This window comes from Phyllostomus discolor, chromosome 1, assembly GCF_004126475.2.
Source record: "Phyllostomus discolor isolate MPI-MPIP mPhyDis1 chromosome 1, mPhyDis1.pri.v3, whole genome shotgun sequence".
NCBI lineage: Eukaryota > Metazoa > Chordata > Mammalia > Chiroptera > Phyllostomidae > Phyllostomus > Phyllostomus discolor.
The window spans coordinates 7,482,050-7,769,439 of NC_040903.2; the positions used below are offsets into that span (position 1 = coordinate 7,482,050).

The 287,390-nt window shown below is 46.6% G+C and overlaps 5 protein-coding genes and 3 long non-coding RNA genes across 14 annotated transcripts in view; 3 read left to right on the plus strand and 5 right to left on the minus strand.

Annotated features, from left to right (window-relative positions):
* Positions 1-13,716: 13,716 nt before the first annotated feature.
* Positions 13,717-106,271, plus strand: CC2D2A (coiled-coil and C2 domain containing 2A). 5 transcript variants are annotated; one of them, XM_036018850.1, is made up of 39 exons: positions 13,717-13,998; positions 18,910-18,969; positions 20,987-21,067; positions 22,931-23,060; positions 27,856-27,944; positions 28,286-28,387; positions 31,466-31,567; positions 32,318-32,491; positions 36,065-36,227; positions 40,362-40,498; positions 41,119-41,250; positions 47,855-48,064; positions 49,022-49,128; positions 50,910-51,050; positions 54,317-54,473; positions 55,281-55,519; positions 57,348-57,525; positions 63,608-63,764; positions 66,207-66,354; positions 68,990-69,128; positions 72,137-72,340; positions 74,076-74,168; positions 75,066-75,157; positions 76,157-76,171; positions 78,524-78,691; positions 81,515-81,623; positions 81,734-81,843; positions 84,164-84,260; positions 84,955-85,053; positions 86,967-87,143; positions 89,320-89,340; positions 91,902-92,105; positions 96,526-96,615; positions 98,274-98,387; positions 99,925-100,059; positions 100,566-100,688; positions 101,836-101,894; positions 103,885-104,062; positions 105,956-106,271. In XM_036018850.1, the coding sequence occupies exons 2-39, from the start codon at positions 18,931-18,933 to the stop codon at positions 106,142-106,144; spliced, it is 4,902 nt and encodes a 1,633-aa protein (XP_035874743.1). In that variant the 5' UTR covers positions 13,717-13,998; positions 18,910-18,930; the 3' UTR covers positions 106,145-106,271. The 5 variants fall into 5 exon arrangements, with proteins under 5 accessions (XP_035874743.1, XP_035874766.1, XP_035874755.1 ...); XM_036018862.1 differs by lacking the exon at positions 89,320-89,340 and having other exon boundaries at positions 13,718-13,998; XM_036018857.1 differs by lacking the exon at positions 76,157-76,171 and having other exon boundaries at positions 13,718-13,998.
* Positions 106,272-107,859: 1,588 nt separating this feature from the next.
* Positions 107,860-142,107, minus strand: FBXL5 (F-box and leucine rich repeat protein 5). 2 transcript variants are annotated; one of them, XM_028505951.2, is made up of 11 exons: positions 141,930-142,106; positions 132,982-133,197; positions 129,666-129,761; positions 127,756-127,942; positions 125,768-125,950; positions 123,907-124,032; positions 120,730-120,878; positions 120,082-120,164; positions 118,541-119,263; positions 114,636-114,784; positions 107,860-108,657 (listed from the first exon to the last, which is right to left on the minus strand). In XM_028505951.2, the coding sequence occupies exons 1-11, from the start codon at positions 142,011-142,013 to the stop codon at positions 108,581-108,583; spliced, it is 2,073 nt and encodes a 690-aa protein (XP_028361752.1). In that variant the 5' UTR covers positions 142,014-142,106; the 3' UTR covers positions 107,860-108,580. The 2 variants fall into 2 exon arrangements, with proteins under 2 accessions (XP_028361752.1, XP_035874768.1); XM_036018875.1 differs by lacking the exon at positions 114,636-114,784 and having other exon boundaries at positions 107,868-108,657; positions 141,930-142,107.
* An 11,778-nt stretch (positions 142,108-153,885) lies between these two features.
* Positions 153,886-158,910, minus strand: LOC118499068. 2 transcript variants are annotated; one of them, XR_004901572.1, is made up of 3 exons: positions 158,693-158,910; positions 154,938-155,051; positions 153,886-154,339 (listed from the first exon to the last, which is right to left on the minus strand). It is a non-coding gene; the product is annotated as an uncharacterized LOC118499068 (long non-coding RNA). The 2 variants fall into 2 exon arrangements; XR_004901571.1 differs by having other exon boundaries at positions 153,886-155,051.
* Positions 158,911-164,333: 5,423 nt separating this feature from the next.
* On the minus strand, positions 164,334-165,757 carry LOC118499145. Its single transcript, XR_004901669.1, has 3 exons — positions 165,499-165,757; positions 164,863-164,984; positions 164,334-164,396 (listed from the first exon to the last, which is right to left on the minus strand). It is a non-coding gene; the product is annotated as an uncharacterized LOC118499145 (long non-coding RNA).
* Positions 165,758-175,122: 9,365 nt separating this feature from the next.
* On the plus strand, positions 175,123-190,887 carry BST1 (bone marrow stromal cell antigen 1). The gene is made up of 9 exons (XM_028508193.2): positions 175,123-175,363; positions 176,574-176,700; positions 179,625-179,760; positions 180,816-180,898; positions 182,426-182,502; positions 182,829-182,921; positions 186,039-186,125; positions 189,052-189,110; positions 190,565-190,887. The coding sequence occupies exons 1-9, from the start codon at positions 175,212-175,214 to the stop codon at positions 190,594-190,596; spliced, it is 846 nt and encodes a 281-aa protein (XP_028363994.1). The 5' UTR covers positions 175,123-175,211; the 3' UTR covers positions 190,597-190,887.
* LOC118499071 lies at positions 180,863-205,796 on the minus strand. Its single transcript, XR_004901577.1, has 4 exons — positions 205,296-205,796; positions 204,309-204,453; positions 181,458-181,662; positions 180,863-180,942 (listed from the first exon to the last, which is right to left on the minus strand). It is a non-coding gene; the product is annotated as an uncharacterized LOC118499071 (long non-coding RNA).
* Positions 205,797-227,229: 21,433 nt separating this feature from the next.
* CD38 (CD38 molecule) lies at positions 227,230-265,107 on the plus strand. Its single transcript, XM_028505345.2, has 8 exons — positions 227,230-227,589; positions 252,109-252,238; positions 253,960-254,095; positions 255,892-255,977; positions 258,763-258,836; positions 260,264-260,356; positions 260,710-260,796; positions 261,333-265,107. Exons 1-8 carry the CDS (start codon positions 227,348-227,350, stop codon positions 261,394-261,396), a joined length of 912 nt encoding a protein of 303 aa, XP_028361146.1. The 5' UTR covers positions 227,230-227,347; the 3' UTR covers positions 261,397-265,107.
* A 21,066-nt stretch (positions 265,108-286,173) lies between these two features.
* FGFBP1 (fibroblast growth factor binding protein 1) overlaps positions 286,174-287,390 on the minus strand; it is a 2,936-nt gene continuing 1,719 nt past the window's right edge. The window contains 2 exon segments of the mRNA XM_028505461.2: positions 286,174-286,966; positions 286,969-287,241. Of these exon segments, the coding sequence (XP_028361262.1) occupies positions 286,500-286,966; positions 286,969-287,221 (720 nt within the window). The 5' untranslated portion in view covers positions 287,222-287,241 and the 3' untranslated portion in view covers positions 286,174-286,499.

Here is a 287,390-nt window from a genome sequence, read left to right on the forward strand (position 1 = left end):
TGGATGTCTATTCCAGGGATTCTTTAAGTGAGAAGAAAACCAAACAATCCATATATATACATGGATTTATATATGGATTTATATATAAATAAATCCATATATAAATAAATAGGATATAAATATCATATATATATATATATATATATATATATATATATATTTAGATTATCCCAACCCTCCCTGAAATAGGGAAGGAAATGTCTTGCTTGAATTGACATCATTTTACTGAATTTTTATTAGCGCAGAACTCTGACCCCAACGGGATAGCCACAGGATGAAGTCATTCGGAGCCAGCCGTCTGCGGGATGGCAAAGGCGTTTATGAGCAGCGTGATGCAGAGGACCGACCCCGAGCCTTCGCCCCAGGTTCCTCGCGGAGGTGGTATGATTTACTGAAGTAAAGGCTCGCCCAGCGCGGTCAGAATTCCAAAGAATGATCTGGAAGCACGGACAGGAGAAAAAATCATAAACGCTGGGGCTTTGCATAGGTGCTCTCACATCACAAAAGAGCCCTCTTTGACAAGACAACTCGTAAGATGCCGCCGGGACTGAAATAAACCACAGGGAAGAGGCAAGTCTCTGGGACCCATCCCTTCTCCAGCTTCAGGTAACATTCTGCACACTGCAGAGTGACCTCATTGTTGCTAAAACTGCTCTGCAAGGATGGTAGGCAGTCGCAAGCATTGTCTACAGAAAACATCCAGGCCTTAGTGCTACCGTCTGCCTTGAGCTCGATATTGAGGAGAACCAAAGGGAATTAGAGGCGGAGCTTGATGAATGAGGGGAGCAGGAGCCTGCTTGCCCAGCCAGGAAGCTGCAGCTTCACACTCCAGGGGACCACAGCATTGCTTCCCCAAGGGGATGGCATTCCTGCATTCCCCCTCCGCCCCCCCCCCCCCCCCGCTGGTACCAGATTGTTGGGGGGCTCAGGGGGAGGTGCTCCACCATAGAGGCCTGTCAGACTGACTAGGGGGTAGACCTATCAGAAGCCCCTGAAAGCTTGGGAGGCTATAACCCCAGGGAAGCAGAGAAGCTCAGTGACCCACGCTTGACTGTTTATTCATGCGCTCTCTCTCTCTCACCTGGGAGCACACACAGCCATGGGGGTCTAGCAGCTGTGTGGGCCCACAGCAGACCACGTGGGCTCCAGGGACTAAGCTCTAATATGAAATATGAAACAGGAACTCTGGACGCCGGCCCGTTGCCTTGGCCTTGCTGAGGACCCAGCTGGACTTTTTCCGTGGTGGAGCGGAGGGAGATGGGGAAACGGAAACCCAGGGGCAGCTGGCACCCGAATAAACCTTGCCACACCACGGTCTCCCGTGTGTGGGTTCATGAAATGTTTTTCTCACAATTCCGTAGAAGAGCCTGCCTTCCACCAGCACCATTCAGAACTCAAGTGAAAGCGCAGCCAGCAGAGAGGTGTTCCAGATGGTGGGACTATCAGCAAAGAATAATTCGGTGGTCCGTCGGTGGGTGAGCCGGCAGGACCCAGGATATATGCGCATTGGCCTGTCAAGATACGCGCGCACACAAGAAGTCCTTCCCACTCGGCTGCCCCTAGGCGTGAAATTCAGACTAAATCCAGGATATTCCATCAAATCTGAATTTCAGATAGCACGAGAAATCATTGTGTAGTATAAGGGTGTCCCAAATATTTAACGGGGTGCCTTGTGTTCTTACTTGCTAAACGTGGCAACTGCTCCCTTGGAATTCACCTGCAAAGTCATGATATGAATTCAAGCGACCTTTATCAAAGCCGTGCGTGTCATGCGTCCTGTGAAAAGAAGCAGCTTTCATGATGTGAACACATCTTTCGGCTCCCCAAACCAGCTGCAGAGAAGCGAACTTAATGGGATCGGAACGACATGAGAAATGCTGGGTGGAAAGCGGAAGACTTAAGACCTAATCCCAGCAATTCCAGTAACCAGCCTTGTGTGACTTCGGAACAAGACACCTAAACCCTGTAAGTCTTTCTGCACATTAGATTTGTGGTGGGAACTGCGTGGCTGTCTTTCTGCCTCAGGACTCAAAGCAGACACCGCTAACGGATCTGGCATTTCCTCCCCACGGTGCCCAGGGGCAGCCTGGGGATCCTGCTCCGCTCAGGCTGCAGGCCACGGACAACGCTCCACCCTTGCGATGAAACCTGCCTGTCTTCCCCGCACTAAATGAGCCCTAAGGTTCCCTTCCCACACTGAGGGAAGTTGGAAGCCCTTTGTATTCCGTTTCCACGCTCACAGGCAAGACCTCCTCGTTTCACACCCTCAGTGAAAGCAAAATGTGACATTTTTAAATGGATATGGCATGGTCCTATTTTGTAAAATAAATAAATGTTTGCCCTGGCTGGCATAGCTCAGTGGATTGAGCGCGGGCTGTGAACCAAAGTGTCGCAGGTTCGATTCCCAGTCAGGGTACATGCCTGGGTTGCAGGCCATGACCCCCAGCAACCGCACATTCATGTTTCTCTCTCTCTCGCTCTCTCTCTCTCCCCCCCTTCCCTCTCTAAAAATAAATAAGTAAATAAAAAAATAAAAATAAATGTTCACAAACCACCACCCCCCGACTGGCCGCACCTGCAAGTGGCCCCCTACACAGCACCCTCTCCCAAGAATGACGCCATAGCCCGGGTGGGGGCCCAAGACTTGTCAAATCACCGCTGAAAGAAATGAACCCCACCCCCCGCTCCCCTACTGAAAGCAGTCATAGGAAGGTAGCGATAAGTCATTGGCAGTTTAGAGCCAATAAGAGAGTAGTTCTTATTTTTCAGGGTGGCTGGAACTCAGGGAGACAAAAAAAAATGATGCCTTCCCATCTCACATCTATAAAAATGGTGCCTCCCCATCTCACATCTATAAGAGAACAGCTGACCCGAGACCCTATTTCCCCCTTAATGCTCGGTAACTGCATGGGCGCCAGCCCACCCCTGGGTCTGCTCCACCGAATCATTTTCAGTTTCTCCCCCATCTGGTGGCACAGACATCAATGCATTTAGGTCTGTTAAACGCAGCTGGGGCTGTATCAGCTGTTCACTCCCTCTCTCACATGAAGATTTCGGTAAACTCTGCAGTGAGTGGTTGCCAAAAACAGTTTGGGGATGTCCAGACTGAAGCTCTAATATGTCAAGAGGAAAACTGTTCCCCTGGAAGGTTTCTGCCTTCACAAAACAAGGTAAGAAAATGGTAATTGTGCTTTTGCTTCAAGACACACTTTGATGGAGGAATGGAAGGTGTCCAGCTTCCTTTTTAAGGTACTGACCTCTAGTGGCCAAAAGTGGTAACTACTCTACTAGAGAACAAATTTTCTAACAAAATTCTAGTGTGAGCTTAGAGAAGCTTGCTTTCTTTTTTTTAAATATATTTTATTGATTATGCTATTACAGTTGTCCCATTTCCCCCCTTTATTCCCCTCCACCATGCACACTCCCCCCCACCCACATTCCTCCCCCTTTAGTTCATGTCCATGGGTCATACATGTAAGTTCTTTGGTTTCCACATTTCCTATATTATTCTTAACCACCCCTCCCCGGTCCATTTTCTGCCTAGCAATTATGCTTCTTATTTCCTGTACCTTTTCCCCCTCTCTTCCCCTCCCACTCCCCACTGATAACCCTCCATGTGATCTCCATTTCTGTAATTGTGTTCCTGTTTTAGTTGTTTGCTTAGTTTGTTTTTGTTTTTGTTAGGTTCAGTTGTTAATAGCTGTGAATTTGTTGTCATTTTACTCTTCATATTTTTTATCTTCTTTTTCTTGGATAAGTCCCTTTAACATTTCTTATAATAAGGGCTGGGTGATGATGAACTCCTTTAACTTGATCTTATCTGAGAAGCACTTTATCTGCCCTTCCACTCTAAGTGATAGCTTTGCTGGATAGAGTAACCTTAGATGTAGGCCCTTGCCTTTCATGACTTCAAATACTTCTTCCCAGCTCCATCTGGCCTGCAAGGTTTCTTTTGAGAAATCCGCTGACAGTTTCATGGGAACTTCTTTGTAGGTAACTCTCTCCTTTTCCCTTGTGGCTTTTAAGAGTCTCTCCTTCTTTTTAATCTTGCATAATGTAAATATGATGTGCTTTGGTGTGTGCTTCCTTGGGTACAACTTCTTTGGGACTCTCAGAGCTTCTTGGACTTCCTGGAAGTCTATTTCCTTTGCCAGATTGGGGAAGTTCTCCTTTATTATTTGTTCAAATAAGTTTTCAATTTCTTGGCTCATCCTCTTCTCCTTCTGGTACCCCTATGATTCAGATGTTGGAATGTTTAAAGTTGTCCTGGAGGTTCCTAAGACTCTCCTCAATTTTTTTGAATTCTTGTTTCTTAATTCCATTCTTGTTGAATGTTTCTTTCTTCCTTCTGCTCCAAACCATTAATTTGAGTGCCGGTTTCCTTCCTGTCACTGTTGGTTCACTGTACATTTTCTTTTATTTCATTTTTCATAGCCTTCATTACTTCCTCTAATTTGCAACCATATTTAACCAATTCTGTGAGCATCCTGATTACCAGTGTTTTAAACTGTGCATATGATAGGTTGGCTACCTCTTCATCACTTAGTTGTATTTTTTTCTGGAGCTTTGACCTGTTCTTTCATTTGGGTCATTTTTTTTCTAAGCGCACCTGTTATATACTAAGGGGCAGAGCCTTAGGTGTTTACCAGTACCGGGCAACCATGTTGCTGCATTGTGACCCAGTAAGTGGGGGAGGGGTCCAAGAGGGAACAGTGCTGCTTGCTCCACTCTGTGGGGGGTTTCAGTCTCTTCCCTCACTTCCTACACTCAAATTGAGCCCTTCTGGTGCTGATTCCCTGGTGGGTGGGTTTCTGTACATTCTAGGACCCTGTGGGTCTCTCCAATGAACTCTTCTGTGAGGCTGGGAGTTTCTCCCAGTGCTGCAACCCCCACAGGTTTTTCCAGTCAGTGGCTTTGAGGTTTTATGTCCCCACACTTGAACTCTGGGTTGTGTGGTCTATCTCGCTCCCTAGTTGTTCCTCCCAGTTTATCTGCATGCAAATGTGGGACCTAGTCCTCCAGCCACCGCTGGCGGACACTGGTCTCTTTTCTACTGAATTTCAACAGCATTGAAACCTCTCTGATGAACTTGGATGGTCCTAATTGAGTTGATCAGCCAGGCGGGGTGCTGGACATTGTGGAGGGGAACACAAGGTGAGACAGGGGGCTGTGGACCAGTGACTATGGTTGAAATCAGAACTTAGATGGCCTGAGGAGGTGGGAAGAGGGAGTGTAATTACTGGATTAGGCACAACTTGTGATTGAAGTCTAAAACCTCTCCCAATGCCAGCGACAGTGGCAGGTCATCCTGGTGTAGACCACATTGGAGAAACCAGGGTTATCCAACCCCAGCACTATTGACATTTTGGGCCAGATAATTTTTTTATCTGGGAGTGAGGTGGGCGAGGCCCTGTCCTATGCATTATAGGAGGCTAAGCAGCCTCCCTGGTCTCTAACCACTAGATACCGGTAGCATGTCCTTCCAGGTTGTGACCACCAGTGATATTCCCAAACATTGCCAAACGCCCCCTGAAAGGACAGAGTGGACACTGGTAGAGAAGCACTGGAATAAGCTGAAGACTAGAACCCTAGAATCTCAAAGGCAAGGTGCCTGCTGTGAGTACTGGGACTCTTGGGCCCATCAAGGCACCCAAGGCAAAAACGCTCAGCTTCCTTGGGAGCTTTTCCTGCACTGACCAGCTGGATGTCTGTCTCTCTCCAGTGGCATTTGGATGCAGAAAGACCGTGGGAAAGTAGTAAACCTCTCAAGATCCATGAGCAACTCTACGTGAAAATGAGCCTTCAAGAACAAGGCACTAGATGGCCTGCCCATGAAAGCAGGCACATTTTCAACCAAGTAATAAGAACGTGAATGGACCGTGGTGCTATTTGCACCCTAAGCAGGTGAAGCAGGTCAACCAATGGGGCGCACTTCAGGGAAGTAGCTGGAGAGAAGAGAATGTCAAGCTTGTGTCAGTGAATAATCTTTTCAGCAAGAAAAATATGAGAATCCACCACTGATACTAGAGCTGCAGTTTTCTCTATGTAAGAGCATCTCCGGTAACTTCGAATTATGACCTGAGTCTCTAAATAAAACGAATCTTATGGCATTTTATTCTGAATAGCTCAAATAGCTCTCTTAGGAGGAGAAGGCGTTGTGAAATGAGGCAACTGCGAAGGCAGTCGTTGCAAATGAAAACAGGTTGAAAATCATAGCCCTGAGGGAAGAAAATTAAATGCCTTAATATCTGTAAAAATAGGCTACATGACCAATATATCTGAGTCCGTAAGTGTTGCTCTCCATTTGCTATAGAAACAAGAGGTGCACATTTTCCGGAGTTCGAGTTGCATTTCAGGGGAAGATGTATATAATTCAGTAAATTAGAAAATATAAATCAAATGTCGAAGAGCATGGTTTTATGAAATTTATAATTCAAAGGTGACTCTTTAGCTTCCAAGTAAAACCTTATTTTAATGACGTGTTTTTCCTTGTGAACTGGTTTTTCTTTCATGGAGAGTGAATTAGCTACAATAAAAAATATTATAAAATGCAAAGAACCAAATAAGAAGGACACATTCAGCTAAAGCTAAAATGGTGTCCCACATGGTCGGGTGTGAAAAGCATAATTTTGCCATTTATCGACCTAAATGATGTACCATTGCAACTTTCCTCTGGGGAAAATACAGCATTGTAGTCTCATTTCTGGTTGTATGCTTTTTCCATGTTTATTCCAGTGTCTTAATCTCCCAAAAAGGCTTAAAATGTGCCACCCTTTCGTGCCATTGCCTTTGAAGGCATCTCATGCGTTTGCCTGTTTTTTAAGTATACGTGTAAAAATGACATGTCTCAGAGTCCCATGTAAAACAATCACGACTATATTGCATTCATTCACTCATGTACGTATTAATTTATTTAAAATGTGACTCTTATAGTTATTATTGCTGCCTAACACAAATGTCCCCAAACTGCAGTGACTTAAAACCGTCACTCGTGTTAGGCACAAGGGTGATGTGAGTCAGGAGTCTGGACAGAGCACAGCTGGTTGGCTGATCTCTACACTCTCTGGGGCCTCGGCTGAGAAAACTTGACCCTGGGAGGGGCCTCAGTGTTCAGGGGCTGGAACCACCCAAAAGGTTGTCCCCACACATGCCTGGAGCCAGGGCTGGCACCGACTGGAAGACTGGGACCGCCGAACAGAGCGTGCGTGCACACAGCCTTTGTGTGCGGCCTGGCTCCTTGGCAGTATGGTGGACTCAGGGTACTGGAACCTCTCAAATGGCAACTTAAGACTCTAAGCACAAAAGTTCTACAAAACAACATGGAAACCGCATCATCTCTGGTGACTCAGCCTGAGAAATCAGCCAGCAGGTCAGCATCACTCTCACCAAACTCTGCTGGTGAATGTGGCTACAGGCCCACTCAGATGTAAGGAGACGACAAAGCTGGCCCCACGTGTTGAAAGGAGGTAGGTCAGAAAACGCGGAGGTTTTATTACAACCCCACAGCAGGTGGGGCGTACCGAGATGAAGCCTCACAGCGCGGGACTTTTATCATTAGGAACAATAAGAGGATATAACTACAGGTATTATCGGCATTTTAAAATAATAAGGAATATTTTGAAAAACCTGATACCAACCAATTCAAAAACAAAGAAAAAGGACAATTTTCTAAAAAGATATAATATGCTAAAACTGAAATAAGACATGTTGAACCTGAAGAGACTTAATATAAGCATTGAAGAAATCGAGGCACTGGTCAAAAAGTGAGGTACACACACGCACACACACTATTCCCCAAAGAAGATATACAACCGGCCACTAAACTCAGTGAATCACGGTGTGCACCACTCATAGGGAAATGCACATTAAAACCAAGCACTGTACCACCTGATACCTCCTAGGATGACTATCACCAAAAAAATGGAAATAAGTGTTGGTAAGAATGTGCAGAAATCAGAACACTTTTACAAGACTGTTGGGATGTAAAATTGTTCAGCCACTGTGGAAAATAGTTTCACAGTTTCTCACAAAGATAAAGAGAGAATTACCATGCAACACAGCAATTCCACTCCTAGGTATATACCTGAAAGAAACGAAAACAGGGACTTAAACCAGGGACTTGGATGTGACTGTCTACTAAAGCATCCGTCACAGGAGCCGAAAGGTGGAAACAGCCCAAGTGTCCTGGAGTAGGTAGGTGGATAAGCAGGTGTGGTCTACCCACACAGGGGGACATGATTCCCCTTTAAAAAGAATGGGCATCCTGGCACAGGCTACAGAACGGATAAGCAGGGAAAACTGTATGCTGAGTGGATTGAGCCAAACGCAGAAGGACCACCCTTGTATGATTCCACTCACAAGAAATAACTCGAATAAGCAAACCTGTGGAGGCAGAAAGTGGATTGGAGGTCACCGGGAGCTGGGCGGGGCTACCAGGGGGAGGAATGTGGAGCTCTTGTTTAACGGGCACCGAGTTTCTCTCGGGGTGGGGCAAACAGACGTTAGGGAAACAGGTGGTGGTGTTGGTTGTACAACGTTGTGAATGTAACTGATGCCACTGAATTGTACACTTGCAGTGGCTTTCCATTGGAAAGCTGCTGACCGAGTAAATCTGAAATGTTCTCAGCACAAAAAAAAATAATTTGTGACTATGTGAGGTGACAGATGTTGACATACTGTGGTCATCATTTTGCAGTATATACATATATTAAATCATTATACTGTACACCTCAAACTAAGACAAGGTTGTGTGTCAATTATATCTGAAAAACTGAGTAAAATGGCTAAAATAGCAAATTTTATGTTGTGTATATTTCACCACAAAGAAAAACATCTCACCAGATCCAAACAGTTTTACGTTTTTCCTTTCTATTAGATGTATTGGGTGACACTGGTGAACAAAATTATTCAGGTTTCAGGTTTACGATTCTCCCTCCCTTCATCCATTCACTGCACTGTGTGTTCACCTCCGCAAGTCGAAGCTCCTTCCATCACCGTTTCCCCCCAAACTCTCCTCCACCTCCCTCCCCGCAGCGATCACCACACTGTCGTCCATGTCCGTGAGTTTTTTCTTGTTTGTTTTGTTTTTCTCAATCCCTTCACCCCCCACAAAAATCCCAACACCTGTCAGTCTGCTCGCTACCTATGAGCCTGTCTCCGTTTTGCTTGTTAGTTCATTAGATCCACGTATGAGTGAGATCATATGGTATTTGCCTTTCCCAGGCTGGCTTATTTCACTGGGCATGATGTTCTCCAGGTCCATCCATGCTGTCACAAAGGTTAAGATGTTTTTTCTTTTTTACAGCCAGGTAGTATTCCACAAACAGTTGTATAGACAAGTTCACAGAACAGATAACGTGTGTATATGAGAGAGAGAGAGAGACAGATGGAGACAGGGGGACAGAAACAAAGAGAGGAAAAGAAAGAGATTACTCTGCTTTTTTGAGATTAGAAATATCCTTTATACTAAAATAAAACAAGAGCAATACAAGAAAGGGAAAAAAGTACAGTCTCTTTTATGAACATAAAAGCAAAAAATCTAGATATTAAAAACTAAATTTAACAATTATTTTTTATTTTTTAAATAGATTTTATTGATTATGCTATTAGTTGTCCCATTTTTATCCCCTATTTATTAAACATTTTGACCAAATTTAGTGTATCGCAGAAACACAAGAAAAGTTTGACATCAAAAAGCCTGTTAATGTAATTCACATTAAAATATTTTTAATCATATTTGATGATCTCAAAAGATGCAGGAAAAAAAGCTTCTGATATATAATTCAACACTTGTTCTAGATTAAAAACACTTTAACCAGCCAGGAACACTTAACTTATAAGAACAAGAATTTTTACACTTTGATTTAAAACAAATCGGCTAGATTCATTTATTGTTCTTGCATATGAATTTTTGCAAGAAATTGTGGTTTTGAATTTTGCTTTTTAACAATTTCAGGATATTACGAGGAGATGTAGAATTCTCAGGAACAGGTTTAGTTTGGTGAAATGTTAACAGATGAGGGAGGTTATAATCAGAAGGAGAACCAGCACAAGAGAGGTGAGCAAATTCTGCCTGTGTGACAGCTGTTTGCTTCAAGTGAATGATCTCGTACCATAAACATCTGCCATAGACTGAACGCGTCCCCGCAAATTCCCAGGTTGCTGCCCTGCCCCTCGATGTCACTGTATGTGAAGACAGGAATTTTAGGAGGTAATTTCTGTTAAATGAGGTTGTAAGAGTGGAGTGCTAATCCCAATCGGGGATGTCCGATAGGAGGGGAGAGTTATGTCTCTCTCCACCTGAGCGCATCCAGGAAAGGCCCCGTGAGGACAGAGCAAGACAGTGGCCAGGCACAAGCCCTCACCCAGCACCGCAGCAACTGGCAGCTTGGCCTCGGGCTTCCCGGCCTCCAGCCCTGTGAGAAAATCAGACTCTATTATTGTTTCAGCCACCCGGTCTGTGGTATTTTATTAAAATTATCTGAGACGACATTCGCCATCTTTGTTCCACTTAATACAGTGTACAGCATTTGCTGTCTGATCATCATTAACTTAATAAACCTCATAACAACCCTCTGCAGTAGTTACTGTCATTCATCTCATTGTACAGATGAGGACATTGAAATCTAGCGAAGTTAGGGCAGTTGACCAAGAACCCCCAACTGAGTACCCTGCATTCATCTTCTCCCTCTCTGCTCCCCTCCTGAAGCTCCATGGATCTCCCCGATTTCTCCCCCGTGACTCTCATCCATTCTTCCCCATTGTCCATCTCTCTCTGCCAGATTTTCCTTTTCTAAAATCTCTTCTTTATGCCGTGGCTGGTGTGGCTCAGTGGATTGAGTGGTGGCCTGTGAACCAAAAGGTCTCTGGTTCGATTCCTAGTCAGGGCACATGCCTGGGTTGCAGGTCAGGTATCCCGTTGTGGGCATGCCAGAGGCAACCACACACTGATGTTTCTCTCCCTCTCTTTCTCCCTCCCTTCTCCTCTCTCTAAAAATAAAAAAATAAACTCTTTAAGAAAAAAGAAAGCAAAACAAAAAATGAAATCTCTTCTTTACATCATTAATTCTCTTTCCAGCCCTCTCATCAGATATTTAACCCATGCTTTGCTTAAAAAAAAAAAAAAAGCATAACCATATTATTCATGTCTAAAAGTTCTAGCTGGTTCTTTTTCACATTTTCCTGACCTTTCTGATGGTATCTCACTCGTCTTTTATATTTTCAAAGTCTCCTTTTAAGCTCTATTACGCTCATTACTTTTTTTATATTCTTCCTCTGATCACTGTGCTATCAGAACTTATTGGGCATCTAACAGGGCCCTCAGGTTGCCTGCGCACTCCTGGATGGTTCCCCCCGGGCTGCCCGACTTTGGATGGTGAGCTCACCGTCTGCAGGTCTCTCTGCTGCTGTCCTGAACGGACGGCTCAAAGGTGTGTCCCTCCAGAACAGTCCCGTGACTGCCCTTGCCCAGCACCCACAGGGATACCGTGACCTGCGTCTGCTTTTAAAATGTGTCCCCTAGGGAGTTTCTACAAGGTATGAATAGCAGAAACAGTTAAACAGCAGAGCGCAAGCCATGCTGCTGTGAATCCCGGGGAGAATATTTTTCTCACCACACGCGGAGCACAGACTGAGACAGGCCAGTGCTCTGCTGTCTCCTTGTGCTTTCGGTCTGAAGACCTACTCTTTCTCTTCGGAGAGCTTTCCTTGTATTACCTCTTTGACAAGTTTTGCCTTTTCTTTTCTTTTCTTTCTTTTCTTTTCTTTTCTTTTCTTTTCTTTTCTTTTCTTTTCCTCCCTTCCCTTCCCTTCCCTTCCCTTCCCTTCCCTTCCCTTCCCTTCCTTCCTTCCTTCCTTCCTTCCTTCCTTCCTTCCTTCCTTCCTTCCTTCCTTCCTTCCTTCCTCCTTCCTCCCTTCCTCCCTTCCTCCCTTCCTCCCTTCCTCCCTTCCTTTCTTTCTTTCTTTCTTTCTTTCTTTCTTTCTTTCTTTCTTTCTTTCTTTCTTTCTTTCTTTCTTCCTCTTTCTCTCTTTCTTTGTTGGTTGTCTCTATGTCTACAAGTGTGAGATTTCTCAACCTGAGGTCCTCTCGTTTTCTCTGGAACACTTTATTGTAAGAGTGACAGGCTGGTTTCTTTCATCGGGGGATCCAGAAATGCCAGTGTCTGGGACCTGCTCTTTGTGGCGCTCCGTTTCTCCAGGTGTACTGTTGGCTGCCTCGGCTCTGCGAGAAGGAGAGCACCCTGCCCGCCTCCCGCTCAGTGTTCCGTGTCAGCCCTGAAACGCAAGCACCCTCTGCCCTGCCTGGGGGGCACTTGACCCCAGAGCGTCTATGACTCAACTTCCCTCGGAGCCCCCAGTCTCCTCCCAGTGGCAGAAGGAGAGGGGGTGAGGAGGACTGGCACTAAGCGGGCTGCCAGCAGCAAAGGAGGGTCCTAAAAAGCTAGCCCCTCTCTGTGTAGGCCTTCAAATCTTCTCGCATGTCAGCCCCATGGCTCTCCCCACTTTTCCTGGTACCTGACTGTATTAGCTTCCCAAGGCTGCTGCGACAAAGTACCACACACTCAGTGGCTTAGAACCACAGAAATGTATCGACTCACAGTCCTAGAGACGAGCAGTAAGAAATCAAGGCGTTGGCAGGTTGGCTGCCTCTGAGGGCTGTGAGGGAGAGTCAGTCCCGTGCCTGGCACCAGCTTCCCGTGAACGCAGGTGCTCCTGGGCCTGTGGCTGCCGTCCTTCCCGTGCGTATACAAGGTCTTCCCTCCGTGTGCGTCTCTGTGCGCAGATTCCCCTTTGGGTTATAAGGACACCGTCACACTGGATCGGGACCCGGTCCAATGGCCTCATCGCCAAGACCTCGTCTCCGAAGCAGGCCGCACTCGGAGGTGCCGAGGGTTAGGACGCCGGCATACCCGTGGCAGAAGGACACGTTCAGCCCAGCACCCTACTGAGGCAATTCGGGGGCCTCTCTGGGGTTCTGCAGAGTGAACAGCTCGTCTCCTCATTCTCGTGCTCTCCTGTCCCCCTCACACAGAGACACACGTGTGCACATGGACATACACAGAGATAAACACACGTGCAGAATCACACACAGATGCATGGAAATGGAGAGACATGTATAGACACAGACACACGGAGATCCACACAAAGACACACAGATACACAAACGTAGATACACTCACACACACACCCAAATACACAGAGGCACACAGAGACACACACATGCACATGGGCACACACACTGATAGATACAGATACACAGAAACATGGAGAGACACACAGACACGCAGACACACAGACCGGCATGCTGGGCGCGTGGCTCGCTTTGGTCTGTTCACCCCACACTCTTCCCTCAGCTCTGCCTCTGCCCTCATTCTCTCTGCTCTTCGGAGCCATAACATTTATATCTTCAGCAATTTTAGGGGATTCAGAGGATAAATGGAGATTAACTGGGCACATTCATTCTCCCACAGGCACATCCACCGGGGCCCGGAGCACAGCCAGGGCGCCTTTGCCACAGAGGAGACATGCCCCCTCCCCCCCAGAAATGATGTCCTTTATGGAGCTAAGCCGCCTGCTTCCGAGCACGAGCACGGCCTGTCTGTACCAGAAACGCCCAGTGACCCCCTGACCTGCAGCTCTCAAAGCTTGACCTACTTTCTGCCCAGCTCCTCCTCCCCAAGCTGATTTCTCTCTGTCCTCGTCCTGCAGGTGGCGCTCCTGGGCTCAGCACATTCATGTTCCCCGATGAGGAGTAACCTGTCACTTTAAAAGAAAAAAAAAAAGCCGCCAAGTGACCTTCCTTAGGAACGAGTTGCTAAGTGGGTGTTTTTGCGAAGACTTGGCTGCAGCTTCCCTGGAGCCGGAGCCCTGGGACGGCCCCCAGCGTTCGGCCTTTCCCTTTGACCTCAGAGAAGACGCCACAGTGAGACCTGTCTCTCTCCACCTCCCCTTCGCCCCAGAAAGCAGAATCTGCCACGTGCCCTTGTAAAGTTTCTTAAGGTAAATCCCTCCTCCTCCTCCTCCTCCTCCTCCTCCTCCTCCCTGAGCAGGGCCGCTGGGGGCTGGCTCTCAGTTCCCGCCTTGGGGCTCAGCCCCTCCCCTCGGGTGCTGAGCAGACTGAGGGACTGGTCACGTTAGGGGTTCTCATCCTTTTTATCCACGTTCCAGTTTCTGGAATTGAAACGCACAGCAGCATCCTTCAGGCGCTTTGATTAGAGCTGCCGCCTGGAGCCTGGTTTGCAGCAACATTAAGTCAGCCTGCGGCAGCCCCTGGGAGAATTCCTCCCAGACAGTCATTCCGCTTCCTGGGATGCCCAGGCCAGCCCACTAGGTTCCAGTCTCCCAGAAGGGTGGGCTGCGTGGTACCCTTCTGGGCCCCTTAGCCCACACCGGTTCAAAGGGCTCAGGAGTAGCTATTGCAAACCCCCCTTTCCTTGGCACTAGACAGCCAAGGGCCCACGACAAAGGGCTGAGGATCCCTGTGAGAAGCTCATAAAGTCTAACGGGAAATACATGTACAATACGTTATTAATTTTTCATGGAACTTCTGCAAATCAACTCAGCGCCAGCACACGGTGTCTCTGCCTCTCTCCCCGAGGGCTCATTTACAGAGCCATCCATTGAAACATGTATTGAATATTAACAATGCACCAGGCCACGTGCTGGCAATTCAGAGTGCACGAAATCGAGCCGGACCCGGACAGAAGCTCCGAGTTTCCCAGGAAGACGGACTGTAAACCAATAACAGAGCAATGGGAGATTTATAGAAGGGACTGCAGCGCTCAGAGACCAGCAGGACCCCTCGGGGAGGGCCTGGGGGCACTCGGTGCGTCCTGTCAGCACCCCAGGCACGTATCCCAGTGCAGCTCCAATATTTATATAAGCTCTTTGAAGCCAGTGCCTGGGATATGGAGCTGCTTAAACGATCCTCTAAAGCTCTTTGGCTGGAATTACTTGCAGAACTGGGGGATGAACTCAAAAGGATGCGAGTGGCACCCGCCAGGGCTCCAGGCTCCAGCTGGAACAGGAAGAAACAGAGAAGCTAAGCGCCGGGCTCAGGGGAAACCGCCCGTGTGGGGTAGGAGGGCGGGGGCGGCTTCGGAGGCCCCGTCAGTGGAAACAGAAGGGAGACTCCTAGGCGTTTGCTCAGCGTTTCACTGCCCACCTTCTACCAGTTAGTTACCCCTGGCGAGAGGACCCCCACCGAGGGAGGAGTCGCGACCACACGCTCACAGACGGAGGAGGGACATGCGTCTCCTCTGAGAGGTGTAGGCGTCGCTCCAAGAGCGCACAGCTGGTGCGTGCGGCTGGAATCGGAACCCAGGCCATGCCATCTTTTTGCAAAGCCCTCGCTCTCTCTGGGAACCCATGTGCTCACCGTCCCGGACAGGGGTGCCCATCTTGTGTTCAGTGTTCTGAGCAGCCGAGGCTGAGATGAAGACGGTTCTGCCCTTTTCGTACACCTTCATTCCTTCCTCCCTACAGCCTGTTGAATGTGTGACTTCGATCCTCTGAGGACAGTCCGTTCGTCCGGGTGAAGGTATCGGAACTTCCCTTCAAAAATGTGTTCGGTGTTCTGTACTGAGCTACAGAAATCATGGACCTAACGTCGCCAGCGCTCTTGCTCACTGGCGCGGCGCTCCGCAGTTTTCCGGTGTAAATATGTCCAGCATCACGGGCTCACGGAACAGCTTCTGATGCCACTGACAAAACAGGAGCACGTGGTGAGACAGACGGAGGCGCAGAGACGCCTGAGGGAGGACTCTGAAGTCGTGCGGGAGTCAGATTCTGAACGCCACATTTAACAGCGATACTCTTGGGCAAATCGCGCAGCCTGTCAGAGGCGACCTCAGGGGACACCTCCGGTTCCTTTCATGTAAACCGAGGCAGGCGCTGCTAAGCCGGCAGTGTTGTTGTGAGACCTAGTGATAACACATTATCTGGAGGGAGCTGGGAGTGAGCCTGCAGCGAATCACGGCTGTTATTTTGATATTGTCAATGGAAATGTACGAAGAAGCACTCCGTGCTCGGGCTGACAAGCTGCATATTAATGTTGGGCCATATTGATGTATCTTTTCTTAGCAAGAGTGTTCATAAAAAAAATAAATTTTGATGTCATCTGATTTCCTTAGAAACTCATTCAAAGGTAATGACCAGGAAAGAATGAGAAGAAAAAGGCAACCCTGTTACATTTTTCATTTTCTACTTCTTCCTTTCATACATAACATTTTTTAATTCACTGGAAAAAATCTCTTTTTAAGTCACGGGAACATTTCCCAGCTCCTTCGTTCTAGTTCGCAGGGCTCGGAGTTGTTGATCAGAGCGCCTGTGCGCCCGTGGGAATTTCACTGGTATTACCCGCCCCCTGGCGCTCTCTAGAGTACCTCCTCTCCCTCTCCTTTTCTCGGCTGCTTCTCTTGTTTCCCCGCCTCGATTGTCTGCAGCCTTTGAGGGGGTCTGGGTGGGAGACGCTAGAAATTCGGGTGCTCTACTTCCCTTTAACACGCTAATTCCCCCTGAGGGTCAGCAACACCTTGAACACCTTAGGTGGGCTGGATGAATCCAAGTTAAGACGGCCTCCAGGGATACCAGCGAGGGCTTATGATTTGCCAGCCCTCATACTCCACCCCCTCCCACGTGCTCACTCATTCTTCACGGCGGCCCCAAGGGGACAGTGAAGCTCTGACGGGCTCCAGGATGGGGCTGTGAGGACACAGCCAGTAGAGAGATGCAGGCATTCACTTGAAAAGTATGTATTGAGACTCTGCCGTGTGTCAGAGTCCTGGGCTCTGGGGGTGCTCCTGCTCTCTTGTAGCTCATATTCTAATGGGGAATGGGCAGGCGATCACAAATGAAGATGCATGTCGGCGGGTGATAAGTGCTGAGGGGAAATAGATCCTTGTAGGGTAGGTACTGAGCTCCAGGAGGGTGAAGGGGAAGGTCAGCACCGTGTTGGGAGTGTTCGTGGAGGACCGCTCCGACAGAATGAACTTGGAACAGAGTCCTGAGGCGCTGAACAAGAGAGAGAGCCCCGCAGACCTCTGGGGCAAGAGCGTGCCATGCAGAGAGAACAGCAAGTGCCCAGACTCCCCCCCACCCCCGAGGCCAGAGGACTCGAGCACAGAACCTGCAGCAATGAGCTGGCTATTGAAAAAAAATGGAATTTTATCATGTTGAGAAAGGGAAGTCTTTGGAGGATTTTGCATGGAGGAATGACTTGATCTCACTTAAATTTTAAACAATTTGCTCTGATTTCAACTGTAAATGCATAAGGTGGGAATCAGAGAAGTTAGGGGGTCTTTGGGTGAGGCCACGTGAGAGACAGGGGTGCCCCACCAAAGGGATAACAGTGGAGGTGGTAGCTGGAGGTGGTTGAATTCTCAATATGATCGGAAGGCAAAGCTGGATGGGTGTCTGATGGGTTGGATGCGGTGTGTCCTGTGAGAGTCAGATCAGAATCAAGAATGACTGGAAGGTTTCAATTCAGCCTGAGCAAAATGCAGTTCTGTTTATGGCCACAAGGGAGGCCGCAGGACCAGCCGGTTGGATGTCCGGACAGGGAGCTCCATCTGGAGCGCGTTAAACCCATATCCCTCTCGCACTTGGACACGTGAGTCTGGAGTTTTGGGGACACGTGTGGGCCCAGGAGGTAACTTGGAGAGAGAATATCAGCAGGTCGATGGTATTTAAAGCCAAACAGCAGCATGAGACCGCCCCAGGGAATGAGTAGAAGCAGGCTGAGCCCAGGGCACCCCCATGGGGTAGTCGGGAGACGAGGAGAAGCCGCCCAGGAGTCTGAGAAGCAGCAGCCTGCGGGCAGGAGGAAAACCAGGAGATGGTGTGTCCCAGGAGCCGAGTGAAGACAACATGTCAAGGAAAAGAAAGTGATGCACCCTGGCTGGCATAGCTCAGTGGATTGAGCTCGGGCTGCAAACCAAAGTGTCGCAGGTTCGATTCCCAGTCAGGGTGCATGCCTGGGTTGCAGGCCATGACCCCCAGCAACCGCACATTAATGTTTCTCTCTCTCTCTATCCCCCTCCCTTCCCTCTCTAAAAAAAATAAATAAAATATTTTTTAAAAAAAGAAAGTGACGGGTCACATGCCTTCCTACACATCTCTCCGTCGGGTGGAGGAAGATGAGGACTGAGGACCCATCCGTAGATGTGGTGGCACAGGGGTCGCTGGCAAGAGCAGTTTCAGGAAGTGCTGAGCTCAAAACGCCGACTGGGAAGAGAAGGTTCAAGGAGTTTTCCTGTAGAAGATTGAAAAGCTGAGCAACAACTAGAAGGAAACATGAAGTTGGGGAAGGTATTTTTAAAGGAAGGGCCAATTACAGCACTTTGTGCGCTGGGAGCAGTGAGCCGACAAGGCCAGAGGAAAGGACCCTCTGGGTGGAAGGGGGAAGCTGTCCTGGTCAGGCTCTGGAGGAAGGGAGGGCCGTGGATGTGAGCAGGGACAGCTCACAGTAGCAAGTGGGAGCAGAGGAGGGGACATGCTTCCGTGGGGAGGAAGAGGGAGATGTGGGAGCCCCCTCTGGTCTCATCTCTGGCTCAGTGAAATGAGAACCAAGGTCAAGGGTAGAAAGGAGGAGTGGGAAGGTGGAGGTCTGAGGCTGGGAAGTATCTTTCCGGAGCTGGGCCCTGCAAGGGCAGGGCCTCTTCCTGCCTCCCCCCACGCTGCCCAGGAAGGCTCCGTGGCAGGCGGATGGGAACAGAAGGCCTGGCAGCCCCCCTGCTCCCCAAGGGGTCATCCCCACCAGCCCTGGGTCTGTGAGGACGTGTTCCTGGTGAATGGGGCGTCTACTCAAGTCAAGCACTTCCCTGCCCAGGGAGGTCAGCTTCGCATCTATCAACAGTAAGAAAGACATTCCATGGACACAAAGGCGTGACTTCTTTGTTCTTTGTCTGTCAGGGAGGAGCCATCACAGCCAGAATGGATCCCAAGGAAGAAAAAATGAAAATAATCACAGAGGTACGTGGTTGATTAGATACCCTCTCGGGCTGTGTTTGTGTGGGCTGTGCACTCACATCACACGTGTTTGCGAGGGAGGAAGCTCGGCCAGCAACAAGCATGAAATGCCGGGCCACGGCACTGCACGCGGAGGGGGCTGTGTCGGGCACGTGGTGGGGAGGGGGGGGGGATAGTGCAGGAAAGGCAGCTGGCAGGGGTTTGCTTCTGCTTGTCCCCTGGTCATGGACTCTGACACACAGCAGTTTTGAGGCACCACCTGCTATAGGAGCGAGCTCTCCTGAAGCCCACAGATTTCCAAAGAAATTCAGGGTGAAGGTAGCAAGCATAGCTTAGACCCACCGATCAAATCCTCCGTCTTGTGGAGTCCAGCCATTTCTGACTCAATGTGCCCAAACATCATTAAACACTGTCTAGGACAGAGAAGGAGGGCTGTCTCCAGTTTGGAGACTGTAGACCCCCAAACAGGGGGACTTACTCCCCTCAATCCTTGCCTCTGCCTTGGCTCCAGGGCTCCCTGACTGGAGACCACGGAGACAGTCAGGGAGACACTACACTCTTTTCAACAGTGTTTCAAAAAGACTAAAGGAACACGTTTCCCAGATACAGCCTCGTCACTCTACGCCTGCTCATTCATTCACACAGCAGATGCCTGCTGTGCCTCCGGGCCCCGGGGGTACAGCGGGGTGCACACCCCTGGGCCCTCGTGGAGTTTCCTTCTATGTAATTTGAAGTCCCACCCCACGGCTTTCCATTGATGGAGGATCGAACCATGATTGGAAAGTGAAAAAAGAACCTGGATTTCTCATAAGGCCACTCTACGCCAGCAAGAACTTAGACTTGACTGAGGAACCACACTTGCGTACCGCAGTGCTATCAGCGTTGTGCGTGTAATCTCAGGTGGCGAGTTTCTGAGCTCAGAGCACTCCCTCCCGGGTGGGCACCCGAAGGGCAAGGTCCGAGTGAGCCCTGCCCCCAGAGGGTGAGTCAGAGACGGGGAAGCAGCCCACACCGCGCCCATGCCCCGGGTCACCTCCGCTGTCACTGAAGTTCACGTCTCCTCCGATCCCGACACCCAAGGGCGCGATGTGTGATTGGAGCCTCGGCCAATGACCTACGGTTACACGTCTTTGAACTCTGATATCATCAAAACCCACGCTTTGTGTTCCAAGTTTGTTTCTGTATGAAAATTTTAAAGTTCCCAGTTTTAGAGAAAAACTCTAATAAAGCTGGTGTACTAGGGAGAGGTTCCGGCTTTATCTTGCAATTACTCTTATGCCCAGCGGCGCTTGCTCCCCGGTCTGAAAACCTTCAGCGCTAGACAAGTTGAACGCCTGACAACCTGAGTGCACTCCGCTCTGACGTTTTATGACTAGAACTCGAGAAAATGCCGTATGGGAAAAGAAAACAAAGTTTGCGCTGTTGAAGGATGTCTCGCTGTTTTGAAAGATCTGCTACGTGTTTCTTTAAATCAAAACTTCCACCGTGATTCCACGTGTGTTATCATTATTCTCCCCCCGATAGTAAGACCCGGGGTGCAGGGAAGCCCAGCCCTGGAGTCCCTGCACAAGGTTCTGGGCCATCCTGTGTGAGGGTCCTTCGTCTGGGCCAGCCCGCCGGCCCCAGCAGGTTCCCTTGTTAGCTGCTCCTCAGGGTGTGACTTTGGAAGGTGGGGGTGTCTCTGTGCCCTCCAGTGCCAGGAACACAGTAAGCGCTCAATAAATGCCCTATGCCGAAGGAGCACCTGGGGCTAGGGAAGCCCCGTCATCTCATTCCCAGGGTTCCCATTTGGAAGTAACTTTTCAAGGGTGCACCTGTTCTGGGAAGAGCAGCTGGGGATGGCTGGTCCACCCACACTCAGCCTCAGTGCATGGAGGCCCCGGGGCAGGATGGTGATTTTAATTTCAGCACCTAGAAATCACCCCCCTTTCTCTCTTAACGGTTCTTTCTAAATGTACACACACACACACACATCAAGTGACACACCACTGACGACTCTGTCATTTGCATTTTGTCAAAGGAGGTCATGGAAAATGATGAGGATGCAGATGCAGGAAGAGAGAAGACTGCGAAGGCTCACAGACCAAGAAGAAAGAGACAGGTAGGGTCTTGAACTGTTGGTTCACAACCCACCTGCACCCACGGGGCAGGGGTGGGGGGAGCCACGCATCCTCCCCTGGGGGAGGTGGGGACCTGTGGGTGGCCCAGGGGAAGCCCTCATGTGGCATGCAAGACACTCGAGACAGGACCCCGGTCAGTACAGGGACATTTTTCCTCCAAGGTTACCCGCCCCTGGGAGAGAAGTCTAGAAATGATGGAAAGGGCCCCGGGCAGGGTTGTCATCACAGGCCATTATTAACTAAGACGATAGATGGCAGTGCAGGACTGCAAATCTTGAGGAACCCCCGTGCCCCCCCCCCCTCCCTTTCTCCAAGTCGGAATTCCGCTTCAGTCGGAGCGGGAGGCCCACTCCTGACTCCCAGCACTGCAGGCAGTCCCGCCCCCAGCTCTCCTCGCTGCAGCAGTCGCCCCCCCTTAACCGGGAGCACCCCCCAAGCGAGTGCAAGGTCTACTTCGCAAGGTAATAAAATCCCTTGGTACGAGTCCTTGCCTTCCCTGGATGGACGATTTGTTTGGAACACCCGGGATGCCAGCCAGGAAAGGAAGGGACGGAAGCGCCATTTTGAGCCAGCAGCCACGAGATGGGGCCCGTGGAAGGGTGGCGGGGAAAGTGGGGAGGTGGGCAGGGCACCCGAGAGCCCCCCCACAGGGAAGAAACCGTCCCCTCAGCTCCTCTTCCCCAGTGCACTGCCGTTGTAACCAGCCCGGCTTCAGGGCAGATTTCTGCTCCTGCAGCTGAGACAGAGCCACCCAGGGGAGGGCCCAGGGGATGGGAGGTGCTGCCCAGCCACGTGGCTGGTCCCTCTGGCCACTCAGAGAGCTTTAGCCTCTTGTTGCAGGATGAGCAGTGGCTCAGCAGCGAAGGGCCAGGGGACCCAAGGAGGCGGCCGTGGCCCAGAGCAGATAGGAAAAGGGCAAGTGCTTAGAGCAAGGGCCACAAGAAGGGTGAGCTGGGCGACCAGGATTAGGGGGCCTGGGGCAGAGAATGGAGCCCAGGGTCAGGCATCTCAGTCCCCAGGCATCAGCTCACTAACTGAACAGGCACGAGAGCCCCGTCACCAACCGCACAGCAGCCGCTGGGGCTTTGTGACAAACCTTCGGGAATGATTCTCAACCCCACTGCCACTTCACAGTCACTGGGGCACTTTTTCCTTTAAGCAGATGCCTCAGATTCCACCCCCCCGCCCCACCCCAGCTACCCAGGCCATTCATTGAAGCCAGAATCTCCGTGCTTTGTGCAATGCCCGATATGTAGCAGCATCTCAGTGGATGGGCTTTTTAATTCCCCTTCTTTCACTGAGAGGGAAGGAGGGAAGTTAGCAGTCCGACGGCCCTCCCAGAGTCCCACGGTACATCTGAGTTCAAGCCTTCAGCCCATTGAAAAGGCCGTCACTCAGCCTTGGCCTCCCTGGCCACCTCCACGTTCACCTGCCTGCCCCTCCTCTGAGAGTCGGGGGAGGACACCAGGGGCGACTCTTCGCCCTGGGTCACCCAGGGACACCGAACAGCTGTTCCCAAACGAGTTGGAGTTGGAATCAAATAGTCTGGTCGTGCCTTCCCTGCTTCCCCGTCTCTCCCAATGTCGCTCTGCAGCGCTCTGGACATCATACGTAGAAGATGTGGAAATGTTCACTTTATTTTGGGGATGCTCTTAGAGAAACGCAGGGTTGGCCCCGCCTCCCTGCGGAGTGGCTGCTGAGATGCAGGTAGCGGCGACCGCGGTTATCCAGGCCTGAACAGTGCGCGGGTCTGTTCCCTGTTCGAGGGCCCACCCCATCCCGAGACAGGCCCCGCGAGTCCACCGAAGCCCTGAGAGTCACAGCCTCCGCCCCTCTGCCCGCAGCTGCGCACCGCCGGCCCCGCGGAGATGGTGTCCGGCAGAGCCGACCTCGGAGGCCCGCAGGAGGCGGCACCGGAGGATCCCGACCCCAACACCCAGCTCCTGGGAGTGTCGGCCCGCCGAGGCCCGCGGAGTGAGTGTCTCTTGGTTCCATTCTTGCCGACAAACGATGCTGAGCGTCCTTCCCTGTGCCCATTGACCTTGTGTATGTGATGTTTGGGGAAAGGTGCATTCATTGTCCACTTTCTCATCAAGTTCTTTGCTTTGCTGTTAATGTCATTGGGTTGTAGGAGTTCTTTATACGATCTGGAGAATGACCCCTTGTCGGGCAGAGGGTTTGCATTGTTTTCTCCCATTTCATCATTGCCTTTTCGCTCTGTGGGCGTGTCCTCGGACGCACCAGACGTCGACGTTTGAGGTGGTCCCTTTGGTCCGTTTTCGCTTTCGTTGCCTGGGTTTTGTGTCGTGTTCGAGAAATCTTTGCCAGACTCGGTGTGGTGAAGGTCTCCTCTGTGCTTCTTCTAGGAGTGTTAGAATTTCAGGTCTTGCATTTAGGTCTGTAGTCCGTTTTGGGTTTATTTTCCTGTGTGGTGTCCAGTAAGGGACCGGCTTTATTCTTTCGAGGGTGGATAAGGAGCTTCCCAACACCATGTGTCGAAGAGGCCGTCCTTCTCCCACTGAGAGGTCTCGGGCTCTTTGTTGGAGGTCATTTAATACAAGGGTTTATTTCATGACCCTTGGTCATGGGGGCTGGAGCAATAACCAGAGCTACCTAAGCCACGGGAGCCTCAGTGATAAAATGGGGATAATGAAAGCCTGGCTTTGTGTAGCTGTTGGAGCAATGAAATCCGCTGATGTACCGAAAGCATCCCTCAGAGGGCCTGGTGCATACCCAGCGGTGGCCTCCTCCAGCTGGGAGAAAAGCTCTATGCTAAGTCACTAACAGAAATAATTACCTCTCTTGAGGCTAAGACGTGACAGGCACCATGCTAAGGGCTTTACATGCGTCACATTAGTCTAGTCCCAGAACAGCCCCACCACCAGGCATCGCTCTACAAACTAGGGAACCGTGTTCAGAGAGGACCAGCAGCTGGGACGGTGGAGCTGAACGCCAGCTCCAGTCAGTGGACCCCCGGAAGCCGCGCTACAGATAGCGTTGCTATGCACCCACAAATCTCCACCCTGGCTGGTCTTTGAAGGTGGTATGGTTCACGGCTGCCCCCGGAGGGAACAGGGGCAGTGCTACAACTGGCACTGTCTGCAGGGGTGTCAGGGCCCCCCGGGGACTCTGCATACGGGCAGGGGGCCAGCTCAGAGTCTTCGCAAGATTGTCGGCCTGGCTGTGCCGTATTTTTCCCCCAAAGTGTGCCACTCAGGTAAATCACACACCTGGTTCTCCCCACCTAGGCCAACCCCTTCTCTATTTGGGGTTTTGTTTGTTTGTCTTTTCCCAGCTCCTTACCTTTCAAAAACCAGTATATATGTCACCTCCTTTGGGAAGTTTCCCCATTGTCCACCCCCACCCCATGTGGCTGAACAGACATGCTCCATGTTTTGTGGGCCTTGGCCCGTGTGAGTGCCTGAAGTCTTTCTCGTTGGCACACGGCCTCCCCTCCCCGCTGGACTAGGACTCGTTGAGGACAGACACTGACTGTCCGCTCCGCTCAGCACGGCGCTGGTGCACACACACGGCACTCCTCAATGCCGGCTGGGTGGCCCGTTGTCTCCAGACGGCCTTCCTGGCCCTCACCATCCCCACCTCCATGCCCGCCATACTCTTGCAACTGTGTCTGTTCCCCTGAGGCCAGAACTTTGACTTCCCAGACCTCTCGTGGCTCTGGCATGCCCCTCAGAGCTACCACGCAGCTCCTCACCTTGAACCTGCAACCCTCTCCACGTTGCCGCATTCCTTCGGGGCTCCGAGCATTGTCAAGGTCAGACAGCATCCAGACACTCATACACCAGCACCCCTAGTTGTATGGCCTCCTCCACTGCACCGGCCTCACGCCCAGAGGTACCACGGCCCTGGTTAACGGCAGCACGGATCTACGCAGGGAACGCTTTGTCTTCTAATCTGCTGTTCAAACGCGTACACAGTCAGGACATTCCACACAAAGCAAGCGCTGCGCCGAGCAGGCCCTCGTTCCAAATCAAACACATATCTAGAACAAAAGTGCACACATTCCCCCGTGAGTCCGGCTCGCAGCCCCGCTTTAGGGAGTAACGATCAAATGTTAAGTGGTTTCTTATGAACAGAAATTTCTTCGTTACGGACATCTGTTTTCCGTTCACTCGTGCTGGCTTCTCTGATGAAAGCGCTTCAGAGCCAACGTCTCAGCATTGATTGAAAAGGGAATTCGCAACCTGGTGAAACTTGATGCCAAAGAAAGGAAATAATAGACCGTTTTGTTTGGGCATACTTTCTAAAACCCACAGGGAGGTGCAAAGACGGACCCAGGAAACACCTGTCCAAGGGGCAGGGTGAGCCAGGAGAGCCACCCAGGGGAGCAGGGTCTGGGTGTTCTCGGAGCCCCGCGGCTGCAGAAGGGAAAGAACATTCTAGTCAGAGGACGCGTCTTGGGGGAGGCAGGAATGCCGGAAAGTTCCCCTCCAGTGGAGACACTACTCGCTCACACAGTGCTGAGAGACAAGTATAAATAAACAGTACACTCTATTCCACAGAATTTTTTATTTTCTGAATATTATGGTGTCTGACATCTTAAGAAAAAATAAACCTTTCTAGCTGGGGAGAGGCTAGCTCATTCTCAGAGAGGACAAAGGGCCCCGGACCGGAGCTTGCCCGATGCACAGACCCACCAGTGCGGGGCCCAGCCCCTGCTGCCTGGCCCTCGCTCCCCAGCAGGCGATAGTCCTCCGTCTGAACCAGCCCAGGGCCCGGCACCAGGAGACAGGAGACCACCCCGTAGACCGGAGCCCACTCGGCTCCCCAAACTGGCCAGTGCTGGGCTGTTCTCCCTGCCCTGCCCTGTCTTTCCCTTGGCAACCCCAACAGAGGCCGGGGCCTGAGCTCTCCCTGCTCCTGCCTTCTGCTCCCTGGCCGCCTGGTGTCTTCCCGTGCAGCCCTGTGGGGTCCGCCCTGCAGGCGGCTCTAGGACCTGGGAGGATAGTGGACCTCGTGTCCCAGGCCTCTCTGCTGTCTCCTCCGTGGCTGCACCTGACCGACCATCTCATACAGGAGCACAAAGAATATAAAACATACATTGTTATGATTAGTTATAAGGGAAAGCTTTTTCCAAAAAAACTCCTTTACAGCAAACCCCCCCCAAAGTCATGTGGCCCCATTTTTGCATACAACCTGGAACCTACTGCACTCTAACTCACGCCCCCACTCCCCGTCAGAGCTGTTCCCGTTGCAGTCGCGCACGGAGGCACAGTCGGTCGCTCAGCACGGCAGCCAGCTCTCTGTCTCTCCCTGCCTCTCGGCAGCACTGCTGAGCTCTCCGCTCCCACCTTCCTCTGCTCCCACCTTCTTCCTTCCAGACTCCACTCTCCTGGCTGGGCGTCCCCCTCGCTGCTGCACCCCAAGTCCTTGCCGGCCTGTGATCAATTGTGAGACACAGCTTCCTCAACTGAAACTGGGCTTCCCGTCTCCTTCTCCCCACCGCAACCCGTTCCTCCTGCAGCTTCCCCATCTCACTCCACGGGCGTTTTAGCTCTGCCGCTGCTCCAAGGTCAAAACCTCGGAGTCCTTTGTCATTCCCATCTTTCTGTCCGCCTGCCCGCGTCTACTCTATCAGCAGGTGCTGTTTGCTCTGCCTTTAGGACAGATCTAAAGCAGGACCACTCTCACACCCCCCCCCCCCCCACCAGCCGGCCCCAAGCCACCCCGAACTCTCACCCAGAGTATCGCGGTTCTCCGGGTCCCCTCGCCCCTGTTCGCAGCCCAGCAGCCAGGGTGGACTGGTGGGAACCAAGTCACGTCACTCCGTTCAAATCCTCCGGTGGCTCTCCGTTGACTGGGAGGTAAAGCCACACCCTGTTGGGTGATCTGCACCCACACAGTTCGTCTCCGCCTTGTCTTTATGACCCAGAAACCTCGCACTCCCTCTCCCCTCCCCTGGGGTCCCCCGCTCTGCTCTGGCCCCACAGGTGGTGTGGCCCTGTCTCAGCCATGGCACCTGTAGCTAAAATGCTTGTCCCCTACTGTCCCCCTGCTTTGCCTGTTCCAACGTCACCCCGAAGCCCCTGCTTGGCCACTGGACTTAAAACTGCACCACGCCCCTCCTTCCTGGCCCTCCTCGTCCTCCATCCTGCTTTGTCGGCCTTCCTACGACCTCTGTGCCACCGTCATTCTAGATATCCTCCTTGTTAACGGTCCCCTCCGGCCCACCGGCAGATACCCTCCATGACGGTGGGACATTTGTTTGCTTGTTCACTGTTCCACCCCTCATGCCTTGCACACCTAACAGGTGCTTAATAACTATCGGTTGGTTGAATCCTTGAAAAGTGGCAAAGAGATTCTCTAGTCTAGCACTTCCAAAGCTGGGTTGTAGCGAATGCTGGTATTCTGTCAGAGACGAACTCTGGTACTAGCATATTCCAGCTTCAGAAGCTCTGCATAGCATTTTCCCTCTCGGAAATTCTCAGAGTTTGTTTGGAGATCACGGCCTCCTACCCGGCTGTCCCTCCCGCAGTTCCATGCCCTCCTCGTGTTTTTTCTGTTCTGCCCGAGGCCTCGCGCAAGGCCCAGCTCCAGCAGGACCGAGGCTGCCTGTCGCCGTGGATCTCAAAGAAGCTGAGGCCTGTGCTGATGGGGTCCGATGGGTCGCTGTCAGCATTATTTCTCGTTGGCGCATGCAGAGTCCTAAATTTGCAAAATAAATTTGCATTCTCTTGTCTCGTTTTTAATCTAATCTTCCCTTTGGGAAAAAAATGTTGGTTTACAGTCGTGTTTTTCTATGTTCTAGGCTTACCTCCGATCCCGTCGGCCTCCAGAACGGGCTTTGCGGAGTTCTCCATGAGGGAGCGCATGCGCGAGAAGCTGCAGGCCGCCAGGGTGAGCCGACCCCGCGGTGGCTCCGCTCCGGGCAGTGGGGAGGGCCGCCCTTCGGGGCGCGTCTTCAGCTGGCTTTGTGTGTTCCCGGCTGCGTGGGCTTGAGCACTGCGGAATGTTCCTTCTCATTTTTAAATGGGAATGTAGTCATTTCACATTGGTGTAGATAAAAGTTATGCAGGAGGGGACTCTGAGGTCATTTTTCTCAACCACCTCACTTGCTCTCCTGCCTTGAGGCAGCACAGCATGTGTCTTTTAGGGACAGCATTCCGCCGAGAGGGCGAGCGTGGTTTTCACTGCGTCGCCGACCTGACACAGCAGTAACGTTCTGCTTGGTTTTTCAGTCCAAAGCGGAGAGTGCGTTGCTCCAGGAAATGCCCACCCCTCGGCCCAGGCGCTTACGAGGCCCCGGTGAGAAGGACCTGGAGACTGAATTCGGCACGGAGGTGAGACGCGGCCACCGTCTCGGCTTTAGGACCAAAGACGGTGAGACGGAAGGTATCACTTCCAGCTGGAGCGCTAGAACAGGGCTGTGCCCAGCGGGGGAGTTGGACGCTTGTGGATCATTATAATAGCTACCGTGGATGGAGCACGGCCCGGTGCCAGACGCTCGGCCAGGTCTTGTTCCCGCGTAATCACGTGTCATCCCCCCAGCACCCCTGGGGGCAGGGGCTGCTTCTCTCATTTGCATTTGACAGATGGGCACACTGAGGTCCAGAGCAGCTGCAAAGCTGTCCCCGGGCCACATGCACGTGGGGGGAAGCACCAGGATTCGATCCCAGCTCTGTCTCATTCCCAGGCTGTTTCATGGGTCAAAGTTGCTGGGTACATGGATCTTGCTGGGAAACAGAGAGAGGGAGGAGAGCAGGGTCAGAGGGTGGAGGGGCCTGGACTGTCGCTCTAAGGAGCCTGGGTGCTTTTTTACACGCCATGGGAAGCTATTGGTGATGAGATAAGGACGTGGGGTGAACGCACTGGGATGACCGTTGTTCGAATCCGAGGTGCTGGTGGGGCATCTCAATGTGTGTTCTTCTAGAGAGGTCTGTAGAGGGAGGGGCCAGGCCTGGACACACGGGTTTCGGAAGAAGCATTTCCACTGCGGTGAGTGCCGCAGGTTCGAGAACGCCTTTGTTCCCTGGGGGAGAGAAGACTGCATGGGTGGGGGGGGGCAGGTCTTGACACTTGGAGGAAAACTCACAGTCGAGGCCTCCGAGGCAGAGAGGGGGGAGCCAGGCAAAGTGTCAGAGAGACGTGTCGGGAATATGGAGGGGGCAAGCGTGCGAGGGGGTGGAAGAAGGGACGGAAGGGACCACCCACCGCAAACGGCTCCGTGAAGTGTCTGCGAGTCTGTCCAGCTGTCCCTCGTTGGTGGTGACGGCGGCGTTGGTGGCTTTTCGCCCCCAAGACGAAGAAGCACAGGATTTGGGAGTATTTCTGTGGCTTCGCCGCTGGCCTCTTCGACGATGCTTTTTCTTTGTCTGTGATGAGATGCTGGAGAGATTTAATCTTTGCCCATCCCAAACAAGCCATGATTGTGTGATCATAGGGAGGTTGCGACCGTGCTTGTCTGCCGTGGTCCTTGAGTAGGACGCTCAGTGGGGCCAAGGCAACGGCTTGGTGACAGTTTGCTACTGCACTCTACCGAGCAGACTTTTCTTCCTCTCTGATTCCAATTTATTTTTCCTTGTAAGAGCCACAATGTTAAGCTATTAGAAAATTTAGAAAAAGTACCTACAATCCCATCAGCTCCGGACAAGATACTCCTTTTGGCAGGTGTGTGAGTTTCAGCGTCTGGTCAAGTAGGTTGAGTGATAGGAGGGTACGATCCCTCGTATCTGGTCTTGTCTATGCCTGTTGATTGGCAACCACCTCTCACTTGTCCACGGGCCATGAAAATGAACCCCCAAATAAAGCTGGAAGTGTTAGAAGTGAAAATCGACTCCCTTGGCTTATTACAAGGTCTTTATTTCTCCTTGTGAACAAGACCTTGACTTGAGTGGCCACTAAATTCTCTGTGCCCTCAGAGTCATTCCATGGATTTGAGGCAAACATCAGCCACCTCGTCTTTAGACCCGATCTCAGGTTCCTTATGGAACATCTCACTCACAAATGTATTTCTCAGTATATACACCTCAGCCAGAAGGAGTGTCTAAAAAGTGGCCCACGTCCATCCTGTTTTGCAAAGAGTATAGCACACAAAGAACCCAGATGCGGAACCTCAGCTGCCCAGCATTAAATGCTGCCAAGCTCACTCACTAGCAGTGTGACCTTGGACATGTAACCTGCCGGCTCTGTGGGCCCCACCTTCCACCTCCGTGAAATAGGGATACTACCAGAACCTAATTCTTGGTATTGTATCGGGGATTCAGTGAGTTCACACATAGTATAGTATTTCAGAGAGTGCCTGGCACACAGGAAGCCCTCTTGATTTGAGTATTAGCTAATGTTAGAGGCTGCAGAGTCAGAGAGAAACGCAGAGACTAGTTGGGAGTACTTTGGTCAGTAGTCCAAGTTCACCAACACAAACCTGTGCTTACTCTCTTTTGCGTTTCTTTTCACTTTGTTTTCAGCAACTTCTGATAAAAGAACAAAGCCAAACACAAACCCCCAAGAACACATAAACATCAAGGTGGAAATAACACGGAACGCTTGAACACTGGGCTCCACTAGACAGAGCCAGAATTTCTCTCTTTGTGGGCCTGGTTCCATGTCCCAGGCTCCCCAAGGTCCGATCCTCTGACACACTCTACCTGTTGTCCCGCCAGCATCTATGGAAGACCCCTTCCACCAGGTGTCTGACAGGCTCTGAACTCACAGTGGTGACAGCAATAGCCCACCCCGGAGGGGAGAAAGAACACCGTAATGATTATTAGCACAGCAAGCCAGTATAGACAGGAGGCTCCGCTTCCGGTGGGGACAACAGGTCCCAAGGCCCATGATAAGGACAGGCCATGTGCCTTGAAGGCTGCATGTTGGACCTATTTACAATCAGACATTACTGATACTTTTCTTCGTTGACTATTTGGAAAGAATTATGCTCTGTGAAGGATAATCTACTGATCTGTAGGAGAAATAATACTTGTCATGTTAGGATTCATTGAGTATAAAATTTTATATTCGAGCCCTGGCTGGCATAGCTCTGGATTGAGCACGGGCTGTGAACCAAAGTTTCGCAGGTTCAATTCCCAGCCAGGGTACATGCCTGGGTTGCAGGCCATGACCCCCAGCAACCGCACATTGATGTTTCTCTCTCTCTCTTTCTCCCTCCCTTCCCTCTCTAAAAATAAATAAATAAAATCTTTTTAAAAAAATTTATATTCATTTTGTCCTGAGAGAGACAGACCGGAGTAATATTCAACACTCTCAACCTTCAGATACATTCGACATTTGTCAGCGCTTCATTCCTCAGGAGCGGCGATCCACATTCATTCTCACAGAATCAGCCCTTTGAGGGTTAACGCGTGCTTCACAGCATCCTCAGCGTCGTGACTGAATGGCATATGTATCGCTTTCCACCCCTCTAGCCAGGCGGAGGGACACAGAGGACTCCGCGGGAAGACGACCCCCAAGCGCACGCAAGAGTCAAGTTCCGTGATTCTGCGCGAAAAATCAAGTCTAAACCCCCGGTGAGCGATCTTGTCTTTTCAGATCACACGTGTTTTAAATCATGCATGCTTGACATCATGCTTTTTGTGAGTTTGTGTTCTTCAAAAAAAATCCAATGAGAGATGATGATGATGTACGTGACCTAGCTGTTCTTGCCACGGAGTAGGCAGGTAAAACGTATGAGAAATGATTCCTACATTCAAAACCCTAGACTCATGCTCTGGAGAGATTAGAAGAATGCCCAGCTGGGGGCAGGGAAATGCAGGGAAGGGCAGGAAATGCTTAGTGGTAAGGCAATGTTCAGTTCTGAAGTCGCCTGCACCAGCTTTCATGTGGATAAAAGGTGGATACTAACTCAAGAAGAACAAAACCCCCCAAAAAGTCTTTAAAAAGAGGGCTACAAATCTTGTCTTGATCATAACTAAAACCATTTCCGTTTTAGCTGGCCTATAAAACAATGAATCCACTTTTTGGCATTTTAATCATCCTTTCTAAAGTGTTTACTGCTCAAGTGCTTGTGGGAGTGTAAATAATAGCTGGTTTATAAAAAGTAACTCACTGAAGGTAACTTATTAAATGAGACCACCGACTGCCTGTTGGATTGTCACAGCTCCCTGCCTGTAGTCTTGCAACTTCACCGAAGGTAATACACGCCCCGGGCCTGGGATGCGCCTGGTGCCGTCAGCACCGGCCCGCGGTCGGCGAACCGTGCAGCAGCGCCCACCTCAGCTCGTGAAATCTGAAATCCTATTGCTCTCCACTCTCCTTAGGTTCCGCCTGGCTTCCCTTCTGCCGAAGAAGCCTATAACTTCTTCACTTTCAGCTTTGACCCCGAACCAGAGGAATCAGAAGAAAAAACAAAAGTAAGAAGCAGAGATGGAGCTAACCAAGAGGAGGAGGAAGGAGAGGGAGAAGAGCCACCCGTGCGAGGAGCAAACGAAACGGTATTTAATATTGTGATGGTAACGCAGAGAAGGGTGCTGATGTTAATGATGGTGACGATGATGGTGATGATGATGGTGGTGATGGTGGTGGAGGAGGAGGAGGTGGTGGTGATGATGATGACATCCTAGCCAGGAAGAAAGTGGCTAAAGACCACTTTCCACACAGAACAGCTCATTCATGTCTTAATTGAAAGTAAAAGGGGTACTAGGTTCACATTATTTTCCGTGGCCTTGGATTTCACCCCACAATTTGAGTAGTGAGGGCCTTGAATTAAATCTTCCCTTCTTTCTTTGGTGGAGAAAAAAAATCAGAACAATGTGGTTTGCAGGTTTTTCTTGCGAGACTCCACACAATGATTAGTATTCGTTTCACATGCAAAACATTGACCTTCCCCCGGCCAATGCAAGCTCACTCTTTCCTCCCACGACCTCACAGGCAAGCAGCATTTTGTGGCCCATGCCACACCCGAGCTACAACTCAGGGCGCATAATCGTGAGTGGTATGTGTGAAAAAACAAGCCAGTAAAATGTTTCAAAGGACCTGAATAGGCATCTTTCCAAAGAAGATATACTAATGGCTAAAAAAAAGCCCAGAAAATAACAAGTGTTGACAAGAATGTAGAGAGGTTGGACCCTTGTTCATTGCTGATAGGGTTGTAAAGTGGTGTAACTGCAGTGAAAAACGGTCTGATAGTTCCTCAAAAATTTAAGCACGGAGCTACCATATGACCCAGCAATCCCACTTCTGGATATCTCCCCAAAAGTGTTGAAAGCAGGTACTTAGACAGAATGTGTACACCCGTGTTCATGAGAGCATGATGCACACTAGCCAAAAGGTAGAAACAACCCAAGTGTCCATCAATAGATGAATGGGTCAGCAAAATATGGTATAGACATACAATGGAATATTACATGTACCATGAATAAGGAAGGAAATCGTGACTCATGCTACAACACAGATGAATAAGTGGAATAAGCCAGTTATGAAAGAACAAATATTGTATGATTCAATCACATGCAGTCCCTACAGTTATCAAATTCATAGGCAGGAAGTAGAAGGGTGGGTGCCAGAGACCAGGAGTGGGTGGGGATAAGGCGGTATTATTTCATGGGACAGAGTTTCAGTTGGAGAAGATAAAAAGGTTCTGGAGATGGTGCTGACAATTGTACAACAATGTGAATGTACTTAATGCCACAGGCACTACGCTTAAAAATGATTAAAATAATAAATTTTGTTACTTATATTTTACTGCACTGAAAAGTAAAAATGGAAACATACCAGAACGCTTCAAAATGTGCACAGTCCCCCTATTTCTGTGCTTAACCTTTAATAACTTCCCTTGAAAAATGCCTCCCTGAAATGTCATGTCTTACCCAGGTCTACAAAAGCCTGGGGATACTTCACCTTGTGGTGTGGTCGTTGTTTTGCAAAGCAGCACTGAGGCTGTTCTGGCTCTGGATCTCGTGTGAGGTTTCCCACAAGGTGGCCCCAACGGCTGTCACCTATCTAACGGCTCGGCTGAGTCGGGGAGCCTGGCTCACAAGTGACCCCGTCACCTGCCCAGCAAGTGCTGGCTGCTGGTGGGGGGCTTCTGTCCAGACCTCCCGTAAAGGTGCTTGAGCGTCCCCATGACGGGACGGCTGGTTGCCCCCAAAGCAAGTGATCTGATGACAGGTAGCAAAGAGGAAGCCGCGGTGCCTTGTAACACGTGGCGTCAGAAGGTACATATTGTCACCTTTGGACAACGTAGTGACTCACTCGCAGCAGGTCACTAAGTACGGCCCCCACGGAAAAAGGAAGAGAATCCACGACTTCAGAAGGCAGGACTGTCAACAAATTCGTGGGCTTCTACGAAATCGTGGCATTTCTGTCCAGAAGCACTTCTCTCTCCTTTTCCATTTTCCCCCGTGAAATCTGTGTTTGGGGAACCGCCCTTGGAAATCACTGGTGCTTTGAAGCCCCTCCCCCATGGCCACCAGACCCTTCCTCAGTGTTTCCGTACTCAAAGAGGAGCTAGTCTTTCTGGGGGACGTTTCAGAGCGTGCACAGCCCCTGTCACCAGCTTCCTTTTCCTGTCTTCTCTGCAGATCCGCCTTGTGTCTTCCCTCATCCCAGAGCAAAGATGGGGCAGGGGAAGGAAAACCACAGGCTGATATTGGGGGGGTCCTCTTTTTCCCTTTTTGAGGTGTTTGGCTTTCTCGACCTTCAGATTACGCTGACAGCTTGGCTACCGTGTAGAAATTACTTTTCCGTTTTTATTGTTTTGTACGTTGGGGAGGAAAGGTGAGGAGGCAGGTAGCTAGGCCTCCACCAGTATCTCAGCCACCTGCCAGCCTCCACGGGATTTTAAAGGGTGTCGCTCACAAAGAACACCAGGCTTAAGTTTTAAAAAGAAGCAGAGGAAGTAAGAGGGTAAAGAAGAAGAGGGAGAAAGAGAAAGAGAAGAAACAAAAGGAGAAAACGCTCAGAAAAATCCTCAATGAAACAAAACTGACATGCTTCCGCTAATATTTACAGTCACGGGTCTGTGCTTACAATGTTTACACGTGTCATTTCATTCTATCTTCACAAAACCCTAAGCGGTCCTTTTTGTTGATGTCCCCATTGCACGACTGAGAAAGCTGAGGATCAGAAAAGCAGATGAGCTCCCTGCCATCACCAGGCCGCGTGGGTGGAGCTGGGGTCCCAGCCCAGGCAGTCCCAGGGGTGTGGGCCCTGCGCCTGGTGCATTTGCTGGGGGTGGGTGTCGTGTGGAGGGGTAAACTGCTGCCTAACTTATGAACCCACGACCTTTAAATAAATGTCAATAAGTAAGCACCCTCCAAGGAGGCCAGAGTTGTTGAGGTTTTAGTCGCTTAGCCCATCTCTTCCGATTTCAGCCCTTTCTGACTGTGACATTTTCCAAGTACGGGGAATCGTGAAAAGCAAAGAAAATCCCCTTGGCAAATATGAAAGGCCATGTGATCTTATGCTTTCATAGTTACAGAATAGCCATGGGCATGTAAAGTACAGTGTAGGAAATGGAGCAGCCAAAGAACTTATACACATGACTCATGGACATGAACAATGGTGGGGGATTGCCTGAGGGAGTGGGGGTGCTGGGTGGAGGGAGGCACAGGGGAGAAAATCAGGATGACCATAATAATTTAATCAAGCCCTGGCTGGTGTAGCTCGGTGGATTGAGCGCGGGCTGTGAACCAAAGCATCGCAGGTTTGATTCCCAGCCAGGGCACATGCCTGGGTTGCAGGCCACGGCCCCCAGCAACCACACATTGATGTTTCTCTCTCTCTCTCTCTCTCTCTCTCTCTCTCTCTCTCTCTCTTTCTTTCTCCTTCCCTTCCGTCTCTGAAAGTAAATAAATAAAATCTTTAAAAAAAAACTATAGAAACCATACACTATTAAAAAATAGTTTAATCAATAACATATAACTAAAAAAAGATCAGTGGAAAGAAAAGGTAATTTTATTGTAAGGTATGTTGTTTGATGAGTTTAATACTAATGGTTATTTTTTTCTGTGTAAGCTAGGCATCCAAGCCTGATTTTTTCATTGTTATTTCTTAACATAATGCAGGATGAGGAAGAGCTGCTTCGTGGCAAAGATGCTGAGGACTTCCTGTTGGGCTTGGACCCCGCGGCCGAAGACCTCGTGGCCGTCCGACCCGCCGACTATGACGGCGCCCGTGTTCGGCTGCAGAAGGAGAAAGAGCTCCTGTTCACACCCAGCAGGCTGACAGGTACCGGCCCCTGCCATCTTCCCGCTCACCTTCACGTGCCCCCCAGGGAAACAGGGCTGGCGTCTACAGACCCCCCAGTGTCCACCACGGATCCCGATTCCTCATCTGATTTCATAACCAAGAAATATCCTCAGCCCTGGCTGGTGTGGCTCAGTGGATTGAGCGCCAGCCTGCGAGCCATAGGGTTGCCGGTTCAATTCCCAGTCAGGGCACATGCCTGGGTTGCAGGCCAGGTCCTCATTAGGGGGTGCACAAGAAGCAACCACACATTGACTTTTCTCTCCCTCTCTTTCTCCTTCCCTTCCTCCTCTATCTAAAAATAAATAAATACAATCTTTTTTTAAAAAGGAAAGAAATATCTTCACACACACACAAACATGTAGAACATGGAAAAATATCCACTGAACGACCACTTACCAACAGAAGAGCACAGGGAATCGCAGGGTGCCGTGGGAGCCCCCCATCACATCACTGAGCACCCCTGGGTGCTCTGAGACGCAGGCTGTGAGAAGGAACAACTGTTCCATCCTCTGCTCACACTCCCTGCTTCTAGAACATGGCCCACACGGACCAGACGTGTGGGCTTTTACCTGCACCAGCCAACCCCCAGCACCAGCCAGGTGTGCTACGGTCAGATCCTGATCTACCCACCAGGAGTCAGCACAGCCCCCGAACGGCAGGGGCCCGGTCCCACAGGACTACCCGCTGCTTTCAGCCGTAGCTGCCAAGTAGCCCGCCCCCGAGTCAACACACTTATACTCAACTCTGCTACAAATCGGGTCCCCACGACTCCATCCTTCTTCAGGTTCCACAGTTTGATATAGCAGCACATAGAACTCAGAGAAACACTTATATTTCCTGGTTTATTATGTAGTGAAGGATGTGATAGAGCATACAGGTGAAGAGATACCTGGGGCAAGGTGCGTGAGAAGGCTCACGGAGCTCCCACGCCCTCTCCGGCACCCCACCCTCCCAGCAACCCTCACCCATTCACCAACCCGGAAGCTCTCCACACCCCTGCAGTTAGTTAGAATCTTTGTGAAGGTGTGCACACAGGACTGATTAAATCACTGCCATGGGACACTCATTCATTCACTCTCTAGTCCCTCTGTCCCTCTTGGTTCCCAGAGGTTGGGAGTGGAAGGGCAGGGTGGAACAAGTCCCAGTGGTCTCCTCACACGGCTGGTTCCCCTGCACCCATCCTGGGGCTACTACTGGGGAGCCATCTCATTAGCATATAGAAGGATGGACAGTTATCACTTTGGAGATTCCAAGGGTTTGAGCTGCTATGTGCTGGGAAGCGGGCTGCTAGGGGTTCCCGGAGGTGGGGGAACAGCCAGGGTACCTCAGCAGATGGTTTGATGAACTCCTGGTCACTGCTCCTTGCTTCCTTTCTGCCCCGGGTCTCCCCTTGCTCTCTTCTCCCCTGGAATTCCCTGTCCTGCTGACACACCTGGGGCGGGGGGGGGGGGGGGCGCCATTCTAGTAGCTCACACTCCGAATGGCAGGGCCTGAGTCCCACCGGAGAGTCCCTGTGGGGTGGGGAAGGGGTCTGCGCTTACCTGCGCTTGGAAGTCAGATTTCTCTCCATTTGTCACGTTCTCTCTGAGTCCCAGTTAAATGTTGAGCCAAGGACAAATTATGGTGGCGTTTCGATAGGTTGTTTTGGATCACCTATGTTCAAAGTGTTGGACTTTGTTGGACATCTCAAGTTTCCTTTTAAAGTAATAGTTGGCAAAAGTTTCCAAAGATTACAACTTTGTAATAATCATAATAGTGAATGCGTTCGGTGCACCTTCTCCACCAGGTACTTTTCTAGGCGTTTCATCTGTAGCAACTACCATGGGCCTGCCCCAGGGCTGGAGAGATGTTGCTTTTCACGCTCATTTACAGACGAGACAGCCCGTCTCTGAGGCCACACACCTAGCACCACACACCCTGCTGCTTCCCAGGGGGAGGGGGACGTGCATGTGCAGCAGCCTCGGCCAACCAGGAGCTTTGTCACCTGTGTGTTTGCTCAGAGGACTCGCTGTTCGGCCTCTCTCCCCAGGGACCCCAGCACCACTCGGGTTGGGATGGAGGCTAGCCCCCAGACTGGCTCACACACGGCCTGAAACTTGGAGGTGGTGGGGGCCCAGGAAGAGGCTCGGGGGGGCCTGGCTGCATGGCAGCTGCTCTGAGCAGGAGACGGAGCAGGGGTCCACCTTCTGCTTTGCTCTGGTCTCCAGGGAGTGCCCTGGGGCCTCACGGCCAAATGAGCAGGACTTGGGGGCACGCATAGACCCAGCTCCTCCTTCATGAGCTGTGCCCTTAAGCGAGTTCCTCTGTTTTCGGGTGCCTCCCTGAAGACGGGAGGAAACGCAGCTGTCCGATAGATGACCCTGGGGGTGCACCAAGGAGATCACACCAGGCCGGGGCCAGCGGTGCCACGAGCACACAGCAGGGCGTCCGAAGCAGCTACTTCTGTGACCGCGGCTGTTGCTCGCGTCACTGTTTGAAGAGCGGTTTCCAAAGCAGAGTGTGTGCACCCCAGCGAGCGAATGGAGGGGTGGGAAACAGAAGGAGGCTAAAACTGTGCTTGCCCCCACTTCCCACAGCGGGGAGATGGGTTTCCCCAGGAGTACTGGCGTGAGGGGTTTTGTGTGCGTGGGTTTGGGGTACACCGTGTCCAGCAGCCACACATGGGAAAATTTGCAGATTCAGGCATGTCACATGGCTAAGAGTGAAATCATTATGGGAGAAAAACAAGTCTCAGCTTGTAATAATTCATCCCCAAAGTACGCCCCGACCCTTTCCCACAGGCCAGTGTCTGCAGGCTCCTCCCCCCTCTTCTCCCCCGGCCCCAGCCCCCTCTGCCACAGCAGCAGGCCCGGTGGTCTTCCTATTTTATGTTTTCCGTGTCCTTGATTTCTTCCAATTGGAAAAGAGCTCCTTTTGTTGAACACACCCTTTGACCCTTTGGGGTCACTGCTGGCCCTTTGAGGTCACTGCCGGCCTGGAGATGTATTGTAATAAGATTTCATTGCCCTTTGTTTAGGCTAAAACCTTCCTTCTGTTCTTTTAACATCAGTCATGAAGCCCATTTGTTAAATTTGTTCATTTTTTTTTTACTTTTTAATTACAGTTGACATTCACTATTCTATTAGTTCCAGACGTCTTGTTAGAATGAAAAATCTGCTGGGGACACCGTCGGCCCCCGCGATGAGGCCTCGGTGACCCCTCTCCGTGATCATACCCAGGCCCCTCTGGGGCCTACAAGGCTCTGTGGCTCCCTCCCACCCACCTCGAACCGGCTCTCTGGCCCCCACCCCGCTCACCACACCCGGCGTGCTGGGCATTTCTCTGTTCCCAAAGGTGCCCTGACCTCAGGACACGCCATTCCCTGGTGCAGACACACTGACTTGTCCCAGTGCCGCCTCCTCCCTGCCCAGCCTTCAGGTGGCTTTCCTCACCGCTCTTTCTGGCTGTATCCCCTCCCAGGCGGAAGTTCCCCCCCCTCCCCTGCCCCACCAACATGTGCATTTTCTTCACGACACCTCCCGCTCTCCCAAACAATCTCCCTCTTGGTTTCCTGGTGCTGCCTGATGCTCCTGCCTGACCCTGAAATGCCCCCGAGCACGGGGCACAGGGAGGCTGTCAGCAAAGATCTGTTCTGGGTGAACGAACCAAGGACTGGGTCGGGGGATGAACGAGGCAATGGTCACTTGCTGGAACACCAAGCGTTTCGACGTACCAAGCATGTCCTCGTACTTTCCCTCACCGAATCCTCCCCAGCACCCGGTGAAATAGATACTATATCATCCCTTCGGTGAGGAGGAAGGAGCTCCCGGGGCACCTGCCCAGGTTCCCTCTGCCGACAGGCGGAGGAGCTGTGCTCTGGTTTGAATGCCAGGCTCCCCGGTCTGCCCGCTGGTGGTCACTTAGGCATCGAATTATTCCATCACTCGACAACATGATGCCGCAGGTAAACACACGCATGTCCTCCTTAGCTCTGCCTCTAGAAATTCATTTGGGAAAATGTGCATTTTCCAAGGACAGAAACGGAAACCCCAGGGGTTGCTTGAAGTCACCCAGGACAGTGTGACACGCCAGGCCGGCACTAACGAGGACTGTGTTTGTGTGTGAACCCCCTAGTGCCCACGTACAAAAAGCTCCCCGAGAACGTGCAGCCCCGGTTCCTGGAAGACGAAGGCCTGTACGTCGGCACCAGGCCGGCCGTGCCGCGCACCACGCAGAACATCGTGGAGAACAGACTGCTCATGCAGGACCCTGTAAGCACGCAGCCCTGCCCCCGATGTCAGCCGCCGCCCGAGTGACCCAGAGCTCCTGTCTCCCGATGGGCGGTCATTGCGCCATCGAACTCACTTCCCCTTGAGGGTGTCCACCCTGCAGCCCCACACTGTTTACATCTGTCTCCCATGCCGTTAATGACCCTGAAGCAGCAAAAGCTCTCACTGCCCAACCCCTGCCAGCGGATTTGAACTTCCATTAAATCAGATGCCGGCGACCTTTTCCCAATTCACAGAGATGTTTAATGGTCCCAAGATGGAACGTTCTCAATTGTTTTTCTCCCATGCTTTTTTCTCCTTCAATTTTTAATGAATAGAATAGGAAATTTTCCATAACAATCATTTAAGCTTTTTCTTAAGCTTTTTTTTTTCTGCCAGTGCCAGGGAGGGAGGTAAGGACTGTACCTTAAATTAATCACGGAGAGCGGGGGGCATTAGGGCTGATTTCCAGTGGAAGCAGAGACTGTAGAAAATCTTGTGGCGAAAGGGGGAGGTGCGTGAGATGCCTGTGCTGACGTAGCATTTCCCTGCAACAAGTCGTTTAGGTGGTAAACCATCTCTGTCCTTAGAAGACAATGCCCTTCCCTCTGCTCGGTCCCCAGGACAGAAAGTGGTTCGGAGACGACGGCAGAATCCTAGCCCTGCCAAACCCCATCAAGCCGTTCCCTGCAAGGCCGCCAGCGCTGACCCAGGGGCAAGGCGTGAACGCAGAGCTTGAAACGCTGTATAAGAAGGTAAGCCCCCCCACCCCTTTGTCATACTTTGCTGGAAAGTGTTCTGCTTCTTCAGTAGCTTGGAGGGCTGAATCTGTAACTTTCGACTTGGATTTACTTTTCAAATAATTCACTGTCTGGCACATAAAGAGCCAACAGCAGTGTGTTTACCAGTGAGTCCCATGTGCTCACCTAATCCCTTCTCAAACAAGGAGAGAGTTTACCCAGTAGGGAAGGCTGCATCCGTATCTCTATTTGCATATCCAGGTCAGCTGACCTTATTTTTCTTCTTTTCTTTCTGTCACCTTCTATACACTGCAGGATTCCTTCCCACGCATTGTCTCTTCGTTGTATAACTGGAGGCTTTCTGTCCTTGCAAATCTTTTTTATTATATTCCCCTAAGCTGTGGTACCTCGCCATCTGATCTGGGTGCTGGCACTAAACTCCTCTGGAGGGAAAACTTGGCCCTGCAACCCTCTGCCAGAATTTCGTCATCTGTAAAGCGAGCCCAGGAATAGCATCTCTCTCCTAGAATTGCTGTGCAGATTGGCTGAGATAACTGAGGGCTAAGAACAGAGCTCAGAAAGCACTGCCTAGTGTTATTTTGACCGAGTTACCTGTCTTGGTGTGCAGCGATATTGCTCTTGCGTTCCTGGAGTGCTGAGCCAGTATCACCTCCTTCGGAAACCCGTGTAGTTATAAATCCATAGCGTCTCAACACTGGTGAAGTAAAGCAGAAGGAGGGGCCATAATGATCGTTCTATAAAGCGGGTGATGAACAGAGAAGACACAGGCTCAAGTCAGAGAACCCGAGTGGGGTTGGCTGTTCTGTTACCGAGCTTGTGGCTTTGGGCGGGTCCCTGCACCTCCCTGGACCTGTTTCCCCCATTGAAAAACGATAATCTTGCCTCACTCATAGGATCACTGTGAGTATTGACATAATATATCTATACACCCAATTTTTATATTGTGAATTTTTATAAACTATTGTTATAGACAAGTGTTGACGAGTGGCTACTTTGTGCAGAAATGAGATCCTAGGAGTAGATTATAAAACAAGCATACACCTAAGTGCCAGTCCACGAGGGATTTATCCTTGATTAGCTCTCATGACAAAGACACAGGATATAATTAATGATCCAGACACTATCGACTTATACATCTGTCTAATAATCCACTGGGCGCTGCTTCATCTATCTGTCCATCAACATACAACACAGATTTAATGAAGCACTAGATTATGGGTTCCAATCGGAAAATAGAAGGCTAATTACTGTGGAGAATGGGGTATTGGAGCCAATTAATCTTCTGTGTCTCCTTGAGAGGTTCTGAACTAACTGGAAATGCACAGGATTCGGAGGGAGATGCAGATATCAGGTGCGCCAAGGGTGACGGATGATGGCAGACTGCCACCCGGAACCAAGACCAGATAGTCTTCCTGCTCCATCTGCCATGGGCTCTGTTCCCCATCTGACATGGCCTGAGCAGCTGGAGGGGTGTCCCGTGAGCTCAGACGTGGCGAACCGAGGAGAACTCAGGGCCAGAGAGCAGGCTCCCAGGGGAGAGCTGAGAGGGGCCAGCCAGAGGCCGCTGGCTACTTTGCCCAGCAGAGGACCTGGACCAATGGCTCTTGGGATCCCGTTGACTTGCCAATCAGACTCATTCTTCTCTCTCTGTGTCACAGGGATGGCAGAGGGGGAGAGAAGCACACAGGGGTCCCTCCCAGTGCTTTTGAGAGGGGAGATCTTCCTATTTTGTGGGCAGAAAGAAGAAAGTACAGAGAGAGAACAGTCCCACTCGGAGGGCTGGTTGCCCAGCATCACAGAGCAAAGGAAGTTAGGGAAATGAGAAATTCAAAGAGACTGATGTCCTCCAAGGCCATTCCTTGGAGGGTAGGCTTTGCACAGGGCAAAGAATGTGTTGGAGTGTGTAACAGAGAAGCAGAGGGGCTTAAATTCGAGGGAGGCGACATTACACCTATGTCTGTTTCTCCAATACAAGTCACCTATTAAGTTTACTCTTGACTTACATATCTCAGTTGTTTTTTGTAATGTGCTTATGGTGTATTCCAGTGATCCAAAATACAATTCATCTCTTCCAGAGTTAATATTTTTTACAATTTTATTTATTTACTCAATTTTACCTTTTGCTACATTTATTCAGAGCTGTCTGATGTCAAAATCCATGGGGTTTTTTTTTTTTGAGCTTTGATATGAAAACACAGAAGCAGAAATAGAATAAGCAGAGACTGTTCCATTCACAAGTGTCAATCCATCGTCTCCCTCCCTCCCTTAAACCCCTGAGAGTGACTCAAGGTCAAAGACTGGGTCTTACTGTTCTTCTAACCCTCACACTCAGCAGGAAGCCTGACATGGCAACCCAAGTGTGCATCGGATATCAGGACACAGACTTCACTGAGCTGCCCGTATCCAGAAGAAACTCCTTCTTTTCTGTTCCTCTTCTCAGCTATCTCTCCTGCAGAACAGAAGCTCCCTAGGGCCTGGCTGATCCTGGCGCCCAAGTGGTGGAAAACCATTGTGCTAAGTCAGGGGGTGGGCATTTGGGGCCTTTAGTGGAGCCTTGATGAATGTGTGCCTCAGAGTTTTCAGGTCTAATGCTAACCAAACCCAGCAGGATTGACAGAAGCCCAGCCCCCATGAGAGTCAAGCCTGGCCCTCCAATTAGGTTTTCCTTTGGGTAAAAATCCTCGACTGCCAATTCAAATGATCAACTGTGTGCCCTCCAATTAGATCACTTAAGAGTTTTATTTGGAAGGGAGTTGGTACTCAGCCCTACTTCTTTGAACATTTTTCTAAATTACAGAAGGGAAAAAAGTAGTTTTTAAGAGTGAAATATTCTGCTGCTCCTAAACTGAGACCCCTATTTAGAGACCATTAAAGATAAAGAAAAGCAAAAAGAGATTAGACATTATGCAAAAAAAAACACAAAATAAACCACGAATGAGAAAAAAATGCAATTCAATACCTCGTGGAAGGAACTAAGCTGAGAATGAAAGAACAAAAATGGGACAAGGTGGGTAAAAGGCACTGTAAAATTCAGCGTGTCTAATCAGGACAGTACGGCAGGGTCAGAGTCGTTGAAAGCAGTCCAAACAGCCCCTTCCTTCCTTCCTTCCTTTCCTCCCCCTTTCCCTCCTTCCCGTTGTGTTCTTTCCACCCTTACCTGAGGTCTACTCAGCACAACTATGCCCTTAGATGCACCAAACCCTGGAAATATAGGGGCAGGAACACAGACATGGCCACAGAGCGGCTTTGTCCGTGGTGTAGGAGATGGAAACATCAGGTGTTACAGGTGCTGCGGTTAGGGGTCAGCACGGCATTTCTGGGGGTGCATGTATAGGAGCCTCCTCTTTTCAAATCTGCTTACAAATGTAGGGGTCTGGGGGTGAATCACTGAATCCAAGGAGGGCCTTTAGGAGCCAGGGCCTCAGGTCCTGGGACCAGGGACTCAGTGCTAGCAGGTCTCCATCCATGTCTCTTTTCTCTGGGTCTTCTTGAGTGGACTGGCTTCGTTCTCTCCTACTGCAGGGAGGCCAGAATCCTCCGTGTGTTAGGAGGCATGACCTTTCATAACCTAGGCTTAGCAACCCCAGAGGAGAAGCATCCTATTTCCCTCCCGGGTTCACATCACTAACACCAAGGACAGACTGGCCAGCTGTAAGTTGGACATACGCCCACCTCCCCCTCATGCCCCGGAGACATGGCCAGGAGATGGAGAATGAGAAAGGTCCCCAGGAAAAACCCAAACAATGGCTGTGGAATCCACCGCAGGCTCTGGGCTGGATTCAGACCCTGTTGCTACTGTTTTCCCGGGAAAATATGAAAACTTGTAGTATTCGAATCCCACCAACGATTATTCTTTTTCCGCACACCTTTAACTGTTTTCCTCCATTGGCACGCATCTCCGCACATGCTGAGAATGTCAGTGGATGATTCATAGGCACCGTCTCTGACAGTTTTGGTTTCCCATTTCCACTGAAAGACTGAAGAATTAGATTGGTTTCAAAATTAAAATTATGTGCCCTATAAATGATATCTACTCTTGGGAGAAATTGCAGCTACTGTTTTCATGATACGTCTCAATCCACATGTATAAACAGATATAACAAGAACACCAGGGGGTCTCTCTCCCCAATGGGAAGAGTCAGGTCCTTTGAGCAGTCTTCCCCAATGACGGCCAAGAGTCCTGGAAGCTGTTTTTACTTGGTTGAGCCGAGTTTAAGGCAGAGGCCGCCAAGAGTTGTCTGAACATGGGCTAGTGCTAATTTAGGGAAGGAGACACAAAATAAAAGTGGCCAGGTAACATTTCAAGTAATTACCATGATGCTGCCAACGGTACTCACTCACCAGGAAGAGCACCAGATGGAACTGGGAGCCGCACCCGGAGTGACTGCGTTACCCCGGGGAGAAAGGAGAGTCAGGGCGAGACCCAGCAAGCGTGAAGCAATGCGGGAGGGTGCTGTTTGGTTTTGTCTCTGTGAGGTGGGAATGTTTTAAGCAATCCCAGTAGTCTGCGTGATCGTAAGATACATGGTGACCACAGGCAGATTAAAAACTTCTAACATGAATGCAGTTATAATTGAATACATTTACTGGAGTAAAAGAGAAAAAACGGGCCTTCCTGTTGCCATCTTAAGGGTAAGGACTTGAATGACCAGAACCATGGCTTTCGTAATGTACAAAATGAGGGGAGAATGTTACCCATGTCGGGTGGTCTTCCTGCCCCATAAATCCACATGGAGATTCAATCCGGCGTCTTTCAGAGGGGACCGAGACACGGTCGGCCCTTTCCTGTTCGAGCCTGCCGTGTTTGTGCACACACCCCAGTTCACAGGACTTTTTTTAAAACAAAAAATCGGCCAGTCTTCTCATGAAAGACAGACTCAGTGCTATTTTATAGGAGGAAATTTTCCATTTAGTTAATATTAATGCAAGATACACTCTGTTGAAGTCTTGGAGAAAATCATGAGTCCTAATTATACATTAATAGTCTACTAGTCTAGGGGGAAGACAAAGTATGAAATTAAAGAGCTAAAAAATAAATAAACTCGTATGTTCTTACCAGTACAAATCAGCCAACAACACAAGTCATGACACATTTACTGGTAAAGAAAGACCCACGTGTATATGCTTTGCTGTAAAGGCAAATACCAGTGCTATTTCGAAGACTACTAGTAACTGCAAAGCAGATCACACTGTATAACCAGTATGAGTACATTTCTGTACATACATACATGTATATACATACACACACACACACACACACACACAACCTGGACCTCTCTTTTCTGGTCTTAGTCTGATAGGGGACAACGTGAGAATCTTACGATCATAGGATTCTGGGGTCCCCTCTTCCGAGATCCCAGCCTCCCTCTGCAGACCCCAGGCCTCATCCTTCCCACCTCCTGTGACAAGGACCAGATCTCAGTCCTCTCTGACTCGATGGCTGCTTGAAGACAGGCCCGCTGCACTGCAGACAGCCATCTGGCCCTGTGGGACAAATGAGATGGTCCGTGTGAGTGAGGAGATGATGCCTCGTGGTCTGTGAAGTGCTAACAGGAAACTTGTCCTCAGCGGCCCATTTCTGCTGAGGAGGAAGCAGAGGCTCGGGCCGTGTGGAGGCCTGACAAGGCTCCAGAGCAAGTTCAAGTTGGAGCCAGAGCTGCAATCCAAGGCTTCTGGCCCCATTCAGCATCTTCCCAAGATGCCACGAAGAGGGATTAAACGAAGAGATTAGGTGAACATTACCCATAATTCCGAAGGCTAGATGCTTCAGTTCTCACTAGAGTTTGTACAACTTCCATTTACCCTCGTAACTTATAAATAATACATTTATGTCACGTAATCCTATAATATCATTTTCCGGATAACATAAGTAGCTTCCAAAAGCTCCATTCTGCTAAAAGGGAGGATTGCGTGATGTGCCTCAAAACCCACAGTCCCGATCACAGTCCATATACACCTACAAACAAAGGCACAAAATCAGAAAGGTCTCTCCACCTTGGACCTCGCAACTCAAAACCTAGATTCCCACAAAAGCCGAAGTGATCGATGTGGCATATCTCGAAGGGTTTATGCAATAACAACAGAGAGATTTGTCTGACATGCTCTACTCCAAGCCATCCAGGAGAGTCCCAGTGGAAACTTCCATTCCTGTTTTCTGCACACTCAGCTGCTCCATCTCCCTCTTCCGCTGTCACTTTGTACCTGAAGAGTATAACTATGACCCCAGTAATGAACAATTTGGGCCAGAACCAATGCTTCTCTTGTTAATTAAAAGAACGTCAAGCTCACCAGCCATAAAACCCAAGCAACAGTCTAGTCTGTAGGACAAAGATTAGGACTGAGCTGGGAGAGAAAAAAATCTGAAAGACTCTGGAAACAAGATGACAAGAGTTTTCTTTCTCATGTCTTTCATGTTACCTTTCAAGTAGTCAGAAAAGAGCAGGCCCCTAAAACCTCCAGGAAGGAGGGGACAGAGCATCATTCTCCTGGCTTGACCTTTAGGAGGTATTTTGCATCCTACCATCTTCCCATTGCTCGGTAGCGCATTACCTAGTAAGTGCTGTAACGGTGTTCCCATGTGCTCTGCTCTCTCTGCCAGGCGGTCCGATATGTGCACAGAAGTCAACATATGATTGGATCTGGAGACCCTCCTGGGAATTTCCAACTGGACATTGATATTTCAGGGTTAATCTTCACTCATCATCCCTGTTTTAGCCGAGAGCATGTTTTGGCAGCCAAGCTGGCCCAGTTATATGACCAGTACCTTGCAAGACGCCAGAGGAACAAGGCAAAATTTCTTTCTGATAAGGTACACTCTTCCGTGTTTCTTATTGGTGGGGCTGGTTGTTCTGATGAACCCAAACAATGGAAATACTTCCAGTGCCTCTTTCACATGGTCCCTCCTTCTAGGATGTGAGATGTGCTGTCATACCTAGAGGCAAAGGAAGGGTATGACGATGCACTTGAACATGTGCAAATTCAGCGGCACACACCGGGCTTAAAGAAAAAGATTTGTGCACACAGTGCAAGTAGTCCCACCTGTCAGAAGTGGGTATTAGATGGAGGATTCTTGGCTGTGTCTTGCTTGTGTGATCTCCCAGGCTGAGACTGTTCAAGGCTTAAGAATCTCTCTGTCCTTAGAGACATTCTCGTTTTTATATGTAATCTCCCATAAGGTGGTACCTCAACACAGGTCAGTTGTTTGAACTGATGCTCAAAGAAATTGCTGTCTGTTTTGGATTGGTTTCCAAAGTATACTATCCTGTGAAATTTTCATGGATAATTTTGATGATAGGCAATTTTAGTCTTATACCCTGACTTTCAACTTACTGCCCCCACAAGGAGATAACTCCATGATACCTCCTTTTATGAGTCTATTATTTCATGATCTCTTCACATCACAAGAATATCACTGTATGTCCAGCACCCGGAAAGATCCACTTTTAGCCTTGAAAGAAACCTTGTCCCTGAGATACACACATAAAAGTGACGTTTCTCATGACCAGCTTGATTACCTGAGCCACAGAACAAGGACAGATATGCAATGTTCTTTAGCATTCCTCTTTTTTTCTTTAAAAATAGAAGGAATAGCTCTTCGTCAAAGACCATTTTGGTGAAGGCCTGGGGATAGGTGGACGCTTGGACATCCACTCACAGGATGGGTCCTCTGGGTCATTCTGCGGGTGGGTCATTTTATTGGCGGGCACTTAACTTGCAGGAGGGAGGAGAGTGACTAACGGAAAACTTGTGTCCATGTCCTTTCAAGCTCCAAGCTCTGAGAAATGCTGTTCAGACAGGCCTTGATCCAGCAAAAACTCAAAAGTCTATTGATATAACCCAAAAAGCCATCAATGAGTATAAATCTGAAATTCGGTGAGTCAAGTCTGTAATCATAACTTCTGCTTTTTTTCTCCTGTTTGATGTGTACTTGTTGAGAGCTTTTTTTCTTCAGAGTTTTTCTGAATGCACTGAATACATGTGAAATTAAGCCAAAAGAAGCAATGAGCTATACCCATTACGTTAACACCAAATCTGAAAGCCAGCAAAAGAATGGGGGTGTAGGGTGTTGTAAGTCACACACTCTGCTGGTGTAAACAAATGTTGTTGAGGACACCACTGCAGGGAGTAGCCTGGCCATAGACAGGAAGAGTGTTGAAATGCCCTTCAGCTAGGGCCCTGAGCTTCCCCTTCAGACACATGCAACCCAAGGAGCCCTGTGCACCATTTACAAAATCAGAAAGTAGAAATAACCCCATAGCGATGAACACATTTGCCGGAGTCTCACACTGAACGTCTATACCACGGTTGAAATGACTGGATCAGATCTGCCTGGATCGATACGGATGAAACAAGGTTGGATTTAAAACTCCAGGTGCGGGAGGACGCTTGCTGTGTGGCACAGAAACCTCCAGTACACCTGAGACGGTGCTCAGCTGTCCTGGGTACACACGTGCAGCCCACGTGGACAGGAGAGGCACACCCCGGCTAGTGAGTGATGGAACCGGGATTTAAACCTGGGCAGTCTGGTTCCAACATCTGCCCCTAGCCACGTGCTTTACTGCTCATCAAGGGGAATGCTTCTTACTCTGGTTCACTGCTTTCCTGCTCTTCTAAGGTCTTCAGAGAGTCCCGAATCTTGGCCACATGCCCACTGATAGGCTGTCATCTTCTGTCCTCTTCCTTCTCCACAGCCACCAGTCGAATGATTAGACACCGAGCCCTCTGGCTTCTCTATGCCATCCCCAGACTCAGTCATCGCAAGCCCAACCCCCAGACTCAGGCCTTCCTCCTGGCGTTCAGGAAGGGCTCATTCATGAAACACTCGCTCCAGTTGCCCAAGACACTCTCTTAGGCCAGTCTCACATTGCATGTAGGAGTTGCTTGTCTGTCCCCTGAGCTAAGTCCCTGAGGACAGAGACACGTCCTGTCTCCTAGACGCTTTCAAATCCCCTGGCTTGACACCTGGTCCTTGCCCAAGAAAAAGTAAATTGTCGAATGAATGAATGAATGACATAACAGAGTACGTTTGGGTTCTGGATTGGGCCATCATTCATAGAGAGGACTTAAAGTAAGGCATTAGGTCATTGTCAAACACTTTAAATAATGGGAATGAAAATGGAAGCATTTTCCGACAATGCCTCTTCCAACAAGGCCAGAAATCCTGTTATTCCAGTTAGCTCTGAAAACTCGCCAAGGCATGCGGTTAGTAACGTGCTTCGTCTCCTGAGGGAGCGCCTGTGATGTGTGTTAACCCAGACTTGAGTGTACGTGTTGTTAACTGGGACAGCAACGTGTCCTGCCATGTTTACAATAACTGAGTCCATGAGAACTGCGTTTACTGGCCCTTTATTTTTATAGCGTCGATGGAGGCGATTTAAGGGTATTTCGTATTAACAATGATTCTTAAAGGTAATTTAGCTAAGTTGAAGTCAGATTCACCTAACGAAAACAAAGTCAAATAACCTCTCACAATAGATCAGCATCCTATTGTCTTCAAATTTGCGTTCATATTTCCGGTTTCCTGGTGCATAGGAAATATTGTAGTTTTTAAATTAAATATATAATCACTATAGCATTATTCATTTTTTCAAATTTGCAAACACACCTAAATGACTTTTTAACATTTATATATACCCACGTACTTTATCTTCTAGGCAAACAAGAAAACTCCGTGACGTGGAACAAGAAAAAGATCGGACATTGCTTAAGACCATCATCAAAGTTTGGAAGGAAATGAAGTCCCTTCGAGAGTTCCAGAGGTTTACAAATACACCCCTGAAACTCGTTTTGAGAAAGTAGGCTTTTTTCAAACATTGTTTTATTGGGTTATATCGTGCATAGAGAAAAATGCATAAAACATAGATATGGTTCAAAAAATAATTACAAAAAAAATACTTACTAATGAATGACCGTGAAACTCCTTCCCAGGTTGAAAAACAGAGCAGACCAGTACCCAGCAGCCCCCGCGTTCCAACCCCAACGATGTCCCCCTCACCATGGAAGTAGCCGTTCTCTGGACTTTTATGGCCAGCGTTTCCTGGCTTCTCTTTACAGATTTGTCATCTGTGTATAATCCCCAGCAACATGCATTGTTTGGCTTTCCCATAAACAAAAGTATGTTGTGTATTCTTCAGTGAATACACACTCCTGTTTTTTTCATTAACACTACATGAGATTCACCTACTTTACGATGCATAGCTGTAGTGTATTTGCTCTATAATCCTTCCTTCTATGAATATCACAAAATGCGTCCATTTTACTGTTGGCAAACATTTGAGTCGACTCCATTTTTCAACTGTTGCAAACAGCGCTTCTGCAGCCATGTTAGTATGCATGTCTTTTAGGGGACACGCACCTAAGTTTTCCAGAAGTATACCTGGAAGTGAAATGGTTGCACCCTAAGGGAGGCGCTTCGCCAGATATTTGCACGTGGCATCCTAAGGTCTTCCCAGGGTGGCCGGGCTGGTCTACACTCCGACCTGGGAGCCATGGGCCCATGTCACCTGCATCACCCACACCACCTGGTCTCGTCAGACATGAACCTGGTGCCAGGCTGCGGGTGGCATCTTCTAGTATTTATTTCCCATATGTGGACTGGCCATCTTCATTTCCTCTTTTATGAAGTGTCTGTTCAAGGCTCGTGTCGATTGTTGACCTGGATTGTTTGTCTTTGTATCTTTTCCGTAATTTGCTGGAGTTCGGCACATGCCCTGTTCACGAGACCCAGGCAGACGGTGTGGACTGCATGCAGGTAGCCGCTCCCGTCTGAACTTGTCTTTTTACTCTCGTTTTGCTGCTTTTTGATGAATAGAAGCTCTTCATTTTTTAAGATTTTTTAAAACTTTTTTTTAAAGATTTTATTTATTTTTAGAGAGGGAAGGGAAGGAGAAAGAGAGAGACAGAGAAACATCAATGTGCGGTTGCTGGGGGCCGTGGCCTGCAACCCAGGCATGTGCCCTGACTGGGAATCGAACCTGTGATGCTTTGGTTCGCAGCCCGTGCTCAGTCCACTGAGCTATGCCAGCCAGGGCTGAAACTCTTCATTTTAAAAAGAATATAGTACTCCTTTCTTTTATGATTGGTGATTTTGTACCGCTGTGGAAACTCCCCCCGAGTCATGTAGATAGTCTGTATGGGCTCTGTATTGTCTCCTACAGTCTTTACAGCTCTGCCTTTCACATCCGTCTCTGAGCCACTTGGAATAACCTGGGCACGGTGTGGAGGAAGGGTGCTTTCATAGCGCTTATGCTAATGATGCCTCAGTCACTGGGCACGGATACGTGATTAATAAGAGCATAGTGGTCACAGCAAAACCGTGTTCTGGCATCAACTCAAGTGTGTTTCTGTTGGTGTCAGTGCCTTCCTGGTTGCTTCTTCTGAATAAGTGTTGTGCTGTGCACCAACACAAAAAGCGAGAAGTGTGGATGGGCAATTGGCTGATGCTTTGCTTTGAAAGCGGCCGTGCTTTAGCCAAAGAGAGCAGCAGATTGTGATTTTGGGGGGTTGTAATCATCGTAAGGCTGAGAAAACATGCCACAGTGTCCAGGATAAATGTCATTCTGGGCTCTATGAGGTCAGGGCCTTGTCACCATTAGATATCTGGTCGCCAGCAGAGCACCTGCCACTTTCTGTCTGCTCATTTAATGTGAGTTGACGGAAAACAAATTCAGATACTTTCTGCCACAGAAACCGTGGATGTTGCCCAGAAATTCCAGTGTTTCTACTCGTAAATTCCATGTCCCAGGCTACCTCCAACTGTGAACCAAAATATAAATATTTACAAGATTGCTTTTCTTTCCTTCCTTCCTTCCAAGCTTAGGATAAACCAAACTGTATAGGAAATTTACTCTTAAGGTCACTTCCCGGTTGCAGACTTCCTTTCTGTCACACTTGAGACCCTTACCCCTAGTGAGTGCTGTCCCCCAAATCCGCCTGGAGGCCCCTTGGTTCATATTCTCGCTTCATCAGCCACCTCAAGATACAGTGTCATTTTTTTTCCTGGACAAGTATCCAAATTCCCGCCAGCTTATTCATGTTTCTGAATAACAAGGGGCAAAGCGAATGCTTTCTTGTGTATCGGAGATGGAACTAAACATTTGAGCCTGATTTCCCCAATGTTTATAAATGTCAGGCACCATGTGCTTCCAAAGTGATTTCCGAGAGAGACTCCTAGACAGTCTGTAAGCCTCTGTGCTTTGGGGGACTGCTCACTGTTCAACCACAGGCCACATGTGTACAGAGCAAACATTTGTCAGCTCTGGGCTCTTGACTAAGTTTGTCTAAAAGGCATGAGGGGCTGGCAGAGGCCAGACCACACCGACCTGGCCTGACCACATTAGGAGATAAGCACAGGCGATGAGTGAGTGGCCGCAGCTCCCAGTGCTGGGGGGATGCACCGGCTGTGCTGTGCTGGGAGGCATGCCGGCCCTCCCCCACCCAGAGAGCCACACAGCCGTGAACATATAAAGGGCTCTGCCAAGGTGAGCAAGGGACCTCTCACGCTTGTGTAACCTCAGGTTGATTTGGCCCCAGCGCCTTTATTGTAGGGCATCTTCCAGAACTATTACTGTTCTACAGAGCACATCTCGGCAAACGTGACTTTGAGTTGAGCCAAATTCCCCATGGAGTGTCAGCAGGTACATCAAAGAAAAACTCAAATGGTCAGTCCAAAGTCAAAAAGTGGGTTTAGGGACTCGGTGGCAACATGAAGGGAGTGAGTCTGCAGAGACCTGAAGAGTGAAACAACCGCAGTGAAATTCCTGGCGTTGTGGGTGGAGAATTTATGGGTACTGTGTCAGTACGCCACTTGGGCCGTTTAACCCAGAGTGGCATTGTCGCTTAGTGGTGGAGTTCTCGGGCAAGTTACTTGGCCTCTCTGGGCCTCGGTCTCCTCATGTATAAAATACAGGTAAGTCTCTGCATCGTGGGTTGTGAGCTAACCCGTACAGAGCTTTTAGGAGAGGACCTGCCACAAAGCAAGCCCAGGACAGGCGTTTGCTGTTGGTATTACTCTATCACTTAATTTCAAGAAGTAACCGAGGCACTGTACATTATTTTAAAGGGAAAAAGTGGACCAGAAAGCTGACGCAGAAGCATATGAAGCAGAAATTCAAGCTGAAGTAAGTGAATTGCTGGAAGAACTCTCGGAGGAGCACGAGCAGAGGATGGAGGAGTACAGGGCCGCCTACCAGCAGTGGAAAGCCTGGAAGAAAGCCCAGGTTTGCACACAGTGGTGTGGGCCCTGCACGGGGCTGACCTTGGGGAGGGGAGGGTCTGCAGGGCTCGCAGTGTGACAGAAGGAGGGAAACGGGGCAAGCAGATGGGGTCCCCTGCTGGCTCTGCTCTGTTTCCCTCCTTGCCCCCTTGCTAAGGGACACAAGAATGAGTGGGCAAACTGGCTAAGGAATGTGCTTCTGTAAAAAGCCACGGAGCTAGCTGAAACCAGAGCCCGTTTCCTTCCACAGATAGCTCTGTGGTATCACCTTGTGGCTATCCGAGTGAAGAAACAAGTAATTGCTCGAGCGTTTCCCATGCATTATCCCACTGAGCGTAGGGCGCTGGCGCTTCCTGGTCTCCCTGAGAAACCACGGCACTTTGAACACACGGCCTGCAAAACGGCATCCAGGGCCAATGAGGAACAGACAAGGGTGACCTGCAGTGCCGGTTGTGCTCACAGCCCGCCCTTGGTTTTAAGACGTGTCCTTGGCTCCAGAACCTACATTCACGATCAGATGAAGAGCTTGTGTTTTTAAGGGCCAGGCGCCGTGATGAGTGCGTTGCGGGCATTACCCCATTGCATCAGCCCTGGAAGGAGTTTCCCAGGAGTTACAGAAGGAGTTCCCTCATTTCGTAGCTGAGAAAACAAGAGGCACGGAGCGGTCAGGCGGCTCAGTAAGCTGTCTGAGTGCGCACAGCGGGCTGGGGTGGAGCTGCGTTTGCATCCAGGTCTGATTCTGAAGACTGTGCTCTTAAATAATGAGGTGACGACATTTCTGTTTGACACAAGGTTGCCTCTCACCCAACAGAGGGCCAAGAAAAAGAAAAAAAAACATGCAGCGGAAGAACATCCGGAGGAGGAGGGGGAGGAGCCACTTCCTGGCGAGGGTCCGGTGAAGCCCGTGCCTCCGGAGCCGCCCAGTGGGGCGGTGCTGGAGCAGCAGGTGCGGGAGAGGGCAGCCCGGAGCAGGAGGAGGCCCGGGGAGCCCACGCTGGTCCCAGAGCTGACCCTGGCGGGGAGCGTGACGCCCAACGACCAGTGTCCCAGGTGAGGTTGACAGGTGACACCCAGCCTTCCACGTGCACATGCGCACATGGCCCCACGCGCTGTGTGGAGTGCGTATCTCCTGCCCATCTCCTGCCCAACATCATACAATCAGGAGCTTCATTTACTCTCTGTAAATGTGTATTTGCTTGAACCACGTGAAATTGCTGGTATTTGTCCATATTTTGGTGATTCCATGTGGTTCACCTACCTAATTAATGAACGCATCCCTGCTGGCTTCCCAGGAGCCTGTTACGTGAAGCTGACTCTAGGGGGCGCACTTCACAGTTGCTGTGCACTTGGTTTTGACTTGGAGCCTTTATCTCGAACCTCAGTGCATGTTTTCTGTCTACTGTTAGTACCTCCCCAACCCCCCTGGCACAGACACCCAGGTCTCTCCTCAGCCCCTGATTTCAGCTTGTAGAGCTTCCAGAGGAACTGTGAATATTCAAGCCGAGCCATCTGGAGCCTGCCCTCCAGAGCTGATAGAAACACATTTCTAGTCGTTAGCATGTGGCTCCAGGCACAGAAACAATCAGAAGCTTCCCTTTATGTATATAAACCTACGCATGTAATAAACTCCTGGACACACAGGTCCTATATTCATCCTCTCTTCAAAGTTCCATTTAATTGAAACATTTTAAGTTTCCTATGTATTTCTTTGCTGCTTCATGGAGAGACGGTTCTCCGAGTGTCGCCCCGGAACCAGCAGCATCAACGTCACGGGAGAACTTGCTAGAAATGCAAATTTTGGGGTCCCACTGGGACCAGCTAAAGCAGAAATTGCAAGTCAGGGCCCAGAGAACTGTGTTTTCGCAGGGTTCCTGGTGACTCGGACGCATGTTAGAGCGTATCGTAATTTAAGAAAGGGGATCCACTAAAATCTTTGACACCCCCAGATCTGAGCTGAATTCTCCAGTCAGCAGAGGCCTATCGGGACCAGAAGGAACTGTCAATATTCCACCGTAGGAAGTGAGAATTCAGTCAAGTCAGCCATCTTCAGAGTAATTAAGAGACAGTGGTTAATTAGGATATCAATATCTGGTTTCCTACAACCTGCTTAGTTTCAAACTTCTGTTACTATAGTAATAGTTTATTTTTACACCGCAGCTTCTCATGCATTTTCGTGTACTGTCTCAACTCCATAGCATTCAAACATCCGTGAACTATTCCCCAACACTAAATTAGCCATTTTGAAGCCATAAATAGTAGGCCTCGTAATTTTGTCATGAATATTTAAACCGTGTGATGACACGGCATGTTTTTTTCCCAGTTTCATTGAGAAATAATTGGCGTGCGTCACTGTGTGAGTGTCAGGCTCGCAGTGCAATGGTTTCATTTACACATGTGGTGACATGATGACCACAAGTGGTGCAGCTAACACCCATCATCTCGCTAAGATACAGTAAAAAGGAAAGAAAGAAGAAAAAGGAAAATCATTCTCCTTGTGTTAAGACCTCTTAGAACTGAGTCTCTGACCAACACCCCTATATCTCAGACAGCCATACACCACACGTTTTATAAAAGGGAAATTTGGGGTTGATCTGACCATCTTTCATGCTGAGTCTCATTTTTTTTTAAACTTTGCATTTTTTAAAGATTTTATTTATTTATTTTTAGAGAAGGGAAGGGAGAGAGAAAGAGAGGGAGAGAATCAATGTGTGGTTGCCTCTCACATAGCCCCCTCTGAGGACCTGGCCTGCAACCCAGGCATGTGCCCTGACTGGGAATCGAACCTGCGATGCTTTGGTCGCAGCCCACGCTCAATCCACTGAGCTACACCAGCCAGGGCCCTGAGTCTCATTTTTAATGAGAACATCTCGCTCCGCAGGGTGGAGGTCTTACGAAGGGAAGACGTCAAGAGGCGCTCGGTGTACTTGAAGGTGATCTTCAACGGCAAGGAGGTGTCCAGGACCGAAGTTCGGCCACTCGGAGCAGACTTCCGAGTTCACTTTGGACAGATTTTCAATCTGCAGATAGTCAACTGGCCAGAGAGTTTAACACTGCAGGTACGCGGTTTAATCAGAGTCGCCGTCTCTAGAATATTTTGGCCATCGCCCATGTGAGACGGTTTGAAATCTTCCGTGGGCTCAGCCGGCATCCTGACAGATTCTCAAGGGCAACACAAGGTCAGCCTGCTCCCAGATGTGTCTGTTTGTAAGGTCTTGGCAGAAGGAGGTCCGCTTCCGAAGCCGCCTCCTCACCATGTTGACCAAGGGACCGCCGCCGTGCTGCAGGGTGTGTGCCTGGAGAAGAGTGGGGGCTGAGGGAGGTGGGGGTGGGGAGGATCTCAGCCCGTTCACCAGGGGAGGGGTCTCACCCTGGCACAGGGTGCCAGGACCCTGGCGTGATGTACCAGGGAAGTCCGTTATGCTATCACCACAGGTGCTTAAGAGGCGGGCAGGAGGGAGTTACAGGTGTTAGGATCCCCCCCCCCCCATCATAAATCTCCCTACTAGCTTGAATTGCACCCTTAGCAATATATTTCTGTTTTAGTTTCCCAGGGCTGCCATGCTAAGCCACACCAATTCAGTGGCTTAAAACAACCGATATTTACTGGTGCGGCCCTGCAGGCCCTGCGCTCTGAAACCCAGGTGCCGGCCAGGCCAGGCTTCCTCCGGAAGCTCTCGAGCAGAATCCTTCCCGCCTCCTCCAGCTTCCGGTGGCTCTTGGAGTTCCTTGGCTTATGATGACATAGCTCCAGTCTCTGTTTTCACTTGACCTTCTCTGTATCTCAGTGCATCCTCTCTGTGTCTTACGGAGATGCTTTTGTTGGACTTCAGGTGTGCCTTATTCTAATAGGAGTTCCTGCTGATCCTTAGCTAATCCCACCTGTAGTAACGCGATTGCCACATGAGGCCACAGTCTGGGGTTCCAGGTGGAGAGCCATTTCCAGAGGGCACTGCTCCACCCACAACGGTGTCTGGACTTTCCCGGTGGATCCTCTCTCACAGCACTATCGGAATGCTTTCTTACGATACTAACAGGGCTGTTGCTAGGGCCGCACATGGGCAGTGGGCATGCCTTTGCTTGCCATCCGCCACCCACGCAGACTCACTCGTCTTCAGCTGCCACTAACACAGAAACTTCTTGTTCCCACCCACCACCCTTGCCAGAAATGACTACTGAACAGTGTCCTGGGTATAACTTCAGAGTCCTTCTCAACACCATAGTCCTGGCAGATTGCAATGAGCCGTTGATTGCAATTAACATTAAGTCTGGAGGTACAATTGCAGCTGTATACTTATTAAAATATTTAAATACCTCTGTACGAAATGGTAGATAGCTCCTGACCTTATCCCCTCAAATGCCATCCTGGTCACATAGACCTTCCTCTCAAGACCCCCAGGTCTTCCCACGATGGACCAGTTCACGTCTTGTCTGAATAAGGCTAATGCCCCAGGATCCTGTTCCTATGTGCGGCTGAAATTTCTTCTGATTGGTTAGCTCCTGGCCGTGGGTGTTGTTCAGCATTTTGAATACCAACCCCTGCCTAGACCCCTTGGTAGTTAAAAACCTTCTAGAACCCATAAAAGTTTCAGACAACTAAGATAGGGAGTCTTGTCGACAGTGGGAAGGAAGCATCCTAGACATGCTCAGGATGCAGTAGGGTGCCGTTGGGTCAATGCTGGACACCCAATGTCCATCACCACGCATTGGGACTGTCCCAGAGACTGGGGAGATTTTGTCCCATGCTTGGCATTCGTGACCTGGGGCTGGCAAGGGGTAGGGCGGGACTCCTCACTCACAGAGCTCCAAGCATCAAAACTCAAACCAGATGCCTTGGTCGTATGGGTAACCGCATTGATATCTACACAACTGAAAACTCTTTTCTTTGAAATTTTAGAACGGGGCTCAGTCCAGTCACTCATATAATTCCTTAAAACCCCATCTGATTTTTAAGGAAATGTCTGTGTATTCTGGAACTTGAAATATAGAACTTCATTTGCTGCTAAACTGAAACTTAACGATATGCGTAAGAGGAGAAAGGAAGAACATTGTGTTACAGTAAAGGATGGTATTAGAGAGGGGATTGAATTTGGACGTTTGGTGAAACTGACTTCTCCTGAGGACTGAAAATTCCCTTTCCAGATACCATTTGTGAGAAAATCCTTACATATCTCCACCTGTTCCCCCCGGGTTTACCACTCTGCATGGAGGCAGAGAGTGAAATGGGGTGATTGCACCTGAAGGTGAGAGTGAGAAGCCACCTGACTCTGCACCGGGAAGGTGAGCTGGGCCGCCTCCGGCAGATGACGGTGGGCGTACACAATGCCAGCGCCCCCTGCCCTCAGCTCTCAGGTCCAGCGGGGCTCCTTCTCCTCCGTCCTCCTCGCAAAGCCGCGTCTGAGCGGCTCTGGGTCCTTCTGACTAGCTTTGACCTCCTCGCCACTCCCTGGGAGACGCACCATTATTTGAGCCACGTAAACTGTGACACACCGTGGGTCAAAAGTCACGACCCCATTTCAGATAGGTAGACATGAGAAAAATCTAGTATTCTCTGTACCATTAACCCCTGATGAAGAGTGCCCCTTCTTGGCCAGGGGTTCCCTGCAGCGAGGAGCTGGGGGCAGCGTCTGGATGGTGAGGGGCCCTGGAACCTCTCTGTTGTGAAAGCCCTGGGGGGACGGTTGTACCCTGCTGGCTCTGAAGCCCCTCACCTTCACGCTTCCACGTGGCCTCTCCTGCCCTGGGCCTGAATACGTGCGCTTAACCTTCAGTTCCAAGTGAGACGGGTACTGCGCATGGAAAATTGTCCAAGTGAGGAATAAAACTTGACAGAGAAAGCAACTAAACACCATCTCCAGGTGACACCTCGCTGTCACCTGCCTTTAATAAAGAGGGGTCTCTGGGGGCCCCTATATGAGTCTCTCCCATTCTTCATCCATGGCAGGGCAAAGATCTGTCATTCAGAGTTTGCCCCCTGATTGGAGATGCGTCCTTAACGCCTCCTCCCCGTTGCTCCCTGCAGAGGAGAAGCTGGTGTGAGAAGAGCAAGATTAACGTAAGAAGACCAGATAGACAGCTAGCGGGAGGTGACAGAGAGCTGCAGATAGGATAGCAAGAGAGAAGGCGGTATCCACTGAACAGAGGACAAGAGGCAGGAGAGAGGGCTGCCCCTGCTGGCAGGTACCCGCCCAGCCGTGCCCGTGTGGACCAGTCCACCTGGGCAGTCATCCTGGGCAGCTCTGAATTTTCTGGAAGGGGAGACCTCCTCCACCTTCCACTAGTTCACCAATATTTTATTCCAGGTGATATTTTAAAATATAAGAGAAGCCTCCTCGACTGTGTCCTGCATACTGTCTTGAATATTAATTTGTGGACATTACGATCAAAAGAATTTATTCAAGTGATGTGAAAGAGTAATTCACTAAAATATAATGAAGTGAATTTTTTAAATAAACAAGGAAAACTTTATTTTATAATACCAAGAATATATTTGGAGGCAATTAACTTAGCCCTACCCAAAGAGCTGAATTATGTAAACTTCTTTTAAAAATTACAATTGAAAGGAGTCTTGGTTAAGTTCTTAAGTTATCTATAGATATGTAGAAACTGATCAAATCCCATGGCGGAATAGTTCGTGGCAAAATTTCTCATGATTGCATCGCAGTTACAGGTGAAATTAATTTAGGGGATATTACATTTCAACTCTCTAGGAATAGTACTATGCCATTTGAAAAATTTACCTATAATTGCAAGTTTTTAATTAGGGAAGGTTCCAGAATTATCCACAATTTTAAGAGGGTAAGACAAGTCGCCTTAAATGCATCTGTTTATGCCAATATTATCAAATTCCTAACTTTAGAGCCTAATTATTTCAGAAAAAAAGGTCCAAGATTCCCCAAACCGTAACACATCAATTGGCAAGTCAACAGGCCTGAATGCTTGCTCTTGGCTTGCTAAGAGCCAACCGAGTGTCCCACGCTGCGCCAGGTGTATGGGGGAGAGCTGGAAGCCATCATGTGTAGAAAAGGCGGCCACAGAGCCCTCTGTCCAGTACCTTTAACCCCAGCGAGGGGTAAGAGAGGGAGAACTACAAAATCATAACGCTCGGCTGTGTGCGGGAGTCGAGGACCCTGGAAGGGACCATGGGGACCGTGATGTTTGGTTTCCTGTGTGTTCGGAACCTCGAGGCTCAGCGCGTCCTAGCCAGGCCGAAGACAATAGTGCCAAAGCGGTCCTTCAGTCCAAAGGCTAGTCCGGCACGAAAAGCCGGGAGGGAAGGGATGGACCGGGCCTGGCAGTGGAGACGGGAGGGAAGAATTGACTAGGGCAATAGTGTCGCCTGGAAAGGAGGACGTGATAGGACTCAACGACCATTTGACTTAAGAGGGTAACAAGCAGGAGAGTCCAAAGTTGGCCCCAAGGGGAAGGTGAGATTGGACTTTGGGGAGCAGGGGACTTGGACTGAGACCTTCCAGAGAGGCCGTGACAGCTCAGCTTTGAGGCCTTTCCCAAGTAAATGTGAGGCCTTTTACAAAAATGCAATTTGATTTAGAGATAAGAGCTCGTGATGATTACCTCCAAGTCTTCGTTTATCACCCACATCTGTAACACCGCCATCCCGTATCCATCTCCCTGCCTCCCAAACTGCATGATACGGCCGGGCGGTTCTCGCCGTTCTTCCCATTATTGTTCTTCCTGAGGAACCAGTCCTGTTGAACCTTTGTTTTCCTGGCATGTGGGCTCAGGCAGGGGAAGTTTCTTCCCTGGGATCTTCCTTGAGTTTCCCTCCCCAGGGCCTCCCCCGGTTTCTCGGGCTCGAGGGGGGAATTGCACTGTTGGAACCAGAAAGCCGATCCTGTCTGGAGCAGCGTCCTGGTTCCCTCAGGCCAGCTCCCTTTTGCGGTTGCCGTTGGTCCTTTGTGGAAATAAAGCCAGGATACATTTTTTTCCCACGTACACCTTATCTGTGCACTTAATTGGATGAGTCAGACTGTGGAGAGCTGTCCCTCAGAGCCAAGGGGATCAGGCGTCAGGAACCCCAGAGTGTGCAGAGCAGAGGACACAGGTGGCGGAGAGCAGGCATGGGGCTGTGGCTGCTGTCGGGGAATGGCTCATCCGGGGTGAGGTGGAGACAGGTGCGGTCGTCTAAATGAGAGAAGTGAGGGCCTGGCGTGGACAGGGACCTGTGACAACAGGGAAAATCTTCAGGAAATAACATTTCCCAAATGTCTGCTTCAGAACCACGTTCTTCACATGTGCTATCTCACGCTATCCTGCAGAAACCCACGGGTACTTTTATTCTCCCAATTATAAAGACAGGAAAATTGAGCTTCTGAGATACCGAGTAACTTACCATGAAGCAAGCCAATGGCAGAGGAGAATTCCAACCCTGTGCTGTTGGACTCTGAATTTCAGGCTTGTTTCTCCGCAGTGACTGGACATAATGGTAAAGAGGAGCAAAGTCCAAGCTTTGCCATAGCTCTGCCCTCGGAGAACTAATTAGTGAGGGGAAAGTCCTGGAAAAACAAGTGTGGGCATCACTATGCATTGAGCGGTGTTGGTATTTAGCAACGTTAGGTGTAAGATAATAGTTACTGGACGATTACTACATGCCATGCCCCATTTTTTGTATAGGAACTCACTGAATCTTCACAGAGTCCCTGTAGCTGTGTCATTGCCCCCGGTATACTGCAGGGTGGAGAAGTTAAGTGACTCGCTGAGGTCACACAGCCACAAAGCAGCAGAGCCAGCACCCAGACCCCAGAACCTGTTCTCTCATCCACCTCGCCAGGCCGCAACCACCCGCACTTTGTACATCCAGCCCAAAACGTGTTTCCTGTTGAGCAAATGCACCGTGCAAAGCACCGTGGGAAACAGGGAGACGAACTGGATGCTCGATGTGGTCCCTGACATGGCCAGTAGACTACAGTGGGGAGCTGACCGAGGGACCTGGGAATGTCTGTCCAGGTCCTCTGCCCATTTTTTAATTGGGTTGTTTGTTTCTATGGTGTTCAGTTGCATGAGTTTCTTATGCGTTTTGGATTTCAACCCCTTATAGGGTATAATGTTGGCGAATGTCTTCCCATTCATGAAGCATTCTATTGCTGTTTTTATGTGACTGCTACTCTTCCTCAACTTCAGGTCTATGAGACAGTTGGACACAGCGGGACCACCTTGCTCGCAGAAGTGTTTCTGCCCATTCCTGAAAGCACCGTGGTCAGTGGGAGGGCTCCCACTGAAGAAGTGGAGTTTAGCAGTACCCAGCACGTGACCCTGGACCACGAGGGGGTCGGAAGTGGTATGTACGGGCACCCAATTATCCTCAATGGCTCACAGTTTCACTGTCAGGTTGGAATGTATCTGTTTTTTCACTTCTTAATCAATCAGATCATTCTAAAATCGCTGTCAGAAATCCAAATAGAAACCATAATTTTGCAAAGTTAAGTTTTATACACTACTGATGGCCAGTAAAGTCATATAATTTTGCAAGTATAAAGTCATTTGGCAGCGTGAATTAAGGATAGCTGGAATGCCTTTGATGCCTTAATTCTACTTCCAAGAATCTTTCCTCAGAAAACAATCTGAAATGGGGACAAAGTTTTGTGCATAAAAAGTATATATCGTGGTATTATTTTAAAGCTGAAAAGTTTGAAATAACTTGAATAATTGTGATAGAGAGATCATTAATTAATATTCTCTCTTATCTTTCTCTGCAATTCTGGTTAGATAAGTGATGGATCATCTCATTCTTCCCACTACGTTTCTTGTACTTGATGTCTTTTTATTTCGCTGCTACATTCTGTGATTTCTTTGCCTCTCTCTCCCAGGTCATGAATTCGCTCTTTGAATGGACCTGAGCAATGCAAATTCATCATTGTGTTTCTTGTTTCAAATATTGTATATTTTCACCTCTAGATACTCTGTTTAGTTCTTTTCCAATCAGCCTGGTCAGCTGTGATGATTTTTTGTCTTTTGCTCAGACTCAGTCATTTTTTATTCATTCACTACCCTATTTTTAAAACACAGTAAAGATTTTTTGAAATATTCTGTATGTGATCATTCCAATACCTACCTGCTCACTGGTCTGGTCTGTCGCCTTTTGTTCATGGCGGCCTGTCTCCTTGTGGGTCTGGTGATTTTTTACAGTGAGGTCACACCGGGAGATCTGCAAGGATCCTCTGAGACCCCAATTCAATCACTGGTCTCAAAGTCTGCAGACCGAGGCTTTCGTCCCAGCTCTGACGCTGACAAGCTGTGTGCCCCGAGTACTCGTGTGACCTGTTTGACTGCCGTCTTCCTCATTCATAAAATAGATCTAATACTACCCCCTTTACAGCCCTGTCGGGTTGTTCTGAAGATCAAGGTGGGATGTTTAATCAGTAGGAAAAATCTTTGAAAAACACAAAGATGCCATAACAGTGTACTAGTGGTATGGTTTTGTGTGAATAGTATCAACTGGAAATGCAGAGTGTGACGTCGCTATATGTAATGCTTAAAAACCTTTTCTTCCTTTAGTTAATCAAACATACTGCCGAAAGGGTTTTTATCATCCATTTTCATTCCGTGGGGGCCAGATCAGTGAGGCTTTGCTGCTGCCCCATAGCCCAGCCGTAGCGAACATTTCCTGAGTGGCCCCTGTTTGCCGGCCGCTAAGTGCTGGGCCAGCAGGACCTCACTTAACCCGCCGTCCTTCCCTCCAGGGGCACATCCACCTCGGGGCCCTTCCCCCGTTCCTTCCACCGAGCGATGCTCTTTCCCAAGATTTCACCGTCTCACGTGCTCCCTGCCTTCAGGCCTCTATTTAAAAGTCCTGCCCTGACTGGTATGGCTCGGTGGGCTGGGCATTGTCCCACGAAGCGAAGGGTCCCAGTTCAATATCCAGTCCGGGCACACGGCTGGGTTGCAGGTTCAGTCCCAGTAGGGATGCAATAGGGATGCATACGGGAGGGAACCTATCAATGTTTCTCTCTCACATCGATGTTTCCCTCCCTCTCTTTGTCCCTCCATTCCCCTCTCTCTAAAAAATAAAGAAAATCTTTTAAAAAAGAATAAAGTCCCATCTCTGAAGTCTCCCCTGGCTACTCCCTCTGAAAGTTCAACCCCTTCCCACACCCCAAAACACATATTTTTTGTATACTTTCCCTCATTTATGTTTCTCTTTTATACCTATCATTCTGTAACATGCTACACCTTGCATTTCACTTACTAATCTTATATATTGCCCGTCTCTCCTACTGACATATAAATCCAAAATCTCAGGGGTTCTCACCAGTTGGGCTTCTTTCCGGGTCCTCAGTGCCTGGAGCGGCGCCCGGCACGGCGCAGGAGCAGACAAGTGTCTACCGAGTGAATGAGTAAGGGAAGGTCTCCACAACAGTCTCCTCCTTTGCAGGCGATGCCGTTATTATCCTGATTTTATACATTAAGGAACTAGGTCTCAGAGAGGCTGAGGGCTGTGTCTGTGGTCACAGAGCTGCAGAGTGTCAAAGCCACCATATGCACACAGATGGTCCCACTCCAGGCGCATCATCCATCCTAATGGCCACAGTGTTGTTGGAGACAGAGCCAACCAGCGATGCTGAGTGTCCTCACCCCCAGAGCTCAGTGATGCTGAATTCTGTGTTCCCAGCCCTGCCCCACCCCATCCACGTGTCCCATTGTCTACCGTCTGCTCTCTTACCAGGACTGGGCTCACTCCCTTTTTCCAAGCAACACCCTGTTTGACATGCTGTTTCCCTAGGTGTGCCCTTCTCATTTGAAGCCGACGGTAGTAACCAGCTGATTCTGATGACCTCAGGGAAAGTGTCCAACAGCGTGGCATGGGCCATTGGAGAAAATGGGATACCTTTAATTCCTCCACTGTCACAGCAGAGCATTGGATTTAGGAGGTAATGCGTGGCTGGAAGAAACTGATGAGCAGCGTCGACCTTAGCGTTAATAATATCCACTGGGTTGCAAATCACATGCATCCCTCTGATTGTCCTGTGCCAGCACTTTCAGGGAGTTGTATTGTTCTTAAGGTAAAAATTAAGATATTAATGGCCTATCAAATATTTGCTGTTTACCAGGGTCAGAAACAGCAAAAATCGCTTTCTTTTATTTAATCTTGACAAAAATTCTGAGAAGTACTCTCCCTGTTTTACAGATGGGGGAGTAAGCAGCACATAATTGTAAAGGTTCATTGCTGCTGATGATGAGTGTTGAACCCTCTGGTTCTGTGAAGGCCCCTAGTCTCAGTCCCCTTCTATGGCGGCTAGAGTCTTAGCTTTCTACTCATAACAGAAGATAGAGACCCCTAGGCCGGTCCCCTCTCCTTGTGGGCGATGCCTGTCCAAGCAGCCTGGACGGTGGGAGCCACGTGTCCTGGGTTCGAGTCTTGTCTCTGTCATCCTTCAATAGATTTGTCTCAAATGCATCATTTTACCATCCTAGGCCTCAGCTGCCTCATCTACAAAATAAAAGGGCGTGTTCTGATCATCGAGAACACACTTTCCCAGTTACAGACTGTCATTGGCAACATGCAGAAAAGTAAAACAGGCTTGTTTTTTTGTTCCCTTGTAAGCCCCCTGCATCCCCATACCAACCTGTATTCACGTGATAAAAAACAAGGACATTCTCCACTGGCCACCACGTGCGGTGGAGGCTTGCTCCTGCCTCCAGGATGAGCACTTAGCACACATTTCACTGCGTCTCACCCCAGGGAGACTCTTGGGGTGTAAAGCTCCCATTCAGAGGAGTCAATGGGAACTGCAGCGCTGCTGATAATGCTGCTGCTCCACGGTGCTGACAGCCCCGGCCTCCCCGGGACTCAGCGCGCCCAAAGTCGGTGCTTACGCTGGTTTTGTGTTCATTTTTCTCTCTCTCACTTTTTTTTTTTTGCCTCAGTTACCAGTGGTTCCTCGGTTGCCTGAACGTGAGCCTTCGGGGCACCCTGCACCAAGTTCAGAGGCCCCTTTTCAACCGGCCCGGGGCCTGGGACTCGGGGTCGCTTGCATGCCCTGGACAGGTGTAGGAGCAGTCCCTCCCCTTCTTTTATTCTCTTTATTTTATTGAGATGTAATTGACACATGACATTGTGTGACCTTAAGCTGTATCCTTGTTGGTTATCATCGTGATCTGACCTACGTAAATACTGTCAGATGATCACCACGTGAACTCTAGTTAACAGTCACCACCACCCACAGTTACACATATTTTTCCTTGTGATGAGAACTTGTAAGATTTACTCTCCAAGCAGCTTGCAAATATTCAATAGAGCATTGTTAACTGTAGTCACTGTTGTTGTTGATCACAGCCCCAGGACTTACCTATAACTGGAAGTTTGTCGTTTTTGACCACCTTCACCCCACCCGCTGCGTCTGGCAACCACCACTTTGGTCTCAGTTTCTATACATTTGTGGGTTTTGGGGTTTTTTTAAGATTTATTTATTTATTTTCAGAGAGGGAAGGGAGGGGGCGAGAGAGAGAGAGAAACATCAATGTGCAGTTGGTGGGGGCTGTGGCCTGCAACCCAGGCATATACCCTGGCTGGGAATCGAACCTGCGATGCTTTGGTTTGCAGCCCGAGCTCAATCCACTGAGCTACACCAGCCAGGGCCCATTTGTAGGTTTTTTAAATATTCCACAGTATTTATCTTTCTCTGTCTGCCTGACTTATTTCACTTAGCATAATGCCCTCCAGTTTCATCCATGCTGTCACAAATGGCAGGATTTCATTTCTGTGGCTGAATAGTGTTCCTTTGTATGTATTCACCACATTTTCTTTATCCATTCATCTGCCAATGGGCACTTAGATTGTTTCCAAACTTTGGCCATTGTAAATAACACTGCAATGGCAACAGGGGTGCAGACACCTCTTTGGGACAGTAATCTCGTTTCCTGCGTGTATATACCCGGAAGTGGGATTGCTGGATCACATGGAAATTCCACTTGTCATTCCTTCAAGAACCTCCACCCTGTTCTCTGCAGTGGTACACCAGTGTCCGCTCCCACCGAGAGAGCAGGAGGAGCCTTCTTTCTCTGCATTCTTGCCAACACTCGTTCTCCGTTCTGTTATCAATAATAAGCATCCTAACAGCTGTGAGGTGGTATCTCTTTGTGGCTTTGATTTGCATTTCCCTGATAATGAGTTCTGTTGTGCATTTTTTCATGTAGCTGTCAGCTGTTTGAATACCTTCTTTGGAAAAAATATCTACTAAGTTCCTTTGTCCATTTTTTAGTTTTTCAGATTTTTCTTTTTTCCTTTTTCCTTTTTTTTTTTTGCTATTGAGTTATATAAGTTGCTTATATATTTTGGACGTTAGCCCCTTATCAGATGTGTGGCTTGCAAATATTTTCTGCCACCATTCTTACTTGTTTACTGTCCCTATAACATACAAAATAGTGATCTTCAAATAAAGAAAAATGGCAGAAGTCCATTCTTATCATCAGATGTTCTGTTGTGGAGATTAACAGCTTCACTGAACAAGTTGCCCTGGGAATTCAGTGGTCGCGTCCATCTCCCGGAATGAATTTTTTTTCCAGTGCTTTGAAAAGAGCAGATGCCATCTCATCCATTGGTGCCTCGGGACTGACGGACATGAAAAAGTTGGCCAAGTGGGCGGCAGAATCCAAGCTCGATCCCAACGACCCCAGCAACGGCCCTCTGATGCAGCTGATCTCGGTAAGGTGGCAGGGGACCTGCGCACGCACGCTCTTTCTCGACGTGGCGTGATGACAATGATAAAAATGGCTCCACCCTTTGCACACATTGTCTTTCCTCCTGTGCTCTGTGCACGGTGCTGAATAGCATGAGTGCTGAGTGAATGGCCGGTTTAAGTGCCAGCTCAGCACCTACCTGGCTGTGTGAGCAAGGCAGGCCCTCGTGTGTCTAAGCCCCGAGACGCCCACACCGTGCTGCTGCTGCCAGTGAAAATGGGCTCTTGAGGTGTTGTAAGAAAGGAATTTCAAAAGGCACATGTGTGGGAGAAGTTTTAGCAGAGTGGAAAGATCTACTGGGATGAAAGGCAATAATACACCCCGGGGATGTAGAGGGTGGGCAGGTCTAGCAGCCACAGTTGCGAGATCCTTGAAAACCCTCCATGTGTTTTCTTGGCTTTCAGGAAGGAGCAGGCTTTCTTTCAAACTACCTAACCTACTTCCTGGGTTTTCCCGGACCTTCCACATTTCCAAGCCCTTATCCAATCTGATTCCTTTCCCAGACTAGCCTCCGCCCTTTCTGTCACTGTTTTGCACAGGTGCTTAGGTCCCCCTGGTGCCGTCTGGCCTTCTACTGCGCATGTCTCAGTAGAGGAAATTTCCTCCCTCAGGAATCTCGGCTAATAACGGGTAACCGATTTTTTCTGCCCACTTTGAGGACTAGGTCTCTTCAGCAGAGAATGCAGCTCCCCCCCCGGGAAACCTGTGAATGCTGTGGCTTCCCAGCAAATCAAGCTTCATGTCTGATTCAGCTCCCTAGTTTGTTAGGCTTAATGTCTGATTCCCGTTGCTCCCTTCCTTAACCAACTAGCTTCCTGTGCTAATGACGTCACAATAAATAAGCTGCTGCATATCCAGACTTTGCGGGCACATAACTGGTGTGCAATAAATACTAGCTGTTGTCATTGTAACTGTCACCTCAAACTCCTGTAAAACCCTAAAGAAAGGTTTAATTTTCCCCTTTAATAGGGAGAAATTCCTCAAGTTTTCTTCTACAGAGAGTTACCTCCTCAAGGTCACGTAGCTAGTAAAGGACTCAGATCCGAATTCATCTGACTTCAGAGTCTGTGCCCTTTCCATCACACCCTGGAGGACTGGCTGATGGGGCGTTTTAAGAAGTGGTGGTTTTGTTTGTATTCTTGTTTAACGATTAAGTTGATTATTATTTAGGTTTCATTTAAGTATTTATGAGATAAGTTGCTTGTATCTATCATAACATTTTAAATTTTTCGGTGAATTTATAAATAAGATAGATCATTAGTAAATTATCTTTTGGCATCAAATACACCTGTTTTTACTCCCGAGATCATAATTCCCACAAGAACATCATAAACAAGTGTATGATACAGAAAGTGGCCATAGCAACACATCCTGTGACCATGTTTATTAGTGTAAGTTCATCAGCAGGATAATTGTAACCGGGATGAAAACTCTCCCAGTATTTCTAAGATAAGTCCCCAGATGAGCCTCTGACCTTTGCCTCTATACACCCTCCTTGCAACATGGTGCTTTTAGTGTGGGTAAGAAGAATGCCAGAAGGAACAGATCATACCACCTCAAGGGAGTCTCTTCCATGTAAAGTTTTCTAATCATGATTTCATTACTGTCTTTGCATCAGAAGTAATCAGTGCGCGTGTCACCTTTGTAACCGTGTGCCTTCCCACAGAAGGATAAAGCACAGGGATGCCTTCCTGACTGGGCTCCTTTTGTGAACCAGGGTTTGCACCGCAGGACCACCTCTCCCATCACAAAGCCCAGCAAACCTCTGCTCCCTGGCTTTCCTTCCGCCCTGAAGGAGGTTGGAGGAGGTCGTGGCTGGCAGAGCACCCAGCAGAGGGGCTGGCAGGCTCCTGGGCACAGTGACCCCCGCACCTGCTCAGCCTCCAGTAGGACTGAAGCTGTCCCTCCCATGCAACTGCGCAGACGCACTGGCCCTCGGCACCCAGACCCATCTCTGGCTCACTGTTCTCAGGGACCGAGGCCGGGAGGGGCCGTTCAGAGACGGGAGGGCATGGCCGTGGAGCTAGTGAAGGTGATCGGCTGACTCTGGTGCTTTCATCCACACATGTGCCCAAGAATAGTAAAAAATTATATTGTAAAATAAACTTAAAACATGAAGAGGGTAAAGGGGGTCAAATATATGGTGATGGAGGAAGACTAGACTGTGGGTAGTGAGCACACAATGCCACATACGGGTGACGTGTTATGGAATTGTACACTTGAAACGTGTATGTTATTAACCAGTGTCACCCCAGTAAATTTAATTTAAAAATATAAATTTAAAACATACATATTAGATTTTATATACACCTTGCATGTGCATAATCTTATTTGCAGTAGGCATCTAGTAATACACTAATATATAAATCTCTCATTTTTTCATTTTATTTTCATCATACCTAGTAAGGGAACATACCAAAGATGAACCTTATAATTTTTATTGTTTTGAAAAAACAATTTATGGTACTTTTTAAAATCATTTTGTTATTGTTGTTCCAACACAGTTATCTCCATTTTCCTACCACCACTTTCCCCTGCCCCACCCACCCCAGCTCCCACCCTCCCTCCCATCCCAAAGCCATTGGCTTTGTCCATGGGTTCTTTATACAAGTTCCTTGATGACTTTTCCCTTCTTTCCCCCATTATCCCCTCCCACCTCCCCTCTGGTCACTGTCAGATTGTTCTTCATTTCCATGTCTCTGGTTCTATTTTGCTTGCTTGTCTGTTTTGTTGATTAGGTTCCACTTACAGGTGAGATCAGATGTGGTACTGTTTATAGCTACCGAATCGAAATATTAGCATCGTCCTTGTTACTCTTACACTTTAATGTACTTTGTCTTTAAATGAAATGCAGGACATTTCAAGTCTCTCAGTCTAAAACAGTTAAGCTTCCATTCCCAAAAGCTCAGTGCTGGCTTCCTTTGGATGGAATCTGCCCACTGTCTAGAGTTTCGTATTCTCTGGTTTTTATAGGTCGCCACCAGCGGTGAGTCCTATGTCCCTGGCTTCTTTCGATTGGAACAGCTGCAGCAGGAATTTAACTTCGTGTCAGATGAGGAACTAAACAGATCCAAACGATTCAGGCTGCTGCATCTTAGAAGCCAAGAGGTGCCAGAATTCCGAAATTATAAGCAAATTCCAGCATATGACCGAGAAATCATGGAAAAGGTATTCCAGGTGAGAAACAGCTGTGGTAAAACATCGCTGTGTCACTTGGTCAACTTCTTTATGTGAATTTTGTTGTTGTTGATAATAGTCTCAGTAGCAATACTAGTTTCTCTTTTGCAGCACTTCACGTAACCTTTTCATTACTTTTCTTACATTCAATGTTTAAATAACCTTTTATCTCAATATAGTGAAAGACATAAACTAAGTTAGAATTCTAGGGTTGAGAAATATCTTAGGAGTTAATATGGCAAATTAGCCTGCCTCAGTCAAGAGTTCAGTGCCGTTTTAATCCAATAAGAGAAGCTCAGGGTCAGTAGTGAGCACCGTGGGAAACCAAGGGGCAGGATTTGAGTGCCTCGGGGTGGGAGCGGGAGAGAGGAAGTGGGGGACAGGCTGGCGTCCGAGCAAGGGCAGCGGGGTGCAGAGTCTGGTAGGCCAGGAGGCATCTGAGGGTCGTGGGGGCGGGACCTCTGAGGGCTTTCAGGTCATGGGCCCAGGAAGGTGGGGCAGGCCAGCGAATCCAGACAGGTGAGCCTGTGTCTGATGAGGTCAGTGAGGAGCCATTAGACACTGGCACCAGGATGACTTCTCCTGCGGAAGCCGTTCTTGGAGAATGCTTTCGGTTGTTTGGTTCTCGTTTGCGTGGTTTGGGCCTGTGATGATGAAGAAATCCCAGTTTGAACTAGCGCAGGCGCCAAGGGGGGTTTACTGAGTGATGGAACCCCAAAATGGGGTTAAGTAGCTAAAGGCGTGTGAGTGTCAGGAGTTCATCTGTGCCTCGGTGACACCTGGCGGCAGGGCCCGAATGTCCCCAGGCCCTGTCCGGCTCTGTCCGGGCTCCCCTTGCCTGCCATGGTGGCTTCACTTCCCCCACTATCAACAGGTTTCTCTACTTGGCCACATGGTCCTCACCACTATCCAAGTTCACATCCAGTAGTTTCAGCCAGAAGGGAGAGCTGTGTCCTCTTTTTAAAAAAAATTACCTTACAGAGACGGAGGAGAGGGACATCAGGGTGTTGTCCCACGTAGTCATCCGTTCATTGGCTGCTTCCTGGGCGGTCTCTGACTGGGGATCAACCAATCAGACCTGGCGTGTCAGAGCGACCCTCAACCAACTGAGCTACCCGGCCAGGGCACAGAGGTGTGCCCTTCTGTCCCAAGTTTAAAAATCTCGGGTCACCCCAAGCATCCAGTGTGACCAGGACAGCACTGGAGGAGAAGAGGGTAGCTCCCTGGGGCCCACAGGGAACTTTAGCGATGGAAAAGGAGAGGAGAATGCAGCGGCCTGCGCAGACTAATCCAAAGCGCCCACGACCTCCCTCCAAGTTGGTGACCGAGTCCGCTGCACCCAGATGCCATTTTCTTTTTTGTAATTGCTTTATTCTATTTTGTAATTGCTTTGCTTAAGATAGGAAAAGGCAAGAGTTAAGCAGAGGCTTTGGCTAAGTTGCCGGGTGACCTTGGCATCTTGAACCACAGTGACTGTTATCGGTGTGGCCTCTATTTCTTTCCTCGTTGCAGAGTATAATCACAGGTTTCTCTTCGACGTATAAGGCACCTGCCTACTGACTCCGAGTCCTGGATACCGCATCAAAGGCCAACTCTGAACCAGAAGTTCACAGGAAGGGGGAAGAACCATAATTTGTGAAAGTAAACCACAAGTGATAAATTCCCTAATCTCAAGAAGGGCATGAGAGAGCACTAATACTTTAAAATCATAAATGTATTCCGTTTTAATTTTTAGGACTATGAGAAGCGGCTACGAGACAGAAATGTGATTGAGACGAAGGACCACGTCGACGGCCACAGGGCCGTAGTAGCCAAGTACCTCCAGCAGGTAAGGGAAACCATGGTCAACAGCCCCGATGGGGGGAAATGGCCCACCTCCTGAGGTGGGAGGTGGGAGGTGGGAGGTGTCTCTTCTTTTAAGTAGCTGTGTGATACTCAGCCCCGGAAGGCTTCTTTTCTCAAAATTGCAGATATGAAATTGATTAACAGTTCTCTTTGTCTCTTGAACACACGACAACATTAGGACGTATCTCAGCTTACTGTCAGGGGTTCTCTTAAGTGGAGAGTGATGACAAGGGACTCAACTATTGAATGTCTGCATCGTCCTTCGTAATGAAACAGAAGTTTTATAAGTGACACACTAGCTGCCCTATTCACTAGAAGGTTGAAATGCCTTTTGGTCCCCTCTCTCTCCCTCCCTTCCTCCCTCCCTTTCTTTAATAAATTTAACGTATAAGAAATGCCACAGTGACTATGGTACAGTTTCCCCGTCCAGTGGATTTGCCCTCTGGCGCACATATAAAAAAAAAACAATTTATGACGTTGAAGAGGTTGTCTGTTTAAAGGAGAATTAGGAGATAAACCGATCTGAGTAGAGGAAGAACTTAAGAAGCACTTCTGCAACCTGTGTGCATCGAGGCTGGTCCTATTTTCTGTTCGTTCATTCGTTCCGCAAGCGTTCACTGTCTGTGGGTCGGGAGCTTTCCCGGGTCCTGAGAACGGAGCAGTGAACGGAACAGAAACCCCTCCCCCTTAGGAGCTTCCACTAGGGAGCAAAGCTGGCGGTGGGCAGTGGGACAGGGTCAGTGCTGCGGAGAGAAGGGGAGGTGGCTGGCGGGGGCTGGGCGGATGTGGCGCTGGGGTGAGGATGTGGGGAAGTTCAGGGAATGAACGGTGAAGGCCACGAAACAGGAACGTTTGCCCTAGCCTTTCTTTCTTTCCCCAGGTTAGAGAATCGGTGTTAAATCGTTTCCTAATCGCAAAACGCCATTTTCTTCTTACGGATTTGATCGTCGAAGAAGAAGTTCCCAATATCAGGTAAACACAAACCTTTTGTTTCATCTAAAAATGACCGTCATTGCATTATAGTAAAACCTGCGTGTAACTGCGAGATGTCTGTCCCTGTACGCGGTGCACCTGGTCCACGAGCACTGCTGGGAACTGGTGAAACTCGGTGCGTGCCTGATGGTTGCATTAGGAGAGGGGTCTCTGTCAGAACAAGTTACCCGGGGTCCTCTCCGTCTCCCGCCAGCCACCCGCCTCACCCCCACCTACCGCCGCGCCAGCTTCGCCAGCCTTTGCCCTTTCTCGTTGCCATCGGAGTCCCACAGCCTTCCCCTCCTGCACCTGCTCCTCCTGCTTCCGTCATCTCCCAGTGCCGGCCCTTCCCCTCCTCCCCCATCGCGGGGCAGTGCGGGTGGCTGGGAACCACGGGCCCCCAGGTGTGGGTGGCGGGGGAGGCCTGGTCCCAGACCACAGCTGGGAGGGAGGGCAGAGCTGCTGTGTTTGGTTTAGCTCGAGGGCAGCTGGGGAGAAACGGGTATTTACCTAGAAGTTGGGAATTGACCCTATCTGCTTGATTATTTTCCTATCACTTAGAAAAATCTTCAGATTGTTTTAACTCGGGGCGGGGGGCGGGATTCAGGAAAGATGGAGGATAACTTTCCTCCTTGGTGGTCTTGTGCAGTCCATCATTAATCTCGGGACCCTTTCTGTGACTGGACCTCATGGCCTCCCCTAAAAAGGTCATTTCTTAGGCATGTATTTCCTCCCCACCGTCAAGCCGGGAAGGAGACAAAGCATTGCGCTGTCCTCAGCAGCCCCTGACCTTGGCTTTGTCTCCACCCACGTGCAGGAGAGAGGCCGTGCCCGTAAATTCACACGACCCCCTCCTCTCTAGTCCAGGCCCCGAGTCTGGTCAGTGAACGCTGGATTCCGTCATGGAAATTACATGTAGACTCGATGGTGATTTTTCATGCTGTTTTCCCATTTCTTTTCTTTCTTTTTCTTTTTCTCTGCTTTACTTTCTGCATTAAGTTCTGAAGGCTCGGGGTATGTTCTTTCTTCTTTTCATTTCCATTTGTTCTTGGTTTTAAACTAATATGTTTCTGTGTTTAATGGTCCCAGCCACCAAGATGTTCCCACGTGAAGTCTTTGGGAAGAGCCCCACCCATGGGCGGGGGAGGCAGTATTTTCAGGGGGGTGTATCCCATAAGGACCCCCTGGCAAAGGTACCTCTCTACCTCTCCCAGGTCCCAAGCTTGGGCAGGCAGGTGTGCCGGCCGGGTGCTAAAGAAGGGGGGCTGTAATTTGGGACAACATGGTTGGCGCTAGCGGCCATCACGCTAAGGGAAATAAGACAGAGAAAGACAAACGCCACAGGATGTCACTTCCATGTGGAATCTAAAGCACCAGACTCATCATGAGAGCAGAGAGTAGAATGGTAGCTATGAGAGGCCAGAGGGCAGGGGAGCGGGGAGGTGTGCTTTAACGGTACAGAGTTGTGACCAGTAGGTAGAGAAGTCCCAGAGATCCAGTGAGAGCATAGTGACTGCACTGAAAGCCCAGACCTTAGATACTGTGACCACATGAAAGAAATGATAATCATTTGACATGATAGAAGCGTCAGCTAATGTCATGGCGAGAATCATAATCTATGAAGACCTCAGAGCAGCATGCTGTGCACCTTAAACTGAATGTTACGTTGAATGTTACATTCAATTATATCTCCATGAAAATTAAAGTAATAAAATAATAAAACTGTAGATAATGTAGATAATTGCACACACAAATGGAGATTTGCAAAAACGTACCATAATGTCACTCTTCTCACATTTTGTGTGCGAGAGGAGAATTAGCCTTCATAGCTTTACATCATGTTAACGTGCAGTGGACTTACTCCTGTTCTGAGTGAGTTGAGAAGTGAGCATGTGTCAACACCGGAAAAGGAGCAGACGGGCTGTGAAGTCAGAGTGACCTGAGACTGGACCCCAGTTCCCCCTCCCCTATTTAGGAACCTTCAGCAAATCGTATCACCGCTCACAGCCTGCAGTTTCTTCATCTGGAAAAATGGGGGTAAACCTTACACCTGTGAGGATTAGAAATTGTTACGTGTGAGGCACCTTCGTGCACTCTGCTTGAGGCACGAAGGTGCTGATGGAGGCTCACTATTCCGTGCCCTGTGGGACCGAAGTCCCTGGGAAGGAAAGGGAACAGCAGCTCCTGGGAGCCCCTAGGGAGCCACGCCTCCCTGCTGGCAGGCGCCTCTTGGACACAGAGGGCTCCAGCTGAGCTCACCGGGGAGCGGGGCAGCAGAGAAGGCTGCACTGCAGCCTGCGGCCAGCTCGACACAGCTGGCTTGGTTCTGTGCTGTTTGGCATAGTCGGTCATGTCGGCCTCCAGGTGCAAAGTCACATCTGTGTTCCTGCTTAGTCTCTGGGCCAGAATTTAATTATTTACTGCAAGGTCCGTTCTCCCATGAGCCACTGACTGTGTTGCTTTCGTCTTCCGAGAAGTGTGTATCTGACACGACCGGGGTGAGAGGTAGGAAGACGGGAGATCCTCCTGCTCCTCCTCCCCCGCCCTTCCTCCTGATCCCACCTCTTCCTCTTCCTCCAGCACACTCACTAACATCGTCATCATTGCCATCGTCCTGACACTCACCATGCCACACCTACTAAGCGCTAGACCAGTGCCAGGTGCTCGGATGCGCCTCCTCACTTAGTCCTCTCAACAGCCCAAGAGGGAGCTACGGGCCCCATTTTACAGATGACAAAACAGAGGCTTAAAAAGGTGATATCATTTGCTCAAGGTCAGAGAGCAGAGCCAGGATGCACACCCAGTGTTGTCTCACACCAGAGAACGAGGTATCCCGGGAAACGTCTGGAAAGGCAGTAAATCAATTGCAGGAGGACGAAGAAAGGGAGAGAGTGCTCCAGGGGCTCAAGACAGGGAGTCCGTTCTAGCTGACATGCCTGGGCCTCGGGAAGGGGAGACCCTGCCCTGAAGGCAGGAAAAACTGCAACCGAATGGGCAGATGAGGAGGAAGGTGGGGAGGGAGGCACTCCACGTGCAGGGACGGACCAAGGCGGAGAGGAAGAGAGACGGGGCCCGTCGGAGGGGCTGCGAGGCAGGCGTGGCAGAAAGCACGGCAGGAAATGCTGGGAGGGGCGAGAGCACCCTTTTCTTTCTCTGATCAGTAGCAGCTAAAATAAATTGTAATAATCCATGCAGTAGGATGGCTCCCATCCTATGAAAATTTCTTGATGATTTCTACCCTCTTTAAAATAAAGAGAGTTTTTCAGGGGCCTGTGAGGCACCTTGGGGCAGAGCTTGGGAAGTTGTCTCGTGACTTTCCAGATCTTTCTTTCCTTCCGAGTCCTAATCTTGTTCTGTAATCATTAGCATTCTGGGCCTAAGCCTTTTCAAGCTGGCGGAACAGAAGCGACCCCTGAGGCCCAGGAGGAAAGGCCGGAAGAAGGTGACAGCCCAAAACCTGTCCGACGGAGACATCAAGCTGCTGGTGAACATCATCCGGGCTTACGACATTCCGGTGCGGAAGCCGGCGGCAGGGTGAGAGCCCTCCTGACACCCCGGGAGGGGCTGTGCGGGATCCCAGCCCAGTCAGTCTATAGCAGTGCACTCGGGTTTCAGCAGTGTTGTTCTGGGGGGCCGGGCGTCCTTGCCCAAGTCAAAATCCCATTGGTTGTCAGTACTAGAACCAACTCAGTCAACTTAGGCTACAGAAGGGGTCACAGGGACTGTCTCGTGGAACTCAGGCCAAGGGGCACAGTTGAGCTACATGGCAGACTGTAAAGATTAAGGTGGTTCTTCTGAGGCCGCATCCACTCTCTCGAGTGCTTCTCTCTGTGGATTTGCTTCCTTCCTGCATGTGATGGAAGCGATTCATCCAGCCAGGGTACCACCCACCAAGCTTCGGCTTCTCGAGGGAGGACCTGAGGGTCCTAACAGGGGTCAGGTGTTGATCCACGTCCTGACCACCCACGGCCAGAGCAACAGGGTCACTAGCCCGGACAGGTGGGAAACAGTTCTCAGAGACGCAGGTGTGAGCTGAGAAGGTGCCTGCCCCGGGGTTTTAGACACACACGCTACAGACGTAAAGCCACGATTTCTCTCTTACGTGCTCAGGGCAGTGTTATGCTTACGACATTTCTCTACCCGGGGGGCACTGGGGACCCTCAGCCACAGATGAGGGAGCTGAGTTACTTATCCCCTTGGAGGATAAGAAGAACCCAGAAGAAAAACAACTTTTGGCTGGCGTCCTTGCTGGTATAATGAGGAAAGCTGTCACTCATTGTACGCTCACCATATTCTAGGCACTACGCTGGGCACTTCCATATATATTATTTCATCAGCTTCTCACTGCTGCCACCAACTCCATGTCACAAAAGGGAAGACAGAAGTAAAGGGACGATAAGTGGCTTTTCCAAGGTCACCAGCCCTGGATGAGTGCCATTCTAGCCTCGGCATCTTCTCTCCTCCCCAAGTCGTTTTCATACATTTTCTTTCCCTTCCTCCCACCCCATTATTTTTCCTTTTTTTTTTACTAACTCACCCAGTACAGAGCACCTGATCAACACCAGCTGTTCCCCGTTTTATCGCTTGTACATGTCGGTTTAAGCTCTGGGGTCTGTGCCATAGCGTTGCTACCTGGGGCGGTAGCCCAGGCCTCTCACCTTGATGGATAGTGGAGGGAAAGGCTGTTTGTTTGTTTGCTTGCTTGTTTGTTTGTTTTAATATATAGGTGTTTGTCTTATTTTTGGTCTCTCTTGATTTTTTTAAGTGTTAAACACTTTAATTGAACTAACCACCAGGAAGCATAGCGGGTCGCATGGCACACACATTAGTGTAGACTCACAGAGGCGGCCCATCTGCCAGCCCCTGAACTGCGCCGCCCGAGTCTCAGCCCTCTGCCCTTGCGTGCAACCAAACGGAACTTTCCCACCCCCTCTCCGCACTCCTGTGGCCCTTGCGCATCCCTCCAGTCCAGCAAGCATCCCACTACGTTGTGCCGGCTGTTTACGTGTCTGCCACCTGCTCCAGTCTGGGCTGAAGCACGTCCTGCTTGTCTCTGCCGCCCCAGTGTTCGGCGCGGGGCCCGAAGTGCAGAGGGCACCTACCAAATATTTGTGTGACCGTGTAACTGGTGCTGCTCCGGAGGGAAAGGGGTCTTCTCTGGTAGCTGTTACATTAAAATACTCCACTGTGGTTGTCTCATCACTTATCTGAAATGCTTACCTGTGAAAAGGTGAGACAGTCTATAGAAATAGACAACTCACAGCTTGGTAATGAGTGCAGCATATTTGGTGAACATAAAGTTCAGACAAAATACCCAGGGGAGTTGTTCAGAGGAGGGGAAGGTGCCTGGGAGAGGCTCTCTGGACATGACCTTCATTCCTCCCTCCAAGAAGCACAGCTCTTTAAAAGGGAAAGAGGATCATATGGTATCTGTCTTTCACCATCTGGCTTATTTCACTTAGCATAATGCTCTCCAGTTCCATCCATGCTGTTGCAAAGGGTAGGAGCTCCTTCTTTCTTTCTGCTGCATAGAATCCCATTGTGTAAATGTACCCTAGTTTTTTGATCCACTCATTTACTGATGGGCACCTAGGTTGCTTCCAGCACCTTTAACAGGAACCTAAACAACAAAACAAGGAAACAAGCAAAATATAGTCAAAGACACTGAAATAGAGAACAGGCTGACAGTGACCAGAGAGGAGAGGGGAGGGAATTTCAGGGGAAAAGGGGAAGGGTTTGCAGGAACAAGTATAAAGGACACATGGACAAAAACTAGGGGGGGATGGAAATGGGAGGGAGGTGGGGAGGGATGGGTGGGTGGGCTGAATGGGAGTAAAGGACAGAAAACTGTACTTGAACAAAATGATTAAAATAGAATTTAAAAGAGAGAGAGAGAGAGAGAGAGAGGACAAGACACCTGGATCCTGGCTCAAGCGCGGAATCTCTGACCCCACCCCCCAGCCCTTTCCCAGCGAGCCTGGGAGGCCCGAGAGAGATGTTTAGCTGGGATTTGCAGCTTAAGGTTCCTGGAGAATGCAGGTGCAGAGAAAATACAGTAGGACAGGAATTAAACAGAGACAAAGAAGGTTGGCCAGGAAGTTCAGGAATCTGCTACCTGAGAGGGCTTGCGGCTCATTTATAGCCCCCCCGCCCAGAGGAGAGAGAGAAGGGCTCTTTCCTCTGTCGCTAGCCACCTGGAGGTGACCAGAGCAACTGAAGCCTTCTGAAGTGTCAACAAGCTTCGACAGAATGGCTGTCACCTTAGCCACCAGAGCCATACACCCTTGAAAAAACCCTCTTCTCCGTATATAATTAGACTTCCCTGTCATTTATGTTTTCAAACATTTTCCCTCCCAGCAAATTCCAGCAGCCGGCAAGGTCTTCCAGGACATTCGGCGAGAAGCGCGCTGCTTCCCCACCCGCGCACAGCAGCCCGGCCCCCAGTGCTGACTACCCGCTGGGCCAGGTGAGGCGCCCACCCGGGGTGGGTGTGGGTCTCCGCGCAGTCTCGTCCCCCTCGGGCTTTCAAGAATTGCCTAGAAACTTCCTGGTCTGTTTTCTGCTTCATATTTTAAGGTGTTAGTACGGCCTTTTGTAGAAGTTTCTTTTCAGCGAACAATCTGCCACACCACGACAGCTGAAGGGCCAAACCCCAGCTGGAATGAAGAACTTGAACTTCCGTTTCGGTGAGCATATATGTTCCTGGTTAATGCACTGCAGGGTGTGTTGTAGCAGTGGGGAGGCAACAGAGGCTCCCGGGGGACCGGCTAAGGTGAGGGTTCCTGCAGCTAGTGAGCTCAGACCGGGACCAGGAGCCCCGACGCCAGGTCCCACGTTCTGCCTCGTGTACCGCACTGAGTCCGATCGAGAACACGGTGGGGAGATGTCCACGGTTCGAAACTCGGGGGCACTGTTGGGACTCTGGGCTCCTCTGCAGGCTCTGGCTGCCTACAGCCCAAGCTCCCCAGCCCCTTCAGCCACGGCCCCTACACTGCTGTCCCTTTCTTTCTTCCTGGTCTTCCCCAGCTCTGGAAGCGTTAAGTAAATTTGAAACTCCCTTGTTCTCGTAAAGGATGCCGAAGATACAGAAGCGTTTCAAAAAGAAGGAAATCTTACTCTCTGTGACAGCATGGCTAGACCTGGGGAGTATTATGCTAAGGGAAACCAGCCAGTCATTTGTGATTTCGCTTATATGTGGGAGCTTATGGACAAAATAAACGAACAAACAAAGCAGAAACAGACTCACGGACACAGGGAACAGACTGACAGCTGGCAGAGGGGAGAGGGGTTGGGGGGCTGGGTGTAAAGGATGAAGGGAATAAGTAAAGGAAAAAGCATACAGATAACAGTACAAGAGAGAAAGGGGGTGGGGTGGGGGGAGGAGGAAGTGGGCAACAGGGGCAATAAATGGGGCGGAAAGAGACTTGACTTTGAGTGGGGAGTGCGCAATGCAGCCTCAGATGATGTGTTACGGAGCCATACACTTGAAACCTGTATGTTTTTATTAACCAATGTCACCTCAGCAAATGCAATAAAATAGAAATAAATAAAACACACATAGATATTTAAAACATTTTGATAGGACGTTAGATATTTAAGACTCATTTTCTCAGACCTTGAAGCAACCTTAGAAATGATCTAGTCCAATGCTCTACTTTTGTAAACATGCAAAAACAAAACCACACTAAAACCCAAATACAGAAGGCGACTTTTTAAGCGTTAATAGTAAATTCGAGACGGTGACCATCAGAACTAGCTGAGTCGGAAGAAAGGGGCAGATGCCACTATTACACATGGTACAGGCCAGGAGAATGAGAAAACGTAAAGGCAGGAGCTCGACGGATGCCTGCAGCAGCCCCGTATCTCGCTCTCCCATGGAGCAGCCTGCTTCACCGGGCCTTGCTGGACTGTGAGCAGCTCCTGTTCCAGGGGACGAACCTCTTCCCTGCGGGAAACCACTTATCTGTGGGAAAAGTGGGTGGGACCAGGGGCATTCCACCAGCTGCGAAGCAATGGGTTTATGGCCAGAGAAGGGCCTGCCGGAGAGGCACGTGCTGGAGCCCAGCTGCTTGCAGGATCCGCACACCAACACCAGGGGCCGCTGGAGAGCCTGTGTGCAGCCCGTCGGCCCGGCCAGCTCAGCCCTGGCCGGCTGGCTCCTTGCAAAGCTCCCCATGGAATTGATGGTGGGAAGTGGACGTGAGACTCACCAGGACAAGCCAGTGGACAGAGGTTTAGTGCCCTTTCCACTTGGGTGTAGACACTGTTGTGAGGGGGACCCCCAAAACTGGAATTTATTTGTAAAAAATTAAGTATTCTCACATGTTTAAACTTGAGCCACCTTCAAAATTCTGTCCACCTGATACAATACACCTGTCGAGACTTTTTTCCCACTGCTCAAAACAGTGTTTGAACTTGTCGATTTTGATGTCTTTTAGTGCTTCTGCCATTTTTTGTTTCACCTCTTCCTCATAGGCAGAACGTTTCCCTTTGTGGACTTTTCTCATCCAGGGAAATAAAAGAGTCACTAGGGCAGGATCGGATGAATAGGAAGGTTGGAGCACAGGGGTCATGGCGTTTTCGGTCAAAAACCGCTGAACACTCAGCACCGTAGCACAGTGGGGGCAAGTATACTTGTAACTCACCCATCGTGAAATGGGCAAGCGTGTTGCAAGAGTTTCAAAAAAAATTCACTGAAGCCGACTGCAGCCTCTCACAACAACGCCAGCTGGTGCACTGATACAGAGGGGTTCCTAGAACACTCACCTAGGGGGCAGCCTGTCTGACAAGGGGCCCGCCCTCCAGAAGGTAACTCTGGTTTTTTGGGGTCCCCCCTCAAAAAAAAAACGCCCATCCCTGTGTAAGATAAATCCCTGAGCGGAAGCACTGCTTTAACCTGCGTCTGTGTTCCCGATGGAGTGTTTTTTTCACACTTGGACGTTTGAATGCTCATTATGTCTCGTTTCCCACCCTCGCGGCCCCTGGGTCACACGTGCCCACTCGCAGGGCCCCGAACGGGGACTACAGCATGACGAGTTTGCAGTCGGTCAAAGACGACGTGTTCATTAACATTTTCGACGAAGTCCTGTATGACATCTCGGAGGTGAGTTCATGGCCTGAGGAGGGAGCCCGCCCTCATTTTCGCAGCCTCTCTCTGCGCTAGAAGACCTGAACCCACTCCCCACCCCCTCTTGTGTTTTAGATGTCTGAGACCCGACGTGTATCAGTGGGGAAGGGGAGGAGGGAGAGTAGAAAAATCGAAGTAGTGTTTTTATTTTCAGCTGAGTGTCGCTGTGTTCCAGGAATTGCACCTGGTGTTTCCTTTTTTTTTTTTTTTAAGATTTTATTTATTTATTTTAGAGAGATGGGGAAGGAAGGGAGAAAGAGCGGGAGTGAAACATCAGTGTGTGGTTGCCTCTAGCACACCCCATACTGGGAATATGGCCTGCAACCCAGGCATGTGCCCTGACTGGGAATCGAACCAGTGATGCTTTGGTTCACAGGCCTGCGCTCAATCCACTGAGCTACACCAGCCAGGGCCGTACCTGGTGTTTTCATACACCTTTTCTTATTTAATTCTAAAATAACGCTATGAGGCAGATTGTTAAATATCCAATGTATTGATGAGGAAACTGAGGTTCAGGCTTTCCCGGGGCCCCAAAATCATGAAGCATCTGAGCCAGAAAGTGACTTCGGTCGTCTGACCTAAGCCCCCATCCTGCCCCTCTCTGCTGCAAAATCCGTTCAGTGAGTGCCTGGAGCGCTTTAACAGCCATCGCTACCCCCCTCTCCTCTAGGATGACCGGGAAAGAGGAAGCGGAACCCACACTCGAATCGAGAGACACTGGTTGGGGTGTGTGAAGATTCCATTCAGCACGATCTATTTCCAGGCAAGGGTAAGCATGGGAGCTCCGTGGGAACAGGGCACGGCTCCATCCGTCTGCCCGGCAAAGCTCTCCGTGCGGGCATGTGCCGCCGGCGCTGAGCCGCCGGTTTTCTGTCGTATTCGCACCACCTATTAAACATCCATCTTCCTTAGAGTTAGTTGTTAATGTGTGACTGGTCCAATCTGAGGATTTCTTAAACATTTAAGTAGAAGTGAAGGAGAAGGTGGGATGAAGTGAAAACGTGTCAAAGTGACAAAGTAGAATGGACAGGTGCCCCAAAGTGACTTGAGCAAAATGGGACAGTGGACGGCCCATTTAGTCCAGTGCATTTCGTGAATGTTTCTGCAGTCCTTGCTATTTCAAAGGTGGCCAGTGGTCAGTAGAGACCCGCTCACCTAAGACAACCTTCTTCAGAATTGAGCAATTTTTCTAAAGGGGTCCATTAGCCTGACAGCTCCTGAATGACGTGTTGCCTCCAAGCCGGGACAGTTGAAGATTCGGACATGGCTCCCACACCCCAGGATTCAGTCCCTGGCCACAGGGGGCTCCGAGCCACAGGAGCGGGGCTCCCCTCACACAGCCGAGGAGGATCGGTGTAATTGCACAAGCGGCACACACCTGAGCGCACAGAGCAGCGCTGCCTGGGCCACAGCGTCTCCAGCAAGGCCAAGGCCAAAGGCAACTCTGAGAGGATGGACTGGTTGGAATCTCAAAGCCCATTGGGTACCGCCATCCTCCCTAGACAAAAGGGACAGTCTGCAGGTGTTGCTACGGGCGCCCCTCTTTGAATACATTTTAAATAAAAATTTTAAGCCCATCATTTTGCAACTGCAATGGCCCATGTTGTTGGCCACTGCCGAATCTCACCTGTGGAAGAGCACTCAGGAGAAATGACTCCTGATGCCTTCGTGATAAACGAATCTCCTTGACTCTACCCAGGAAATGTCCCCTCCTCCCTAGAAGGCATATTCACTCACAATTCGAGCTCTTTCCCTATTTCTCCCGATACACAAATGCCACTAAAAAGTGAAACAATAATTTGAGTTCTATAGCTTCCAATTCCAGGTTGCAGCCCTGAGTAGTTGTGCAGCACCGGACAGTCTTTGATACACACAGCGTTGCGTGGATCATGCAAGGGTTAAGGGCGCTGCCTTTCGGAGCCTCTGCATACATTAGGTCACTTGTAACCCATCCAGCCCACATTCACTGAGTCCCCGCTGGGTCCACGAAGCCCGGCTGTGCACTAGAGGAGGGCGCTACCAAAGGCAGTGAGATACGGGCTCTGTTCTCTGAGAGCGACCCTCTGGGGGCAAATGGGGAAGATGCACACAGCCGCAATGTCCGACAGACCGGGTCGGGGCGACAGATGAAAGAAACGGACTGCATGGGAGGCTGGTGCCGACGACAGAATAATTCACGAAGGCGGTAACCACTGACCGGAGCCCCGAGAAATCATTAAAATTCTGAAAGGTGGGGATGGGAGGCCGTGGGACATTCTAGAAAAGGGGGGTGGCTGCTAGCCCACACCTAATGAGCAGTTAACCACACTCCAGGCATTGCTCTTCGTGTTTTTACATCTATTAATGCACTCAGCACACACGACTGCCCTGCAGAGTAGGCACTATTACTGTCTCCTTTTACAAATGTGTACACTGAGACACTTTCGGAGTTTCCTTCGGGAAGTGAACCCAGGCTGTCTAGTGTTGGCATAACTAGCCCACACTCCGCTGGCCCAAGGAAAGAGGGCGGCAGAAAAGACAGCCCTTTCTGTGGGTGCTTCGGGAGGCCGGGCTAGGAAGAGGGGGCAGGCCTCCAATGCCAGGCTGGGCAGTCTACTGAATTCATTTCAGCAACGAGGAGCTGCCTTCAAACTTCTGTTGGAAAATGACCGGGATGTTGACCACGTCGTCTTTCCTCCACAGATTGATGGCACATTTAAAATAGACATCCCCCCGGTTCTCCTGGGCTACAGTAAGGAGCGAAGCGTGATTCTTGAGCGGGGCTTTGACCCCGTCCGCAGCCTCAGCGAGGGCTCCTACATCACCCTGTTCATCACCATCGAGCCTCAGCTGGTTCCTGGGGAGCCGGTTCGAGAAAAGGTAGGTCTGTCTGCACTCTGCAGTCCTGTCTGGCGCTGGCAAAGCATGACAAATGCTGCCAGGCCACGCCGTTGTGACCCGGAGCTCACGGCAGGAGCAGAGGTCTCCTTGCTCCGAGGGCCACTCGGCACTCACTCGGTCCGGACGGACTGCAGGGAGAGAGCAACGGAGTGCATTTGTCCACGGTGCCGGTGACTACGTCAATCAGCAAGGCCAACTTTTAGGCAAAGCAAGACAAATGTAAATATGCTCCCCTTTCAGGAGAATTTTCTCTGGGGGGAGATGACGAAATATGACCGACTAGAGAAGCAGGTCACTCTTACTCTGGAGGTTCGTTGGCCAGCACGCCGACATACATTTGCAGGGCGGACCGCACATCCCTGGCGGTGCGGTGCACTGAATCAATGCAAGAGGATTCTAAGGCCAGGTGACCTTCAGGGGTCACCTCAGTTCGTCTCGGTGCCTTCGGGCAGAAACAAGTATGTGCACAAGTATTCTACTTTTGAACGGCTCTAGAAAAAAGAGTTTCCAGAACTCGTGTGTGCTAACAACTGTGTCCCCCCTTCGTAGGCAGGGGGCGCTCGGTTAACCTAACACGCTGGTGCGGCACTGAGGCCGCCACCCTCATTGGGTGGGGGAGAGGATGCTGGCCCTGACCTCTTACTGTGACGAACTAAGGCAGTGATCAACCTATACTGAGGTCGTACTCTGCCCTGAGCACTCTCTTTGGCATGGGACACACGTTCTCTCCTTCGGCACTCCCGGCTGTCTTGTAAGATGAGTCCCCAACCCGGAGATGAGGACGCGAAGCCCCACCTATGCTGGCTCGCCCAGGCAGGGCACGGCACGGCTAACAGATATCTGTCTCGCCCTACATCTTACATACTCGACAGACACTCACTGGGCCTCTTCTGTGGCCCGGGTGCTTCTCCGGCCCTGGGCGTGCAAGAGCCTAGAAAAGCAAGTAAAACTGCCTTGGCGTTTCCAGTCTCCTGTGAGCCCAAGTTGTTGACCACTCACTGAGCTGCACTGCGTAGATCACGTGCCGACTCTTCACCCACTGTAACTAGACTCGGATGGAGATACATTTTTAATGGGCACGTTCCTCTCTTTTTGTATCGCAGTTTGGTTCAGTGTTACAACTTGGGTCCAGAGGACATAAAGCGTTATTGGAAAAACAAAGCTACTGAAATGCAAGTTAATCTTATATGCTGGTTTTTGGCCACTAACGTTATGACGAATATGGTCTCTAGAAAGCATGCTAGAATACATGCATTCTGAAATAGTTCAGAAAAGGAAACATATTCAGAATGTTTTTCTTCCTGTGTAAACTTGGGAGAAAGCCAACAGGCATGTTTACGCGGAAGAATGCTCCCCGACAAAAGAGGATTTCACAACTTCTGTGTATTCTTAGCAGGAGAAAGTCGTCAGCTAGTGCGCCACCTGCAGGTGAGCCTCCAGGCGCCGGGAAAGCTGTTTGGCTGCGGCTGCGGCTGCGGCTGCGGCTGCCCGGAGGAAACCAGACTCCCTGTGCCTTGCCCCGTTCAGGGGCACTGACCTCCTATCACAGAAAGTTCCGGAGGCCTCCAAGGCTCCGAAACATAGTTCCCAGGCCTTGCAGCCTCCCATCCTTGAAGCCGGTAGCCAGGCTCTCCGCTGCGGCCCCTGGCGGCATTGCACCGCCCGATTGCGGCTGCGGGAAGCATTTCTCTCAGATCTCTTACAAACCAGGCCTCAGACGCCCCGCGGAGCCCGGAGCGGGATGCGTTTTGGTGAGGAAGGCACTTTGACTACCAGCACCCTGCCGGCCTAGCACGCAGAGGCGGAAACGTTTCTCGGGGCTCCCCTGCAGATTGCTCAGGGAAGCGCAGCTCCCCTTCAGAGAATAGGGACCCACACCACACGTGGAGTTGTTCTGCCATTTACAGCAACCCCCAGGATTAGCAAATGAGTCTCCCTCCCGCCCCCATCCTCCCCTACGGCACCATTCCACCTGATTTTTTTTAAAGGTGTTTGCTTACTCAAAGAATTGTCTAAAAAAATCAGTAGCAGAGCCTGAACTCATTCTTATATCCCTACTTTACACCGTCTTGGTTTAAAACAAAAGTTTTTGAAAATGGATTATTTCTGTTGAAGTTTTTCCTCGTTTCTCTTTTTTCTTTCTTGCCTCTGAGAGGTGAGTGAGATGCTTAAAAAGGTACACGTGCCCGCACCCTTCACATGTTGACCATTTGTCCATCAGCAGTTACTAGGGCTTAAGTAGCTGCGTTTGTCCTCTGCCTCCTTTTGGAACGTGCTGGGTCCGGATGCGTGTGCACGCATCCCCTTGGCAGTGAACTACAGACGTCTGTGGTTCCACGAGGCACGTGCCGCGTTGTCTTTAGGCCCACTTCATTATGTCAGAAGGATTCTCACGTAGCTAGGGCTCTGGGAAGCCGTAGGCCTGAATGTCACCCGCGTGCTGGGAGCTACCTCCTGTGTTCTCAAGTCCATAACGCTCATGGGCAGCTTCTTACAGAGACAGCGTGTCTGTGACAATTATTCCTGATCAGCTGAGCTGTCGCAATGTAAGTATTCAAAGGGAGGATAAACCCCTCCAGCTTCCTGTAAGTATTTACATTAACCTGGAGGTTAAAGAGTCAAGCCAGTTAAGAATCCTCCAACCTTCACATTAAATCGAATGGTGAACTTGGCCCGAATTTATTTAGCATGGAGCTTTTGCCTGGCACTACTTAGGCTACCCGCATAGCGCGCTAGTCTTCACATGACTGTTTCACGCCATGAAACGGCACCCCGTGGCCTAAAGGAGGTACTAATGACCACTGGTGCTCACTGCACGCCCGGTGCAGGGAAGAGCAAAGAGTGGGTCCAGCATGGGCCCTGCTCTCAAGAAGCAGTAATTACAGAGTCAAAATACAGTACAGAGAACATCCAGGTCCAAGCAGCAGGAAAAGGCTGACACACTTTTTTCGAGATTTTCATTGTGCTTCCTGGAGGCGGCCTGGAGCTGCCCGTCTTCACCGCACAGGGCGCTGACCCCCATAGACGTCCCGGTCAAGCACTGGAAGCACCCAGCCGCTTGCTAATGTTCTCCTCCGGACTAGAAGTTCCTCGAGCGGACTGTGTCATACTCCTTCATCCAGGGTACCTGGAACCTTGTAGACTCTCAGAGACATTTTTCAAATTGGAGGAATGAATGAGTTTAAAGGAAACAGGGATGAAGTTCCACTGGGTGCTTCACACCACCCTTGTTTCATAATTCCCCCTCTTTTTAAAATTACAATTACTTCTGGTTTGACAGTTCTACTGTAGGAGCCTGTGACACACCCACACCAAACCTGAGAAGCTCACCTTTTTCATTTATTTATTCCTTACTACACCCAGTGGGTGGCTACCATGTCTTGGCACTACACTGAGTTGTAGGTGGTTGTGAGGATGATGATGTTGATTCCGATGTCAGGGTGACACCCCAAGAGAACAATATATTGGCTTTTGGAGATGCCTTTTTCCCTGCCTCACCCCCTCATCTGCTGCCCCAATTTCTCAGGTACAGAAATCGAATTAGAAACAGAAGCCATGGTCCAGCTCCAATATAAGAGAAGTCAAGAACAATTAGAATATTTTCAATTCTAGTTGAAGTCATAAAAAGTAATGTGATATTTTTTTCATTCACTCAACAATAGTTGTTAAACGCTTACTATGTGCTAGGTAGTAGTATTCTTGGTACTAGAGATAAAACCAAGATCAAAACAAAATCCCTGACTTCAGAAAACTTCCTCAATGGAGAAGAGAGAGTAAATAAACGTTATCATATGTCAGTAGTTTTAAATGCTGAAAAGTAGAGATGGGGGGACAGCAGAGAATGAGTGAGGGAAGCTGGGTGCATTTTCCCTCTCAAAGAAGAAAACCATAAAAACGAAACAATAATCTTTCAAACACTGCCTAGAATCTAAATTCTACTTAAAATTTAATTTTCCTAATAAAATTTTATTTGTGTTTGTCCTGAAATCTCTTGAAGTGTAAGTGACAGTGCATGTATTTTTATACTAAGCAACAAAAGTCTTGTGAAAACATTTTAAAGAGCTGCTTCTTTTCGTGCAATTTTTAGCAGTGGCTGGAGGGGAAACGGCAATTGAAATGTGGTCTGTCTCATCTGCTTTGAGTTATGTTTAAAAGTCTAGGAATTCATAGCTCATCTTGGATCAGAGACCCTCTTAAAATAACTATTACACATTTGATGTTTCCAGCTCCGCTTCTTTTCCGTGCGAGGCATTACTATTATTTATTGCGTTGATTACGGATTTGAAACGTTTTCATACATCCATGTACCTCTGTAAACTTGCTGTCCATTTAAGTTGCTTAAGCTTTACGTATGAGATTTTAGACTCCTGAGTTCTTCTTCCCTCTAAAACCAACATCAAAATACCATGGAACTATTGCTTGGTTCTCATCAATCAACATTAGTACATCAGTTTAAGTTTTATATGTTATTTTATTAATCCTATATGGCTGCTTGTCTGTTGACTATTCTCTTTTAATCCTGCTTCAATGTATTTTAAGTATTTAATGAATCTAATTTTAAGATTGTAAATATAATTAAAGCTTCAGGGACTCCAGAGCATGCCAGTGTCGGAAGGGGTCATTCATCCTACTTCCTGGGGCACGTACTTATCAACAGTCCACGTGGACTAGATCTGAACAGGGTTATCGTGTCTCCTATAATCATACATAAGCTCCATGCAGTCTTTCTTTTTGAAGTTTGATTCTCAGGAAGATGAGAAGTTACTTCAAGCCACAGAGAAGTTTCAAGCTGAATGCGCCTTAAAATTCCCAAATCGCCAGTGCCCGGCCACGGTGCTCGACCTCAGCGGGAAGACCGTTTTCGTCACCCGTTATCTCAAGCCTTTAAACCCTCCCCCGGAGCTTCTCGAGGCTCATCCCAACAACCCGCAGGCCACGGCAGTAAGTATGTCCCAGCCAGCCAGCGCTGGTGCGGAACGTGGGTCAATTGCAATGTCTTGCCATCTGAATTACCACAGTTCATAGTATAGCCTTAAAAAAGTAACTACACTGAAGTCCTTGGTTCATTCTCTCCACCATTATTGAGTGCTTACTGTATCCCTGACACTATGTTGGGTGCCAGAAAATTAATGTGTGGAAGATGCTCTACACTGCACAGTGCCTTACGTAAACATGTCTTCGTTATGCATTCTCCATAACTTCACTAGGACTCGAACCTAGGCCTCTGACTTGGGAGCTCACGCACTTCCTACTAGTCCAAGGTAACTATTCAGTGTTATCCTTAAAGCTGTGAGCATCAATGAATCCAAATTAAGCGACAGTGATTTCCAGTACTGGAGCACTGCGGAGGCAAGCCGTCACCGCAAAGCACGCCCACGGTGAGCGGGCCGTGGCGCACACGGGCGCACCTTCCGGTGCACGCAGAGGGCCGCTCTCACGCTCATCACGACCTGGTGTGAACGGAAGCCCCACGAGAAGCAGGCTGCTCTTCAGTGGATACTGCAACCCCTCACTGCCTTTGCAGAGGAGAGATGAGGGAGTGGCTGCTAATACGTTAGTAACACAGTGATTTAGGAACAGGGAAAGTGATGTATCTATTTGCAGATACAAGTATGTTAAAAAACCCTTGTGTTCCACATTTCATTTGCATTTTTTATTAATCAGCTTTTATTGAAAACCATAAAGGGACTTCTGTTGTCTCTAACATAGTAGAAAGACGTGCAGAAAACTTCTCCCAGCACAGAGCCTTTAAGAGTGATGAATAAAATATTTAAAACGTTTTAAAAATCATGGCTGAAATAGGAAGAGACAGTGAACAGCAAGAGAGCAAGATTCCAGGCAGGTGAGGGCTTGAAACAGTGTTTGCCCTGAGGCTCCGAATCCCGGAACTCCTGGCGCTGGGATTCCCCGGGCTGCCGCTGGGCTGTGGAGGCAGGAGAGAACACCCGGGGCTGGAGCAGGGGAAAGGCCGGACTGGAGGCTCCCCTGCCGTTAGGACCCTTGCAGGGTGGTACCCGAGGGTGAGCCAGGAGATACCCGGCCCTGCGGGAGGTCCTGCCGGCCTCTCCCGTGACTCTGGAAGGAGGCAGAGGCTCTCCCGGGGATTCCTCTCACAGAGCTGTATTTATTCACACTTAGTGCTGGAATGCATGCAACCACATGACCCCCCAAAATTTAATTGAAAGTATTCCCTGTTGGTAATGCCCCTAGATCCCTGTCAGAAGCAAACAAATCCTTCTAGAAGAATAGGCTTTAAGCTCAGCTTTTTCTGTGGAACTCAAAAGATTCCGCAGAAAGAGTTCCAAGCAACGTGAACACGCACGAGCATCAGTGAAGAAGTCAGTCACCGGGAGGAAGGTGCGAGCTGGCAGGAACAGCGGCTGCAGAGGGGCTGGCCACCGAGACTGCAGATGTCAGGAGGATCAGGTCGAGCGTGGAAAGCACAGATGTGTAATACGTTTCAGAAATCCAGGGAACTGAATGGGTAACAAAAGAACAGCAGACTACCAGAACCGGCAGGAACATGTTAAAAGCACATGTAGAAATAAAGGATAATATATTTAATATTAAAAATTAAACAGGTTAAGCACAACATTAAATACGGTTAGATACAGAGTTAAGGTTCATACAGTGAAATGCAGAATTACTGAACCGGAGTACACATACAAAGAAGTCACTTGGTATGGAGCACAGAGACAGAAAAAACACAAAGGAATGGTTAGGAGACACAGTGGAGGATGGGGGACCAAACTGTGTGTAAAAGGAGAGGAGTGATATTAAAAGAGAAAGCTGAGGATTTTCGGGATTTGATTAAAGACAAGAACCCTCCAATTCAGGAAGCCCAGCGAATCCTGAGCGAGACGAGTACAAAGAAATGAAAATCCAGGAATACCAGAGGGAACCACGAAGACAAGGCTGACCTGAAAAGCAGCTCAAGAGGAAACAGATCATCTACAAAAGAAAGTGGTTAGGCCAATAGACTTTTCAGCTGCAAAAATGAAAGTCAGAAAAGGAATACTTCAAAAGACTGAAAGAAAATAGCCATCACACTAATCATTTATTGCCACTGAAACTACCTTTCAGACAAACATTGGGAGAATTTACAAGCAAACAATCCTCACTTGCAGAATTCCTTAAAAATATGCTTCAAAGAGAAGGAAGACTCTTAGAAAAATTCTAGATGCAACATATACTGCTAGGTTTAAAAAAAAGGAAATGTATGAGGGAATCTGAAACCGCATTGTTTTCATAGCAATGAAGACAATAATGTGGGTGAAAAATCAGGATGGAGTCAAAAATCCTGAAAAAAAAGTGGGTGTGTCAGGACAGGATTGGTAAAATTTTTTTCAACTTACCGCCTTTGTCCTCTCCCACCTCCCCCGCCCCTTTCCCTCCAGCAGTCACCACACCGTAGTCTGTGTCCGTTTGGGGATTTTTTTGCTTCGTCCCTTTACCTTTTCCACTGGGCTTCTCGAAGCCCCTCCCCTGACAGCTGCCAGTCTGTTCTCTATGAGTTTGTTTCTATTTTGTTTGTTAGTTTATTTTGTTCATTAGATTCCACATGTAAGTGAAATCTGGCTGGTTTATTTCACTTAGCATAATACTCTCCAGGTCCATCCAAGCCGTCATGAAATGGAACACCCTCATGTGAGTATCTTCCAAGATGAGGAGAGAGACATTTATTAACTTCTGAATTTGAATGAAATTTTCACATTGAAATTTGAGATTAGAAAAGTGAATACTATGATTTCCAAACTAGCAGCAAAAGAAAAAAAAAAAGAAATGAAATGGGTTGAAAGGAAATGGGGAGGGGAAAATATATAGAAAAACTGCAAGAAATAAAAAAGCACACACAAAAATCACAGAACAAGGTACTGAGAATAGTCTAAATATTTACCAATAGTCACAATCAAACCTAAGGGATTAACTTTCCAGTTAAAAGACGAAGACTGTTAAAAAGAGATGTCCAGTTTTTAGTGGAACTTGACGAGCTCATTCTAATATTTATGTGGCAGTGCAAAGTGTCAGAAACAGCTTAGACAATCCTGAAAAGTAAGAACTCGGTGGGAAGATTTGCCATGCCGTACATCCAGACTGCTGATGCGGCCACGGTAATTAAGGTAAAATGGTATGGGTAATACTAAGAAAAAAATAAAAGAGAATAAAAACTCCAGAACAGACCCACTCAAATATGACCTATTCAAACATGATATATGACAAAGCAGGCAACAAAAATTAGTAACAAAAAGATGGAGTATTACATAAATTGTACCAGGATCAATGCTTTTTCATATAAAAGAATAAAAACAGATTTCTACTTCATGTCATTCAGTTACAAATAGATGGAGGATTTATATATGAAAAGTATTTCTCTCTACAAGTATATGACCTGAGATAGCAAGTGTTTCTTAAACCAGACAAAGCAGCACAAACTATAAAAAGAATGACAAATTTGACCACATTAAAACTGAGAACTTGCCCTGGCTGGTGTGGCTCAGTGGGTTGGGCATGATCCTGCAAACCGAAAGGTCTCTGGTTTCGGTTGCCCGTCAGGGCACATGCCTGGGTTGCGGGCCGAGTCTCCCTGTCCCCTCCCCACCCCCAACCCCAACCCCTCAGTTGGGGGTATGCGAGAGGCGGCTAATCGATGTTTCTCTTGCACGTCAATATAAAAAATAACTTAAAAATATGCACAATAACCAGAAACTCACAGAAGTGGAAACACAAGAGGCCATATGAAAAGATGTTCAACCTCCTTATAAATTACACGAATCTGGGTTATACCCGCAAAGGTGTCCTCATCATGGTTTCTAAGGACAACTGTCCTCTCAGAGGGAGTGGGGCTCCTTGGAGAAATGGCTGTCTTCAGGGCTGAGCTAGTGAAAACACGAGATGACCCTGGAGAGTCTCGTTTTACCAGAGTAAGGGAGTGGGGAGGGAAAGTGATAAGGACATTTCAAAGAGACACCGGATCTGCGAACCAAAGCATCGCAGATTCGATTCCCAGTCAGGGCACATGCTTGGGTTGCGGGCCAGGTCCCCAGTGGGGGCCACGTGAGAGGCAACCACACATTGATGTTTCTCTCCCTCCCTCCCTTCCCATCTCAAAAAAAAAGAGACACCAGAGCCAGTTTCTTCATCTGTAAAAAATATGGGCAATAACAATACCCGTCTTCATAGGATGCTGGGTGAGGATTGAGTGGGCTAGTATTGGTAGAACACTTGGGAAGCACTTGGTGAGCATTCATTTTATTTTGTACACGTTTGTGATCTGTGACACTTTCCTGCAGGGAATGAGACCGAGAATCCGGCTTTCTATTTATTAGAAATTATTTCGTTAAAGCTAATTTCGTTTACACAGGAGCTGGTGGCGCGATACGTGTCGCTGATTCCGTTCTTGCCAGACTCCGTGTCGTTTGCCGGGATCTGTGACTTATGGAGCACGTCCGACGTAAGTAGTTCTTCCGCACAGACTGAGTAGTTGGAGCTGACTTCTCAGAGTGTTAGCTAAACAGATTGTGTACTTTTAAATTACAACATGCTTTTAGTCATTACAAAATCTACTGGTCTGTCGTTGAGTAGGATGAGCTGAATTCTCATGTATTTTTTTTTCTTTCTGAATCAATCTACCCAAAGATCAGAAGTTTACAAACATTAGTTATTTGCAGAAATAAATTAAAAAGCACTTCAGATGTCTTAATGCTGATAGGCTCCTAGTATTGCTTTATCAATATTCCAGGTTTATTCATTAAAAAAAAAATCAAAGCTACACCCTCCGCTACATTTGGAAATCGTATATCCCTCAGCCTGTGGGCTTCCTTCTGAAGGCATGCCGTGTCCCTATGCATTCGGTATGCGCTTCTCGGCCACCTCCCACAGATCAGACACTGCACGAAGTTCTGGCCGTTGGCCAGAGCCTGGCCTCGGCCCTCGGGGGGCGCCCAGTCTGTGTGCCACGTGCCTCCCAGCCGACTCTCTGGCAGGACGAAGCAAACCCACGTCTCTGTATTCCTTCTGTTTCCGGGTCTCGTGTTACACTGTGTTTGCATGAAGTTAAAATACAGAACTCCCTTTGAAGGGTAGCTCTAAACCAAAAAAAAAACAAAACAAAACTGAAGGGCTCTTTAAATTTTCTGTTCCCCAACATATTTTGGCAACATAACATTGACAAAATTTTAGAGATACAAGTTTCCACCATCTGGAGACACCTGTGGGAAGATGGTATGGGAAAGACAGTCTATGTGCTGCCCCAGAGCCCGGCTGGCTTCCCCACCGCCCAGGCATTACCCCGCCCCGCTGGGCCCCCACTTCCCCTCTGTATGACACTGTAAGGACGGATGCATGTCATTATACATTTGTCCAAACTCACGGGCTGTCCAACACCAAGAGAGAACTGTAATGTGAACCTCGGACTTTGGGTAATTATCATGTGCCAGTGTAGGTTCACCAATCGTAACAAAGCTGCCTACCTATCCGGTGCGGGATGTTGAGGGCTCAGCTGTGCACACGTGGGAGCAGGGCTTATATGGGAAATCTCTGTACCGTCTTCCCAGTTGTGCTGTGAACCTACCTGCTCTAAAGTGTAGGCGTTAGCCCTGGCCGGGCAACTCAGTTGGTTAGAGCATCTGTGATAATCCAAGGTGGCAGGTTTGAGCCCCGGTCAGGGAACATACAAGAAGCAACCAATGAATGCAGCATGAGTAAGTGGAACAACAAATTAATGTTCCTATCCTCCCCTCTCCCTCCCTCTCTCAAATCAGTAAGAGTTTTAGAAAAATTACTGACAACTTTTAAAAAGTGTTCAGCACACAGTAAGCTGTCATACATAAACTCAGAATGAAATGTAAAATTTTGAAATGTGTCTCCCCCACCCCACAGTATTGACCCTAGAAACCCATATCTTCAATGTCTGAGAAAGCACCATGTCCACTGAAACTGCTTTTTAAAAAAATGAACTAAAATATAGTACCAGCATTTGGAGAGATTTTAAAAATGGGTCATATACTTTAAGGTACTAACTTTAACACCGACTTTTTAACACCCTGTGCCACTTGCTAATCCAGAATGAAGCCATCAGTCACCACAACATAATTCTTTTCTTTTTGTCAGCAATTTCTGGACCTCCTGGCAGGAGATGAAGAGGAGCACGCAGTCTTACTGTGTAACTATTTCCTCTCCCTGGGGAAGAAGGCCTGGCTCGTGATGGGCAACGCCATTCCGGAGGTGAGACGGTGTGGGTGGGCTCTGGCACGGGAGTGTAGCTGCCCACTGGGTGGTTACGTTCCAGATCATAGAGAGAACTGATTTTAACAACTATGTTTTGAGTTGTAAGACAGTGGCCCCGAGATTCCAAAACAGCAGAGAGAACCAGTGATAAGACACGAAACGGTTTTCAGTGGTGCCTGAGTACTGAGCCCTGCACTTTTCAGATTATTTTTTTGCAAATCCGAAGCTTTTCTCTCACACAGCCTCACCTGGCTCTGCCTGTTTAGTATGAGCCTTCTCCTGCCTGTTACTAAGAATTCTGATTCCCTCAGTGACCTAGTGTCAACCAGCGAAGGAGGGAAGGGGATCAGAGGTGTGGAAAGGTTAGCAATATCTCCTTCCTCTCCGACCCACAAAGGGAACAAGGCAGGTAACCACCGGGGCAAAGAAAGTTAGCAGCTATCTTTTGATATTGTTTTGTTAGACTGGAGACTTAGTGACTGCTAGAATTTGTTTCCGCAGCTCTATGCAAATATCCCTACATTTGGGCACCTTGGTGTAACTCTGGGTACAAGTTTAGAAAATCCACGTGGACTGAAACAGCTGGTCCAAAACGTGTTCCAAAAAGAGGCTATGGGGCTCTAGGAATCCTGCAGGAATGAAATAGCACAGGCTGCTGCCAGGCAGGTGGCATCCTGTCTGAATCCTAATGTATTCCTCATCAGGACCTTCCAGATAGCCTGGTGTGAGGACAGGAACCCTGGGCTAGGAAGCCACAGGGCCTGGGTTCAGGGCTCTGCCCGCTCCTCCTGAGCTGTGGGACTCTAAGCAAGTCATTTCAGAACTCCAAGCTCGCAGTGAAACCACAGGGGGGCAAAAATGAGTGAGTGCTCATTGTTGAGAGAATCCGACAGTGCAGACTGTCCCAGGCAGAAAGTGGAGTCCCCCTGCAGGCTCCAACCCCACTCCCAGGGCTAGTCACCCTTAACAGCTGGATATGTATCTTGCCAAATTACCTTCTCTGCATTTACCTAATTATAAATGTTCATCAAATATCACTCACTGTATTAGAAATACAAGCGGTGGGAGGGGTGCAGGGTGGAGGGGAAGAAAGGAGAGAGAAAAATGGGACAACCGTAATAGCATAATCAATAAAATATACTTTAAAAAAGTAGTATTCAGATATAATCAGCCTTTTAGGCAGTGTTGCCTTGATAGGCAGTGTTGCTCTTTTTAAAAAAAATGCAATGCTTATTTCCATTAATAATAGTTCTTCAGCTAATCTTAAACTACTATCTGTTGGTTAAGCAACACAACTACTACCCTGTTTGTTCACTAAACTGCACTATGAGCAGATGCAAGAATTCTGCAAAAATAAACACTGATTTTATTTCTTAAACCCAGCACAACCTAGAACTTCAAACTCATTTTTACCATTAGCCATGGATTTTAGATATCAGGAGTCCAGCTAAAATGATAAATTATTTGTACAAAGTATTCTTGACCTTAATTGCATAATCAGTTGGAAACTCTTTTAATGGCTGTGTTCCTTCAGGGCCCGACTGCCTACGTGCTAACTCGAGAGCAAAGTCACTACTTAATATGGAATCCCTGCAGTGGACACTTCTATGCACAGTTTGATACATTCTGTCCCTTAAAAAGTGTGGGCTGTTTAATAGGTCCCGATAACGTAAGTATTGACATCTCCTCTTGAACATGGTTGGCTGTGGCTTTTTTTTTAACTGACCTACTTACTTAAACATATATATCCAAAACTTTTATATAAATATATACCATTTAAAGAAATGTGGTGTCAAACACAGTTACACAATTGTCCTAAATAATAAAGTTTTGGTTGAATTTGTCACATTACAAAGAAGCAGGATGAAGTTAAAGACTCAGAGGGCCTGAGTTTGTGTCCCGGCTCTGCCCTCAGTTCTCTCTGCCAAAAGCGAGTTTACAATGTCTACCTCACAGCGCTCTGAGTCATCGCCTGAGAAAACTGAGTTTGGTTTCTCTTTTTTTAAGAGAGATTTCCAGGTGCCAGCGGGTGATTCTGGCTGCACCCAGTCTGGGGAGCCATTTAACCACACAGGGGTCTGTACAGAGCAGGGATCCCCCCTTTCCACACGCATGTGCGCGCACGCGCACACACACATACACACACACGTGCTAATTGAGTCTTGTCTTTTTTAGATTTGGTTTAACATTCAACGATATGATTCACCACTAAGAATAAATTTTGATGTCACCAAACCCAAGCTATGGAAATCTTTCTTTTCAAGAAGCCTTCCATACCCTGGCCTTTCCAGTGTCCAGGTATAATTCTTTTAATAACAACAAAATGTAGACAAAGCAAGGAAAGAATCTGAAGTTACTGTTCTGGGTAGCCAGATATTTTTTGACCCTTAATTCTAATAAATGTTTTGTCTAAAATGCTATTTGTTTTTCAAACTTAGCTGTGCCCAACTCACAGTAAGAAATAACCATCGTGTCAAGAACCAGTACACACATGTACATAATAAAGCATTCTGACAGAGTCTGGTGACAAAAAGTATCACAAAGTACATTCTATATAATTTTTTTAATTATGGTGTCAACTCACATTAACTTCATAGCATGATTTACCCATAAAATTAATATAACGGGGTCCTGGTAGTAGATTTCAAGTAGTAAGCGTAAGAATTGTTCACCACCACTTTTGTTTGAGAGCCATATATATATGTGTATGCTGGGTGTGTAATATAAAATATATTTTTCATTGTGATCAAACCTTTTTTAAAAAGGGGGCACAAAACACTATCCTAGGATTTTTCATAGGAGCAATGTCTGCAGTAGCCTAAGAACTGGAACAGACTAGGGATAAATTACAGTACATACAGAGTATTTTATAATTGTTACACAAAGAAATCAATATTAATTTTAGTAAGCTCTCTAAAAATGTGTTTGCTACTATTTCTAAATATAATGTTGAAAGGAAAAAGCAATATTCACCACATACAATTATTACATAGTTTAGAAAACATACAGCATATTGTTTAGGAATACATGTCTGCAGTAAAATCACGGACACATTGATCGGCCTACCGCCACTGACTATAATGTAAATACCATGGGGGCAGGGATTCTTCTTCACCACTACATGCCCATCACCTGTAAAAGTGCCTGACACACAGTAGGCGCGTTATGCATGTTGGATGAAAGTGCTAGAAAACAAATGCAGGCCATGGTCACTTCTGCGATGAGAGAGAAGGGACACTGAGGAAGAGCCACACAGCACTATCATTTATTTGTGATGTTTTCCTGAAGCTGGGTCCTAAGTACCTCAGCATCGGTTACCTCATTCCCTGAATCTGGCTGAATGTCTAAGATTTCATAATTTAAAAAGATTTAGAAAAGGATGTGTAGCTATTCAAATTAGGTGTAAATGATTTCCAGGATTTCTGAGCTACTTCCTCTTTTACAGCCCGAAGAGCTGGTGTACCAGGGCTCGGACAAAGCGGCCGCAGCTGAGCTGCAGGACAGGTCAGGTGACTCCCTGAATGCACCATTCCTCTGTCACTAGGAGCGCAATTCCAAACTGGACGGTTCTCAGCCTGGGGCAGTGTGAAATAATGTGGGCAGTTCATTTCAATCCATGTTTGCAGACCCCCCAGTACAGGTGTGTCTCTAGCTCCCGCAGCTCAAACGGAGATTTTAGCATCAGCGTAGTGTGGGCAAACAAGAACTCCAGCCGTGCTGGGCAGTTTGCCAAAAATTCTGCCTCAGGTTGGAGTTCAGCAGCGTGTTTTTACGGGTCTTATTCAGACATACAATCTTCAGCTTACATATGCTGCTTTGCCCAATTAGTGGCTTACCGAGCTTTGCCTAATTTATAAACCTAACACACAGGGAAGGTGTGTACCTATTTGAGTCCCTATAATTCTTAGAACCCTGCAAAATAGAACTGACTCTGCCAGTTTCACAAATGTAGAAACTGAGGCTCAGAGCGGGCCACACACTTGGGTATTAGGGGAGGCCCTAGGCCCCGTCAGACCTGAATCCAGAGCCACGCGCCCTTTCTACTGCACCAAGTTCTGTGAAGAGCATCATGTCAATGACACGAGACTAAACTAACATGGCCCCGTTTAAGGTACTACTACTAGGAAACACCAATTTACTCTCAATGTCAACTAAAGCTTTATTTGGGATCCCCACCTAGCAAAACAATTCTCTAATAGCTTCACGATACTATTGATCAGACTCACATCATGTAGTTCTGCAATATTGATGAGAGGCGCCAAGGCAATTCTTGCTGAGACCACCTTGAAACCCAACACAAACATACGTGTTATGTGCCAAAGAGAAGGGGGTCCTAGAGCTACCGAGCAGTAGGAGGCTGGCTGCGCCCCTACACCTGTGTTTGGCTAGGGATGCACAGGATGCTTTAGAACTGGCAGGGCCTCGGTTCAAATCCCAGCTCCCCTGCCATCATCAAGTCATTTATCCTATTTCAAAATGTCCCCTTGTACGTAAAAATGGGACAATATTCCCCTACGTCATAGGGCTATTGTTAGGATTAAATGAAAATGTACAAAAAGCACTAGCACAGTATCTAGTGCATAAGGGGTAGCTCTTTTCTTTCATTCTGTGTTTAAACTTCACATCCTCTGGACCCAACACCCATCGTATTAACTATAAAGCAAGATACCAGAACTTAAGTTGCAACGATGACAGATATTTTAAAGGCAGTTTTAAGGCAATTCAGAGACATGATCCTCATGAATAGAAGGCACAGAGGAAGCAGTCAATACGTGGCATTCAGAGGCTATTTGAAGCTTTCAGCTTAAATCCCACCCTTTATGCCTGGGTCTGATTTGTCTTATTTATGTTACCAGTGAACAAAATGATAAAACAGTTCCTGATAATACGTCTTTTAAAAAAAAGATTTTATTTACTTTTAGAGAGATGGGAAGGGAGAAAAAGAGGGAAACATCAACGTGATGACCAGTTGCCTCTCACAAGCCCCAACCAGGGACCTGGCCAGCAACCCAGGCATGTGCCCTGACTGGGAATCGAACCAGCAACCCTTTGGTTCTGAGGCTGGTGCTCAGCCCACTGAGCCACACCAGCCAGGGACTTGACAATAGATCTTTGGCTGATAGTATTGAATTTAGCTATCCCCCAGTTACTCAGTGTTCCCTCCTGTGTTCCACTTCCAGCATCTGTTATGGCCCTTAGGCTACGCTGTCCTTTCTCCTCATTGGCCTTCTAGTCCCCATCCCAACCATATACAACCCTTAAGGGCAGAGATCTCTTGTGTTAGTTTCTGAATCCTCAGGGAGTCGCCCATATTGAGTAGGAACTATGCCTAGTAAGGGACACCACCACCAAGAAAAATGTGGTTATGTAATCACCTGAATCCCCACTGCATACAGAGTGGGTTTTTGTCTCTAAGGGAAAAGTCAAATAAGGAAGGAGAGGGAGGGAGGGAGGGAGAGAGGGAAGAAAAATGGAGTTTATGTTTCACAAACAGGATTGAAAAAATACTAAAAGAAAAAATCATGGACTGGAGGCCACGGCACCTGACCCGGTGGAACAGGTACTGCACGTCCACGCTGCGCCACTTCCTGCCGCTGCTGGAAGCCAGCCGAGGCGCGGGCGTCGAGGACGACCACCGGGCAGAGCTGCTGAGACAGCTGGGCGACTACCGGGTGAGCGCACACGCCTCTCAGCTGAGGCCGCGGGCTTCCTGGTTCAAACGGGAAACTGCCCGTAGCGCGTTTCTGCCATCAAAACTCCTACACTGGCCCATCAGTAAATGAGTGGATAAAAACGCTGCGGTAACATTTACACAATGAAATACTATCGGCCATAAAAAAAAGGAGATCTTACTTTTGCAACCACATGGATGGACCTACAAAACATTATGCTAAGTGAAATCAGTCAGAGAAAGACAAAACACCATATGATTTCACTTAGAATCTAATGAACAAAAGAGACTCGTAGATACAGAGAACAGACTGACAGATGTCAGAGGGGAGGGTCGTTGGGGGGCTGGGTGAGAAAGGTCAAGGGATTAAGCAGTGGAGATGGGTAGTGGCAGAACAGCCACAGATACATGGACTGCAGTGTGGGGAATAGCATCGAGACAACAGGGTATGGGGCCAGGCGGGTGCTTGGGTGGCAGGGGAACCACCCAGTGAAATGCATGGTTTCTGACCACTTTGCTGTGCATCTATCTGCAGCTGGTGCAGAATGGTACTAAATATAGACTGTAATTGAAAAGTTTTAAAAAATGCTATATTGCTCTACAAAGTATATGGATGAAGTTGCACAGCCTAAGAAAGGAAATGAACTGTCCGGATCTTGCCCTGGCTGGGTGGGTCAGTGGCTGGAGCATCGTCGCTGACCGGCAGGCTGCAGGAGCGACCCCAGGGCCTAGCACGTGCGGAGGACGGCCAACTGGTGCTTCTCTCACATCGCTGTTTCTCTGTCCCTTCCTCCCTCCAAAAGCTGTGAAAAAGTGTCCTCGGCTGAACATAAAAAAAAATGTTTTGAGTTCAAATCTCAGTAATTAACATATTATTAAATAGCAAAATACCTCTTTAAAATGAAAAACCATTTTTTAATAAGAGGATCCTATGGAAAAAATAACTTTTATAAACTACATGGCAAATATTAAATAAAATGAAATGATCTAGCTAATTCATGTTAGACTCAGTTGTGCATGAAGGTGAAACCAACCGTTCTCAATCAAGTTTTTTAAAAGGATACGATTTTATACTAATTATTTTCATTGCTAAAAGTTCTCGTTACTAGACAATGTACCCTCTCTACCGACTGCTGGTAGTGCCGTGTCCACAGGTGGCTAACCTAGACGGCAGTCTCAAACTAAGACAGTACACACTGGTGGCCAGTGTGAAGCCGGACACTTGATTCTAGCCACTGACTTAGCCATATCCTTTAACTTTTAAGGTCAGGTTTTCAGCCAGGATGTTCTCAAGTGACAGAACACTTAGTTCCAACAGCCTTCAGCAGTGAACATAAGTTATTATTAAGTAAAAGTTAGAGGTGAGTACCTCTAGCCCTTGTCCACGCGATGGCATCCCCCGCAAGCTGGCTTTTCCCGTGGTCCCAGAAGGCTGGAACGGCTCCAGGCAGGACTCCCAAATACTGGATGAGCACATGGACTGCCGAAGCGGGAGGGAGCTCTGAGTGCTGAGCCCTGGCGAGTTTCCTGTGACTCGTTCTGAGACTTCCCTCCATCACATGCCCGTCCCTGCAGATAATCACTGTGGCCGGCAGTGTAGAATGCAATGATTAGCTTAATCTAGACCCCAAACTTACATGGGTTACTGTGCAAACTAGGGGCTATCAGGAAGAGGGAAGGGAAGAGGGAAGGGAACAGCGCAGGGTGACTAAGGGGCGTCACACACCAAGTCAACACACTGGCAACTAATGACAAAAAAAGACATTCGGCCTCACTCCATTTTCTGTATTGCTAATATACAGCTGACCAGAAAAACAGAAATAACTTTGATATCCAGAAAGACTTTTTATTAAGAATTAAGAATTAAAATTTGTTTTTTTTTCTTTCCCTTCAGTTCTCTGGATTTCCCCTTCACATGCCCTATTCAGAACTGAAGCCTTTAATTGAAGCCGTGTATAGCACCGGAGTACATAACATAGATGTCCCTAGTGTTGAATTTGCTTTAGCTGTGTATGTCCACCCATATCCCAAAAACGTTCTGTCTGTTTGGATCTATGTTGCCTCCCTTATACGTAACAGGTAATGTTTTCATTGTATACTTTTTCTATCAGGTAAAACTATAATTAGGATATGAGAATATTGTTAAGTGATACTGATCAACCGCATCGCAAGAAAATATTTGTAAATAAAATTTCAAACTGTGCAAAAAAGTGTTTTTATTTAGTGATCTGCCTTGTCTCTGCCACTGTGACCTGAACATCGGGCGACTCCCCAGTTCCCCCTTACACTCTTAGCTGCACACACCCGGCCTCGGCACTTGCTCGCCTCCCACTCGGGAGCCCTTCTTCTCTGCCTGCCCAGCAGAGGACCAGCCACGCTTCCAAGACCCAGCACAACTACGTTTCTGAGGGAAGGAGGAACAACTCTGCAATGGAAAACTGTTCATTTTTAATGCTAAATACATCATAAAACCATATCCCACAGAAATAAATACTAAGCCTCAACTAAATGCTTTGCTAACATTAGGCTAGTACAGGACAAAGCAAAAGGGAGGCACCTCAATTACCTGGAACCCCTGGGGAAATTAGCTGCTCAAGTTATTTAAAAGGATACATTTAGAGCCAAGTCCTGAAACACCATTTATTATTTTTATGTATTATCATAATTTTACACCCAAAATATGATGCCATTTTCTGATTACATGGGAGATAAACTTTAGTTCCCCCGGATGACCCAGGGCATGGCTACAGATGAGTAATTCCTACCAAGGAGTTCACCTAACTGCTGCTGATAAGGTCAAGTACAGGACTGGACGGCACTCGCCGCAGCAAAATTCCTGTAGTCTGTTTTCCTGAAACAGTCCCTTATGCCAACTTTTCAAACAAACTTCACTAAACATTTAGAGAAATAAAAATACAATGACTACAATTAAGAGTCAATCTTACAAAATAAAAATTCTGACCCCGTAACTATTCAATATGCTCCGATTTCCTTTCAAGTTCTCTAAGGGAATCAAGGAACAGTTTCTCACTTTGCGCTGAGGCCAGACTTGAAAGGACAAGACAGCACACAGCGGTGCCACAAGAGACAGAACTGCTCGGGTTGAGCAGCGACAAACTCAGAATGTGAGATGGTCTGCCGAGACAGCCGCCCTGCCGGGGAGTTCAGCGGCTCCATCCTTCATTCTGCAAACGCTAACAGGACGGGATCGAGATGAGAGCCCTCAGAGAGAGGTAAGTTTCCAGTCATTAGGTGTCCTTGCTTTAGAACTGATGACCTTCCCTTTGGAGTGTTTAATTCAAATGTTAGTGGAATAAGCATGCGTGAATTCTTATTTATATGCCCATGAAATGATTCTTTTTTCATCTTTACACAGCTCCCAGATACAGTTTTCTCCGAGCCTGAACTGAAACCCGTGGCCCCGTAACTGGGGTCTCTCCCACTCCTCCTACGCCCAGTAGAACAAACAGTACCTGGGATGACAGACAACACGACGACTCCCTCTTCCACAGCCGTGTGTGGACTCCAGTGGCACGCCGCCGGCTATTCTCCATCACGGGAAAGCACACACCGCGCTGTATAAAAGTGACCCAGTGTGCACCTCGCTGAACTGGAGGTCTCCGCTCCCGCTATCTCTCCACGCGGCAATGAAGATAAGCATGCAAATTCAAATTTGACTACTGCACAATTAATCTCAAAAAGACAATTCAGCTCATGGGAGTTGAGATATTTATTCCTATTTCACACTAAATTTAAACCTGCATTGAGATTGATAATAAAACCAAAACACAAAAGAAATTACTTGGTAAAGTCCTCAAAGTAGATTTTATTTATACATTTCTTCAAATGATTGTGGAATTTTTAAAAATCCCTCTCAAATTTGACAATTTAGGGGAAGTGGTAGAACCAGGGGTTCTTAGAAGAAGCTAATACAAATAAACTGGTGCTTTGCCAGCTCACCTAGCTACCACCAAGAAGCCAATCTGTTCTGTATTCTTAAAGAATCTTACATGTGGGTATGTTTGAATTGGCCCTCTGAGAATTGCTCAAATAAAGGGAACGGTATGGAAAAGAGACTGGTTCCAAAATGTGCAGTCTCTGAAAATAAAACTTCAGCAGCTATGTCCGAAAAGACCTGCAAAGCCTCGTGCAGTGTTTATACAGAGAGAGAACCAATAACCCCCACTGACTAAAACTTCAAATAATCTAAAAAATGCTTTAAATGGCAAGGCATTAGTGACATTATTTTCAAAGCATTCAATTTAAAAGAAAGCTGATAAAACTACCCTTATTCTTATGAAAAGACCTAATCCCTTTCTAAAACAAAAATAAGATTTGCAGGAGAAATGACACTGTACAATTCACTGGTAAATTAAGATTTCTGAGGCTGAAAGGAATGGGGCCAAAACAAGTCACACTCAAAAAAGGGATGGTTAACACAAGAAATGTGCTACAAGTAAAGTGCATGAAAGGAAGCCTGCTCAGCTAAATGAAGTAGACAAAAGTCAGAAGTCAAGGGTCATTCGCCAGAGCGGCAGCAGGCTCGAAAACCACACTGCAAGTTCTGGCATCCGCTGGCGGTGTCTGCATGAGGACCTGTGTAAAAACAGACAAGTGTCAGAGGAGGAATTTCCTAGGGAATCAGATCAAGTAATCTTGCTTATGAAAGAACTTAAAACATTGACTTTTTTTTTTACCAGCAATGCATTTATAACATAAAAGAAAAATCTCAGAGTGAGTGTATAAAAAATTATTGAGACACAAAAACTGCCAATAGCTTGACTTTAACATCTTTCATGGTCCAAAGCTGAATGAAAGAAAAAGGGAAATAATATTTTGCCAACATTCTTACAAAATAAAACTCTAAGAAGAAAAGGAGATAGCCCACAGACAAGATTCCCAGGGTAACTCAACACATTTCTCATACTATCAACATACTTCTGAGAAACATAATTAAGGCAAAAACAGCCTTATCTGTAATAGATCATTAGCTAAAGAACCCAATATTGAGCAATTATATACAATAAACATTATATTCAAAATTTTTAAAACTATAAAGACATAGGCTTTACATGTTTGTCATATTTTTATCTGCAGCCAAAATAAATCATATAGTAGGGTTAAGTGAAATTACCTTCCAGAACTATATACCTTCCAGTATATAATGAGGATTAACTAAATAAACATATCTAAGACATAATAAAAAATGTGACTCAATTACAAAGAAGAGGAGTAACATTTGTGGAATTAAGTGACATTTTATCCTAGTTACATTATGCTGCCCAGACACTAGATAAAAGACCATTAGGGAACACAGCTATGAATTAGAAAATGTCAAAAAAGAGATATCAGGGTCCATATTCAAATGTTAATTACTTTGAATGAATCTGTTTTCATAAAGGCAGATAAATGTAAAAAGGGATGTTTTAACAATATTGAAGCCTTTCAGTATATGTGCACCATGAACAAATAAAGAACAGCTTAATAATTCTTTACTCATCAATTGGAACAAAAATACACTCAATTGTGATATATAAGGATCATACAAAAGTACATGAAATGTAATTTTATTACAGACTATGTCAAATGGGTTATAATTGAAAAACAGCAGTACTCTGTCTGGACTGACCTCTAGCCTAACCAGAAAGATTTTTAATTAGCTTTGTTTTGTTTTTTAAAATAGCAATCCACTGTAAAAGGCCACTATGCTAATATCATCTAAACACACAGAACATACTGTATTTTTCGGACCATAAGAGGCACCTAGGTTTTAGAGGAGGAAAATAGGGAAAAAAATTTTGAAGCAAAAAGTGTGGCAAAATATTTAATAACATAAATAATATTTCATCAATGTAAATGTAAACAATTCAACAGCAGCATTAACAACCATTATTCCTCCCAAATGGGGGGAGGGGGTACATCTTATGGTCGGAAAAATACAGTATTCCCAGAATTTAACTTTTCCTTGCATCCCTAAAATGGCATATACAAAATACAAAGGGAAAATTTGTTAGGATACACAATGAAGAATAATGTCCATTTATTTCACTGCAGAAATGATAATATGTCCTTAAGTAGAAAGAAACTAATGAACTTCACAAACATATGCAGAGCAGGTATGGCAATGGGGTATGAAAGAAGACTGGCCACAGGTTTGCAGCTGCTGAAGCCAATGACACACAAACATTCATTCTGTTGGTCTATGTTCATATGTTTAAATTTTTCCACAATAAAAATCCCAAAATTATTCCAAATATAAAACTGAATTACCACAAGCCCATTTTTTATTTAACCAAAATTAAGTGTTCTATTTTTAAACTGATCCATTGAGTATGTCATATATTTGCAGTTCACAAAGTAGCATTTCTGTTAAGATTATGTTCCATTAAAATGAGTCTTAATCAAAATAAAAATCAAATCCGTCAGTCCATGCTATCGGGCATTTGTTAGAAATGCCCCAGTAGGAAACCCCACAGTTTGGAACCCTCCCCTCACTGCCGACCTCTGGCCTGGTTTTCCCTTCGAATGCACTTTCAGCTTTTAAATTTTTACCACCCCCCAACTCTCCATGCTGCCCCTTCTCGTCTTCCCTCAACACGCCCCCAACTCTGGTTACTGCAGTGCCTACCAATCAATCACCCAGTGCCTTTCTTCAAGACCCAGTCCCCTGCTTCACGTCTCTGTCCTGCCCTGATACTGAGTGATGATGAAATGCTCCGACTGGTGGTTTTTGCAAAAATGTATCTGATTATGATTTTCTTAGTATGTAATGCTATTCCAAATTTTTAAAGAAGAAGAAATAAGAGGAAGAAAACACGGAGGCTTTGTATAATTATTCATACTAAAACTCCCTAAAATGCTTCAAAATGTCTTCAGGGAATTCAACAGTGACCTAGGAAAACAATCCTGAACAATGAATGACTGGAAGCAATAAAAAGCGAGGTGCTGGATTTGAGGGGAGAAAGTAAAAGGGAGCCTTCAACAGAGCCAGTTGGATTGAGGAGGCTCTTCTAAAGATCCCTATCTTTCCAAACACCCCACAGCTTTTGACTGTCCACCCCAAAAGACAGAGGGGCCGCCCGGCATCCTCAGTCTCCACGATGGCCGCCTGGGTCACTCTGCTCTCAAAGCTCAGGGACTGCAGCAGGAGCAATGGTGAAAGAAACAGATGTGCCCTGTATCAGGTAGACAGTTGCCCAGTCCTGCTGTCAGCTTCTTATCACAAGACAAAGCTCCAGCTCACACTGATGTAAAAACGTGTCCCCTCCCTCAAACAGTCTCTGGAATATCTGCATTTCCATGGGACTCTAAGTGACCAGAGTAAACAGAGGGAATTAATATGTCAGTGCTTTCACATGTGAAAGCAGAAAGCCTATGGGTACTTAATAGCTGTAAGAGTAACTACAATCTCATCACAAGGTCAACGACAGAGCAGGTGTATGATTCTCATAATCCATCAAAGTGATGCCACCCATGAAGGGACTGTGTGCTGCTGAAGGCCTGGGGCAAGCAGAAGTGAAGACACTGCCTTTACTTGAATTAGTCTCATGTAGAAAATGGGAGAAGAACAATTTCCAAAGCCTAGAAACCTCATGCAAAGTTAGCAGTAAGACCTTTAAGTATCAAGGTAAGACCATTCGGAAAAGGGAGTAAATGGACAACAGAAAAAGGCAGCACTGGAAAAAAATTCGACTAAGACATGTATGTCAGATGTAGTTATTTACCCAAATTCTTCTATTGAAAGTTTTTCCTTGATATTAAGCATCTTACTTATGCTGTGTATCTGCACTTACCTTCACTTACCTTTAATTCCTCTTTAACTTAAATTAGAAACATGAGAGAGCAAATCATCTGAGGCTGTCACCTCCAAAACTACGAGCTAATCTATCTTAATTCATAAATTATACACATATTGAAATGCAAATCAATACAAAAAGTTTACTTGCTATCATTGTTTAAATGTACTTAAGAGCTCTAAAACTATGCAAATCGATTTAACACTTCTTAAATGACACTTTTTTAAATATTATGGCAAAGAAGCCTTCTTTTATAATATTTAAATCACAACTTATCAATTAAATAACAAATCTAAATGTTATGAAGAGTCACTCAGAAGACTCGAAATGGCACTTTATATCAATGTTTAGTAGTGTCTTCCTCACAGTAGGTATTGTCTAAACACTGTATTTGGTTACTACATCATCTGCAAAATCTCTGCTAGTGCTTAGGAGACAGCTCACTCTGCTGCTTTACTTATCACTTACTGTTTACATAATGAATACTGTTCATCAGTATTTACTTCTTCTAGTTAGTAACCTGGTAATTAACTGTATAAATTTTCTTTTGACAAAATACATTTTTAGTTCAATGTCAACTCTCAAATATTTAAAACATAATTTGTCACCTAAGTATGCTCCTTATTATTCCAAGACCTTATATATAAAGCAGATTAACTACTTTCAAAAATAATAAAGATAATAATTAAAAGGGCCACCCAAGCAGTCACTATCTACTGTACAAGTTGAGCCATAGTGAAAGATGATGATCAATCGTGTCATCTTGCAAAACAGATGTAATAAACTGTATTCTAACACTTTCTAGGTTGTCCATGTCTTTTTAAGGGAGAGATTATATCAGAACAACTGGCTGGAACTCTGGAATACAAATTAACATAAGTCACCCTATAAACTTTATAGGACTTCCATTTCCCCCACATGATGCTTTAAGCAGCTGTAAAAGGAGACTTAATATTGGATTATGCAAGCACTGTCAATTTCCTTCCACATCTTTCAAAGTCAGATTAATACTTATTTATTAAAAATTACCAGTCACTTATCAAAAACCCTAAATTTCAACACCAGGAATGTAGCAGCTCCTTTGGAACACTCTAAAGTTTATATATTCAGAATCAGGATGAAAGGAACTCTAAAATCCTAACAAAGTGCAAAAGATTTTAAGTATTTAACTTTATCCCATCATGTAAATTATTTCAAAAAGTTTTAAAAAGCATACAGTTAAAACAAGTAGGCAGATGATAAAAAGGAAATGAGACCAATCTCTCCCACTTCATAACATCTATACACCCAAAAATAAATACAACAAATTAGGTTGTGAGATGTATTCCCACAGCATATCTTATATTGAAATCATTTTAGACAATTCAACTATAACACACTGATGTTTTTCTTATAAAAGCAATCGCTTACTGATTAATTTTCATAATACAGCCAATAAGCCTTAGGAAGTACAAACTGCACCTACAATGACACAGCTGTATGTTAAAAAAAAGGCTCCTTTCTCAAACTCACTGCACCCATACAAGCAGCAAGTCCCTCACTATAGCAATCATCCTCTGTTTTCGTACACTTAGCAGGTTGCAACTAAAATTTTAGACGTTCACCATTCCTTGATTTACACTAAGGGTAACGATAGCAAGAAATGCTTCAACTTAGTGTTGCTATTTCAAGACATGAAAGGTCATCTCCTGCATCATTAATATGATTCCAGAAACAAGAGAGCTACCATCTCATGTCTCTTCATATATATTCTAGGAAAAATCTAATCTCTGAGAAATAGCAGATTTACTAACTTCTCTGCCTACTGGTCTGCCATTAAAGAAGAGACCACTCCTCCAGTCTTCCGTTGTTCTGCCTGAGAAAAACTCAGTTGATCTTACTGTCATCCTAAGATGAATCAGGCTCAAAGATAACAGTATATGGTGTAAAAAGACAGGTGTGTAGCAGAACCTGGACCATCTAAATTGTTTCCCAGTTATAAATAATAAGTTGACTTGCGTACTAACAACTGAGAGCAGCTTTTTATGCATCTGGGATTTTAGTCTCTACCAGTGAGTATCAGTGCTCAAAGGGCACTGAATATACTTTGCAAAAGCATGTGGAACAAGCCCAGTAGAGGGAAGGGATAGGTTAAAAGTCAGAACAAAAAACAAAAACAAAAACAAAAACAAGGTATGTTTATCTGATGACTGTTAAAAGTTAGGTTCAGGAACCAATCTTCAAACTACTGTAAGACGGAGTCCTGCCTAGAGCACCCGAGCCACTCGCTACCCTCCTCCCTCTCCCACGACTGCTTTGGCACCAGACCCAGGATCCCTGAGGAGTCCATGTTACCGAGTCCTCTTTTCTCTGCTGCATTTTACCAGGCTGTCCTATTAGAAAACCGAGTCTCTCTTGCCTAAGAAATCAGTACATCTAGAACACCAGTACATCTACATTGTTAATGACTGCTATATCATTCTGGAGGAATTTCCCAGAACTTAGTAAGCATACAAGTATTTCCATGATAACTTGCCATTTTAGAATGGCTAAACTATGAACATATCTCAAAAATCTCACAGAATATCTGAAACATCCATTAAAAATTACTTTTAGAGAAGCTAAGTAATGAAAAAATGTGATACTTAAATTTTATTAAATATAAAGGGCTATATCTAAAAATAAAATAATGTGGTAACTAGAAATCTAGAAAACTAAATAGAAACCCTAAGAATAAGCCGAATTGTTAAAATTTTTAAAATCAACTCCTCCAAAACCCTCATTGTTGAAAGGCATTACCGTTAATGTTGTCACAGTAGTAAAAGTATTCATCATTTAGAGAAGGACACGCTGAAACCAAATCCTGCAGGCCCGCACCAGTTACAGTAAGACAACCAGAGAGATTAAGGTGCTCCAAATAAGGCAGCCCTCCTCCCAGAGTCAAAACCCTGTAAGAGAAGCAATTCAGCAATTAGAATACATTAACCTGTGAAATCTTATGTATTCCAACAGCCCACTGGACCACTATTAATAGACCTTTAAATTTGGTACTAAGAAAATTTAATAATTTCCATAAAATATGATAACCTCATCTTTAAACAGGAATACACTAAACTGTGTAAGAACATGTTTGTATATAATTGAAATTAAGTTGGTTGTCAAACTAGGCTTTTTAAAATTCTATTAACTGTATCCCCAAGATAACAACAAAGAAAATAACTTTAAAAAAATACAGAAAATGGGAAACTAGAGAATTAAATGGTACATTTTATATATATATATATACACACACACATATACACATATATATACATATATACATAAACTTTAAATGTAAATCAAACACTTGTATGAAAAGGCAGAGATTAGCAGACTAGATTAAAAAAACATGGTAAAAATACACTATCCATAACAGACCTCCTTTGGATGTAAAGACAAAGAGCTTAAAAGGAAAAGCATGAGAAAACATATTCCATACAAAAAGTAACCAGGAGAGCCAGGGTGGCTATACTACTGTCAAACAACAGAGATTTAAAATCTAAAAAAAGGTTACAGGAGACAAAGAGGGATATTATATATTAATAAAAGGTTCATTATACCAAGAAGATAAAACACCTAAAAACAAATACCAAATATATATGAAACAAAAATTGACAATTCGGTTCAATTGAACCAAGAAATAGTCCTACAAAAATAGTTGGAGACGTCAATACCCCACTTTTAATAATGGATAGAACAACCAGACAAAAGATCAACAGGGAAACAGAACTGAACAACACCGTAACCAATTAGACTTAACAGGCACATACAGGTACAGGAAAAAGTAGGTTTACAGTTGTGAGTATGCAAAACACAGTTTATTCTTGTATCATTACTCCTTAATTGTTGTATTCTTTATTTGTATCGCAACTGTAAACCTACTTTTGCCCATCCCTGTACTGAACACTCCATCCAAGAACAGCAAAACATCTACTCTTTCTAAGATAGACCACGTTAAGCCAAAAAACAAGTTTTAATATATTTAAAAGGTTTAACTCATACAAAATATACCATATTTTCTGACCACAGTGGAATCAAACTACAAATCAGTAACAGAAATAAAACTGGAAAGTCACTAATATGTAGATATTAAACAATATACTATTAAACAACCAATGGACCAAAGGGAAAAAATCACACATGCACACACACACACAAAAAAAACTGGAAAAAAAAAAAGAATCCATACAACAAACCAAAGCTGTGGGATGCAGCAAAATCAGGTCCAAGAGCAAAATTTACAGTTGTAAACACCCACAATAAAAATGAAAATCTTAAAGCAGTAACCTAATTGAACAACTTGAAGAATTAAGGAAGATGAGTAAACTACACCAAATGCCAGAAAAGAAAAAAAATAATCAAGACTAGAACAGAAGTTCAGAAAAGTCAATGAGACCAAAAATTGGTTCTTTGAAAAGGTCAACAACATTGACAAACATTTTGTTACCCTAACTAAGAAAAAAAGAAAGAGGGCACGCACAAACTACCAAAGTCAAAAATGAGAGTTGGGACATTACTACCTATTTCACAGACACAGAAAGGATTATAAAGTACCATAAATAACTGTCTGCAACAAAGTGCATAACCTGGATGAAATGGATAAATCCCCAACAACACAAAAAGTACCAAACTGACAGAAAAAAAAAAAATCAGAGTAGACCTATGTAACAAGGAGATTTAATTAGTAACTGAAAACCTCCCAGCAAAGAAGCCAAAATCAGATGTTCACTGGTGAATACTCAAACATTTAAAGAAGAATTAATAATATTCCTACAGTGTCAAAATGAGTACTAAATTTATTGGGGTGATCACTTTGTAAGTTATATATAAATATCTAATCACTACGTTGTATACCTGAAACTAATGTAATACATCAACTGTGATTGAAAAATTCAAATAATTTTTAAAATCTTTCTCAAACTTTCCAAAACACTAGGAACATAGAGAACAAAACACTGTCTGTTCCTTATGGCTTTGTTTTAGTCTGAAACTTTGATCTTCAACCTACACTTGCACAACGCTCTTTTAACAAGCCCCATTTAACGAACTTGCCAAAACTCATGCCATCCATCTCTGGATGAAACAGTGTGAGTAACACAGAAGGATGCGCTGAAGGCTCCCAACTAGCCAAGCTGTTCTTGTTCCTCGAAGTTTCAGTTGAATGCCGACAAGAACTGTTTTTGTTTTCTAACCTACTGACACAGTTTACTTAGTGTTACAACTGGTTCATTGAAATACTATTTAAATCAACATATAAATACAAAAAAGTGGTTTGTAAATACTACATTTGTATTCTTTATTTCCTTCCTTTCTTTCCACAGAAAATACAAAATTCATCCTCTAACTTCACTCCAATCTCTACTCAAAAACTGCTTCCTTTCAAGGCCTTTCCTGTCCATCAAATATTATAAAGGAACATTCTCAGCGTTCTCTAGCCTGTAACCCTAACTCTACTTTTCTTCAGAACATTCAGTTTGATACCACGTTTATTATCTATTTCTACCAATAGATTATAAACTCTAGGAAAGCAGGAAATACGTCTGGCTCCCAAGTAATTAAAACAGGGCAAGTCACATAGTAGGTGCACAATAACTATCTAAATGAGTAAGAAAAAGATCCCTTCGAGATAAACCAATGAAAAAGAGACCATTTGCACTCAGATTGCAGACTTTTTGATTAACTATCAGCCCAAATGATACCACATAAGACATTTTCTGTTTCTCCTGTCCCCAGATGAATCCTGCCTTGAATCCGAACTCTGCCATAGCCTTATCTCCCACTAACGCCCAATCCGTATCTTTCCCTATGACAAATACCAAGACTGGAATACCAAGTCTTCTCTAAACATTCCCTACCACATTCAATTTAATATGCTAAAGATCATACTTAAAAGAAAAAAAGAGACTATTCGGCTTTATCCTGGATGAATGTTCATTGTTTAACATGTCTAACATCCCATTACTAAAGAGCATTAGTAAAATTCAAGTCTATTAAAAGGTAAAACAGAAAGCACGTCTTCAGTTTCCAAAGGCTCACATCAAAGATAATCAAACAGCGACTGCACATTATTAACGCCGAGAACAGCCATAACAGAATAGCCGAACAGCAGGCGCTTGACTGTGTGCTCCGCTGTGCGCTCCAGGCATCCCCACTCCGAGGAGCCGTCTCCTCCTGCTGCCACCTATATCCTAACCCTTCATCGCTCTTCAGGTTCACTCAGGGTCATCTCTGTTCAATTTTCTGATCATTTACTCTCTTCTCGGATCCCCACAGAATCTTTATTCAAAATCTCTTAAAGAATACCCAGCAACAGAATACGGCATGTGGATTTTCTTCTCTATTTCAAGTCTCTGAGGGTGAAGATTCTTATTCAGGTTTACATCCACTAAGCACCACAGAAAATGTGTTGTAGGCATTTGCTAAGCTTTTATTTTATTAAACTTTTTAATGTATGTTCTCCCATATATCACAAATTATTTGAACAAACTTAAGTGAACTACAAGCTGAAGTTATGTTGTTCTAACACTTTAAAGTAGGACAAATCTTGGTTAACTCTTTAGGTTAAATAAATCAGCTAAAAGGCATAGCTCTTAGATTCAAACTTTTATATTCCATTTGAGAATGAGAACATACCCATTTCTAACACCCTGCAATTGATTCCTTACCTGAGACCATGGTCTGTGATCTGGTAACACCCGGACAGACTGAGAAACAGAAGCACACGTCCAGTCTCCTGATCAGATTTGTCACTCCCAGAGTAAATTAAGTCTTTTTCCCTAAGCACTCTAGTCCTTGGTGCTTTTCTGCACAACGCAGAAGACTCTGGGAGTGCTGCCATAGTTCTTAGAGCCGCTCCTGTGCAACAGAACGAATGGCCACAGTAGGCAAAGGCTGGAGAAGCACAACGCTGCTGCCAACAGACGCTAGTCCTTAGTCCAACAATGTCCTTGCTGTAACAACCGGAGGAACAACTTAAGTTGGATGCTGTTTCCATCACACAAAGACTTTCAACATTTCTATGTCTCCATTCTACGGCATCCTCGATATCAGCCAGATCTTCAGCATCTAACATCCACACATACGGAGAGGTGAAATTTTCAGAAGAATCGGGCTTAGTCCAGGAGTGTTCATTATCGATTTCTTCTCCGACGCTCTTGTTGGTTAAATCCTGCAAACACGCATACTGCTTGGTGGACTGCATGGTGATGTCTTCATTTTCCCATGAAGTCGAAGTGATTTTGCTTGTAGAAGTTTTCAGAAGGCCACTCTGATGAGACGTCAGAATTCCAAGGGCTCTAGAAATCTTCTCTAGAGCCACATCTGTGATTTTTTCACATCCAGACAGATCAAGATGCCGAAGACTCTGGCAGCATCCAAGCCAAGACCAACTATAATTTACAGAAAACAAGGCTATTAGGGGATACTGCTAACTTTTTCAAAAGTATTTGACTATATGTAAGTAGATGGAAAATAAAAGAAAGACTTTAAATCTAATACAATCAAACATTTACTGAATATATATTGTGAGGAAGTACTCTAGATGCCAGGGATACAAAAAAAGCACAGGAAAGGAGAAGACTTAGTTTATTTTACTGCAAAGCAACCAATCAAGGAAAGGCTGTACATGCATGAAAAGAGAGTAACTAGTGATTAATTCAGGAAGACCCAGAAGCAACAAGCTCTAGGAACTGGTAGCAACAGCCGTAGCCGGAGAAGAGTACACCTCTCTAGAGGAAAACAGAGGTGCTGATACACACGCTAGGGTGAAAAAGAGCAAAGTAAGGTAGACTCAAAAGGAAACTGGTGGCACCCAAAGAAATAAAATCTGTGAAGAATGTAACTTGAAGAAAGTGTTATAATTTTGGAATAAATATGAAGACTGTAAGACAGAGCCTGGCCAAATGGTATTTGGAACCAACTAAAAGTGAAAACCTCTTAAAAACGTTAGTGCCCAGCAAGGCACGAAGGCCTAGACACAGCACAGGATTATAAACATGATGGGATGATGCAGACTGCAGTTTCGGAGCAGCTAGGACCTGACAAGAGCAAAGAACTGGGGGTGCTATCAAGTTATAAGCATGTGTGACTAAGAGTTGACAATAAAAAATAATAGCATGATTAAACTACAATTATGCAAATGAAGAACTACAGAACAAGTCTATGGATTCAGTTAGAAATCATATTTAAATATTCAAAAATAACTAACCTGTCAAATGCAGAATCTGAAATGTCAGTTTGGGTAAGATCCAGGTGCTCCAGATTAGGACAAAGCTCTAAAATCTGCCTAACCTAAAGGGGGAAAAAGTCACTGTGAAGATCTACAGACTTTTAATTAGACAAGAGACAGATAACTTTCAGTAAATGACATAATCTAGTGGCTCTCAAACATTTGTGCATGTAGAAGTCACTTCAAATCTGCACTGCCATTATATATTCTGGGCTCAAACCCCAGAGAATCTGTTTTAGTAACTAACATTAGATCCAGGAAATGTACATTTCTAAGGAATACCTAGAGATTTTGATGTAGGGTGGCACAAGATACACTCTTATAAAACAAAGATTTAATCTCACTTGCCCATTATATGCTTCACATATTATAAAGAATCATAAAAAAATGGATAAATTGTTTAACCTCTCCTAATCTTTGTACCCTTTTCTATAATGTGTAGACAAAGATACTGTGAGCGCTGAAATGAAAGAATATGAAAGTCAGCAGTATATGCCTATCCATGGGAAGGAACTCTCTTGGGTAAAGTTTTTTTCCCCCCCTTAATTAAACTTAGGAATAAGAAAACCAAATTTAGATCATTGCTAGTTTTTGTTAATACCCCAACTGGTGCTAATTGATACATACCATTTTGGTGGAAACTGCAGAGCTGTAGGCTAATACAAGAGTTTTTACAGAAGTACCAACATACGGCAGAACATTATGAATTAAGCCATGGAGTAAACGTTTTTCCATTTGTGCAATGCTGATAGCAACCGACTCCCCTGCAGACTCTTCTGTAAAATGAATTAAAAAATCTAAGAACCTGAAATACTAATTAGAATTGCTCTTCACAAGGAACCACCAAATCATTAAATATAAAATACTTTCTGCTATCCTTAAACTCTTTTATGTATGTGAAGCAAGTTAAATGAACATGGTCTCACTCGCCAGGACTTAGTATTTAACAGGGCTTGCTTCAACTAAAAGAGAAGTAAAAGAAGAAAAAAAAGGTTTACAGTGAGAATGAAGGAAAGATTTTTTTTCATATACTTTTAAGGTTAAAGGTGATTTTCATATCAAGGCAGGCAGCAGAGGAAAAGAAAAAATAATTCTAGTTTCCAGCACTGAAAATTTTAGAAACTTGGAATACTTGAAGAATATTAGCTCTTCAAGAGAATATAGAACACCGAAAGAAAAATGAACCCTAATGAAAGTACCATTCGTTATTTTACCTAAATAAAAATGACACAGTGCTGGAAGACATTTGAAACAACCTGGTCATAATCAATCAAGCAAAGGAAAATACATTAGGATTTTTAAAAAGTTAAAAATGAGCATGACTTTTGTTTTTTGCTTAATAACTTCTGTAGAGCCTGGATGTTTACAACAGGATGGACTACTGTAACAAACACAATAAAATACAAACTTCGTTTTGATATTTAAAAAAACACAGTACACTAAAAAGAATAAATAATTGCATCACCTTTCACAGGGTCCTATTGTTATTATGCTTACCTGAAAACCTAACTTAAATACAAAACTGTTTAACAGAGTAAGTTAAGGAAATCTTATTTAAAATAATAATAATAATAGCCCTGGCAGGTGTGGCTCAGTGGATTGAGTGCTGGCCTGTGAACCAAAGGGACGCCAGTTAAATTCCCAGCCAGGGCACATGCCTGGGTTGTGGGCCAGGTCCCCAGTAGGGGGTGTGCGAGAAGCAACCACACATCAATGTTTCTCTCCCATTTCTCCCTGCCTTCCCTCTCTCTAAAAATAAATAAATAAGTAAATGATTTTTTTAGTAGTAACAATGTAGCTGACAAATGGAATATAAGTAGAAAGAACAATTCTGAATTTGTAACTAATAGTTCCATATTTACAAATATTATCCTAAATTACTCTTTCACCCAGATAAAATATAAAATAGAGGGATAAAAATGCCTTTTAGCACTGATTGGTGTGGCTCAGTGGACTGAGCACCAGGCTGCAAAGCAGAAGGCTGCTGGTTCGATTCCCAGTCAGGGCACATGCCTGGTTTGCAGGCCGGGTCCCCCCAGTGGGGGTGCAAGGGAGGCACATGAAAGGCAACCACACATTGATGTTTCCCTCCCTCCCCCTCTATCTAAAAATAAATAAATAAAATCTTTTCAAAAATGCCTTTTAGTTAGCCCTATTTATTCTACTATAATTTTATTCCCAAATGATTCTTCTTTCTGTGCTCCGTTATCTAAATGTATACTGTTGCTATGAAATCTTTAAAAAAAAAAAATTAAACATCCTATGAAGAATTTCTCTATAAAACGAGTAAGGGCAGCTAAGATGAAAAAGCAGACCCCAAGTTTAGTCTCATATCTATTAGACTGAATAGACACATTACCACAGAAAGGCCTTAACCTCATCACCTTAATTTTTCCCTTTCCAAAGGGAAAGAGAGCCTTCCCTTTGGCTCTCCTCAAGTGTTGAGTTTGGTAAAGCCTTTAAAACACAACATGGGTATTATGAATTAATTTTCTAGCATGGGTTAATTAAGTCTTCCCTAAGAGAAGACTTTTCTTAAAAGTCCACGCAAATCACTTGAACCATTACTTCAAGTGAGCCCACGGCACAGTACAAAAAGCAAGGTCGGACCCAATGGAAGGACTGCAGGTGACAGCCCACAAACCACCCCTGAGGTCTTGAAAATGCGCCCTCTCTCTCTTCCTGGCACTCCCAACCTTCCTGATTTTTCTCCACAGCACCTGACACTATGTAACATACTTTATACTTTGCCTGCATTTATTATCTGTGTATCCTCTCCAAATTTCAAGCTAACCAAGGCCAGGGATTCCACTCCACCCCCACTTTGTTCACTAGGAACCCCACGCTCAGAAGGTGCCTGCAACAGGATAAGCACATCACCAAATCTAACTGGAACAGACCTCTCTCTTCCTTATACAGCACCTTCCACACATTCAAAACTGCACCAAAATACAGCATCTTCATTGATTTCATAAAAATAAACGATGCTGAAAGAATAATCTTTACATTTATAACACTTACTTTCCCCATATTTAGTTCTTTTGCCAGACCAACTTTCTATTTTTTAAATGGGTAACTTGTAAATAAAAATTTCCTATAGGTTTAGTTTTACCAAGCAGAAGAATATCTTATCTTCTCATGTGTTTTTACTATTTCATCATCTTTTAGTAATTACTATTTGAATAATACCTAAAACAAACTTTATATGTTCTTCCTTCCCTTTCTGTACCTCTATAAAAACCCATTTTTCATTATGTACTTTAAGGATCATGCATTTTAAATTCTCACCCGTGAGTACTTTAAGGGTAGTAATGAAGTCATTCACCCATGAATTCTTCTGCAGTGCTAACAAATGGCTACATTTGCAAAGAATTTTCATACAGATTACTTCTCAATTCTACAACCATGTAAGGCAAGTGGTATGACTTTTCACAAGTGAGTAAACAGAGTCAACAGCTTCATGCTCCTTCCTCTGGGCAAAGATGACTCAATAAATACTATGGAACTGATCAAATGAGCACATTTAAAAAACATTGTAAAGTGCAAAGCATTATAATGAATGTACAACATTTCAGTAAGAGAAGGCCATCATTACCTGATTTTTAAAGTATTTAAATGTAAAAACATGGGAAACAAATAGAACACATCTTAAATTTGCTTATTATTTCGAATTTTAAAAAGTAGTGGGCTTAAAAACAGTTTACTTAGAAAACACAACATACATAAATCTAAATACCTAAGTATTTCTTGTTTAATATGTTATTAAAGCACCATGTAATAACTTCATTAACAAGCACAGCTTACCAGATTCATCTACATCGGCATCTTCGTCCCATTCCTGAAAAGCACGGCTTTCATCTCTTCTGTTTTTCACCCATTCCTCATCAGGCTCGGTATCAAGTTCAGTTGCAGGGCCATTATACCAGTCACCTACTCAACAAATAAACAAGAACAAAATAAGGTTACATTGGCTACCATTACAAAAATATAACCTATTTATAGTAAAAATCTCTGCACACACAAAATATTCAGTTATGGTTTAAAAAAATACACTTCAATGAGCAAAGAATACATACTAAAAAGAATGATTAAAAACAATTTTCAGTAATCTTACTGGCAATTTTAGAAATCACTGAAAACAATGTAACTTTTCCCCCTACAGTGGCTTCACATTGGCCTAGACAATATCCCCATTATGATGATAGTTAACAAACAAAAGGGAGCAAGACTTTCTGCTGAATGGTGAAACCTGCTGGCAATCCAGTATTCTGGGCCGGGGATTCTTGGTTGTGAGGGCCTGCCCTAGGCACATGCCCCCCCAGAGGGGACAAACAAAAATGTCCCCACAGGCATTTCAAAACATCCCCTGGAGGGAGGGAAAATCAATTCTGAGTGAAAACCACTGGAAAAAAAATACTATAAATAAATAAAAACCATTTTTATTGGAACTTTTAAAGTGTATTAAAACAGAAAAAAAGAAACTTATTAAGATTTACTTAACTTCACAGAAGTCTAGCACAGCATTTTAACATTCGATTTTTATATTAAAAAGTATTTATATCATGTATTAATATCTAATAAATTATTCATAATTAAAAATATAGCTAAGCAAAAAAGTATTTGAAATATCCACATTTGTCTTGTTTGACTTTCATTATCCTACAATTTATAGAAAAAATTATTCTACATAACAATAATAATTCTAATTATTTGGCTTATACGAGTCCACCCACTACACCAAATGGCTTCACTCAAAAATGTTAAATATCTAAAAACAGCATATTTTAAAGATACCACAAATTACTTAAAAAGTAAAACTTTAAAAATCAGATTCATAATTTGTGAGAAATATATAATACCATGTCAAAAGCGACAAATTTAGAAAACTAAGAATAACAATGTATATTTTGAAATTAATATTCACCTAGAAATTATTTTACTTCAGTGACAAAAAATATGCAATAGTAGCTGCATTATCCTGTGACCACATTATATACTCATGAAAATAAAATTGTCTATAATTGTTCACATGTAAAAAAGTAACTTACCACATGAAATTAACATGAAATTTTGATTTATTGAATGAGAGCATACTAATCACAAAACAATGCTAAGATAAAAGCAGGTGCAATCATTTTGTGCCCCTGCGAAAAGGGAGCCATGATTGTGCCCCATCTTCTTATTCTACATGACTGATTTTTTCTGTATTTTTTTAAATACTTTAAATAATCTATCCTTTAAAGCTGTTCTGACATCCTATTAATTTTACTTCTAACTTTTGGTTATGGAAAATCCCAAATACAGCCAAAAGTAGAAAGAAATAGCATTTAAAGGTAGCATCATGAATACCAGTGTACTTATCACCTACCTCCAACAAGGATCAACATTTTGCCAATTAGTTATTTGGCATTCCCTCTCCAACTGTTTTTTTTCTGATTACTTTAAAGGAAACTGCACACATCACATAGTTTACCCATAAATGTTTCTTTTAGCTTTGCTCACTTCTCAAAATGTATATAAAGAACACACACTATGAAATCTACATTTTTAGTCAACCTCTCAGTTTTCCTTCCCTGGCCTTGCCCATTAATGTCTACCAGTATTCATCTTAAAAAAAAAAAAAAACAAATATTTTTCAAACTAACTGAAAGCCCCATTTACCTACCTCTGGCCCAGTGAACAGGGTAAAGATGTTTCCAAAGTGATCCCGTCTTTGCCAGCTGGGCCCATTTGGTGCTTACTTGACTGCACCGACATAATTCTTGAGGATTAAGATAACTGAAAATTGCCAGCATTACCTCAGGAGGAAGATGCGTTATACCTGTGGCTCGTTCTGATACTTCCGCTTCTGAAATTAAAAAGAAAACTTTAGTATTAAAGGCTGTAAGAGCAAACGCAGTAAAAAATTATAGTCACATTTCTATACATAAAATCCAGTGCCTGAAGTCCACTCCTTCCTGCTTGCAAGATGAGAAAAGGAAATAACATGGATTAGAGGTAACATGGGGATGTTAAAGTTAAGAATCTGTAGGGTTAAACTATCATGGCCCAAATCATACTTCATCAGTGGGAGCTACGATAAACACAGAATCGACTTCCTCTTACAAAGGCGGCACAGAAAAAACAATACTCACTTTGTAGCATAAGCATCATTTGAAAAAGGAACCCAACAGGTTATACAGCTTTAAATCAACAAGTGTGGAGTTGGCCAGATTATGAGATCTCCAAGGCATTTTTAATGACACACACGAGTCTCACAGCATCTGCCATTCATGTATTATGACTCCTGTCAGCATCTTCCCAGTGACCCCTCTTTTCACATTTCGTGTAAGTCTGTGAAATCTGAGTTCTTTTACCTATAGGTACCCTAACCAACTCATACATATATTATTTATGAGCCAGTTGAAACAATATAATGTAAATATTTCTAGAGCTGGCATATATTTGTCAGGAATCTTTTGTCAGCCACTACTATAGAAAGTAGTCACTGGATGTCTAATTTCCTATAATGTATTATTTCAGTAGCAATTTTCTGGAAAAATGCAAATTAGGAATACCATAAAGAATATAAAACACAGAGGTTCACTGTTAAAGTATTATGAAGAACTTGAGGACTTTGTATATCTGATTTTTCTTCACAAAATAAAGTGCTATGATCAAATTCCTTGAATCAAACCCTTTTTAGACGCAGATATTTTAAAAAGAATGCAGCTATAATTTGCTTTGAAGGAATGGGAAAACTAAATGTAATAAGTGTGATGCTTTTAAATCCCATGTTACACTACAATTAAACCAGACACAACAGGTCTTGGCTTGGTGTCTAAGGCACAAGTTGAATTTCACAGTGAAGCGCACACACTTTATGGGTTTAATTATAGCTTACCTACAGACACATCTTTGTTTCAACATGCATCTCACCTACATTGTTAAATAAAAATAACAGAAAAGAACGAATTTCAAAAAGTTTAAGCTATTTTAACAGAAGTGCCATTGCTATGTCCCATCTGAAAGATTCAAAGGAATTTTTACTAACCTAAGAATGTCAATCTCTTTAATGATGTTTTAAAAGGCAAAGCTATCAAAGGCAAAGAATAAAAATGAGGAAATAGTCTAAGAAAAAAAAGTAAGCATATTTTATTTGCATTTCTCATGTGTTTTCTCAAAGCAACTGTGCAAAGAAAAACTACGCCCCACACTCTCCCCCTCCGGTGTACGGCTGGATGTAAGCTAAGAGAGTGACACACGAGAGAGGATAAAGATAAAACTGGGAGCAGAAATAATTTTGTAAACTGACGGAAAAAATAAGGAAAGAAAAAGCAGCTACCATGTTTAATGACCTCAAAAAGTTGAACAGTACTAAAAAAGTGCTGTGTATATGGTAGTTTTCAATAATTTTGATAAGCCAAGTATTATTAATATTTTATGTATATATAAATTTATTTAATAAATACTGCATTACAATTGGCCCAAGTATATGAGTGTTAAATTATCAGACAACACTAAATTCTAATATAGAAACTGTTTCAATTAAATTTATACTTGAAAATAAATGGCTTAACTCATTCCTCAAACAAAATCTATAGTTCACATCAACAAAGGAAAAATGGCCTTGAAACTAATAAATCATTTGCTATCTAAACATTTGAATCTCACCTTTATCTGACTTTTCATCCACTGAATATTTAAAAAACTTCTGTCGCTCCTCAGCTTGATTCCACAGGCTGAGACCTCTAAGGAGTTCTGCGGCATCCTTCTGAGAGCAATGCTGTGCAATCACTTTCTTTTTAATATCCTTCAGCTCTTCATAGGTAAAATATTCCATTAACATGGGCTGAAAAACCTAAATTAAAACAAAACAGTCATGAGGAAAGTTGCTTACTTTGTTTTGTTTTACTCTACACCTTTCAAACTATTAATGATTAAAATGTAAGAGAGAAAAACATTAGTTACTGCCGAGTTAGTTCATCCAAATATTAGAGAAGAATATCACCAAAAAAGATCCCTCTCTCTTAAGAATTCTCTGGCAAAGCCAATCCCTAAACACTTTCAAAGCATCATACCAGAAGGTCTTCCTATACAGAGCTTGTCAAACACTCTCAGTCATTCTCTCATGGTTGGACAGTTAGGTCAGTTAACTGCCTCTGCTACTGCAGTAACTGACCCCTACCCAAACAGGGCCTCTGAGTCCTTCCAGAATGGTACCCAGCCTATAGGAACCATAAGTCAGAACTCTCCTGAGACTTTCAACTACTAAGTATTACCTGGGAGATCTCTTCTTCAAAATAGATGCTTAATCCCAACTGCTAATTTATAGAATCAGAATCTTCAGAAGTGGAACTTTTTAAAAAAATGGTTCCACAGATAATTTTGATGCACACCTAAGGTTAACAAACACTGCTCTAAGAAGTGGTTTCAATGCTGGTTGATTGTAACATTAATAACTTGGGAAGCCTTTAAAATATACCTATACCAGTATCTCCACATGATTTAGCTGGTCCGGAAAGGGTTTTAAAGTGTTTTGGTTTTTAAAAAAAATACCAGCCTGAGTGTAAGGTAAAACTATAGATGAGAATCACTATAACAACTGATTAACAGCTGAACAAGAATCCAGTTCTTGGTAAAACACTTTCTCTATTCCTTACCCTGATACTCATTCCATTTTATTTTAATGAGAGTAAGTTCATTAAAGCTTGGGACAGAGTGTCAGTGGATGGGCCCGTGGAGACAGGACTAGGGGCTGGCCTGGGACGGGCTGCCACCGCCCACTGCTTCCTGGGAGCCGGTGTCATTGGGACCTCAGAGCTTCAGACAGAAGCAGCCAAGTCTACAGCTGAGGAGAGGGGCTGTGGGCGTGCTCACAGAGGAGCGTGCCCATCCCACTTCAAGAACGAGAAAACGTTTCACTCACCCATGCAGTGATACCCCCGCACACGTGCACGAGGCATAAGTCCGGTAAGTTTAATACCATCATTTAATTACCAGAATCCACTACTAAAAAAAAAACACTAAAAATTCTTTAAACTTAGCATGGAAATACAGAAAGTTTAAAGAATCCTCCAAGGTTCTGAAAATGCATTAGGGTGGCATAAAAAGTTATTAATGTTCAATATACTGCCATCTGCATAATAAGAAAATATTGAATATATGAATTAAATCATTTATTCAATAAAAACAACAATCTCTCTGAGATAAAAAAATTATTAGTTTTTCCTTGGGTTTTTCTTCATTTCTTAAAATGAACTGGAGGTTTATCCTCCCATGCATTAGTTTGAAGAATCAAAGACAAAATAACATTTTTAATCATTTATTTACTTCAAATTGTAAGCTACAGTTGATCCGGAAAGTTCCCGAGGTGGCAGAAATGAGCCAGCTGGGCTGCACAGGCTCAGGAAATAAGTCACAGGGGAAGGAGAAGGGCCCGAGGAGCTCAGGAGAGAGAAAGGCAAAGGCAGTGTGCCGGCGGGGGGGAGGCGGGGGGAGGTGCAGGTGTGCTCAGAAAGAGTGCCCAAAACAACATTTTTTAAATTTAAATCAAAATCACACGGAGGGAAAATCATGCTTACCTCCTCTTCCTCTTTCATGTGAGGAAGAAAATCTCTTGTAAAAGCCTCCAATCTCTCTTTCAGCTGTTTCTCATAATTTAACTGCTCATATTCATTCTGAAAACAAATCAAAAGTATTCTGAAAAGTTCTGCTTCATTAACTTACATTGCACCTGATTCTAGAAAGTCAGTTTAAAATGCAACATAAAACCTAAAAAAACAGGACAAATGCAAAGTGGTCTCTGTTATACTCTTCTAAGTACAAAAGATGTCTTAAGGACATCTGAACCTTGAATTCTTTTAGTAATGGGATCTATACTTCTTTTTTTAAATGCTATAAAAAGTCTTAAAAGAAAAAGCAAGCCCTGGCTGGTGTGGCTCAGTGGATTGACTGAGTGCCAGCCTGTGAACCAAAGGGTTACCAGTTCAATTCCCAGTGAGGGCATGTGCCTAGGTTAGGAGCCAGGTCCCCAGTAGGCAGTGCAGGAGAGGCAACCACACACTGATGTTTCTCTCCCCCTCTTTCTCCTTCCCTTCCTGTCTAAAAATAAATAAATGGATAAATAATCTTTTTTAAAAATCAAGTATTTGCTCAAAATATCTAATGATTTCTAATATATATATATATATTTACATAATTTCTGTGTGTCAGTTTTCTAAATACATCTCCAAGCAGTCTACAAGAGCCTACTGGACTCTTACCATTACAGAATTACTTCAGGGCAGTGATTTTCAACCCGTGCGCTGCAAGAATTTTTAAAATGTGCGATACCTGACTACTCAGTCAGGGGCACTGACCTCTTTTCCCTTAGACTCCAAATTAAAAAATGACAAAACCAACAGAACAATAACTATCCAATTTGAGAGAATCAAAATTATACCTATTTTTTGGCAGATCAACAAAAAAAATATTTTTTGACATGCTGCAGAATTTTAGTAATTAGTTTATATGCACCAAGACATGAAAAGGCTGAAAATCGTTGCTTCGAGGTCATTAGTTTGTCTTCCACTAAGCAATTCAGAATGCCTGTTGCAGTACCCTACAGAAGACCATACATATTGCTAAAGGCAAAGTATCGACTTCTAGAGGCAAGGAGTTGACTACATCTTGAAGTAAATCATTCTAAGTCCAGACAACTGCTAAAAAGCTCTTCCTTATATGAACTGAGATCGTATCTCCCTATAACTTATCCATCATTTCTGTATCAGACCTCTAAACTTAAAACATTTGGAAAATTTATAAAATAATGAACTTTTAAAATGTGAGAATGTTTTATCTCTGCTGAGTCCTCTGTAATCTTTTGCAACTGACTTATTTAACTGCTTCCTAATATTCTACCCAATGTCCCATTTTCTTAAAATTTTATACATTTTCCATACGTATACCAAAGGGCTTCCATTCCCTCTTACATGCCAATGATTATCAAATTTTCTTTTCCAAACCAAAGTACAATTCTGACCTTTTATGTCTCCTCCTATAATGATAAACGCCCACCCAAATCACACAAGCAGTTCAAATGCAACCTGTCGGTAACGGAGCTTTGTACTCCGCAAGTATCTTCCGCACTCCCTGGAGACCAGGCTCAATGCTGTTCTTATTCCCTTCTCTTTCTCCTTCCCTCCTCCTTTTATGCAGTCAATACACCCTATCAACTTTATTTGTCCCACAAAATTCTCAAGTCTGTCCCCTCCCCTCTATGTCCACTAGTCACTACTTTAGTTCAGACCTAATCATTTTATGGAACAGGTAGTACACAAACATAATACAGAGTAAAAAGTAGGTTTTTAGGGCAAAAGTAGATTTACAGTTGTTCATATGGAAAATAATAATTAGTGAATATTAATACAAAAATAAACTGTTTCACATACTCACACCTATGAACCTACTTCTGCTCCACCTTATATAAAATTCAGTAAGTATAAAAGAATATTCAATAAAAAGTAAAACTCCCATCACTACCCAGTACCCCAGCCTACTACCCCATCTCCCACCTCCCCACCAAGAATACTATGTATTCTTCCACAGACAATTACAGTAATTTTTATAAGTCTGTCTGCTTATGTCTTTCCTTTCCCTTCACACCATCCTCTTCCCTACTGCAGAACAGTCTTTCTAGATAGAACACAATTCCCTTAGTCACAGGCGCACGGTGGTTTGACAGAGTTGCAACTTATACCTGTGCTTCACCGAACCAGCAGGGAGATGAACAAAGACCAAATTTTAAATATCCTGTAATTCATAACTATAGTCATAGAAAAATCTCTCTTTATCATTATCCTAAACTACATTCAAAACTAGCTTCATGCTAACAATTAAATATGGTCCTGTTTCTCACCCTGGCCGGCTGAAAAAGCATCCTGTCAACAGCCGTGGCTGCAGGGATGGGCCATGGCTGACCGGACAGGGCTCAGTCCAGTCCGGCCACACACGAGGGTTAACCGGCGAACGTTATCAGTAAGGGGAACAACAGTATTCTCTCTCCCTCTCGCCCATCCTCTCTCTAAAATAAATAAATAAACCAATACTTTAAAAAAACTTTATCCTGTTTAACAAATGCTGTGCCCTAAAATATGGAGAAAGAAACTATAGTCAACATTTTAGCTAACATTTAATTTTAATAAATACAATTTATAAGATTAAAGTGTTTATTCATTCTATGTAACAATTTACCATTAGTTGCCAGTAACTCTTTATCTTTCAAGAGTTCAGCAAATATTATAAGAAAGTAAAAATCTTATGGTAATTAAAATTTCACTTCAAAATAAGTTTAAGACTTAGAGAGTGGTGTTCATTATAAGATATTATTTATACACAGCAGTAAAGATGTAACTGACAGATTTCATCAAACCTGACTGGCGTTCCCCTAAGCACTCTTCTTAACTAGATCCAACCTGGAGCTTTGTCCTGGGCACACTTAGTGCACTTTTAGCAAAATCATCCTGCATCTATCTAATCTTCCAAAAAAAATGCCCGAATTCTTAGCATCTTATCACCCTTGATATCATCCACCCCTGAGATCTTATCCCCTGGTCTGTCTTCAGGAAAAATTGTCAGCCTAGCAAGAACCTCCCTAACCTTGATGATTCCTCTTAGTCATTTTCCTGCCCCCACCCTGCTCCTTAACGCTAAATCCCCACTTGTCCCTGTTACATTCAGAGCTGAACCCCACTGTAGTAACCCCTTGAATAAACTCTTCCTTACCGCCATTAACAAGTGTCAAAATGGTCTTTTTCTTTAACATAACATCATTTACTAAAAAATACTAACAACTTTTGCCAATGACAAACCAGAGGATGTCACAGGTTGTGGCACTAAATGCCCATTTTTACAACTCACCTTAACATTCTTCAGTCCCTTTTCAAAGAGGCTAAGCATCTCAGAGAGTTTATTGTCAGAATGAACATTATAAATGGTCTGACTGCGTTGCTGAAGCAAACCAATGATGTATTCATTTTCAATCTGCTCATGCATTTTGAACTCCTTAAAAGTAGCATACAGAGACTGCAGAAGAGCACGGAAATCATTGTTGTTGGAAAAGTTGGTTTTAGAAAGCTGAATAAAAACATAAAAAGAAAGACAAAATAAGTACATGTAAATATTCACCAATAAAAATATTTAGATGCATCTTATTTAGTTTGTATATAGTCAAATACCTCTCATCCTTTACTTGGTTAAAGTATTTGGTTAAATTTAAGTTTTCTTTAAATAAAAGGGTTTGACTAGATTCCCTCCAAATCTAAAATTCCATTAGTTTATATATATGCTAAATAGGATACTTCACCAAGTTATACGTAAACATTAAAAGAATTGTGTAAAGCACACGGAATATATTCAATAATAGTGTAATAACAATGTAAAAAAATAGCTGTTAAAAAAGTGTTTTTTTCTTTGTTAAAATGTTCTTCATGCTATTATACTACTTTTACAATTTAAACAATTCAAAAATATTCTATTACAGTTTGTTTAAACTTTAATACCAAGATGAGTCTGTTCTGTTCCAAAAATAATTATAAAATATTGAGCTATTAGAGCATTATTAGATAATTTTAGAGGAACTAATTTTTTAACAGAAAACTGGGGTAAACATTTAGCAGCTTTTATTAGAAATCGCGTACTTTTCTGAAGTGGAGGCACTACAATAGTACAACGTGGAAACCTAGGACATAAGAAGGTAAATGCACTTGAAGGAAAGAAACAAATCAATGAAAACATAAAGAAATATATACACTGTCATTTTTAACTTCTACTATTTAGCAAGATGACTATTCTGACATAATTTCAATTTTTTACATTTAAATGGCATATTAAGTTCTCATGTTCAAGGCATACATATTATCAACTTGATTCAAATTAAAGTTCAAATATTCAAACCCTGCACTGCCTCCATTGCCATATTAAATCTACCTTCAATTATATCAATGCCAGTTTCAAAATTCATTTTAAAGAGGAAAACCTGATTAGGTTAGAAACAACAGACAGTAAACGGAGGGGAAGAAGCTACTAACACCACACTTCCTAGACTTGCTTTGTAAAGTCTGATCTAGTATTCCTAAAATGGAGCACAGTCCAAGCTGTCTTAATTGCCTGTTCTCGGCAAGAATAGTAGGCTCTTAACAAAGCACCAGAGGAGATTACTAAAGCAAAACTATTCCACTATCCACTATACACAACAGAATTAATTTAGTTTCTGTAAAACGCCATATGGACTAGGTATTAACAGTCATTTATAGAAAACCAGATCTATGGTCAGATTCTCTAAGATCAGATCCCAGCTCTACCATTTATTGAGCTGTGTAACCATAAATAAGTTAGTTTTCTCCCTCCATGTCTTAATGTTCTGTTGGTGTTAAATGGGAATAACAATAACACCTGCACTTCACATGGTCCCTGTGAGATCAAAATGAATTACTGCTTAGTAAATGTTAGCTATCATTTTGAAAATTAATCATGCAGTTTTATAAATTCATGCATTTTTTTACTCTATTCAGATACTTAATGAGCAGCCATCATAAGCCAGGCACTGTTTCTGATACTTGAGATATATCAGTTAACAAAAATGACTTCTTAGTCTTTACAGAGCTTACACTGTATTATGTAAGTGAAGGGAAATAAGACAATGAATAGTAACCACAATAAATAAATTATCTAGAATGAGGTTTAGAACTAATGCGGGGGGGGGGGGGGGGGCAGGTAGTAAATACTTTAAGTTGTTGCACAAAAGTAGTCATACAAAAGAGTGTGGCTGTATTCCAAAAGCACTTTATTTATGAACACTGAAATTTGATTTTCATATAATTTTCACAACCTAAAATACTGGATTGGCCAAAAAGTCCATTTAGATTTTTCTATAAAAGATACGTTTCTCATTTTCACCAATAACTTTATTGACTTTGATATTTTGAGTATGTCAGCTATCTCCCGCTATTGTAATCTAGTGGGTAGAAGCCAGGAGTGCTACTGAACACCTTTCAATGCATAAGACAGCCCCACAACAAAGAATTATTTGTTTAGAATGTCAGTAGTACCAGGGAACTCCACAAACCACTTCTGACACATTTGATCAGCCACAGCGCCTTCTCTATACACTGCACAAATCTTTTTTCCCATTTCAGTTGCATTTTTACCTTTCTTGAAATAATAAAGCATAATATGACAAAAATGTTGGATATTTTCTTCCATTTTCAGTATTAAAATGGCTGCACAAAAATTCACCAATTTTGTTAAGTTTTTAAAAAATGCACACTGATACAACAGCTGTCACAGTATCTAACAAAACTGTCTCAAATGAAGTTAAAGAAAACTAAGCACTACTAGAGCCATCATATGAAAAAACTAAATGAATTTTTTGGCTAACCCAGTATTATTCTTTTAATTTTTTCAAACTTTAGTTCCTAAATCATACAAAACAACACAGAATGATTTGGTTAAACCAATGTAGGGTTTTTTTAATTTCAATGTAGATTTTTATTCCAAGAAATGCCACCTAAGATCATAACAAAATTCACTAGTGTTTAATTTCAGCAAATACTACCATGTGTCACTTTATTCTTCAAAAAATTAAAAATCAGCAGAAATAAAAGATAAATCAAAAGAAAGCATTAATAATGGCTATAAATTTTTTAAAAACAAAAGCATGGCAAAAAAGTGAAAAATGTCTGAGGCCCTGGCCAGATAGCTCCCTTGGCTAGAGCACCGTCCTGATAAGTCAAGGTTGCAGGTTCAATTCCGGGCCAGGGCATATACAAGATTCAACCAATGAATGCATAAATAAGTACAACAACAAATCAATGTCTGTCTCTCTCCCTCACCCCTTCTGTTCCTGTCTCTCTAAACACACAAATATATATATTTTAAAAAATGACCTCACAGGACTTAAGGAAAACATCATCTTAAAAGACATGCAGAAAATTTTGCATCCATTCTCATTGGACTATCAGAAAATCTTTCAGATTTAATGACCAGCTAAGATAAAGCCTGGGTTCGTGGTACAGACTGAAAAACCGAATCAGATATACAAAAGGACTCTATGTTGTATGTAGAGTCCATCCAGCATAGTGGTTAGTTACCCTGGAGCCAAACTGCTTAGGTGTGACTCTATCTCTCTCAGCAAAAGCCATTCAAGAGCTCTGTATCTCGGTTTCTTCACCTGTCAAATAAGGCTAATAATATTAAACTACCACATAGGATTCCTGTGAAACTTAGTAATATATTTAAAGAACACAGAATATAACATAAAAAAGCCTTACTTGGGCTTTTCATTTATGGGGACAGGGCCCACGACCCAGGCAGGTGCCCTGACCAGGAATCAAACCAGCGACTGAATTTCACTTTTTAGGACGCTGTTCAACCAACTCAGCTACACTGGTCAGGGCAAGCAACTGTTTTTAACCTAATACTCAAGTCAGTAAATTTAGCAGTTAAAAAAAATAAGCAGAGCATATACAATTTAACTTTTAAAAAGTCTGTTTATATGATTTTTTTTTAATTTTGTCTCTGCAGAGTTATTCAAACATATAGATTTGATTGAGAAAAAAAATAAACCTATACACTAATAACATCTGGGACATACTGAGGCCTACAATGTTATACAGTACTAAGTATTTTTAATTATTCTTACAGCAATCCTAGAAAGTAGTTATTATAACTCTTATTTTACACGTGAAAAAACCTGAGACTTGGAGAAAATAACTTACCCAAAATCAGACAAGTAGAAGACAAGAAAACAGAGATCAAACCACTATGGCTCTACCAAGGGGTGTCCAACCTGGGGCCCTCAGGCTGCATGCAGCCCAGGATGGCTATGAATACGGCCCAGCACAAAATCATACATTTACTTAAAACATGAGATTTTTTTGTGTGTGATTACATGACATAATGTATTTAATGTGTGGCCCAAGACAACTTTTTTCTCCCAGTGTGGCCCAGAGACGCCAGAAGGTTGGACACCCCTGTGACCTATGTTCTTTCCACAAGATACAATGTTAATCCCAATCATAAAGCTATCTTTTCAGATCCAACAGAGTAAATTGTCAGAAAGAGTGTCAACTCTAAAGCAATAGTTCTCCCAAGGCAGTCTATTTTGCGCACCCCCACCCCCCACCTCCACTACCAATGTGCAAGGTCTGGGGACATTTTTGGACGTCACTACTGCAGAAGTGCTACTGACATCTAGTGGGTAAAAGTCTGGAATCTGGCTACACATCGTGCAACTGCACAGGGCAGCACCCACGACAAAGAGTCACCTGGCCCAATGTCAGTAATGCTGCATTGACGAATGCTGCTCTAAAGAAGCGTTTTTCAAAAGTGTTTAACCATGACCGTTTGTTAGCATAAAATACAGTGCAATCTAGACACACACCACACACGTACCACAAACATTTCGAACAAATTTCAGCAAACAGCATTTCCTTCTCTAACCTGGATGTAGTTTTTTAATGCTGTTTCTGACCCATGAAATTGATTTAATGTCCCACAAATGGGTCATAAGACATATGTTGAAAAACAATGTTCTAAGGTAGGATATACAAGTTCCTAAGTGACCTATTAACTTATATAATCTGATACCTAGCAAATTCAATGAAAAAAAAAAACCTATGTAAAATAGAATACACATAACCAACAAATGTAACAACCAGTAATATGGTATCTCCCCTATTTTAAAAATGTATAGCTAACTTTCCATCTCAGGGACTTTGCAACCTAAAATCTTACAGTATGGTTTCAAACTGATTCAAAAGTTGTGTGTCACTTAAATACTAGATAATAAATTCAAAACCAAATATGAACATAGAATAACAAAACCCAATCACTATCATTACCGCAAATAAGTCTTTACTTTTTGCCTACTCAGCCAGACAATGCTTTCATTTAATCAAAGACGACTTTACACTTAATGAAGGAAACCAACTATCTCTGGTCAAACTAACTCTACGTATAGAAAAACCTGTGACCCACAGGAAGATGTTTTGCATAAAATCATATAGCTAGTGATAAGCAGCAGAACCAGTAAGGTAATACAAAAAACATGGGCTTCAGAAAGGGGAAAATCCTAAGATTAAAATTCAGGCTCCCCTAATTACTAGTTGAGTAAGTTGGGTAAGTTACTTAACCACTAAGTCTGTTTCTTCATCTTTAAATGAGGGATAATACTTGTCTCACAGGGCTCTTGTGAGGATTTAAAGTAATAACATAAGCATGTAGTAAGAACTCATTAAATTCCCTTTTCCTTCCTCTCCTAGCTGTCAATTCAACATTCTCTCAGATAAATCAGTCCTCTCGATGCCAATAAGTAACAGTTTTTACAGATATGCCAAGAAGTACAAAAACAAAGGAAACTAAATAAATTCTTCATAAAGCTGTATTTGTTCAATTTTTAAAAAATAATATATGCCCTGGCTAGGTGACTCAGTTGCTTGGAGCATCGACCAAAGGATTGTAGGTTGAATGCCTGGTCAGGGCACATGCCTGGGTTGTGGGTTCAATCTCCGGTCAGGGCGCATACAGGAAGCAACCGATTAATGTCTTTCTCTCACATGGAAGTTTCTCTCTGTCCCTTCCTCTCTCCCCTCTTCTCTATAAAAGCAATGAAAAAATATCCTCAGGTGAGGATTAAAAAATAAACTAGTTCTCATTTTGTAAAGTTTTACTACAGACTGTTTGGGTTGGATACACCTGGCCTATGCAACCAAAAGATACTGAAGGCAAAACTTGGGGGAGTAAGTGAATGAAAATAAATAGCACTTCAAGACTATTCAGCCACACCCTGACCAATGTGACTCCATTGGCTGGGTGTTGTCCGCCAAAGCAAAAGTCGCCAGTTCAATTCCCAGTCAGGACACACACCTGAATGGGTTCGGTTCTGGTGGGGCACGTGTGAGAGGCAACCCATCGATGTTTCTCTCTCACACTGTTTCTTCTCTCCCTCTCTTTCTCCCTTCCCTTTTCTCAAATAAATAAATAGAATTTTTAAAAAAGAAAGACTATTCAGCCACTATAAAACACTTATTTTTCCACACTGGCTCCCAAACAATGACCTAGGAAAGAGTTCCATTAGATATTAGTATCAAGAAGAAATCCAGATATAGAATTCTTATGCAGCTTTTTTCCCCCTAAATCACCTTGGTCCACAGGTCAGAAAACTGGACTATTAACCTTCTTGACCAATATATACAGCAACCTCATTACCTACATGCAATTAACTCAGAATTAGTGATGATTTTAACTTATATGTCAAACTGAAAATGCTTTCTAGTTATTGCAAGAGGAGCATTTAACTACTAAAAATAATCTTACTTGACTCAGATACTGTTTTTTAAAATGGCACTGTATTTTCAAAACTTGTTCTAGTGTTCTCAATCACCAAGAAATGACACAAAATTAATTAACTTTGTGAAAATTGTTTACCCTTAAAATGTGTTATTCTTTCTTATTTTTAGTAGAGTATCAGGCATCTGGAAATCCACAAACCTCCTAAGGAAATGTACACATGCAGAAAAATTTCCACAGCAATTTCAGGCAATCACCACATTACCTCTCCCCAAATCATTTTAAAATGGAGAGAAGACTTCAGATTCCATTAGTTCCCACTAGCCTTCCCTTTTTGATTTTGAGAAAGTAAAAAAACCTCCCTATTCTTTTTGTTGTTGTTGCAAATAAAGGATACTGTCAGAGTAAGTTAAAAAGCCAGAGGAGCTAAAAAAAAAAAATTACAGTAAACTAACCCAAACATTCAGGGTTTCTAAGCTTAACTAACAGATTACCCATTCTTGATGCTTCTACTGGGTAAGTAGTTCTCACCCCGGGCTGCACACTGGCATCGCCCAGGAGCTTTAAATTACACAATCATGCGCCCCTTAAGGACGGGAAGCATTCTGAGAAATTTACCATTAAGTGATTTCGCTGTGCTGTGAACATCACGGAGGGCACTTACACACAGTCAGACAGCACTGAAGCACAGCCTACTGCACACCTAGGCGAGGTGGTACGGCCTGCTGCTTCTAGGCTACAGGCCTGTGCAGCACGTTACTGTACAAAAGGTTAATTCAAGCACAAGAGAAAATAATGCAATCAAGAGACATGTGGCATGACGTGACATATTGTTTTACAATAAACTTTTTTATAAGTACACTCCAAAATAATGACTAATAATATAGTAAATACACAGCGACTAACAGAGTCGTTTAATCATCACCGCTGAGTACTCTGTACCGTACAGAATCGTACGTGTTATACCTTCACGCCACTGGCAACAGAGTGGGTGTGTTTACACCAGCACCACCGCAAACACATGACTAATGTCTTGGGGACACGGGCTACCATGTCGCTAGGCCACAGGAATTTTTCAGTTCCATTATAATCTCAGGGGACCAAGGTCACACATGCGGTCCCTCCTAGGCAGAGAAGTCATTACGGTTGCACGACTTGACGCCTGGGTCCCACGGTCAGGGACCCCGATTTCCGTGGTTTAGGCAACAGGATTTATAAGCAGCTTTTAGGGTGATTCTAACGAGCAACCCAGGTTGAGATATGCTGTTCTAGAATACCTTGCTGTTTCAACCTGTATCTAAATCAGGTATTTTTTTTTTTAATTTTCAAAATGAAAAGAGGGAAAGGATAGCTGTGGGTGCACTTTCAATTGCTGGTTCTGAGCGCGGCCTAGCCAGGAACACTCCGGGCGCCCTCCAACCACTTCCCTGGGCAAGGAGAACCCCGCTTCTCTCCTCGCAGGGGTTCTGCTTGATGCCACGTAATTTCTGAAAATTCAGAGAACTTGTTTGCTGTGCTTAAACAATGACTGTTTAAATGTATTTTGCATCTGGTTCATTTCTACAGGAAACAGAACTGCCTGGAGTTTTCAGAACATCCCCAACGTAAAGGGACAAAAACGTGGGATCTTACTATTGTTTATAAAGTCACCGGCAGAAGGCCCTGAACCATCTCCACGAAACTGCTTGTTCAGCACAGGCTGCACCAATTAGGAGTCCAAAAAGGTCCTCACGGTTAAACCAACTTTTTCCGAGGCCCCTTTAATTCGAGCCCAGGCACAGAATTCCAACAGAGAATAGCTGTTTCAGGATACAACCTACAAGGCGTCAATGCTCTGGACAATAAAAGTTGCAAGAAAAAAAAAGCACACACACACACACACAAACGAAGAAGGCAGGTTCGCTAGTTCCTACACCAAGAAACCTGGTTTTTCTCCCAAATCAAACCAGGGAAAGGCTGGGGCTTACAACCAACTGGGGGCACTTGGGAGAAGCTTCCCGTGGAGCCAGAGAGCAAGCTGGAGCTTCGGAAGATGGATGGATGGGTTTTTGCAGAGAATTCGGGAGCCCCCTAACCGGCCGGGCGGAGGGCGGGGATAGTGGGGGGCGGGGGAGGGGGGCGTAGGGAACAACCGCGGAAACGGCCGGCCCCCAGCGGAGGGGAAGCCCACCGCCGGTGGCGGACCCGAGTCCCCAAAGGTCGGTGGGGAGCGAGGGCGCCCGTCTCCGAGAGGGCGCGCGGGCGGGAGGCCCACCGCGGCCGCGGGAAGCCGGCCCCGGCCGGGAGGGCCGCGCCGCCGACCCCGAGGGCACGTCGGGGGCCGCGGGGCGGGCGCGGGCGCGGGCTCCCGGGGCCGGAGCGGGGCGGCGAGCGCGGCGCTGACAGCTACGCAGCGGCGCTCGGCCCGGCGCGGGGCCGGGAGCCGCGGGCGCGGCGCAGGCCCGGCCGCCCGGGGACCGGTCCGCACCTCCTCTCCGCCCGCGCCGCCCAGAGCGAGAAGCCCCGCGCGCCGCCGTTACCTTGTCGCAGTACAGCCCCACCAGCTGCTTCATCCGCCAGTGCGGGGCGGTGAACACATCCACTTCTTCGGGAAAGGGCGCCATCGCCGCTGCCTCAGCCTCTGCCTCAGCAGCCGCGGCCGCCGCCTCTCCATAGACACCCTCGCCGCCGGGCAGAGGCGGCGCGCCCCCTGCGCATGCGCCCGCCCCGTCGGCGCGCGCCGCCGGGCTGCCGGGCCGGTAGGGGCGCGGGGGCGCGCGGGCGGCCGCCATGTGGTCCCCCCTGGGCCACGTGACCGGGTGTGCGGTGGAGGCTCCAGCTTCCACCTCCCGCCTCCACTCTTTTCGTTCCTTACCCTCTTCGGGTGTCGCAGGAAGAAACCAAGCCTTCCTGTTTGTTTTGCAACATGAAACAAGACTGGGTGTCGTTTTAGAGGCACTCCCGGCGCTTCTCTCGTGGCGATAAGCCCCCCAAACCTTGAGGCCAAGGCAGGCAGCACAATGGTCGCGGTCAGGCAGAGCTCTCTCTGCCTGGGCACCGGGGGCGCTGACGCCCCGCGTGCCAGGGTGACTGTGCTGTGTGTGGCTCAGGCCCTCCCGAGCAACCTTTTGCCTCCCGGTAATATCTGGGTGTCAGACTCAGCCACGAGCCCCAGTGATTGGTGAACCCGGACTGAGGGCTCCCAGGGCCTGCCACCCCCAGCGGGAGGGTGACACGTGACCAGGCTGACACTGGCTGCCCCAGCAGGCAACTCAGGTCAGGCGCCTGGGTCAGAGGCTGGGGCTGGAGCACAGAGACCAAGGACCTGGGTGGGCATCTCCTTCCATGTCCCCTGGGGCGGGAGGGGAAGGCCATGGAATTCTGGAGAATGACAAGGAGGGAAAACATTCTGGGCCTCAAGGAGGCGGGAAGGCGCCTGGAGCACTGGTGTGGCTGGCTAGGGACAGCAGAAAGGCATGGGGGGGGGGGGGGGGCGCTGGTGACTCATCAAGGGAGGTTAGTGCGGTTGAGAACCTTGCTGCACATCCCTCCATTTTAAGCAGCGGCTCAGAAAGAAAGACTCGAGGACGTCACTGCCCAGAGGAATGTCTCTCTTCCTTCCACAGGTCGCCTGGGCCCTGCCCCGGCCCGCGGGGAGACTGGGAGCCCGGTTATGGGCACCATTCACCCCGATCCCCCTTCCACTTGGTGGGCTGGAGGACTAAGGAACACAAAGAAATGGGGGGGGGGGGGGGGGGACAGGGAAGCCCAAGAACCGGCGTAGGGTTAGATGGAAAGAGTGAACAAATAAAATGGAGTCGCCATAATGAAGCTGCTAGCTTACAAGAATCCAGTGGGCGGAGGCAGGACGCATCCTGGACCAATCCAGGGGACGGATTCTTCTCAAGAATGTACATTGTACTGTACGAGCTCGGGGCTCCACGTGTTTTTTCTTCTTCGGAACGCTCCGGGCCTTGCCTCGTTGTGTGTCCGGTTTACAAACCCTGAGACTTGAATACATCCTTGCTGTGTATTTCTGGCCAGAGCCTCCTGACCGTGCCCAATCGACAATGGCTATAAACTCCAGGGGTGCAAGAACCGGGTATGTCCTCTTCACCCCTTCTGTGCCCGGTATGGATCACAGTGTCATGACACCATACGGGTTTGACCAGTATTGCGGTTTTGCCAGATACTGCTGGTGTGAGCTTCAGTTAAGCTCCGTGACTTCTCTGGACCTCAGTTTCCTCATATGAAAATGGGGGTAACGCTGCTGTGGACCAACCCTGAAGAGGGCGCTCTCCATGCTGGCACCCTGATCTTGGCCTTTTCAACATCCAGGACCCTGAGGAATACATTTCAGCTGTTTATACACTCCCCCGTCTGTGGCATTTTGTTGTGGTGCTCCGAGCTACGAGAAATCGCTACCTCGTCGGGTGGTTGTGAGGACTAAAGAGAGCACGTACGTTTGAACTGCTCCTAAGAGTACCCTGGACCTACAAGTCCTGTCTGTAAACTGTGATTAGCGAATACCACAACTCTGAGGTGGTGGTGTTGCAAGCTGAGTCCTGAAGGCATTCTGGTGGTTGTCTGGGGCCCCACAAATTAGCGGATGAATAATCTGGCCGTTTGCATCCAGGTGTGAGAATACGCTTCCAGGCACTGTGTTAGCTCTGGGAGGTGCAGAGGTGGTAATTTACACACGGTGTGTCCTAAGGACACAGGAATAACACTTAGGTAATAGCATGTAGGTGAGGTCCTTAATATCTTGCTCCCTGTCTCTCATCCTCTCCTTTCTCCTTTCTTTTCACGTGCTGCTCTTTCACTAGGGTTTTGCCTCTGTACCTTTTTAAATATCCCCCAGGAGGCATTTCCTTATTCCCCCTCTATTTCTTTACTTCATCCTGGTCTTGGAATGTGGAATCACACCTCAGGTGCACCAGTTATGTAGAAAAACCACATAAATGGGGACGTGAAAATGAGGGTTTTGCTTTATCCTCAGCCCTGACAACAATGCCCAGCATACAGTTCCTACTCAATGTTTTCAAATAAAGAAAGAAGGGCCCTGGCTGGTGTGGCTCCGTGGATTGAGTACCAGCCTGCGAACCAAAGGGCTACCAGTTCAATTCCCAGTCAGGGCCCATGCCTGGGTTGCAGGCCAGGTCCCCGGTGGAGGGCTTGTGGGAGAGGCAACCACACACTGATGTTTCTCTCCCTCTCTGTCTCCCTCCCTTCCCCTCTCTCTAAAAATAAATAAATAAATTAGTCTTAAAAAGAAAGAAGGAAGGAACAAGGCAAGTTCATGGCATTCTGGTAATTTCCTAATTTTAGCTAACTTGCGATATGCCCGGCTTCCTTTCCCGATGCCTCTCCGTGTCTGTGCCGTTTGTCCGTGTGCTCCCTAGACCCGGGCCCATGAAGTAGGTGTTGAATAGCAAAAGATGTCCATCCACAGTTTCACCGTGACCCAGAATTTGAAGATGTATAGTCAGCTAAACAGTAATATCAGCCACTTTGGACTCTGGCCATTTCAGGGAATTTGTTTAAGATGACAAAATGAAAGAAACAAAGTGATAAATAATAAGCCTTGTAGGTCATTCTTCTCTTTTGAAAGAAGCTGTTAATATCAGCTCCATATGCTGAGTAATGTAGCAATTAATAACCTAATATAACAAGATAAGTGATTGATTTACACTAAACTTTAGCCCCAGAAAGAAGACATTGATCAGTTTAGTCTCATTATTGTAGGTTATTGCAACTACAGCAGATCAGGAACTTATTAAGGCCAAGGTTGTCCATGTAATCACCTCGCGGACTCTTCTGGTATTTGACAGGAAAGGAATTCTAAGGACCACCTTCCTATTAGCCACCACAAGGGGAGTGGATAAGGCATAAGAACAGAGAAAACACATTGGATAGTGCCTGGGGGATCCATGATTCCTTGTTTGCCATTGTCTTTCTCCCTGAAAAACTGCATACTACAAGAGGAAACAAAAGATGCCAACTCATTCCCCGGTGACCTAAAAATATGACACAAGGCCTCTTCAGTGTTTTCCGGCTCTAGTCGGAGGGCGGAGGGCGGTAGAAAGGTTGTTGGTCCGGGAAAGTCAGCTCGAAGGCATTTAACTCTGTTTATTTGAGGGTGACACAGCACTTTCCCAAATAGGGGGTTAGTTGTGAAAACAAGCAATGAAAGAATGTTGCTATTGTAAAACAGCTGGAATTCCAGTCCTGACTCTTCCCAGAGTTGGGCCTCCCTGTGGGTCACAATAGCCAATCAACAACTGGTACAGAATTAACAGTAGAGCTTTTAGTAAGGATGATGGCATTATTAAGAGAAAACGTAGGCTCTGAGTTGAAATGCAAAGCTAGATGCTACATTTTTTTTCATTTCCCTTTAAGTTACTGTACTTTATATGAAATATGTATAGCGTGCATTTTGCCCTTAACCCTTACCTTCATTTTTTTTCACTGAAATAGTGAAAATATAATAAAACTTTTCAAACCATGACCAAAAATATTGGAAACAATTTTTTGGAAACAAATCAGTAGAATACTAGATACTGGATACTAGACATTCATTCAATAAACAAATATGCATCTGTTAAAAAGCATAAGTTAAGTCTATGTTTGCTGTGAAGCCAGGATTTACTAAGTTAATAAAAACAATGTAGAGAACACTTTGTGACGTATGCTCTCATTTGCGTTTTAAAAAAGATACACAGTGGTACCTCAGTCCTCATGGTTATTTGTTCCGACAAGTGGCAAGTGAGCAGCAATCAATGAAGCATTTTCTCTTGCAGGTCAGTGTCGTGACTCACACGGTCTAGCAAGTGCGACGAGGGGCAGGCAGGCACCGAGTGCTGAAAAATGTTTTCTCGTCAAAATGTGACAAGTACCAGGTTGAGTTCTGAACCAAGGAGGACAGAGCTATGACTGTATTTCTAGAATAATAGCAGCAGAAACTTGGGAGCAGGGGTTCTGGGATGCAAAGCAGTTAAATGCCTTTTACATTTGCTACAGTTTTAGTATTTTACTATGTCCACTTAGTGCTCTTACAATTACAAAAATGCATTGATCAGAATTGCATTTGATCAGAAATGCATTGAAAAGTACTATTAAAGGAAAAAAATGTTTGATTATATATAATCAGTAGTCACAGTGCTAATTGCAAGTAGAACCATTTTATGTTTACCCCCAAATTGTATTCTAACATCTGTGTTGCCTCTGGCTTTTCTGTTTACAGTGCCATTTGGTCACATCCACTTCCCCCTTGGGGCCAGAAGCGCCTTTGAGGGCAGGTACAGTGTTGTTAGTGACATCGGTATGTGGGTATGGTAGAACGGAAACTGAAAAAAGTGGGATCAAATTTGTTCATGCAGTCTAACCCACGCCAAGTTTACAAAAATGAGTAGGAAGCGCTCGACATGAATGATGCAAAATCTTTACAAGTCTTCTTTGAATGATATTTTTATCTTCTTTCCAGTGTTTTAAATGAGCATATTTTACTTTTAATGTCAGAAATACAGAAACACACCCAGGCTGATATGGCTCAGTGGATTGCGTGGTGGCCTGCAAACCAAAGGGTTCAATTCCCAGTCAGGGCACATGCCTGGGCTGTGTGGGCCAGGTCCCCAGTGGGGGGTACTCGAGAGGCAACCACACATTGATGTTTCCCTCCCTCTCTTTCTCCCTCCCTCCCCCTCTCTAAAAATAAATAAATAAAATCTTTTTTAAAAAAAATACAGAAATGCATATGTTACAAACAATCTGATGACAACCACATTTGATAAATACATTCACAAGGGGCTGTAGGAGAGTACGCACATATCAAAATGCTGACAATGGCTGTCTTTGGTGGTGGGACAGTGGCTGATTTGAGGGAAGGGGCAGCTACTTTTTTTCTCAAGCTTTTAACAAAAACAATTTTCCTGAAATTTTGTAATTGAAAAAACAAATTTAGTTTTTTTAAGATTTCCGTTTTATTAACATTCGCTGCCATAAGTTCTATGATGCCAGCACTATCCCCAGTCTCTGCAGATCCACCCTGCCCTGCAGACACTTAAGGAAGTCCTAGGATACTTCCGGTACCTGTGCCGAGAGATCTGCGCCTCCTTCTCCTGCCACAAGGTCCCGTCCTTCTGGCACGGGCTTGCTTCACTTGTCACTGGGAGGCCATTCCACTGAGTTCTGGCTGCGCTCCATTCCTGAGACCACCAGGCCCCTGGGGCACTTCCCACACGACGCACATCCAGGACCTTCTTTGCCATGGCTAGGTCTCCCTCCCCAGCCTAGGTGCTGCCGGCTCTTTTAAAAGTCCACAGAGTTGCTAGAAGGTTGGGGGCTGGTATCTACCATGCTGGGCATGTCCCTGTTCAGCGTCCCTCTGCAGTCACAGCGAGACGCTGCCCCTCCCCAGAACTTCAAGGTTGCATTTGGGCAGCACGTGCTTCCCCTTGTTGACTAACGGGACAGGCCATCAGACTGGAACACGGGTGCTCCCTACTGTGCCCTTTTGTCAGAGTGGGAAGCTCTTGCCCCAGAGGTGGCCCTTGACGCCTCATACATGAGCAAAGGAAACGCCGGGACACGTACAAAGGTGTAGAATAACAGGAGAGCCAAGATGGGGGAAAGGCATAAAAGACCAAGGGGGAAATAGGACAGAAATAAAAAGACAAAGAAAAGCAGAGCCAGGGCAGGAAAAAAGGAAAGAAAACGGTATAGGTGGAAATAGAAGAAAACAAAACAAAATGTATTAAGGTCTTACCATGCGCCAGGCACTATACATGCTTTGCATACATTATCACGTGTAATCCTCACAACGATTGTATGTAGAAGGTTCAGTTTTTCTCACATGACGAAAAAGGAAAATGATGTTGAGAGAGAGCATCACTGATTTGTCCAAGGTCTAGAGTCAGTTAATAGGAAATCAGGGAGATAAAAACCTGTGTCTTTCTCAGCCTAGAACATGTTCTTAACCCTACACTGAAGGACCGTTCTCTGTCATTAATTTATATCAACAAACTGAACACCTAATATGTGCTATTAACTTCTGAACTGGAGTCAGAGGGGACTGGGAAGAAGGTGGGTGGCACCACAAACTGTCAAGTGTCCAAATGGAGAGGAGTCCCATTCCTTGGATTACCTTTTAAAGGGGAGTAGTTTAGATAATGCTACGATCATGGCTTACTTCAATGCAAACATGGAGATAATAATGTGTGAAGTAGTTTATAATGTTTCTTTGCAAAAAATCTAAACAAAGGAGAGCCTTCGATTTCCTGAACATACCTGTGTGTCATTTACCTTGTTAATAAACATTGCAAGTCAATACCAACTCCTAGACTTCCAGTCAAAGGCTCCGTTATGGGCTGACTTGCACGGACGAGACGGCATGGTGTCAGCGTACGTGGCCTGAGGGAAAGGTGCCTGGTCCCAAGAACAACCTGACTCAGCTCTCCGCACCGTGTACCAAGGAAAACGATCACAAGTTGGAACAGAAATGCGAGATAAGCTTCCTGTAAAGTATCGGGCTGACATTCATTGTCATGATAAAATCTGGCAGGTAGTTGCTACATTCCTGCTTACAGAAAAGGAACAGAAGTGTTCAGGGAAGTCTCAGCTGTTTCCTCCCTGCTGGCCCCTGCCGGCAAATGAACACTAACCCTCAGAAACCTAAAACACAGAATGAAGAAATATCCCTAGTTCCGTAAGTTTACTCCCAGGGAAATGTTAAATGCTGAGAGCTGTGTTGGCAGAAAGAAACAGGAGTGTCTTACAGACCTTTGATTCCCATAAATTGACCCACAGCTTTTTAGGGGCTGGGGAAGGGGAACAGCTGGTTACATACAACATTGAGCTGAGTTCTAATTCCATGTCTGCCACTGTCCCCCTGCCCGTGGGACCTTGGACAGATGTTTCAAGTTTGGGCTTCTGTTTCCTCCTTTGTGCACACTTGCACAGGTGAGGTCTGGGCGCCTTTGAGAGTGATGAGGGGTGATAAGTAATCACGACGTGTCTACAGCCAAGTGAAGAGGACTGTCCCAGGCATGTGCTTACCTCTTAGGATGGGAAATCAGTCACCAGCCTCCAGATACGTCCATCAAGAGGCACTTGACCTTCAGCCAACTATTCATCTCTTTGTGTAACTAGTTTAACTATGACCTGTTCCCCTCACTTGTCCTGAAACATCTCTACCGAGGTGATTATTTGGATGCTACAGATATTTTCCACCATGTGCAAGATTATGTTAAAACATCCACGTATGCTTGTAACCAAATGGCCTGAAAGGTGCTCTGTAACAGGGGAAAGAGGAAAGCAAAGTGGTGGAGTAGAGACCCAGTCCAGCCATCTATAAAATGAGGGAGACACCTCGCAGGATGCCCTGACATAGGAAGCCCTGAACATCAGCTCTCACTTTTACCTGTGAAATGCGGAGCTTGGGCAAGCTGCTGCTCTCCCTGGGCTCCTCCAGGTCTGTTTGTAAGGCACCAAACACACAGCTCCTTGAAAGCTGTTTGTTCAGGTTAATTGTACAAATTAACCAGAGAAGGGAGGGCCTCAGAGTTAGATTTGGATGCTGTGGGACAAGAAACACAAAATGTCACCGGCTGAAATAAGATAGAGGGTTTTTTTTTTCTTCTTGTCATGATACTAGGCATCTATTGCCACATAACAAAGTATACCCAAACCTAGTGGCTCAGAACATTTATTGTTTCACAGTTTCTGGGGATCAAGAATTCACTGAGTCTTACGAGCTCAGGTTCCTTCCTGGGGCTGCAGCCAAGCTGGCCATCTAGCCCCATGAATAGGGAAGAGTGCGTCAAACTGATGTAGTCCGCAGGACACCGTGAATAAGAGATGGCTGTGAAATACAGGCCAAGTGTGAATGTCCAGTCTGAGTCAGCGTAAGATGGGTTGCAATAAAGGGAATGTTATTATTCATGGAGCATTACAGACTTCAACATGTCTAATCTTGCCAGTCTCTGTCTGTGGATAACCTTTTACATGCAGCATAATAGTTCCATGATCTGCCTCTCCAAAAGCAAGGTGAACTATTCACCAGTGATAGCCATAAGGTGCTGAAACTGAAGGACTGGCTACACACCACATTAGTTCACAACATCACGAGGTGGGCTCCAGCGACCCTGTTCCACGGATGAGCAGACCAACGTTCTGAGAAGCACGAGTCAGGTTCGAAGCCAGATCTCTCCTTCTCACCACGCGGCAGGGCCCTTGCCCTCCTGTGCAGCCGTCGCACTCGACTTTCCACTAAACCCAAGTCCTACCACGCAGCCTTGCTGGGAGCCTCGTCCATGCACAGGGCTGCGGAGCAGGAAACAACACGGAGCCAAACAGGACGCAGAGGACACACCACTGCTTCGAGGTTCTTAGCTAAGTGCTTCTCTCAGCTACATTAACGGTAGAAGATTGAAAAGAGTAACTAAGAGGCAATAAGCTGTATGGACCGACAATGCAAGCGCAGTAAGACTTCAACCGGAGGGCGCAGAGGCCAAGGCTGCCTGAAATAGCCCCGTCCCTGACAGTGTTCTTCAAAGTACGGTCCTCGGGAACCCCATCAAAGTCGCATCAGGTCCTTCCAAAGATACAATTTCTGAGATTCACCCTTGGAAATTTCATTGCATACAAGGCCTCAGAATCCACACGTGATTCCTACGTTAAAGTTTGACAAACACGATTCCGGTTACTAACTATGCTTCCATAACTAACACTGTTTTTCACACTCGGTAAGTTGGTTGTGGAGTTCATGGGACTCACGGTATCACTTATGAAGCACAATGGCGCAACACACTAGGTGTAACACAGCTAGGTTTGGAAGCTGCATTGCTATAGACTTCAGAAATAAACAGACCTGAGCTCCAGTCTCCCCTCTGCTGCTTAGTAATTATGCCACTGAGGGCAAGTTTTGACCATCTCTGAGTCTTGATTTCCACTGCTGTAAAATATTTATTATGATGCCTTCGATGAGTTATTGGAAAGACTGATGATGATAATTGGCCTGGCACGTAGTAACCATTCACTAAGCGATAGGATTTTTGTTATTAAATTCCCAACGCTGTACGAAGTAGGACACCATATCTTAATAGACTCCAATATTAAGAGATACTAGGGGTCAGAGGTTTCACACGGTTCCAACCATTCTAGTGGGTCAGCACGCCAACTTTGGAATCGGACTGTTTGGGTTCAAATTTCAGCTGGCCTACTTTCCCTCTTATACCCTGCCGTCGGTCAGAACTTCTTGCACCTTCGAGGAATGAGACCTCTGTCAGTATTGTTAAGCCACAAACCTGTTCACTATGCTGCTAAAGAAATTGTGAAATGCAAACATTACTGCCTACCAGACAGGATTATGGGAGGATTAACGGAGACAATGCAGGCAAGCAGTTGACGACAATGCCCGGAACACAGTCACAGTGCGTTAGAAAAGAAACCCGGTCCTTCCTGTTACTTAGGGAACACTGCGTGTCAGAAACCCCCTGTTCAATGTGTCTCAGAGTGGACTCAGCATTTTCTCGGTCCTCTGAGTTTTCCAAGCTGCTATCCTCACCTACGGTTATCACTGCCCATCTATTCTAGCTAGTTGCCCTGGCTAAAATAATAGTAGCAAACAAACGAGTGCAAGGCACTATCCTAAGTACTTTTTGGTATTAAATTATGTCTATTCACAATGACTGTATGGAGTGTGTCAGCACTAGCATCAGCCCTACCTTACAGATGAAGAAACCGAGATGGAGAAGACACATAACTTGCCCAGGGCTATCCCATTAATAGCAGGGACAAGATTCAAATCTAGGCAAGCTAGCCCAAGAGTCTATACCTTTTAATGTACATGATACGGCCTCTGGAGATTAGGGAGTTATTTTAAAAGCTCTCACTGCCCACCACTTAAATATTTAGGAGGACGTGTAGTCCTCTTACACATGTCTAACTTGTCCCCTCTCCACTGCTCATACTGACGTGGACCCAGGTTAGGCCAGACTCGACTTCTGCTTGAACTGCTGGTCTCCCTGGTTTCAATGTCATGTTCAATCCTCTGCCAAACCAACTAGCCAGGAATGTTGGAAAATACGGATCTGATAAATAACTCTCCCTTCGTTAAAAACATTTAATGGTGCCCCGATTTTTACAGAAATGGAACTCAAACACTCGTATGTGCACTTCAATGAGGCACCTAGGGCATTACCTCGGCTTACGATGAATGCATTGCATTTTATTTCCATTGATATGAATGTGTCTTTTCCCCCACTAATGTGGGCCCTTTTTGAAAGTAGGGACACTGTTTGGTTTTTCTTTACATAACCCATATTTCTCCAGGCCCTACCAGGCCTCAGATACACATGAAGTCACAATATCATTAGTCTGGGAATCTTAGGGCCTCACTGCCCCAGCAGCAGGCGCAGAACTTGTAACTTCAGCAGAACTTGCTGACCGTTACTATGAAGCACTTCTGTGTCCCCGGGGATGTTTCCCGCATGCTCAGTAACATGCACTCCCAGTGTAGCTACGCCGCTGCCCAGATTTGACAAACGAGCCACTGTGTCTCCTCCACTCTTCCTCTGGGGCCTGTACTCTAAGATCGTCATCATAAGCTTTAAGTGCAAAGGTAGTAAGGACTTGCTTTCTTCTTGTGACACACTGTTGGGGGTCCCAAAGGAGAGTTGCTTTAGCCTTGTGTGTTTAGTGAGTTAGCTTTCAAACATACTCCCTTAGAGCCCTCTACTCCCTGGGCATCGGATACACTGTCAGGTGTCTGAGCCAGGGCAAAGGTGAGTCACGGCCATCCCATCACACTCAGAATCCCTCCTTCACTCACTCCAACCACGGTTTTAGTATTGGTCTAGCTCATTCCTCTTCCCCTCAGGATGTTCTGTCTTATGTAAGCTGCCCCAGTAAGTCTGGCAAACCTTTTGTGGGGCCGCCTCGCCAGTCTGCCAAATGTATCTAAAATTATCCAAAGTCCAGAGTGCGCCCAGGGAAGGCTCCAGGTGTGCACTCCCAGCCGTTTGTCTCCTCCCACTCCCCGCGCCACCCCGTTGCCTTGCGTGGGGCTGTGGGCATGCTGGGGCCTCAATAAGCATTTTTAAACATGTAATAAAAAGTAAAATTGCATACCACTTCAGCAGAACTAAAGTTTGCCTGAGGAAAGGAATACAAACTTAGGATGTGACCCCCTGGCTCTCAGCTCAAAACTACACAGAAATCCTGACATTTAAACAAAGAAAGAAAAAAAAACCCACGGGCGCTCAGCCGAGGTCGATGTGGCGGCTGCTAGGACCCCGACAGCCACAGTGCACACACCTTTGTTCTCCAAGCAGCCCTGCAGGGGCGCTGGGTCACGGTGAGCTGTGCAAAACAGACGCCACACCCTTGGGATGAAGCAAGAGGAAGGTGAGTCACTTTCCTTGTGGCCAATTGCAGACAGATTGCCCCAAGTTCTGTCAACACATTTTTTTTTAAGTACAATTTCCATTTTATTTTTTCCCGGAGACCTTTCCTTCCGTCCTTAGGGAGTCAGCTCCTTGAGTGGGCTTTGGTGCAGGTCGTGCGGCAGCACCCGCAAGTCTAAATCGGGGTGGGGTCTGTTCGCTCCTTCAGGGTCACCGAACGATCCCCGCCACCTTGCCGTGAATGGCACGACTCCCGCCGTCATGTAGTTTCACATGCGGCTTGGCAAACACACAGGTGCCAGAGACACTTGGGAAATGTCCCAGAAATGCCCCAGACAGCTGTGCCCCTGCTGTTCCGCATGACGAACTTCTTCAAGGCCTGGTCGCTGGACGCGCGCAGGCGCAGTCGGGGCAGCGGGTAGGGCGTGCACGCCCGTGGCCTTTTCGGGCATAACTGCCGTTCCTTCTTTTCTGGGTCATCTTGGGAGCAATGACCCGCAAGAGGGTCAGGCATCTGGCGCCTGTCTCTCATTCATTATTGACACAATCTTTAAAAAATAAAAACGTTTAGTTGCCGGTCTTGTTTATTTCATGCAAATTTTTAGGCTGATTTGACTTTTCAGATTTCTCATAGATATTTTTTGTTGTTTTCGTGAAACGCAGCCTTTTGGGCAATGTGGCATTAGTGGGGAAAATTCATCCAATTGCTAAATAAATTAGGGTTTTGAATATTGGTAGGGTTTCAGTTCACTGGTATTAAATAAGCTTCATTTCAAAAGAAATGACTAAATGTTGATACTTTTTAGTTTAATGTCAACACTATAAATCATATTAGTATTATTGCAAAGTGCAACTATTAATCATGAAAATTTCATCTCGCTCTTAATGATTTGAATCATGGTGCAGTGCAAAGGCATTTTATGTTACAGTCATGAGGCTCTCTGTTCATTGAGTCCTTCACCAAAAAAACTCCATGATCGCAGCCAAGTTCTTCAACCTTTACGGCAATGTATGAGAAAACAGATGTGAACGTTCCTAGCACAACACTTGGCATATTGCGTAGGCATTCGACATTGGCTAAAATGGAAGTTTTAACACATATTAAAGTATATTTTTATGAGTTCCACACTAAATAGCTATATGCACCTGTTTGACATGTCGATCTGGAAAATCTCATCATTCTGTTCAAATATGCCATACTGCCTCTAAACACAAATCAAACGGCCCAGGATGGTGCTTCTGTCAACAGGTCACACACGCCTGCATGTGGGTGGAAACCAGCAAGTCTTTTCAGTAGGAAATACCAGAACAACTTCCTGAAAGCCTGAGCAAGGACACTGCCTACTGCCACAAAGACCACGATTAACTGTAGCCACTGTTGATTGATGGCCAATGAAACAAACTGGCTAGGATATTTTGGTTTCTGTCTCCTCATTTGGCATATTGTGACACAGAAAGCGACTCACATACATTCTTCCAGCATGTTTAGGTGTGATGTGTACAAATTTAAATCTCAGCTAATTAACCAAAAACTGTACAGAGTGACAGCACAGTAGCACATTTTTTTCACTATTGCCAAACATTGATTTCAAAATTCCAATGTGACACCAGCAAGTTGCATCATGGCTGGAGAATGCTGGGTATGTGTAGCAACATCAGGCAAGCACTGGATCGTTACATTGTAGAAATATAACTTCACACAAAACTGAACTAGATGGGTTTATAATAGATACCATAGTGCTGGGGGATATTAATTTTAAAAATGTTTCATGATGGAAAATTACAAACAAACACGAGAATAAAGACAATGGTACAGCGAATACCACCATGCACCCAATACCTGGCTGCTATAGTTATCAACTAACATACATATAATAAATCTGTCATCCAAAGGCATTCTACTGATTTCACTGAGGTATTGAAGAACACATAAACATTATTTTTACTAAATATTCAACTTTACTTGGTCGACTATTTTTTTTTCTAATTGAAAAACTATTATTATTTGGCAAACATTTCCAAACACAGTATGCAACTAAAAATATCCCCTATTTAACTGATATTTTCAGCATTCCTGATGGATGCAATAGAACATATACAATGAAATACAACTCAACTATGAATAAATACTACTACATAGATAAACTTGAAAAAAAGTATTTTTTCCTGTTTATTTCCTATTTATCTTCCTGTAGACTTCTACAACTACAGGGATTTATTTAAACGTCAAACGTCAAACCTTGGCTTTGGAAGCCAAGGTTTCCAAAAGGCATTATTGTCGTGGTGGCAATCACCCTAGCTATTACTTGCTCTCCTGATTTTCCCAACCTATGGAAGAGAACATTAAGATATCTTGAAAGAAATCCAATTAAAGATATTATTACATCTCACTTTTTTGATACAAACTTCTAGGAAAGCTTCACGGAAGTATCAGTGACATACAATGAACTACGAGTATTTGAAATGTAGAATGTGAGGTTCCCACAAAGGCATATGCACAGGAAACTGTATCTTGAATCCAGGTGGTGCCGCCATCCCGAGTCTCACCGTGCCCTTGGGAAGCCCTTCACCTGCTAGCCCCCCACCCCCTCTGTCTAACCCAGGCAGTTACTGACCTTCCTGTCTCTGTGAATGAGTTTACACTTTCTAGGATTTTGTAATAAGTGGGATCACATGGAATACACCTTTTGTTTGGCTTAGCACGATTTCTTTTTCAAATTTATCTATGTTGTATTTATTCAGTGTATTTCTTTTTATAGTTGAGTTGTAGTCATTGTATGTGTTCTATTGTATACCAATTTATCTATGCACTTGTTGATCGACGTTTTCTTTCTACTTTTGGTTATTACAGAAATAATCGAGCTGCTGTGAACATTTTTATAAAAGTTTTTGCATGGACAAATATTTTCCTTTCTCTTGGGTAAATATTTGAGTAGAATGACTAGACCACATGATAGACGAATGTTTAACTTTACAAGAAACTGCCAAAGTACTTTCCAAGTGGTTGTATAATTTTACATTCTTTATCCCTGGCAGTATTCTTTGTTCTGAAATCTACTTTGTCTAACAATACTCACTTCAGCTTTCTCTTGATTGGTGTCACCATACCTCTTTGTTTCTCCTCTTATTTTTAACCAATCTCTGTTTTCTAAGTGGCATATAACTGGGTCTTGCTTTTTTTTTTTTAATCTAATCCAACTCTCTGCATTTTAACTGGGGTACAGTCAGCGGTTCCTAATTGGAGGTGGCTTTGTCCTCTATAAAGCACTTGATATCTCTTGACGATATTTTTGGTCTTTTTAAAAGTAACCTTTTACAAATGTAGAAATTGGTTTTATATTGCAGACAGTAAAGTAACAGGTTACAGACCAGTTTGCTGGCTTCTACCTGAGAAATGTGACTTGCTTTAAGGCTTCTTATGTTGCATTCCTGCCACTAATGAATTTTCGGCTTTTGTCTGAAAAAGTATTTTGTCTCTTTTTGAAAGATATTTCCTCTGGGCATAAAATTTTAGATTGTCAGGATCCTTTCTAAAACAGTAAATGTTTGTCTACTGACTTAGCCATTGAATTGCTTTCTAAAAGAAGTACCATTCTCAAGTTCGATTCGCAGCCGGGGTACATGCCTAGGTTGCAGGCCATGACCCCCAGCAACCGCACATGGATGTTTCTCTCTCTCTCTCCCTCTCCCTCTCTCTCGCTCTCCATTCTCTCTCTAAAAATAAATAAATAAAATCTTTAAAAAAAAAGAAGTACCATTCTCACCCTTGCAACTGTTCCCTGCTTACTTGGAAACAGGGCCATTTCCCCCGTCTCATTTTGTCTTTATCACTGGTACTCAGTTTGATTACCAGTGATAATTTGATTGCAGTGGACCTTGGTGTAGTTGTTTCATGCTGCTTGTGCTTGGGGCTCACTGATCTTAGATCTATGGTTTTATAGTTTGTATCAAATTTAAAAACTTTCTAGTTTTTTCTTCAAACTTCTTCCCCCGCCCCTTCGTTTCCTATTACAGGCCTATTAGCCTCCTTAAAGGTAGTTACAGCTCACTGACAGCCCCATTTTTTTTCCTGTGCTTGATTTTGGGTAGGTTTTTATTAATGTCTTCAAAGTCATGAACCTTCTTTTCTGCAATGTCAAACCTGCGATTAGTCCCACCACATTTTATATTTTGCACATTATAATTTTCGTCTCTAGAGTTTAGTGTCTACCTTCCATGTCTCTTCTTAAGTTTTCAAACATATGGAGTAATTACAATGTAATACATGCATATTCTACAGTTTCCATTGTGTCCTCACAATGGTTCTGTTTTTCTGCCTATTTGCATCTTTGGTGAGCTCTGATTGGATGCCGGACATTTCACGTTCTTTGGCACTAGCTATTTCTGTATTCCTACAAACCTGTGTTTTGGGACAGTCACCTGGAAACCATTTGATGCTTTCAGTCTTGCTTTAAACACAGGGTAAGACAGAACCGTGCTCAGCCTGGCTCTGACATTCCCCGCACCTGAGGCCGGACCTTTCTACTACTTCACCTAATGGGAAGGATGTTTTCCTGTCTGTCTTGTGGGAACTGCCATTATTCCCAGCCGTTTCTGAGATGGACTCTTACTTCTAACACTTTTACATGGACCTTTCCTTGGCCTCAGGTAATTTCCTCACCTGCACACCCTGATCAGTACTCACCTGAAAACTCACTCGAGATTTTTCCAGATTTCTTGAGTCCTCTCTGCAGTTAGTTCTCTGCCCAGGGGTGCACTGCTGCAAATTCTAGCCACAGTGGTGTCATGGGACTGAGTCATCAAGTCAGGGATCCCACTGGGCTCTCCCTGTGTCCCCCCTCCCTGTGCTATGGCCTGGGGGCGCTCTTAAGGCAGTAAGCTGGAGCAATCATAGAACTCACCTTGTTGGTGTCCTTGCACTCAAAGTTCACATTCTTAATCTCAGGTTCTTTCTTCATTGCTTGATGCCCATGTCTTTAAAAACATCATTTCAGAAGGTGCTCCTACCTTTCCCTACAGCATGGATGGAACTGGAGAGCATTATGCTAAGTGAAACAAGCCAGGTGGTAAAAGACAAATACCATGTGATCTCACCAATAAGGGGAACCTAATGAACAAAACAGACGAACTAGCAAGATAGAACCAGAGACAAGGAAACAAGGAGTAGAGTGACAGCGATGAGAGGGGGCGGGATATGGAGGAAAGAAGGGGAAGGGTCTAATCAATGAACAAGTATACATGACCCATGGACCTGGGCAACAGGGTAGGGACTGACTGTGGCACAGGGCGGGAGAGAACTGGAACAACTATAATAGGACAACAATAAAAAATAAATAAATAAAAATACATGGAATAAAAATTCGAGGAGTTAAAAAATTGTTTCACATATTTTGTCCATTTTTTTAAATTTGTTTCTGGGCTATCTCAAACTTTTAACCATTGCATCCCAGAAAAAAAAAAGTTGATGCATTCGAGAAAAATATCTAGATAGATCATTTGCGTTCTAAAACTCTGAACCAAAATTTGAGTTATACTTGGTAATTAAGGAACATGAACTACAGCTTACTTTCCATAAACAATAAAGAATGATCATGAGCCAGACATTAAATTTATCCTCCTTTGGGGGGAAATAAGACTTCCCTTTACACAGTAGCATGTAGCAGCAATCATTAGTACTTTTAACAGTTAATCCAATTAAGAACAGAGGAAACAGGGTTAATAGTCCATCAAATATGTGAGAATTGCCCATGTGTGCTCCAGACAGGAATGAGCTTATGCACAGGCAGCACCCCGTTCACATTAGATAATCCTCAGCTTTTATTTGTATTGTGTTCATTTGGGATTATTTCTCTATGTTGCATTCAAATATTAGTAAAATGTATGTGGTCACTTTTTTTCTTACAAAAGTATAATTTCACGAATTTTGTATTTCAGTCGTAAAGATTTCCTTTCTCCCATCATCGAACTCATTTCTACTGTTAGAACGTGATCAAGGTAAAGGCTTTTAAGGATAATTTGTCAGATACCTACAGTCATTGTTTTTGCAAATTCCCCGCAGGGCCCCGGGAGTCCCTGAAAAAGAAAGGCGTGAGCCCGGCGCTCTAGACCACTTTTATGCATCAGATAAAGCTACTCTGACGTATTTCAGTGAAGCGTAACCAGGCTTGCAGATGATTTTCTCACATCACTGATTTTACAGTATCTGTTCAGTTATGTAAGTTGAGGAGGCATGTAACTCCCCTCTGGTTTTCACTTCCTGTATTTTGTTGCATAATTTGTTTTCTTCAAATTAATATTGACAGCATTTATAAGACAAGCAGGAACTAAAACGGGCAACAAAGCATACCAGTATAAAAATAAATGAGGTGAACAAATGCCACAAGTAAAAATTATTTAGGAATAAATAACCAATTGCTATTGTAGCCTATAAAGATTTTCTTTTCTTGGCCAGGTAGTTCAGTTGGCAAGGTCAGGGGTTCAATTCCCAGTCAGGGTACATACAAGAATCAACCAATACATTGCATAAATAAGTGGAACAACTAATTGCTCTCTCTCTCTCTCTCTCTCTCTCTCTCTCTCTCTCTCTGAAATCAATAAAATAAAATAAAAATTTTTATGATTTTTTTTTCATTCTTCCCATCCTGGATTTACCAGGCTTCAGGCTTAGGTCCTATGTAAGGCCCCCCTCTCTCTGTTACTTTCAAACTCAAGTCTTAGCAATCGCACTGGCAGTGCAAAACACAGAACTGCTCAAGGACGCTGGGAGTTTACGTCTCACCTTCTCAGTCACCAAGAAGGTTGGACCGGCAGAAATGCCGTCGCGACCCCCTGTCTCTGTGATGCACAAACACCTTCAGGTAAGGCACGTACACCTCAGGCAAAAATTTAAAGGCAGTCGCAGGTGAAGAAGAACCCTACTTCTACTAAATTCGTTGTCTGTTCTCTGGCAAATATGTAACTCTGGGCCTTCTTTTCCCCATCTGTAAAAACAGAAAGGTTGGAAGTGATAAGACTACAGAGGAATACCGATTACAGGAATTATATTTTGCTTTATAATCCCTAATTCATATATATTAGAACACTGTTTCAAAATATTATTGAAGACTTCTCTCTCTCGATATGACTGCAATAGCGGTTATAAACCACCATACAAGAACTGTTTTTGCCTCACCCCCCAAAAGTCGAACTTCAACTCACTCATGTACACTTAGAGGGAGAGCCTGACATATGTTAAAAGAGACACAAAAAAATATCAATCAAATATATTGACGTAGTTGAGATCCTAATTCAAAGAAACAAGCATGTGAAAAGTCTTTTTTTTTTTTTGAGACAATGTAAAAAATCCAAATGCTGGCTATTAGATGAAAATGTTATGCTACCCAGGGTTCTTTAAAACAGGCCCAGCTGGGAGGGGGGTGGGGGCACCGGAAATGTTTCTGGGGTGGGGAGGGAGGGAATAGAACGGAAAAATTGGCCAGATATTAATAATGGGTGAAGCTAGGTGTTGAGTTGTTGGGTCCATTTTACTATTCTCTACCTTGAAAATCTTCATAATAGTAAAAAAAAGGTATGATTTTCAAATCTATGAACTTTACATACATGTTACCTGATACGTCATTAGTCCTGTTGAAGAAATGGAATTCTGAGCTAAGTATAAACTCTTAGGAAAAGAAACAGACAAAAAGACAAAAAAAAAAAAGTAGTCACTGAAGTCCCCATTATCCAAGGGATGCAACCTGTATCTACTAGAAAAATAAACCGCTCTGGCCTGCGTGGCTCAGTTGGTCGGGCGTCATCCCGCAAAGCGAAAGGTCGCTGGCTGACCCCCACCCAGTCAGGGCAATGTCTGGGCTGCGGGTTTGAGCCCTGGTCAGTGCACATATGAGAGGCAACTGTCGGATGTGTCTCTCCCTCTCTTTCGCCCTCCCTTCCCCTCTCTCTAAAAAATAAATGAGTAAAACTAAAAAAGAGAAACCACTAAAACCTATAAAAGTAATACAACCCATTGCCAACTTACCATACATTTCTTTTCATCTGAAACCCCTTCCAAGATACCCCGAATGCCCCTATTCTGTATTAGAAATGCTTTCTTAAAAGGCTTCTGAGTTTGATTTTTATTGAGTGACCTTGAAAGGAATTCTGTTTTAGTCTTTGGGGCAGAACATGAGCCCTGAAAAGTCAGCATTCTTGCTGCCTATCACTGCCAGAACCAGTCAGTACAGACAAGGATTGGCTCTGTATGGACGCTGCATTCAGATGCCGACGGTCTGACAAAGTGGTGGGTTGTGTGCCATCCTAGGATGGTTGTAAAACCCATCCTAACATCTCATCTCAAGCTGACCTTTTCATAAGGAGAAGAAGGTAGGTAAGGGGTTTGGGAAAAGGTTAGCCAGACAACAGCTGCAGTCCAGTGGAGATTCTCCTAGTATTTCTTTATCTGCTGATCAACAATTCTTTACCTGCGGTCACCACCCTCCCTGGAACAGAATGGCTCAGATACCTTCCGGATTGCTTGCAGACCCTCTGGGGCACAAAGGTCGAAATGCTTATCACCTCCTGGAGTTCTGTTGGTCACGTATTCCCTCCAGTTCCTGGAACAACAGCTTTCCATATGCATTAATCACTTAAGCCTATGGGCCATAGCTAAAGCTAAAGTCGTTGACTCTTGAGTTCCCCTATCAAAACCATTTCCTATACTCAAACATACTCAGCTCTATCCTCACATCTGACAGGGTCAGGATCATGCACATATTGATTATTAAATAGAGTAAAACATTCATCAAAAATATGAGAATATCTTTTTTTATTCTGAGAGTGGGAATAATTTCTTAAGTAAGATAGAAAAAAGGCCCCGGCTGGTGTGGCTTGGTTGGTTGGGCGTCGTCCCACAAACCGAAAGGTTGTAAGTTCAATTGCCCATCAAGGCACATGTCCGGGTTGTAGGTTTGGTCTCGTCAGGGTGCATGCAAGAGGCCACTGATCGATGTTTCTCTTTGTCATCAGTATTTCTCTCCTTCAATTTCTCCCTCTCTTTGATAGGGGACTCAAGACTTGGAAAACTTCAGCTTAAGGTAAAAAGGTATAAGCCTAGCAAGTAATGCATATGTTAAAGCTTTTGTTTCAGAAACTACAGATAAGGCCTGTCCTGGTTCCTGGGAAAACAGCTGACCTCCCTGGGTACTGCTAAAGATTACCACCTGGGGACAACTGGAGGCATCCGGGCCTTTGTGTTCCAGGGAGAGACAGACGACCACCCTCCCCTGGGAACAGCTAACTGCCCAGGACAGGAATGTTGCAGCTTCTGAATCTCAAAGCCCTGCTGGTACCTTGTTTATTCACCAGCCCCTCTCCGTTATAAAAAGTCTGGCCTGGAAAGAGAAGACAAGATGGTCTGTTAGGGTGTGAACCCACCACCTTCTCAGATCACTGGCCATCTGAATAAAGCGCCCATAAAAATTCAAACGCTGTCATTGCTTATTAATTTTGGTAGTGACAGGCAGCATGAATGCCAGTGTCTTTTGTGGTTTTGTAGCAGGGTGCAGCCAGGAGGAGGGACCCCAACTAGGGATTTGGAATGGGGTCCAGAACTCAAGGTGTTCAGGAAATATTAAGATATCCTCATCCCCCACCCCACAGGTGTGGGTTGGGGGGAAGGGACACATGGAGCAGGGCCATTGAGAGCTATTTTGTATAGCTACAGCTTTGCAGCTAACCTCTGGTGTGGTCATTTAACATATCTATAACCTTTAACTGTTTACATAGATATGTTAAATAGCTGTGGCTTCCCTCAGAGCCAGGGAGATGGAAGTAACTTACCCACCAAGATGTAACTGGGGGGCAGGTCCCCTGAATTACAGCACCTGCATGGGAGCTTGGAGAAGATTGGCTCCAGGATGTGGGGCCACACCTGCCCAGATCCATGATGGCAGCCCAGTGAAGCTGGAAGGATATGAGAGTGCTGGCATGTGTAGCTGGTTGTAGGAAGAGTTGGAAATGTGGCTGCAGAGGAAGATTGGCGGGGGGATTTAAACCCAGACACGGCAGCCATTGAGGGGAGAACCACGTGGCTTTGGCCGATTGGAGACTCCCACAGCCCTTGTGCAGAGAGGACCACGTGGCTGGGGCAGTGGAGAGAGAACCTCTTGGCTTTGCCAGAGTGGGGACCCCCACAGTTTTAGAAGGGGGAACCACCACCCGGCTTTAGCAGAGATCCTGGCAACACAGCTGGTGGTGCCAGGAACCAAGGGAGGCCTACCAGCTGAGACGGATTACTGGGAAGAACTGGGGGCTGCCTGAGTCATGGACTTCTATTTCTTTTCCTGAGATACGGTACCCCAGACTGGGCAAAGGGAGGAAGGAAGGACTGTGTGTGTGTTTGTGGGTGTTTTAAGGGACTTTGGGATTTTGATGAAGATATTAGGTCACTACTTTAAGTCTGTATAGCATTAAATAAGCATTTCCTTTCCTTTTCATGAATCTCTGGCATTGAGAGAGGTCTTTCCTCTGGTGGTAGACATAACGAATCTGGGGGGGTTTCTTTCGGGCAATAGTATATCGTCCCAGGCCCCCCTCTTTGGTCGGTAACAGTTTCACCTTCTTTTTTCTCTGGAGGTAAAAAAAAAATAACAAGGAAAAAAAAAGGATAAATTTTACTTTCATTTAACTCCTATCAGTAAGAAAAAAAAACAGCACAACAGAAAAATACACAATGATATAGCAGATATTTTATTGATATAGAAACAAGAAACATGAAGATATTCAACCCTTAGTTATAAAGAAAATAAAACTAACATGACAATAAGATTCCATTCCTCTTGTACCAGACATGACAAACTAGAATATGATTAATTACCAAGTTTGGTCAAGAATGTAGAATAAAAATGACTGCACTCTACCAGTGGGATTGTAAATTGGTCCAACTATTTTAGAAAAATATCACCATTGCTAATTAAACAGAACATGTGCAAATCCTAGCATCTAGCAATTATAACTGTATTGGATTGCTAGGATGGCATCTTAGGTAGGACAGGCAGCAAACCGAGGCAGGGAGCAGGAGGGAGATGTGTCTCACCAGCTAACTCAGCAGGACTGAGCCCGGTCCGTAATCTTGCCAGGTGTCCCAACACCACAGGAAACACCGTGCTCACACGGGAGGAGGGCTGTCCTCGAAATCCTGCGAACCTTCTCCACTCTCTGGGAAACAAAGCCTTTGAAACTTCTTTCATCCCAAGGCCTGAAGGGGTGGAAATGGTCCATAGTGCCCAAAGGAAGAAGCCCATTGACACTTTTGTATATTCATGCATCCCCCTGTCCTTGGGAAGCTGGCCCCACCTTTACCTGTCAATCAATAGGTAATTTCTGCACCCCCATCCCACCAACTATATTAAGTCCTCAGAACAAAGGACTCTCAGCTCAGCCCTGTTAGCTCTCCTGCCACCCAGCCTCAGACCACTTGGCCTCAGGCCACCTGGCCTCTGCCACCCCGGCCTTTGGCCACCCCTACCCTGCTTTGCCCTGAACCTGTGCCTTTTACCACCCCTCTACCTTAACTAGGCCCAGTCTCTCCCTTGAGAACGGATCCCCAGTAAACCCTGCTTGCATGCTAATGCACTTGCTGATTTATAATTCTGCACTGCATTGGAGCCGAGTTTCCGGGAGTTCCTCCCGTAACAGCAATCACAAAACTACTCTAGATTGGGTCGCTTACACAACAGCAATTCACTTTCTTAGTCTGGGAGACGAGAAGTCCAAGATCAGGGTGTGCTCAAGCTGGGTTTCTTCTGAGGCCCTTGGCTGTCCTCTTGCAGTGTCTTCACGTGGCCTTCCCTCTCTTCACGGCTGTGTCCAGTGTCTCTCTGTGCGTCCTAATCTCCTTTTATAAGGACACCAGTCAGATCGGATTAGCCTCCCCCAACTGCAAAGCCCTCATTTTAACTTAATTACCCCTCCAAAAGCCCTATTTCTGAATGTAATCACATTCTGAGGTTTTGGGAGCTACGGCTTTGACGAATTTTGGGGGAAATTCAGTCCACGACACCACCTCTAGGCATATCAGCCACACCTTTGCACGTGCTCAAGAACGCTGATAACAGTTGAGGTCATAACAGTAAACAATATAATGAATAATGAAAATCTGCTGTGCTTCTAAAACAGATACTGTTCAGTAGTGAAAAGGAATAAACTATAGCGACAGGTGTAAATTTGGATTACTCTAAGAAACAGTGTTAAATGAAAAAAAAATAGAGAAGTTTTATGAGTTTGAGTAAAAACTGATGCCAAAAGCCAGGGCGCAAGATCTCAAATGCCTGGAGATAGCAGCTTTAGTTTTGTTTGTCCATCGGAATTAAGGGCAGGAGGTGAGGAAGAATACACAAAGGGGGCAGAAGGCAAGGCAGGAACTGAAGTAAGAAGCGAAGCAGTTAAGACTAGGTGCTTTCTGGAGGGTTCTGAAAAGAGGTATTTCAAAGGCTATTAACCTAGATGCACAGAAACAGACAAGAATTGCTTGGGGCAAAGATAAGCCTTTCCTAAAGAAGTCACATGCCTGGGGCATGACTAACCACCCTGACCTGCCCAGTTACGAATAAACGATCAGATCTCCTTGTGAAGACAGAACCTTTCATAGAATGTCTCTTTTTCCATCCACAAAGGTACAAAAAGAACAAAAATACAGTGCATATTTTGAGGATACCTCTAGGTAGCCTTATAATAAAGTAAACTAGGTCAGCATTCTATTTCTTATTTAGATGTTGGGTATTATGTGTTAATTTTACTATTCTTTTATGGTATAATAAAATGTATTTGATCACTGTCCATTTCCTGTTCCAAAGCTCCTGAACCCTTGAAACTTCCTGATACGAGTGTGTTCTGTTATTCCTGAGTTCCCTTCAACCTCACCTGCATTTATGCCAATGAGGGAACTACTGGCACCCTTGGGAGACCCTATACAGCTTCCAGACACAGGGTGGTCGCCAGAAAACCCAGCAAAGTAATTATAGGGCAGGGACTTTCAGGCCCATCCACTGATTTCCAGAGAGGGGAGAGGGACCACAGATTTGAGTTCAAATAGCCAGTGACTGAATCAACCTCCCCAACTCAGTGAAATCCTGTAAAAAAACCCCCAAAACAACCAGGCTCAAGAGGCTCCCAGGCTGGTGAAAACACCAGCATGCTGAGAGGGTGGCACACCCAGACAGGCCACTGCCAGCCCTCCACTCCTGGCCCCCTGTGCTTGCATTATATATCTTTTCCATTTGGCTGTTCCTCAGTTGTACCCTTTATAATAAAACTATAATAGTAAGTATAGCACTTTCTTGAATTGTCAATTATTTTAAAAAATTATCACCCCTGAGGAAGAGGGTGGGTGGTTGTGGGAATCCCTGAATTTGTAGTCAGCTAGGTAGAAGCACAGGTAGCTTGGGGATGGAATGGGAAGGTGGCAGGTAAATAAATGAAAGAATGAAAGGGGGAAATGGGGAGGGAGGGAGGGAAGAAGGAAGAAGAGAGGAAGAAAGAAGTTTAAATAGTGACAACACCAATATCCAGAATATACTGTTAAGTAAAAAAAGCAAAGTGCTGAAAAATGCAAGATATACAATGGAGGGAAATACGATTGTACATTTGCATTTGAGTGTATTTGCAGGGAGACCGGGAAGATAAACAGGGGACTGACTTGGGGTGGTTACCTGGGGGAGGCCATGAGGAACAGCACTGGATGGGGTTAGGGACTGGCCAGTCTTCTCAGTGCATTGTTTCTTATGTAATTTGTAAGCATGTCTTTTTACGTAGTTTCATGTAGTTCAAATTTATGTAGTTTGAGCCATGTAGACTAAGTATTTGCTAACCAAATAGTTTAAAAAATCTCTTTGTGTAATCTTGCTAGTAAAAGAAGTGGTAGCTTGAGGTAAAGAAATGCTGACAAAGTCATGTGAAGCCTTAGAGTTAAAATGAAAACCTCTGTCTCTAATAACCTTTTCCTATTTCTTAAACTAAATTATAATAAAAGGCAATAAATATAATCAACCTGAAAAATAGTTGGCTTGCAACAAATAAGTTGCTTGCATTGATTTATTTTGTTAATAACTAAGAAATGCGTTGTTAAAATTACTCCAGGGTAGAAACAGAAATATACATATTTAACACATATTTTAAATCTATTTAATGAAAGGCAGATGCATGTTAAAAATCAGTGAACTGCTACCCTAAAGAGACACTATGACTACACTAAGACTACTATGATCACTAAATATAGTTCTCTAAATAAGGAAATGCTAAAATGTTAAAATTCTAAATTATCTCCATTTCTCTTGCAAGGCTGTCAAAATTGCTTCAGAGTGCGCTCTTAGTAGTATTAGCTGGACCCCGGAGGGCGAGGGGCTGCAGCGGCCGGGGGCGCCTCCGGGTCGCACGCAGACTGTGTGGCAGGCGCCCCCAGCAGCCTCCCGTGGCTCAGGGTGCTGCTGCTGCTGCTGCTGCACGCGCTGAAAAGCCTCCTTAACCTAGCAGCTTCTTCTCCGCCACCAGGGTGCCGCACCTCCGCGGGGGCCAGCCTCGTCTGCTCAGCCGCAGCTGCACCGAAAGACCACGTCTGCACCTTTCCTGACTGTCCGCAGCCAGGGGTGGTTACCACCGGGGTTTTCAGAGACCGTGCGCGAGAGTAGAACAGGCCGCTAGGCGGCAGCGAGAGCTTGGGGATGCGGACAAAGCGGACTCCCCGCCCCATGTTGCGCTTGCGCAGAGAGCCGAGAGAGCCCCTTTCCGGCTGGAAGTGGGATATCCTCGGCTGCGGGGGCCGAGGCCGGAAGTGGCGGGGTGTGGGCTTTGGGGGGCGTGCAGGGTCGCTGCAGGCCTGGCGAGACGCCTCGTGTGCGGACCTGGGGTGGAGCTGGAAAGGACGAAAGGCAACGTGGGGTGGCAATGGACAGGAATCCACTAGGGGGGACACTCCAGAGTTCGTTCGGGGGAGGCACGTGCGGGTTTTGCTCAAAGAACCAACTGACATCTACCGGGGAAAGAGGGCAGCAATCCGGAACGGAGGGCAGGCCTTCCAGGGTCGGCTGGGAGGCTCAGCGTGAAGGTTTTAAAAGGCAGAGCTGGCTTCCCAGAGGATCGGAGGGAACAGTCAGGAATCTCCTGGGGAGAGGGTTACGTTCGGATCTACCGAAAACTCGTACCTGGAAGCGACCACGCTTCAGGCGTGCGTGCGTGTGTGTGTGTGTGTGTGTGTGTGAGAGAGAGATGACAATACGGGAAATGAAGGGGAGTACAAGAGATGAAAGTAATTTTTAACTATTGGTTACAAGAAACATTTGCAGTGCCTTCAGGAGGGAGTCAAGCCTTTAAAAAATAGAATATTTTAGACTGACAAAGGTAGACATAAAACTGTAACTAAAGCATGTATACTTGCCACTGGAGAAATAAACTATTATGGAAGTAACTGAAGTTTTTTGTCTGCTCCACCCAATCGCATTCTATTCCCTCGTGACCAAGATAACCACTCTCCCAAACACCTTTATGTTTTAATTACATATGTAGTGCTGTTTTTGCATAATTTTAATAGTAATGTATATATCCTTTTGCAGCTTTCTTTTACTTCATGCTTTTTAAGGTTTGTCATTGTCATGGAAGTGTTCTTAATTCACTGCAACAGCTGTACAGGCATTCCCTAATAGGAATATGTCATTATTTGTTTTATTGCGTTGTATCCCCAGTGTCTGACACACTGTAAATACTTGACTATTAGTTGAATGGATGAATGCTGTAGCATTTGACCTAAATCTTAAGTAATAGGATTTCAAATGACTTAAGAAGACAAGAAGAGTATTCCAGGCAAAGGGAATATGTAGTTAGAACAAAAGCAAAAGTGGGGAAAGTGCATGAGTTATTTCAAGAACTTCTGTTGTGTTAGGAGTTTACAATGTAGAATTATGTGGAGCTATGCGATGAAGGAGAAACGTAAAAAGATACGATGAGGCTCCGATTTAAAGGATTTGGCCTCCATCATATTTAGTTGCATACCGTACGGCAAAAGAGAACATGGCTCACACAGCTGCTGAAAGAATTATTCTTGCAGCAAGTTTGGATATGGTATGTACAATTTTTTATGATAAGCTAGCTGATAAATTGAAAACTATACCCAGTGATAACACAGTAACATCTCTTCAAATGTGTACTATTGCAGAGCATTGAGATTAGAGAGAGTGCTCATGTCCCGGGTACAGTATGGTATATATAGATTTGGAGATCCGGCTGGATGACAGCGCTGATGTTGGAAGCTGCACGCCAGTTTATGTCAGATATGCACGGCAAGGTGATTTCACGGAGGATTTTTTGGGTTGTTTAAATCTAACCTCACATCTAAGTGGATTAGATATTTTTACAGGATTAGAAAAGTACGTTGTTGGTCAATATAAATGAAGCTGGACAAACTGCAAAGGAGTTACAAGTGATGGAACAGCAGACGTCACTGGAAAACATAGCAGAGTAGTTAAAAAGTTGCTAGAAGTTACTCATGATGGTGCTGTGTAGAATCACTGTTTTATACATCGTGGAGCTTCAGTGTCCAGAGAAATGCCACAGAATCTCATGGAAGTATTGAAAAATGCAGTGAAAGTCGTTAATTTTATTAAGGGGAGCTCACTACATAGCCACCTTCTCAAAACGTTTTGTTCAGAGATTGCAGGTAATCATGCCCCCTTACTGCATCACACCCAAGTTCGTTGGTTGTCTCAAAGGAAAATCCTAAGCAGGGTTTATGAATTTAGGAAGGAGACTCATATTTTCTCACTGTAAAATAGTCTCATTTGGCAAGTAGTTTTGAAGATGACATTTGGATAATGAAGTTGGCATATTTAACTGATATTTTTGGCATTCTTAATGAGCTAAGTTTAAAACTACAGGGAAAACAGTGATGTAGCCCAACATGTTGAATGTATCCAAGGATTCCAGAAGACATTATTGTTATGGCAAACAAGGCTTAAAAGCAGTCGGCCCAGCTACTACATGTTTCCAAGTTTTTTGCCACATGTTGAAGAGAATGTTATTAATGAAATCAGTTTGAAAGAGGGAAAGTTAGAGGTACTGTTACATCTCACCTCTCTATCTCAAACTTTTAAACATTTCTTCCCAGAAGAGAGATTTGAATCATTGAGAGAAAACTGCTGCATAAAAGATCCATTTGCTTTTCGAAATGCACAATCAATAGTTGAGTTAAACTTGATGCCCGAAGAAGAAAGTGAATTACTGCAGCTCAGTGCCTCATACACATTGAAGAATGGTTATAAAGCATTAAGTTTATCAGCACTTTGGATTAAGGTGAAAGAAGACTTTCCTTTGCTAAGCAGAAAGAGTATCCCTACGATTACTACCATTCACAACAACTAGTTTGTGTGAACTGGGGTTTTCCATCTTAACCCAGTTAAGAACAAAGGAAAGAAGCAGATTAAACGGTGTGGCAGACACTCGGGTAGCGTTATTCTCCTGTGCTCCAGACTGGGATGAACTCAACAGGCAGCAAACATACTCATCACATGAAAAAAATCTTGCCTGGTTTTCATAGTGTTTCTTATTTTGTGGTATTTTTCTTTGTTGCATTTAAATGCTAATATATCATTACATGTGATAACTGTTACATTTTTATTTTTTGCTACGCTTAAATGTTAAAATTAATGTAATTTTATATTCACTGAACAAAATTTAATGAACTTGTATTAGAGGCCAGGAACTGTTCTAGAGACACTTGGGATACAAAGTGAAGAAAGCAAAGATCATTATCTAGCAGAGCGGAAGTTCTGGCAAGGAGAGCAACAACATATACAATAAATAGGCTTTGTCATGCTTAGAAGATAATAAGTGCTATCAGAAGACTAAAAGCCCTGGCTGGCGTAGCTCAGTGGATTGAGCGCGGGCTGTGAACCAAAGCATCGCAGGTTCAATTTCCAGTCAGGGTACATGCTTGGGTTGCAGGCCACGGCCCCCAGCAACCGCACATTGATGTTTCTCTCTCTCTCTCTTTCTCCCTCCCCTCTCTAAAAATAAATAAATAAAATCTTAAAAAAAAAGAAGACTAAGAAAAGGAGGTCAGGAAACTATTCGGGGACCAAATCATAAAGGGTGTGGCAGGCTGTTAGAGAGCCTTGGTTTTTGTCAGTGAGGCGGAGAGCAGAAGGATTACCCAGAGCAGACACTGACCTGCACGGGGTTTCTGAGATTCACTCTGCTGTTTGGGGAATAGATGGAATTAAATGTTCTTTCCCAAAGGAGGGCTTTCCTAACCACCTGAGTTTGGGCGTGGGTACATCTTTCATTATTCTTCCCTTTATTTCTTTGTCTCCTTTGTAGTATAGAGTTGGTAATATTTGTACTTATTTGATTACTAGTGCTGTCAGTCTGCCACCCTGGAATGAATGCTCCCTGGGGGCAGAGGTCATGTCCATCTTGTCTGATGTATAGGAAGTGAATATTCAATGTACATTTGATGAAGAACACATGAATTAACATCTAACACCTATAATGAAGTCATCTTCCCAGGAATAAGTACTAAATGTGTGGCAAATTTCTTTGCCTTTTTTTACATTTGAAAATCTTTTGTCAGATAATCTCTGCAAGCATTTGTAAGTGGCATGGATTGGTGTTGCTTTCTCGTATTATTACTAATAAGCAACATATATTGCTTAATGTCTTCCTCAAACTAATTTCACCTTCTGTCTGCCTTTCTTTAGGTATTTCCTGGCCCTACTAGGTGATGTTTCTTTTGGCATGGTCTTTTTCTAAAGTCAGGTAGATTAGCAATTCCTTTCCATCAGTCTAGCATTATTATAGTTGATTTTTCAGACTTTCTATTATTTTTGTTTGTTGCAGGTTTCTATTCTGTTAAAGGTAATAGATTTTCCCCGCCCTTTTGGTGCTTGAAATGGAGGTTGGAAGGCCATTTTCCATGAGTAGCTCATATTTCTGCAGCCTGGAGTCTCTACAAGTATTTGCATCTGAATGAAGAATATTTGTATAAGGAGACATTCCGAGATAGTGAAGCTGGAGACATCTCCTTCCCTAGAGACATCCCAGGGAAGTAAAGATAAAGCCCTCTCCCCCCTCCCCGGAGACATTTGCACGCATTCCAGGAGTAACGGGTAGTTTCTCTGTCGGAGAGGATGGGAAGATACACCAGCAAAACCCCATTAAACGCGAGGTGGGGCGTCCAAACTTTTGGCATCTCTGGGCCATACTGAAAGAAGAGTTGTCTCGGGCCACACATTATTAAACGCATGGTGACATGTAATCACAAAATTCGTAATATTTTGAGAACACTTACTATTTTGTGTTGGGGGCATGCAGCCCGCAGGCGGTGGACACCCCTGCTCAAGTTTCCTGCGGCACGCAGAGGTGACATCTGCTCCACACTGTGATGCTGTGGGAATCGGGGCATGGGGACTTGACTGACAGACAATGCTGCTCTGGCTGGGTGTTTCGGCCATTAGTAATAAATCGTGTCTCTGACCTAGAGGCCTTGGTCTGTCAGTGTATGTTACTTATGCGAAATCCCCTTCACTATGCAAGGCTGCATATTGGGGGTAAGGTGGGGGGCCATTATTCAGCCTGTCATAGCACATCCCCTGGTTCCCAAAGACACTTCCCACATGAGAAATACATTCACCCACCCATCCCAAGGTGCCCCAGAGTCTCAGCCCATTACAGCATGAACCCAAGTCCACAATCTCAGAACGTGTCTCATCAGCACGAAAGTCTCAAATCTCAGGTGTGGGTGCAGTCCTGGATATAACCCATCCTTGGAAAAGTCCTCTGTTCGTGGAGTGCTGAGACTAGGAGGCAAGTTCCGCGCTCCAGAAATACAGTGGTGGGACCTGTGTGGGGATAACGGACAGCCATTCCCGTTAAGAAAGGCAGAATATGAAAGGCAAAAAGGGATCATCAGCCAATCACTTTGAAGTCCACCTGGGCAAACCTCAGTACATGTCAAAGCTTGGTTATAAACCTTAAAAAAGAAAACAAAGATTCATATAAAATGTTACAGAACCCTGCAGACCTACCTGCAGCCGCCCCCCATGTTCCTCAAAGGCCTGCCAGGCGGAGGTCACAGCTCTGGTCCCTGCCCAGACTGAGGGCTTGGCCCTGCACGTGGGAGTCTGTTGCTCCTGGTGTCCTGGCTCTCTACACTGACGGTCTCCACGGCTGCACGCCAGTCAGTCGGGAGATGGTGGCCCCAACGAGTTCCTTACCTTCCCCTTCTCTGATTACATGGGGGCGATAAAGCTAGATCAGAGGATGTTGTGAAAAGTAAATGAAAAGTATGTTTGCAGAGTTCTGGGCACGTAGAACAGCTCCATAAATATTATTTTTTTGTAGTTATTATTTCCTGAAAACAAAACCCACTTGGCCAGTGGAAAGAGGTGCCCTGTCAACGCGGTCCTAGTTTGGGGCCAGAAACAGGCTCCCCTCCACTGAGTGAGCGCTCACCTCCTCCTTCTCCGGGGCTCCCGCCACCCTGGCTCAGGCCTGACCCGCGGAAGAGCAGCGGCCCTGTCCCAGCTGACGTCCCAGCTCAGTCCTGGAACGGAAAAAGAAAGTGTGGCGGAAAGGAAGCGGAGCGAGGGTGTTGTGTTATGCCGACAAGCAGCCCGTGATTAGTGAATTAGGATTATGCCCATTATGACCAGGATGAGGAGGCGCTAGCCACCCACACGCCTTTAGCATCCAGGGTAATTAAGTACATCAATTGTTCGAAGGCGCAATCTCTACTCCCACACAAAGGAAGGATGTATTACACATTCCTGCAGGGGTTGGGGGCGGGGGTGAAGCTCAGAGGAAAGCAGCACCCGGTGCAGACCAGCAGGTTTCAGAGAGCGGGGTCATAAGCACCTATTCCGTACTTGGGGTGGAGGTCACCACCTTTTCAACGGGTTCACTTTTGGCGGTGACTTTCAATATTTTATTTATTTTTAGAGAAGGGGGAAAGAGAGAGAGAAACATGAAGTGCGAGAGAAACAGCGAAGTTGCCTCACGCGCCCCCAACTGGCCAGGCGTGGGGGATCACGCTTGGCAACCTTTCTGGTCCGCAGGCGGGCGGGCGGGTGGGTGCTCGGTCTACGCAACCACACCAGCCAGGGCTTTGTGGTTATTTTAAATGGTGTCCCAGAGAAGCAAAGCGTATCTTATGGCAGGGATCCTAAACCCAAGTCCTTATCGAAACGTCCAGATGCTTGGTGTGAACAGGGCGGGAAAACTGGAAAATGCCCAGGCAGTAACTCAGAAAAACAAGCTGTTTCTCCTGCGCCCAGGTGTCGGTGGGGTGCGGTGGGGCGGGGCGTCTTCGTATAAAAGAGGAAGCGAGTCCAGGAGGCTCTTCAGAGTGCCCGCGTGGCTCTCCAGGGGTGCGCACTGTCTTGCTCGCTGCTGCTCCCGGTGATGCTGCTGCTTCTGCTGCTGTCGGTCAGCTCTGCTGGATCTGGGGGCGCTGCTCGCTCGCGGTGGAGCGGGGAGGGCACCACCCAGCACCTGCAAAGCATCTTCCTGGGCCGCTGCACCGAGTATCTCGCACTGCTGAATCCCGAGCTGCGGTGAGCTCTGCAGGCAGGCGAGGGGGCGCAAAAGAGGAGAGGACTGGGAGCGGGGACGGGAAATAAAGGCGTGGGGGGCGACACGGGAGGGAAAGTGGGCACTCCAGAGGCAAACGTGTTGTGGGGAGGTAGCAATGGGGTCTAAAGGTCAGGGGCGTGAGGGAAGTAAGGGGTTCTGACTAGAGGGGTGCATGGTGGGGAGCGAGTGGGGGTTCTGAGGTCAGGGGAGCCAAGCTGGGGAGTCTGGAGGTGATGGGGTCAGTGTGTAGGGTCTGAAGGTGAGGGGTGTTTGTGCGTGTTTATGCAGATGAAGCAGGGTGTGTGTGTGGGTGGGGGGGGGGTCAGTCTAGAGGTGAGGATTAGGGGGAGTGCGGAGTTCGGATGACAGACCCAGAACAAGCAGATCCAGGAAATCCCCGAGTCCAGGCACTTCAGGGGTTCAAACTTCAGATCTAATCCAGAGGACTTTTTAAAAGTTGGAGTCTTTTTTGCCAGCCCTGTGCTCCGTGTGCTTCTTACTTTTTTGTTCCTTCTTTGGGACCTATCCCCCCCCCCCCCCGCCCAGTTTTCATAACGTCCCTTTCTTGTGCTAGTTGTTCTGAAAGTGACACTTTTCAGGCCCAAAAAAAATGTCAGAAATACTGTAAGGAACACCCACGTTGCCCCCCACCCAACAGGAGGCACAAGGTCGCAAATGCCGCTGGGAATGTTTTTGGAAAGCTGGCATGGACCCGGCAGTGCAGCAGACTCCCTCAGCCCAGTGCCCCGTGCTCACTCCTGGCTTTACAAGGTCCTGCACTTCGGCCCCACCTCACCTGGCCCCAGCCGCGCAATGGGCCTCCTGGTCTACAGGAAGAAGCTGGGCACCGGCTTGGCTTTATTGAAACTGTCACCCTCTAGCTTGGTGCGTTTTCTGTGAGCCTGGGGCAAGACAGTCTTCCTCAGCTCTGAAAAGTGTGTGTGGTACATCCTGAGAGACACTTCCATTGTCAGGTTTCTCAGCCCATCCCTTCAACTAGTTATTTTCTTCTTCTGAGGTGGGGTGAAGGCATGAGCCGTGGCAACTTCCCGTGTTTTTTGAATGCTTAGTTGGGCAGAGTTGACGCACGACCAAGTGACTAGTGCAGTTCTCGGCGTGCTTTGGGAAAAGTGGAAATACAGTGTGTTGTGACGCGGTGTTCTTCTTTGACAAACGTGTGCTCTTGCCCAGGGACAAGAACTGCACCGCCATCTGGGAAGCCTTCCACGCCGTGCTGCAGAAGGACCCCTGCTCCGTGTTGCCCTCCGACTACGACCTTTTCATAAACCTCTCCAGGCACTCCATCCCCAGAGACAAGGTGAGCCCCCGTCAAACGTGGCTCTCCGTCTGTGCAGATGTGGGAGTGAGCGGTCTCCAGAGGCCCTACAAGTGTCACTGAAATGCTGGGTGACAAACTCCCGAATCACTTGCACTTGTGGCGCTCGGGGAGTTGGGGGGGGAAGGTGGCTTTCCCTTCACCAACGGTCCTGTGTCTCCTGCGTGTCTGGGCAGAAGGAAATTTTCTAAGTCAACAAGTCAGTGCAAGGCACAGCCACATTAGGGTACTGTCCTACTTTCGTGCTGGGCCTCCACCCCGGGCCGGTGATGAGCCATCTCCGTCCCAGATGAGCCTGCAGGCCTGAACCGCGACTCGCTCAGCAAGTGCTCATGATGCAGTAGCCTCCCGGACAACCAACCAGTTTCACCTTTTAATGGGCCTTCGGGTTATATCCATTCAGTTCCAGTTGAAGAAAACCACATTTCTGCATCCTGTCTGCACTCCTGGGTCTAATACAAGGGAGATAAATGAGAAAGCCTGCGTGCAATGCTTTCTTAGAACAGTGCCTTCCGTTTAAAGAACGTTAGAGGTCGTTTTCATGTCTCTGATGCAATAATTCTTAACTTGATTTTCAATTGTAAAATCAGGTAACGTCGATGTTTACAAATGAAAACAATCTCAACACCAATTTTTTTTTCCTTTGTAAAAAACTGGTAAGTGGAGCCAGGAGGTTCAGAGATGTGATAGACTGAAAACATGGTTTTTAAGTATATTTTGAACCTGGCCGCTTCCCTGACAGTGAAAGGGGAGCTGTAAATTTTGTTCTCCTTTCGCATGGACTTTGGTTCTAGTCAATGAACTCAGTAAATACTGACCGAGCTACTTCCACGCACTGGGTGTCCTGCTGAGGGCTGCGGATGCAACAGGGAACGGGCGGGCCAGGGGGCTGCCAGTCTGGGCGGGGGCCTGTCGGGCTACTGTGTATCCGATGAGAGAATGGGCGAGCAGGGTATTGCTGTTTGCGTTATTTTTATGTGAAAACAGTATAACTGTATTACTTTTACCTTTTACCTTTTATTTTTCAATTACAGTTGGCATAATATTATTTTATATTAGTTTCAGGTGCACAGCATGGTGGTGATGGTTAGACAATCATGTACTTTACCGAGCGATCCCTCGATATTTCAAGTACCTGCTTGGCACCCGACATAATTATTAGAATATTATTGACTGTATTTCCTGGGCTGTACCTTACATCCCTGTGATGATGCTGTGACTACCAATCTGTGCTTCTTAATTCCTTCACCCTTTTTGCCCAGCCCCCCAACCCTCGCATCTGGCAACCATCAGTGGGTTCTCTTGTTTCTGTGAGTCTGTTTCTGTTTTGTGGGCTCATTTATATTATTCTTTCAGTTCCACATACTGGTAAAATCATACAGTACGTATCATTCTCTGTCTGCCTTATTTCCCTTAGCATAACACCCTCTAGGTCCATCTATGTTGTATCCAAACGGTAAGATTTCATTTTTTTTAATGGCTGAGTCGTATTCCGTTGTTATGTATCACTTCTTTATCCACTCTTCTCTTGATGAACACTTGGGTTGCTTCCGAATCTTGGCTGTTGCAAATAACACTTCAGTGACCATAGGGATGTATTTATCTTTTTGAATTAGCGTTTTGGCTTTCTTTGGAGATGTATCCCAAAGTAGAATTGCTGGGTAAAAATACTATAACTTGATAGAGGGCATATTGCTGAACGACCTTCAAGAATTTGCCCTGGCTGGCGTAGCTCAGTGGATTGAGCGCGGGCTGGGAACCAAAGTGTCCCAGGTTCGATTCCCAGCCAGGGTACATGCCCGGGTTGCAGGCCATAACCCCCAGCAACCGCACATTGATGTTTTTCTCTCTATCTCCCTCCCTTCCCTCTCTAAAAATAAATAAAAAAAATCTTAAAAAAAAAAAGAATTCAGGCTGTGTACCCACTGCACCAGTAGCCCAAACATCAGGACACTGGTGCTCAGAGACAGAGAAAGGCTTATTTGACTCGGCAGAGCGCCAGAAAGGGCAAGATCTCTCAAATGCATCTGTCCCCCAAGGCACAGTGTGGAGCTTTTATGCAGCCAGGGAGTAGGGGAGGGGTAGTCCCAGAGAACTGAGAGAGAAGTCTGTTTCTGTAGTCACAGATAACATTCTGTGCAGCCAGACTTCTGGGCGGCAGCAACCGGTGGCAGCTACTTTGGGGACATTCTTTCCTTCTGCAAGACACACTCATAAATTCTCCTCGCCTTCCTGAAGTTCTCCCTCCTGCTTGACAAGGAGACAGTGCCCAGACAACTGAGCTGCAGTCATGAGAACAGAAGCGCCGTCAGCACATGAACAAAGGCCTAACCAATTAATTCTAGCTGCCAAAAAATACCAGGGGCATTAAACTTCCAGGGGATTGGCTACAGGGAACTATAAAGTATAATATAAAAGTAATAGATTTGCGAGGCACCTTCCACTTTAGGAAGCGCTTTTTTTGCGAATGCCTATCACCCTAAACACAGCGGTGGGAGAAGAGGAAGGGCTCAGGCTCCCCATTTCCCAGGTGTGGAAACCAAGGCACAAGGAGATGCCATGCGCTGGTCAAGAAGATCACACATCTAGTGTATCTATCACAAACCCAGGTCCCTTGATCGTTTAAATGCAGGGATCTTCATACACACGTGCAGACACACATATGGTACTGTACTACTGGGAAAATCTCACTCATCTCTGCACCATGCCTGGAACTAAAGGGGAAGGAGGCCCTGGCGCGCGCTGAGCCGGTGACCTGAGACAGAGAGAGGAAAGAGCATTTGCCGCGAGGCATGTCAGAGCCGAATGGCACGTGGGCTGCCTGACTGAGCTTGACGATGTTGTGCCTGAAAAAAATTGGCTTTGATTTTGTGTTATATTTTCACGTTGTGTTTGTTTCTCCCTAGTCCCTGTTCTGGGAAAACAACCAGTTCCTCGTTAGCAGCTATGCGGGGAACACCCGTCGCCTTACGCCTCTGAGCCACGTTCTGTACGGCAAGGTCGTAGACCTGCTGAGCTGGTGCCGCCAGGAAAACGGCTCCGGTAAGGCTCCTTTTTCTCGTGCAGCTCACAAGACAAAGTACGAGTTCCTGTCTCCCATGCATCTGCCGCTTGTGCTAAATGTGTGCCTATGCATTTGTGTCCCTGGATCGCCACCCCCACCAGTGTTCTGAAGTGGGTGGTAATGCCAACCATCAATAACAACAGCAGAGGGAAGCTGGCGAGTTGGCTTCCGGTCCTCCGGGTCAGGCACCGTGCAGGAGACCTCTCCGAAACTCAGAGATCTCGGAGAAATTGGGACATCAGCCTGCAGAGATGATGACCTGAACTAGTTTGAATCCTAGAGTGCATAATGCACAGAAGTCATTACCACTCTCTCAGGTGATGTTAAGTAATGATGTTCTCTCGAGCCGCGCGATGCGCCCTGTGTCTCCTTGAGAACGCGGCAGGCGAGCGCGTCACTGGGCTTCAGGCGCGCGCCTTCCCTGCTGGGTTCTCCCTGGATCGGCTTGTCAGTCAGCATGTTCCTTTCTGCAGCAGAGTCAACAGGCCGCAGATGCCGTATATATCCGCTGAATGTTGTCCTTGACATTAAATGAAGTTTAATGCGTTTGAACATGTATATTTTAAATGTTATAAAATGTCTATTTTCTGGCTAAGGACTCTCGCTTCCTATTTTTGTTTTAAATATTGATATTTAAATCCTTTTAAGACCTGGGCTAATTGGAGGAGGCACTTCTTCCAGTAAAGCAAAGTTTTTGTGGTTCTGTTTTTTAAATCCCTTTATTAGCATTCCAGTGCATATATAACCTGGCCAATGCGTTGGCGGTTGGCCAGGCTCACGCACCAGCCAGCCGCTCTGTTCTCCGCCTCCCACACGTGTGCCCAGCAAGATGAGGGATGTCTCCGTCCCGCGGGTTGGGCGGTCACTCGCTGGGCTCCTTGTGGACTGAGTGGGCACGACTCTGGCTATTCGACCTGAGCACCTTGTGCAGAGCACAGGCTGGATATATTTTGTAGAGCCAGCAAGTACTTTAAATTAATTCTTCCCAAAATAATCTTCGAAGTGAAATGTGTTTGTCTGTTTCCCCCCCCAGGGCTCCATTACCAGTCGTGCCCTACGTCGGAGGATTGCGAAAACAATGCTGTGGATTCTTTCTGGAAAAGGGCTTCCATGCAGGTAGTGCCGGGATGGATGGCTGGGTGGCTGGGCACAGGCGGGTCCTGGGACGATGGGACAGAGGGGTTCAGGGACTGGGCCACCTGGTCATTACTTAACCACTCAGAGCCTCCCTTTTCACCTTTGCAACATTCTTTTTTTTCCAAGTATTGGCACATACTCATATATATAGATATATATGATTTTATTTATTTATTTTTAGAGAGAGGGGAAGGGAAGGAGAAAGAAAGGGAGAGAAACATCAATGTGTGGTTGCCTCTTGAATGCCCCCTACTGGGGATCTGGTCCTCAACCCAGGCACATGCCCTGACTGGGAATTGAACTGGCGATCCTTTGGTTCGCAGACCAGCACTTGAGCCACTGAACCACACCAGCCAGGGCTCTTCATCAAGTGTTTTTCTACTGGGGTGACACTGGTGAACAAAATTGTATAGGCTTCAGGTGCAGAATTTTACAACACATCATCTGTAGGCTGTGTTGTGCATTCATCAGCCAAATGTTTCTGGCTCATCTTCTGAGCATGTGGTTTGCCCTCCTCCGCCTCTTGAAGTTACTTAACGTGTGACTTACACAGGCCAGTGAGGTGTGTGTACGAGAGTGGCTTTGTGACTTGTGGGTAGAAGAAAGCCTTTAAGAACTGCTCTGTGATTTGCCACTTTCCCCTTCTCCCCTCCTGGTACTGGTAACCAGTGACTTGGCGGATGTGCAGACTTCCTCAGCTTGGGGCCCAGAGTGAGGGCGCAGGGAGCAAAACCCCAGGGGACCTGGGATGAACACGCAGTGCGAGCAAGAAGTAAATCTCCGGTGTTTAAAGCCACTGCGATTTGGAGGTTGTCTGTGAGGGCAGCATGAGCTAGCCCACTCCAGCCGAGGCACTGCTGGAGTCTGATACTGTTTCGCGTTATTTTCTTTCTTTTTTTTTAAGAAATTTTAAAAAGATTTTTTATTTATTCACTTTTAGAGAGGGAGGGGAAGGAGACAGAGAGAGAGAGAAACATCAGTGTGCAGTTGCTGGGGGTTATGGCCTGCAACCCAGGCATGTGCCCTTGCTGGGAATCAAACCTGCGACACTTTGGTTCGCAGCCCATGCTCAATCCACTGAGCTACGCCAGCCAGGGCCTCGCATTATTTTCTTAGGGTGGATCCCCCAGGCGTGGAATTACTTGAGTCTATGAGTCTTTGACACTTCAAAGCAGTTTGCTTTCCAAGATATACCAGTTTCCATCCTTTCTAGCTGTATGAAATATCAAACTTATCACACCCTTGCTCGTACTGACAATTGTCAATGTAAAAAAACTGGTCACCGGGTAGCTCAGTTGGTTGGAATGTTGTCCCGATACGCCAACATTGCGGGCTGGATGCCTCGTCGGGGTACATACAAGAATCAACCAATGAATGCATGAATCAGTGGAACAACAAATCTCTCTCTCTCTTGCTCTCAAAATAAATAAATGAAAAGTTGGCCAGTTTACAGCTGAAAAAAGATAGGTCAATTTACTCTAAGTGCTCATTTTTTTTTCCTTGCAGTACGCAAAGGATAGTTCTGGTGTGGTCCATGTCATGCTGAATGGCTCGGAGCCCAGAGGAGCCTATCCTGTAAAAGGGTAAGAATGCAGCACCAGCAACTGCAGCAGAGATGCCAAAGTGTGTGTCTAGTTGTTTGGAATGCAGGCTGAAGAGAATGGTCCCAATTCATAATGCTTTGCTCAGGTGAAGCAAAACAGTCCAAAGATCTGAAGGCTAGAGATAGGTTTATACATCATTAACAGATGATGAAAGCTGGAATAAAATAAGGAATCTAAAAATTAAGGCTGAAACATAACCCCCTAAAAGCTCGAAAACAGAAGTAATGTGTAAATCAACTGCCAATGAAATGGGGACAGTGGCATGTTGCTTTAGTACTTTAAGGGGTGTCTTTCCTGTTTTTCAGGTTTTTTGCGGATTTTGAAGTTCCCCACTTGCAGAAGGATAAAATCACACACGTTGAGATCTGGGTCATGCATGAAATCGGAGGACCCATCCTGTAAGTTCTGGTGCTCTTAGTGAGGATAATAGTGCAAACACGCTTTTCTCGGGTGTGATATGATCAAGCCCGTTTCACATTTTCATGTTTGCGGGAACAATAGTCTCTTCTGTCTCTAATGTGGGCAGAGAAAAGCAAAGGCTCGACTCTCTGGGAATGCCACTAGCCAGCCCTCAGCCCAGAGAGAAAACCTTCTGTACCCAGACACTCGTCGCGGCCAACGGAAGTCGCATTTCTCTCTGAGCAACCTGGGCAGCCTTGATGGGAGAGTTCCTCATGCACTTGTGTGGGACAGAGCCCAGTTTCTCTTTCTGGTCATATGAAGCTCCAAACTCCTATCAGGAGTTCTATGAATCAACCCAAAGACTATGTAACAATCGATTCCACAACTGGGTCTCAGAGAAGTGGCCAAGGAAACTTTTACGACCCACATTTTCTGGGAAACCACTTGAGTTTATGTAAATGCAAACTTAAACTCATCCCTTTCTTTTTTTTTTAATATTTTGTTTATTTATTTTTAGAGAGGGAAGGGAGGGAGATAGAGAGAGAGAGAGAAACATCAATGTGCGGTTGCTGGGGGTTATGGCCTGCAACCCAGGCATGTGCCCTGGCTGGGAATCGAACCTCCGACACTTTGGTTCGCAGCCCGCGCTCAATCCACTGAGCTACACCAGCCAGGGCTATCCCTTTTATCCTTGAAAGCAAAACTGCAGATGAAAAACTTAAAATACCATTGGTTCAAAGACAAGCCAATGAGGCCAAGCCTAGTCAAAGCTGTGCAGCCGCGGCGCTGCTGCTGCAGAGGCACGCTGGGGCTCTGGTCCTGAAGGCTGACGTCAGGTGCAGGAGAGCATGGCCGACCCCAAGGAGCGGACGTGTTATTGAAAGTGTATTCTGGAGAATCTTGGCAAATTCCCCACTTCCGGCCCCCAGAGCCCTCTAAGACTCATCATACGATGAGTGATTGTTATCCTCTTGCCTCTCCCTTTCCGGAAGACAAATTATGCTTGTTGTTGCGTGGAAAACAGTATGCACTGTTTTTCTTATTTCTGTGCGAAGTTGCTCTTTGTCTAAACATGATGCTTGTTGTTGGGTTAAGGGATCTATCAGAGAAAGCATGTCCTCCGAACCCACCTTTAGGGACACAAGGAAACTGAAGTGGAATGTCATCTCAGACCGTCACTTTGGCTGCAGGAGAGATGGGTGGTAAAGGGATTAGAACACCTGTGTGTGCATTTGTGTGGGAAGGGGGAGCTGCAGGTCACGCGCTAAGAAAGCAGGGGGTCCTGAACTGCTGAGATCTTCAGGAAAAAAAAAAACATGGACAAGGAGCTCAAAACAACACGCTCATACCTGATTGTGTTTATGCCTTTATTTTAAAATAAATAGTCCAATAACCCCTCGACTGAGCCCTGTGTCTAGGTGTTCTGAAACCTCCATGTCACTGCTTACTAAAATATTCTAAGTAGCGAGCTTGGCCCAGAGAAAGACATCGTCCCACACTGTAGCAAGGTTCTGAAACATGACGTCACTCGACACCTTGCCCTCTTCACTCACACAGTGCCCGGGATTCCACTTCTTCTGGGAAAGCTTCCTTCCGTCACTCCGGTCCCCCCTGTACGCTCCCTGCCTATTCGCTTTACGGTGGGCAAGTTGTTTGCCTTCCCATGCCCTGTAAACTGAGGCAGGACCCTGCCTGCGATGGGAACACCGTGTCTGTTGACCACAGCTGTTTGCCTGTGTACACCCCTCTGCTCAATCACGATGCGGGGCGGGGCGAGGGCCCCAGTGGATGAGAACTGGGGGGCATGGACATCTCATGCTCCGTGGCAGTGGTCAATATGAGGTTCGGTTTGGCAGTGCTCTTCAAGAGCCTTAAAATGTGTTCAGAAGCTTGGTGCTGGAAAACCCTTTTTCAGGAGTTTATGCTAAGGAAGCAGATAATTAAGGGTGTGTGTAAGAAAAAATGAAGCATCGTCAAGGTTTGTTGTGATGCCAATGGCATTGAAATCTGGGAATGAATCTTGATCTTTAACAAAGTCTTACGAAATATGTTCCAGTCATGGGAGGGACTGGAGCACATAGGTATTAAGAATCAGGGCAGGTATATGCATAGGTTCACAGACACGGGCAAACCCAGAAAGCAAAATGCATCGGGCAGCAGAACCCCACTGTTATATTTTAACAGTCTCACGGGAATATATTTTAGAAGTCTAGAAAGAGATACCATCAAACTGTTAGCAGCAGTTATCTCTAATAATGTGAGATTTGGGGTTCTCTCCCTTTTGTTTACTTGTGTTTTCTAATGTTTTTGATTCATACGTTTTTGTTGCCATGTGACACTGACTTAATACACCGTCGGCTGAACAAGGTGGCCAACGGTCCCGGAGCTGTGTTGGTGGGTGGGGCCAGGAAATGCGCTGAGACTCCAACCGCAACTTTGGACTCAGTGTTGGGTGCTCAGACCAGCCCCTCTGGGGTCGCACAGGTGTACTGCTGCGGCACTTTTGGGTCCAGGGACTTTCCCAGTTACAGTCACACCTTGGTGGTCGTCGGCTTCAGAACGGGTCAAACCATGGACTTGTCGCATTTTGACGAGAAAATATGTTTCAGCACTGGGCACTTGCTTGGGACTCGTCATGCTTGCTAGAATTTGTGTGAGTCACGAGAACTTGTGTGAGTCACGACACCGCCCTTCAAGAGAGAGTGCTTCATCACTTGTCGCTTGTTCAGTACTCGTCGGCTTTGGCACTCGCCATGAGTTCCAGAAGGAATTACTGACGAGTGCCGAGGTACCGCTGTAGTTCTCCAGAGAGGAGGCTACCCCAGGAGCACATGATCAAAATAAACTTTTTAAAGATTGTATTTATTTATTATTTTTAGAGAGGGAAGGGAGGGAGATAGAGAGAGAGAGAGAAACATCAATGTGCGGTGGCTGGGGACCATGGCCTGCAACCCAGGCATGTGCCCTGACTGGGAATCGAACCTGCGATGCTTTGGTTTGCAGCCTGCGCTCAATCCACTGAGCTACACCAGACAGGGATCAAAATAAATTTTAATTAATCTAGAAAAAACTTCTTCCCTCCTCTTACTCTATTTTATGTTTTTCCATTTTAGGGAATCCTGTGGAGAAGGCAGTGTGAAGATCCTGGAGGAGAGGCTGAAGGAAATGGGTTTTCAGTACAGCTGCATTAACGATCACCTGTAAGTGGTGTATTGTAGCCAGTGCATGTATTTGGGAATTTCAGAGGGTAGGGGGCTGTGGAAAGGGTTTTGCAGGGATCAGCTCTAAGGACCAAGGGGCTGAACCTCCTGGGCTGTCACTGGGTGTGGGGACTGAGTGTGCCTTCTGGCCAGGGTTCTGCCTGGCTCCCCTGACCTCTGTCCAGAACCCTTTTCAGTTAGCTCGCAGAACAGACAGAGCACAGCCCTTTGCCATTGTGCGTGTCCAGTTTGCTGTTCCCTTGCTAAGGGCATGGCGGGTAACCTGCGAACAGGAAGCATGGTGCCTGCATCTCTGGGTGGCACGCCGCCCGTGGTCTCTTTACCCGTGATAGGCGCTAAGGTGGCGTTTGAGATTCTCGCAGGTAGGAGCCTCTTGACTGTAGGCTAGTAGGAAAACAGTACTAGCTACCATTTAGCGAACACATTGTGGGTGGGGAACGTTATATATTTAAAATCAGATAGCATTTGAGGGTGTTTCCGATTCTCGGAAATGCAGGTAAGTTTGCCTGCAAGCCGGAGCCGGTGGGAAGCCCCGCCCTCCACTGGGAATTCCTCCCCTAAGTGTGTGGGCTTGTTTCATTCCTCAGAGCCATGGGTCTTGCCCTTCGAGGACTTAGTGGTTTTCCCACATGCTTGAGGGTATGGCAGGGTGCCGAAGACATCTGCAGCCTTGCCCAGCGCCCACGACCTTCCAGCCAGCTCCGTATCACACTGCCTTCTGAAAGCCTCGGGGGCTGAATAAGCCTCCCATCATAGCAGAGCCCCGGAAGTGTGGGGCTCCCCCAGCTCGTGTCTCCCCAAGAGAATGAGTCCTCAAAGCTGTTCTCTTTTCCCACAGCTTGAAGCTGTACACGTCACTCACCTATTATTGTTGCTAATGCTTTCAGGAAGCTCGAAAGTCAGGTGTTGTTATCCCCCTCTTTTAAAGACAAATGAAAGCCAATTATTGGTTTTTTGAAATACAACCTACGTACAGAAAAATTCACTCACGAACCATATGTATTCAGTTGAATGGATTCTCAGCAAGTTCAACACACATATGGAACCAGCACCCAGATCAAGAAACAACGGAACCGGCACCCCAGTGTCTCCCCTGGCCTCCCTTTCAGTCTCTCCCTGCCCACAGCAGCGACCACTCTCCGGACTATGAGGTCGTAGGTTAGTTTTGCCTGATTCCAAGCATTATATAAATAGCTCCTCTTATGGACGGGCAGAGTCAGGCTCAGAGAGGCTAGCTGAGCTTCCCAAGGTCCGCACTCAGAGACAGGCGGACCTGAGTTTGGAACACAGCCTTGCGCCGCTGTCCTTTTCTCCCTGCTGTAGGACTCCTCCTTTCTTAGTGCACCAGATCTTAGCCAACTTTTAAGAAGTTAGTCCTGACTTTAAAACAGCTCAAAGACGGGGGAAATGTGTGGCTGAGAATTTCACATTTATGGTCGCTTTGCTTCGGTCCAGGAATGACCCCAAGGAGGCTGTCATTTGATAAGTCATCCACCCACGAGGGAGGCCCGGCCAGAGTCCACATCTCCTTCTGGCTCCCAGCCGTCCTCGTGGCCTTGATCTGCTCTTACCTACTCTGGTGCCCTCCTCAGCTACGCGGGCCTTAGGGCTGTTCCCTCTCAGGCCTGACTCACTCCCCCCAACTCCCCGTTCTCTACTGCCTGTGGGCTCCTTCCGTGTTGAGTTGGGGCCTCGTGTTGTTCTTGGGAGCACAGAGCAGGTAACAGAAGGTTTAAGAGATGAAGGTTTAAGAGATAAATGTTAACAAATCAAACTCCAAGCTCCGTGTCAGGGAGACCTCCTGCCCCACAAAATTCAGGTGACGTTGGCTCTTGCAATTTTGGTGAGGTGCTGTGTTTTCATACCTTGTTTTACCTCCTGGCTAGTCTCTGCTTGAACCAGACTTACTAAAACTCCATGAGTTTTTTCGGGGGGGTGGGGGGCAGGGAACAGAATAACTCCTCTCATAAAAAAATATCTGTGTTGTGTAGACTTTACTGAAAAGTAGGCAGGTCCCTGAGAGGAGTCCCCAGCATGTCACAGAGCAAACAGTGTGTTTCCTGTTCTTGTCAAGTCCCCTCCGGTCCTGCTGTCGGGGGAGAGGTTCTCTTAGCCTGCCTCCCTCCGCATGTCCAGGGTGCTGCGGCTGTGTGGCTCTTCTGACCTCTGCTGTCCTTCCTCCCCTCCCAGCTGCCCTGGGGCCCCACATCGTCCCCCCTCCACCGTGCAGAGCCATTTAGCTTTCTTTCCTGTGCTGGGCATCAGCCATTGCCCATGTGCTTCCAAGTCCAACCTTCTGCCTAAAGTACATGCATACAGAAGTGTGCCTGCAGGGTTCAAGTGCGGCTGCACAACTTGCCACTGTGAGAACCTGGGCAAGTCCTGTGGACAGCTCTCTCAACTATGAAATGGGAATAATCATATAGTACCCGTTCTATGGAGTTGTTGTGGATAGAGCATAATTTATGTAAGATATGTAATTCTTGGTACATAATGAGCATTTAAAAAATGCTAGCTAATATTTAAAAAGAAAAACAGGTCCTGGCAGGTGTGGCTCAGGGGACTGAGTGCCAGCCTGTGAACCAAAAGGTCAGCAGTTCGATTCCCAGTTAGGGCACGTGCCTAGATTGTGGGCCAGGTCCCCAGTTGGGGGCAATGTGATTTCACACATCGATGTTTCTTTCCCTCTTTTTCTCCCTCCCTTCTCTTCTCTCTAATAATAAACAAGGCTTTAAAAATAACAGCTGGAATAAAGCTTTAAAAACAAATAAAAAAAAAACAAAATTGGGTTCTTTGAGGTCAGAGACTTTGTGTCCCCAGGACCTCGCAGGCACAGCGTAGCTGCTTAGTGAACAAAAGCCATTTACACAGGCCCTCAAATATTATTATTTTCTTCATCCTATAGCCCAGTGAAGCTCTTGAAGTGCGTGGACCACAGCACTCATCCTGACTGTGCCCTAAAGTGTAAGTACATATCTTAACCCAACCTCATGCTTCCTGAGATAACCAGTCCGTACTCTTTACAAAACACTGATGAACTGCAATATGAGTTTTGCAAAATGCCCGGCTGCTGAGTTGGGTTTGCTTCTGCCCTGCACTTCTCTCAGTGTGGGCTGCTGGGCTGGTGCAGGGGTGGCACACACCTGCCGGCTGAGCCTGCCGTGAATGCAGAGTCGAACCTGCCCTGATGCAGCAGAAATGCTAGGGATGGGGCGGCAGGGGGATTAATACATTTTAAATAAGTTTTAAAATTTATTTCTTAATCCTAACTGGTTTTAAAATTACCTTATTTTTTAAAAAGTAATATATAGGCATGGGTTGGAATTCATAGCTATAACATGGTTGAGAAAGAGAACATCTTTTTTCCTCTATTTCTAGTCACCCAATTCCCTACCCAGAGGCAACCACTATTTCTTTAAAAAAAAATGCTTTCAATTACAGGTTACATTTAACATTATTTTGCCCCTCTTGCTAGTTCCCCGTGTATCCTTCTAGAATAGTCTGTGCCTTTAACAATACACACGCATGCACACACACACACCTCTCTCTTACACGGTACTGCGCATATAAGTAGCAGTGCACACAGGGTGCTACGGCTGGACGTATCACACGGCAGTGTGCTCGGCGCTGTATTCGTGTCTGTGGATGGAGCGGCCTCCTGCCTTCCGGCAGCTCTGTGGTGCTCTGTCATGCCCCTGCACCGTGATGCGCTTCGGCCGCCACCCACAGGCGGGCATTTAGGTTGTTTCCAGTACTCACCTGTCGTCAACAATGAATGGATTTCTTTTCCCTCTCCTCCAGTTTCTCAAAGCAATTTCTTTTAACATTTTTCACCCACCTCTTGCCATATGTCCTCAATGCTCAACATACACTTGTTACTAGACACAGATGTAAGTTTGTTTGGTTTTGGCATGGTCTTATATTTTCACGCATTTATTTGCCTTTGTTTTTGTACAAAAAGCGATGGTGCTAGGTGTGCCGTTCTGCCTCGGGCGTCGTGCACGGCACGGTACAAGGGCGCCCTTCGGGCTCTGCTCCAGCTGTCCAATTCAGTCTCCGGGGGCCTCGGGGGATTCTTCACAGTGGCCACTGCGTCACCAGTCGCTGCCCAGTCACAGGCTCACTTAGTGTTAGGTGGCAGCTGTTGCTGTTTTGTGGTTATAAACCGCGCCGAGAGGCATCCTTGGTTATCCACGGTGAGCTCTCGTGCACGCACTGGGGTGGGACAGAGCACCAGCAGTGGCCTTGCGGGCTCAGAGGATGTGTGCGGTTTACATTTTGATGTTTCTAAAAGTCTCACCCACGTGCGCTCCCGCCGAAGTCTAAGGCGGGTGCTCCTTTGTCCCCTCCTCTGCCACCACTGGAGTGTGCCGTGGGCCCTGACAGGTGTTCCTTTTCTTCTCTTTTCTTTTTTGTAGCTCATGTGCCTGACATAGGCTCTGATTCCTGAGCCGCCCACTGCAAAGAGGCGTCTGCCTCCAGGTCCACGACAGGAAACTGCACGACATCACCGGCCACTGACTGGAGAGCCGGCACCCGAGCCCATTTTGAGTCCCCTGTGTACCCACCCAATAAGGAGTGAGCCCCGAAACCCTAACCCTCCACCCATCGTGACCCCCGGTTAAGGCAGAACCCCAGACCTGTGTTTTCTACTCACAACCTGCAACCTTGCTGTGTAGCCCCAGGTGTGTTGGGTAATTTTCAGGTCCAGAAAGCAATAAACATTTTTTTTCAAAGCTTTCTGCTGGTTATCGCTGAAGGGCATCTTGCAACTGCAAGAAGAATGGCCAGGGCTGGTCCAGCCACAATGCTGGTATTGAGAACCCGGGGCCAGCACAGAACATGGGTATTACCTACGTCTGGACCTACATCCATACCTAAGTTTAGGTGGACTTATGGGTAAAATGTAGTGCTTTATTGTTTTCGTTTGTGTCAGCAGGAAGACTTCCCTCCCCTTTCTTTCTGTCTGCTAAAACCTTACTCACCTTTGCAGACCCAACCCCAAATGTCCCTTCTCTGCGGGGCTTTCCCGGTTCTGCAGGTGGATTGAAAACTCCCTTCTCTGTGCTCCAAGGACTTCGTACAGAACTGGGGGATGGCGTTTCCCTCTTTCTTTCTTTCTTTTTTTTTAAGATTTTATTTATTTATTTATTTATTTATTTATTTATTTATTTTGAGAGAGAGAGACAGAGAGAAACATCAATGTGTGGTTGCTGGGGGTCATGGCCTGCAACCCAGGCACGTACCCTGGCTGGGAATTGAACCTGCGACACTTTGGTTCGCAGCCCGCGCTCAATCCACTGAGCTACGCCAGCCAGGGCCGTTTCCCTCTTTCTAGCTACTTTACACTTCATGTCAGACCAGCCATCTGCCTCTCTGGACTTGGAAATTGCATCAACTTCCTCTGTATATCTTATAACAGTTGCACACAGTAGGTGCTCTGTGAATGTCTGTAGGATCCATTCACCTATGAGCCATGGAAAGAAAATGAATCAGGGCTGGACCTCAACTGTACGTCAGGCACTGTGCGGTGTGCATCACATAGAATGTTTCCTTCGTCCTTATCACGCACTGGTCTCTTAGACAGACAGACAGACAGACAGTTAGATGGAGACTGTGCATCAGCCCCATATAGCTCTTCTTCCCTTCATTTAGTAGCAGAACTTTTGGATTTCAGTTGCAGTCACGGCTGCCAAGAATGACAAGTGTACTTCCTAGCCTCCCTTGTCCCCGGGGCCATGTGATGTGTACAACTCCTGGCTCAAGCACTTGGAAGGAAGGGATGTGTGTTCCCGGAAAGGGGGACCCCTTCCCTGCTGGCCCCTGTATGGACCCAGGAGACGTGGCGCTGAGCCATCCCCAAAGGGGCATGGCTGGACGCTCCCTGGGCAGGGCTGGAGCCACGTGGCCCATCGCTGAGAAAAAAATGAACATCCGTCTTGTCTAGCCACGGGACTTTGGGCCAATTCCACAGCAACCACACCCATATCTGAATCCATGTGGGTAGGTTCTGTTATGCTTACTTCAGGGGTGGAGAAACTTGGGCTCAGAGAAGCTAACGAAGAACTCGCTCAGGACCACCCAGCAGTGAGTGGGCCTCAAGCGGCTCTGTGAGGCTCCAGAATTCACCCTGGTGATCTCGATGCTCTTTTGGCAGCCGGGAGGGCAGGTCCCGCATCGCCCGCATGAGTCCTTGGAGCTAGCACTCCTGCCGTGGCTGGTGCATTGAAGGCCCCTCCCGCACTCTGTGGTTCCCTCCCTGGGAGTTCGCCGCGCATTCCTCTGGCGTCCACTCACGGGAGGAGGACCCGACTTTGTTCACCTGACAGTGACGCCCACCGCCTCTTTCCCGCTGCTCAAAGGCCTTCGGGGTTCCTTACCACCGAGTCCAAACTTCTAGCCTGGCCTTCCGGGGGCTCCTGGCTGGAACCTGCATTTCAAGAGAGCTTTGCTCCACTCCCTAAAGACACCTGTCCACAGTCTGGGGACACCGAGCCATCGGGCAGGGCAGGAGCTCCACAGTCGGAGTCTGAGGACCTCATCTGCAAAACCAGAAATAACGGCAGCCCTCTCGCGGGTTTGTTGTGAAGATCGGATAAAACGGTGTGTGTGTGTGTAAGCTCCCAACTTCCTTTCTAGACAGGAACTAGGAAGACTCCCCAGCACTTGGGATAGGCGCAGGGTTCCAGTTCCTAAAGTTCAAGTAGGGAGCTCCTTGGTTTATATTCCTAACTGCGCATATCACACATCAGCCCCAGGTAGTTCAGCAGAAATGGGATGTATTAAAGGACTTGAGGTCACTCACAGAAACTTCCTGAGAGGCAGGGTTGGAGGTCACACCAGAGTCCTGCCCAGAACTGCCCCAAAGGAGACCTCACTGTAGCCTGTCTGGTTTTAGAGAATACCTGTGATGCTCACACCTGGATGCTTCTAGAATTTCTGCCATTGCTGTCCGGGAAAGCTGGCGCCTTGGGCACCTCCATGGCTAGAATAGACCCTGAGTGGCACCTGCTGTCTTAGTCCACCGTGCTCACAGAGGTCCAGGGGAACCCAGATGCGGGTACGTCTGATTGGCCACGTGTTTGTGCTCCAGCTGCAAGGGAGGTTGGGAAATTGAGTTATCGGTGTTAAATTCAGTCTCGTGGCTTTAAATCTCATCAACAGGCTGGGGACTTGCAAATGAATAAGTGTAGTTCAGGCCTTCCACCGGACACCGCACTTGTCTGTTCAACAGTCTAGTCAATATTCCCCTTTAGATGCCTCCTGGCTGTTTCAAAATGCAGCACAGCCCACACTGAGCTCCTGAAGACAGCCACCGTGGGAGGCTGAGCCCTGGCTTCCAGAGATACCCCGGTCCTAGTTCCCAAGGCCAGGGAGTGTACCTTATGCTGTAAGTGAGGGTTTTGCAGATGCGATTAAGTTGAAGGGTCCTGAGGACAGAGTTTATCCTGCATTGTCTAGGTGAGCCCTCAGTGTGATCGTAAGTGTCCTTCCGAGAGGGATGCAGAGGGACATTGACACAGGAGAGGAGGAGACAGCCACATGATGGTGGCAGAGAGAGGCGTGAGGCACTTTGAAGTTTGAGGGCAGAGAACCAGACTCTCCCCTCAGGAGGTTCCTCAGGGGGAGGGAGCCCCAGGCGCCCGGCCTTAGCCTGGTGAAACTGCTCTCTGCCTTCCGGCCTCCAGAGCTGTAAGAGGGTGGATCTGTTTTGTTTGAGCAGCGGAATGTACTACAGCAGCAACAGGAAACTAACACACCCTGAACCCGGCCTACCCATAGTCTTCTGTTTAGACGGATAAGCCCACCCTTCAGAAGTCCCCAAATGCCCTTTCAAACACCTTGAGTCACCTGTCACTCCTTCCCTTCTCTCGCCCTTGCTGGTTCGGCTTACAGAATCGCCGAACAATCCAGTCTGCTTTGCCCAGCCTGCTTTGAGCTGCTGTAGTCTGCCGCCTGGATTACAGCCTTGAACCCTAATGACTCTCCCTGCTTCCACCTTACCCCACCCCTATGGCCTCTTTGAAACCCAGCGATTAGAGTGAAATTTTTGTCGTTTTTATTGGGGACATTTTCAAACACGCATGAAGTATAGAGAATAGTCCCTTAACAACTCAGCCACCTCACTTGCGTGTTCACGACCCTGCAATTGCACCTGTGTCGCACGGAGTAAGGGCTGAACAGCCCCTCCCCCACCCCACCTCCACTTCTCCGATCTCTTTCCTTGCTCCCATTCCTTGCTCTGGTCTCAGCCACAGTGGACTCCTGGGACACGCCAGGCACTTTCCCACCTCGGAGACTTTGCCCTCGCTGCTCCCTCTGCCTGGAAGTCCTCCCCCAGCTGCCCCTGCAGCTACTGGTCTCACTCCTGCAGGTTACCTCCCACCTCCGGGAGGCTACCTGGACTTTAGCGTCTAAAATGACAGCCCGTGCCGCAAGCTCTAACTCTGCGAGACCCCTCAGGCTGTTCTCCTTTTCCTTGTGTATGGTGCTTCGTCATCTGCTGACTTAGTTGCTTGTTCAGTTTATTCAGGGCTGCCCATTGCCCACCTGTTAGACCGTAAGCTCCAGGTGGGCAGGACTTTTACTGCTTTTGTTCACCGGTGGATGTGCCCCGAGACCCTAGAACAGAGGTTGCAGCCTGGTGGGCACTTAGGGCTGAATGGCGGGGTGGACAAGGGTTGGTTTTTAGCCTGGGGAGGCGTAGATTTGAGACAAAGCATGTAAGGTCGTTGGGAAGGTTTAACAGGGCAGCTGATCCGTAGTGTTGGGGTTTGACGTACGTCTTGGTGGTTTCACTCCTTGTCTCCCCAAGCAGACCGTGCACTCTGTATGGACACAGGTCACATGAAAGTCCTCTTTGCAAACCCACTGCACCGGACCCTGCTGTTCCCAAAGCAGGAAGGTGGGGCGCTCTGGCACCAGGGCCTCAGTTTACCTCTCCCGCTGCAGGACGTGCGTGGTGAATGAGGTGGCTCCTCCCACCTGTCCTGGGGGGTCGCTGAGCACTTTGGACACATCAGGCTTCCAGCGCTCTGGAGTCCCCACCTTGCTTCATCCCAACCACATCCCTGAAGGTGGGCCATTGGACCCCCGACGATCTGAGGCTCAGAGAACGTGGACCCTGGCGTAGAAAACAAGCTGAATCAACAAAACTGTATTTCTACGCGTGAATGCCAGTGGGCATGAGTGATAGAAAGAGGTCTGAGAAGAGAAACTCCACATCGCTAACTGTGGTCACTTCTGGGAAAGGGAGAGGGAACTGGAAAAGATAAAAGGAGACTCTCATCATTACTGTTTTGTTTGGCATCATTTTTTTCCTTAACCTAAAAATAAATGTATCCTTGTGTATAAATTATTTATCTAAAAGCCAAAAAAAAATTAATTTTGAATGCCTCAAGTTGGGGACACAAACTGAATCAGATGTGCAATTGTAAAAAATGTCCAGCAGGAGGAGCCCTGGTACAAATTTGTGGGCTGTGGGAGATTCCTTTAACTTCAGGGGGGACCACCATTGTGGTGCAGGTCTGGCCAACCACCACAGACACCCAGTGACCTTATTAAGAAAGCCACTAGCCTTAGCAACTGGCCCTGTGTGGTGGGTACCAACAGCAGCCCCTGCAAGGGCGGGACTCCTTGTTGTATAATCAGTCACCGGCCCAGTGCTCTGCACATAAAAGATGCTCAATAAATATCTGGTGAATAAATGATTGTTCTCCGTTGTTGACCTTTTGTTGTAGACCCTAGATTTGCTCCACAATTTTGTTGCACCAAATGTGTTAAACCTTCTGCGACTTCGTAGCATGCCCTTACCAGGATATGCATACCAGGTAGCATTGCCTCCTGAAGCTACTTGCCCTGCCTCCAGCTCCCACACCCTGCAGACATACACCTGAGGCAACAGTGGATTCCTCCCTTGAAGCCAGAACACTCTGGGGAGGGAGGAAGTGGCAGGACACTGAGGACAGGTACTGTGGGCGGGGCTGCGAGCCAGGCTCAGCTCAGAATGGGCTCAGCAGGCTCTGGAAAGAAAGGCTGTAGAGGAGCAAAATCTAAGAACTGGCAGGTTGTGGCATGTGCACCGGTGTGACCGTCGATGTGAGTCTCAAGAGTGCGGCGAACCTCTTGGAGAAGCTCTACCCAGCTGGGTGCCATCGAACCAGGCAGCTTGCCTAACCCAGTGCCCTGCTGTCTCACTCCTTGGGGTCTCGACGGGCTGGTCTCCCTGCACTGACTTCCCTTCCTGCTCTGCCATTTGGCAGACTTGAAGGCCTACCTAAAGCCCCATCTCCTCAAGGAATCCTCTGTCACCTGCCCCCATCAGAACCTTGGCTGCCCTTTGTTCCTCCACGCCCCAGCCATCCGAGAAGCCCCCTAACATGGCTCATCTCCACTGTGTGGTCACCTTTCGGGACTGTGGCTTCTCTGAGGACTTCCCCATCTTTGTGTCCCTGGCCTGGCCATGCCTGGAAAAAGTGGTCACGCAGCATGTGGTTTTAATGAGAGAATAGAGACATGAATGAACTTCAGAAAAGAAAGCAGAGGCGGGGGGGGGGTGGTGATAGTTTAATTTTCTTTTAATGTGAGTTTTGTTGGAGGAGGTCAGGGATGGTACGAGAGAAGATTAAAAGCACCCTGTGTCACACTGTTCTGTATTTATGCTACATTTCAATAAAATGTTTGAAATGGGTGATGTCTCGCCAGTGTGGGTGAAGAGAGAGGGTGACAAGAGGCATAAGACCTTGGGATACTAGAAAGGGAGGGAAAAGGTCCCAACTCATTTCTGATTCATGGTCTGTCTCAGGGCAGCCAGCTCCGTGCAGGCCGATCCCACGGAAGCCCCCGCCAAGGGCGTCTCTCGGGCCAGGCTCAGGAGGACGCGGTGTCCCCTGCCTTTGGGTTGCCTGGTTACCAGCCCGCTCATCACTCACAGCACAGTGGCCTGGGACTTAGTGAAATGTTGCTGCTTTGAGTTCCATGGACAAGAAAATGTTTTACTCTTTAAAGAATGAAAAGAAATGTTACTTTTATCTGAATGTAAAAGTAATAACACCCTTGAACAACTTTAAACGATACAGAAAAATAAATGTCTGTCACACTACGCGCAAAGCAGGAGGGTTTTCTCCACGTCTGTTCAAACACATACACGTGTTTATACGTTTACATGCACGAGGCTGTTTGACATCAGGAACGCCACTGAGAACAGAATCATTCAACCACAGCTTCCAGGCTTTTTACACGGTACAATGCTGACTGCAGACATACAGTTGCCTCCTAACTGGCCTCCTGCTTCTGATCCGGTTCCCCTCCAGCCCAGCTTCTATGACACTCTCTGCCTTCCGAGCAATCGGCCTACGTCAAGATCCTGATCGCAAACCTCCCTCCTCCCCTCGGGTCAAAATCATCAGCGCAAAATAGGGTCTAGCACTGACGACCTTTCCGACCTTTCCGTTGGCCCCCACGCTGCCTCCCAGTCTCGGGTTCCCAGAGCCCCTCCCTGCTCACCCTCAGCTCCTGGTTCTCAGTGTCAGCCTCCACACTCGGTACCTGTGCTCGCTTCCTCCTCGAGGCCCCACTTTGTCCCGGTTTCAGACGCATTTGTTTTTATGTCTCTCTCGAGGACAGTGCCTTCATCCCTTCGTCTCCATGTCTGTCACAGTGCTTCCCCCCGACAAACCACAACCCAGGGGACATCTGATGCATGAAGGAATGAACACGGAATTTGCATTTAATGGAGTGAGTCCATGGGCACGAAGAACCCAGAACAGGGTCACACACGTAGTCGGCCCTGTGTAGGCGTGAGTCCTAGCATCGCCACTACTACTAGAGCTGTCCGACAATAAATAAACTACCAATACGGTGCTTTCTAATACAGGTCAAGAGATTACTGCGCAGTAGGCTCTGGGCTAAGTGCTTTTATACAGGCTCCTTTTTAATCCTCGCCCATCTCCGTGAGATCTGTTCTACTGGTACCCTGTGTTATAGAGGAGAACATGTCGAAGTACAGCGCTTTCATTACTGGGCCAAGATCACGCAACGTAGGTGTTCCTGAGAGTTTTCCCGGTCAGGGCAGATAGGGTGGCAGCCAGTCTCAGCAGAAGCAGGGACACACGAGCTCGGGTTCGTCATCAGTTGCCACGGTGAGCGCCAGCGTCACGCCAGGTGCGCAGTGGGCACCAGCTGCACATCTGCTGAGTGAGGGAGGGACTGTCAGGCACTGGGCCACAAGAGAAGCGCTCACGGAAAGCCCCAGAGCACAAGAGAGAGAACTGGGTGGGCTCTCGGGAGAACTGAGCTCCGGTCTTCCCTGTTCTGGGTCTCTTCTGCAGCCACCTTGAAGGGTTGTCCCTCCAGCACAGTGGACTTGGTACCAGGGGACTTTCAGGACTGAAGAGGAAGTGGACACCGTGGTGGTAACGATGCTGACAGCTCAGCAAGTCTGAAGACACAAGGGCCTCCCACGCCCACGGGGCCGCAAAGGCCAAGGGCTGTGGGAACCCTGACGTGATCACAGGCCTGCCTCGCCCCATCGAACCCTACCAACGTCCCCCACAAACTTCGGTGGAAACTGGGTGAAATAGAAGCCCAGTTTGGAAAGGGGTTTCAGGCCCTTGTCTGTGAGCCCTCCGTGGCGGAGACACCTGACGCGCCTGGTGCCCACGTCGCGGAGGCAGGGCATGCACAGAGGCCCGAGAACGAGGGCGTGTGGCGGGGGTGGACTTAGGTTCCCAGGCATCTGGCGATGCTGGTAGATAAAAAAGGAGAAAAGAATGAGGGAAAAATCCTAAAAGCATTCCTGAACGTTGATTTAAAATACATGTTGCATTTAAAGTACACATTGACTTAGTATATGTATTGATATAAAATACATGTCGGAAGGCCCAGGACTTTGATAAAAAACGTGCCGACACCCTCCCGTGGGTCTTCAGAGACGTGCGGTGGCTGCCTGGCAGACCCGTGTCTGGAGCTCGCCTTGAATACATTGGCCGGGGTCTGAACTGCGTCCCCACCCCACACGGTTTATATCGTGTTACGGCGGCCCTCGCAAACCGATGAATATGTCAACAGTAAGCGACGTAAACAGACCTGTGAAGTGGAGACCAGCTTTCCTGACTCCTCTATTCGTTAGATAATAGAAGTGATGTTTGCCCGGGGTGCTAAGCAGACGTGAGCGACTTCAGAGCACCACGCGGAGGATTGTTCACGGCCCCACTCCACGGCCCAAAGCACAGCTGATCCGCCTCCGAACTCTTATTCTTCTGTGTGTTGAGTCTTTCCAAAATTCCTCAGTGCAGAAAAGTGGATCTCGTGACAATGAATCCTCACGGAAGACTTAGCAGTGGCTGGAGCTTAAGTAATAGGCTTTTGAGATGCAGAGCTCAGCGTTGCACTTCACGGGAGACTTTTGGCACCAAGGAAGGGGGCAAACCGGAGCCCAGTACTCGCAAGAAGGGCACAAGCATTGCTGAGAAGTGGAAGCTGCCACTTTAAGACCCCAAGAGGGTTCCATATATCCACACTAATAACCAATGAAACCTAGAAAAACTGGACAGGTTCCTGGAAATATATAACCTTCTTAGACTGATTTATAAATAATTGGAGAATCTAAATAGACTGATGAAACAGTGAGAAAATCGAAACAACCATCAGAAACCTCCCAGAAAATAGAAGTTCAGGACCAGATGGCTTCGCTAGTGAATTCTACCAAACATTCAAAGAAGATTTGATACCTATTCTTCTCAAACTCTTCCAAAAAATTGAAAAAGAGGCAATACTTCCTAACACATTTTATGAGGCCGACAAATAACCCTGATACCAAAACCTGGCAAGGATAACACAAAAAACAAAACCGCAGAGCAATATCTCTCATCGATATAGAGGCAAAAACCCTAACACAATACTAGCAAATCGAATGCAATATATTAAAAAAATAATACAACATGAACAAGTGAGCTGCAATCCAGGGGCACAAGGATGGTTCAACACACACAAATCAATCAGTAGAACACACCACATTAGCAAAAGAAAGGATAAAAATCATAGGATCTTGTCAATAGACACAGAAAAAGCATTTGATGGAATACAACTTCCCTTTGTGATTGAAACACTCAATAAAATGATTGTAGAAGGGAAATACCTCAACATAATAAAGGCCATATATGACAAACCCTCAGCCAATAGCTTAATCAATGGCGAAAACTGAGAGCTTTTCTTCTAAAATCAGGAACAAGACAAGCATGCCTACTCTTGCCACTCTTATTCCACCTAGTTCTAGAAGCCCTAGACACAGCAACCAGGCAAGAGAAAGAAATAAAAGGCATCCATATTGGGAAGAAAGAAGTAAAAGTGTCACTTTTTACAGATGACATGATTCTGTATATAGACAACCCTAAAGATCGCACCAAAAAACTATTAGAAACAATAAACAAATACAGTCAAGTTGCAGGATACGAGACCAATGTACAAAAACCCACAGCATTTCTATGCACTAACAATGAAACTTCAGAAAAAGAATGAAAAAAATTTCTTTTGCAATTGCACCAGATGAATGAAATACCTAGGACCACATTACCAAAGGATGTGAGGAGTCTCTATACTGAAAACCACACAGGCATGTCCAACCTGCGGGCTGCGGGCCACGTGTGGCTCAGGTGGCTGTGACTGTGGCCTGACACAAAACTGTGAATTTACTTAAAACTTTATGAGGTTTTTTTTTCCATGATCATGTGTCACAATGTATTTAATGTGTGGCCCAAGACGACAATTCTTCTTCCAGTGTTGCCCAGAGACGCCAAAAGTTTGGACCCCTCTGCTACAAAGCATGATTAAAAGAGATTGAAAAAGCCACAATGAAATGGAAAGATATCCTCTATTCACAGGTTGGAAGAATCAACGTATTTAAAATGGTTACATTGCCCAAAGCGATATATAGATTTAATGTGGTTGCCATCAAAATCACAATGTCATTTTCTGGAGAAATAGAACAAAAAAAATCAGATTTATATGGAACCATAAAGGCCCCAAATAACCAAAACAACCCTGAGAAAAAAGAATAAAGCTGGAAGTATCACACTACCTGTCTGCAAACTATACCACAGAGCTACAATAAAAACAAAACAAACAAACCAAAAAACCCCATAGTGTTGGCGCACAAGCAGACACGCAGATAATGGAATGGAACCGAAAGCCCTGAAATAAAAACCACATGTATGTGGGCAAATAATTTTTAGCAATGGAGCCAAAAACACACAATGGAGAAAAGAAAGCTTTTTCGATTAATGGCGCTGGAAGATTTGAAAAGCCCCATGCAAAAGAATAAAACTAGATTGCTCTTTGTCCTCATGTACAAAAATTAATTCAAAATGGATCAAAGACCTAAATATAAGATCTGAAACAATAAATTACATAGAAGAAAACATAGGTACTAAACTTACAGACCTTAGTTGTAGAGAACAATTTATGAATTTGATCCCCGAGGCAAGGGAAGTAAAGGCCAAAAAAAAAAAAAGTAAGTGGGACTATAACAAACTAAAAAGCTCCTGCGCAACAAAAGAAACTTCTATCAAAACAAAAAGGCAACCAACAGAAGGGAGATGATATTTGCAAACAACAGCCCTGACAAGGGGTTAATATCCAAAGTATGTAAAGGGTTCGTATAACTCAACACCAAACACAGTTCAACTAGGAAGTGGGCAAAGGACCTGAACAGATGCCTCTCCTGAGAAGACATACAAATAGCCATCAGATGTATGAAAAGATGTTCAACCTCATGAGTTATTAAGGAAATGTAAATCAAAACCACAAAGAGATACCACCTCACACACGCTGGAACGCCTGTTATCAACAGGGCAGGCAATAACAAGTGTCGGAGAGGCTGTGGAGAAAAGGGACCCTCATTTACTGATGGTGGGAATGTACACTGGTACAGCCCCTAAGGAAATCAGTGTGGCAGTTCCTCAAAAAAATTAAGAATACCCTGGCTGGTATAGCTCAGTGGATTGAGCATGGGCTGCAAAGCAAAGAGGCACAGGTTCGATTCCCACTCAGGGTACATGCCTGGGTTGCAGGCCATGACCCCCAGCAACTGAACATTGATGTTTCTCTCTCTCTCTCTCTCTCTCTCTCTCTCTCTCTTCCTCCCTTCCCTCTCTAAAAACAAATAAATAAAATCTTAAAAAAAATAAGAATAGATTTACTGTATGACCCAGCAATCCCTCTTTCAGATACCTACCTGAAAAACTTAAAAACATTTATTGGCAAAGATATACACACCCCTACATTTATTACAGCATTATGCACAGTGGCCAGGACATGGAGACAACCAAGGTGTGCTTTGATAGAGGGTTAGATAAAGAAGATATGGTATAGTCCAGGCTAGGGGGCTCAGTCTTTTGGAGCATTGTCTTGTATACCAAAATGTTACAGGTTTGATTTCTGGTCAGGGTGCATATGAGAGGCAATGGATTGATGTTTCTCTCTCACCTCAATGTCTCTCTCTCTCTCCCATCACCCTTACCTTCCCTCTTTCTCTAAAATAAACAAAAATATCATATATATGAAATCAATAAAAATATCATATGTATATGAAGATATGATACACATATATTATAGAATGCCACTCAGCCATAAGGAAAAATGAAATACTGCCAGTTGTGACGACATGGATGGACCCCAAGAATATCATGCTAAGTGAAATAAGTAAGTTAGAAAAAGCTAAGAACCATAGGATTTCACTCATATGTGGGACATAAAACTGAAGCTCATAGACACAGGTAACAGTATGGGGCTTACTGGACAAAAGTGTGGGGAGGGGTAGTAAAGGGTAAAGAGAGCCAGATATGAGAGATGATGTGATAGTGGGTGATGGGCACGCGATGCAGTATACAGATCATGTATCATAGAAATGTACAGCTGAAACCTCCATGACCCTATTAACAAATGTCACCCCAATAAATGTAATAAAATGATATCGAATGAAACAGGTTGCAGAATCTGAATTATGCTAATATCAGTACAGTTATTCATTACTTACGGCCTTCTGTTTTTGTATTGTTTTGGTAGAGTCTATTTCAGATATGTCCCAAAAGTAAGAAATGTCTAAGTATTAAGTCACTTTACTTAGCATTTTAGGAAGTAGTTGCTTCCCCCCACCCAAAAGTGTGAATTGCAGTAGGTTACCTAAAGCATATTTTTTTCATTATTGTGCTATTTTGGTCCTTTGAAAGTCCAATTGTTATGTAGCCATTAAGGATAGCTGATGAAGTTACCCAAACTTCACTGAGGTGTCTTATTGGAGAAAAATGCACGTTGACAAGCCAGTATAAGTGTGTGTGTGTGTGTGTGTCCATCCTGTGCAGAAGTCAAAGGGGTTAATTTGGCTGGTACCAGCTGCACCTGCATGATTTTGTTACAGCGATGCAACATAACTCTAAGGTGGTGCTTGTAAGATTTTACTCTGGGAATAGCAAGCACATGGTTAAAAGCTCTCAGAAGAACCCATTAAACTTGTCCAAATTCTGTGTGGCACAGAGACCCGTACAGAATTATAATTAGAATGAAGTTTTTGTTTCCAGTTGGCTGTGGTTAATAGAATGTAGGGAAGGGGCAGGCAGAGAGGGAGAAAGAGACTCCCCTCGGCCCCTCACTGACTGACACTTAAACCGTAATTGTTCTCTGTCTGTGTGTGTGTGGTGGAGACACAGGCTGCTCTGGGATTACCGAGTGGGGCGGCTAGCAGTCCAGCCTCAGGGAACAAACACGTGGAGACCAAAAAAAATAATGACTATCTATTCCAAACATGAGGGGGTGTGTTGGAACTATTTCTAGACAGGTAGACTAGGATGTGCAAAATTTAAAGTTTATGTTCTCAGCTACTGAGTATGACTTCAACGTTTGCACTTTCTTTATTTAACAAATGTACACAGTCACCAGTTATCTTGCTCAGCCACTAGTCATCAATTATCTTGCTTAGTAGTCATAGGAGATGTAGTGACTCTTTGAGGTATTACATCTAAGGACGCAAGACTGAATTTGGCCCTGCGGCTGCCGCCTCCTCCAAGGAAGTTGCCAACCAAGGCTACTATAGCTCAACACCAGCACAGATTGGAAAGCAGCCATCATTACTTAACAATCAGGTTGCCAGGCTTCACACCTGAGGCCTACCTTGTCCAAGGTGAGGGGGATGGGGCCCAGAGGACGTCACATCTGAGTGTGGTGACCTTGCCCAGAAGTAAAGGTGGCCCAAGGATTCCTTGCTTTCAGCAATCATATTAGGAGCTCTTCCTTCTTGGAAGGAGTTGATGGGGCACTAGGAGATGGAAAGAGGAGAGTCAGGACAGATAGACAGAGAATTCAAATTTCAGTGTCTCCAAATAAAGCTTTATGGAAACTCAGCCATGCCCATTCACGTATCCGTGGCTGCTCTCAAGCTACAATGGCAGAGTCGAATAGTTGTGACAGAGACTGGAAGGCCAGCAAAGCTGGAAAGGAAAGTATTCATTATCTGGCCCTCGACAGAAAATGTTTGCTGACCTATGACTCAAAAGTCCCCAGAAGCCCGCGGCCACACTGGGAGAATAATGGGGGGTCTGCTTGGTGCACGAGGGTGCCACGTGCGTCTCGGATGCACAATCTGTGCAAATAACACTACCTTTTCTTCCAGCATCCACGGCTCTGTGGGCACAGCTGTGAAGAGCTCATGAGTAACTGTTTCTTAGAGAGAAGGAGCAGGAGGTCTTTTTTTCCCCCCAGGTTTTCGTTGAGCTGTTTTTCCTTGAGAAGTTGAGAGTCAAGGAATTGTTACCAAGAGGAACCCATGGGGGAGAGAGCCCAGATACTGTTACGGAAACAAGCCTCCTCCCCTGGGGTCTTTCTGTCACTGTGGGTACCTTGTCTGTCACCAGGTGTTAGGAATTGGGGCCCTCAATGCCAGAGCTTGGTTAAAAAGGAAAGGGATTATTCATTCAAAAGTTATACAGGTTTAGAGTAATGGTGGAATGCCGCGGTTAAAACCCCGAATTTCCTTTAAACACCCACAAACACACGCACACAGTGCTGCCTTCACCCCTTTGCCCAATCACGCCAGTCTCAGAACGTGCCAACCAGAAGTACTCTCCTCCAGAAGAAAAAGAACGGAAGTCCACAGCGTACTTCTCCCGTTCCTCCCAGTCATCCGTGCTCACCTGGGCAGGTCTCCCGCAGTCCCCAGCACCATCAGCGGTGTCACCCGGCTCTCCAGTTCTCAATCCAAAACCACGTGGCACCTCTTCCTGGCCCACCAGCGAGAGTCCTTTCACCCCTTTTCTTCCCCACGCATTCTCCAATAGCCGCCGTCCCTCATGGCAGCCCGCCTTTTACTTTAAATCCCAGCCTGGGACCTCTTCCTTAACCCCATTTCCGACTCCTCCCACAACCAGCTACACCTGCCAGCACTCCTGTATTCTCTGCCTTTCTTGGCCGCCCTAGTTAGTGTGGGCAGGCGTGGACCCTTGGCTTGGAGCTAACCATTTCCAAACTCTTGAACAGGTGTGATAAGCCTCCCAGTTACATCACAGGTCAAAGTGATGCATATCTTCTGGCTCTATTCAAGCTGGAGGACTAGTCTGCCATCATTGATATGCAAAATAACTGTTTTTGCATATCAGGTATGAAGCTGGCCTGCTGTTATGGATGTGCAAAAATAACTCTCAATGGCCCCGCTCCATGTCTCCTATCCCCTAGCCAAACTATATTCCTGGACACCCCAAGTTCTGAACCCTGTTGCAAATCACCCCTTTGAGGGGCCCTGGATGCACCCCATTACAGAATCATGCCGATTAGCTTGACAACTTAGAAGTTGGTCTGACTATTCCCCAAGATATAGAATAGTCCTGGTACTTGATTTAGGAGGTGACCCCAGGAACACCGGTGAAGAAGTCGGAAGTGAGAGCTGGAGGGCCGGAAGCCAATCTGGGGTGAAGACAACTGGAACTTAATCCTGCAGAGAGTGCGGAACATACTTCAGAGTCCTTGCACCCGGCACGGGGATGGTGGACATCTGTGACCACCCATTGGTCACAGGTGGAGGGCAGATCCCATGAGGACATCTGGTCTACCATCGTGGCCACCGACAGCAGCAGCAGAGATGGGATGACGACAGCAGCGATGGGACATCACATGCCCTTTTGTCTCCAAGCCTGTGACTGTGGCATCTGCACAAGTATTAACTCTGGCCTGAGGTCTGTGCCAGAAATTGCCAGCACTCAGGCAGTCAATTTTGTCAGGAGATCATTATGAAACAGCCACACACAGAGAAATTGCAACAAAGAAAGCCTGTCAGGGAGTTATTGAAATTTTTCAACAAGTTTAGAATTTCTGGTTTTGAAAACTGCTGCAACATTGCAAAGCAAATACACCCAGGCTAAAACGGAATTTAAAGATTGACACAATGAACAGAGATAAATGAGATTTTCATATGAAGTTTGGGAACCAATTATTAACAAGGGAGATAGTTTTAATATTAATTTTTCTTTGTAATTGAAGGCACAGTGAAATAATTTTTAAAAGATTTAATTTATTTATTTATTTATTTATTTATTTATTTATCTACAGAAGGGAAAGGATGGAGAAAGAGAGGGAGAGAAACATCTATGTGTGGTTGCCTCTCACACACCCCCTATTGGAGACCTGGCCCGAAATCCAGGCATGTGCCCTGACTGGGAATCAAACTGGCAACCCTTTGGTTCACAGCCCATGCTCAATCTACTGAGCTACACCAGCTAGAGCCAAAATGTTTAAAGAAATATTTTTGACTATACAAAAGTTATGAAGTCACTTCTGGTTTGTTGCATGACTTCTACAAGCTACAGAAAATATCAGAGGCCCCATCAAAATGCCATTGAGTAACTTCCCATTTTTAACCTAATTCAGACTTGACTTGTATAAAGAGTTAAATCTTTTAATTTATTTTTAACTTAATCTTTTGTCTTTTTTCCATTACCATTTATCCCCCTCATCCCCTCTTCCATCTCCTCCCACTTCCCTCCCCCAAGCAATCACCACACTGCTGTCCATGTCCATGAGTCCTTTTTCCTCAATCCCTCCACCCACTGACATCCCCATCCCACTAGCTGTCATCCTGTTCTTTATGAGTCTGTCCCCATTTTCCTTGTTAGTTCAGTTGGTTCATTAGATTCCAAATATGAGAGAAATCATATGTATTTGTCTTTTTCTGATGGGCTTATTTCACTTAGCAGAATGTTCTCCAGGTCCATCCATACTGTCTCAAAGGGTAAAATATTTTATTTTTTGTGGCCGAGTAGTATTCCATTGTGTAAATATCCCATAGTTGTTTTATCCACTCATCTACTGATGGACGCTTGGGCTGCTTTGATATCTTAGTAAATATAAATAATGCTGCAACGAACATAGGGATGCTTATGTTCTTTCAAATTAGTGTTTTGGGTTTCTTTGTCCCAAACATGGTTAAAAAAACATGGATATAGTCCCAGAAGTGGGATTGCTGGGTCAAAAGGTAGATCCATTTTTAATTTTGTGAGCTATCTCCATACTGCTTTCCACAGTGGCTGCACCAGTCTGCATTCCCACCACCAGTGTGAAAGGGCTCCCCTTTCTCTACATCCTCACCAGCACTGGTTGTTTGTTGATTTATTGATGATAGCCATCCTGACAGGTGTGAGCTATGAATCTGTTTATAAAAATTGTTCTTCAAGTCATTAGCTCTAGATGTACCATAATTTATATTAAGAAATAATTTATCATACTTATTTCATAGTTGTCGAAGTCTACAAAATGTATTTCACAGTCCTAGGAACAGTTATATCAGAACAAAATCCTTCTCAAAACAAATTATCAAAAATTATTTGGAATCTTGAATTTGCCAAGAGTGGTTGGCAAACTGCATCTGTATTGACTGAAAATGAAGTTGCCACAAGTATGAATTTTGATGACCTATCAAATGAATGTGCAGAAAAGTGAGAAGAGAAATCTTATGGTCAATCTAGATATCACATTAATAAAGTATTATTTATTGTGTTATATAAAATTATGTATTGTGGGGGGCTCCACCTGCAGGGTCCATCCCCCCCCCCCCCCCCCCCCCCCGTCAATTGGCCATGGATGAGGATAAGCCTACCAAGATGTGATCTGCTTGGGGAGGAAAGGTGACTGATTTCTCAAAGGAGAAGGGCCAGGAGCCTTTTCCCCAATGGGCTTTTATTGGGTTGAATTTGCATAGGAATACAGGTAAAGCCCATCAATCATTGTCAGGCAGAAATGATCAAACAATAGGTAACATTCAAAGAATTCTGAGGACTTATTCTGAGTGAGGGTCAGATAGCTGAAGAACCATACAACTTTGGGGAACAAACTCATTCCATGCTTGGACGCTTATCATTTAAGTTGAGGGTTTTAGCAAAGCAGGTTTCACAGGACTTTATGAATTCTTTCTTAGGCCTGAGTGCCCCAGGGAACCCGCCCTTTCCAGCACAGGGCGGCACCGCCCTCTGTCATTGTTTCAGGCTTGAGTCAGGCAGGGGACGTAAGGCAGCCAAGAGATTAGGAGACTTCTGACAGACAGAATGAGGACTCAGGCTATGTCAAAGCTGAGGGGTGAGGGCCCATCCCCCCTTTTTCTATAGCCCCCCAAGTCCTTCCCTGAGGGCCCTTTCATGATCGTACCTGTCTTGGGTTGTCCCTCCCTTGAGGAATCTTACCTGTCACTGGCTAACCAGTCATCCACTCGGGGACAGGCAGGGTGAAGCAAAGTGGGCAGAGGTGGTGCCCCTGCCAGGGAGATAAGCTTTGTCTCCTTAATGGCTTATGGTCCCAAGGTCTGTTTACTCAGCCTTAACCATGGGGGGGAGGGGGGTTACAGTTTCTGAAACCGGGAAGGGTGGTTCCCAACAATGTATTATATATTGTATCACATAAAAGTTATATAAAATGATTATATCAAAATATTATTTTATTAAATATTACATTGTTGGGAGGGCCCCTTTTTTTCCCCATTACAGTTGACATTCAATATTATTTTCAGAGGGGCCGTTTTTAATGAAAGTCTATTAATTAGAAGGGAGTAGGGTTCAGAGTTGTGAAACTTCTCATTGGCTGAGATGTCGCTGTTTCTCAGTGGCTGGGTTGTTGCTGGGCAAGGAAAAAAATCTTCCTCCTGCTGGGTATGTGAAGGCACCTTCTGGCCAGCCTATGTAAAGTACGCTGTGAAGAGAAGTGGCGTGAGAGAGCTCCCCTTCGGGGCTCCTGGCTCCATTTTCAATGAGATTTACCTTTACTGATTTTCACAGAACACACTCAAGCTGCCTGTGGTCAGGGCCAGTTGACACACTCAAAGGAGGATCATTTGAGGAGGGTTAAACAAAGCGATAATGTGCATGCATGCGCCAAGGCCTGAAGGAGAAAACAAATGAAATGGCTACAGGAATCTGGACAGGAGGAGTCTCATGGATAGGCCACCCTGAGAGGGGCAGTGCCCTTCTGTCGATGAATCAAGCAGGCACGAGGCCATCCCATCAAGGAGGAGGCCGGCTAGGGAGATGCCACGGTCTGAATGTTTGTGCACAACCCCCACCTCGGGTGGTATGTTGAAATCCTAACCCCCCACAGATGGGGGTATTAGGACGTGGGGTCTCCGGGAGGGGATTAGGTCATGAGGGTGGAGCGTATTGGATGGGATTAGTGCCTGTCTAAAAGCGGCCCCACCCACAGAGCTCCCTCACCCCTCTATCGTGTGAGCCCACGGGAAGCCAGTGCTGGCTACAAACTGGGAACAGGGGTCCAAAAAAGAAACAAAACACCACGGTGCTGGTGTTTGGGGCTGGGACTTCTCAGCCTCCGGAACTAGGAGAAAGAAATGTCTGTTATTTGTAATCTGCTTAGTTTGTGGCATTTCGTTACAACCCCAATGGTTAAGACAGGAAATAAGTAACCAGCTGGAGTTCTCCCTCCCTCTGGGAGAGCCTGCTGGGGCAGGAAGCCCAGCGGAGGAGAATGCAAGGCCTGGAGGGTCATTTGGGACACGTGTTGTTTGCGGCCTCTTCAGTGACATCACCAGGGGGGTTGAGCAAGAAAGAAGAATCCCGATGGAAGCCACAGCGTGGTGGGCAGCCTTTGGGGCCGGAGATGAAACACTTCCTCTTTTGTGATGCCGTACAGAAATAAAGATGTAAGTGATTTCAAAAGCCACTGAAAGGGAGGTTGTACTGTGACCCCACCATGATCTCTGGCCTAAAGAGATCCAGGGGAAACACGTGTGTTTAGCTTGGCAATATATCTGAATTTCCAAATACCTTCTCGTGGTCATGCACCTGTCCACTGGTGCTCCTCTCTAAGGGTCGGATGATAAACATTTGCACTTCCTCTCTCTGGCTCCCTTCTCAGGAGCCCTGGGGTGGCTGCAGAAAGGCCAGTGTGGAGAAGAAGACCAATTACTCTCTGTGGTTCTGAAGTTGTTACAGAACAAAACAAGGGGCCGGGGGGCCTGGGACGATGTACTATTACTGAAAGAAGGCCCCAGGTCCGTTATGTCCGCCGCCAGAGGAAAGACGTCTCTCAATGCCAGAGATTCGTGAAAAGGAAAGGAAATGCTTATTTAATGCTATACAAACTTCAAGTAGTGACCTAATGTCATTATCAAAAATCCTAAAGTCCCTAAAAACACCCACAAACAGACACAGTCCTTTCTTCCTTCCCCCTTTGCCCAGGCCAGAGTACCATGTCTCAGGAAAGGAAACAGAAGTCCATGGTTCAGGCAGTCCTCTGGTTATTCCCAGTAAGTACTCCATCTCGACTGGGTGACCTCCCTGGGTTCCTGGCACCCTCAGCTGAAGTCGCCAGGATCTCTGCTAAAACCAGGCGGTGGTTCCCCCTTCTAAAGCTGCGGGGGTCCCACTCTGGCAAAGGCACATGGTCCTCTCTCCCAGGGCCACGGGAATCCCCACTCTGCTAAAGACGCGTGGTTCTCCCTCTCAGGGCTGTGCATGGTTCTCCCTCCAATGGCTGCCGCATCTCGGTTTAAATCGCCGCGCCAATCTTCTTCTTCAGTCCCATTTCCAACTCCTCCTACACTTGGGCACACTCGCCCTCAATCTGCTATCTTCTCCAGCTTTTCTGGTCGCCATCGTGGGTCTGGGCAGGTGTCACCCCACGTCATGGAGCCAATCTTCTCCCAGCTCCCACGCAGGCGCTGTAACTCAGGGGACGTGCCCCCCAGGTCCCATCTTGGAGGGGAGGTCCCTTTCCATCCCCCTGGCCTTGAGCGTGGCCATAGCTATTTAGCATATCTAAGTGACCAGCCAAAGGCTATAGGTATGCTAAATGACCATGCCATGGATTAGCTGCAAAGCTGCCCTGCATGCTCTTGCTCTGTGTGCCCCTTCCCCCAACTCACACCTGTGGGGGAAGGGGTGAAGACACCTTAAAATCTCCTGGACACCTTGAGTTCTGGACCCCATTTCAAATGCCTATTTGGGATCCTCCCTCTTGGCTGCACCCTGTAACAAAGTCACTAGAGAAATCACAAAGGATGCAGCTGAATACACATTTAATTTTGTTATTTCTCAGCTGAAGGGTCATTTGATAAGTGTGCCCGATACGATGCAAAGCCTGTGTTGTCCCCAGTGGTCCCTTTTTGTAATATAAGTATTTATTTTTGGTTTACATTATATTTATGTCATTTCTGAAAGGCCAGACACATGGGTCAAAAATAAAAAAACCATGTGAAAAGTTGCACTCCTGCCCCATCAGCCTTCCTGTCCCCTACCTTCCACCCTTTTCTTTGTGGTGATACGAGCATTTATGAATGAATATTACTACTCCCTACTTTTTCTTACACGAGAGGGAACACTCAATACACAATATAGCATATCTTGGCTTTTCTTGCTTACTCACATGTCCTAGAGAGATTCCCCACTTTTCTGTTTACAACTTCATAATATTCCCTGGGAGAGATTATGTTACCCACCCCCTGTTGGAAACATCACTTGGTTGGTTTGCAATCACTTTCTCTTATGAACATTGTTACAGTGAGTAATCCAACATAGCCATCATCTTCAGGTGGGCAGGGATGTATAGGAAGAATTCCTAGCAATGCAGCCAGTGGGTCAAAGAGTCAGTACGTTTACAAGACTGGTGTATTGATGCACTGATTCTTTGCTGGGTCTCTATTGCCTAGCCATGAATTGAACAACCATATATATTTCCAAATAAAAAGCTCCAAAGAGGGAAATAAATGCTGAGTCCAGATAGAACCTTCGGTCAATGCAGAATGTTGGCTCCCACTCATGTCGAAGGTCTCTCGGTGTTTATGGGTGCCTTGATCTGAGAAGCAATCTGAAAAGAATCTAGCCATCTGGTTAACACTGCAGACATAGGTCCTGCCCCACTTCCAAAGAAACAAGTTATTGCAAAGATTTCAGCTTCTGATCCCAGCGGTGCAAATGTTTGGGGTGACAAAGGCAAGGCCATCTGAGAGCCCTGAACTCTGCCACCAGGGCAAGGGCTGTGCCAGTGACCGATGGCTGTAGGGCTCCGAAGGCAGGGTTGAGAAAGCCCCTTGACTTGAGGGGCCAGTATATTGGGCGTATAGTAATGCTCAGTTAACACTTCCTCTTTATTTCGTCCCCTCCCTCCTTCCTTTGCTTTTCCTTCACTTCCTTTTTCCCACCTCCTTTTTCTCTTTCTCTTTCTCTCCCTCTCCTCTTCTTCTCCGTGTGTTGCTCTTTCTCCTAAATGATGAGAGGCAGCATATGAACAGTTCAGCCTAGGGAAAGAATTTCTCCTGCTTCTGGGCCCAGGGGGAGTTACAGTGTCCAACAGTCCAAAAGCCACAATTTAAGTGATTAGCACCATAAAATAATAACTCTTCAATGCATCTCTTTCTTTTCTCATTTTTCCCCCTAGGCTTTCCCTGGCGGCCTCAAATACAAAATGGGCAGCCTTCACATCAGATCCAGGAGAAATGGGAGGGAACTGAGGTAGAGAATGTAAACTACATAAGGGCAGGGGTCTTAAAAAATTCCTCGTTGTTTCAGCCTATATAATTCACAGGCCGTAAATTCACATACCATATGTTTATACATATACCACACACATCTATACAATTCACATACCATAACATTCATCCTTTTGAAGTACACAATTCCATGGTTTTTAGAACACTCACAGTTTTGCGACCACCACGGAATCTAGTTCAAAACATTTTTATCCCTCCGAAAAGAATCCCCGTTCCCCACGTGCAGCCCTAGGCAACCGCTCAGCCCCGTCCGTCTCTGTGGCCGAGTGATAGCCCACCCTGTGGGTAGACCACACTCTGTACTGATGAACTTCTGGCTTGCCTCCGTGTTTTGGTGGCTATGACAGTGCTGCAATGAACACTCACGCCCGTTTTTGTGCGGATGTACGTACACTCACCGCTCTCTCGGGGAGACGCGTCGCGTTGGAAGGTCTAGCCCTCCAGCGAGTCGAACATTCTGAACAGCTGCCGGGCAAGGGTTTCTTTCACCTGGCGTGCTCGCTGCTGACGCTGCGCGGCACGTGGTGAACCAACGTGAGGGTTAACTCAACAAGTCGAGTAAATGAATCTGCCTGTCTGGCGAAAACATGATTTTTTCTTACATATGTAAACATGCATAAAATATTTGGGGGGGACACTCAGTGTGACAAACAGTTCTTTCTTTCCTTTCTTGGTAATGGATGCTTATTAAAAAGGGGACTTTGAAATGTTACTCTGCCTTGCGTACTTCTGAGAAAGAGGTCTTTTAGTGGCGCCCTGTGCCACCCTTTTGCTCTAAAAGAAAAACCAGTGAACTCAGCGTGAAATTCAAATGAGAATACACTGTCTACGATAACACGTGTTTAGCACAAAAAACTATGTACTGAAGTACTGAAAAAAAATTTCTTTGCCCTTATCTTCTAGGCTTCTCATAGCTTGGTAGCTAAAAAACCGAGCTTTCAGGCTGTATCTAAAATATGAGAAAATTATAAATGAGGACCTGAGTGAAGTTCCATCTTTAGTTCATTCACCATTCCCTCCCTCGGGCTGCCACACCTCTGCCCGGAAGCTTGTATCTCGGCACTCGCTGCAACCAGTTATCCGTAGTGAGGAAGGATTCCTTCTCCAGAGCAGACTGTAGGCCTGCGCAGGGCAGACGCCGTATCCTGAAGGTCCTTTATACTCCTGCGTGTGGCCCACAGCTGGGCGCGCAGCACAGGTTCAGTGCCCAGTTTTGGAATGTGCGCATGAATGAATGAGTGAGCTTTTGTGACATTGCTTTGGTGCTAATAAACTGTTTTCTCTTATGTGGGTGGTTTTAAGAGCTTAAATCTAAACTGTGTGTGTATGCAACTATATATTATATGTATGTATATATGTGATTGGAAGGATAACTCTAAGGACAAATTTGTATATCGTGCATATTTTCAAATTATTTTGTAAAAGGCATGTATTACGCTTTTGGTCAGAAAAAAAACATGTAATAAATGCATTTTGAAAAAGAAAAGAAAAGAACTTATTTCTTGATTCTTGGTAGTGTTCCCAATAATTAATGTGGCTAGGAGAGCTGAGCTGCTTTTATCCTGTATGAGTTTTAATGATTATAGCTTTAGATATGTGTTAATTTCAATTTCTTTTGACTTTTGTCCTTTTTCTTATAACATCAATAATATTTTCTTTCAAATTCCAGAAATTTATTGAAAAAAATCCTAAGAGCTGTGCCCAGTGGATTTTTTTTAGGATGTAATCAAAGCACAGCAAAAGATTAGAAGTATTTGCAATCAGAATAATGATGAAATAAGCTATGGTATGATGACAATGTGAAAGATATGCATTATTAGGAAGCTATATATGAAAAACACTTAAAAGTAGGTAAAATATCATGTAATATAAACTTTAAATGCTAGGATAAAAATCCTGGGAAAATAAGTGCATATATTATACCAAATTATTACTATTTATGACATTTATTTCTGAGTGATGAAGTTACGAGTCATTTTGAAATTACACATGAGAACAAAATCTCTATAACTTGAAAAATTATTTGTAGAGTTCTTACTTTGCAAAAAGGGGTATCTTTCTGAAATATAAGTTTGAACTTTAGTTTAACTACTAATTAATTAGCAAAACAAGCAGAATTCTAAAATTTATCAGGTTGAAGTAACTTTCGTCTCAGAAACAAAACAAAATAATCGCAATGTCCATCAGCAAGTGAATGGCTAAAAGAACTGTGGTGCATTCAGACAGTGGACTATCATTCAGCGCTCAAGTGACCTGACATACCATGAAAAGAGGAAACAAGCGCACATCACCAAGTGAAAAAAGCCAATCTGAAAAGGCTTCATACTGTATGATGCTGACTCCATGTCGTTCCGGAAAAGCAAAAGCCAGGCAGGTGGTAAATAGATCAGTGGTTGCCAGAAGTTAGGGGGAGAGGAGGGATGAATGGGTGGAGCACAGAGGGTACTGAGGGCAGTGAAACCGTTCTGTAGGATACTGCAATGGTGGAGACCTGCCATTACACATTTGTCAAAGCCCGTACAATGCACAGCGCCACGGGTGAGCCCTGTGGAGACCTGTGGACTTCTGTGGACTGTGATGTGTCAGTGCAGGCTCATTGATTATACCAAGCGTACTCGGTGGTTGGGGATGTCGGTTGTGATGGAGGCGGTGCATGTGCAGGGGCAGGGGCCACGGAAGCTCTCTACATTTGCTCAGTTTTGCTGTAAGCCTAACCCTGCTCTAAAAACTTGTTTATTTTTTAAAAAAGCAGAATAAAATCGGTGAATGATATTCAGTGTCCTTACTTTCAGTGAATTCTCCTGGGAGCTTTCTCTTGAGTTTTTTGTTTGTTTTGTTGTTAGTCTGCTCAGAAGAATGCTGGGTTGGGAACACATTGAAAGGTTGCCTCTTAGATATTCAAGTATGTGTTCCTCCCCCCAGCTGAGATATTTGACCTTTAGCCTCTTTGTGTTGGAATATAAAAATGGAAAGCACAAATGTCCCAGGGAGTCAAGTCATCACCCCATATGAAAAGTTGTTGATCATGGATACAGAGAGTGTTTTGATGGTTGCCAGATGGCAAGAGGTGTGGGGGTATCAGTGAAGAGGTGAGGGGATTAAGTACAAATAGGCAGTTACAGAAAACCATGGGGATGTAAAGTACAGTCTAGGGAATGGAGTAGCCAAAGAACTTATATGCATGACTCATGGACATGAACAATGGTGGGGGATTGCCTGAGGGAATGGGGGATGCTGGGTGGAGAGGGGCAAAGGGGGGAAATCAGGGCAACTGTGATAGCATCATAATTAAACATAAAATGTTTAGAAATAATTAAACATTAAAAATGTTTAATTATGTTTAAAAATAAAACATAATTAAAAAGGAAAAGCTGCTGAGCAAGTCTTAGAATGAATTTTAGGGTGTTTTGGATGGTTTGAAATGTATATATAAAATAACTAATATATAAATGTTGACCAAGTTGTTACGGATGGGCCAAATTTGACATCTGAAAGTGTGCTTTTCTGTCATTTTTGAAATTCAGCATCTATGTACCCTTCTTTGGGTGATAATATCCTGATTTTTCTTCAGAAAATTTCTCCTGCACCACTCTAAGCCCCTGTGAGGCTGTACACACCCCTGCCCCGCCCCCTCACCCCAGCTCAGACAGCTGAAAACTGAGACCTAATCTAATCAGAGCCAGCCAGCCCCAGGCCACAGCGACTGGCTCAGAGCTCATGGCAAAGATTTTAAGGGGCTCGAATTCAGTGGAGTACGTGTGTATGCATTTGCTCAGTCAAGCGGCAGCGTAGTTTACAGGAGCATGTATTCTTGAGCCCATTGCTTGAGTTTGAATCTCGGTTCCCCAGTTTCACCACCTACGAGCTAGGTGACACTAGGGAAGCCACTCATTCTCTCTGTCTCTCAAGCTCCCCGTGTAAAATGGGGCCAAGAATACTTCCTACCTCATGGGTTTGTTTTTTTTTAATGTATTTTATTGATTATGCTATTACAGTTGTCCCATTTTCCCCCCTTCACTCCCCTCCACCCTGTACACCTTCTCCCACCCATATCCCCCCCTTTAGTCATGTCCATGTGTCATACTTACAAGTTCTTTAGCTTCTACATTTCCCATACTATTCTTACCCCCCTATCTATTTTCAACCTACATTCTATTCTACTTATTCTCTGTACCTTTCCCCCTCTCTCCTCCTCCCACTCCCCTGTTGCTAACCCTCCATGTGATCTCCATTTCTGTGGTTCTGTTCCTGTTTTACTTGTTTGCTTAGTTTCTTTTGGTTTTGCTTCAGGTGTGGTTGTTAATAATTGTGAGTTTGCTGTCCTTTTACTATACGTGTTTTTTCTTTATCTTCTTTTCTTAGATAAGTGCCTTTAACATTTCATAAAATAAGGGCTTGGTGATGATGAGCTCCTTTAACTTGACCTTATCTGAGAAGCACTTTATCTGCCCTTCCATTCTAAATGAGAGCTTTGCTGGATAGAGCAATCTGGGATGTAGGTCCTTGTCTTTCATGACTTGGAATATTTCTTTCCAGCCCCTTCTTGCCTGTAAGGTCTCTTTTGAGAAATCCGCTGACAGTCTGATGGGAACTCCTTTGTAGGTTACTGTCCCCTTATCTCTTGCTGCTTCTAGGATTCTCTCCTTCATTTTTACCTTGGCTAATGTAATTATGATGTGCCTTGGTGTGTTTCTTCTTGGGTCCAACTTCTTTGGGGCTCTCTGAGCTTCCTGGATTTCTTGGAAGTCTATTTCCTTTGCCAGAATGGGGAAGTTCTCCTTTATTATCTATTCAAATATGTGCTCAATCTGTTGCTTTCCCTCTTCCCCTTCTGGTACCCCTATAATTCAGACGTTGGAACGTTTAAAGATGTCCTGGAGGTTCCTAAGCTTCTCCTCATTTTTTTGAATTCTTATTTCTTCATGCTTTCCTGATTGGTTGTTTCTTGCTTCCTTCTGGTCCACTCTATTGTTTTGAGTCCCAGTTTCCTTCCCTTCACTATTGGCTCTCCGTGCATCTTCCTTCATCTCTTTTATGGTAACCTGCATTTTTTCACTAATTTGTGCCCCAAATCAACCAATTCCATGAGCTTCCTGATCACCAGTGTTTTGAACTGTGCATCTGATAGACTGGCTATTTCTTGGTCACTCAAAAGGATGAGTCCTGGGGGACTGATCTGTTCTTCTGTTGGAGACATATATCTCTCTCTCTCTCTCTCCTTTTTTTTCAGTCTGGTTGCTCCTGCTACGGTGAGGGGCGGAGCGTTAGGTGTTCACCAGGGCTGGGCACCCCAGTCGCTAGATTGTGACGTTGTATGTGGGGGCGGGGGCGGGGGGAGAACAATAGCGGCAGCCCCACTCTCCTGGGATCTTGGTCCCTTCTCTGGGATCCTGGGCTGCGCGCTCTGTCCTGGTCCACAATTGCTGCCTCACTGGGTCCGCCAGCCGCTGCTTGTGTACTCAGGGTCCACCGCTGCGTTGCGGATGGCTTATGCGCGCCCAGTGCCTCATGCGCTCAGTTCTCCCCAATCTCTGCGCGCTGGGACCATGCCCCTCCTGCCCCTCCTACCGGCCTGGATGAATAGGTCTACTTCAACTTCTTGGCTGTCCGACTTCCATTCAGATAAATTCTCTATCAGTTCTGGTGTTATTCTAGCTCTAAATTGTTGTTGTTCTAATCTTGGTTGTGCGTGGAGGTACGGTGCATCCACCTATGCCTCCATCTTGCTGGAAGTCATGGGTTTGTTATGGAGATTGAAGGAGTCCATATTTGTAATGCCTGTCACCATGTTTGTCTCCTTGATGTTTTCCCTTGAATATGGAACGAGCATCTCAGAGTGACTGTGCTTCAGATAAATTCTCCCTTTATAGTCTTTATCAGCTCAGGTAATGACTTCTCCATCTTTCCAGTTGCTCAAGCCAAAACCCTTGGATTGGTCTTGGACCTTTCTCTTTGTCTGTTTACCCCATAAACAAATTCTGTCAGTTCTGCCTCAAAACATATCCAGAATACAGCAACATGTACTGACGTTACCCTGGTTCAAGCCACCGTCCTCTTGTCTGCAGGACTGCTCTGTAGCCTCCTAAACAGTCTCCTTGCTGCTGTCCTCAACCCACCTGAGCTTGTTCTCAACAAGCAGCCAGTGTGAGCCTGATAAAATAAAGCCATAAAATGTTGCTCTTCTGCAGTGAGAGTGCCCATCGGTCCCCCTGCCCCCAGCACACGCTGTTACATCTCTAGCCTCTCCTCCGATTTCCTTCCTCCTCGCTTCTTCTGCACCAGGCACCTGTGGTTTGGCCTCTGCTCTTTTTTCAACACATCAGAGGTTCAAGACTTGCTCTTTTCTTCCCTCTCCTGAAACCCTGTCTCCCCAAGTGTCCTGTGGCTACCTCATGCTCCTCACATTCCTCACATTCTTATTCAAATGCTGCCCTCTCAGTGAGACCTTTCTTGACCTCATTCCAAAGGCACCACCCTCTCCCCAGCCTTTATCTCATTTCCTGCTTGTTTTGTTTCTTAGGTTTCAGCATCACCTCTTACACGCTACGGTTCACTTATTTACCTTGCCTGTTATAAACATGTCTACCCCTCATCAGAACATAAGCTCTATAAGTACTGAATTTTTTTAACTGCTGTGTATCCAGTACCTAAAACAGTTCATAGAACAGAGTAGGTGCTCGGTAAATATTTAATGCATGAATGGATGAATAAATGAGTGAAAGAAAAAGATTGGCATAAAAGTATGATATTCATCAATAAGCTGTTTTTAATGTCCACTTACAATCTAGTGTAGGGCACAAGGGAATAAAGAAACTGCCCCCCTCAAAAATCAGGAAGTAGAGGGTGCATATGGAAGCCCATGATAGGAGCTTGTAACCCAGACATGAAGGCTTGTAAAAGAGGTCCCAGGCTTAGAGTTTCTAAGATGTCACCTAAAAATTGAGGAAGAGCAACTAACTAGAGAAAAGAGCTGAAGGGGGGCAGAACTGAGAAGTCACAAATGTGTTAGGCCAAAGTTAGCCCGCACCGAGAACATGGTTGGGAAGTGCAGAGCATGAGAATGCACTCGGTTTCTCCCAGACCCGATAAACAAGCCAGTGTGCACTACCCATAGGGGACTCAAGAGTTGGAAAATTTGGACATACAGAGGGTCCAGAGACACATGAAAAGATGCTCAGCATCACTATCTATCAGAGAGATGCAAATTAAAACCACAATGAGATTCCACCTCACGTCAGAAAGAAAGCAACAAACAAGTGTTGGAGAGGTTGTGGAGAAAAGGGAACCCTAGTGCACTGTTGGTGGGAGTGCAGACTGGTGCAGCCACTGTGGGAAACAGTATGGAACTTCCTCAGAAAACTAAAAATGGAACTGCCTTTTGACCCAGCAATTCCACTGCTGGGATTATATCCTAAGAACCCTGAAACACCAATCCAAAAGAACCTATGCACCCCAATGTTCATAGCAGCACAATTTACAATAGCCAAGCGCTGAAAGCAACCTAGGTGCCCATCAGTAAATGAATGGATCAAAAAACTATGGTACATAGTTTACACAATGGAATTCTATACAGGAGAAAGAAAAAAAGGAGCTCCCACCCTTTGCAACAGCGTGGATGGAACTGGAGAGCATTGTACTAAGTGAAATAAGCCAGGTGGTGAAAGACAAATACCATATGATCTCACCTGTAACAGGAACCTAATCACTAAAACAAATAAACAAGCAAAATATAACCAAAGACACTGAAATAGAGAATAGGCTGACAGTGGCCAGAGGGGAGAGGGGAGGGAATTTCAGGGGAAAAAGGTGAAGGGTTTGCAGGAACAAGTATAAAGGACACATGGACAATAACAGGGAGTGTGGGGTGGAAATGGGAGGCAGGTGGGGAGGGCTGGTGGGGGTGGGCTGGGATGGGAGCAAAAGGCAGAAAACTGTATTTGAACAACAATTAAAATTAAAAAAAGAAAAAAAGTTGGAAAATTTTAGTTTGAGGTAAAAAGTTATAAGCCTAGCAAGTAATGTATATGTTAAAGCTTTTGTTTCAGAAACTACAGGTAAGGCCTGTCCTGGTTCCTGGGAAAACAGCTGACCTCCTGGGGCGCTGCTAAAGATGACAGCCTGGGGACAACTGGAGGTATCTGGGCCTTTGTGTTCCAGGTAGAGACAGACGACCACCTTCCCCTGGGAGCAGCTAACTGCCCAGGACAGGAATGTTGTAGCTTCTTTCACCTAATCCTCCCCGAATCTCAAAGCCCTCACCACACTTTGTTTATTCCCTTGTATAAAAATGGTGGCCTGACCTGGCTGGCATAGCTCAGTGGATTGAGCTCGGGCTGCGAACCAAAGTGTCTGCAGGTTCGATTCCCAGTCAGGGCACATGCCAGGGTTGCAGGCCATGACACCCAGCAACCACACATTGTTGTTTCTCTCTCTCTCTTTCTCCCTCCCTTCCCTCTCTAAAAATAAATAAATGAAATCTTAAAACAACAACAACAACAACAACAAAAAACAATGCTGGCCTGGAAAGAAAAGACAAGATAGTCTGTTAGGGTATGAACCTGCCACCTTCTCAGATCACTGGCCATCTGAATAAAGTGCCCATAGAGATTCAAACGCTGTCATCACTTATTGGGTTTGGCAGTGACAGGCAGCCTGAATGCCGGTGTCTCTTCCGGTTTCACTACAAGGAAGAGCAGGCCACCCAAGTGAATTAAAACACTTGACATTCTGCTGGTCCTCTTAATCCTTGTGTCAATGAAAATACGGAATAAAGAGCAAATACAAGATTCAGTCCTGCTGAGTTGCAGGATGTGGGAGGAGAAATCATGCAGCTTTCCTTTCCATAAGACTGCTAGCTAGGAAAAAAGAAACAAAAGCAAACAGATTGTAGGCTGTGATAGGCTTGATTCAATGAGTACACTTTCCTGTGGTTTTTTTCTATCGACACCTATTCACTGTCTGCTGATGGCGCTCTGCCGAGAGGAGGTACAAAACGTGTTGTGGAGGCCAACACGTTCCTAGGAAAGCAAGTCCACCCCCAGCTTCCCAGTGATGCTCAGAGCCTCAAGGCTACCATGGACTCATGCCCAAGAACATGTTCCCAGAAGCCTCTGCTTTGGACCATAAATTGTCTGCAAGAAGAGTTTGAGTCTGTCAGCTCTGGGCCAGCACATGGTGGGTGCCCGCTAACTCTCTGTTGCCTAATGGCAGAGAGGTAGGGTTAGCTGGACAGGTTTGACCTAAGGTTGTCTGGGTTCAAAATCCTCTTGATTAACCAACCATGGCCAGTGGAAGCCTCTGATTCCTCACCTGCACTATGGGAATCAGAACGTGTTTACATGATGACCTTTTCGTAGGGTGTTGTACACAAAGTATTTGACATTCCGTGACGCTAGCAACCACTGCGGAAGGAGGGAAGAGAAGCATTCCAGAATTGTGCCTCTGTCCTCTTCTCCCTTCAAAACTGTGGTTCACTGCTCGGCAGATGGACAACAGGTCCTTGCTGATGGTTGGGTTTTAGCTGCTGAGTGTGACAAACAGCCTGGACATATTGGTTTCTCTGACCCTGGGGGATGGTCCATCTGTAGTTGCTGGGTTGGAATGTGGGAGAGGGGGTTGTTCAGTCTGTGACCACTGCCTGGGCGCTAACCAGGCACTGGTCCGGTGCTAGGGGCTCCGTGGACAAAGACGGGCAGCGGCCTTATTCTCACGGAGCTCACCTACGAGTGGGAGGCGTGAGGACAGGAGGAGCCCCCATTTCCAGGGCTTTACCAGGGAAGTTGGAGGCTCTTTGTTTTACACTTACGCTCACAGGTGCTAACAGGAAGCCTGACACACAGGGAGACTGCAGGATAAGACGCTCGGGCTCAAAGAGCTACCAAGGGGGGAGAGTTGGGATTTGGGCCTGGGTTTGGTGTTCTGGGGGAGGAGACATGGCCCGGCGGGGGTCCGGTATGCACAGTGAAGAGGAAAGAACATAATTTATATATTTACACATATGTATGAGATATGTGTATAGCATCAGATAATATATACTGTAACCACTTATAAAGCTGTCAAAGATTAGAAAAAAAAATTGTGAAAATAGATACCAAAATATTAATGGTAGTTGAGCTTGGGTTTTGGAATGGGATGTGGGGGACATTTTTCTTCTTTTCTCTGTTTCCCGTGATTAAAATGTGATTGCATTACTTGAACGATTTGGAACTAACTAATGACATTGACCAAGGAAAGGTCATTCAAGAGCAAGCACTTCCACTAACTGGATGTGTGACTAGGAGGAAGTCACATCTCTGTGCCCCAGATGTCCCAACATCCAGCCTGCAGTTCTTCCTGCTATTGTGTTTAAATGCCTTTTCCCAGTTTTTGCAATCCTCGCTTGTCTGTCAACCCCTGATCAGTGTCACGGTCTTCTGCAGGACCTTCTGAAATCCCCTCTGACATTCTGGCTCTCTCTTGCCTGTACATAGCCATCCCAATATTGGTGCTTGTTTGTTGGATACTTGTTAGCAGTCAGACACTCAGCTAAGCTCCCGGTATACATTACCTGGGTCAATCCTCAAATTCAGTGACGCCCGCAGCAAATTTTAAGCCTGCTCAGCAGAAAAGAAACTTGTTCTTCCAAGAAGGTCTGTTCCTTGTCCAGGCGGCAGAGCCCACTCAGAGCCACCTGACTGGAAAGCCCATGTTCTAACTGGCTTCCTCAGGGACAGTGTCCTTCTGTGGCCCCAGCAAGCTGCCACGGTGCCTGGCACAGGCTGGGTCTTAATATGTGTTGAATGTACACCAGAATATGCCATTTTTCTGAGCCTCGGTGTATTGTAGCCATGCACGAATCAGTTCATTCACAATAACAACATCGCCACGTGTCGAGCGCCTAGCCTGTCCTTGGTGTGCGCGTTACCCCACTTACTCCCCGCTCGAACCTGCCAAGGAAGCATTGTCCTGAACTAATTTGACAGACGAGAAAGCCAGTTTAAAAATGGAACTTTCCCTGAATCATGCCACAACCGGAGGGCGTGCAGGGATGTGGTTACTTGTGCATTTGCAATCTTCTTTGCTAAGTCACACCAGGACTCTGAGGCTCGGTCGTTGAACTTGCAGAAAGACGGAGCACAGCGAGAGGAGGGCTCCCCCACCAAGTGACGCCGGCAAGGCAACGGACTGCAGGGTCCTCTGAGATCTTATTTTCTCAAGTCTTTGTTCCACTGAACACAAGGGGAGCATACAAGCTGAAGTGCTCCCAAGTCACTGCTGATTCGTAATCACAAATGAAGACAAAACAAAACCAAAAGTATAACTGGGTGGGTGGGAGTGTCTCTTGGTGCAACATCTTTGGTTGACTGTTATCTTGCAAAATTTTAAAAGTTTGTCCCCTTTGAGCCAGGAAGAAGACTTTGAGGACTGTACCTCCTTGGACGTGTGAAGAAATATGCAGACGCAAGAATGTGTATTCCAGTATTTAATGTGGTAACAAACGAGTAGAAAACCTTGGTGCCCATAGATATGGGGCTAGTGAAATAAACCATGGTATGGACGGTGGAGCGCTAGGGGTCACTTAGAGGGATTAGGTAAAGCGATATAGGTGCTGATAGGCGAGGTCTTCTAAACATTGCACTCTATAAGAAAGCCAGGTGCCCAGCCAGGTCTGCAATACTCTTTATGAAACAGTGGAAGTGTATCTCTCCGTTCGTGTGTACCTGTACTTAGGCTGCCTGTTCATTAGCAAAGTGAGAGGGGAGTCCGGAGCAGGAGAAAGAAGCATGTTCCACATACTCACTTTGTTCTATTTGACTTTTACTCCATGTGTATTTATTATATTTATTATATTTACATATCTTTCTAAAGGGGTGTTGTTGTGGCAGGTCTTCAGTGTTTCATTCTGCAAGCCAGAGAACTATTCCTATCAGACAGCTCAGTTCTTTCACAAGTGGGTGACAAGCTTCGTCACACAGTGACTGACGTGGGCCCTTGCATATCCTTTAACGGAAAAGAAAGCTCAGGCCCAGGTGAGCTCTGCCTAGGTGCGAAAGAGGCTGACTTTCTCCTGGAATAGCTGGTGGCAGTGGAGGTGAGGAGAGTAGATATTTAATGAATATTCCATGTCATTCATTATCATTAGCAGTAACTATCACAGATCACTAGTGTCAGACAGAAAGAACCAACTTCTGGGTGGATGTGTGGGATGAGGGAGAAGGCAGGATTCGAAGACGTGGAAATTCACAGTTTGAGCAGCTGGTGGAATGGGGGTTCTTTCCATGGCAACTTGAAAGACCAGGAAAAGACGAGGTTTGAAGGAGAAAGATCAGCAGTTCAGGCTTGGACGGAGTGGTTTGCAAGGGGAGATATTCCCTGCTCTTACCAATTCTTTGGTCCCCTCAGGACCTCCTCATCTTTCACCTTTCTTTTGTCCTCACTCCGGTTTCTGTGGGACTTCGGGGCCATGTTCCATTATTAAAACTCCACCTCGGCTTAAACGTCCAACGCCCTTGCCTTTCTTGTACTGTGTTGCTCTTACCTGGCGTTATGGGCTACATTGGGTCCCCACCCTCAAATTTACATGTCGAAGTGCTAACTCCCAGGACCTCAGAGTGTCACGGGGTTTGGAGACAAAACCTTTAAAGAGGCAGTGAAGTTCAAATGAGGTCTCTAGGGTGTGCCCTAACCAATATAACTGGTGTCATTCTGAGAAGAGGAAACTGGAGCAGAGAGGTGTGGACACATGGAGAAAAAGGACAGGTGAGGACCCAGAACGGAGGCAGCCATGGGTGACGGAGGAGAGAGGCCTTGGAGGAAATGAACCTCGCTGACTCCCTGACCTCAGATGTCTAGGCTCCAAGACTGTAGGACAACACATTTCTGTTATTTAAGCCTCAGCAGACCCTGTGGCTTTGTCACGGCACCCCATGCTCAACTCCCAGGAAGCAGGCAAACCCCAACCCCATGAAAATCAACTCTCTGCCTACTTTTGCATTTTCTTCTAAGCCCAGGTGGCTGGACAAAAAACACACCCTCACCGTCTGGCCTTTGTTAAACTTCCTGACCACTTTGTGACACTTGGAAACCTCATCTCCTTTCCCACCCGTCCACTCTCCCAGTCTCCCGCGGCTTCCCCAGCACCCCACACGCTCTCAGCAGGGGGCCTTCTCATCGCACAGAGAAGCAGTCAAAAGAGAATGTCCACACGTCACTCTCAGCAAATCCATTACCTGCCAACCCCTGAAGCTATGTTCTCTGCCTTAGTTCTGGGAGGTGGCAGAGTTCTCCCCTCGCCCCCCTCTGCCCCGGTGTCTGGGTCTCCCAGGGCTAAGGACCCTTGAGAGTGGGGAGGCAAAGGAAGTCTGGGAAAAGCCGCTTGGTTGTTCATGGAATCACTATTTAGAGCGCTCCCTGCATGCCAGACACTTTTCTAAGCACGACCTGTGGATGACAGAATGACATCCCCTCCACACGCTCACAGAGCAAGTAAGAATAATCCACAGTTACTGAGCGCTTCCCATGTGCCAGGCATGATGCTAAACGTGCTGCAACTATGAACTCACTTAATCCTCATGACAACCTTGTGACGTGGGTAATACTGTTGACCCCACTTTACATCTGAAGCACAGAGAAGTCAAGTAACTTACCCTACCTCGCCCAGCAACTGGGTGATGGAGCTAAGTTTGAACCCAGACCTTTACCAAGATGCCACTTGAGGGAAGGGGTCAGGCTTAGCTGGAACCTCTAAAGGGGGCTGAGCAAGCATGGTCCACGCACAAAGCAGAGGTACGGCATCCCTTGGCAGGTAAAAAGTATTGCCGGTACATAGGAAGGCAGCCAACCTTTGCCTTTCCCAGGAAGCTGTGCAGCCAAAGTCTGAAGTCCAAGTCTGACAAAGGGAACTGGCGGAAAGGTGCAAGACCATAGGGAGTTATGCAGGCATCTGCAGGGTAAGTTTAAGGTGGCTGCCTCTCCCCTTTTGTTAAAGTCTTAAAAAGTCCTTTCAGTTCTTATTGGTGCAGCCGGCCAGGGAAGTTTGAAGGAGGGGTGGGGTGGGTTAGGGTTAGAAAGGAAACGCAGAAAAGGCAAGTGAAAGATAAGAGGGGAGGTGCAGTTTCCCAAAGAGGCAGCTCTCTTCCCTCTTCCTGCCCAACCTCTGGCCGGTCCTGTCCTCCGGCTGAGCCTGACCGGCCCTGCAATGGACCCCGAGTCAGAGGAGAAGCCCTGCTGCAATCTCTCCAAGAAAGTCAAGATCGGGCTCGGCATCCTGTGCGTCCTGGTTGTGGTGGCGATTGTCGTGGTGGTGGTGGTTGTAGTCCTGAAGTTGGGCCAGGCGCACACGCACAAGGAATGGAATGGGACGGGCACCACCCCCCATTTTTCTGACATCATTCTGGGACGATGCTACACTTACACTCAAATCGAGCAGCCGGAGCTGAGGTGAGTTGGCGTCAGTGGCGCACCGCTGGGCACCGCGCGCGCGCGGTGGTTACAGCGCACAGAGGGCCACCGGGTACTGGGGAGCTCTCTGGATTACCGAAACAAAGCATTTTCTGTTTCGGGTCAGCTGAGAGCCCGTTGGGCAGTGCTGCTCACCAAGTACCCGGCTTGCAATTCCTCGCGTTCCTTGCAGGAGCTGGGGGCGCAGTGAGGGACGGTGGCACCGAGTGTGTGGCGGAGAGCGCAGCTCGCTGGCCCCGCCAGCTCAGCTGTGAACTCTTGGCAGAGATGACTGCTCTCTGGGCAAGGTACGCAGAGCGCAGGCCGTCCTGACCCGCAGCCTGCCTCAGGGCTCCCGGCCCCGCTGCAGGGACCGAAAACCACCGCAAGTGCGCGTAGGGGGTCAGATGGGGTTTGGTGGCATTTTCTACTGCGCTGAGGTTTCCGTTCACTGTCTCTGAGCACGGTGACAGATGACACCTTCCTAAGTAGCTTCTGGAGCTTGTGGTGGCGGGATGAAGTCAGAAGGGCCGGCTCTCTGAAAAGAGTTTCATTCATTAATAGAAAACCGCACCCGGAATCCTTTTGCGCGTCGGGCAATAAATGTGACTAGCGAACTCATTAACGAGACAAAACCAAGAAATAACACCTTGAAAAACTGAGCTACCCTTTACAGGAGGATTATGTTAATTAGCTCGACGAATCTGTCCAAACCCCCAAACACCGCCCGCACGGCACGGAGCAGTGGGACCTTTCCCGAAGGTTCCTCGCACCCGCTCCCAGCTCCCTACTGATCTCTCCCCAAAGCGAACCACTTTTTTGACTGCCGTTCCCAGGGCACGGCTTCGGCGGCGGTGGCACCCATTTGGGAAGCTGTGCACGAAGTACAACACGCTGGCAAGTAAAAGCTGCTTCTCAGGCTGCCGAAGATGGCAGGGAGAGACACGGTTTTAAGCTGTCAAGTTAGAGATTGCACAATTCTGCCGCTGAGACACCTGCAATTCAGGGAGGGAAGCAGGGAGACCTTCCCTCCCCCCCAGCCCCCAGCCTTCCCGCCTCCCTGCTGGCGCTCCCTGCTGGCGCTCCCTGCTTGGGTTCTCATGCAGATCCCCGAGGTCTTCATCAAATTGTTCAAGCCCACCATTGCCAGGGTCCCTTCAGATTTGTTTACAAATCATTAAGTAGTTAACTGATAGAGTAACTAGAAGTTGAGATGTTCCTTCAGCTCGTGACACAGTACCAATGATATTAACTGATATCTGATCTGAATTGCTCACGATAAAAGCGATCTTTTTATTCTCACCTTAATGTAACATTTAGAAGTGTTTGCTGCTCAGTCGTCTTTGGTCAGCACGTCCACATGGCAGGCAGGATGCTCCACAGAAGCCACGTGGCGTTGGAATGTTTGTCAGGATGCTTGCTCACCATCAAACACATATGTGCATGCATATGTTCAGCACACACACGTGTGCATGTACATGTGTTTAAAATATTAACGGGATACCTTCTGCTAGTATTTTTTGAGCATCCAGATATCTCACGCGCATGTACACACACTGTAAGTGGGTTAGCAATGGTATGTGGTGCTGTGTGTCCGGCAGTTAAAAACATCAAGTCAAGCCCTGGCTGGTATAGCTCAGTGGATTGAGCATGGACTGTGAACCAGGCATTGCAGGTTCGATTCCCAGTCAGGGCACATACCTGGGTTGTAGGCCACGGCCCCTAGCAACTGCACATTGATCTCTCTCTCTCTCTCTCTCTCTCTTTCTCCCTCCCTTCCCTCTCTAAAAATAAATAAATAAAATCTTTAAAAAAGCCATCAAATCATTTATCCTTAACAACACACGGGGCAGAGACAATTGCTGTCCCTTTTTCCATACGAGCAGACGGAGGTGGGGAGTTTGAGGACACTGCAAAAAACTGGCTCCAAAGAATGAACGCGGTCCCTGCTGTTGGTAGAGTGACCAGCACAAAAGTCGTGGGCCCTATCTGGAGGTGTTCTGAAAGGAAAGAGGATGCTACTCATAATCATGCTGCGTCACTGGGCCGAACCCTGAGCCTACGGCCAGCTCGTCCTTGTGTGGCTTGGACAAGGAGCTCTGGAGCCCCATGGCTGGGCTCTGCCACAGAGTCACTCTGGGTGACGGGCTTACTCTGTCCGTGCTGTGTGCAGCGCTCCTGACTGTGGAGTGGAAGGAGAGGACCGACCACACCGGGAGATTATGAGGACGAGGAGCAATTACCCCGATATGCGCTAAGTGGTGAAAATGCTAACGTTTTTTTGGGAAATGCAATAGGACAGGCATCTTTCAACAATAAATGTAGATCAAGGCCAACGTCAACACGGTAGCCTCATAATTATATTTATTTAAATCACAGTCTAGCAAGTCAGTTCTCTCATGGTGGGATTTATGTTATTTTTAACTTTTTACCATTCTTCTTTTTTTTTTTTAACTTAACACTTGGTCTTAGAGACATTCCAAAGCTGGTGCACATAGGTTTACTTCATATTTTTTTAATAGCTCGTAGTATTCCATAGGGTAGATGTAAACATTTCCTAGTGACAGAAAATTAATTTCCAATTTTCAGTCCCATTCGCTGATTCAACAAGTATTGGCAGAGCCTCTGCTGTGTTTCAGGAAGTGGCGTAGCTACCAGCCGTGTAGGATCCAATGACAAAGTTCCCACCCTCATGAGGCTGCCATCCTAGCCGGGAGAGACACGTCTCCATGAATATCTTCATGTAGGTGTTTTCGTGTACTTATGTGTCTGTAGGGTAGATTTCTAGTGGTGGTATTTCTGGACTGAAGGGGGAATTATGCGTATTTAAAATGTTGGTAAGTATTTCTAAATTTCCTCCAAAATGACTGCACTACTTTATACTCCCGTCACCATCTGTCAGAGGACAGGCTTTCCCAAAGTCTCATCTTGGCTGGATAGTCTCAGCCATGTTTCCTTATGAAAAAAGTAACATCTAATTGTTCCCTGATTGTCAGTGAGTCTTAGCACATTCTATACTGTTATTGGCCGTATATAGAGAGAGAGTGTGTATGTGTGTGAATTCTTGTTCAGATTCTTACTAATTTCTACTGAGCTACTTGTTTATTTCTTTTTATGGTTCTTTCCATATTTTATATAGTTTATATATGTGGTGTTTTCTTTCTCGGTGCTTGTTGTCCTTGAATCAAATTTAATTTGTTGTCTCCTGGGAGACTTTAACCTCAAAGTCATGACTAATTAATAATTTCTTCCTCCTTTCTATGTTGTTGAAACTTTGGCACACGATTGCCCTTGTAATCACACCCTCTTAACATCAGCAATCTTTTCCCTGATGAATTAGGAAATCTGTACCTTGCTAGATTACTCTCTCCTGCCTAGTTTTTTTTTATATTGGGCTAAAGCAATTTATGTCAATTATTTAACCTGGTATTTCCACTTTGACCTGATTCTTTTAACTCTTGCAGGTGTTTATCTAAACTATGTATTAACATATAAAATGTGGTATGTTATGGATTACCAAGCAAAACAGAACCAGCATAACAATCACATATATAATAGTTGTAACTACCTACAGTAAAACCGAATGTACAAATGAAAGACAGTAAACTATAGCACTGCTGGGTTACAAATGGAATTATCGTAGGTCTCCTTCCTTATTATTCTTCAGGATCCATAATTGGCATTTTTCTGATCTATTACTAAGTAAGAAGTCACCCCAAAACTTAGTGGCTTAAAACACAAACCATGTGGTGATTTCATGTGACTCGGTAGGTTGGTTGGGCTCGACTGGGTGGTTCTTCTGCTGCTTGCGATGTGGACTGGGGCCGAAGTCATCTGAGCGCCCAACGAAGCTGTCATATCCGGATAGACCGGATGTCACTCACGGGAGAGACACCTTGGAGGGGTCAGCTGAAAGGCTCGTGTCACCCGGGATGCCGGACAGGCTGGGTCTCGCTCTTCCTCCTTGAAGTCTCAGAGCCTTACACTCACACTCTTGAACTCTTGGCTCTGTGAACGTGCTTTACTCTCTGTGTCCTGGGTGTGGTCTTTGCCTTGAGACCATTTCTTGTTTTGATATTATTCTTTTTCCATGAACTATGGGGGATAACAAGCAGTTTTGTTTTCCAACTCAGCAGTACCTCCCCTGGAAATATTTTCTCTCGATTCTGCTAAAAAAAAAAGGAGAACAGTTCTTTTTTAAGTTCATTTTTCTCTTTTTCTCTGTACCTCACCGTACACAGCTGAGAAGAATGAGTTGGCACTTTCAACAATCTGCTTGGAAATCTCCTTGGCCAAATTTATAAATTCTTTTAGCTCCATTAGTGCAGGTGCCAGTGTTACTAAACTTTCCACCACTATGTAACACGGGTCATCTTCCTCCTAGCCTCCGATAACACTTTCCTCTGTGTCTGTCCAGCCCTCATAAACAGTGTCCTTGAGGCCTTGCTTATGCCTGCTCCTCAGTCCCCAGTGTTAAAGCCACATTATGGTAGTCAGGTGACAGAGAGAGATGAGTCCTGATTGACTTTAAGGAATTGGCTCGTGGGATGGTGGAGGCTGACAAGCCCCAAACCTGCAGGGCAGGCCGGCAGGCAGGCTGGCTACCCAGGGAAGAGCTCTTGTTGCAGCTCCATCAAGTCTGCAGGCCATTGGCTGGCAGAATTCCCTTTTCTGGCAGGGGGTGGTGTCAGTCTTTTTCTTAACGTCTTCAGCTGATCGAAGGAGGCTCATCCATTTATGAGGAATAATCTGCTTTACTCAAAGTCTATTGATTTAACGTTAATCTCATCTCAGAATACCTTCACAGAGACATCCAGATGTGTTGGACCAAGTATCTAGGTACCTTGGCCTAGCCAAGTTGACATAAAAAGAACCATCGTACACATGTGTTAGGTTTCGTTATGTAGCACCTCACCCCAGGCACCGCTTCCTGGTTTGGTAGTCTATTGCTGCATCATTGACTACCCTAAAACATGGTGACTTAAAACAACAAGTACCTATCATCTCTCATGAGTCTGTGGGTTGACTGGGATCAGCACAGAGGCGTGCCTCACGTGGTGTCAGCTGGGGCAGTGGGCACCTGAAGGCCTGACTTGGCTGGGACGTGCAAAATATCACACTTACAGGATGGAGCCGTGGCACCTGGCCTCGGCTGGATGGCCGTCCCTCTCTTTCTCTTTGTATCATCTCTGGGCTTCTCCTGTCCTTCGACCTCACCGCATGGTCTCTCCCTGGTGCAGCGGGATGCCTTCAGAGTTCCTAAACTCTTAAAAGTGGGGGCTGCCTTGTGTTCTTAAAGCTTCGGCCCCGTACCTGGCACTTGCTTCCAGCACATTACATTGGTTGAAACAGTCACGAGTTCAGCCCAGATTCAAAGGGTGCGGAAGCACCAGCCCTGGACAGGGGAGTGGCATACATTTTGTGGGTAGCCTTACCCCTTTTTCATGTTTCTTTTTTCAGTTTCATCTTGTTTTTTCCTGTTACATCTGTTGCTCTTTCTACTTGATTACCTTTCATTGACTATATTTAAAAATGTGATCTCCCTGGCTAGGGTAGCTCAGTGGGTTGAGCACAGGCTGTGAACCAAAGTGTCGCAGGTTCAATTCCCAGCCAGGGTACATGCCTGGGTTGCAGGCCATGACCCCCAGCAACCGCACATTGATGTTTCTCTCTCTCTTTTTCCCTCCCTTACCTCTCTAAAAATAAATAAATAAAATCTTTAAAAAAATGTGACCTCACCTATAAGTGGAACCTAATCAACAAAACAAACAAGAGAGCAAAATAGAACCAGAGACATGGAAATAAAGAACAAACTGACAGTGACCAGAGGGGAGGCAGGAGGGGACAATGGGGGAAAGAAGGGGAAGGGTGAAGTCAAGGCACATGTATGTATAAAGGACCCGTGGACAAGGACAACAGGGGGAACGATTGAATGTGGGAGGTGGGGGTGGGCAGGGCAGGGGAGAGTAATAGGGGACAAGTGGGGACAACTGTTTTTGAACAACAGTAAAAATTTTTTTTAAAATGATAAAACAAACAAATGACACATGTCTACCACACGCCACCTGGAACATAAGCTCCTGGAGTCTAAGGACTGTTCGTTGAGCGATAATACCTGAAGGACCTGAAATAGTGCCGGGAATATAATAAGCAGAAATACCGAGTTGAATTAACTGAATGGTATACAAGCTAGTATATTATAAATAGTAGAAAAAAGAAAAGTATAATTAATGTATCTCCTAGATAAACTTTTTAATACCACCACTTCTGAAATCCATCAATTTCTCTTTTGGGCACTTGGATTATTGTTTTGCTTTTGTGCTAATAGCTTCATGGTATTCTGTTTGTTTGTTTGTTTGTTTGTTTTGTAGGCTGTAGAACTTTATCTCTTTTACACATTCCTTTTCTTTGGTTTCCTTTCCCAGTATCTCTAACTCTCACAGAACTCACTTTCTACCAACTTTTTAGTGTTGAAACTTGTCTCTCATTAGCAAGGTGAGCCCCTTTTGAGTTAAACCAGGAGCATTAAATACAGACAACTCCTGAAGAGATCACACCTGGCCATCCTGTCTAAAGCTTCACACACGAGAGCTACCTTCTGACCAAGACGGCTCTGGGCGTATGCAACCTGAGAGACATGTGGCCCAAGACTCATGAAAGCAGATTGATACTGTGGGGAGTGTCCAGTATCCGGGCAATATCAGGACCCGGGGAATGTGGAAGAGTGGGACGGAGCCTGCAGGAAGAAATGGACAGCTCCCAGAGTAACACGGGCCTCAAGGCAGGTGCCCAGACCATGTGTCTTCATTTGCATGCGTCTTCTCTGCTTGGGGAAACCCAGCCCTGTCCATGAACTGCAGGCTTCCCCAAGTGCTGACAGCCACTGTCTGCCTGGGGGCGGGAGCCTGCCCTTCTACAACAGCTGTCCTCCTCCCTGCCCCGGGAGCTGCTAGGGCCCTGGAGCTCAGGGACTGTTTCATTCAGTTCTGTGTCCCTTGTTGTCCGGCTCGTTGCTCATCACACTATAGTCTCTTAATAGGTGCTTGCTTAATCGAAATCAGGTCCACATTGTGCTGGTTGAAACAAGTGCATAGTGAGACGCTTAATCAGAACAAACTCTTCATCCCTCTTACTGTCTTGTAATGATCATTTCTGTGCCCACACTATCTTTCTGATTCCTTTATCTTCGTTTCACAGTTTCTTTTGGCTTCTCTTTCCTCTTCAAAGTTTCCAGCAAGATTTCCTGGGGCCACTTCTTCAATTTTACTTCCCTGTGTCTCTCATTTTAATGACTTTAGCATTTTATTAACTTCCATTCAGTGGAATTTATTAGTGCAAAATGTACAAAAAAGCAAACACTTAGTTAACACTTAGTAAAGGCTTACTGGGTGCCTGGGGCTGGGGCTGGGCATTGGGGGTTTCAGGGAGCAAGAAAACCCAGGTAGGTCCTGCTCTCCAGGGTCCTGCAGGCGTGGTGGGGGAGGGCCGGCCTGAAAACTGAATACCGCAGGACAGTGTGATCTATGACAGCAATGGGCTTGGACATGGGCGAGATGGGCCCCAGGGGGTGGGGGTGGGGTGCTTCTGTGCTGTTAGCTGTTTGCTAGATCCTGTAGGCGTGTCTCAGATACACTCAAAAAAGGAAATATGTGAACTTCCGTGAATCAAGTGCCAGCACAATGCCACAGAGATTCAGAAATGAGCATCACCAGCTGGTAGGGCAGAGGCAGGAAGGGCTCCATGAAAGAAGTAGCGTCTGAGATCTTCCTTTCACGACAGAATTTCATCGACAGTGTGTTCTGCATAGTGCGTGTTGTGCTATTGAACACAGCCCGGGAGATGGATAAGATGCTCCCCCTGGGGGCACGGAGATTGGGCCACTTGATGGACCAACACTCTTTAAAGGTTGTGGGACCTTGGGAAGCTCTCACTGGTGGGAGAGTCTGGACCTTTGGTTGGACCACTCACTACCTGGACTTTCTCAGCACACGAGGGACTCTGAGGGTGACCGTACTTGCACAGGACAGAATTCCAGCGTGTTTTCTTTAGGGAGTAATGGAATGGCCAGCTGCTCAACGTCTATTCCCAGTTAGACCCGAACTCCATCAGAGCTTTGCACGGCCTCACGCTCACCTGTGCGTCCTCAATGCTCAGTTCTGTGATCATCAACTTTCCTTCAATCCCACCTTGAATTCTGGGGTTTTAAGACAGAGAGCAGTGTCCAGAGAGTCTCAGACACACCTGACTAAATGTGGAAGGTAAATAAGGAAAGTGGAACAAGGCTCCGAGCCAGGGGGCCCGCATGCTGCTGTGGTTGCGAGAGGGAAGTCAACCCCAGAGCTGACTTATTTGTAGAAGGAAGGGTGGAGTAGAGCGTATATGCCAATGAACTGAGTTTGGGGCCTGTGGGGCCTGGGCTGCTGCCAAGGCATCTGAACAAACGTAGCTCTGGGGACAGGATCTTCCAGAGGTTAGCTGGAAGTCTCGGAGTGAGCATGTCCAATGGCTGAGTGGGAGACAGCAGAGAAGAGAGGAGAGGAAGAAGGAGAAATGGCATTGCCGTGCTCTTTGGTTGGTATGTTGTTCCTAGAAATGCCTATGGTGTTCCCTGCTGAGGCCCAGCTGCCGGCCTTGCTCTGGTACCACGATTAATAGCCCAGAGAAGGGCGGTTTCCCCCAGAAAAAGCTTTTGTTTTTTATCACAGTGAGCACTCATGCCTCCTCTGTTTCCTTCTTTCCTCTTCGAAGGGAAAACCCTTGGAAAACAGCTGCCAAAGTTCACTGAGAAATTTTGAAGGAAGACCAGCTGGGAATTGATGTTTATGGGTCGTGTCCAATGTCTTTATACAGTTGGTTCTTTAAAAAATTGATCAGAATCCTGTCAGGAAAGTCTGGCCACATCTCATGGATGGAGAAATGGGGCCTGAGGGGTTAGCTCAGTGAGTCAGGGCTGACAAGGTGATTTGTGGGGCCCACGTGCATGAAAGTACGGGACTCATTTTTCAGAAGGCAGGAGAAAGCTTTTCCTTCTTTCTGAGTTATTTTGCTTCACCTGCCAGGTGGTTTTTACTTGCTATTTAATGTCAAGTTCCCTTGGGCACAGGGGTACTTTCAGGAATAGAGCAGACCCCCAGAGATGCCCAGGGTTGCACCCTGCAACTGGGCACATGAGGAAGGTGTGCCTGACCCCTACCCTCCTGTTCTCGGGCTCCTGCTGGTGGCAGATGGTGGCAGTGGTCATTAGGTGGCAGAAAACCTTTCCAGGGAGGTGGAGAAACAGGCACAGGCAGGACCATGTGTAAGCCAAGGCGTCTAGCCTCCGGTGTACACATCAGTGTCCCATGGCACTTCTCTCACAAAACACAAAAACAAAGACAAAGTCATGGAGAATTCCCCAACGTTCACCCCCACTCAGCAGAATATACATCCTTTTTAAGTGCACATGGAACATTTTCTAGGCTAGACCATGTTAGGACACAAAACAAGTCTCAATAAACTTAAGAAGACTGAAATCATATCAAGTACCTTTTTTGACCATAATGGTATGAAACTAGAAATCAATCACAAGAAAAAAAAAGGGAAAACACACAAAGACATGGAGGCTAAATAATATGTTACTAAAAATGAATGGGTCAACAATGAGATTAAGTAAGAAATCAAAAGCTATCTTGAAATAAAGAAAAACGAAAACATAACAACCTCAAATCTATGGGACACAGCTAAAGCAGTCCTAAAGGGCACATTCATAGCCTTCCAGGCCTACTTCAAGAAACAAAAAAATGTCAAATAAACAGTCTCATTTTACACTTAAAGGAACTAGGAAAAACAAACAAAGCCCAAAATGAGTGGAGGAAATGAAATAATAAAAATTAGAGTAGAAACAAATAAAACAGTCTAAAAAATACAACAGATCAATAAAACCAAGAGCTTTTTGTAAAAAAAAGGATAAACAAGACTGACAAACCTTTAACCAGATTTATCAAGAAAAGAAGAAAGAGGACCCAAATAAATAAAATCAGAAATGAAAAAAGGGAAGTAACCATTGACTACACAGAAGGAACAAAGGATTATAAGAAAATATTACAAACAATTATAGATCAACAAATTGGACAATCCAAATAAATGATTAAATTCCTAGGAACACACAATCTTTCAAAGCTGAATCAGGGAGAATTAGAAAATCTGAATAGATCAATTACAACGAATGAAACTGAAGCAGTAATCAAAAACTCCCAATAAACAGAAGCCCTGAACCAATGTATTCACAGGTGAATTTTACTAAACATTTGAAGAAAAGCTAACACCTATCCTTCTCATGCTATTCCAAAACACAATTCTGGAGGAGGGAAGACTCCCAAGCTCACTTTATGAGACCAGCATTATCCTAATTCTAAAACCAGATAAGGACATTACAAAGAAAGAAAATTATAGGCCAAGATCCCTGATGAACATAGATGCTAAAATCCTCACCAAAATAATAGCAAACCAGATTCAGCAATGCATTAAAAAGATCATTCACTGAGATCAAGGGGGCTTTAATCTGGGGATGCAGGGTTGGTGCAATATTTACAAATCTACAAACGTGATACACCACATTTACAGAATGAAGGCTAAAAAAAATCACATGATTGCATCAACAGATACAGAAAAGGCATTTGATAAAATTTAGCACCCATTTATGATAACAACTATCAGCAAAGTAGGAATAGAAGAAACACACTTGGACATAATAAAGGCCATATCTGACAACCCCACTGCCAGCATCATACTCAAAGGACGAAAACTAAAAGTGTTTCCTTTAAGATCAGGAATAAGACAAGGATGTCTACTTTCACCTCTTATTCAACACAGTACTGGAAGTGCTAGCCGCAGTGGTCAGACAAGAAGAAGAAATAAAAGGCATTCAAATTGAAAAGGAAGAAGTTAAACTGTCATTATTTGCAAATGACATGATACTGTATATAGAGAACCCTAAATACCCCAATATTTTTTTCTGATATATCTCCTTGGGCAAGGGAAACAAAAGAGAAAATAAACAAAGGAGGGAATATATGGATAACCCACAGACACAGACAACAGTATGGGATGGCTAGAGGGAAGTGGGAATGCAGGTTGGGCGGAGGCAGGCAAAGGGGGAAATGATGGGGACATATGTAATGGGGTCATCAATAAGAATAAAGTTAAAAAAAGAAAAGCAAAAGAAATAAGCTTACTATTAAAAATTAATAAAAATGGATCTGACTTATTACCCAGCCATTGTACTTTAGGAAATATATCCAAAGAAAATCAAAACACTGATTCAAAAGAACATATGCATTCCTCTGTCCATTGCAGGGTTATTTACCATAGCCAACATTAGGAAGCAGCCCAAGTGCCCATCGGTAGATGAGTGGATAAAAAGAGCTGTGGCACATTTATACAATGGAATACTACTCAGCCATGAAAAAGCAAATCTTACTTTTTGCATGGATGGAACTGGAGAGTATTATGCTAAATTAAAAATGAGTGAGTCAGAGAAAGACAAGTATCATATGAATCCTTTCATATGTGGAATCTAATGAACAAAAGAAACTAATAAAATAGAAACTCATGGATACGAGAACAGCTGTCAGGGGGTAGTGGGTTGCGGGGCTGGGTGATAAATGTGAAAGGATTAAAGAAAAACAAACCCATAGACACAGATGACAGTATGGTGATGACCAGAGGGAAAGGGGGTGGGGCAGTAGAAGAGGGTAAAGGGGGATAAATGGTGATGGAAAGAGACTTGACTTGGGGTGGTGAACACACAGTACAGTGTACAGATGATGTGTTATAGAATCGTACACCTGAAACCTGTATAATTTTATTAACCAATGCTACCCAAGTAAAATTTTTAAGACACAAGCTAATGTGTCTGAAAATATTAAAGGCATAAAAGTATTTCAAAAAAGAAAGAATTTCGCCCTGGCTGGTGTAGCTCAGTGGATTGAGCACAGACTTCAAACCAAAGTGTCGCAGGTTCAATTCCCAGTCAGGGCACATGCCTGGGTTGCAGGCCAGGGCCCCCAGCAACCACACATTGATGTTTCTCTCTCTCTTTCTCTCTCTTTCTCCCTCCCTTCCCTCTCTAAAAATAAATAAATAAAATCTTAGAAAGAAAGAAAGAAAGAAAGAAAGAAAGAAAGAAAGAAAGAAAGAAAGAAAGAAAGAAAGAAAGAATTTCACAACAGCAAATGCAGAGCACTCAACTCCAATCATGGGGCCTTTTGGGCCCAGGTCCCTGTGTGACTGTGTTGGTCCTATGTCCATGAGGCCAGTCTTGTGCTTTGGCACAGTGGGGACTGAAAGTCAACTCTTTCTGTCCTTGGACTCAGCAGACCCGTTGGGCTGATGAGAAACTGAGGCATGGAGTGATTTCCCAAGGTCCAGAGCTGGGAAGGGGTAGGGCACGTTTCCGGACTGACAACACAGCCTGGGGCCACTGTGCCTCGTGGCTTTCCAAGGAGCGCGCTCTGAGCAGCCCTCAGGGCCTGGAGCCGGCCACTCCAGCTCGGTGGGCGTGTCCGAGGTCTCCAGGGGAGGCAGCGGCTGCTCTTCCTCTCTGCCTCCCGGGTGGAGGCTGCAGTGCGGGCGCTGGGCTCCTCCTCCTAGGGAGACAAGGCGCCCTAGAGCAGTGCTTCATCTTCCCGCTCCGGAACGACATCACAGTTCCTTGCAGGGAGAGGACAGAACGGTGCGGTGTCCTGCCTGGGTTCATCTCACCTCTCAGCGCTAAGTCAGGAGGGACACAGTGCCCAAGCTGAGCCCCTAGCCCTGTGTCCGTGGGAGGCCTTCCTCACAGCACCGTGGGTGAGCCAGGGTGCAGCCTCAAAACCCTCGACAGCCTGGCACGTAGATGCTGCTCATTGGTTGGACTCGTTCCGAGAAATGACATCTATTTGCGATGCTGCTTCAGAATCCTGGTCAGGAGCGGGTCATGAAGTCAGGGTGTTGCCGAACAGACCAGGAGCGGGGAGAGAGACACTGTTACCGAATGAACCCCGCTTCCCCGGGGTCCCCCTGTACTACGTTCGCCTTGCCCACCCCCAGGGAATTACAGATAGCTCTCAATGTCAGGGACTGGTGAAAAGGAAAGGAATTATTTATTCAAAGGTTATACAGACTTAAGAGTAATGACCTAATGTCTTCATTAAAATCCCAAAGCCTCTTAAAACACCCACAAACACACACAGTCCCTCCTTCTGTAACCGGAAAAGACACCGGCGTTCGGGCTGCCTGTCACTACCAAATCCAATAAGCAATGACAGTGACTGAATCTTTTATGGGCGCTTTATTCAGATGGCCGGCGATCCAAGAAGATGGCAGGTTCATACCCTAACAAACCATCTTGCCTTCTCTTTCCTGGCCTGATCTTTTATAAGGGGGTGGGGGAGGACAAGCAAGGTGTGGTGAGGGCTTTGAAATTCAGGGAGGATTAGGTGAGTGTAGCTGCAGCCTTCCTGTTCTCCGCAGTTAGGCAGTTAGCTGTTCCCAAGGGGGAGGCGGTGGTCACACAAAAGGCCCGAATGCCTCTAACACGTCTCCAGGAGGTAACGTCTAGTCAGTGCCCCAGGAGGCCGGCTGCTTTTCCCAGGAGCCAGGATGGGCCTTATCTGTAGTTTCTGAAACAAAAACTTAGCATACACATTACTTGCTAGACTTGTAACTTTTTACCTTAAGCTAAAGTTTTCCAAGTCTTGAGTGCCCTATCACTTCCCCGCTTCACCCAGCCTGGGGTACCGTATCTCAGGAAAAGAACTAGAAGTCTGTGGCTCAGGTATCGCCTGGTTCTTCCCAGTAATCCGTGCTCAGCTCGCAGGCCTCCCTTGGTTCCCAGCACCATCAGCTGTGTTGCCGGGATCTCCAGTTCTTAATCCAAACCCACATGGTACCTTCTCATGGCCCACCAGCAAGAGTCCTTTCACCCCTTTCCTTCCTGCAGCGTCTCTCCTGCCTTCTTCCGAAGTGCTAAGAGAGAGCTCTGCATCGCTGCTACATCTTGCTTTCCGGCTCCCTACGCTGCATGGCCAAGGGAGCCCCAAAGCTGTATGGCTCTCTCCCTCTCTCTCGCCAAAGCTGCGTGAGTCCCCTTTCACAGCTGCGGTGCCTGGAGTTAAATCCCCACGCCAGTCTTCCTCTGCAGCCCCATTTCTGACTCCTCCCACAATTGGCTACACCTGTCAGCATTCCTGTATATTTTTTTTCCAGCTTTTCGGGGCTGCTACATAGTGAGTTCAGGCAGGCGTGGCTCCATGGTATGAAGGGAGTCACCTGCAAGCTCTCACACAGGTGCCATAACAAGGGGGCATTGCCTCCCAGTTACATCCTGGGTGGAAGTCACTCCCATCCCCCTGGCTCAGAGCACAGCCACAGCCATTTCACATATCCATGAAACGAGTCAAAAGTTATGGATACGTCAAATGACCATTCTTGAAGTTATCTGCAAAGCTGTTGATGTGCAAAATCACTCAATGGCCCTACTCCTTGTGTCCCATCCCCCAGTGCACACTTGTGAACTATATTCTTAATATTTCCTGGACACCCCAAGTTCTGGACCCCATTACAAATCCTTCTTTGGGGGAGGGCCCTTTGGCTGCACCCTGTTACAGGGGCAGCAGGATGAGAAACTTGGTGAAGAAGTTCAAGGGCCCGAGGTTGCTTGGTCTGGACAAACCCGATGGGAGATACTACAGGTGCGCAAGGGTCCCTCGCTGATTCAAGAAGAGCCCTGTTGCAAGAGGATTGGGTGTGCGTCACGTAGCTGTCCAAGGCAGAGTTGGAGCCCCAGATAGCAAAGAGTCAGGAGGAGCCGCCCAAGGTCGTCACAATTTGAATTCTTTTGTTGAAGCAGAAGGTTCACAAAGTTAAGAGCCCGCCTACATAGCATACGGAATCAATATGTCAAAGATTTATGAGTCAATAAATGAGAAAGTCAGTCCAAAGAACACTTGGAGGCACTGAGTATGTATAAGTATTTAAAAGGGAATATTATAATGACATTTATAGGTTAGCTATAAAACCGGTCAATGTTCTACAGGGCAGTAAAAGCCTTTGGGGACATTTTTCTGCCAGACAGGAATTATTCACATCTCCAACAGACAAGATCCCCAAGTTACCCACTAATTCCTCGAAGGTTTGATAGTAAATAACAAACAAATATACATTCTGCTAGATAGCGAATTCTTGCATAACCAGTCAAATAATGCCCCAATCAATACATTGTTGGAGGGATACGGGGCCCATCTTTTTGCTTTGCTTCCAAATTTTAAGTATCTTTGTTACTCAGGAAGCATTTATTGAGCTCCTATTACGCTCCGCAAGCTCTTCCAGATCCTGGGGATCGAGCAGTGCGCAAACCAGACAGAATTCTTGCTCTCATGGAACTCCTATTCTAATTCAGGGCGTGGGGGGGCAGTGTTTAGGGTTCTAAATACAGTAATAGAATCAAGAGGGCTTCACAGAATGCTGGCATATTAGCAAAGACCTGGAGGCAAGAGGGAGAACAAAACCTAGGAATGTCTGGGGAAGAGAGCCTTCTGGGCAAAAGGAGGAACAGGTGCAAAGACAGTTTTTGGCAGTTTCTGTGAAAAACAGCAAAAATGCCGGTGGGGCTGGGACTTTCTGTGATGGTAATTTGCAAACATGTGTCAAAGCAGGGAAAATACATCAGCCCCATTTACTTGTTACCCAACCTCCATAAGGATCAGCATCATGCAATTTCACTGTCTCTTCACTTTTTTTTCCCCCAGAGGGTTTTTCTGGAAAGGAGAACAGAAACTCGGTAGCAGCTGGGTGGGTGAGAAGAGGTCCGTGGTGGAAGAAATCCAGGCTTGCTGGAGGGATGGCTTTCTTCAGGCAGGCTGAGAAGTCATTTGAGTGAAGAATACACCTGGATTTGTCGAGTTTCCTGTGGCCTTTCACAACTGGTGTACCAGTGTCAACTTCCGTCGCATTTTTTAAAGCGACCCACCTGTGGTCATTTCTACAGGATGTGCTACTTAGTAAACAGAGTTGTTCTTCTTCCACTGATTCAATTTGCTTATGTACAATGTAATTGAGTTATATAACTAAAAAGCAAGCACAACACGTAGGTAGAGAGCAGCCACGTCAGGAGCACGGGAAGTCCCTGGGTCTCCTGGAGGGCAGCCCGCTGGGCACAGAGGAGACCAGCCAAGGAGCTGGCAGAGGGAGCGGTGTCTCGGTTTATACAGGGACTCAGTTAAACACAGGTTAGCTAAGGTTTTTTTTTTTTTTTTGCAACAAATACATTTAGAACTGGTCAGGCATTTTTTTTCTTGCCATTAAAGGAATCCCTTAGAAGTGTCAGAAAATTACCAAGGCAAAGTTTTCTTGAAATAGAGGATGGTGGGAAGAATAAATGGAGAGGATTCTGAGAACAAAGCAGGATGGTAGATGAGATCAAGAATTGATTGAGTGTGTGTGTGTGTGTGTGTGTGCTTACACGCTTCAAAGAGTTTGGAAGGAAAGGAGTGACAATATTCACGGAACTTTGTAGTTGATAGGCGGGGCGGCGGAGTTGGGGATTATCTTTTTCAACAAAGTGTCACCGGTAAATGATCCCTCTGGAACAGGGGATAATGGGACTCTTGCGTTTGAAGACAACAAAGAGTGTGAAATCTGGCTCATAAAACTGAAGAGTACATGGAGCAAGAGAATCACGTTCTGTTTCCTTCCAATGACTCCATTTTCCTAAGCGTAAAAGCAAACCCTGCCCCTTGTGGAGCACTGTTTGGAGAGACTGAAAACCTATACAGATGAAAACAAAATCACTTATCCCCAAAGCGGAATTCTAAATAGTGGACAAGGCCACGATTAAAAAAAAAGGGAAGGAGATTCTCAAAAGGAAGCTATCTACCCCCTTACAGTGATGTCCTCACCGTCAGTGATTTCACAGACACCATTCACGTTGGAGCTGGCTGTTCCTTCTGCCCGGAATGCTGTTCCCTGGGATGTCTCCGTGACTAAGTCCCTTTCTTCCTTCAACTCCCTGCTCAAAGGTCAGCTACTGTCCACCCTGTTTAACGCTGAGCCCTGCCACCTCCTTCTGTATCACTCCTGACACACTCATCTTACGCTAGTTTTAGTTTTTTTCCCAAGAACTGGAACATGTCTAAGGTGCTCTGCAGCTTGCTGCTGACTGTGCCGCTCCGACAGGATGTGAACTCCCGCGAGGACAGGGACTTTGTCCGTTTTATTTACCGGTCCGTCCTACAGGTTCACACACGTGCCTCGCACAGACTAGATTCTCAACGGATGTTTTCTGAATTAGTGAATTAATGCAGCCTAAGCTTGCCTTTTGCCGGGAGAGTCTTCCGAGGTTAATGACTGCTGAGAAAAATCCCCGATGCCTCCGAGAGTCTCACCGATCACTCACTCCACCACAAGGTGGCAGGCTTCGCCTTCAAGACCCACCTCCGCAGCCTCGGATTTGAGAAACAATGGGAACTGCGTGAACTTGCTTTTGTTGTCTTTGGGCCGAGACACCCGGATGTGCAGCACTTGCCAGCAGGAAAAGTCATCGAATGAATGGAAACCCCTCAAGACCGGAATGCTCTTAGGGACAAGGATTTAGGGTGTGTGAGCAGCACATTATGAAGGCGGCATTGCTTCATTGACACGGATTTGAAATATAATTATTTGTAGGAAGGGTGTAGGCTTAGAGAGAAATGACAGCATGGTGCTATGAACCTTGACGTAGGCTGACAACGTGCCAAATGGATTTAACCACCAGATACATCTGCTTTTTCCCCCTGGCATAGATGTCGCCGCACAAGACTTGACCACTTGTGCCCCGTGCCCTCTTACCCCACTCACTGTATCCGTCACCTGGGAATACCTGTGCCCATTTTGGTCTTCAGCCTCTCCTGTGCTCCAGGGAAAGGGTAACCCCTGTGGGGTCTGAGGTCCTCACTTCTGTTAAGCAGCTGGCCCGCGAGGCTTTACTTCTGTTGGAAAGAGGGAGGGTCCTGGGGAAAGACAGGGAGGCAAGGGAGCTGGGCTAGTCTGCTGGTCAGCTGGGCTTCACGTGCTTCCTCCAATGAGGGTGACTCGAACACCCAGCCCTGTCTCTTGACCACCTCAGCAGGAGGTCCTTGGTCCAAGGGCTCCTCGCAGAAGATAAATTCAGGATCTGTGAGACATGAGTTCCTGGAAGAGCATGAACCTGTAGAGCTCTCTGGGGAATACGGCGGAGGTGTTTCCCCACTTCAGTCCCAGCAGCTGTGTGAGGGACCCAGGTGGGGGGCGTCCTGGGCCAGGTGGGGGGCGTCCCCTGCCCAAAGGCAGGCAGGACCAGGGGGGTAGGTAGGGTGTGCCGTCTTTTCCTTGCTCCGCCTGTGCCTCTGGGACCTGTCTGCTCGAGAGTTTTCATGCAGCCTGATGCTGGGTGCGATCTGCAGCTGGTGAGAGTGCGATTGACAATGAGGTCTTGCTAAAGCACGTGTCTAAAGCGGAGAGAAGGCTCCGCTGGGAGAAGCTGCGGCCCTATCCCCACCCCAGCCCAGCCCTTACTTTACAGCATTAGGCCCTGGCTCCTGGGGCCCGGGCACCAACACCAAGTCTAGCCGGGTGATTGACCCTCACTGGAGGAGGGATGAGGAAAGACACCTTGTAGACAGACACGGGGGGAGGGCGCAGAAATAACAGGTGGCAACCGAGGGGGCTTGGGCCTGAGGTTCCCATGTTCTAAGACCTTCCCAGATCCTCAAACTTTTGTGATTTAGTTGCTCAAGCAACTTAAGAGAAGGAGTTTTGTTTTGAGCCCCGATCTAACATATTAGATCTTATAGGTGTTTATTATAGAAAATACAACATGTCAGGCCCAAAGCAGCTAAATAGAACTCTTTTTATACGGTGGTTTGATTACCGTGGGTTTTTTCCTTCAGCTTTTGAAAACCGATAGTGATCATACTGTATCTTTAATGAAAAAATGTAACCCTCCTTTTTGGGTAAAACATGAATCCATTTTTGTTGTGAGCCAACCATAAAGGGCAGGGCAAGGCAAGGCAAAAGTGGAAGTTCCCCTTTATTCACCTTCCCAGGGACAGCCCCAGGTTACCCGTGTGATATGCATGCTTTTCTATTTTCTGTGAAGTTGAAGCCTACTTTTTTCACTGGATAGAAAAATGACCGTTCCCCAGGCTATCCCAAGCTGTGTATAAACGCCTTGTTCAAGGGCTGCTTTGTATTCCACTGGGCAGACCCCCCGCCTACGAACCCCTCCTTTTTTTGGCCCAGCTCCCTAACTGCTCTGGACCTCGCCCAGGGAAGCCCAGCTGCAGCGGTCAGGCGGAAGCTCCCAGCAGCTGCAGGGGCAGCGAGTTCATGGGTCATGGCGACTGCAGGAGCCAACACGAAGGAATGCCAGGTTCCGAAATAAGGATTCAGAGCCTCTTGGGGTTCTTTGTTTTGTTGCGTTTCATCCAGTTTCTATCTTCTGCTGTTCATTGTTTTCATCTTTTACTGCCTCCGGCCAGGCACCAGCACTCTAACTGAAATGAATTTTGTTCTTTCTCTGCCCTGCACCCCGGTGTGAGTGCTTTGAGGGTAGAAATAGTGCTGACTTCTCTTTACAACCCCGTGCCCGTTGTGAGGCTCGCAGTGGGGCCTTGGTCAGTAGGATCTGTGGGACCAAAGAATGGACGGAGGGAGCAACCAAGTGTCCGTGGCTGACCGATGGATAACTCAGTGTAGTGGACACCTACAGTGGAGTTACTCAGCCTTAAGAAGGAAGGAGGAAGTCCTGGCATGTGCCACAATGTGGAAGAACCCCGAGGACACTGTGCTAAGTGAAATAAGCCGGACACAAAAAGAAACATACTATACGACTCCACTTATATGAGACACTCGCCACAGTCAAACTCATGAGGCAGAAAGTGGAAGGGCCGTGCCCGGGGGCTGGGCGGGATGGGAATGGGAACTGTGGGAAAATGGCAGGTTCTACCCTTTCCCCTGTCCCCACTGTGACTCTGCTGGTCTGGAGTCACGGCCTTGTATCTTTTCCAAAGCGCTTCAGGAGGTCCTCGGCCGTGGCCGGAACTGAGAACCACAGGACCAGAGGACCTTCGACAACCCGTCTGGTTCGGGTGGGCCCCGAGGATGGGCCCCCGGCATACACTGAGCTCCGGGGACTGGTCCCTGGACTAACAACCGCCACCTCCCAGTCCCCGTCCTTAGGAGCAGGCCTTCCTACAAGTGGCACAGCCGAGGCCTCTAATTTTGGAGTGAAGGAGCCACGGAAGAACAACAGTATGTTGACCTTGCAGGAATGGGCCTGACGCCTCCCACGATGCATCCCAGTCAGAGCGACCTGCTCCCGTCCCCGCCGGACACAGAATCCCACAGGCTCCGACCTGCTGACTCAGAACAGCGTTTGCCTGGCTGCCATTGGATGTGATGGAACCGTGCTCTACCCAGGGGGACACAATGAGGGCTTTGGACTTTTGCAAATATCCAAGTGACAGCCTGTCCTTTCTGAGAGCCAGATTGGTGATCTTGAGGCCCATTTGTGCCATGGCATGTATGGATGAGCCCTGCAGACACCTCTGCATGCTGCCATCCTAATTCCTTTCTGTCTGTCTGTCTATCTATCATCATCATCACTTTAGTGTTTAACTCAGCTTCTCCCTGTCATCTACCTGCCTACCTACCTACCTATGCCAGTAGAAACGCTGACTCACCCATCCGGGGTGAGATGTTGGCTTTTGATTCTAAGGATGAAAAGGAGCTTCGGAAAGGCTGCCCCAAACTGCTCATTGTCTTTGTCCATTTTTTTTTTCTTACTGGTGGGGCCAGAGGAGTGTCTGATCTCTAAGACAGAGCAAGGGGAGGCAGCTGGGTGATACACACTCCCGAGGTGTGCTCCAGCTCCACTGTTCGATACCTTTGCTCCTTCTAAACCAGGGCCTCCTTCGCTTTTTTAACCTGAGGGTTTTCGGTCACTGAAGGTGATGTTTTTGAACTGGGGCCCGTGTAGCAGAGAAGCATAAAAATAACATTGGAGGTTTGTGAGTTCTCTGTGAGACTCCATCGAGTTGTGGGTGATTGGGTGAGAATAGGCTCATGGAAGCATCTGGTGTATGGTAGGCATTCGGTGCATGTTCATTTCTTTCCTGCCAGATATTTTTGTTGTGGAAAATTTTCTCTTGTACCTTCTTTTTTCATTAATTTATTTTTTTTCTCGGAGAGAGGGGAAAGGAGGGAGAGAGGGAGAAAAACACCCATGTGTGGTTGCCTCTCGCATGCCCCCTACTGGGGACCTGGCCCGCAACCCAGGCCTGTGCCCTGACTGGGAATTGAAACAGAGACCCTTTGGTTCGCAGGCTGGCACTCAATCCACTGAGCCACACCAGCCAGGGCTCTCTTGTTCTTTCAACTCAGGGAGATGTCTCTCCTCTACACTTTGTCCAACCTCAAGCCCTGCAGAGGCAGCTAAGGACGGAGGTAGAGTTTTAGGAGGCAGTTGGAATCCAGAACAGGGACTTGCTGAGAAGGCCACTGAATTAAACGAATGGAATTCAGCTGTGATCCCCTGACATGCAACAGCCACAAGACAGCTTTTCTCTTAATATCCCAGGACGGTGCCCCCTTTGTTTTGACTGACCTGGAGTACAAAGTGGGATAACTGTTCTTTAGGTGTATAGTGTTTGGAGAAAGCGGGTGGATAACAGGGTCCTGGGACAGCATTTGGAGTCAGGCAGGGACACAGTGGAAATGTCCTGTGCCAGTGGGGAAACTGAGGGGTGTCCATGAAGAGAACCCTCCCGGGCGCCTGGCAGCCGCCCTGTGTTGCCTCAGTTAATCCTCGCAAACCTCCCACTCGTCAAGTGTTACCATCTCCTTGTTGCAGATGAAGAAACTGAGGCTAGAGCAGTTGACAGCCTGCTTCATAGGGCAATGCTTGCAGTGTGATTAAACATCGCATCTCTCATCTTCCCCTGCAGCTGCGTGTGGCCATGTGACTACATTTTAGCAAATAAGAGCAAACAGTAAGAACATCTTTTAGTTTCTGCTATTAAAAGGCAGCTGGCACATGCCCTTTCCTGCTGCTTTTTCCTCCTCTTCCTTCTTCTTTCTCTTCATTTTTCTTTTCTGTAATTTTTCCTCTGGACTGGAAGGTAGTTGTGATGGCTGGAACTGAAGCAGCCGTTCTGGAGTGAGCAGATGGGTCTCTGACATGAGGAATGTCATGCCAGTTTCAGATACTGACCTTCAGATTTATATCTCAGCAAGAAATAAAATTCTATCCTATTTAAATTCTTGCAATTTTTGGTCTTATTAACTCAAATAAAATCCTGATATACTTGCTCATGAAGTGTTGTGAGGCTTACTGATATATGCATGTAAAACATAAACTCTCAGTAAGTGTTACTTATTGTTTTTATTATTATTATTATTATTATTATTATTATTATTACTTCTCCACTCTTCCCAGCCAGTGGGTGATGATCTGGCATTTTGTCCTGTGGCTGCTTTACATCAAAGCAGTTACATTTTCTAGGCTGATTCTTACTAAGGTGAGGGTGTGTGTCACCCAAAACTGAGAGCATGGGGAAACTCCCATTGCCTCTGGACAAGGAGACAAACAGGGGTGCCTCTAGCTTGGGTCTGTGCCTTACATCTCTGACCCCGAGCAGCTGTGCGTTCTCGCCACCCCAGGTACAGGGCATACTGACGGTCCTCTGGGGCCCTGTGGGGAACAGCCACATTCCCAGGTTAGCAGGAGATGGCGGCACGGGCCACGCCCACCCCTGCTGGCTGGGCACGATGGCTCCCCTCAGGAAGGCCTGAGCAAGGGGCACAAACATGAAGGAAGGAGAGAGAATGTTGATGTTGATTGAGCCCCTGTTCTGCTCTGGGCTCTGTTGTGAAAGGCTTTAGCCTGTGTTTTATTCAACCCCAGAACACCTGTATTAGGGTAGCTACGCCACAGATGAGGAAACAGGCAGAGAGCGGTTGGGCGCCTTTCCCAAGGACACACAGCATAACCGGCAGGGCCAGAGGTCAGACGGGCAGCCTAACTCAAGGGCTTCATCTTTGCCATCAACTAAAGGGCTTGGCCCTGCTTCCTGTCCCCAAAAGAGCAGGTGGGCAGGGTGGCTTCTGCGGAAGGGCCTGTGCCATGCTGACACTCTCCGATTCTTGGCTTATGGGGGGAAGCCAGTCTGAACTGGGGAGGCAGGGGCCCCTGTGCGGTGGCCGGCGTGGCTCGTCTCTGCAGTGGGAGAGCAGGCCCAGAGGGAGGAGAAAACGGGTCTCGTCTTTCCGTCCCCAGGTCAAGCTGCCTGACCCCACGCTGCACCGAGGGTCATGCTCCAAGCGCTGGGGTTTGTCCTGACATTGATAACCAGACTCTCCCAGGGGAACCTGCCTCTTTGCCCCGAGAAACTGATGGGCTTACGAGCCCTTGTTTAACACAGACACAGAAGGAAAACATCCCCCCATCTGTTCTTCCTGGCCTGCTGCTTCCCACCCCCCACCCCCGCCCACCAGGGCCTGTGTGCAGGGGACCTGGACTTAAAATTTCTATTTCAGACATTCTTCTCCTTCTGTGGGGCCCGCTCAGAGTTTCCCAGAGCGATTCTTCAAAGGCAACAATCAGATGAGGCGACCTCTGTGCTTTAAACCATCCAGTGGCTTCCCACTGTAATTAGAGTAGAATTAGGCACCTTTTCCTCTGTCCAAAAGGCTCAGGTGACCTGCTCTCACTGTTTCTCTGATTTGACTGCCACCAAGCCCCACCCCCTTGCTTCCTTACACTGTGGTGATGCTGTTCGGCTCTCTGCTCCTCGAATCCGCAGGTTCCTTTCTGCCTCAGAGCCTTGGCACATGCAACACCCTTGGTCTGGAAGACGCTTTTTCTCATCACTTAGTTTCGGCGAAAGTGACCTCTCAGGGAGGCCGCGCCTCACCAGCCTCCCTAAAGTGGTCGCTGCTTTGGCATTTTGCTCTCACCCACCCCCAACTGGTTTCCTGCACGGTTATGATCATCTGTGCTTATTTCATTACCGTATTTTTCGGACCATAAGATGCACCTAGGTTTTAGAGCAGGCAAATAGAAAACAAAATTTCGAAGCAAAAAAATGTGGTAAAATAATTAATAACATAAATAACATAGTATTTCACCAAGGTAAATGTAAACAGAACTCAACAGCAGCATTAACAACCATTATTCCTCCCAAATTTTTTTTTGGGGGGGGAGGTGTATTGTATAGTCCAAACAATACGGTAACGTGTTTGTGTCCTGTCGGTCTCTCTAACCAGAGAGTGAGCTCCCTGAGGGGCAGGGGCTTTATGGGGCAGACACAGTAGTGCTCACCCTTGAAAATGTACGATGAGGTGGCGTCACACATGTGACCTGCGTGGCCCTCAGTACGTGCTCCCTACGTGAGATTTTGAGGGGGAAAGGTAATTATGCTCCAAAAATACGTTTGAAATCTCATCATTCATGCTTGATTTTATTTCCCACGTTTTATCTCACAGCCAGAAAGACTGCCAAGAGATAGTGAAGGCGTTCCAGAATGCGTTTCTTTCTAAGGACCCCTGTAGCTCCAGGGAGAAAGATTACCAGCCGCTGCTGAACCTGACCAGTCAAACCATACCCTGCGGCAAGGTAACTGGGCCACGGACTTGGTTTTAGCACTGAGGCCGGAAGCCAGCGGGATGAGGTCACAGGTCCGGATTTTGGCCAGGAGGAGGGAAGAGGAATAATCGGGACAGAAGGATGTAGGTGTGGTTGGCAGGGATGGAGTCTATGGGGCTAGTGGGAGGCCGGGATAGGATTCGGGTTTGGGACGTTGGAGCTGGGAGGTCCGAGAGAAGTGGGGATTCAGAAAGAGAAAGCGACACTTGATTAAAAATCAGGCAGAACACACCTAACAGGAAACCCAATCCGACCCAAACAAAAATAACCCAACTTCGTGTAATTACAAAACTCGCCTTGGACCTCTGGTGACAAGGATAACGACAACACCACCAAGTTGCACGTGCCAGGTCGGGTGTCACCATCCCCATGTCGCCAGTGAGCAAAGGGAGCCCTGGGGAGTTTCGGTGACCAGCAGCTCCTCGAGTTCATTGGCCCTGGAAGTGACCAGTTGCACCGGCACGAGGTCTGGAGCCAGAGACGCCTGGGTTTTCCTACCCTGTTTATCCTGGAAGAAGTCTGCGGTGGGGCGAATCTTTTCTAAAGCCAGCATGAAACACGCCCCACGTCATCTGCGTGGAGCCCGTGAGCCCTGTCACAGCCTCTCATCCTGTCACTAGGGAGCGGGAGTCACCAAGGAGCCCCGGCTGGGGCCACCAAGCACAGGCCCGGGTGACACAGGGCTCTGGCCCAGACATGGGACTACGCCCTTCACCTGCATTGTCTCATCCAATTTCCTCAGCACCCCAAGAGCTTCTACCAATTATTCTTGTTACCATTTCACAGACAGAAAAAGTGAGGCTTTGCGGTGATTCTGTGGTTGTCCCGGGTCAGACAACTAATCAGCGGTGACACTAGGCCTGGTAGGGCAGCGTGACGGCAGGACCCAGGCTTCCGAGCACGCCCTCCACGGCCCCCCAGTCAGAAGGAGCAGATCCCTGGAGCTGAAGCGTGCTCTAAAATTTTTTGACTTTTTGTACCTTTACACGGCACCCTGAAAATCTCCCTGTATTTGCTCTTTTGGTTTTCTTTTTTTTTTTGTGAGGATAGGGGAGATTTGGGAAAGGAAGCAGGGGGTGCGGAGCTCCTTCAGAAACAAAGGGCACTTCTCACCCAGCACAGCACGGAGACAAAACTGCTCTGCAGATAACTCCAGGAATTCCGTAACATCCCCATGGCTTCCCCAGATGCGTTCTGGTCCTCTGCCTGGGGTTAAGTTTTTTTTTTTTAATATTTTTTAATTTTTTAAATATTTTATTTATTTATTTTTAAAGAGGGAAGGGAGGGAGATAGAGAGAGAGAGAAACATCAATGTGCGGTTGCTGGGGGCCATGGCCTGCAATCCAGGCATGTGCCCTGACTGGGAATCGAACCTGTGACACTTTGGTTCGCAGCCTGCACTCAATCCACTGAGCTACGCCAGCCAGGGCTGGGGTTAAGATTTTGGTCCGTGGCTTTCACACTTCTTTTCACGGCGACCCGGAACGATGAGCTCATTGTACACTGTGACCGAGAACACACACGCACACACTCACAGCGGCCACGAACCGGGCAGCCCTCACCCTGCCTACCTGCGATTTGCTCTATGTCCCGTGCTCACCTTGCGTTTAAAAGGATGTGGGTTCGGCGTGTGGGTGTGTTCCGGCTCACTGCAGCGGTCTCGGCGACAGGTCGTGTGTCCTCTCTCTCAGGTCGTCTTCTGGAGCAAGGCCGGCGAGCTGGCGCATCAGTACACGCGGGTGCAGCGGGAGATGTTCACGCTGGAGGACACGCTGCTGGGCTACATGGCCGACGGCCTCAGCTGGTGCGGAGATGCAGGCTCCTCTGGTGAGGGTCTGGGCCGTCTGGGGCCGTCCAGCGACGCGCGGGGTGAAGGAGCCCTGGGCTCTGCTGGGGCCCCCCGCCCCCAGAGACCCGTGTGGAGGACGGGGCCCCAGGCGCCCACCCTAATGCCATCTGTGCCCCACTGACAACCAGCCTGGTGTAAAATCTGTCCTTCAGAGCAACGCACATGTTCATCCCTCCTGCCCTCTCCCGCCCCCACCCCCCGTGTCCGGCACACGCACGCACCCTTGGTCCGGTTCAGACTGTCCTGGCCGTCTGCATGCCGGTCAGCCCCCACTGGCCGCCTCAGTGGGGCTGGTTCTGTCTCTGACCTAAAACCTAAGCAGCTGTCTTTTGCCTCTAAGATAAGGTTCAGGTTCCTGAGCGTGGCCTGGCCTCTGTCTTTCGGATTCTCGTCTCCCAGCTCCCTCCCTCACCCCTTCTGCCCTGCTGCTGCCGGTCCACACCCACGGGGCTGTCTCACGCCTGGGCCTGGAGCTCCTTCCCGTCTGTCTCGTCTGTCTGCAGACTCTCACTCATCCTTCCGAATCAAGTTCAACACCAACCTTCCTTCCCTAGGGGGCGCTAGCCCCGCCCCCAACCCAAACCGACCCTTCTCTGATTTATTCCATTCTGCGGGATCGTGTGTCCCCTGCAGGCAGGCCTCTGTCCCCTTCCTCTCCGTCCCCAGGACTTCACACTCAAGTGTTGGTGCCGCCAGTCGGGGGTGATGGATGAAGAGCGTGTGGCACATCCAAGTGCACATACATGCCTCGTGTTGCAGGGTGTGGTTGGGTCGGTCCGCTTCCCCAGAGAAAAACAAGTACAGCCTGATGTCACTTAAAGGTGGAATCTTGAAAAAAAAACGAGCTTGGAGAAGCAGAGTAGACAGTGGTGGCCAGGGGCAGAGGGCGGGGCGATGCGGAGAGGTTGGTGAACGCGTGCGGAGGTGCACTTAGAAGAGGAGCGAGGTCCAAGGGTCTCGTGTGCAGCCGGCGACGGTGGTTGACAACACGGTGGCAACGTAATTGCAGTTTTCTGGGACAGCAGACCCTGCGTGTTCTCTCACGGACACACGCACACACACGGATAAGCATGTGAGGTGATGGGTGTGTTCCCCACACAGGGAAATCTTTCCGCAAGGTACACGTGTGTGTCATACCATCCCACGGCACACTGTAAATGTCTTACAATCCCATTTGCCGATTAAACGTCAAAAGGAACTAGGAAATGTCTGTGCACGGGGGTGGGCATCCCTGGGGGGAGCCATGCAGGAAGCGTGAGCTCACGCTCTGGATCTGTCCTGGCTGCCTGGCCGGGAGTGGGGGTCCGCTCAGAGGCCACAGGGTGTGGGTCCAGGGGGGGAGGAGAGGAAAGCTGCCAGCAGGGGGCGGGGGCGAGGGAGGGGCGGGGGGCTGTTGGCCGGAAACCCAGGAGTGGTCGGGGAAAACCCCTTCTCCGCCCCGGGGCCCAGTGTTACGGCTGCTGCTTGCAGCGCGCCAGGGCCGTGGTGGGGGCTCGTCTCTGCCAGACGAGCCTTCCACAGTTTCCCAGAACAGTGACTCAGAGCTGGTCACCGTGTCCCCATCCGGGATGTGGAGGGTAAGGTAAGGACTTGGACCGGATTCAGGGGGCACTTAGTTAAATTGGGTCCGGGCGTGTCCATCGTCCCCCCTCCGCCTTGGCAGGGAGGCCGGCGGATGACGCCGACGCTGGGATCGAACAGCCAGGGGAGAGTGCGGCTTAATTAGATCTTGGATTTTACACTGTAAATATTCCTGTAAACCTATCCCTTTCAGACATGAACTACCAGTCCTGCCCCCACCCGAGGAAAGACTGCCGCAACAACACGGTGTCTGTGTTCTGGGACACGGTGTCCAAGAGGGTGAGTGCCCACCGCGGCGTTCCAGAATTTCGGAGACCGACCAATGACGAGGTCTTCTAGCCAGTGTTTGGTTTGATTTTTTGTTGTTGTTGTCGAGTGGGGGTTGGGGAAGATCACAGATCCTTTTAGAAATAAAACTATGGGATCCTTCCCAGAGGAAAAGAGTCCCGAGTACGTTCTAGAAGATTTTCATGTGTAACTTTAGGGCATGTGTGGAGGGCCCATGGGCACCAGTTGGAGAACCCCTACTCTTATCCACATTTTGGCTTTGGTGGCCAGGAGTCCCCTGCTGGGTTTAATCCTCCGGTCCAGGTGTTGCCCACCCTTAGGTTCCTGGAACCGTCTGGCTAACGTATCCCTGCAGACCACTTCCTGTGTGCCAGGTGCCAGGCACAAGGTCCAAAACCTTTCATCCTCACAAGGACCCTGTAGAGTAGGGACCATGAGTATCGCAGCATTTTACAGATGACGAAACAGATAAGCGGCAGGTAAGGGAGCGGTCTGGTAGTGAGTGCACACAGCGAGGGGCAGGTCGGGAGTGGATCCCAAGTTGCCCGACTCTGGATCCAGAATCCAGGCTGGGAAATGGTCACCGTCTTCCCCACCCACTTCTCTCTAGTTCTGAGGTCACGCTAAGCTGGCTGGCCCACCCTTTTACTCCTCACAATTAGTGCTGAGGGAAGGTGACAAAGGAAGACTCAGAGGCTAAGGGACTCATTCAAGGTCAGTGGGCTAGTCAGGAGAGAGAGCCCAGCCCACCTTGAGGAGACTCAGGTAAACCCCGGCAGAGACAAAGGAGGGCGTCTGGGGTTTGAAGCGAGGAGACCCCTTCCACTTGGACAGACTCGAACCGTCTGTCTGACCGCCGAATCCTCATTTGTCAAATGGGGAGAAAAGCAGTGCCTGCCCCCCTGGGGTTACTGCGATATTTTAAAATGATACCACTGTCCCACTAACTAAGAATGTGTTCCTTTAACAAGTATTTGTTGAGTACCTACTGTGTGCTGTGAAAAATCAGAAACACCATATAGTTTTTTGTGGATTGTGTTTTGAGAAAAGCTTCTTGCTTTTTTCTGAGAAAAGTGCCTGTTTTATCACTCTATGGTAAGTTTGGGGGCAGGGCTGTTGCTAAAAGCTTTTAGAGCCGAGTCACATTTTATATACGTGGCGAGCAGCTGCCTGTGTTCCCCATGTGGTCCCTGCAGCTAGGCGCACAGTGGTGACGGGGATTGAAGGCGCATCTGTTACAGAACAAACAAGGAGGGGGCACTGGGACGATGTACTATTACTGAAAGAAGCCCCCAGGTCCGTTATGTCCGCTGCCCGAGGAAAGACGTCTCTCAATGCCAGAGATTCGTGAAAAGGAAAGGAACTGTTTATTTAATGCTATATAAACTTAAAGTAGTGACCTAATATCTTTATCAAAAATCCTAAAGTCCCTTAAAACACCCACAAACACACACAGTCCTTTCTTCCCCCTTTGCCCAGTCCAGAGCACCGTATCTCAGGAAAGGAAATAGAAGTCCATGGCTCAGGCAGTCCTCTGGTTATTCCCAGTGAGTACTCCATCTCGACTGGGAGACCTCCCTGGGTTCCCGGCACCCTCAGCTGAGTCGCCGGGATCTCAGCTAAAACCAGGTGGTGGTTCCCCCTTCTAAAGCTGCAGGGGTCCCCACTCTGGCAAAAGCACGTGGTCCTCTCTCCCAAGGCCACGGGAGTCCCCACTCAGCCAAAACCGCATGCTTCTCTCCTCAATGGCTGCCATGCCTGGGTTTAAATCCCTGCACCAATCTTCCTCTGCAGCCCCATTTCTGACTCCCCCTACACTCAGGCATACTTGCCCTCAACCTGCTGTCTTTTCCAGCTTTTCTGGTCGCCATCGTGGGTCTGGGCAGGTGTGACCCCATGTCATGGAGCCAATCTTCTCTGAACTCACATGAAGCTCGTCCTTGCTGTGTGAGATGGTAGCATAAAATGAGAAGGAGACCTGGGGGTGGGCTTCCTGTGGGAAGCATACACATTGCTTTGTTTTACTCATTTTGTTTTCTGCAGGGCCTTGCAAAGAGTCTGGCTGAATGTTGGTTGCATGAGGAAATAAAACTCTTTGCTTAACAATATTCATTCATTCCCCATGTCTCTCTTTTCTTAAAAAAAGATTTTTATTTATTTATTTTTAGAGAGAGGGGAAGGGAGAAAGAAAGAGAGGAAGAGAAACATCAATGTGTGGTTGTCTCTCACATGCCCCCTGCACTGGGGACTTGGCCCACCACCCAGGCATGTGCCCTGACCGGGAACTGAACCGGCGACCCTTTGGTGTGCAGGCTGGCATTCAATCCACTGAGCCACACCAGCCAGGGCCCCCATTTCTTTTTGTGCCTGTGCAGGCCTCAATGTCACCTTTTCGGGGTCCCGATTTCCCTTACCCCCAAATCATCTATTCCTCCCCCTAAATGAAATATGCAGTGTCTGAATTTATGGCATCAAGAAAGCGCTTTTATCTTCCTCCTCCAGCGATGTTCCTCTTACTCATCTGAACTTCTGACTTCGGAGTTCAGAGGTTGAACTTCCTCGTGCGAACGCAGATCAGAGCAGCTGCTTCCGGAACTCTCCTGGGATGCATAAGCCCTCTGGTGGTTTGGGATGGAAATGCGCAGACTGGGCCTCGCTGAGCTCTTCCCCCTTAACTAGCGAATGCTAAGGGCTACTTGGGGTGCACCTGCTGAGGAGTGCTAGTTAAGTCTGCATGCTGCAGCATTGTGAGCTTTCTTTCTTTCTTTTCTTAAAGTTTGCAAAAAGTGCCTGTGGTACGGTCCAGGTGGTGCTCAACGGGTCCTACAGTAACACCTTTGATAAAAACAGGTACTTATTTCTTTGCATTCTAATTTGTAAGGGTTAGCTCAGCCTCCTGTTTGATAGTTCACCTATGGAAAAACACACACCTCATGTTTAAGGTCGGTAATAAAGATTTGGGCTAAGAAAGGGTAAAATTGTTGTCTTTCTCAGTGAATGTTTCTGTCTGTCTTTTCGGTTGAGCATAATCCTCTCAAGGTCCGTATGGTCCTTGTGCTTGTCCAGCTCCCCATCTTGCCTTTTCGAGGCCTGGTGGAATGTTCTCAGCTTCATCTTCTGTGACACTCCACGCCGCCTGTTCCCTGCCTCTGTTCACGCTGTTCCCCGTATAACCTGCCCCCTCCCGCCTTCTGCCTAAATCCTCACCATCCGTGAAAACCTGCCCTGGCCCCTCCTGCATGAACACGCGAGCCCCAGTTCTGCACTACGACCGGAGCATCAGGAGCTATGCTGTGCTCTTGAGCTGCATTCTCTCTGCAGACACTGTCAGCAAGCGGTTTAGTGGAAGGTGGGACTCCAGAGCTCACCGTGGATTCCGTAGGTGACTGTTAGGTGGCGCCCTTAACCTCTTTGCCCCTGCGGTGTATGCACCTGCTGAGGCGACAGTGATGGGATGATGAGCTGAGATAACGCATGAAAAACGCCGAGCTCTGTGCCTGACAGAAAGAAAGTGCTCAATGTGATCGTCTCAGTTAATCCGCACCATTGGCCACACCGATGCCTTCCTTCTCTGCTGGCTTCTCTACTTCCAGTTTTCACCCCGTGAATTAGCTGTGGAGTCTTTGTTTGCCACACTTTCCCTGGACAGGGCTAGATGAAGAGGGAAGAACATTCTAGGTGCTGCAGATTCAATTTCCTTCTCTCCTGCTTTAATATTTAATTCTACCAAGAAGCATTTGTGTTTTCGTCTTCTTTTAACCTCAGGGTCATGTGTGGGCTTTTGGGTGACAGTGCTAACATTCCAGAATTTTATAATCTGCTAGGAGAGACCCAAGTACTTGCTATAGGGGTGCCAGGTGCCAGAGACTAATGGGGACGAGTTCAGGCGTGGGGGGTAGAGCAGGGCGCTGGGGCCTCTCAAAGCCGCGCTCCCACTTGCCTGAGTGTGCGGATCCCCCGGAGATTGCCCAGCTCAGGTACTGGTGCGGCCGCGGGTGCTGGCCTGAGATTCTGCTATTCTAACTAGTGCCCAGGAGAGGTGCTTACGTTGCCTACTCTGGAAGAGCAAGTACTTAAAGAATTAACATCAACAGATTAAGAATCTCATTTTGAGGATCTTAACCCATGGAGGGTCACATTGGAAGAGTAAAGGGGCACCAGTTCCAGAGGGTGGGTTCCAACCAACGGCACCCACCCTGCGTGCTTCTCCCAGGGGCTTTGGGTGCCTGAACGATTTGGTTTGGGGTTAACAATGCTCTCTGCCCCTTCTATCTTAGCACCTTTGGACGTGTGGAAATCTATAATTTGCGTCCGGAGAAGGTTCCTACACTACAAGCCTGGGTGATGCGTGACCTTGAAGGACTTCCCAGGTATGTTACTACTCTGCACCCGTATATTCTCAGGGTTATTTGGGGAATTGGTCCACAAAAGAATTCACAGTCACAGGAATGTGCTGAGGAAAGGCTGACTCCAGACACGGACTGGGCCTTATGTCCCCTTTAGCGCACCCCAACGACCTCTCCATTTTATCTCTATGATCTCAGATTTTATCTGCCAACCCACTTTGCAGCTTCGGCTCCCCGCGGGCCTGTGGACTCCGAGAGGCAGCTCTGCTTCCCCGCCTCGTCCCCGGGCTGTGCGGAGGCCCGCTGCCCAGAAGGAATAGGTTCAGGAGATGCCTGCAAGGTCTTGTTGTCCCAACACTTTCCTCTTTCCTCCCTAGTCACACATGCTCGAGTTCCCTCATCAATGATCTGAAGTTGATTTTAGAAGAGAGGAAAATCGCATTTACCTGCCAGGATGACTACAGGTAATCGATTTGTTCTTGAAGAAGATATAGCTTTCTAGCCATCTGCAGGCGTTTGCCATGGGCTGTGACGGTGACCTGGGATGGCGACCTACGGTGACCTCTGTTCCTTTCCACCCCGCCCCCAGCCTAACCCAGACGTGTTCAGGGTCAGTGACCTTATGAGGAAGGTAGGGAGTCCCTCCTCGGGCGGCTGCTTCTGCCCTTTCTTGGTGGTCCGCTGATACTCATAGCCCATATCTAGGCCGTGTTGGGCCCAGATATTCGTGTTCATCCCCACATACCATTACCAAACACCCCTTCTTGGCGCTTATTTTTATGGCCTGGCAAGTGCAATAAAACTAACCTGGGCCCCCCTCCAAGTCTCGCACGCCTGGACTTGCCCTTTCCCCGGGTCGTCACCGCAGGAGCGGAGCGGTGTGGATGCTAAGCGGTCCACGCACACTGTGGTTGCTGGGGAGTGTCTCCTTCCGACGATGAACGGGGCTGTAGGTGGATTGCACCGCCTCCAGGTCTTCTTGTTTGCTTTTGTGTCCCAGGCCTCTCCGGCTGCTCCAGTGCGTGAGAAATCCTGAGCATCAGTCTTGCAGATCTGTAATGTGAGCCATCGGCGTGACGGTTTCAGATCTCTGAGCTCCCTCGGTGTACGTGGCCGTGCGTGATGCGGGAGGCGTGCCGGCGGAAAGCTGGGGACCTGGGGGACCCTCTGTCATCACGTCAGCAATGGAGATGGAAGCCTTTCCCCGCCGAAGTCTTAAAATAACTTGTGTTACTGCCATAGTTTTTATTTTGATCTCTTAACATTCAAGAAAAGATGAATTATTCTGTAAAGTTAAAATGAAAATTTTACATTAGTTAACTTTTTAAAAAATTTGTAAGAGTTTATCTGAACCCTGATGACATGTCCGGGAGCAAGATCTCAAAACACTCTCTTAAGTTATCCGATGGTAGTTTTCAGCCAATGCTTTTATGTTGTTTGTGTGTTGGTAACATCCTTTCTGTGGAAGGATGACCACACCCCTCCTCTCTTATTGGACCATGTAAGTAAAGAAAGGTAGATGCCTAAGCTTTTCAGAAAATGTGACATTTCCAAATGAATGACCTTGTCCCAGGATCTATTTTTGTGCCCTTTTTACAGATACACTACCATGCTATGGTTGTGGGTCACGCTGGGGAAAATATTCTGTAGGCAATAAGCTACTCATGTGCTTGGTTCTTTACCTCTAACCCTGCTAATAGCTCTGTGAGGCTGATATTGCTATCTCCCGTTTGGTAGAGGAAAAGGTGGAAGAGAGGTAACATAATTCACCTAATGTCATACACGGGGTTCCAGGTAGAGGCCAGTCTGAACTCAGCTTTTTCTGACTCCAAACTACATGTGCTTTCTCTTTCTCGGCCTATAATACCAAACTGGAAGTGCCTTACGTTCTCTCTCAGGAAAGGCATGTCAGGTTAAATTGAACACAGCAGAATCTGGAATGTAATTTTTCTGGATGGCTTCAAAACGGTTATATTTTTTCCTCTTCTTCCTTTTCCTCCTGCCCCTCATGCTCAGTGTTTTACATATGTAGTCAGGAGTTAAACTATGTTGTTGTTCCTGATCCTGGCATTTCGGTTTGTCCCTTTCTCTTTTTTTCTTGGTCCGCCTCGATCAGGAATGATCACTTGTATTACCTCTCAAAGAAACAACCTTGAGCTTTGTAAATTTTGTCTTTGTATTGGTTTTTGTTCTTCTCTTTATTATTAAAGATAAAGAAATTCCTTAAAATATCTTTGGATTTTTAAATTCAGCTTTTTGCAATGGAAGTTGAGATCACTGATTTTTTTTCCCAGTTCATTTTCTTTTCTTATACATATATTCAGTACTATAAATTTTCCTCTGAGTACTGCTTTAGCTGCAGTTCTTAAGTTTGGTTCTAAGTTAATTTCTTAGATAAAAAATATTTTCCAATTTAATTCTCATTTAGAAATGTGCTGTTTAATTTTCAAACATCTGGAGATTTTTTAGTTTTATTTTAAATATAGATGCATTGAATACAAAATTATTAAACTAATTTGAGGCTCTTTGAGGGAACCCACTAGGATTGCTGAAAACAGTATACATTTTGGAGTAAGGCATTTCTGGGTTCATATTTTGGCATCACTCTGTGATCTTGAATGAAATACTTAATGTCTCTGAATATCAGCATCCTGGCCACTCCAATAAAGATTATAAATGTATCCCCATTGAAGTGTGGTAAGAACTAAAGAAGAGGACAAAAACTGACAAGCCACTGAGCCTCCTATGTGAGCGAGTCCTCAACCAAGGTTGACTCCTTCCTGCCTGCCACTGGTTGGCAATCCTGTTTCCTTCAGGAGCCTTGTAGCTACAGCCACTGTGGTCAGTCTGCAAACTCTTCGGTAGCCCCTTCTCCACTTCAACACATCCTCATGGGATGCAGTGCTGGCTGGGCGTGAGGCTAGGTGCTTGGGACCAGCTCTGATTAAGATTCAGACTTGCCCTACATTTCAATGACCTCCGCCTGCAGAATGCTCTTAGCAACAGGTCCCTGCCAATCCACGGGGTGGCCAGACTGTCTTCCTCTCTGGACAGTGCCCGCCTTAATGCTTGCTGGGCTTGCTTGGTGATTTCCGGATTCTCTAAATGTATGTTTCTTATTCACCCAGATCCACCAGGAAGTAGCTGCCTATGTCAGAACAATTTTGTTCTTTGCCAAATCCTCTGGCAAAGACGAGATAGGTGGGGGGAAATCAATTCGCAAGAGGTTTCTTCCAAGAAGACTCATTTGAGTGTTCAAGTCACAGTTGGTGGACACTAAGGGAGGCTGGTCCCATGGTCTTCGCAACCATGGGCTGCAGAGGCCCCTGGAGCCCTGGGGTGGCTGAGGGCTGGGGAGCTCTTTCCTCACAGCATTACCTCTGTATCTTTATTATTATGACCCCCATCTCTGCCTCCTGTCTCTCTGTAGTTGCCACTTGTGTATCTTTGTCATGGACCATGCAGCCATGTCTAGTCCTATGGCCTTTCTGGCTTACATATATAAATCGATCCTCTATGTCCCTCTTTCTGTAAGTGACGTCTTTACTGAATTAGCAATTGCTCATAAACCTCAGTGTTTACTCATAAACCATCTACCCTGTCTCCACCACACTGCATTCCTGTTTGCTCCAGAAAACCCTTGTATTATCCCGATGCACACCCACTACATACTTGACCCAGAGGCCGTGGGAATAATTCAGGACCTAATTTCCCTTGTCTAACTCCCGAAGCCTCGCTATTTTCCTTCTGTAGTGGTTCTTGACCTTATTTTTGAGGCACACTTTCCAATACAGCTCTGAAATTTTAGGCTGAATACTTGAAAAGGTATACACACACGTGTGTGTGTGCAAATACCGTATTTACATACACACTTGCATGACACAAAAACCATGCCTCTGAGTCCACAGTGACTCTGCATTCAGTGGGCCTTTCTTGTCACTTGCCCTTGGTCACTGTTGGCGTGGACCGGTTTAGTGCCATATCTGTGTCTCTTACATACCTGACAGACAAAGCTGGATGTACATCAAACATTTTGGCAAAACACACTCTTTCTCTGGCTTGACGGTTTTCTGCACCCTTCACTTTTGTTGAAACACGCTCATCCCACGTGTTCACAGCCCCGGACACAAGGGATGCAGCCGGAGAGGCGTCTGCTTACCTCCTGGCATCCCGTTCTCCTTAAAACAGTTCCTAAGGCTGTGACTTGAGTATCTCAGGGAGAATCCGTACTGTTTCTGTGGGTTTTTAAGCGTAGAAGTTATATGTACTAGATAAATGTTATCTCCGGCAAATTAAAATTGTATAAAGTAAAATGTGAAATTAAACCTAGAGCATGCTATAACTATAAAAGGTATTTTATGAATACAGTGTTAACGGATACTGTCCACAGTTTTTAAATAACAAAACAATAATTTATGTGACTAAGAATCATCATTTCAATGTACGTATATTTTTAATGACCCACCAAGGAGTCAGTTCTGTGTGTCTCCATCAGAGGCAGAGGTTAGCTGGCCCTCAGTTCACGCTCACAAAGCACAGAAGGTTTTGAACTGGTCCCTAGCAAGGAATTTATCCTTGAACTTGATTCATATCATTGCACATTGCCATGCTCATCTTCTGATCGAAGTGCCGGCAGCAAAAGATAGCAAAAACCCCGGAGTAAGAGACAGATGACCCATTAGGCATGTTCATGAACACCTGTGAATTTCCAGTTTGGAAAATGCTTATAATAGACATAAATGAGTTATATAAACAATAAAAGAATAATAAAAAGACTTTGTGGAGTCATTTTTTTTTTTTAGAAAAAACAGTTGCCTCTGCAAATACCTCCTGATCTCACTTACAAGCTTTGGGAGGAGTGGGGGAGATGCTGGCCAAAGCATGCAAACTTTTAGCTATAAGAAGGCTAAGCTCTGGAGCCCTAGTGTTCAGCATGGGGACTGCAGCGAGTAGCACTGTATTACGTGCTTGACCTTTGCCAGGAGGGTGGATCTCAGTGTTCTCACCGCACACACACCACAGGTAACTATGTGAAGTGATGGGTATGTTAATTAGCTCAGTTTTGGTAATCATTTCATGGAGTATACATATACTAAAATACCACACTGTATACCTTAAATATATATTTATTTGTCAACCATACCTCAATAAAGCTGGGGGAAAAGCTCTACGACAGTTCTCTCTGGAGTTCAAAGAAGAATTAATTAAGTTGGCAATGACGTGCCAAAGGCAGCAGGTCCTCTCACCGACCCCGCTCCAAGATCAGATGATTGGGCAGCTGGAGAGACCACGGGCCACTGTCTTGGGCATGTCTTGGGAGTGGGGGAGGCAGCCCAAACTTACAGTCTACTGAAGACCCAGAAATTCTCACTAACTCCTCTTTACCTGTTGAAACATCAAAATCAAAGGAGGATTAGGGCTGTTTGCTTTTTATTAAGATCTCAGCCCTGATCAGTGTGGCTCAGTTGGTTGGGCATTGTCCTCCTTGGGCATGATTTCCTTGAAAGTGATGAACATTGCTATTTCCCAGAAGTCCTTGCTATGCTTTAGTTTGTTCCATGACCAGAGAAAGCTGGGAACACTCTTTAAAGGGATCAGCTCTCCTGGTTTCTCGTGACCCATCCCCTGTGTCACACCTGGTTCAATGAGATACGACCGTGCCCCTCTGGGTGTGACGGGGCGTGGTCTCACCCACAAAGCCAGATTCACACCTGGAAGGTGTCAGCTTATCTTTACATCTCAGCTGTTATCTTGGCTGGGCAGAAATTCATTAGCAACTGGAAAATCTTACATAAAAAAATCCATGCTTCAATGAACTTCCAGGTATTCTTGTTCAGTCAAAAGTTTTTGCCTGAGAGAGGTAGCAAAATATATTTATTTGAGCCAAGAAAGTAAAAAACTAAACCAATATGTTTTGGGGGGAGGGAATTATATTGTAAAATATTTTGCCCATGATTTTTCCTTTTAGCCCTCGAGTGACAATATACTGATTTTTCTCTCTGAGTTGAAAACCAGATATAGTCAGTTAAGAATGAATTCCAAATAAATGTGTGGCAAAGAAAAAGTAACGGATATAATCCCTGGATGACAGGTTCTAGATGGGAGAAATGAAACCATTAGGGTGTGGTCCCAAACTCTTAAGTCTAGGCTCAGCCTTTTCTGGTGTCTACAGTGATTTTGTCAAAGGCCCAATTCTGGGAAAACTAAGTTTCTTTTGTCATGTAATCTATGTGAGGTCAATGGGAAGTACTGTATCTAAGAGTTCCCTTTTCTCAGTTTCAAAATGAAAATGATTTGGAAAATACTTGAGCTAGTTTTTCAGCACTAAAGAATTAATAACAACTCTGCATATTCCAAATCTTGAAACTCAGAACTTGCTCACTTGTGTGAAACTGACACATCTTATTTTTGTGTCTTGGGCTTTTCAGGGAATGGAGAGAAGAATTTGAGGTACCATGTACTATCCATGTAATATAAATATGAAGCAAATGTTTATGGAAATATTTGACATAATGAACATTTGTTTATGTAAGGCTTACTTATAAAATGATTTTTATGACTTTGTACATGGAATCATAAAACAAAATTTGGGAACAATGCTAAAAAGAAGAAGAAAATGAAAATCACTTCTAATTCCATCACCCAGGGTTAATCCCCATTTTCATACTTTTGGCATAATGCTGAACTCAATGCCTGATATAAAATAGATACATACAAAGTATTAGTTTATTGACTACCTCCTCAAGTCTTTATTATTATTAAATGCATGTACTTATAAATGGTTTAAATTGCAATCATTCATAGGCTGTGAAGTGTTTTGTAACCAGCTAGTTAATATACACCTGAAAATTACCAGCCAAAATGAGCTCTTTTCAAAACAGTACCCTTGGAAATACTTCCGTGACTCACAACAAGTTCGTAGAAGTTTTCCTCTGAACCGGCCCGAGGCACGTGTGTGTCGCGGGTCAGGTTCCCTGGGAAAGAGACTTGGGGAAGAAGATCTGAGAGCAGCAACTGACCAGGCGCTCTTGAGGTCAGTACTGCGGGAGGAAGGCAGAAAAGTCGGGATTGGGAGAAACGAGACGAGTGTGTGAGGAACACTCCTCCACCACAAGCAAGGATGAAGTCTGATTTTTAGGCAAGTCCTTCAACCTAGCATTTACCAATTATAAGGCTGATATTTGATTTTTCATCTTCCTTAATCCTTCAACTATTTCTCAACTGGGGTGCTCTTTCTTGGGCCCTTAAAACCTTCCGACATGTTTGTTAGGGGATGTTTGGAAACTTCAGAGAACAACAAAGGAGAAATAACATCCATGGTTCACCAAGCAAGAACTACGGTTGGTATATTTCCTCCTGTTCACTTTTATTTTTTATTTTTTTAAAGATTTTATTTATTTATTTTTAGAGAGGGAAGGGAGGGAGGGAGAGAGAGAGAGAGAGAGAAACATCAATGTGCGGTTGCTGGGGGTTATGGCCTGCAACCCAGGCATGTACCCTGACTGAGAATCGAACCTGCGACACTCTGGTTTACAGCCCGCGCTCAATCCACTGAGCTACACCAGCCAGGTGTTTTTATTTTTAGAATAAAGAACGGGTAACAATTTTTTAGAAGCTAGCTATTGACCTCGAACAATTTTGAAAAGCCCAAAAATGAAGAAAAACTCACTCACAAACTTATTTTTGTTGCTCCTTAGAATTTTTTTCTGTGAATTTTTAAATTGTTTTTAAATAAAGACACAATGTAGACATGATTTTTGGAGATTAATTTTTCCTTTGTTTTTATTTTGATTAGATTTCATCGATGCACATATTTATAGTCAAAAAGTTTTAAATGACTTGTAAAAATCCAGTTTCTTGACTTCACCAACCCCTCCTTCCCTCTTCTCCTAAAGCAAACTTGTTCAACTCTTTTGGTGCATCTTACAATGTATAGTGTCTTAAGTTTGATGAGTTGAGGTATGCATTAAGAAAACCTCAAAGACATAAGAGTCTTGACCCAGATTTTTATTGCAGTGTTATTTCGATCATAAACTGGTCAACACATCCATAGATCAAATAAATAAATAGAGTGTGATACCCTCTTGGGGGATTTGGTTATGCAGTCATAAAAAAATAGCTTTGAGGAGGTTTTCCAATAATTTGGAAAACTCCCATGTTGTTATGTTAAGAGACAGAAAGTGGGCTAGAGACAGCCGATGAGAGATGGTGGATGGAACACAAGCATTCACCTTTGCTGACTTCCAAACCACTCCAAATGTGAGTAAGTGAGACCTATAAAGATAGGATCAAACCTCTCAGGACAAAAGCTTTGGCATACAAGTTAATGGCAACATTTTGGGAAACGGAAAGCATTTGGTCGAGCGGAATTGGCAAATCCAAAAAGCTAACTCTAAGCGAGTACAGGGGAAAGCCAAAGTAATCCAATTTTATACTACATTGTATAGGCTGACTTACAGCCCCCCAAATTCGTATGTTGAAGTCCTAATCCTCAGTAGCTCAGAATGTGGCTATTTGGAAACAAGATCTTTCAAGGGGTAGTTAAGTTAACATGAGGTCATTAGGGTGGGCCTTCATCCTACGTGACTGGTGTTGTTTTAGGAAGAGGAGACTAGGACAGATACACACAAAGGGAAGGCCACGTGAGGACACAGGGAGATGACAGCCATCCACAAGCCAAGAAGAGAGTCCTTGGAAGAAACTAGCCCGCTGACACCTTGATCTTGGACTTCTAGCCTCCAGAATTGTAAGAAAGTAAATGCCTGCTGTTTAAGGCCCTCAGGCGGTGGTACTTGGTTAAGGCAGCCCTAGCATGTGAATACACCGCCAGTCCCTTAACAGGAGCTGATGGGAACAAATGCTTCTGGAAATGAAGGGGGAGTGGTGTGTCAGACCAGAGGGCACATTCCTTAAAGGTCTGTATGCAGAAGTGGTTGAGCTCTAGCCAGGTGGCTCAGCTGTTTGGAACATCATCAAAAAAGGTTGCAAGTTTGATCCCTGCTTGGGTTGTATAGGGAGGCAACCCATTGGTGTTTCTGTCTCACATTGATCTCTCTCTCTCTCTTTCTCTCTCTCTAAAATCAATAAATATATCCTCAGGTGAGGATTGAAAAAAAAGTAGCTGAAATCTCTGTATCCCCTCCTTGAATTGACCCCTTCTACCCTGGAAGAGGACTGCAGGTTTATTTTAAGAGGATAAAACAGAGAGGATCTCTAACAGTCTTATCTAATCACACGAAAGGGCAATGGTACCGCACAAAACCAAAACGAAGGATTAAGTAAAATTGACATTCCGAATGCTGGACATTGCTCCTACCCTCCTTGCCCTCATCAGCCTCCTTGAAACTGGAGTGTGGCTGAGTCATTCAGAAGAGATTTGAAGAATCTCCTCGAGTGAATTGAGTGAATTTGACAGCCCAACACAACAGGGGTTTCCCTCGGTGCAACAGCCCAGCCAGACCACCGCATGGTGAAACCCACTTTCACAAGCACTCTTGCTTCTGCCCCTTGGGCTCACAACTCCCAACGGGTGCTTTGAACTTAATGCATCATCTCCCCTGGGCACTCAGGGTCCCCCTCCTTTCAAATTCCCGATCAAGCCCTCTCAAAGGAAAGCCTCTTTGCACAGCTCCTCTTTAATCTCCTCAGATACTTTGTATAAATCTGCTTATTGGAGGAAGACAGACACTCAAAGGGTAATGAAGGAGTTTTAAGAGGGGCCATTTTCCAAAGGCGTAGATAGGGTGAATGGAATAAATAAAGGATGGGGAAGCACCAGAGGGTAGCAACAGTGGGGAGCTGTTACCGCCTCTGCGTAGGGATGTCACTAGAACCTGGGAGTGCTGTGGTCCCTGGGGAGGGGCTTTCGGCCAGGAAGGGTGGCCATAGTGTATCACGTGTGCACACAGTATAATCTGATGCTCTTTGTCTTTCTTTCATGCTTGCTACCTGTTTGTTGCAAGGGGGGTGCTCTGCCCCAAAATGGGACATTCAAATGGAAGGAGGAGGAGCAAGGAAGCCTGGCCTAGCCATGCCTTTACCGTTAGTCAAACACACAAAACAAAACAAGAAAATCTGCCCAGAGTCTCCTAGCAGAGTCCTGCTTGTGTTTCATTGGCTGCAGATGTGTCACGTGAGAAACTCCAGGCGCTATGGGAGCTTGAGAAAGCAAGGAACTATGTCATTGTTTTCTACCCCGACAGTAAAAGAGGCATCAGAGAAAGGGGGTGGGGATATCTATTGATTTGGCCCCAAAGTAGTCCTCGGTCCTGTTTCCTCATTTATCTTCTTCCTTCTAAATTTTGCTTCAAAAACTTTTGGAGACCAGGTAACAAATTACCGTAAACTGGGTGGCTCAAAACAGAAGAAATCGGTTCTCGCACAGTGCTGGAGGCCAGAGGTCCAAAGTCAAGGTGTCCGCAGAGCCAGGCTCCCTCTGAGGCTCTGGGCAGGGCCCTTTCTTGCCTCTCCCCAGTGCCTGGTGATGGCTGTTGATCCCCTGCATTCCTTGGCCTGCAGCTTCAGCGCTGCAAAGTCTGTCTCCGTCATCAAGCCGTGTGTCCCTCCTCGGGTGAGGCCATCAGTCATGCTGGATCGGGGCGCACGCTGATGGCCTCACCCTCATTTGATAACATCCTTGAGGACCCTATTTCCAAATAAGGTCACCAGCATAAGTACTGGGGATTCAGATTTTGACATTTTGGAGGAACGCTGTTCAACCCATAACATGCATACAATAGGTACCATTTTTTTCCCCCTAGCACTTAGTTAGGGACAAGAACTATTCTATGAACTGCACATATTTCATCATTTAAAGTTGTGCCAAAATTTAAGAAAATATAACATACAAAGCTCAGCTTCTGGGATAGACAATGACCCGGACGCGATTCAGCATCTCAGAAATGACTGACGCTCTATAAAAAGCTCACTGATGATTTTCTGGAAGTGGAGACTTCCATTTCATTAACATAGGATTTGGCTTATGCAGGTTTTGTTTACATAGAACTTTTAAAAGTCGGGCTTTATCGTGAAAACTAAAGCCCACCTGTAACAAATGTAATGAGCGCACTTCCAAATTCTGTCAGGAAGCACAGTCCCTTCTGCTGGCTTCTGAGAAACTGTAAACTGGAATATCAAGCGATTAGGGAGCAGAGTACAATGGTATATCATTGAGAGCTGAACCGTGCGGTGCCAGCGAAACATGGTTGTGCTTTGTAGCCTGTCATTCTGCAGTTAAAATGGTGAAATTCAGGTTGTGTGTGCAGCTGGAATAGAGTATGAAGAGAAAGAATAGGAATTTCATGATCAACTTTGGAGAGCCTGGAATTGTGTTCCAATCTCAGCCCTGCTCTTCGCTCCCTTTGTGAGTTTGGGTGAGGTGATAATTCATCGGAACCCTGTTTTTTTAAACCACATTGGGGACACAGCTCTGCAGGCGGGGCACATCTGAGCAAGGTCCTGAGGAACGGCTTATGACTGCCCCCCTGTGGTCTCAGCCGGGGTGGCTCCTCTGGGACCGGACGCCTTAGCTGGAGCGGCTTGAACATCTGGGGACTGTTCTGGTGACCGGTCCTCGCTCTTCTTGTGGTGTCGGCTGGAGTCACTCATATGTCTGGAATCTAGATTCTTGTCCATATGGCCTTTTCTGTCCCCAGGGGAAGCCTGGACTTCTTCCCACGGTCAGCTGGATTCCCCTCCGAGTGGAAAAAGAATCTCTGTGGCTGCGTAGGCCCGGGAGTCCCAGAGCAGCACGGTGGCTGCGTTCCGTTGGCCAGACCAGTCGCAAGGCCAGCCGCGGTTTCAGGGCTGGGGAACCGGCTGTCCCGCTGGGAAGAGGAGCCCAGTGACCGTCTTCGCCAGTGATCTGCCATGGAAACCAAGGAAGGACACCAGCCTTTGCCGCACTTCTCCGCCAACCTGTCTCCTCTGGGTGCTGACGTCTAACCTTAAGGAGTACTCAGTGCCTTGCTCGGGGGAGGACGGAGTTTTACAAAGGAGAAAAGAAATAATGAAAGAAAAAGGAAATGGAACCGAATAGCAATTCTGACAGGCTCGTACACATTTAAACTGGGAGAGCCAGCAGCCACAGCCATCTCTCAGGAGTCCTGTATCCAGTGTGGACTGCGCAAATCAACCCCAAAACTTTCTAGTGAGGTCCATCCATGTCCTCGCCACTGTTCTCAAGACAGGGCTCTAGACAACCATTGCCGACCCAATAGTTTGGAAAAAGGGAAGACACCCATTGCCCACACTGGCCCAGCTGCTGAGGGGCAGGGAAGATACGACTATTTTGAATACACTACACAGGTTGTTCCTGATATTCCCTGCCCGCTCCTGGCTGAGGCCACTTGCTTTAGCCCCTGGGCTTGGAATCGCTACATACCCTTAATAAAGTGGTTCTCTTGCAGGGCCGAACTTAGTTCTCACAGCACAGCGAAACAACGAGGAGACTGAGACTAGAAGAAGCCGAACAATTTGCCCTAATTCCACAGCGGGGTAGGGGTGGCCGCAACCAACCTCTTTCCGCTGCCTGCAGTCTCACACGGTCCCAGACCCTCCGAATCACGGCCCCTGACACCCGAGGTGACGCCAACAGCCCAAGACCTTTGTTGTATAGATGGAGAAACAAAGGCCCAGCAAGTGAAAGGTCTTGCCAACAGTCAAGTCCAACAGGACAAGTACACTTCAGGGCTAGACCCCAGGGTTCCCGATTCTTAGAGAATGTAGTTTCGGTGGAATGAATCAATGCAACTCAGACAGCTTCAAACTTTGGGCTCCTCCAGCTGGCTGATCCGTGTTCTGAAATCAAGTAGGGACGGAGGTGGTTTCTCACAGGTTCTGACCCACAGCCGGGAGCAGCCCCTGTACCTGCATTCTGTTATCAAGGCTGTGGATCATCTAAGTAAATCTTTAGGTTGAAAGGAGCTCACCCAAACAGGGTGGTGAAGATATGCAACCTGCTCCTCTGCCAGATTTTGTTACCGCCTGTCATGCAATATCTTAATAGGAGGTATTTCATGCAGTCCCTGAAGCCTTTTGTTAAGAATAAAATGTTTTGCCCCGGCTGACGTAGCTCAGTGGATTGAGCTCGGGCTGCAGAACCAAAGCATCGCAGGTTCGATCCCCAGTCAGGGCACATGCCTGGGTTGCAGGCCACGGCCCCCAGCAACCACACATTGATGTTTCTCTCTCTTTCTCCCTCCCTTCCTTCTCTAAAAATGAATAAATAAAATCTTTAAAAAAAAAGAATAAAATGTTTCAAAAATCTGACGAGCATGTATGGGTAAACATAGTCCCATGAGCTTCCCAAACTTTATCTAACAGAAGTGCAACCTCTCCCCAGAGAGGCTTCCAGGCTGGAAACTGTGACTAAAGGACAAGGAGACAAGTCAGGGGTCGCCATGTGTCGAGCCCTGTCGTTAATGTAGCGCTCGCTGATATTAACGTGTGTAGCCTCTACAAACTGGGGGTGCGGTGAGCATTGTCAGCCCAGTCACAGATAAGAACATGAGATCCAGAGAGGTGCTCCATCTGCCGGCATCTGCACCCCCACACCACCTTCCCAACCGCCCCCTTAGGTGGTGTCGACAACCTCTCACTTTGTGGGCCAGATCCTGCTCCTCCAGCCTCTTCGAGAACATTCTCCAAAAACTCCCCTCTGTCATCTATAATGCCATTTGGTTTTTGCTTTTTGCTAGATTATCCTCATCAGCGTATAAACACACAGTCAATGCTTCCACTTAAGAAGAAACGGACATATAAACAAACAAATACTCTTCTGGACTCTTGCATTGGTGACCTCACTTCCTGACTCCCTTCTGCAACAAAATGCCGTGGAAGAACTAAACTAAATGTACTAAAGTAAACTCACATTACTTTGGCAAGTAACTAAACTTACTAATTCTTACCCTTTCCTCCCATTCTCTCTTGAACTCACCCCATTGCCCTGGGGTGCATCTCTGAATACCACGAGAGCTCTGGCCAAAGACATAACAAGCCCCACGTGTTGCTAAACCCACAGACCCCTCACCCTCCTTGGCATTCGACACAGGTGATCACTGCATTCTTGGTAATATGCCTTCTTCGCTTGTCTTCTGGGATACTGTCACCGTTGGTTTATGTCCTACCTTACCGCCCCCTCCATTCCATCTCCTTTGCTGCTTCCTATTTTTCATCCAAACCCCTTTACTTTGGGGGCCCAGGTCTCAGTCCTTGGGCTCCGTCTGCTCCCTCATTTGTCTCTACTCTAACGGTGTGGACACCACCCATACAGTGATGATTCCTACAATGAGATCTGCTCTCCAAACCCCTTTCCTGAACTTTAGGCTCAAGTATGCAACTCTCTCTTGAAATCACCACTTGGCTATTTAAGAGCTATTTCAAAGTTGGATGTATTCCAAATGGACTAGTCCCCATCCACGCCCCCCGAAACTGAATTCTTGGGCTTCACCTCTCTCCGTTGTTGGCAACTTTCTCCTGCCAGTGGCTTTCTCTCGATACCCCACACTCCGTATCAGGCAGTCCAGTCTCTTGGCGTTCCCTTCATACACCACACCCCGTATCAGCCCAATCAGTTGTGGCTTCAAAGTATTTACAGAGTTTGCACGTATATTGCCATTTTACCTGTTGTCCCTGTGATCCAAGATACTTTCACCCCTTATGGGGATTCTGGCAACAAACTCCTACCCAGCCCCGCTTTTGCTCCTGCTGCTCCATCGTCTATCTCCCACACGGCAGCCTAGAGCAGGAAACCCCTCTGCTCCCAACTCGCCAGTAACTCCTCATCTCTCCTAAGTAACAGCTGAAACCCTGACGGCAGGCCTCAGCCCCCGATGGTCTCTTGGCCCCTGTCTCCTACTTCTCTTTCGCCTGGATCCCTCCTCCTGCCCCACGGAGCTCCGTGCCAGCCCTCAGCACACCAGGCCCACCCCGGCGGCCTCAGGACCTTGGCACCGACTCTTCCCTTGGCCTGAAATCCTTCTCCCCAGTTAGGCCCCTCCCCTTTTCCAGTTCGCCCCCAAACGTCTCCTTTCCATTGAGTCCTACTCTGATAACTCTGGTAACTCTGTCTGCACATGCATCTCAAGTCTTCCTCCCCCTCACCCAGTTACTCAATGCTTTATTTCTTCATGGGCTTATCAGGACAGGATAATTTGTTCATTTTTATGTCTATTTTATTTATTTTCAGCCCCTCCCCCCACTGGAATGCAAGCTCTTCAAAGGCTGTGACTCTTGTCTGTTTAGTTCTCTAATGGGCCCCAATTTCTAGAACAAGGAAGGGCACATAGTAGGTGCTCAGTTAGCCTTGGACGAGTGGATGAATGAAGTCAATTGCCCGTGCTATGAGCTGTACCCCCAGTAGCAAGTACCGAATCCTAGTCTACTTGTCTCCAATGTACTTGCACTTTTCACTTTGTCATAGCGTCACAGAACAGACTGAGGGAGGGGGGAGGGGGTGAATGATATATTGTTACCAAATGGATCCACCCTTCTGCTCCTAGTCCCGCCTCCCAACTAGGTTCGCCTTGCCCACCACCAGGGAAAGATGTCTTTCAATGCCAGAGACTGGTGAAAAGGAAAGGGATTATTTATTTAAAGAGTTATATAAAACCTGGCTGGCGTAGCTCAGTGGATTGAGCACGGGCTGTGAACCAAAGCATCGTAGGTTCGATTCCCAGTCAGGGCACATGCCTGGGTTACGGGCCATGGCCCCCAGCAACCGCACATTGATGTTTCTCTCTCTCTCTGTCTCCCTCCCTTCCCTCTCTAAAAATAAATAAATAAAATCTTTAAAACAAGAGTTATATAAACTTAAGAGTAATAACTTAATGTCATCATTGAGATAACAAAGTGTTTTAGAATACTTACAAGTGCACAGTCCTTCCTTCCCCCTCTGCCCAGTCTGGGGTACCGTATCTCAGAAAAAGATACAGAAGTCCATGGTTCTTCTCTGCCCAAGCTGCATGGTCTCAAAAACATGTCGCTTGGCGGCCACGCCTGGGTTTAAATCCCAGCGCCGATCTTCCTTTATAGCCCCATTTCCGGCTCCTCCCACAATCAGTTACACCTGCCAGCATTCCTGTAGTTTTTTTCCAGCTTTACTGGGCTGCCATAGTGAGTCTGGGCAGGCATGGCCCTGTGGTGTGGAGCCAATCATCTCCAAACTCTTATTCAGGCTCCGTAACCAGGGGGAGTTGCCTCCCAGTTACATCGTGGGTTGAAGTCACTGCCATCCCCTTGGCTCAAAGCATGGACACAGCTGTTTAACATATCCATGAAACCAGTTAAAGATTATAGATATGTTAAATAATCGCTCTAGAGGTTATCTGCAAAACTGTTGCTATTCAAAACATTTCTCAATGGCCCTGCTCCATGCATCCCTTCCCCCAGCTCAGACTTGTGGGGGTGAGGACATCGTGTGTGTGTGTGTGTGTGTGTGTGTGTATCCTGGACATTGAGTTCTGTGCCCCATTACAAATCCCTATTTGGGCCCCCCCCACCCCCCACCCTGGTTGCACCCTATTACAATAGTATTCACAGTTCTGCTAAGGCCCAGGCAGTATCAAAAGTGCTTTCTATATACTATCTCGTTTGACCTTAAAAATAATTCTATGGGGTAGATGCTAATACTCTTGATATTTCCATGTATGATATAGCGTTATGACATAGGGAACAACGTAGGGCTTCTATCTGATATTTGAAATTCAGTTTGTTGCTGGGTGATAGGACTCCCCCCCCTTGGAATAGATAGGGCATTTACATTATTCAATAGTCAAAACTATTTGGAAAGAGGAACATAGAAAAGCCTGTTTCTTAGTTATATAACTTCGGGCCTATGTAGCCACTCATGGCCGATTTCCTCATCCGCAAAGTGGGAATAAAGTTTTCCGTCTCAAAGAGCTGTTGCCCAGATTAAATGAGGGAGCCTGCGTAAAACACCCAGCGTGGTGCTGTCCCAGTGCATGTTCTCAAAAACAACAGCAACTGAGACCATTTTAATCACCACGTTCACCACTGGGGCTTCCCTATAGTCTAACAAGCGTTCTCCTCTGCATCCAAAACATCTAAGAGAAGACCTTATCCACAGACCCACGGAGATGAACTTGAGCTTGTGTCGGATCCCAGGAATTCAAGAGTGTTCTCTCCCAGGTTGCTCTGCACGAACAACACAGCCAGAGGTCCAGGAAGAAAGTGTTAGACCTTTAGACCCTTTCCTCCAAAGCTTCTGGTCTAGTGTTGCCTGAAAAAGAGGTGGAACTGAGCAGACAATGCACGAACAAGGGAGCTTCACATTGGAAAAGGCTTCAGGGCATTATGTGGCCCAGTCTCTTGCCTTGTAGATGGGGCCGATATTCATCACCTTCGTTTTACAGGCACGGGGTCCACTGGACTGAGGGACTTGGCCCCACAGGGTGAGGGCAGGGCAAAGGGGGTGAGGCCCAGGTCTCCGTGAGGACTCGAAGCAGCAGATCCGTTGTCACACACTCGGATGCCTGCAGGTGGGCAATGGGAGTGCGTGGCGCAGGCAGTGGGGACTATGGCAAAGCGGGGGGCCGCCGTACTCCGTTGTAGTCCGTTGTTGCCACGGTCCCTGTGGTGTTGCTATACTTCAAGTTTTTAAAGAGAACTGGAAATTTTTTAGAGATTTTCAAATGGGAGCAAAAAGATGTAAGTGTAGTATTTATCTATGAGGGGGGTAGTATTGACCTAAGAGGGATTTTTAACAATAACAGTAACACTTGAAAATAATATACTATTGCGTGCCAACTATGCTTTTAATAAAAAACTTTAAAAAAAAAGATCCTGTTTCTCCCTTTGCTCAACTGGCTTAAGCAAAAGGCTGGTTCTGCAAAGCATGCAGCTCATTCTCCATTCAGCTGAACTCCAGTGCCGAAGGGATACTGAAGATGCTCCAGGCTTCTGCACCAGTGCACTCCTCTGCTCACAGCGGCTACTCGGGGGGCCGCAGGAAAGGGGATGAAAGCAGGTGACACACTGCTGGGTTCGCCGAGAAGTTGTTTCAACCCTGCCCTGCAGGCCTGGAGGGCAGAGAGGCTTGATGTCCTCCCAGCGGTCTCCAGGCTCAAATGTTGTCAGCCCCAGTTTAACTAGTGTTTGCCTCCAGATTTCTTAAATAGGGAAGCTCCTATAACCCAAGAATCATCTGCAATACAGTGGGCCGCCAGCACTTTGTCTGGTTGGTCTTTAAGTGTCAGTGCACTGTGATTCTTCCCGAACACTAACGCAGCGATGGGCTTCAGGGTAACCAGCACCGAGGGATGGCTCTCTCAGGCAGGCCCAAGACACGCCGCTCTGCAGCCGCTACCAACCGATGCAGCGACACTCGACTGAAACAGGAAGAGGTGACCTTGAATCCATTGGCTAGATGGAGCTGCCGGCTTGATTTCTCTAGCTTCATGCCGTCAGGATCGGTCAAGAGAAAATCATCTAGCCCTGGCTGGTGTAGCTCAGTGGACTGAGCGCGGGCTGTGAACCAAAGTGTCGCAGGTTCGATTCCCAGTCAGGGTACATGCCTGGGTTGCAGGCCATGACCCCCAGCAACCACACATTGATGTTTCTCTCTCTCTCTCTCTCTCTCGCTCGCTCGCTCCCCCTCCCTTCCCTCTCTAAAAATAAATAAAATCTTTAAAAAAAAAAGAAAATCATATGAGAGTAAAACCTTCGTGACAGTTGTTTTAAGAACACACGATTATCATTCAAATGGTGTTCTGACTCAGCAGAGTAACAGGATGGGGCATTCATCGTAAAACTCTATGAAAGGGATTTTGTTCCAGTATCCATCTGACAACGGTAATTGAAATTTTAAAAAAATTATTGTTAAAAAAAGGAAATAAGTAACTAAAAGTAAAACAAAAAAAACAAACAAAATGTGTTTTTTCTCCTGTGGGAGACAACTCGTGCCCCATGCCCGACCACTAGTACAAGCCCCGAAAGGGAGGGGCCCTGACTGCCCCCTCTCTGCGTCCCCGAGGGTTGGGCCAGGGCTTCAAGGTCTAACAGTCGTTTGAATGAAATGACGTTTGTCGCCATACACTGGCTGCCTCCGGCTGCAGATTTTGGTTTTGCTCTGCAGCAACATTTAAGCACAACTCAGCACTTTTTCACATCCCTAAGGGGCCACTGCACGAGCACCCAGGGTAGATTTTACTGAGAGGTTCTGAGGGCAAATGACAGCGCACGCAGCATTCCAACCCCCGGTTGCCCGTGAGACGGCTCCCATCCTGATGCGTTAGGCGGGAGCTGGCGGCTGCCACACCAGGTCCTCTTTCCTCACAGAGACGTGGGCAAGTCACACTTGCCCAAGTCTGGGGCCCAGCCCTTCAGGAAACAGGTGGAAGCTCATTTTTCTTGATCCCCGTCTGAGGTCTGGCCTCTCTAGGACACCTAGGTGGGGGAGTCACTCCTCGATTTGTCACCAGTCACCAGCAAGAATGGACATGCGGGTGATGGTCAGAGCGGATGAGCTTCCGCAGGGAAATGGTCCCTGACGGGTTTCCTGGCTCGGGCACAGCAGACTTCTTCACCTCGGTCACCTGCCAGAAAGAGGGGGTGACAAGGCCTCCTTGCAACAATTTGGCGATATTTAGTATTTCAATTATATGAATATATTTTGTTAGCTGATGTTATCAATTAAAAATAAGAGAAAACGTCAAACATTAAAAATAGATACAGTCTCCTTCCCCAGTCTTCCTCCTCAGATACAATTGCTGTTATTTTTCCTGCGTACCCTCTCAGAGATATATGATGTATATACAAACATACCTATGTAGACACATCCAGGTTTTTCTTACACACACGAGACCGTCGTGCACACACACACGGTTCCACAGCTGCCTCTCTCCCTCCTGCGTTCCTTTTCACAGCACACACCTCGCGTGGATGGCTGTGATGCGTCTCGTCCCTTCCCTATGCCTGTTCTGTCAGGTTGTTTCCAGGTTTTGCTACGGGAGCAATTGTTCATTACTTCGATGTAATGACCAATCTTGGGTCAGTGTTGTTTATGAAGCAGACAGAGGGCCCGTTCATTCACCAGCTTGATTGCACGCTGCCAAACTGCCGTGGCAATGATACGGCCTGCGACAGAGTGTGAGAACGTCGGTTTCAAAACACCTTCTTTTGTGTCCTCTCTCAAGCAATTAGAGCCACATTCGGGGTCTGTTTAAGGAGATGCCGGTTGCCCAAGGCCCGGTCGTTGAGTGTGGGGGAAAGATCGCTGGTCTAAAACTCAGAGCAACTCTGTCCTCGCCCTGGCTGTCTAACTCCCTGAAAGACCTCGGACAAGCCGCTTCCCCTCCGTGGGACCCAAGTTTCTCGTCCGATGGCAGGGCCTTTGCACTGGAGAAGTGCTTACTCCGTCATCCCAGACCTGGGGTCCCCATCTGGCGTGGCCGTGGCCATTCGCCGCCGTGTACAGAAGCGGCTCCGTGTCTACGCTCCGAGGAAGTCGCATTCAGAGCCCGGCTCCGTGTGTGACGTGGGCTCCCCGTGAGACACAAAGGACGAAGCGCGAGCCTTGGCCTCTTAAAAACAACAGCTAGCAAACCTCACGGGAGTAGTGACCCTCAAGCGACAGCATACCATCAGGGGTCACACTGGGTGGCACAGTCTCTAGGGGCTGAGACTGCTCAGAGGAGGGAGGCCCGACACCAGGCCCTTAGTGTCACCAGGGGATTCATAGAGAAGCGCCACTTACCTAAACAGTGCTTTCAAAGACAAGCAGAAACCTACCAGGCGGTGGTGCTGGAGAGGAAGGGGGCGGGGCAAGTGGTGTTGTGACAGCCCATCTGACGAACAGAACGGCACTCTGGGACACGGGGAAGGGCCCCACACCAAGCGTGGCTGTGCCCTATTACTTGTTTGTACGATTGCTCACAAACAAAAGTGAACCCTAATCCCCACCACCAACACTCCTTTCTCATCTCAGGCAATGACGACTCTATTCTTTCAGCTTAGTCAGACCTTCAACTTGCCTTTGACTCCTCGTGTTCATGACCCACATGCAGTCCGTCATCGAATCCTATTGACTCCAATGGAGATCCAAGATCCAAGTTCTCCTCCCCTCCTCCACTGCTCTCACTTGGGTCCTCGGTCACCACTATCTGCCAACTGCACTGCCACGAAAGCCTCTTGCCTGGAACTCAGCTTCCACCCGAGCCCTCCTGCATGCTGTTCTCAGCACCCTGGTGAAATCTAAGTTGGATCTGGTCACCCCTCCAGTGGCCTCCAGGGGCACCCACAGTGAACGTCGGTCTTTATAATCACCGACAAGATCCCACAGAACATGACCTGCCCCTCCTTCAGACCTCATATCTTGTCATTCTTCCTCCTTTACTCACTCCCTTTCTTCTCGCCAGCCTACCAGCTTCCTAGCTGGTCCAGGTATAGTCCAGGTATACTCCAGGCTCAGAAGCATTGCACTGTCCATTGCCTCTTTCTGGAAAAGTCTTTCCTAAGAGAGCGGAAATCTCATACCCTCTCAGTCTTCTCAATGGATCCTACCCTGAGGACCCACTAATAAACCCTGTTATAAGTGCAACCTGCTCTCGCCTTCCCAGCTTTCTCAATCCCCCTTATCACACTCTACTTCTTCTCACAGTGCTTATTTTACTATATAATGGAATCATTGTGTTCTTACATTTATTGTTCATTGTCTGTCTCCCCCCATCCCACTGCAATGTCAGCTCCATGCAAACAGGGATTTATGTCTGATCATTTGCCTTAACACGGTGCCCAACTCATAGATGGACTCAGTACGTGTTGTTTGCCTGCATGAATGAAAGAGTAATTCGTGGGATTTTCTGATGAGCTGCTATGAAGATAAAATGGGCTGGAAAGTTATCATCAAAATGGGTATTTTTCCTGCTTTGTCATCTGCCAAGGAGACTAGAATGTTCTGTTTGACTCTCAGCAGAGAGGTTATACCAAGAGCTTTGCTCCCCGCCTCTGTCACTTACCATTAGTGTAAATCACTCTCCTTAGACCTAAACTTCCTCTTGTGAAAATTAGGGCCAATGATAGAAACCTCCCAGGAGAGAAGATTAAATGTAATAACCACGTAAAAAGCATTTTAGCAGGATGTCTGCCATTTTGTAAGTACCGAAGACATCTGAACTAATTAGGGGTGTTATTTAACAGAGACATCAGGTTTTCCCTCAGAATCATCTTAGGGGGGAGTCTCAAGATCAGACGAAGCTCCTCGGTGTAAGGAATCAGGGGTGGAATGGGTGGGGGGGGCCTGGCTGTCACCCCGCCATACTCCCACTGTCTCCGTGCCAGACCAGCGGTTTCCTCCAGGTTTCCGTTTCCTCTCTGGGTAGTTTCCTCCCCATGACAGTCTTTGCCAGAAAAGCAGAAAAATTCAGCTTGGTCCTAGGGGAAAATAAAATAAAAAGCTGGGCTCAAGGCCAACCGTGTAAGGTGTGTCCTCTTGCCGGTGGCTCCCTGCCCCCTGCCCCCCCCCCCCCCCACTCAGGAATTAGGATACCTGCCTTTTAGGAGGCGGGGCCCTCAGGAGGAGTAAGTTGGGTGAGGGGAAGGCAAAGGTGGGGTCCAGAGTCAGTGAAGGCTGGTGAAGAGGCGGGGCAGGAAGGTCACCTCCTGCTTTCCACTGGCGGGTCAGGAGGCAGAGAGAGGAGCAGGGGCCTGCACTGTGGTTTCCGCAGGAGGCAATAGGCGAGGAAGGCTGAGAGGCTCAGAACTGGCTGGTCTGGATGGCGTCAGCAGGCTCTGAGGTGCAGGGACGGTGCAGGTTGCATGGCACCTGCCCTGGCGTGATGAGAGTGTGGGAATCTTAGCCTGGAGTGTGAGGGGCCTGTGAGAGCCCAGTGAGGGAGGTGTGTGGGGTGGGCTTTGCGTGTGAAAGGAGCACGTGCAGGGGGTCTTCTGTTGTCCCTAGACATCAGCTAGCCCTGGGCATGCAGACTCTCGGGGTCAGCCAGACCCTGAGATGACAAAGCATCAGGAAATAGAGGGGGTGGAGGGGCCAAGCAAAAAAGAAAAAAGAAAGAATAACTAAAAATATATATATCACGATTAGCACCAGGGGCCAGTGGCCTTGGCTCTGCCGTGGGCTCAGAACGGAGGCTCTGCAAGCTCTGTGGCCTGGAGCAGGTGGCCACTTGGAGGGTACAGGATGTCCCGAGTCTTCGTGCCCGCCCTGGTTGAGGGTCCCCACTGCCCTTCATCCTGTTCAGTACAGAGCAGCGGGGTGGGGGTGGGGGGTGCACCTTACCCTCTCACAGAGACTCCACACTCCACCAGCATGGTCTCTGGGAGCACAGGGCCTCATGTGAGAGCGTCGGCTGGTGTGTCTTCTCCTTCCTTCACTTCGGTGTTTGTTTGTTTGTTTGATTGTTTGTTTGTTTTCCAAAAGAAGGACACGCCAAGCACTGGGGTCAATGGACTCGCTTCAAGGTTTGTTAACTTTATTTGTTTCCTGAGAAGATGAGCTGTCACCGATGCCACTGCCGGCCTTGCTCTGGGCACGCTCTCCCCCACCACGGCCCCTGCGGCTCCCGCCCCGGCTCCATTCCAAACTGACCTCGGACCCCAGCTGGCGAGGCAGACAGAGCCTGGCTCACACACGCCTCTTTCTGACCAGAGGGGCTTTGTCACGGGCCGCTGTCTAGAGTCTGGGGAATCTCGAAGAGGCCCGAGTGAGGTGAGGACAGGGGTCCTGTTCCCAGCATCGGGCACGCAGAACTCCTCCCTCCCTGGGGGCTGCCAGGGGTGGGGCAGGGTCCGGTCAGCGGCTTCACGTCTGGGACAAGGGAGAGGAAAGCATTCCAACCTCATTTGGCAAATGGACACTCTTCCTCCGTGTGGTGTATCTCTCACTCAGCATTGCTTTGTTCATTTCTATATTTAAAAAGACCAACCATATTTAATGGCTGCTTTGCCATTGTTAGGAAGAGCATAAATAGTTACCACTTCATTGTTACTGGGGATGTGAATTCTCTCTGTCCAGTCCTGGCATCACGAGCTGATTTCTGCAGACCATCTGCGAGGGGAAAGGCGGTCGGAGCCCCAGCAGGAGCCTCTGGTCCCTTCCCCAAGCCCCTTGGGCTCCTGGAAGTGGTGCATGGAAGCAGTGAGAGAGTTACCAGTCCCCGAGGCCGGCAAGTTGATGAGGGATGACATGGATCTTGGGGAGGCTGACCTGGCCCAGGCGCAAGAACAGACAAGCGTGTCTCTAAATGACAAGGCAGAGCCAGCAGGAAGGGGGGAGGTTGTCCGACCGGGAGTAAGGGGAGGCCAGGCAGGAAGTGACTGACTTGCTTTGTTCCCTGGAGAGCCTTCAAGAGGACAAAAGGGTAGAAAGAACGGTGGGTAGTGGGTTGGCTGAAGCTGCAATGACCTGCCCTGTGAGGTGTCAGGAAAGACGAAGGACTGAGATGGAGAAACTGATAGTGACGTTCGCCACCTGCTTCCTCTCTGAATGGGGGTGATATCTAAGGGGGTTGACCACCTTCCTAGAATGGTGACTTGTGCCGGACTGAAAACCCTGAGAGGCTAGGAGGGAGGACTGAATTGCTTTGCAGAAAGAAGAGGGAGAGCTCTAGAACATACAGGGTGGGGGAGCAGGGGAATCGTGGGAGCCAGGGGACGCAGCAGTGAGCCCCGCTGTGGTCCCAGCACAGGCAGAGGGAGGAGGACTGTCATCGAACACACCTGGGTCATGCATGTGGCTGTGTGGTGAGCCATGCCGCGATGCTGCACAATATCTTCAGTACAAGGTGGGCAGGCCCTCATTAATGGGAGGCTGCAGGTTTAATTTTTTTTTTGCAGATACAACTAAGTATTGAGTCTTCAAGGTGGGCACACTCCAGATTGGCCACTGACAAGGCTCAGTGTAGGTCCTGGTAGGAGAGCAAATGTAAAACGCCACTCTCCCGCTCCACTGGCTGTGTCTCCCTGCCACCTGCTCTGAAGAGGCTCCAAAGCACAGTGTGCTTTCACCAACTCTGGCTCCTCCCTTTCTGTCCTTTGTGGAACTGTGACAAGGCAATAGGGACAGTTCGTACGCTCTCCCAAGCTGTTGCACTAAAACATTTTCAGATCCTTCATACTAATGTGTAAATGACTAACCAGGGCGCCATCCCCATGTCTCACCACATTCCAGCCATGTGGCCTTTTCCCTCTTCTATGCTTTTCTACTATCTTCGCTTTTATGCATGCTGTGATCTGCCTAATGTGCCTCCATTCTGCCCTGTTTCCTACCTAAAGCTACTGTCGCTAGATTCCAGCTCCAGTGTCACCTCTTTCCTGAAGCTCAGCCTGAGATCTTCCAGCAGTTTCTCCCTCCCTCTCTTTGGTTTATCATGCTCCTCCACCCCCATCCTTTCCATCGGAGTCTTTATCAGGAGGCACTGTTCTTACCCAGACCTCTTCCCCCAGGCCAGAGATGAGCTCCTCCAGGTCAGGGGTCCTGCCTATGGTGCCTGGTAATGGGCAGCTCTGACTTGAGCCAGTAGATGGTGTTAATCCAGCCTGTGCATTTGGCTTACGGACCTCCAAGGTTCAAATCCTGCCTCCTCTCCTACTATCCGTGAGACCCTGACAGGTGTCTCACCTCATGGCACAGGTACCCACTTGAAATCAGTACAGTGAGGCTCAAACACCACAGACCAAGGGGATGGAAGTATAAAGAGAGGGGTTTGGGGCCTGTCACTTTATGGGGTGACTTGGGATGGGTTGGGAACAGGAAGTCATTCCTTAGATTTTTTATTTTTTGCACTGATATATAGGGTCCTGCTTGTTAGTCCACTGGAATGACATGCAGAGAAACCAAACAGTGGTTGAATGTATTTTTGAAAAATGCACAGAACTTTATTAACTTTGTTCATTCATCAGAAAGCGCATTGCACTGAAATCATCCCTCTGGCTCATTCGAGCTCAAAGACGGCTCCCCCTGCTCAGACGCTCTGTGGGCCGCGGAAGCACAGAGGGAAACAACTGCCGAAAGTCACACCTAAGGAAGTGAGTATAAATCAAACTCCAAAACACAAAACGGAAATGACAAGATCTGCCTAAATAACCCCCCGCATGCTTGTCGCACCAACGTTCATCGTACAGAGAACTTGGAGCCGTACAGTGTCCTGAAGGGCTGGACAGGACACCTAATGGACTCTGTCCTCTTTCGGCCTCATTAGCATGGATTACCCTGCACCACGACGAGGAAGAGTTTGCAGAGAGAGCCCCAGGCCTCCCCACAGTACTCCACAGCTGTCTTCCCCAGTTTCAAGTCCACGTCCTCCAGACACTCGGGGTCACTGGAGCCCAAGGTCTTGGGCTCTGCAGGGCCAGAGAGGGGGTTCTCTTTGACCTTGTCAGGCTCCATAGGAGAGGCCTCGTTGACTGTGCTCTGTTCGCTGGGAGATGGCTCCATGGACCCCTGGCTGGATTTCTTCCTAATTAAAGTAGAGTTCACCAGCCTGAGACTGGATTCTGGAAATTTCTTTCAGCACATCCTGGTCTTCAGGATGCTCCTGGAGTCCCCACAGTTGACTTTCCGAGAGCGCAGGCTCCGGCCAATGTGTTTCCAGTAGCTCTTCTTGTTCCACTCCAGGCACGAGGTTGGATCACCAGTAAAGAAACAGGAAAACTTCTCATCATGTCGGCACAGTTAACCTTCAGGACGATGCCCTTCTCCTTCTCAGTCACCAGCCACCTGCAGTCAGCCTGGTCTCAGGTGACAAACTTGCCCTTGGTCAGGTACTTGGGTGGCTGGCTTCTCTGCTCAGTCTGGGGCTTGCCCAGAGTGGTGGCTTTGCTAATGTGTCTATTCTTTACTTCCTGTTTGCCATCCACCAAGAACACCTGAGCAGCCAGAAGGAGAAAGGAGAGCAGGGTGAGGCTGTGCATCCTCATGTCTTCAGTTGGGTGGGAACCTGGGTGACAACAGGCAGGTGAGCCAATGCCGGGCACCTGTTGAGCAGTGCAGGGATGCAAGCTGACCCTCCCTTCACACTGAGACATGCCGGCTTGCTTAGGAGTGAGATCAAGAAGACTTCTGGTTCCTGGAATTACTAGACAAGGA

Coding starts and splice junctions, on each gene's coding strand:
- CC2D2A (XM_036018850.1), top strand. CDS start 18,931: ATGGATCCCAAGGAAGAAAAAATGAAAATAATCACAGAG. Junction 89,341..91,901: donor TGAGTGAGATGCTTAAAAAG/GTACACGTGCCC, acceptor TTCTTTTTGAAG/TTTGATTCTCAGGAAGATGA. Junction 100,060..100,565: donor GTTTAATAGGTCCCGATAAC/GTAAGTATTGAC, acceptor TGTCTTTTTTAG/ATTTGGTTTAACATTCAACG.
- CD38 (XM_028505345.2), top strand. CDS start 227,348: ATGGACCCCGAGTCAGAGGAGAAGCCCTGCTGCAATCTCTCCAAGAAA. Junction 254,096..255,891: donor CGGAGATGCAGGCTCCTCTG/GTGAGGGTCTGG, acceptor TATCCCTTTCAG/ACATGAACTACCAGTCCTGC. Junction 260,357..260,709: donor GACCTTGAAGGACTTCCCAG/GTATGTTACTAC, acceptor TTTCCTCCCTAG/TCACACATGCTCGAGTTCCC.
- FBXL5 (XM_028505951.2), bottom strand. CDS start 142,013: ATGGCGCCCTTTCCCGAAGAAGTGGATGTGTTCACCGCCCCGCACTGG. Junction 120,879..123,906: donor TGCCGATGTAGATGAATCTG/GTAAGCTGTGCT, acceptor TTCATTTTACAG/AAGAGTCTGCAGGGGAGTCG. Junction 119,264..120,081: donor TCAGATTCTGCATTTGACAG/GTTAGTTATTTT, acceptor TGTAAATTATAG/TTGGTCTTGGCTTGGATGCT.
- BST1 (XM_028508193.2), top strand. CDS start 175,212: ATGCTGCTGCTTCTGCTGCTGTCGGTCAGCTCTGCTGGATCTGGGGGC. Junction 179,761..180,815: donor CCGCCAGGAAAACGGCTCCG/GTAAGGCTCCTT, acceptor TTCCCCCCCCAG/GGCTCCATTACCAGTCGTGC. Junction 182,922..186,038: donor GAAATCGGAGGACCCATCCT/GTAAGTTCTGGT, acceptor TTTCCATTTTAG/GGAATCCTGTGGAGAAGGCA.